Source organism: Lepisma saccharinum, chromosome 11, assembly GCF_977018435.1.
Source record: "Lepisma saccharinum chromosome 11, izLepSacc3.1, whole genome shotgun sequence".
NCBI classification, from domain to species: Eukaryota; Metazoa; Arthropoda; class Insecta; order Zygentoma; family Lepismatidae; genus Lepisma; species Lepisma saccharinum.
In genome coordinates, this window is record NC_139239.1 from 57,792,931 (window position 1) to 58,058,942 (window position 266,012).

Genomic DNA, 266,012 nt, shown 5'->3' on the forward strand with positions numbered 1-266,012 from the left:
ATTGTTTCCTCGCTACACACTATAGAGAATCTGCTTCATGATTTTCACATGTACAAAGGAGAAAAATGGGTACAATTGTGGGTTAGGAAAGGAAGATTGTTTTATGAAAGAAACAAGTATCAGAGTTTTAAAAAAATCTCAATACTGTCACTTACATGATAAATGTACTTAAGCACTAAACATGTTTCTTTCTTGTGTCCAGTTTGTTTTGCAAAAACTGATAAAAACATGCAAGGGACAGTTGCACTACTCCCCTCCTCTCCTTATATTACCTGTTGTTTTAAGTTCTTTTTAAAAACATTATCCTATTTTAAATCCTGTACGAAAAGGACCCTTGATAATTCTGGTCAAAATGTTGTGTGTTTAATTTTTTAATCATTAGTACATTATGATGATGCATGCTGAGTTTTAAGTCCACTTTATGTACTGCAAGATTATCGGAACTGAACCTACAGTTAAAAGTGGGATCCGATCCACTACGTGCCCCACCAGGCATAGAACATGGGATCCCTTAATTACAGGGTGGCGATGCTCATATAATTTGCATAAAGAATTTAGTTTATAAGGGGCAGGAAGAGATGGTCATTTATGGATACATAAGCAATGATATGTGGATACATTGCATTAATATCAACATTGTAAACGTAAACATTTCAATTTCATTTCAGGAAAGGCAAAGTCAACCAAAAGTCCGCATTGTAAAGTCTCCATGGGAAGCAGCTCTAGAGACCGGGTCTGTAGATACAGCTTTCCAAGAATTGATACAAAACACTCAAAAGCACTCGGACATTGTAGAGTCAGTGGTTCGAGCAGCCGAAGCACGAACTGCTTCACCACTGCCCTGGACAACACCACAGTACGGTGCAATTCCTCAATCTGAACCTCCAGTGCCAGCTCCAAAGCAGGAAGCGCCCGCGTTCAAACCACAGCCTTTGAGATTAAATCGTGAACGTGAAGACCTCCTTAAACCACGGCTCCCTCGTGCATGGGATCCACAGGCTGCAAGTAAGTCGGATCACCCTAAGGGTTGTAGAAAAAGTGTTGGCGAACCCTCTTTTTGCACATCATCCCAGTTCATTTTTACATCTAATACTTAATTAACATTACCCTCAGTCCTACGTGAAAACCTAGACTTTTTCACTTCCTCCTCTTCCCGTTTTTCTTTGCTTCACCATACTAGTTAAATTATTAGCAGATAAACATTGATCAAAATAACACAACAATTAACCTGAGACAAATTTGTAAACTAATGATGTTGGTACCATTACACAGAATATTGGAAAATTGTGATAACAGCTAAAATGAAAAATATACAGGATGTCATCTATCAACCACTTTATGAGCTGTAAAACGAAGATAGGAACGCGTCCAGTAGACCAAACATCTAGGGTAACATGGCCTACCAGCCAGAAAACCAGCAGTTAATCCAAGGGAAGGGGAAAGTGAACCAACGACATGAAAAATGATAGAAAAACAACGTATTCTAAAGTAAGTGGTAATATCGGATTTTGTCTCTCAGCCTACATGTCCATAATCATCAACAGCAAATTTTATTGGCTTACAGTTTACATCTGGCTGCTTATCCCCAACACCATGTCAAATATTTGCAAATCTTGTTGTAAAGTTGATACCTACAGGTGTATATATCTATTTGTACTGATTAATGCATTGTGCTATTGTGGTGCTAATAACGGAGGTATCTGAGGTTCACATTCTTACATTATGGCTAAAACATGTACAACCACGGTAACAACCTAAGGTCCGGGCATCGTAGGAACCAGTGTGCAATCACAGTGCGGAACAGTTATTTTGACAAAATCTGAGTTTTCCTACTGACTGCTTTGGGGAGGGGGATATTTAACGTTGTTGGTTCTTGCCTAAACACTAGGCCTAATTGGTTGTTTGACTATGAATTCCTTCATAGGAAAACGCAGCAAGAGAGGGTCACTGCCATAAAGGCAGTTCCTGTGCCGGCTATAAGGACGGCGGGATAATAATCATGAATAAGCAGTGAATATACTGCCCTATTCACAGTTGCAAACTGTTACATGTGTATCCGGTGCGTAGATAAACACAGTCAGCAGAGAGCTTGTTTTGATAGTACTATATTCCTTTATTTTCAACCATTTTTATTGCTTGCCACATAATGCCGTCTTTGGAATTTTGAGTTCTTTCATTTCTATTTTGTCAACTGTTCAGTGTATCACAGACAACCAGTATCAGAAGGAAGAAGTGGATACACGAAACTGTAGTTGCTAACTTGGCAAAGAGATTTGCAAATATTTGACATGTAAGCCGAGACAAAATTCGATTTTATCACTTCCTTTTGAATACGTTGTATTTTTATCATTTTTCGTATCGTTGCTTCACGTCCTGTTGGGTTACAGAATGTGTTTTCTCACTTTGTTTTATGGTACATAATATGGCTGATGTAGCTTATGTCATTTTTCACAGAATATGTGTGGCCTGGCAACCCTTGAACAGGAAATGACATCTCAATTGCAATCAAATGTGTTGGGTTGCCAGCATTCAGGCGGCAAAACAGGCTCTTTTGAACAACTGTAGCACCGAAATGATGCACCAACAAGAAAAATGTCACTGAGGAAAGTTGTTTGTTTTCGTGTACCCTACACGTTTCTGTGGTCAGTGGGTGCCATTAAGACACCCTGTATATCGTACCACACATTCATAATATCATTGATGGGTTTTAACATGGCAAAATTAATTTGCTTTTCCATTCTTGAATGGATCAAGCTCCAGCAGCACCACTAACTCTGTCGTCTGGTGCAAATAATGGTTTTAGGAAATGACCACAAAAAGAAGGGAGAATATGTAAACGAATTTCTCTAGTCATCATTAGCAACAATATTACCACTAATAATAGGGGACATTTATGTATCTTCTGCAAAAAGAGTTGTTACAAACTTTCCAAAATTTTTATTTCACAAAGATAACTATAGCAGCAGAACACCTATGCCTGTTGAAACGGAGAAGAAACTTCTCTGATGAAAAAACAATATCAGTTTTCTTCTGCTACTTTATGGATTTATTATTAGTGATGAAATCATAAATGGTTGCTATTTTCATGCATGATTCAGATAACTACCTTGCTATCTTACTTAAATCTTAATGTAGAATGCTATACCCCACCTTTATAAGTGTAAGGCTCTTACACTGATGTTAACTCACGTTTAGCCCTAAAATTTGATGTAATTAAAAATCTGTTTCTCTATGCATTCTGATAATTAAGGAAATAATACTTATATATATATATATATATATAGTGCTAAATATATAGGTTTGAGGAATAACTACAGTTGTTCCAGGCCATCTAAATTCTGCCTACTGTGTGTCCTTAAATGTCAAAAATTATTTCTTATCTCCAACTGTCCAAAAGTGAACTTTTATGATGTATAGGAAACAATTATCAAAAAATAGAATAGCTATTTATACACTTCATTATTCTCATGCATATTCATGTTTGAAAGGGGCTTCCTAGAATTGATTGTTGTTAATAATTAACTTCTTGGTAGTTCTGTCAAACATTCCTGCACTTGTTTGTCCAAAGATGCATTTAAATTAATTTAGCATGGTGATGGTTATGTGGTATTTTGTTTGAAACACAGCATGGAATATATTTTGTCATTTACACTTACTTGATTTACTTGAGCGCACTTACTGGATTACACAACAAAAAAGAATGAAAGAAAATGCCTAATAGATTAATAAAAAATGTTTCTAGGTTCTCTGTTTAATAAACTTTGCCACTACTAACAAACGATACAAAGGCTTAAAAATAGCCAGTAAATGGTGTCAGTATTGTTGCTCTCCTCCAATGCATGTGCGCTATTAGAATATGAAATAATAATTCTAGGCTACTTATTAAAAAACTACGAGAAAATTTCAATAATATACCTCGTTTTATTCTCTAATTTTTTCTTGATCCTTGTTCAGAATTTTCGTTGTTTGAGGCTAATCGAGATTGGACCTACTTTCTAAAGTGGGATCCAAACCATTATGTGCCTCCACGGGTATCAACCGGAGACCACTTAATTACAAGGTGATGATGTTACCACTACATCATCGGGAAGGTCCAATCCTTCTTCAGAGATGGAAGAAAAAAATTAGATGCGGAAAGATTTAAACATGGTTAAAATACGTAGAAATTTTCAGCGAAAAATGCAGGCTCGACCAGGACTCGAACCCGGGTCTCTGGCATACCATGCCACAGCTCTAACCACTGAGCGTGTGTGTGTGCCTAATCTTCAATGGTTAAAATAGTTTAAAGTCTGTTAAAAACTTGATGTTCTGATTATGTCTGAAGTGAATAACTGGTTCTTGCAGCTACCTCAGAATGATTGCTTTAGACATATGATCAGGACATAAAGTTTTTATTTTTTTAACCTCCTTTAAACTATTTTAACTATGTTGTATCCATTCTACCTCTTATTCCTTTCTTCTATCCCTGAAGAAGGATCAAGTTTGATCCGAAAATTCAGAGGGGAAAAAGGTACGTGTGATTTTAACATGTTGACAATACATGGTGTGGCATACTACCTTTTCTATGTTACATATTACAAATGTAATGTCCATACTATATCACAACATAATTATTTTTCTTACAATATACTTAATATACCTTAATATAAATTCTTGCTTGCCATTCTACTGTAGGTGCAACAGACAGGAGGACTGCATTTGCTCCTGCTCCAAGACCTCTCCCAGTTCTTGGAACTCAAGGTATAATGCAACTTTATATTTTAACTTTTCTGATCTGACTAGCACTTAAGCTTTGACTTTGAGGCAATGAAAAAAGTGCACATCAGTTATTCACAATTCTCCTCATGACCACTACAGGGTGGCTCAATAAGTCACTTAACACCCTCAGTACAAGGCCACTGCGGCATGGAATTTGAAATTGGCGATGACCAATCATTGCCTGGCCAAGGGAGAACCACATTGACGCCACCCACACGGTCGGCGGCCATCTTGATGTCCGCCATCTTGAATTCAACTTCAGAATTTTAAATGGGAAGGGGGTCGTGCGACATATCAAAATGGGCTAGAATTTCACGAGAAATACAATGGTGAAGGTTGTTTCGACGTATCTTTAACCAGTAAAAAGTTATGACTGAATTCTTGTACCAATTAGCTCCTTTTCGAGGTGTTAGAAAAATGCCTTAAAATTTGTTTAGCGCATCGGTAATGCATCGAGATCAAAGTGACGTCTAGGGAGAGACGTTCACATGCCATTCCACATTATTTTAATCGGCTACATCCATGAAGAGCTGCTCATTATGAATGGTTGTCGCGAACAATTTACAGTGTGGCGCTTCCATTGAATTAAAAGTCCTTCACAGTGACAAGGCTAATGTTTATGTTCAGAAGGAAGTTCATAAACAGAATATGTGACCCTTGTCATCTGATAACTAACTTTGGACAAAAACTGGTTCATAACGTTCCCATAAGTGTTCTGGTGTTCTTCCCTATTGAAAAAACTCTGTAAAAAGTACCTTCTTCCATAAACAAAGATGAAAAAACTGTTTATTTAACAAATCCAAGTAGCCCTAAGCATTTAAGGTTCCGTTGATGGAAAATTGACTAACCAATCGTGTTCCACACAGCACGTCACACCATTAACTTACCAACACTAACCATTCAGCTTTGATCTGTCAAAAATAGGTTATCACATAAAAAGCATCGAATATTCTGTTTATGAACTTCCTTATGAACATAAACATTAGCCTTGTCACTGTGAAGGACTTTTAATTCAATGGAAGCGTCACACTGTAAATTGTTCGCGACAACCATTCATAATGAGCAGCTCTTCATGGATGTATCCGATTAAAATAATGTGCAATGGCATGCGAACGTCTCTCCCTAGACGTCACTTTGATCTCGATGCATTACCGATGCGCTAAACAAATTTTAAGGCTTTTTTCTAACACCTCGAAAAGGAGCTAATTGGTACAAGAATTCAGTCATAACTTTTTACTGGTTAAAGATATGTCGAAAAAACCTTCACCATTGCATTTCTCGTGAAATTCTAGCCCATTTTGATATGTCGCACGACCCCCTTCCCATTTAAAATTCTGAAGTTGAATTCAAGATGGCGGACATCAAGATGGCCACCGACCGTGTGGGTGGCGTCAATGGGGTTCCCCCTTGGCCTGATAAAGATTGGTCATCACCATTTCCATGTTGCGCGCTGCAGTTGCCTTGTACCGGGGGTGTTAAGTGACTTATTGAGCCACCCTGTATATTGAAACCTTTCCGTTTGCTGATTATAAAGTAACAGCACAGGAATAATGAAAACACAACACTCCATAAATATGAATCATCTATTTGTGTATTTACTTCTTCTTACATGACCTATCTTGCTAATTCCAGTATGTTTCTGACACGTGTATGATTGAAAATTTTTCACATGCAACTATTCGTCTGTTTGTTAATTCATGCATGATTTTTAACAGTTTCCTCTATACTTTCATGCGACTTAGAAAAAAGCGGATAAAACAATAGTTTATTAAATCTGAAAAAATTAAAGGCTAGAGCAGTAAAACAAAATGAAATAATAAATGTGTTGTAACACTTTGGAAATAATGTAACTTTTTAGTAAAATAAAATTTAAAATAATTATAATATTTTGATTGTAAAATAGGATTTTTCTGTTGTGGTAATTAACTTCATTTCTAGGTTTGCAGCAATTGTTAATATGGGATATTTAATAACCTAAGCAAAGTCATTTGTCATATTATATTTAGCTTCATTATGAAATTAAGATAGTGCAAATAAGAAAGCAGTGTAAAAACTCTCTTAGTGCTAAGATATATTCTCAGAAATTTATTGCATGCCAATATATGTATACTATTGATGTGTATCTTAAGTAGAAATTGAAAATATAATTTACATTCTGCAATAACAAAAGTTCTCTTGCACAAGCTTAGATTTGACATATTCTTGCATACAATTTATATTTCCAGTAACAAGTTAACATAAGTTTCTGTATACTTGCTTAACAATACTTTGTTTCTGTTGGTTAGTGCTTTTTTTTCTCATCTTCTAATCTATTAACGTTCCACAGGAAAGGAGGTTAGCCTGCCACCTGCAGTGCCTGTTGCGATTAACACAGGTGCAACTCTCTGGGATTCTGCACAACCAGGTTCCTATCCCGTGTACATCCCTTCACCTTCCCCGCATCCCTTAACCCCGCTGCCAAAACAAGAAACATCACTGTCCAGCATTGCACAGGGAACATCACTCACTAGTGTCACACAAGAAACAATGCAAACTGGATCTCAATCACTTTACCAAGCTACATCTACTCAAGAAGCAATGGAAGTACAGCTCCAATCCACTACTCAAGCCACGTCACAAGAATCACAAGCAGTTTCTCAGTTTTCACAAGAATCGCAAGCAGTTTCTCAGTTTTCACAAGAAATCGCTGATATTATGCAATCGCAAGAAACTTCCAGGCAACAAGCACAAGAACATTTCACATCAACACTCACGACACAAATATCTGCACAACAGCAGTCGGAAAGCAGTATTCAGCAGCAGATAGCCATGCAAAATATGGAACAGCAACAGAGTGCATATTCTTTACTAACAACACAGCAAGATTACGCACAAAGTTCACAGATGACCCAAGCAACAATGTTTGAGGAGACACAAAGGGAACAATACTCACAAGAGCAGTATGAAAGTGGTGTCTCGTATGAAACTCGTCCAGTAAAATCGATAATTAAAAGTTTTGAGCAAAGCATTAAGCCACCAATGAAATATAGGTCAGTAAGGCCACCACAAGATCGTTCGAAATTTCCCACAGTACAGCCACCGAAGCAAGCCCCAAAATATTATGTTGCCAACACTTGTGTTGAAACCCGAGAATTCCAGTCCGAGGTAGAGCTTGTCCCTCAGTTCGATGCCATTTTCATGACAACACAAACTGATGAAATGTCTACTGCGCAAGTGAAAGTTCTCAATGAGCAGCGTACATTTTCTCAACAGCTTACAAATGTACAACAAACTGTAGAACAACAGCAAACCATACATCAACAGGAAAGTATACAGCAAGCCATAGAACAGCAGCAAGCTGTACAGCAACAGCAAACCATAGAACAGCAACAAGCTGTACAACAACAGCAAACCATAGAACAGCAGGAAACTGTACAGCAACAGCAAACTTTAGAACAAATCATACAACAGCAGCAAAGCATAGAACAAAGTGCACAGCCACAGGAAACTCTACAACAGAAACTTATCCAAGAGCTACGCACACGGCAGCTAGAGAAACAAATATCAGAGGAAAATGTAGTTCAACAGCAGTCATCACTGCAGCAACTGCAAAGTATCATTCAACAAGAACAAATCTCGCAACAATCTAGCTTACAGGAACAGAAAACTGAAGAATTCAGCCAACAATCTACACAATGGGAACAAAACATTAGCAGCGATCAATTCACTTCCTCAATGTCCCTCCTCATGACTTCAGACCAAGCAACAGTGGGATCACAACAGCAGCTTCTAACTAATTTAAAAGGCAAGACCTGTTGTTTTCTTGAGTGACATGCCATTTTTATAAGATTCATTTTTTCACAGCATGTAATTTTTTTGCGTGATTATTTTTCTACTTTCATTTCACTCATCTGGCATGCAGGATTCCTTTACCTTCTACTTAGTGCAACAACTAGCATCTTTTCTGGTGACATTCTTAATATATATATATTGGCAATTTAAAGAGAAGTATCATCACAAACTTCCTTATGGATTTTACTTATAAGCAAGCTTCACTAACAATATTTTGTAAAACTAACCACTCTGCTTTTTTACTCTGATAAGCTTACTTTTCATTTTTCTGAGCAAATTTTCTTCAAGATCGATTTTGCCACCCGTCTGGTGGCTTCTTCAGGCATGTGACGAAGTCACCAAACAGGTGGTGAAATTGATCGCAAAGAAAATTTGCACGTAAAAATGAAAAGTAAGCTTATCAGAGTAAATTACCTATCTCCGTGTAAAAGCCAAACAGATATCTTTAGATACAATGTATAACCACTCTGCTTTCTTGTGAAATGTTCATGTAATTTCAAGAATGGAATTAAACAGATAAATTTTTGTATTGAAACATCATCCTGCGACATTCTAGGAATTGTCTTGTAAGTATATTATGCTATATCTAATTTTAGAAAACTAAGTCCAACTGTAAACAATTTCCTACTTTATTTTAATTTTAAAAACTAGATAAAATCACATGTACCATGTTTTGTCAACTGAATTTTCAGACCAACCTTCTTTAGGGATGGTCTCTCCTCTTTCATCCCAAAACGAGGAAAATTCAGAGGACCAATAAGTTTTCAATATGTTGATGACATGAGGTGTGAAATATCAGCCTTTTTATTTTCATTTCCATGCAAATTTGAATTTGTTTTGTATTTCATCTCACCTGATAATATTTCCATAGTATACTAGAAAATTTGCTGATCCAACATTTCTATTAAAAGTCTGACTTATTTAGTTTTCTCATGAATAAAAAATAAAATTCATGCACAATGGTTTTCTTAAAAATATATTTCTAAGTTAAACTTTTTTTGCTAAGGCAAAACACATCAAAGCTATATCATTATATACATTTAATAAGAAGATGTATGTAATGATCTGGCTGTGAAATAAATGCTTTTTATAACATTGGTATATTTTATACATTGAAAGAGGAACATAAATTGAGAGTATTTGAAAATAATATCCTGAGGAAAATATTTGTACCTAAAAGGGATGAGGAGACAGGTGAGTGAAGAAGGTTACATAATTTAGAAGTACATAATTTGCATTCATGTCCAGATATTATTAGAATTACATTTTATTTGATGTTTCCAAAAATAATGCCGTTTATTTCTTTTGGCAGGAGTTACTGCCGCTATAGAATCACATACTAATAAAAGTTAACTTTTGTAAATAATTTGAAACATGTGTGATTGATGTAACTTAAGGGGAGTGCAGCATTGAATGGGTTTTCATCTTGACTGAAAACAAGTTTATGCTTTGCGCGCACCTGCTGACCAGTCACACATATTTGTTACTAGTAGGACTTCAAGTCAGCCCTTATCTAACCCCCTCCCACTAAGAGGGACGAACTTGTTTACTTTTTTCAAATGAAAATTGTTAAATCTTGGAAAGCTGGAGATAAGCTCTTCTTTCTACAAGTCTGATCTGAAGAATGTTATAAGGTGGAGGAACAATTTCAAGTGTCAAGGAATTCTAAAAACAAAATTATTGAAACAAAATCCTGTGTGTTCCTATGACCATAATCATTCGCCTGAATATGATGCTGTGAAGGTTTAAGAAATTCAAAATATTAACCCTCCCTTCATATGAAATGTCATTATATGCGAGAAAAAATATTGCGCTACGAAGTTCAATAGAATATACATATAACACCTGAAATAATGAGCTTCTAAGGCCATACTTCACAACACGTTGACTGCCATGAGACCCAAAAGTGGGTCTCAAGTATCGTCATTCATGAAGCCGTGAAACCCACTTGTGTGTCTCACCTCAGCAATTGCTTCAGGCCGCGATACCCCTATATGGGTTTCACTTGTCATTTGCTAACATGATCAAAGATATTGTTTTGGCTCCAGAATGTTACACTATACTCGTAGCCTGGCCCTAGATAGCAACAGGCGATTACAACAATGGCGTACAAATGGCCGTAACATTGTAGTAATAAACCTAGTGCTCTGTGATTATTTATGATGACATTATTTTGTTGATTTTCAATACAACAGGCCACATTAAAAAATGCATCCTTGTTTGACATTTGTTGTATTTCAGGCAAGAATTAAACAAAGAAGGAGAAAAATAAAGGAAGAAGAAGAAATTAAGACTATATTCAGTGTGATTGAACGTGTAGATTGCATTTCGTGCAATATTTTATGGAAGAAGCACTTCTGTTGTTATATGTTCTGTTGACGATGTATGACCAAGAAACAGAAAAAAAGCGTGCAACACTGGATGAGCTTGATAGTTCAAGTAATTGAAGTTCGTTATTTGAAGAAACGAAGTCATTTACAAAAAAAAGTGAGAGACAGAAATGGGTCTCATGGCCTTCTGATCAAAATTCTCTTCTCCAGGCCACGATACCCAAAACTGGGTCTCAAATTTAAATTGAATTTTCAACGGTTTTTTGGATTGTTTTGAAATTTCTTGTGCTTCACAGATCTAATTACACCAACTTGATCCATTTTCACATTTTTTTTTTACTTGGCCCCACGATGTCATTCAGACAATCTGGCCTTGGCAGTCAACGTTTAACATTAGTTCAAGAGGAACCCGAACATATGGCAATTAAAATATTCAATAACCTACCAAATGATATTAAAGCAGGAAATATGACAAGTTTCAAAAACAAATTAAAAAAAAAAACTATTAGTTAATAACAAATATTATAGAGTAAATTGTAAATTATATAAATTTTGTAACTATATTTTTTATCTGAACTGTACTGAAACCTCCAAATACCAATGTATATGGTTTATATGGAGTAATGCAATTCAAATTCAAACATCCTACAGAGTAAAGACTGTAGGCTTTATTGTGGAAGCTAATCAGGTGCATCCAGTAAGAAAATGAAGCAGTGGTAGCGATCATTCTGCACGCTGAGAGAGGACAACTGCCAAAGAAGAAAACTTGCCATTTTCACTTTGGCCATTTTTTCCGTTTGCCATTTTTACCGGACACCGTATGGATTGACCCCTACCTGGAAATTGAGCCCATGATCCACCCTACCAACTGGACCACTATGGCTCTGCAGTCATCTAGTTACATACATTAACCAACTATCCAGGTTCTTCATGGAACACAGAACAAATTGGATTGCTTATTGATATTGGTGATTGGTCTGATATCTGTACTTTATTTGTATTGACAAAAAAATTATATCAGACTATCCCTAGCTTCACATATAAGATTATCAGATATTAAAAACAGTTGTAATAATGTATTACATCCATAATTCAAGGATATTTAGACTGTTTAGACCATGTGAAAGTGTCAAATGATATTTTACAAACCTCACAAGATGCTTGGTCTCAGGAAAAGCATAACAAGATTGTTCAGTGTTTAAATCAGCAGTAGTGTATGCCGTTAAACCAACGTTTTTCACATATGTAGAAATTACAGGAAAATATTAAGTCGTCAGACTTCTGTTTTTGCCTTACTTGCATGCCTGCATTGGTGTTTTATTTCTATTATATCTAATTAAAATATACAATACATAAGAATTGTTGCGATAAACTTAGTCAAATTTTCAAAATACGCCACTGGTTTTAACACTATTAAGCCTTGCTTCCATGTTAATAAAACATTTAAATACTGACCAAGGCAGAATTTATAGTATAAAAAATATATACACTAAAAAGATAATGTTTCCACCCTCTAACAGGGTCTTCTTCAGACGAATATTCACAATAGATTCTATATTGTGGAAACGTTATCTTTTTAGTGTATATATTTTATATACTATAAATTCAGCCTTGGTCAGTATTTAAATGTTTTATTAACACTGGTTTTAATCTGAATTGATAACTTTCCCATACTAATATCCCTTTATCAGCATCAACTTACAGTCCTGGTTTACTGCCAATTGTGATGTTGTGTTCTCTGGTGTTATTAATTATCAAATGCAACTACGATATTATTGAATGAAATATAACTAGTTGTAAATAGTACAGTATTTCTGGTTGAGTTGCAATAATAGTTTCTGTTCAATAAACTTGCACTTTTCACAAGCAGTTGTTTATTGTGAACTTCTACCCAATCTTTTCTTTCCATTTCAGAATTTGCTGCACCAATCCAACAAGAAACAATTATGCCAGAAATTCCTTCTGTTATTCAATCGCAAAATCCCCCCAGGCAGCCATCTAAGATCAGCAGCATAACAAGTTTCAACAACTACAACACCGCTCCTCGAGGCTGGGGACAGGGCCTGGAATACTACCGACCAGTAACGTTTTCCAAAATTTGATAATTGGAAGATAAAACTTCAAGAACTGTAATTTCTTCCACTGTAAAATAGTTTGGGAGCTCGTGTAAACAAAAACTTGTGGACGCAATTTAAGAAATGACCTGTGGTTTTCGTGAGAACCAACAGCCCTTTAATGTGTGACGGAGTCTGCACAAAAGCACATTTACTATGAAAGTTTGTGTTGTGGTGTATATTTTTCAGACAATGTGATATCATTTGTTAATGTGTGATTGTGGCCATTCTTCCTCACTATGTGTATATAGTCACCTTTTCTTTTTTTTCTCATAAAAAAAATTCAAATGCTTTTCCTTCACATTAGTTTTGAATTCAAGCTCAATGTCGTTTCCATAGTTTTTCAAATTGAAACTTAATTTTGAAGTTTGTGTTACACAGAAGACTAATCAGAGTGTATAAGTTTGTTACATCAATGTTCTAAGGCACACTAATCTATTGTAACACTATTGCATATGAAGTGTTTCTTCTTGGTAGAGTACATTGAAATCACGAATACTTTAGTTGTGTAAAGTGTACAAATTGTCTTGCATAAGGCATCATTATGCAAGGAAACAAAAAAAAAACAAAGAGAAAATACCAATTAGTGAAAAATTTAAAAAAAAGGCACTAATTTTTTTAAAAAATTAACTTAACACATGCTGTGAAACATATATTAGTGAAAGAAGAACATGTTATAATGTTCTGTTAAATTTTAATGTTATATTTTTAACATACTTAGACAAATACCCTTTTTTCTATGTAGTACAAGGCAAGTTATCATTTAAGCTTACGACCCTAAAATATATAGCAAGTTGATTGACCAAAATAAAGTAGCATAGTGGCTTGGGTAATAAGATACTAGGTTGAAACTGTACAGCACTGGACTTTGTTATTATGAAACAAATTATAAAATTTGCAAGAGAAAATGCTGAAACCACACCTATTGAAATCATGTTATTCATTCCTCACATACTTGCATATATACCTGTTGGGTATTAGCACATAAGGAATCCAGACAAGTTGCATCTATGTTATCATGTTACATCAGACTGGATTATGATGACTGTGGGATTGTTTTTCTAACTTCATCAGATTCATTGTTGTACTCAGCCTGGTCACACATTGAAGTCTGTTGTAATAAAGTGTTAAAACAATATTTCTGTCTTGACTTTTCCTTGTTCCCAAACATATATCTATATATTACAAGCACAAGAAAATATATATTGCTAATGCCCCAATAATGTACTTGGTATGTGCTTATATGAAACTAACCAACTATCTAGAATTCTTAAAACTGAAGGTTCATGGCTGCTGCAACACAAGCCTTACATCTGTATCTATCCTGGGCAACATCAATCCAATCTTTTCCATCCTTACCAATTTCCTTTAGGTTTATCTCAACGTTATCCCTCCATCTTCGTCTTGGCCTTTCTACAGGTCTCTTACCATCAGCTTTCCCAACAAGAATCCTGTAAACTCTGCTTTCCTCTTCCATTCGTGCCACATGGCCTGCCCACCCAAGTTTTCTTGATTTAATTATTCTAATAATATCTGGACATGAATACAAATTATGCTGTTCTAAATGATGTAACCTTCTCCACTCACTTGTCTCATCATCCCTTTTAGGTTCAAATATTTTCATAAGAATTTTATTTTCAAATACTCTTAATTTGTGTTCCACTTTTAATGTAAGGGACCAAGTTTCACATCCATATAATAACACTAAGTTGCTGACCAAGGCAGTTTATTAAGATAAAAAACACTTAACAGGCAACGTTTCAACCCTGTATCAGGGTCTTCCTCAGACGAAGAACTAAACTAAAATGAAGAAATATACTACACACAGAAAGATTACATACACATAGCAGGGTCACTAGCCACACAACAACAAATCAAGTTGACAGTCCTTATCTGTGCTGAGGAAAGTGGGTATAAGAACTTACAGGAAGGGAGGATGCACTAAGTATAGCCAGCAAGAAGAAGGAAGAAAAGAGAGAAGAGGAAGAGGAAGGGGTCATCTACGAGGTGAAGTGCAGAGGATGTGAAAGTGTATATATAGGGGAAACGAAGAGACTTAAAGACAGGTTAAAGCAACACATGGATGATGTGAGATTGAAGAGACACAGGAATGCCATATTCAAACACACTAGAGAAACAGGACATGAAGTTGAATGGGATTCGGCTAGGCGAAAAGGAAAAGAGAAGAGAGAACTAGTGAGAAAATGGAAGGAGGCCAAAGAAATAGAAAAGAAAGGAGAAGACATCATGAATTGGAATGGAGGACTCAAGATAAACAAGGAATGGAAGAGTGTGTTAGAGAAAGTTGAAAGGATGAAGAAAAGGAATGAGGGAAAAAGAAGTATGAACAAGGAAGAAAGAAGAGAAAAGAAGAAGACCAGAGGAGGAGGTATTCATCCATAACCCAAAATGCAGGAGCGGTGGGTGAGTGGTAAGCAGGTGGTTCTAGACTCTTGCTAATCTTGACCTGTCAGTGTAGTAGACCCATTAGTCAACAACTGTCAGGAGGTGATATGTTTAATTCCTTTGGAGAAATCTTCTTAGATAAGGACTGTCAACTTGATTTGTTGTTGTGTGGCTAGTGACCCTGCTATGTGTATGTAATCTTTGTGTGTGTGTAGTATATTTCTTCATTTTAGTTTAGTTCTTCGTCTGAGGAAGACCCTGATACAGGGTTGAAACGTTACCTGTTAAGTGTTTTTTATCTTAATAAACTGCCTTGGTCAGCAACTTAGTGTTTTTAATATGGAAACAAGGCTTAATTATATTACAATCCATATAATACTACAGGCAAAATTACGGTTTTGTACATTTTAACTTTTAGTTTCTTAGATATTATATAATATAAAAGTTTATGAAGAGAAAAGTAACATGCATTTCATGAAATAAATCTGCTTTTTATATTCTCTTTAATATCATTTTCATTTGTTAGCATTACTCCTAAGTACTTGAATTTGGAAACTAATTCAAACAAATTGTTATCAGTAATTAAATTTTGATTATTACCTAACACTTGGTTTCGGCCTGTAAGCACATATTTAGTTTTTTCTTGTTAACTTCCAAACATCTCTCATTAACTGCTTTTAAAAATATTTTAGGAATTGTATTCTTAGCTGTATTAAATCATCCCCTAGTAAGTCTACATCATCTGCATATGCTAACAACTGATTCTGACTATTTAATTTTAGTTCTTCATTAGTTTTTTTTTCCTTATATTAAACATTCTTTTTTCTTTTAAAATGACTATGTAAGCTCTTTTTCAAGTAGCACTTGATTCTAAAAAGTTAATTCTTACAAGTATTGTATCCAGTTTTCTATGACAACATTGAGTCCCATGATTTACTCTCCAACTCCAATAACTCTTCCAATTTAAAAGCCGTTGTGGTCCAGTTGGTAGGGTGTCTGACTGCCACATAGAGACCTGGGTTCGACTCCCAGGGTGGGTGATTTCAGGTGGAATTTTTCCAAAAATGTTCATGTATAGAGGGGGCTCTGGGGTCACCCAGCCAGAGTATGCTGCTGCTCATATCGCCTCCAGAAATGGTCGAGATTGTGAATGTGTGAAGCCCTGCCAACAAATCCTCCTCAATTTGAAGAGAAAAATTACTAGTTACATTACACGCAATAACCCAGTACGTTTTACCTAGCATTTTATATTTTTTGCATGATTTATGTTGTGGTTAGGGAAAAGTATTTATTTTTCCTTGTTTTACTTCACTTGGGTTCCTGTGTAGCTAAGTGGTTAATACTCTTGCCTTTGGTGCAAGTGTTCCCGGGTTCAATTCCCAGTAGAAGGCCCCAAAATTCTGGTGTCGGCCCAGTGAGCTACTTGTGAAAAGAAAATGTAGCAGGAAGAAGTCAGAAATGCACTGACCACACATCATCCAATGAAAAAGCCACTCTGGAAGGCTCTGGGTCTTAAACGACTCTTGCACCATGGAGTTTAGTTTTTAGTTTATTTCACTTCTCCGTCTCTTTGGGCCAACCAATAATTAATATAAAAAAGTACTCACAAGTGGTTCTGTTTCCAATACACAACATTTTGGCCTAGTTTCTTGGATATTTTTGAGGCTTAACAACAAGTTTAAAGCATTAAAAAAAAAAAACAATAAAAAAACAGTATTTGTTAAAAGGTAAAAAGGTTACAAGAACAAAAGAGGACGGTGGAAGGCTGCCAGCCTGGAATGTCTGAAGAAGTCCCAGGAAATGGTGCCAAAACATCATTTATTGGAAACAAAAAAACCTGTACGTATTCTTTAAAATACGTACTTTCTCACTGTGAAGTTGGTTATGTGAACTTTCAAGGAAGTGTTTGGAGTACCCATGACAATAAAAATGAATACTCAGGAACATTCAGCACAAGTTTGGACTCAAAACACAGAACCTGAAGTGATGAGACGGTGGGTGCATGTTAGTATGCTTCAGTTAAATATAATAATAATATTAACAGGTGTTCTCAGGTTACCAGCCAGGTTGAATCGGTGTTAGCTTCCAACGTTTCAAGTGCATACATTGCTCTCATCTTCACGGAATGTAAAAATGGAGACCAGTGTAAGGTTATACAGGGTGGCTCAATAAGTCACTTAACACCCTCAGTACAAGGCCACTGCGGCATGGAATGTGAAAATGGCGATGACCAATCATTGCCTGGCTAAGGGGCAACCACATTGACGCCACCCACACGGTCGGCGGCCATCTTGATGTCCGCCATCTTGAATTCAACTTCAGAATTTTAAATGGGAAGGGGGTCGTGCGACATATCAAAATGGGCTAGAATTTCACGAGAAATGCAATGGTGAAGGTTTTTTCGACGTATCTTTAACCAGTAAAAAGTTATGACTGAATTCTTGTACCAATTAGCTCCTTTTCGAGGTGTTAGAAAAATGCCTTAAAATTTGTTTAGCGCATCGGTCATGCATCGAGATCAAAGTGATGTCTAGGGAGAGAAGTTCGCATGCCATTGCACACGATTTTAATCGGATACATCCATGACGAGCTGCGCATTATAAATGGTTGTCGCGAACAATTTACAGTGTGACGCTTCCATTGAATTAAAAGTCCTTCACAGTGACAAGGCTAATGTTTATGTTCAGAAGGAAGTTTATAAACAGAATATTCGATGCTTTTGATCTGATAACCCATTTTCGACAGATCAAAGCTGAATGGTTAGTGTTGGTTAGTTAATGGTGTGTCGTGCTCTGTGGAACACAATTAGTTAGTCAATTTTTCATCAACGGAACCTTAAATGCTTAGGGCTACTTGGATTTGTTAAATAAACAGTTTTTTTCATCCTTGCTTATGGAAGAAGGTACTTTTTACAGAGTTTTTTCAATAGGGAAGAACACCAGAACACTTATGGGAACGTTATGAACCAGTTTTTGTCCAAAGTTAGTTATCAGATGACAAGGGTCACATATTCTGTTTATGAACTTCCTTCTGAACATAAACATTAGCCTTGTCACTGTGAAGGACTTTTAATTCAATGGAAGCGTCACACTGTAAATGGTTCGCGACAACCATTTATAATGCGCAGCTCTTCATGGATGTATCCGATTAAAATCGTGTGCAATGGCATGCGAACTTCTCTCCCTAGACGTCACTTTGATCTCGATGCATTACCGATGCGCTAAACAAATTTTAAGGCATTTTTCTAACAGCTCGAAAAGGAGCAAATTGGTACAAGAATTCAGTCATAACTTTTTACTGGTTAAAGATACGTCAAAAAACCTTCACCATTGCATTTCTCGTGAAATTCTAGCCCATTTTGATATGTCGCACGACCCCCTTCCCATTTAAAATTCTGAAGTTGAATTCAAGATGGCGGACATCAAGATGGCCGCCGACCGTGTGGGTGGCATCAATGTGGTTCCCCCTTAGCCAGGCAATGATTGGTCATCGCCATTTTCACATTCCATGCCGCAGTGGCCTTGTACTGAGGGTGTTAAGTGACTTATTGAGCCACCCTGTATATGACTATGATGGAGCGGAGCTTGGATGCTGTCTTTCTATTGGCTTGCTCTGGATCCTGGTGTTCTCATTGGCTGGTGTCATATTTTAACGGAGGAGTGGGTTCCAAGCTTAACACAGCTGAAGTCATACGTCCCTGTTGAGATTGGCGCTTCCCGTGAAATGGGACCCTACACTGGTCTCCATTTTTACATTCCCTGAAGATGAGAACAATGTATGCACTCGAAATATTGGGATAAAGCCGATTTAACCTGGCTGGTAACCCGAGAACACCTGTTCGAATCAGGTTTCCAGGAAATCTACAATTCCTATAATAATAATAATGAAAAATAATCCTCCAACACAATACACTTGACATTATCTTATCCTGAATTCCTTCAGAATCAAGAATCAAAGAGTCAGCATAGTGGTTCAGAATCTGGAAAAGTAAATGGACCATAGTTGAATATTAATTACAACAACATAACAATTCAGTCAATTTTACTGCCATGAAGAATGACAAGATTTTCTCACAACACAAAGCATGAGAATTCTGAGCTTTCAAGAGCTAATGTTACTCTACATTCAGGGAACACTTCAATCCTTGAAGATGAGAATTATGTTGGCTCTCAGAAGATTATAAAATTTTCTAGAACTCATGAAGTCAATATCTCATTATCATTCTTAGCCACATAAGCTTTAAGACATATTCTTGTTATATTCGTTCCTATAGTTTATTTAAATGTAATACATAGTGATAATAATCAATATAATATTATTACTTGAACTGAAAGCAATGGTAAATACAATACAGTGTGCCATATGGAAAAGATTTTTCTGCTCTTTAAGATGCTGATGATGACACATTACAAATGTACGAATTCGTCTGTTAATTTCATGAAGAAATTAAGATTTTCCTCCATGCTTCTAATATACAAATGGTTTCATGGATTTGTAGTTGCTGGTGTTCACTTTAAAATCAATATTAAGATTTACAATGGATCGTACAGGATAAGTTTTATTCCATATGGACAAAACCATTGGATTAGAAGGTGGTTTCTGTGATGATTTCTTGATCAAATTAGTAAGGTTGGCGAAGTATCTTTCATTGGAATGCTCTGGATATTTATGAAAGCAGCCAGCTTTACAACCACCAAGCTGAAAGTGAAACATTTAAAAATTAATGCTGTAGCATACACTCAATTATACAGGTTGTTTCTGCACAACACCAGCAAATGTTCATAGGGTGTAGAGAATATCAGGGTAAACAACTTTCCTTTGTAACATCTTGCTCATGAAGTTCTTGTTTTGTAGCTATGAGCCCTTGATAAAAAAAGCATGTTCTATCCTGTATGAATACAGCAATAATTCATGGTTGCCACTGTAATTTACTTTTCTGTTGGAGAACATACTAAAAGTAATAATATCCTACAGCATCATGCCAGCAAAGTAAAATTGCTGAGTATAACCCTTCTTCACAAATCATGCACGTAGCATGTATCACCATCTATATATCACGTTGCATTCCCTATTTTCAGCTTTTGCATTTGCTAAGTTTCATGCATTTTGTGTAGAAGTATTCACACTCCATAGGCTGGTCACGGCTTATTTCGTCTGTCTGAAACACAGTGTACACAGAAAGTTGTATTTTTCAACAGAAATAATAAATAACATAACTCTGTGCTGCATGGCTGTACAGTTATGAGCTAAGGTTCTGTCCCAGGGCTGGTTCCTGACGACACAATTGAGGGCGTTAAAACCTGAGACACAATTGAGGGCATTAAAACCTTAGCCGTACCGGATTTCACCCTCTGTAGTCGAGGGTAGGACCCGTTGACCAACAGACGACGAGTCAGAGGTAGAGCAGTTATATTAAAGAAACACAAGTAAATGGCTAACTGACTGAGCTTTTATTGTGCTAATAGTAGTTGACTAAAGGGAGAAGTTAGGGGCAAAAGGAATAGCACCATAAAGGGGAAGGTACTTATTTCGATCCTGGATGCTGGAGTGGTCGGCTGGGTCCCGCTGGCTGGCCTTGGGCTCCATGGCTTCTGGGTGACCCTGTAGTCAATTTTCTGCATCTGGCACTGTCACGCCCTTGCGACACGATCTCGATCCTTGGCGTTCTAGTTGGCTTCTCCTGAGGCAGTTGTTAACCCCATTTATAGTGTTCTCGGGAGTTGGGAAATGCTTAGGATAGGTTTTCCGGGCATGGCCGGTAACAGTACACTTTTGGGATAAAAATGCAGTTTTTGAGGGTTAAAAAAAATAAATAATAAATAAATAAAGTGCGCCCCTGTGCTTAGCACCATGCCATGAAGGCATATAGGGGGTGATGTGATCAGCATCATGCCCCTGACTGCCTTTAACCCCCAGGTACCCATGTTATTCGATGCTGGGTGGGTGCCGGGACCGCTTCCGTTAGAAAAGTTCCCAGATTTGAACCGCTTTCGAGGGTTTATATTGGTGATCCTCAGTTAAGAGTGTAGCATGGCAACAGTGTTGCTTGGTTCCATTGTGCATTGAACATCTGCTTTAGTACACACCAAAACATACGTTAGTGAGACACTGTTACTCTTTATTGTGAGAGGGAAAATTCCATGATCAATCAGCGAAACACTAATTTTAAAAGCGATGAAGGGGAACTAGTAAATTATCAGAACGATTTGCATACTCAGAATATTACTAACTTATTCCAAAGGAATAAAACCGTCCATTGCCACATCACAGCTTCAACATTTGAAGTTTAAGCTTCAAATATTGGCTGATACATATAAGCCTATATACATACAACAATGGGTATAAGCGAGCACTGTGCAAGGGCCAAGAAGTGCACGAATTTCACTGTAGAAATGCCCATTGTAATGCCAATCAGGTATTTCCTTTCATTTTTTTTTTTTTTTTTTACTAGTCACCAGTGATTTGAACTAAGCATACTAGTGCTATGTTCTGAAGTCAACTACAATTCATACCAAAGAGAAGCCAATCTGTTCCATGATTTTCACAGCTACTGGCATGAGGAACCTTTGCGATTGGAAATACAGAAATATGTTTTTGGTGACAAAAAATAGAAATATGCATGAATCTCTTAATAGAAAATAAAATTCTTGAATTTTCTTGAAGGTGCAAAGGCATTAAACAAGTCAACAGAGCTCCACATTTGAAAGCAACAGGGAAAACATTATCTATTTTGAATGAAAGTTGTGATGGGAAAGAGGCATTGAATTTCTCTGTCTAAGTATTATGTGAAGTGGATATGTGGTTACTTAGCCCAACTGAGTCGTAGTTAGTATACAAGTAATTTGAAAAAGATTTTTAAAAAAATGCTAATTGTAACAGCAAAACAAGATTGTTGCGAATATTTTTGATGTTGTAGCTGACACCACCAAAACACACTAGTCAACCAAAACACACTAGTTAAGGTCATGCCACCTACCTACAGTGTTGCCAATAAGCAACAATTTCAACTTTCAATAATAAGTCTTAAAAAATCTCAAGAAAATAGCACTTAAAATACAGAACATTACGAGATAATTTTTAAATTGAAATATTACCTTGGTCATTCAGAAAAATAAATAAAACATGTTTCCATGAAATTCATAAGGAAAATTATTATTTTCTACTTCAAACTGTAAAAAATGATAGAAGCAGTGGCAGAAGAGGGTTGAAAAAAATAATGGAACATTCTTAAGGTTCATAGATGGCTACAGTAGATATTTTGCACACAAAATGTATACAGTAGAACCCCGATTTTACGTTTCCCGCAATATACATTCAATCTTGATGGTCCCAACACAGCAATTTGTCATAAAATTTTCCTCGATTTTACATCTTCCCACATTTTAAGTTTTTTCAGCTTGGTCCCCTGAAAAACTGAAAATCGATTGATTGATTTGGTGTTTTAAGTCCACTTTATGCACAGTAAGGTTAATCGGGACTGGACCTACAGTTTAAAGTGGGATCCAAACCACTCTGTGCCTCCCATGGAAAATCGAGGTTCCACTGTAAGCATTTTAATTAAGAAAGTAAAATGTTCAGAGAATTGCAAAAAATTTCCAGTTATGTAATGTAAAATATTGTAGCTGGCTAACTTGCACTCTATTTGATCACGTAAGAAATTTCAGGGAGAAAGTTTGTAATAAAACATTGAAATTAATTTTAAAAACACATACATCTTTTGCGTGACATGTCAGCTATATTTTATGTTTTATTTGAACAAATTTTGCTGCACATTGATCTTGCGCTCATCTGCGCGATGCCTGTCACTTGTGCCAGGCTTCATTTACTTACTGGGGGAACAAAATATTTCCCATAACTCCACAAAATACAGCGTGTCCGAGACGAAACACCCTAATTTGAAACACTTATACTGAACATAACAAACAACCAAGACCATTTTGTTAGGTGGTACATGGTAGCTTAGCTGTGGAAATTTTAAATAGGTAATGAATAGTAAGGATTCGTTTATTTTGTATCGTTCCAGGTGGTGAAAAGTGAAACATTTCTTGATATGTTAAACAATTTTGTGTTCCCTCAGATAACACATCAACACCAAAACCTGCTTTTCCAGCAGAATGGAGCACCTCCACACTGGTATTTGACAGTCTGGAACATATTGAATGAGGAGTTCCCACAAAGATGGATTGGGAGAGGTGGTTCAATTACCTGGCCACCCCGGTCACCTGACATTAGTCCCCTGGATTTCTTCCTGTGGGGGTATGTTATGGACAAGGTATACTCTATCAAAGTGACAACTGTGGAACAGCTTCGTGAGAGGATTAGGGCTGCTACTGAGACAGTTACGCCACAGATGCTACAGGCTACCTGGTGTGAAATCAAGTATCGATTAGACATCCTCCACACCACTCGTGGGGCACATGTAGAAATGGTGTGATTGCACAAACAAAACTTCACAACTCTGCGTATCCATTGTTGTATCAATCTTCTTTATGCATTGAATACATGTCGTATTACAGACAGTTCAAATTAGGGTGTTTCGTCTCGAACACCCTGTATTATATTTGTACCTCGTCCACAGTAAGAATCATTACTATTTCTCACTCTGTAACAGCGGCGGTGCCATGATTAATCATCTAGGGGTGCTGAGGAGATACTGAATGAAATTTAGAGGATACAATGTTGAAAATGAAGACAACATGAAACATACATCAAATACCAATCAACTTTTAGTAGGCTTCTATGAAAAATATGCCCATGAAGTGAAGGCTACTATAGTAACTGGCTTAATTTTTTGTATTTCTGTTACTTAGCATAGCTTTTCTGCCACTTTTGACCAATTGCAACAATGAGGATGAATGATGATTAGATGACATTGATGAAGGGACACTCAAACAGAACACAAGGCCAGGACTCTAACCACTGAACTTCAGTGGCAAGATCGAAAGTCGACCATCATCGGACTATGCCACTGAACCAGCACTTCATTTTTGCAAGTTTTTATCACAACCAAGAAGCACATGTTTTGAAATTATAACATACAAAGTTACAATCATAATGAACTAAGTGATGCTTTTAACAACAATGCTCAAAAAAGAAAAAAAATCTCGCACTAAAAGCTAGGTAATTATTGAAAGCGACAAACAGGCCAGCTGAATAAGCAAAAGAGGAAACAATTCTTAACAACAACAATGATGAAAAAGATACAGCAGCCACATATCTATGTACAGATCACCACTACTACATTAAAGTACATGTAGCTTTCTGGCTTCTTCGTTATGGGCAAGATTCTTGAAAAACTTGTAAACATTTGAAAACGTTAGTTTGCCTTCTAATGTCCATTCGGCAGGCATGTACGATACTTTTCTTCCACCGGCTAATATACCACAAGTAAGATGCTGCTCCTCAATATCACTAATAATAAATAGAAAACCAAATAACCCTTACACAAAACACTAGTGAAAACGAAATCAGCCATATAGTGCAAGGCGTGAAGTGTCGACTGAGCAGCTTTGAAAAAATGTGGCAAGCCTGGAGGGGCAGGGGTGTGGAGGAAGCAGGGGGAAACTCCAAAAGCACATAACCTTGACTGGACTATTTAGAACCGATAGTAATTATAGATATGGGATGGAATGCCCTTCTCTAATAATGTGCCACAACACCTTCACAGAATTGTGTGATGGGTGCAATTTTACATTGGCATAGGGGTGGAGAACATTTTAAATCCAGTTCTGTCATTGGATCTCATACGAAGTTGACAAAATTAAATGAAACAGAGCATTAACATCAAAATAAACTGTTAGGCAAAATTGCATGTTACTTTCATTCTGGGAAATAATTAGGTAAAAAATTCCTTATGTGTCGACAAATACCATTAAGAATTTGTTACCTTCTTTCCTGGAGAAGATGGAATAAATGGGCGGCTTAACTTCTTCTCATCTTTTTTAATCTTGTAGTATGTTGGACCAGGATTAGCTTGAAAATAAGGGTTCTTGTTAAAGTATGGCTCAGGGTGTATATTGTTATGAAATGGGCCATGGTGAATTTCTCTCTTGAACTTTTCATAAACCACTTTCCGAACTGTTAGGAAGTCTGTATAAGGATTGGTTCTGTATATTGAAAAAAAAGAAAAAATGATCATTCTTACATTAAGAAGGCTCTAAAGCATAATACTTGGACTGAGGTGATATTCAGTGGTATCACTAACAGAAAAGTATCGATCTGAATTGAATCACTGATATTTTTCAAGGCTACATTCATCCAAGAGGGTCTGCAAAATGCAGGCTGACATTTTTCTAGAGTGCAAATATTGTGGGAGATACGTAAAATGCACATTAAAAAAATTGCATCAATACTATGTGGTAAAAGTAGGTTTTACAATTATAAATATTTTACCAATCTGACATCCCATAACAAATACACTGGTATCAGTTTAATATGATATCAGCTCAGCCCAACAATATACTGTACCATATCTAACAATGGCATTTATCTAAACCTGTCAATTACTTTTAAAGTATGCAACAGTTAACTGCAGTGCTTTTTTTTCTAGCAGTATGCAATGCTATATAATACCAGCACCTTTTCCTCATAGTGACAAAAAAAAAACTATTAATTTTCGTGTTAACAAAAGGAATATATGGGCATCAACATCACTTGTATCACCATAGCCAACTGATTATGAAGAATGCTGGAACCTTTTTCCCAGAAAAAAAGTACCGGTTAACTGCATATATTTTCATGTTTGTATTTTTTATTTGTATTCCTCCAGTAACAGTAATAATGAGAAAATACAGCAACAAGCAATTGGAGTTTTACAGTTTTTAACTCTATCTGGTGAAAAACTGAGATTATACACTGCACGGGTAAAAACTATTTTATTGACTGTAGAATTAATTTACATTGCTAGCTGTAATTTTCAAACCAGAATAAACATGATCCCTAATTTAGGTATGTATGAATTCAAGAGGTAACATATATTACAAAAAAAATTACAAACTTTTTTCAATATTACAGGGACTGACTTAAACAAGGTGAAATGCACTAATGAAAGATTGTTTCAATACAATGCACAATTCTCACCACTATTTCTAATACAGTATTGCAAGCAACATATGATGAAGGCGAAGTTGTGTCTTGATCTGCATCGCTAGTAGTACTGAGTTTGTATAATTATAAAATTTATTATTTGTTATACGTACATCGGGTGAGACTGTAACTTCGTTAACAGTCTACTAATAGTCTAACAAGAAACAAAATAGACAAACTTCAGCACAGGCCTATGGGGTGATTTTGTTCTTTTATTACATTACTCTTGTTTGAAATTGGAAAACCTATAAAAGATCACAAGATCACCCATTCTCATTTAAAATTTCAAGCACATGAAAGTGGCAAGTTGCACCTGTCATGTCTGGTGTGCTTTCATGCAGTGATGCTGAAATTTTATGCATTTTGATTTAGATTCTGATATTAAATGCTTGTCTGTGTATTCACATAGGTCTAGTAGCACTAATTAAAAACAATATTTTTCCTTGTAGTGACCAAATGTTTTTAGTACTCAACGTTTCACATGTGTCTTTTTTAAGGGTTATACAGTGTCTAGCAACATATATCTACCACATTCAAAGGTTGGTATTCCCCAAGGACCTGCAGTAGGGAAGAAACCCAGCATGCTAGGTAAGAGCACAAGGGATGCCATTTCTGTAGCAATGGAGTGTTGGACCCCTGAACACCCTGCTTTTGTGGTAGAGGCATATTTTAAAAGTAATGTATGGTACATTATATGGTAGCTGAACAGCACACACTGACTACCTGCGATTTCTTTCTCTGATGGTACCTCAAGACACGAGTTTTTGAACAAGTGTTCCTCACTTAGAGACCCTCAAGAGAAGAATCAGGAAGTAAAGCAGAAAGACGTTATAAAGAAAAGTTCTTGCTTTAATGACATATTGTACGTTGTGAAAGTTTGAGTGGTGACACAAAGTACGTGTTGCTTAAACTAAATATTTCATGTGTCAGGACGAGATACCTCGCCTTAAGGGTCCCACATGCACAGCACTTTACATTCCACTTTAAACTGTAGATCCAATCCTGATTAGCCTATCTAAGCATGAAGTGAATCTAGAATAAGTTTCGATAACTTCTCAGTGGTAACCGAAAGAAAAATAAGCACAAACAGGAACGAGAAAGACCTCACCACACGGGACGAGAGATGAGGTTGTGACAATTCTCGACTCGTTGCATCGCGATATCGTTCCTACGTGAATTTAGATGTTTCATAGACATTAAAACAGGGATCAATTTGTGTTTTTATTAAATGGGAGAGGACTTATTTTTACCTATATATTAGGTGTACTTAGAATTGGGCATTAATTGCTTAAAATCTAATTTTGATATCGAATGTAACACAAACGCAATTTAAAGTTAAACTCTAAAGTCAAACTGTAAGAAAATTACATTAGTCAGATGAATGCATGAGATAAATGTGGCTCACTGCAGGTTCTATGGTTTACCAATTGGCTTGTCAAGGGAACCGTGATACTTAGACTTAGTCTAATTTCTTGCAAATTTTTCTGCATGAAAGCAATGCACTGAGGGTTAGAAAAGAAAAGTAGGTATACAACTTCTAAGTGATATCTCTAATCAGTTAAGGTCAGGTTTGTGGCATTGAACCTGCTTTCACATTCCACTGTAGATACTGGTAGATTTTGGTTTGGATTCACAAGATCTTTGAGTGAGATGGGATTGTTTGATTTGGTTTATTTTACTTCGCATCTGCTACTTTTGGCTAATCGCGAAGATGAGGAGGAATGATAATAAGATGAAGGGACACTCACAAATAACACCCATCCCATGCCGTGATTCGTACTGTGCTATGCTAGCCACTCTGCCAAGGAGGCCGGCAAGGTGAGCATAGGTATTGGATTTCCTTTGTAGATGCGAAAACCTTTAACTGTGACACGCACATGCTTTTGATTACAATAAAATTCACATTTTCACGTAAACGAGGAATTAGCATGTCACCCTAAAACACACGCATATATCTACATTTAATACCACTACATACAAAAAGAAACCTTGGCTGGCTCTTCATATTGTCCACCAAAGATTGAAAAGTTTAAAAACTTTCGAGCGTGTGGTTGTCTTTGCTTGCTCTGAGATCTGAAGGATTTCGGTTTTCTACATGAAATGAATGATACTGTAGTACTTTCAGTGCTTGAGAGCATCATTAGGTACAGCTAATTATATGACAAATAAATGCATTGTCAAATGCTTTACAAATATTACAAAGTTAGACCTCTTACGAGTTGACTGGGAACCATCTAAACTCATTTTTTTGTTTTATAATACAACATGCTCTAGATGCCTGAGAAAATACCGACTTCTAAAAAGCATGGGATGTGGTACACATCAGCCAAAAATTGTTTAAAGATATTTTTATATGTAGCTATGGGACTTAAAAATTACAATGAACTGAAGTGGAACTCTCTAAGTTTGAATTCATATTTTGGATGTGTGCGACTTACTCACTACCATATATAAGCATAAAATCAAAATTTCTTATTTACTTACGTACAGTGAGTATATACTTGTCAAAGACAACGTTTCAGTGGCAACTGCCCCCTTCTTCAGGTCAAAAAATCTGCTTTACGGAAATCCACAAAGCTTCGTCATTTAGAAAGGATATAGGTTTTTACGTGGACAGGTTGAATGATTCCCACATTTTAAAATCCCTTAAAACTCATATAAAAACTGTGGAAACCCGTGTTACTATCCGATCACAATTCACATGTTGACTGGAACTGGTATGTACTCAAATGCGCGAGGTCGAGAGTGAGTCAATTTTCCTCCTTCCCCTAACTTCCCCTACCATTACTTCATTCCAAAGGAGAAGTCGCATATGATGCTTGCCTCCCGCTCAATGTCTGGGTTAACCTTGAATCCGATTTCCTTATATTCACGCTTTTCCCAATTTTTCAACATTCCTAGCCATATTTCATCAATATTCCCATCTTCTCTAATCAGCTTGATCTCTCTATTTTTACATATAAATGAATGTATTGGAAGAGGAACATGAGATACTCGCACGAGAAGTTATACGTGAGGAAGACAAATTATTAAGTAGGAATGTTTATGAGGCCTCATTTATATGTAACACACCACTACCACCAAGAAACCTGCTGCCACCAACCCACCTGCATTCATAACCCAATATCATCCTCACCTCAACAAAATCAGGCACACACTACACTCTCTTCTCCCCATTCTCCACAGTGATCCTGAAACCAAAAACATATTTCCAGACAAGCCCAGAGTGGTTTTCAAACACCAACCCCCCCAACCCTCCAAAACAACACTCCTTCACCACACAACCAACACCCCCCCCCCCTGCCCACAAATGCAACCTGGTGACAAAACAGTATTTTTTCGTTCTACGCACCGCTCCTACATCGATGGGGACCTGGCAACTCTGCAGGGCCCCAACTTCCGGTTCAGTCTCACACCGATGATGCTACTAAGTTAGCGAAAATTTTGAATTTTTCCACTGTCCGGTGAGTGTTTCCTTTCTCCTTCTTTGATTTTTATTTAGCCGTTTTGGCCCTCCTTGCTTTTATCCATTTTTTCCCACTTTGGTATGAATCCTTTCGTGTATAACTCCCTTCAACTGAACCGCCTGCAATCTCTTATCGTTTCCTACACCAAAGCTACGTCCCATGCACACTTCCTGCACTCCTGTTTGATATTAGGCCTAACACCCAAAAGCCTCACACCCAAACTGCCGTTTTCCACCATGCCCCAAGCATAAAACCCACGATTTTCCCACTAGCGAGAAATTTCGCTATTGAACTGACCCACGCCATGTACCGATCCCAGGTAAATCGCGCCCGGCAACTGTCCATTTGTATTCAATCCCTTACCAAAATCCTGTTGCTGACCCCAGGTAACCACCATCACAAAATAGACTCCTTCTGGTACACTGCCCATTCCATCGCCAGTGACCTTAACACTAAACACCTCCAAAAACTCTCCAATCTCTGCCGTCAAGCTTTTCAGACTGGCTGCACTCTCCCCCTTCCATTTCTGCCCAATTTCAGTCCCAAAACAACATGCCCACTATTACCCGACCCCCCCCTTTTTACCATATCCCACCCCTCCCACACCACCACAGACCTCCCCTGAAAACCAAATCTGCACCTCCACACATTGCACCTTGGGAAACAACCAGTCCACAGACAAACCCACCCCCACCAGATCTACGACCACCAATGACCCTAACCCACTCCAGAACAACCAGACTGTACTCAATTTATCCAGCCATAAACTTAACACTGATGAAATAGCTGTTTTATCCAAAGGCCTTACCTTCTCCGCCACAACCAATTACGCCTGCTTTTTGACATACACACCTTTGCTCGCAACCTCCGATGGCAACATTTCTGGGCCAAAAATCCCTCACTCCAAACTACTACAAATGAAACCCACCCAAGCCTCCTTCAATGTAGCCCCCCTCCTCCCAAGACCCTCCCCACCAACCACCCCTTGGATAGGTACATTACTGCCATCACTTTCACCACCTCCGACAGCTTTCTTAATTGACCTCCAGAACCAACCTAACCTCAACCCCTCCCAACAGATAGCTCTCTGATCTCCGCAAGAACCATAACATCAAAATCCTCCAAGGGGTCCACCACGGTGGTCTTGAACTCTCAAGATTACCTGGTGAAAGCCACCCGCCAGCTGGCTGACCCCTCCACCTACAAACCCACCACAGTTGACCTATCGTCCGAACACCTCAAAAAAAATCCAGGACTTCATCCACACCCGAAAGCAAGCCTGACAGCTCCTACCACAGCCATGTTAATTCCTGAGAATCCCCGCACCCCCACCTTCTATCTATTGCCCAAAATCCACAAACCTGGCAACCCTGGTAGACCCATTGTGTCCAGCTACAACTCACCCACAGAAAGAATCTCAGCCTTTGTTGACTACCATCTCCAGCCTCTTGTGAAAGCTCTGCCCTCCTACCTCTGTGACACCAACCACTTCCTTCAGAAAATCAGCAGCCTTCCACCATTGCTCCCAAACACCATCCTTGCCACCATCGACGTCACTTCCCTCTACACCAACATACCCCATGCCCATGGCCTCCGCTCCATAGAATTCTACCTCAATAGCAGACCTAAACCTCACAACACCAGCACTAACTTCCTGACCCACTTAGCCCACCTTGTCCTCACATGTAACAATTTCACCTTCGAAAACCAACATTTCCTACAGATCCGAGGTACAGCCATGGGCACCAGAATGCCCCCATCCTATGCAAACCTCTTCATGGGCAAACTTGAGCAAGAGTTCTTGGATACCCAACCCCTTCTCTGGCTCCACTTCATCGACGACATCTTCATCGTCTGAACACATGGAGAACCTTCCTTATCAGCTTTCCTGGACCAACTTAATCACTTCCGTTCCATAAAATTCACCTGGACGCACTTCCCCAACCAGATCACATTTCTGGATGTGGACGTGCCCATCGAGGGAGGGCACCTGACTACCTCCATCCACATAAAACCCACCAACCACATGCAATACCTACACTTCTCCAGCTCCCACCCGATCCACACCAAAAAAGCAATTCCATTCTCTCTGGCCCTCAGGGGACAGCACCTGAACACTTCACCCACCTCCCGCCAGAATTATAACCTCCGCCTACACCAAGGCCTGGTCAACCGTGGATATCCCTCCGTCCTGGTCACGAAACAAATATTGCGAGCTGTCACACACACCACTATCACCAAGAAACCTGCTGCCACCAACCCACCTGCATTCATCACCCAATATCATCCTCACCAACCAAACCAAAAACATATTTCCTGCAAGCCCAGTGGTTTTCAACCCCCCCCCACCCCCCCAACCTCCAAAACATCCTGGTCCACAACACTCCTTCACCACAGAACCAACACCCCCTGCCCACAAATGCAACTGCCCTAGGTGCAAAACCTGCCCCATCCTCATTACCTCTCACACCCTCCAGGTGCACACGGCCCCTGGCAAATTTACCCTCCATCCCAAAGGGACCTGCCACGCCTCAAACCTGATCTACATCCTCACCTGCAACATCTGTGGTGATTTTTACCTGGGGGAAACATCAATGGCCCTCAACTTCTGCATCAATAACCACCGCTCCTCCACCCACAACCTGGATTTACTGTCGCCGTCCACACCAACCACCAGAACATCCGTTTCAACGACTGCTTCCAGGTAGCGGTCATCCATCTCCTACCCCAACCAGCCAACACTTCTGTTCGCAAAAGATGGGAGAGGGCCTATATATCGGCCATGAGTGCAACCACTCCACCTGGCCTGAACAAGGTCAACCAGTAATGCCCCCCCTCACCCTCCCAACCCAACCCATCCCACACACACACAGTTTTCGACGAGCCTGGTGACAAAACAGTGTTTTTTCGTTCTATGCATTGCTTCTTCTTCAATGGGCAACTCTGCAGGGCCCCAACTTCCGGTTCCGTCTCACACCGATGATGCTACTAAGTTAGCGAAAATTTTGAATTTTTCCACTGTCCGGTGAGTGTTTCCTTTCTCCTTCTTTGATTTAGCCCTTTTGGCCCTCCTTGCTCCTTGCTAGAATGAGAAAGGGTGCCAGAAGTGCAGATAAACAAAAATGGCATAGGAGACAGTAAACACTTACCACAATTGAAGAAATGTTCGATATTTCGAGGTCATGACCTCATTTTCACAGTAGGTAGAAAGTATGGAGTACAAAAGCATAGAGGCACAGAATACTCATGCCCTCGAAATATCAAACATTTCTTCAATTGTGGTAAGTGTTTAATTTTTGTACCCCCTCCCAATGAAAAACGTTCCTGCGCCACTGTCCAGGGCACCAAGCAACTACTCCATGGCACTCCCTGAAATTCTGTACTAATTTTCTTAATTGATATACATGCATACTTACTTGTATTCTGGATATTTTGCAAATGTAATATCAACATAACCAGGTCCTCCTTTCTTTCCAGGATTAGTGATAACATTTTTGGGTGCTTTTCCACCAGTAGGAGGTAATTTGTATCGCACAGGGTCCATTGCTAAACATCAATGGAAAATTTTATTGTATTACAGTACATAGTTACATTACAAGAAGTGTAAAACCATAAGTTCTTTAGTACAAGGTATCCAAAAAGTTACAAACGTTCAGTCAATTTTATTGGATTGTAAAAAATATATTGTTCTTTGTTACTTGAATAAATTTTGTGAATTGTAGGTATTGCTATGTGTTGCAGTTTTTTATATATAATATGATAAGCTCACCAGACAAACACCTTGGGTGTTGAAGGCAGTCGTAACAAGAGGTGCCATTTAAAATGGTGCTCTCTTGAAACGCAGTGTCAGAATAAGTATAGTTAAAAGCACTAGACAATGAATAATGTCTAATTACCATTGCATACTAATTTCACAAACATATTCAGTTTAGTAGCAATAGGGTAACACACACAACTGCATAAAAGAAAAATGTTTATAGTTTAACTAAATGCAAGGTTCATTGATTTAATTGAATTGCTTTATATTACTTCGCTCTTTGTGCCACTTTTGGCTAATTTACAAAGATGGGGATGAGTGATGACATGATGAAATTGATGAATGGACAGTCACAAACATCCATGCCCAGGCTGGGATTCGAACCTGGGACCCCTGGCTTCGTAGCATGATGTGCTAACCACTCCACCACGGGGGCCAGCTAAATGCAAGGTTCATACATTCTAGTTTCTAGCCACAAGTTAATCACAATATAGAAGATGCCATTCAAATATTGCAATTCAATAAGAATAAATTTCTCTCTGCGGGAGACAATGGCTTGTTCATCTTGCCTGTCAGAGCCCAAATGTTCCAACGTTATGCAGTTTCCTGCTGGCATTGTCAAGGACAAAATGGAGTTACAAACAGGTGTGAGCAGTAGTAGGAGGAAGTTCCACAGCTGATGTTTGGAAGATTCTCAGTGCTGCTAGATGTTTCTTTCGTTGCACATGTGGCATATGATAGATACGCAAGAATAAATTACGTTTCACACTAACTGTCATTTAAGTTATTACAAGTTTTAACTGCAGCCCTTCGTGGTGGAGTGGTTAGCACAGCACACTACAATGTCAAAGGTCTTAGGTTCAAATCCCAGGCAGGTAATGGGTGTTCTTTGTGAGGGTTCCTTCATCAATTTCATCATATCATTACTCATCCTGATCTTCGCGATTTGCCAAAAAGTAAGAGAAAAGCAGAGTAGAATAAACCAAATCAATCAATCAAAACAAGTTTTAACTATTCTGACGCCTTCCTTAATGTGTGTCTGTGCAGTATTACCTTTGCTACATCTAAGAAAGGAGCACTGTTCAGCGAGAAAGTATGTACTGCTTCAATGATGTATTTAGGAAAAACAATGTTTTTCATTGTTTTTAATTTATCTTAAAAGGTCTTGAACTCTGTCCAATATATTTGCCGCATTGAAATGTGGTGAGTCCCACAGTGTTTTATGCAGGGACATTTTCAGAAGACAATTATCACCAGAGATCACCCACCCTGAAAAAACAGAAGAAAAAAAACAAACAAACAGGTCTCATGAGTGGTAGTCAGATGCCATACTGATTGGACCATTGCTGCACATGTAGTGTAACAAACTCTTTGTTTCCTGTAAGATAAAATGCAAGTTCCAACATGAAATTCCAAGACAAGATTAGGTGTACTTAACTCCTGTATGAATTAGATAACTGAATCACTTGTATAAACTTTCGGACAAAATGCTTTAAGAAGGATACAACAATTTTTATTTTTGTTAATCACTACTAGCCATCATATCGCAGTGAATTTCAATAAATCACTCAAACGTTAAATGCTACTGAACTCACTCAAATTTTATACAAAACTCAAACATGTTAATGGAACCCTTACTTAGTAAAAACAGGTTAAAACAACAATGCACTACATTGTTAAATAATATGTTTTATAACTATACATGCTATTAAACAGCACTTTTGTATAATTACTAATAGACCCCACAAATATAATGCCACTTATAAAATATCTTACCTTGTATTTTGCCAGAAAATGTACCATAATAATCTCCTGGAGATGTGATTGGTTTCAAGCGAGTGGGTGGCATAAAAGTCTTATTTGATACATTTTTCTTCTTGGATTCCTTCCTGAAAAACAAGCATAGAAAAATTACATGCCAATTGATTCATTTACAATTGCTTTTCCTAATTACATGCATTTTGAACTTTCTGTATTTTAGTGCAAGCTTTCTATTTGATTAACTTAGCATTTATAGCTTAATTTCTGCAAGTTTACTTTAATATTTTGTAAATTCCATTAATCTACGTACTTTTATCTGCCTTTGAGCAGTACTGAAAAAAAAAATACTGAGAAAGAGATCAAAATTTCTATCCATTTATTGCCACAGTAATTATTCAGAAATCAATGTTAACTGTCATGGTAAAGTAAAATTAAATATACTGTTCTACAGTGTAATACTATTGCACTTACTCAAATTTTCTCCGAAATTTCAACATGTCAGTGGTACCCTCATTCTCAAAAATGCGTTTGAATGCGCTTTTATCTAAGTAGCAATCTTGTAAAGCTGTCTTAATTTTGGGAGTTTCTGTCAACATCTGCCTTCCTTTAAATGACGAGCGGATCCATTTTGCTACAAAGCAGAACTCATTTTAAAGCTGCTAGAACAATTTTTTGCATTTATGTAGATTGAACTAAAAACTTACATTGGTACACAACAAAACACAAATTAAAATATACTTTGCTGATATGTGCTGCTTCTCATAAAATTAAAAAAAAAAACTATTTTAACTAGCTGTGTGCTGTGATTTGTCTTTACAGATACACAGGTAAAAAAAAACACATTCCATTCAGCATATGGAATTAGAACAGTATGGGAAGGCAGCAGGAAGATAATAGCCAGAGGCTGGAAATGGTGAAGAGAGAATGAATCAGTTAAATTTTTTTGATGTGTCGGCACATATAGCCATTTTGCACCATTTAAAGTATGCGAGGTAAATTTTCTTATCTAAAACCTTACCTTAAAGTTAGAAAGAGGTGTAAATAGCACCTACAGAAAGGTTTAGAGTGCAAGGTTGTAAAGAAACCTGCAAAGGACATACACAACACATTAAAAAGGTAAGGAGAGACTAAAACTTTCTCACACACAATGACAGGCCCACTCTCCTCGAAAAGTTGATATCTGTCAAAGGAATTCATAACATAACAAATACAAAATTTCAGAGATTTTTCAAGAGTGAATTATGTAGTCTACACTCAACAGCACTTTCAATAATCTGGGCATTTTAAACTAAATATGCATTTTAAGTAAATAAGTAAATAAAAATGTTACTAAGGGTATAGATTATTTTTATAATGCTTTATTATTCTTATTATAAAATCTACAATACATAGTCAGAAAAATGACTATAGCATCTTAGATGTATTTTCATCGATACATATAACATATTCTTCTAATTTGTTAAAACATTAAAATAACACACAAACAGCATCGTGCTGTTTGTGTGTTATTTTAGTGTTTTAACAAATATGTTGCCGGCACGTGACGTAAGAAGTTTTCTACTGTCATATTCTTCTAACTTAAATCTGAAAACTCAACATATAACATATTCTTCTAACTTAAATCTGAAAACTCAATGTAAGTAAACACAAAACTTACATCTAGCCTACTGAAAAAATGTAGTTCTACTATTTCAAGCCTATTAACATTATCCAAGGTACTGGGGGTTAAGAAGCCAGCTGCTCAATGAGAATTTTGGTGCTAATATAAAACTATATTGAAGCATAGTCATCAGTTTTAAAAATATTTTTAAAATGTTTCACAATAAACTTACTGCTGCGCATCTAAAATGCAATTATACTTACAGGAGTTTGGTGATATATAAGGCCCTTGTAAGAAGCCTATCTCCTTGAATAGACCACATCGATCTAAATCTGGCTTCATATTCTTTGACATTTTGGAAGGTAGATGACTTCAAATGGACTCAAACTCCTACAGAAAAATATACTCTTTCATTGCACAGAAATATAGATTATTTCAAATTTTAGAAGAAAAAATTATTACTCAAATTTTAGAAAAATTCCATCACATACTAGCTACCTAATCAGTTTAACAATATCTCAAACTAAATATATATTTTCAGCTGTTATTTGTCATTTATCATGAACCTACAAAAAATTGTACATAAGTAATGCTATTGTGAAACTGAGTTCTGTTTATCTTGGTACTGTTTTTGTTTTGTTTTACTATTTTCTTTTCAGTTTAAAATGGCTTATGCTGTACTGGAAATTTCACTAAATAAATAAATAAATATATTTAATACTCATGGATAAAAGGAAAGAGGGTCAGAAGAGCTAAATGGGTAATTCCATTTCAAATCAACCAGTGCATAAACCTTTGATGTCATGGATTTGGCTAAATTTTGCTATACATGTTTATCATCATCTGAAATATGGAAAAATTTTTATTTTTTTATTTTTCATGTTGCCGGTTTTTGAGTTATTGAAATTTGAAAATTAACAAAATTGCCCAAAAACCACTCACCGCTGAAACATTAAATACAATTTGCAAGAGACCAGTTTCAACTACAGGGCTGGGCATGGTCTCATTTTAAAGCTTATGAAGAGGGTTTTCATTTTATATACACCATGCTTGTTTTTTTTTTTTTGGCGAAAACCAAATTTTGAAAGTGTTTAAAAAAAACCAAATTTTTAAAAATTTTACACATATGGGTACACATCTACTGAAGGTTCAGTCAAAATTTCGTGGTATCTCTTTGGTATCATATTTTACATACATAACCACATTATAAATACAGAAGCAATATTTTCATCACAATAGTCATGTTCAAATTAGAGCTCATTAAAAGCTGAAGAGAATGACATCAATTTGATCTATGTCAAATAGTTTTTGATCTACTTAATATTGGGTTTTCAAAATTTGTTGAATTAAGATCAAAGAGTTGCACAATAGCAGGAGCCATAACTGTATGTGCTTGTACCATTCATCAAAATGTTAAACTAATGAGAGATGGAGCTCACTTAAATAAAATAACTCTGCCAGGACATGAAAATCCATTAAAAACATACCAAGATTGTCTTTCAAAAATAATTTCAAAAATAATGTGTAGGGTACCACAGAAGTGTTTTCTAGATGAGTGTGATTCCTGTCCCAGCATAATTGATTTCAAAGAAGCCTTGCTAACAAGCCTTGAAGAAGAGATGATTGAAAATATAACCTACAAGCAATGGATATCAGTGGATCACTGTTCTTTTGAGACAATTACTAAATCCACAGAGGAATTTGTTCAAGATTTTTCAAATCAGTTGATCAACCTCAAGAGACACGATTTTATAGCCAAACAGCAATCAGTTTATTTTTCTGAAAGGAAAAAAAGTTCTCTAGTGCATGATAAAGCTGTGGTGACATGTGATTTTGCTGAGACTTACTCATATATTTTGCAGGATGAGGTACAAGGGTTCCACTGGAACAACTCAATGGCAACAGTTCATCCATTTGTAGTATATTTTAAGGTCAATGAAGATATTCTAAAACATAAGCATTATGTCTTCATTTCAAACTGCTTGATTCACAATACAGTTCTTGTCCACGTTTTCCAAAGCAAACTTTTAGATATCTTGACAACTGAAGAGGTTTTCACAGGCAATCAGCCAGGTGATTCCTGAGAAAACCTCTTCAATATTCGCCGCCAGGAAAGCTTCAAGAATTATTTCTTGAAAATTGATTGTCTGCCAAACTTACAGACAGTATATTACTTCTCTGGTGGTTCAGCAGTGCAATATAAGAACTGCAAAAACTTTGCAAATTTGTGCAACCATCATAGATATTGCGATGGCATTGCAGCTGAGTGGCATTTTTATGCAACAACACATGGTAAGGGAGTGTATGATGGTGTTGGAGGGACAGTAAAGATTGATTGATTTGCTGTTTTAAGTCCACTTTATGCACAGTATGGCTAATCGGGACTGGACCTACAGTTTAAAGTGGGATCCAAACCACTATATGGTACAGTAAAGGGGTTGGCAGCCAAATCTAGTCTCCAGAATCCTCTTTCAAAACCAAATCATGACACCACTCCAGCAATTTGAGTGGGGAAAGGAAAACATTCCATCAATAACTTTCTTTTATGTGACAAATGACGAATATTTGGAAAAAGAGAGACTTTTACAGACACGGATTGGTGAAGCTGTAACATTGCCTCAGAGGTTTCATGCATTCACACCAGTAAGCACAGAAAAGCAAGGAGACTAAAGTGTTTTCTGCATCTGAAGAAACTTTGGTACATTGTGTTAAGTTAATGCAGATGTTGAAAATGTACCCTTTGAACACATCACAGGTTTTGTAGCGTGTGCGTATGATGCCAATTGGTGGGTGGGATGTGTACTTTTGAAAGATGATGTAGAACATGAAGTGCAGGTGTCTTTCTTGCATCCTTGTAGTCCAACACAGTCATTTAGTTATCCAAGGTGACCAGATGTTCTTAAAATCCCAAGACATGCACTCCTTTGCAAAGTGGACCCTGTAACAGCCACCGGTAGAACATACCAGCTGAAGCAAGAGGAGATGACACAAGCATCATACATTTTATCAAAGAAAGACTTTCTGTATCACATAAGCAGTTTCTTGGTACAGTGGCGGCTGGCAGCTAGTATGATGGGCAGTGCCAACGTTCAAGGGGCCCACATATTTCGTTTCATTTTGCAATTTCTAGACGTGACTGCCAAATTTCAACTGCAGATTCATGATTAGGAGGCCAAAATTAGTGAGTATGCCGGATTTCAAACAAATTGGAGATACTTCCGGTATTGTAAATTCGCTCCCTACTAAGGTTCTGATTTACTTCTACATTAATTCTACGATACTTAGTCGCTTGTCAACGGAGAATACCTTGTTCATGTTTAGCGCGCATCAGCTCAACATGACTCCAGTTCTAGTCCTTAGCACAAGATGGAGTCACGTATCTCCAATTTACCGCTTCTTTTTAGGAGTCAGACATATTAATAAGAATACATTATTTCCTCTCGTAAATTTGATAAATTGGAGTTACGTCCCTCTGGTTCTCACACGATTGCAATATCGCATATGGAGATTGAGCTATAGGTTCGTGAAACTATTCTCCAGAATGACGAAAATACCACTTACGATTTCAATTTCTCTAACGTCTTCTCCAAAAATTCTTTGGAACAACAAAGCAAGCCTGGGCACAAAGCTGATTATAAATTAAGATATTATTTCTAAAAATATTGCGGGACAAGTTCGAATGACTTACCAATGGGCAAACAAATGACAGCAGCATTTCCATTTCCGGTATCTAAAAATCAGCTGATTCAGCGGTTGCCAACTTCGAAATTTCAATCTAGGTATGGTTCTTCCTGGACGAATGACAACAATAATTATAGAAAAGTACCCCAGAGAAAATATTCTAAACATTTTGAGTTTACATCTTTATGAAGCCATATAGTCAAATGCATAGATGATTTATTTCAAGATTTCAGGGAACGAGACAAGACAGCACATGGATTATTTTTCATTTGAAACTTGTTGATCATGCACGGAGTGTTTTTTACGCAATGTTCATGTTTTTTAAAATATATTTATCTCAACACATGCATGTTAAAAAATAATAGGTAGATCTATGAAGGTAGATAATGAAGCAACCGAATTAAATTGGTACAGATTTTTTTCAGCTCAAGTTAAAAATGCGTGCCTTGTGTACCGCGCGTGTGTACAATATTAGTTTTGTTGTTGGTAACACTGCATGTACATGATAATCATATATTTTTCCTTAGAGCGTTACCAAATTTGGTATAATTTAACAATACAGGGAATTTCTCCAATTTGTTTGAAATTTCGGATACTTACTAATTTGGGTCTCCTAATCACGAATCTGCACTTAAAATTTGGCGCTCACGTATAGAAATTCCTGAATTATGGCTAGCTCCACGGACCATTGCCGCTAGCCCCACGAACCATTGGCGCATGGTTAGGTTAGGCTAGGTTAGGTTAGGAAACATAGTTTAAAAAATTTAGGGTCGTAGTAATATCAGGAATATATATATTTCGTTCTTTAAGTATTCGAAACGGAAAATCTTGCGATAAATAATGAGCAATTGTGTATTGTCGGTTGCGATGACTGACTCTCTTATTTTGCAAGTTTGACACGTGAGCGCCAAATTTTAACTTCAGATTTGTGATTAGGAGCCCTAATTTAGTGAGTATGCCAAATTTCAAACAAAATGGAGAAATTCCCGGTATTGTAAAATCACTCCCAGTTTTGCATAAGAAATATGTGCAGTGTGTCATTAACAAATAACAATTTGAAAGATTCCTTTTTCTGAGCGAGGTCAAAGTACAGCATATACTAATGCATCTAAAAAGATAAGAATAATTGCTTGCCATCCGTAGTAGCAGATAGTCGTGTCTTTTATAAGCTTTATAAATTGAACGAATTATATTTCGGAGTTTTTGCAATGGTAAATATTGCCCTAATAAAAGCTAAACTTCAGGTGTTAAGATAGTATATTAATTTAAATTTGCAGTATGTGTGTGTCCAGGATTTTTAATGAGGTCTGTTTTTACGCCAAAAGCCTGCGTCGTCTTCCACATTATGTATGCTATTGTACGCTTATGTCTCATATATAGTACATATTAATAAATTAATGCTTTCGAGTAGATTTTTTTAATTTTAAAACTGCGTGGTTTGTGATACTGAACGCATTCCATGGATACAATAAATTTTGCAGCTCAAATTACTAAAAAAATAACCAAATTTACATGCAATGTCTAAAATGTATTTGTACACCAAGGTATCATACTTATTTCTCAAAGTCAAAAGCATATTTCATACTTTGAAGCAAATGCCAGTCACTTCCTGGGATTCATTTCAATAACGTAATGATGGTCGGTACCAGTTAGATATGCCGGAGACACATTTAACTCGTTTATTTTCATGTAAAAATCATTTCTACTTACCTCATATGCACAGCGGAACATTTTTCAAGTTGGGATCACTTTCTTTTCCATGAAAAAAGCGTCATTTTTAACATAATTATTTATTTGTCATTGCTAATTCGGCGGCCAAATCTTGACTCACGTTGTCTGTCGTCAGCTGATATGCAGTATCGTCAGCTGATGTGCAGTGTTTTCAAACCTATGAACCTATAAATGCCGCACAAGCTATTCACAAAACGTTTTGAATCGAAAATTTGATTCACGTAGTCAACCGCAATGGTGGCACGAGCTATCGTGCAACGGAGATGCATGAATGACGAAAAATACCTTACTTACAGGCCAAATAAGTTGCACGATTTGAAAAAAAAACAATTTCTCCGTCTTTATAAAGTCCACAAGAACTCAATTGCGTAAGTACTTTCTCGTCTTTTCTCCTGTAAATTTCAAGAAATGTGTTTCCGACTTATCTAATTGTTACCATGATGGTAAGTAGTTGTACTTCGCAGTTATTAATCTCTTGTTATTCCAGAACACAGGTCACGGCACAAGTTCCTTTTGTTTTATTGCGATTTCATCATGCTATGAATGCAATTTTTACATGGTTCGATTTCGATGTATGTCTGTTGACACATACTGCGGAGTTTTAGCGATTACTTAGGATTTTGTTAAATATATGCTTTCGTGATTAGGTTAGGCAGGTTAGGTTTGGTTCCCTTAGCATTAAGATAAAGTCCCTAAATGCATTATACTAAGGTTTCGATTTACTTCTACATTCATTCCCATGCTTCTAGGATATTTACTGTCGCTTGTCGACGGAGCATATCTTGTCCATGAGAAGTGCGTAAGGTAATTTTCAAGTTGTTTTTTCAACATAAATAACTCTTTTTCGAGTCCAAACAGTGCTCATTACTTTAAAGAAGGTTCAAATTTCGTGTGACAATGATTTCCAGGTAAAACTGTCAAAGTTTTTCTTGTATGTACGCATTGCTTGCATGATAGAATTATTTTCCTGTAGTTTACAAAAACGTCACAAAGAAAAAACTGTTTTCTTATGCTTGTAATAACCGTAAACTACAGGAAAATAAAACTGTCAAAGCCGGGAATCTGATGTAACTCGTTTATTCTGTAATTATTGACATTTGTACTTACTTATTCTGCATTGCGAAAGATTGTTTAACAACGGATTTCACTTTTTTTTTAATGAAATTAGTATCTATTGTCGACATATCGAGTAATTATTGTTTGTTCTTTTCCCGCTTCCTGAACATGCAAAGTGGTGGGCAAATCTTGACTAGCGTTGTGTTTCAAACGGCAAAGCAGTGTTTCAGCCTTCTTAACAGAAAAATTCCCACATAGCCCCGAAAACCATTCACACATAGCTCCAAAAACCATTCTGGATCGTATAACCATCCATGAATAGCCCCCAAAACCATTCACGCATAGCCCCAAAAACCATTCGGGATAGTATGACCATCCACGAATAGCCCCAAAAACCATTCTGGATTGTAGAACCATTCACGATAGCCCCACGCACCTTCACTATAAAGTTAGGTTAAGTTGCTTTAGGTTGGGAAATATAGTGAAAAGACTGTGTGTTACCGGGGATTATGTCATCAGATTCTCGCAACATCTGGTTCAAGTACATGGATGGAAATGTAAGCAACAGCTTTCGTGCATCAGACGGATATTATTATCGAAAAATACATGAATTAGGGGACAAATACATTGACAAATGCAAGAAAACACTTCTACGACCTTCTGAAATTACACAAACTCAATTCCGTAACTACTTTCTCCTTTAAATTTGAAGAAATCCGATTCCCGGCTTTGACAGTTTTACCGATTTCCATAATTCTACAATAATTAGTCTCTGTGCTAGGAGAAATCATAAAACAATCGGAACCATTACCCAAACAACATAACAACATGTCAAATTCCGTTCACATCCATTTCCCATTCTTCTGGCAAGTCATTACTTTCAAAACCAATACCTTTCTGTAGAAACACTACAAAAGTAATGCATAACACAAAATGCCACAGATTTAGTTCATACCACAGGGATATGGCAACGATAAACATGATGTCATAACTAGTACCATAAAAAAAACTCTCATTACTCCACTATAATACAGCTCCATGAGCTAAAAACAACAGAAATCGTTTGTATGGAAGAACATAGTCTTCATAAATGATGCAAAAATTATCACCTTCTCGCGGAGTTAAGGGTACCGATTAATGTAATGCATCACAAAGACAGAGGCTCTAGGTTTCAACTCTGGCCAATGAATAGATGAACCATCATGTTTTGTCCTGTTATTCATCCCCTATGGTTAACATACAAAGGTAAAAATACAATGCAAAATAAACAAAATAGAAATAGATAGGGCTGGCCTTGACTGCAAAATGGTTAGTGTGCTATCCTACGGAGCCAGAAGTTCATACCCTGATCACACATGGATGTATCATTGTGTTTGCCCCATCATCTATTTCATCATTGCATCATTTATACCCATTGTCACAGGCCCGACCCTGTGGCCGAGGGGTTAGCACATTGCGCTGCGATGCCAAGGGTCCCGGGTTCGAATCCCGGTCGGGCTTGGTTGTTTGTGAATGTCCATTCATCAATTTCATCACTCATCCCCATCTTCGCACATTAGCCAAGAGGCACAAAACGCGAAGTAAAATAAACTAAATCAAAATAAAAAAAAAATACCCATTGTCACAGTTAACCCAAGAGGTGGAAAGCTGACATAAAATAACCAAATAGAAATTTTATAAGCTAAGTGGGACTGGACCTACATATTAAAGAGGGGTCTGAAACATTGAAATATACCATTGCCAGGACTGAATTTCTTAGTAACTGTTAGTTAAAGATGAAAACTCAAGTGTCTCGTTTAGCTGGATTCTTTGTTAGTATTTGCAAGTGGTACAATTCCACCCAATATTGTGTATAATGTTTGTGGGTTCCAAGTAATGCAGTATTTCCATGTATGTGCAATAATTCTCTATGCAAATATACTGAACATTTGCATAGTTGTGAAAATGTATGCTTGTTTAATGTTTCATTACACAAGTAATTTATGATGAAGGAATGAATGGAATGGAACTGACATTTTTCCTCCTTTTTAAATATCTCTATTTGCCTCTTTCAGATGCTTTCTGTGCACTCCAGATCAAGTTTGAGACGTTTAGATTTGATAAAGATTTGCCTTAGAAAAGCTTCAATGGCATCAACAAGTGAGGATGTTATTTTAGAATCAATAAATGGCAAAGGAGTGATAACACTTAATAGGCCCAAGGCTTTGAATGCTCTTAATTTGGACATGATCAGAAAAATTTATCCAGTGTTGAAAGAATGGGAGAAAAAAATGAGCATGGTGATCATAAAAGGAGCAGGTGAGAAAGCATTTTGTGCTGGTGGAGATGTCAAAGCTGTAACCTTATCTGCCAAATCAGGAGGTCCCACACATAAAGACTTCTTCCGTGAGGAATATACTCTCAATCACTTAATAGGCACTTACCATATTCCGTATGTCGCACTTATTGATGGTATCACAATGGGAGGTGGTGTAGGTCTGTCTGTGCACGGGTATTACAGAATTGCTACAGAAAGAACAGTTTTTGCAATGCCTGAAACGGCAATTGGATTGTTTCCAGACGTTGGCGGGACTTATTTTTTGCCTCGATTAGGTGGAAACCTTGGACTGTTTCTTGCATTGACTGGTCATAGGCTTAAAGGATATGACGTTATGAAGGCTGGTGTTGCAACACATTTTTGTGATAGTTCAAGGTTGCTGGAACTGGAAAGGAAGTTGATTGATTTGAAGAATCCGGAGCAAGAAGTGGAAACTCTCTTGCAGACGTTTACCAAAGAATGCATCAAAGGGACAATGCAATTTAGTTTAAGCCCTTTTCTTCAGAAGATTGAAAAATGCTTTTTGGGTACCTCAGTGGAGGAAATCTTGGCTAATCTCGAAGCAGATAAGTCAAACTGGAGTGAAGGAATTCTGGCGACAACGAAGAAGATGTCTCCAACGTCCCTTAAAGTAACAATGAAGGCTCTTGAAGAAGGTGCCAAAAAAGAATTTCATGAATGCTTTACCATGGAATATAGGCTATCTCAAAGATTTTGTGAAAATCATGATTTTCCTGAAGGTAATTATTATTTAAATATATTTCTTCTTATGTGTCTTGTTGGGAAATTAATTAAATGTTATAATGTTAGCAATCTGGTGTACTTACATCTTGAAAAGGCAACTTTCCAGCACAAACTACAGCAATTTATTCAAGCCAAATGATTAAGCACGATTGCCATTGAGATTCTAAATGGACATGCGAATATTACAGTTTTAATTGTTTTAATATATAATATGCATGCCTTTAGGGATGTTTGTACAGTATGCCTACAGTGTTCTTTTGTTGTGTTGTTTACTTTTCCATATTTTAAGTGAATATTTTCTGTATATTAGGGTGGCCACTGGCCAGACATCCTGGTTTTCACTGGACAGTCCTTTTTTTAATTTTTTTATGGAAGGCCATGTCCTGCGGTCTGCGATGACACTCCAAAAAACCAAGTGTGTCCTTTTTTTCAACAGCGCACTGCAAAATGTCCTGCAAATTGTTTACCTCAATAAAGTCCCTTTCATAAATACTGAATAAACTTATGTAAATTGGTGGTGTGTATGTGTTTATACAAGAAACAGATATTGCATTTGATTTGTTCATACTACTATTAAATTAGCCTGATATAAACCAGCCTGAACGATTCGTACACGTGAATATAGCACCCGAAAGAGAATACAAAACACACCAGATGGTGATGACTAAAAGTATATGCAGTGGCACTTCGAGAATTTAAAATTGTTTGATGTATTGATGAGGTGATTACAGAGTAATATACTACAGGTGGGGCAAGAGACAAATATATCCTCAGTACTGATTAATAATATTTTAATATTATTTCACAGTGTGTATACAGAGGTTGTTCGCTTTATATCAGACCATTTTCGATTTGGTGCTGCCACCTGGCGTATCATGCTGGTGGGAGCAGTGTTGTGTCTGACCTTGTAGGTGCGTGAGTGTTGGTAGTGGATGTTATCAAATGGTGCTGAAAATCAACCGGTATTGGGAGGGTTACGTAATGGCCCTTTTCCATGGTAAGTTTTCATACGTACGCATTGTGAAACTGTCGGGAGAATGGGTTAACACTCAGGGTAACTACTGCGAAAGCTATTGTGGCCCGTTACACACAACAGGCTCTCCTTGCTAAACATTCACCCACAAAAACCACCAGGAGAAGGGCTGTAAGCAAAGTGTCACCCGTAGTGGGAAGGGGGATCCGTCGATTGGCGTGCCAAGAAAATCCCCCGACTCAACGTGATATGGCCCACACATTTCACCTCGCACTGTCAACTGTGAACAAAACAATTCGCAAGCACCTCAGGTTGAAGTGGGTGCCGAAGGCCAGTGTACACCCACCTTCTACCGCGTCACATTGCCGAACATAAGACGAACTGCAGGAAACTGTATGAAAAGTACCTGGTGGGTTCCAAATGGAAGAATGTTGTCACAATGGATGAATCATATGTCCATCTCACTGCTGGTGGTCACATTCGGGCAATCACATACTGTGACATTGATGGACGGCATTGTTCGTCAGTGCAGGGAAAGTTTCCCTCGTGGCTTTATGGTTGTGACGGTATTCGGATATGAGGGTAAGTTGATGATACGCAAGGTGGACAAAAACGTGAAGGTGAATGCCAGATACTTCCAAGACTCCATTCTGACACCTGTCTATCGGAGAGACATCCCACAATTGTATGGAATGGGCGCGAACCAGGTGATGATCCATATGGACAAGGCTTCGAGTCATACCGCCAGAACATCACTACGTTTTTATCAGGAAATGGCAGAGGAATTAGGAATTCATGTCATTCCGTTTGAAGACATTCCTGTGAAAAGCCCAGATGCCAGTCCAATGGATTTTTGCACATTTGGACTGTTGGAACGACGTCTTCAACATCGCCGCCCACGCACGCCAGGATGGTCTATGGAAAGCTTGCAGGGAGGAGTGGGACAGAATTCCCATGCCTGTCCTGCGCCAGAGATTGTTGCAATGGAAACTGCGATGCCGGGCTATAGTCCACAATGCTGGGGGTCCAATAGAACATGATCGGTGGTGGCGGTGCGGTATCTCCTAAGGTGAGTACCCGTCAAAAATGGTCGGATATAAAGGGAACAACCTTCTGTATTTTACAGGATCGGAAAGTTGTTTCAGCATGAATATTAAAAAATACATGTAAGCTAGGAGAAAAACACTTGTCTCACTAAAGAATGGGATACCGAATTTGGGCACAGAGATCTCTAGCTGCATGCACTACTTGCAAGTTATAGTTTGTAGGGTTTGAATTGCATGTTTTCAGTAATGAATAACATGTCTACAACCAAAAAATCTAAGGTCAAAATCACAATTTCATCCTCAAACAGAAATAATAATGAGTTTTGGGGTTGCATCAAATAAACATTAGTTTAATTATTTATAACAATAAATAATAACATCCAGTATACATCCAAAAATCCCCAAGGCATGGAAGAAGAGAGAGAGGAAGGCAGGGGGGGGAGTAAACTAGGAACAAGGAAGTGAGTTAAGATATGCAGGAAAAACAAGAAGAGTGAAAGATATAGAAAGGCTAATCTGTAAAATGAAAAAGTAAAGCAAAAAGAGGAAGGAAAAGAAGAAAATAAAAGAGAGAAACGGATAAAAGGAAAATATATCAGAGAAGAAAACAGATTAGAGAGAGCTGTGTACTATGTAAGTACACATGAAGATAGTACGACTTTCTTTCGTCCAAAAGGAGGGAACATGTGACCCTCCTAGACCCTACCTGCGTGCATCCATGATTGTCCTGTTTTTCGTTTCAGAAAATCTGGTCACCCTAGGTTATATGATATGTAAAGATACAAACCAGATAAGTAAAAAGTACTAGCAGATTCAGTGAAAGTTCAACTTGTAGCTCATGTTTATTTTTCCTGCATACTAGATTGTACAGTGATTCAGATTCCACTTTATAAACTGAGGGTCCAGTCCAGATTAGCCTATCTGAGCCTAAAGTGGGTTTAAAAACAGAAAATAAACAATAGATCTGTGTTGATCTTTGCACACATTATAAAGAACCTAAAATTATACACATGCACAGTTAAAATATACACTTGCTTTGAAAAGGGCCACGCAATATTTGAAATGTGGTAAAAATATAAAAAAATACAACTAACCATTTGATCATTTCAATTGTACATTCTAATATGTTATTTGTAGGGCCGCAGTATAAAACTTAATGTTACTGTTTATTCAATTGCGGTGTGATTTTTGGATGTTAGTGAAGTGGCAATAACATGCAAACATATGTGACATAACAGTGATGGTCCCAGTGGGGGATATTTCTCCGAATGTTTTTCTCCCTAACCTTACACCCCTATATGCCTTCATGGCATGGTGCATAGCACAGGGGAGCACTTTACCTTTACCTTTGCATTAGCTTTCAAAAGTAACTTTGGATACTGAGACTGATGGAAGTACAGCATAAAAAAAAAGGATGAGTCATGTTGTGCTCTGTGTTACTACATTCACTGCACCTGAATATCATCCCATGTTTTCCATGCAAGTGTAATGAGCACGTGCTTTATTTATTTATACATATATTTACAGAGGTGAGCAGCCTAAATCTGACTTGCTCTTAACAGTCATCTGAGCATGGTTTCCATTGTTGTTCAGGTTCAGCTGCATAAAAATTAGCATTAGTTCATCAAATTGCGCACCTCCAAAATCACCTATGGACAGTTTATACTTTTTGAAGGATGTGTGTCACAATTATAAAAAAATGAGAACTGTGAAATGAGAATTACTTTCTATTTTCCCTGTGTATTTTTTTTCTCCTCATGATGGTAGAAACACTTGACACTGGATAAAGATGAAGACAACAAGCCTTTTGACAGCGTTGCACATTTTGACAAAGCAGAGGAAGGGTAGCAATGCAAGAGGCTGATTGCATCATTCATTTTTTCGCCGCTTGTGTAGATTATAATTATCCATGCCTGTGTATATCAACATTGTAATAAGAAATTATGCAAGACATATGAGATTGCCTAATTTTTGCTGCACTTACATCACTTTTCTCCATCAGCTTTATGTCAAACTATCAGATGATAAGTTTCTTTTCCCATTTCCAGCATCAAAAAACCTCAATATTCTTCTTCATCACTAATTCAATTCAAATATTCCATATATTGAATCCCTATTGAAACATTTAGAAGACTGTATGTTGTATGTACAAGAACAAACCTAGAAACAATTGTGCAAGTTCACAGAAAAAGTTAAAAAGATTATTTTAAGTCCACTGGGCTATTTGTCAGTGGACCTATAGTTTAAAATAGGATCTGAGACCCCTAAACTAGTTTCTGACTAGTAATTGAACCTAGAATCCCTTTGTTTTCAAGATGATAAGATTTAATTACTATCAGCTATAAGTTTACAACACTTACACATGTTAAATTGACAACTAGGTAAGCATGTGGGTAAATTGGTCACATCTCTTATTTTTGTTATATAACTTACTTTTCTTCATAAGTTTTGTTCTTGAAATGTAATTTAAGCCTGAAATTGTATTATCTTGTCAATAGTCTTAAGTGACAGTTAAGGAGTTGACAAAGTTGTACTTACAAGTCTGGTTTTTTTATTTACTTTTATTTTGGATTACCACTTTAAGCAGTTTTCCCAGATCTATTACAAGTCTGTTAAGGTGCAACTGTAGTCACATGTTTCATGGCATCCAAGAATTGTTCAGTTCAAGGTAGTACCATTCTTGTAGTTCCTCATTGTTCATACAGATATCTTACTTATAATATTTTGCAAGGAAAACAGTTTTCACATGATGAGATTAGTTAATGGAAGACAGGTACAGATGTTTTTTTTCTCTTTCTTCTTGCTAGTGTTTTAGAATGAAAAATATCATAGGAGATATCATCATGGCTTTGCATTCTTGTAGTTGTAATAGAAGAACATCAGGTTCTGTAAAATTTTTATCAAATTAGATCTGGCTACACTGCATTTTGGACGTTGTGGATAGAATGCTGATAGGCCCTAGAGTTTTAATTTCTGTGGGGTTGGGTTTTTTAGGTATAGGTATCACTTCACATTTGTTCCACTCTTGAGGTAACCAACCTTTGGAAAGGGAAATATTAATAATGTGCGTAAGAGCTTCTAAGCAAAAGGGGATGCAATATTGCAGAACAGTTAGGTTTATGCCATCATAACCACACTTTTGATTTCATTTTGTATATTAATAACTTTAGGAATGGTTCTTTCCCTTTAATTACATATACAAATTTTGCATTTAAAAATAAAGGGTCAATTGGTTATAAAATGTGACTTGATCTCACTTACACAGTAGCAAGTGCTCCATTGGGCACATAGCAGCCACACCAGTTGGCTGTAATGATGGTTGCAAGAATAAATAATCCTACAAGTTGTGAAGTACAGTCTGACAGTAATGGTGGTGCAAGTTTTTAAGAAGGCCAAATATTCAGGAGGAGAGGAGTGCTAGCCTAGTAGATTGATGAATTTCTTGAGTGTAAGAAAATAGTCACTTCACAATTAGTGCTCTTGCCACAGAATTTTGAGAAATTTCACAGCTTGGTCCACATTACCAAAAGTGCTTGAAAAATAATGGTGACTATGTAGAAAAATGATATTTATATGTATGTGTAACCACTAATACATTTTTGTTGCCTTTTTTATTTTTTTTTATAACAAAGTAGCATTTACTTTAGGAATACACCTCGTATGTATATATATTAGGGATGGGACCGATTAATCAGTACTCTATCGGTATCGGCCGATACAGGCATATCGGTTTATTGCTAAAATTACCAATTATTTTACCGATCAGATATATTGATAAATATCTTATTTAGTGCAAAATTTTGCCACTTTGTTGTAATTTTTGTGGATAATCTTCATGCCCTACTTTCTAAAAAAAGTAAATGTCTAAATATGCAACTTCTCTTGCACTGCAGTCACCTCAAAACACACATTTATTAAGGAGATCAATGAACATCTCAAAACACACATTTATTAAGGAGATCAATGAACATTTCAGGTTCTTCAAGAACCATTTCTAATTTTATATTGGCCCATCCCTAATATATATGTACTATACAGTGAGAGTTTTGTTACTCATTCCCCCCCTTTTCTTCTAGGAGTGAGGGCTTTGCTGGTGGATAAAGACCAGAAGCCAATATGGAAACCAAGTACTTTAGAGGATGTAACTGCAGAAACTGTGTTATCATATTTTGAACCTTTACCAGAAAGTGAAGAACTAAAATTGTGAAACATGAAGGCAGTAGGTGCTTTTGTTATGTAAATATTCAAAGTATATTTTGTTAATATACATGGTGCATTTTTATATGAATATATTTTTGAAGTTTTATTTAGTAAATATTTGTTAGTCTCTCTCAGTTGGTGAATTTCCTTTATCCTATTCATGAAAAAATTGCTGCTGTTACGATATTATTGAAAAACACTCAAATTCTTACATCTTGCACCTTATGCTGAAAAACAGGCTTCCATCGAGTGCTGCTTGATTTGTACAATTACACACTTGGTGTACATATTAGAAAATGATAGTGGAACCTTGATTTTACACTTTTCCGGCGACTATTCTGAAAATACTCAAAATGCGGGAAAATATTAAATTCAGGAAAACTTTGTAAAATTTTGCTATGTTGGGACCATCAAGATTGAATGTATAATGCAGGAAAACGTAAAATCGGGGTTTCATTGCATAAATTATAGAAGCTTTAAGGTGTTCTAGTGAGTCAATAACAGGAGTCTTCTTATGGCCCTACATTTATGTTGCACACTTCCATAAAATATGTTTAACCTTTAGACCTCCGAGCAGGTTTTACGGAAGTAACCCCTGTTTCGCTTTTCCCTGCAAATTTTAAATTTGTACACTTTTTGGAGAAAAATCATAAGAACTCTGGCACTATGAAAGCAATCTACTTCGGATAACTTTTGTTTTGCAGCTAAAACATCAGGGCATGGTGGTCGTCAACAAAGTTCCCTTGTGTGGGGGGCCGGTGGAAATTTGTCAGCACAAGGATGTCACATTTGTTGCGCCAACATACAGCTGTCAAGTCTTCCTTCGTACGTACGTCCAGGTCGCCACGTTTTGTCTTGCTCGTACTTAAGTAAATGGGCATGGAACGTATATTCCTTTCCCGGATTCTCTGGAGTAAGAGAATGCGAACGCGTTCTGTGCGCATGTGGAAGGGTGTGCGCCTCGTCCAATGAATGCACGGAGGGGAGGGGCATCCACAGGAGGGGGCTCATTCGCGGTCCAGTAGTTCCCTAGTACACATGTCAGCTCGCAAGTCTAGGGGAACTCTGCATTCAGGAGAGTGCCTCATAGTGTTGAATGTGTTCAAGAACAACTTGTTTGAAAAGTTTAAAACACATGGCTTTGTTTTTTTTACAATTTTTAAAACAAAGTGTTTGAAACATGTTTTTCATACTTGTTTAAAACTCATTTTGATACACGATGTTTCATAGTTTGTGGTTATTTGCATGTTTTTTGAAAATGTATGTTTAAATTTGTTTTAATTTTTTTTCCGTTCTTCGTAGCATCAAAAGACAAATAAACGTGCAATATTATTTGTTATTTGTGTAAAACAATACACTGGCAATTGTTAAGAATAAAAGAAGAAATTGACAGTAGAAAGAGTTTTGCCCTTACACCGTGCAGCATTTCGTTGCTTTCTCCACCTAGTCTGACCCTGCCCACAAGCTTTCCCCTCTGCACGTCGCTACTCCAGAGAATCCGGAAAAGCAGTATAGATTCTTATTGACGGTTCCACAACATTGCAGTTGCTTTGTTGCGAGATCATCAAAAGGTTCGGGGTAGGAAAATTAATTGTCCATAAAAAGTTTATGACCAATTCCTTGAACTCTCCTACTTGGTTCCATGACCAGGGCATGGGTGGCTATCATAGAGTCTGTGTGACTCCTTTCCAAGATAAACCACAATGTCATAGGTATACCCCAAAGTGTCACACAGCAAGTACAGCTTGATGCCAAATTGCTTGTGCTGCTTTCGAATATACTATTTGAATAGTACTATACCTTTGAAAAGAACAAGAGCCTCATCAATGGCAAAGTGTTCAGTCGGCTGGTATAAGTCAAAGTACCTTTGTCTGAAATATTCCCAAAGTCTGTCTCAGTTTCCACAGTCGGTCGCTGTTGTCTGCCAGAGGAGAACAATTGTCTGCAAAGTGGCAGAAACTGCGGGATAGAATACTGCCGACCCAAGGAGTCCGAAGTAAAGCCACAGAGCAAAGAAAATGAATAGTTTGCCTAGGGTAATTGGGGGCTCTACCCTGGTCGGATGATTCTTGTCAACCAACTGCTGGTAGTATCTGTTGGATTATACCAGCAGAAGGTTGAAAAAAGCATCCATCCAGAATAGTCTGAAGGAATCGAACGGCGAAGTGTCTGGTGTCAGATCAGGCATCTTAGGTCCACGTCGGCAAGTGAAGGGGAAAGGAGTTGGACCAAGGAATCCCAAGAACATACCAAACAAACAAGGCACAAAGGTAGCACAAACACAGAGCGATTGTTGTTGCCACAAGACTCCGGCTGTATCTGTTCTGACCTTTCTGTGACGCATAAAGAGGAAAAGGTTGTGTGCGGACGTTGGAGGCGAACAGAATTGCAACGATGGACAAAGAATTCCCAGAAAATGTGTTTCCTTCCTGCAGTCAAGCGTCACATGCAGTTTGGCTTTGCTTGGTCTATACAGTGAATCCTCGATTTTACGTTTTTCAGGGGACCAAGCTGAAAAAAATTAAAATACGGGAAAATTTCTTAACATTTTACTAAGTTGGGACCATCAAAATTGGGGTTCCACTGTATATAGCCTTGGGTCAGGCTAAGGACTGCCACTCAGACTCATTATCGGCGTGAAAGAGACCACCCCGGAAGGCAATATCAAAAGATAGCTCACATTACCCAAGCCTGGGACGAGGAAAACAAGCTCATAAAATTCATTGTGTTTGTTTCCCAGCTGTCAAGTCAAGCCTCGGAAATGTGGCATGGATGTGTTGCAGAGAGGGGAGGGGGTCATCCATGTAACTTTTCCAAGCTTGCTCTAAACCTGTGAAAGTGTTTCCAACCAAACATAAAAGTATCAAGGTCCAAAAAGCACATTAATTTCGTAATCAGCAAAATGATACGAAAACGTATCAAAATCCAAGTTGGACCTTACTTTTGATGATACGATGATGGTAGAAATAATGTAGTAAAACCAACTTCTGTGTTGAGTTTGAAGATTTTTATTTTTATTTTGTAGACTGTCACCATCAGCTTGCTTTTTGCCCTAGAGTGCATATTGTAATGTAATGTGGAACACAATTAGATTTCTTATTTAGCAAATTGCAAACTAGTGCCAATACTGTGCATATAACTTAATAAGTTTAATTTTGGTTCTTCTTAGTTGAAGAGTGGAACTTCAATTTTACATTTTTTCACATTGTAAGTCTTTGTGACCTCAGTAAAATAATATATTATAAGTTTTTCTGTCACCAGATAAACGTAAAAATGGACCCTGTACAGATAAAATTGTATTTTCTGAATAAAATACATAATTATTCACCATATATTTAGAAAGTGCACATTGATTAATTTGTAACAGGTAACATTTTGCGAACTTTTGTTTGCATCATGTTAGTTTTAAAATAATCAATGTGCTGTTTATAGGGAATAATAATGTATTTTCAAACACAAGATGTAAGAGAGAAAGAATGAGCAGAACCTCAATTTTAAGTTTTCCGTGGGGCACCAGGAAATTCAATATATAAAATCAGGTAATGTAAAATTTAGATTCCACGCACACTTGTACGAAAATGTACCATACATCTACATGGAGTTAAAATTAGGAACAATACATTGAGAGAATTCCCTACAATGACTGGAAATGTAAGAACTCAGAACTAATGGTCATCTCTCTGCATGTTCAGAATCCTTAGAAATTATGGCTGTAGTCCTAGCACTTTTCATCCGATTCTCACATTTGAAAAACAAGTTTCTTCTTTTAAAAAAGCACATGCATACACACAGGTCTCTGATGAAAAAAAAAAATCAACTTTTAGGTTTAAATCGATAATTTTGAAATATTTATTTTTAAAAATTTTAGGAATAACACACTATAATATTAACATACATAATAACCATTTTATTAGCCCATTACAAAACAAAAACCTTAGCAAACATTTATCAATTTATATTTAATCAGAATTAAGAAACATGTAACGAAAAGATCTGTATAAGGCATTACTGTACACAACATTTTTTTTTCTCTCCAAATAGTACAAATCATTAAATTAGAAACTTCACTCATTCTATTCTTATATTAGTCAAAGTGTGCATGATTACATTCAGCTTAACTCAGTCACAATGCCATTCACTAGAAATAGTCCTAGTCTATATTTTTCAACAGACAAGTTGAATTCTTAATGCTATGAATGTTTAGCCTTGATATATTTTTTTCAGTAGTCACGAATGTAGAACTTACATGTTGGCTAAAGCTTCAGTAACTTAGGTTTCAAACTCAAAACCACACAGACAGAACACCAAGTTTTTTGTCTTTTTAAAATTGTTTTATTTGAAAGTATTCTCATTCACTAATTAGAACTCTCACACTATGTACGGTTGCATGTTGAAAACCCTTGACCAGAAATCAACAGTCCAAAGTGAAATGTATTTTTAACAGCCAAAAAAAAGTTGGGTTCACTTCTCGAAATTACTTTAAAATATAGCAGCTTTTGACACAGCAAACGTGATTCTTTATTATCCAGTTCATCTTTAGTTCTCTTAAACATCTGCAGTATTGCAACACTTCAGTCACATGATGCAAAGAAACAATCACCCTGTTTCTTTGCTTTGTTGAAGAAACCAGTCAGCAGCCAGTGCTCTGCATCCAGTAGTTCGTAACAAATTATGCAATGCCAACTGGATGGCTGCTGCATCAAAAGCTGGATTTCATGTTATGCCAATATTTGATCAATCGATGTATTGAGCTAGCCATCGAAAGCCTTCTCCATAACCTTGTCTCTTCAAAACAGAGCACATGAACAATTCGAGGGGGCGTCCTGGGAGCTCTGATCTTGGTACTTTACCCTGCAAGCAAGGAAAATTGGTTAGTTACACAATGCAAAAGTATCAGGTGTCTATAAAGGTTGTTTACAATTTCGCAATTTAAGAATATGACTAACTGACACAAGTACTATTGTTTATGCAATACGCCAACTCAAAGGTTGGTTGACTTTATTATTATTATACAGCCCACTTGGACATGCAATATTGTTGTACATACAGCACCGAATTGATACTCCTGCCCCTATTTGATAACTGATTGGCTGAGATGTAATTGACACCTTCTAGGTCCTGACATTACACACATGCACTTTTTATGTGATGGAATACCAAACTCCTGTGCATGACTAAAGAAAGTTTAGAAGCACTTTGAGGTTGGAGCCCTCCACTAGAAGTGGCCAACATTTCGAAGACCTCATATCTTTTTCTAGACCCTCAGGACATTACTTGTTCACACTGTAGCATTCTCACAAATGTATTCAAAATGTTAACTAAATGTCACTAGTTTGTTATAAAAGAAGGACAAATATAAGAGATGGAACCAAGTTAATACATGAATGACGAATAGGGTGACCACTTCTGTATGATCTCCTGTATTAGAGCTAACTTTTTGTATCTTCCTGGCTCCCATATTCACATTCTACTTCTCCCACATATTCCATTCACAATCTAGATCATGAAACTTAAATCCATTTTGCGAGTTTAGCGAACCATACAAAATTTCAAGTTGACTGCACGATCTTTGGCAGGCAGGTGGATGTAAAGTCATATCTTGCAATAGTCGATTTGATGCTTAGTTCTGCAGCAGCAGTGGACAAATTAATATGGTTTAGGACTAAGAAACATGCAAATTTGTAAATTTTAAATCTCTATTGTGATCTTATATAAAATTAATTGTGTTGTTTAATATTATCCATTCCATAAACCTTTGCTGGAGCGACACCGGACCACTAAAAATGCTCAGAATTTGTCACGACTAAATCTCTCATAAATTCAATGCTGAAAGTTGGAAATCTCCCTTAAATTCATGGCCAAACGTTGGTCACCCTAACGACAAACACAAGTAGATCCCTCCTGCATCACAACAGGTTTAGTGGAAGGAATGGTGCACTACTTTCCCAGCCTAACAACAGTTGTCCATCGGAACCTTTGTGGCATGGCTCCCAGACTTCAACTTCGCTGAATCTCTACCACCATTGTTCATTGTTCCTACTAAACTGCTCTGATCCACCATTGCTACAAGCATTTAATCCCCCAAAATCTTTCACCTACGTCAATAAGAATCATTAGTCTTAAAGAGGGCACCATTCTCAGAATCAGGTCAGTTGCTTACGTCTAAGTGTATCTATATTATGAATAAGGTGCACATTCAGCAAATTTTACTACCTGTGCATGATATAATTGAATGACCACAATAACCAACACCATTGTCATTGTTGGCAGTACGTGCTGGTCAACCATGAACAGCACTGGAATACGGTGGAATCACGATTTTACATTTTTCAGGGGACCAAGCAGAAAAAAAATAAAATGCAGGAAAATCTAAAATCGGGGAAAGTTTTGCAACATTTTGCTATGTTGGGACCATCAAGCTTTAATGTATAATGTGGGAAAATTTAAAATCCGGGAATGTAAAATCGAGGTTCCACTGTACTTATTTGATGCAGTATGTGTCACTAAATACCACATAATATACAACCTCTGACAATAAAGTTCGGTGAATGATCCTGAATATCGAAAGTAGACGAATTCTTAATGAAACCTACCTTACTGTCCTTCGAAGTAGTCCCCTCCCATGGCTATGCACCGTTGAGAACGGCTGTACATGTCCTGGAAACTTTTAGAAAAGTCTTCTTTCGGGATGGTATTCAAGACCCTCGTCACGTTCCGTTGGATGTCCGGAATATCCTCAAATCTCTGACCTTTCAAAGCGATTTTGAGACATGGGAAGAGAAAGAAATCTGGACGATTCAGATCCAAATTTCTTGCAATGCATTGCTACAGAGGATGAGAGCTGGTGTGTGAGGTACGACCCTGAAACAAAATGCCAAAGCATGGAATTGCGTTCTCCTGCATCACCCCGTCGGAAGAAGGCCAAGGCGGAAAAATTGTTGTTCCCTCCCGCAGGAATTCCTTGTGGATCATGCCATCACTGTCAAAGAAAGTGATAAGCATCGTCTTGATGCGTGATTTTTACGCCTTGACCTTCTTCCGACGGGGTGATGCAGAAGAATGCCATTCCATGCTTTGGCATTTCGTTTCAGGTTTTACGCCTTGACCTTCTTCCGACGGGGTGATGCAGGAGAACGCCATTCCATGCTTTGGCATTTCGTTTCAGGGTCGTACCTCACACACCAGCTCTCATCCTCTGTAGCAATGCATTGCAAGAAATTTGGATCTGAATCCTCGATTTCTTTCTCTTTCCACGCCTCAAAATCACTTTGAAAGGTCAGAGATTTGAGGATATTCCGGACATCCAACGGAATGTGACGAGGGTCTTGAATACCATCCCGAAAGAAGACTTTTCTAAAAGTTTCCAGGACATGTACAGCTGTTCTCAACGGTGCATAGCCATGGGAGGGGACTACTTCGAAGGACAGTAAGGTGGATTTCATTAAGAATTCGTCTACTTTCGATTTTCAGGATCATTCACCGAACTTTATTGTCAGAGGTTGTATTAAAAAAAAATGCATTATTAAACAGTCCAGCTGTAAAGAACTTTCATAGACACACTACCTGCATGAATAAACTTCATTTACTATTTGTCAGCAATAAGATGTTAACACAATTCCAAATGGACTGTAGACTTATTAACTCCCAGCTCTATAACGTCAATATTTCCATTTCAACTACCAGGCTTACAATGAAACAGCAATTTGAAATTCACTTTCAGAGTAATAAAATAACATTAAATAAACTGCATTAGCTTCAATAGTAAGTGCAGTTAATACTTAAAACTTGCCTGGAAAACAAAGTCGTCCAGGGAAATGTGTTTTGCTAAATAGGGAGAAAACTTTGTCTAACCCATTTCCTCATAATGGGAAGAAAATAAAATTAGGATATTGGCAGGGTGTAATGCATAGTTGCACACTGGTATTGCATCATCAAACTCCATGTTCCTTTTTTTGATTTGCCGGTAAGGAAGTAAGTGGCATTCTGACAAAAAAAAATAGAGAAACATCAAGGGCATTTTTCACGCTGGGGACATTTGGAAATGGCACAGTGAAACATTTATGTAAATGTAGACAAACATTAGATGGTGTTTCAGATTTAGACTGACCACTTCTTCAATATCACATAAATACCTCATTACTAACATTTTATGATTTTGTGCACAAACATTTTGTATACTATGCATCTTTCAAGAACACTACAAGAGCTCACGAGTTGATTGATTTATTTTGGGTCATTTTATGATTGATTCAGGTTATTTTACTTTGCTTTTCTGCCAATTTTGGCTCATTGCAAAGATGAAGATGATGTGATTGAATTGATGAAGTGACACTCACAAAGAACACCAGGCCTCCTGGTGCATCTTCACACTGTGCTAACCACTTCCCAACACAGGTTGGCTCATGAATCGAGAATATGCAGCTAAAATAACACTATAAACACGATTACTGTATTCCTCCTTACCTTCCCTGTTGTCTGTCCATACAGTGCAAAAACATTTCGAAGTTCATCCTCTGAAGCCGCACCTGGACGATCTATTTTGTTACCGAGAATTAAAACAGGGCAGTTACTCAGCTGCTCATCTGTTAGCAGAGAGTCCAATTCTGCTTTGCTTTCAACAAATCTTCCACGATCACATGCATCAATGAGAAATACAATTGCATCTACAGCTGGGAAGTAGTCTTTCCAAACTCGTCGGGCTGAAAGTGTAAATGTAGTTGACTATATTACATTATATTAGCACTAAAAATTATAACATTCAAAATGTTGTGTTATGTCACTTTCACAGATTACTGTCTCAGTAATATTTATTATAATACCAAAAGAAGTATAATATGTCATGGGTCCTGTACATTTATTAAAAACAACTTTATCATTATAAACACTAAGTTTAAAATCTATCCCCACTGGGTTACAGACTTTGATATACAAAATTTAATTTTTATAGGTACATAAGAACCTGGCATCAATATGCAACTAACTACCAGAGCCATGTAGAGAACTTTAAACACTGAAAATACCCTGAAGGGCATTGATGCATGTGTATTACACATTAACATACGAGGTGTGGCTGGAAAAAAAACCAGACTGTTGCTACAAAATCTTTTAGTGGTTATTTTGTACAATACGAACATTATCCCCTTCAATGTACTCCCCTGCACTATTGATACACCACTCCATATGAATCTTCCATTTCTGGAAGCAGTGCTGGAAATCATTTTCTGAAACCATGTTCATGACCTCAGTTGCTTTGGTTTTCACAGATTGTATGGTCATAAATCTGGTTTCTTTCAGTGCTGATTTGACCTTTGGGAATAAAAGAAGTCGCACGGGGTGATATCCGGCAAATAGGGTGGATATTCTAACACTGAGATCCCATGTTTGGCCAAAAAAACCTTGACTGACAATGCCGTGTGGACAGAAGCATTGCCCTGATGAAGAATCCATGACCTGCTTTTCCACAAATCAGGTCGTCATCATCTTACTCGCTCACGAAGGGTCGTCAGCACCGTAATTTAATAATGTTGGTTAGTTTGCAATAGCTCGAATACTCAAGGACGATCTTTTCGAATCAATTCACAGACATTTGCAATGTTTGATTCCATTTTTGACGTGCAAGGCCGTCCAGGATGCGAGTTGTCCGCGATCACTTCTCGTCCCTCTTTAAACCTTTGAAACCACTCGAACACTTGCACGCGTGATAATCACTCATCTCCGTATACTTCCTTCAACAAACCATAAGTTTCTGTGGTGGATTTTCAAAGTTTCATAAGAAACTTCAAATTGATATGCTGTTCCACTTTCACACAACATTTTTCCGACGGAGCAAAGATGTACTTCGTTCACAAGCTACAGCGGAACTGAGCACCACGCACCCAGGAAAATCACACATTCGATAGGCAGCATATCACGTTATACACTCATGCACCGCTTGACCTTGACACACTTGTCGACAGCAACATGAATCAGTTTTTTTTCTAGCCACACCTCGTACGTTGACAGTGCACATAATATATATATATACACACATCAATTGGGCACTGTTTTTATAGAAAGTACTATTATAAAGGGTTTTCCAATAACTGATATGATTTTGAAATGAACTGGCAACTATGCTTCAAATGTTATAACTGTCACTAGTTGTTATTTGTGTTTAGTACTGTGACAATTCATCATGGCTAAATACATGCTTCAAGAATGTTTGGTTATTATCCAAAATTTTATGGAAATAGACATTGTATTGAACTTGGAACGGATCATAATTTTGGGCAAAAAATTATCTTCTCAGATGACGCTCATTTTTAGTTAAGTGGATATTTAACAAAAAAAATTGTAATTTTTGGTGTGAAAACAATCCACAAGAGATTAACGAAAAGCCCTTGCATCTGCAAAAGGCCACTGTATGGTGTGGTTTTATGGCATGGTGGCATCATCGGACCATTTTATTTCCAAAACGAGGTAGGAGATGCAGTTACAGTGACTTGTGAGCGTTACCGATTGATGCTAACAGATTTTTTTGCCCAAATTTCGATGAAATTGATTTGGAAGACATGTGTTTCCAACAGGACGGTGCCACATGTCACACTGCTAATGCCACTATCGATGTATTGCAAGAAGAGTTTGGTGAAAGGATAATTTCAAGAAATGCAACTGTTACTTCCACACCCTGTGTGTCTTCATGAAATGGCGATTCTTTTCTTCTTTCCACACAAGCAGTCACAATTTATTAAGGTATCACTTATGGACCGTAGTGCGCGCGGAGCTGTCATTTTGTTTATTTGTGTGCCAGATGGATGGAATCATTTTTTTTATAGATACAAAGAATTTTATTTCCTAAACAGTATACAAGATATGGTTACATAGAACGATTATTATTTTTATTATTAGTCAAGCTACTTTCGGAGGTATGTGCTTATGCCCTGGTACCTGAAAATTAACCCAGGGCGTCAGTTCCGTGAATTTTTTACGGATTCCCCCGCTTTTATTTGATTCATCCTTGATTTCCATTTTTTTTTTAATTACAATAATTCACTGTGACATTGGCAAGAATGTCCCAGTGTGAAGAACCAAATTTGTTCAGTTTTCCTGAACAAAGTTGGTTTCACATCATTCTACAAGGTAAGAAGATTAAGATAAAGGTTAGAAATAGTAGGAAGTAAATAAGTGTTAGTGTTTAACATTAATATTATTTATGATCACAGATACGAAATTACATAAGTGTGTAATTGGGTGGGTAATGTTTTCTTAGGATAAGTTTTATTGTGTGTTGTGTGCATTAGTGTTGATGGATGAGATGAGGAATGGACATTAACACGATTCTATGAATGTTAAGCAGGGTCTATGTTCTAGTATGTTATGTTTGAGATAGTGAGAGTATTATTGGCTTTGAGATGTACGTATTAATAGTAGGAAGAGATATGAAAGAACGAGTGGTACCTGATGCAAGGAGACTTGCGGGAGACCAGCAAGAGTTGGTCGGACTGGGATGAACATCGGTACGACGGTTGGTACCCGGGACATCATCAGGAAGGGAAGAAGTAGGGAGGGATTTCCTGGGAAGTATCGGGTACATTAGTACGTTCGGTAGTGGAAATATAGAGAATTGTCAAGAATCAGTGAGAGAAGTTTGCAGTGTGTTTAGTAACGAGAATAAAGAAAGGGGTGTAAGATTACAATTAAAGAAAGAAACGAAAAAGAAGAATCTTGGTTAAATTCGGTTGGTTCCTAGGTCGAGTCCTTGCAGTGTTATCCTTTGCCTTTCTCCGGGGAGACGTAACCTTTTTTCGTTTTGGCGTATCACTGTCTTCTGTATTAGTGTCTCCTTCTTGATGTTCCTGTGGGAGGTTCTGCTTCATTATCCTCTTGGTGATCTTAGTCCTAAGGAGGGATGTCCTGTTGTTGAGTTTGTTGAAGGTGGATTCTCTAAAAAAAATAATTCAACTTGTATCGCCTTTTTATCCGATTTCCACAAGTGACCCCCGCATTTTAACAACAGATTCGTGATTAGAAGGCCAAATTTAGTTAGTATACCAAATATTAACGAAATTGAATACATTCGGTATATTCTGCATTCGCTCAGAAAGTGCTCCCCTGTGCTTTGCACCATGCCATGAAGGCGTATAGGGGGTGTGGGTTAGGGCCCCACACTTTCTTGATCTCGGTCGAGCTGGGGATGATGTGGTCAGCATCATGCCCCGGGCTGCCTTTACTCCCCAGACTTTCCTCCAGGTACCCACTTTATATGATGCTGGGTGGGTGCCAGAGCCGTTTGAACAGGTTGAAGACCACAATATACAATACACATTTTCTGGAGTGCTTTTAAAATCTTCTTAGTTCCAATTTTGATGTTTTAATGGATATTGCATGCATGTTTTGCCCTTTTTAGTGCATTTAACTTTTTCCCCTATGCATGGCACACCATATATAGTGTACAAGTATGAGTGAAGCTTCTGGTCCTAATAAAGTTGCAGTTTTCTCCCACAAAGAACTGCTTCAGAGTCAAATTTATTTATATTTTCTAGATACCCATATTGTATGTTCGTTCAGTACACAAAACAGAAACATGTTGAAGTCTTCCAGTCCAGTAGTGTTGCGAATGTATGTCCTGAGCATTTGGAGGCAAAAAAGGAGCACTCACAGCTTTCTGAACTTACAGAGACTCTTAAGAAAGTTTTGAACAATTCATACAAATTCAGAAAATTTTCAGTTAAATGATGTTACTCAACTACACACAAAAAAAAGCTTGCTTGATACACATCTCTCTTTAACTTAACATCTGAAAATTTGGGTGGGCAAGTGCCCGCCCCCTCAGTTATGCCTTTATTTGTGATTGCGCTTCCATTAATTTCATCTCATCACCTCTCATTCTCCCTCATCTTTGCTATTAGCCAAAAGTGGCAAAAAAGCAAAGTAAAATAAAGCAAATCAATCCACCTTCGAGAAGGCAATGATTACATAATAATGTGACATGTACACACAAAAATAGAATTTCGAGTTTCATAGCATTCAGAACTTAACTTTTGCATTGTTTGCAGACCTCAGAAGAGATGGTTTATTGCTTTCTTCACTTAAGTTTTATCTGTTATTGAATTTGCTTCTATGGCAACTCACTATATTAAGTATCATGTGAGTAGTTTGGTAGTTGTCAACATTAGCATTGTAATTTGAGATGGATGAGTTAGCAGCAGGCAATGTCCAACTTTTCTGCAAATTCTAAAGCTCCTGGTGGGGAATAATCTTTGTTTTAACACCTGAGTGTTGACATTACAGACACATTTTGCAAATCGCGCAGGTTTGATACCTGGTGGAGGCACATAGTGGTTCGAATTTCACTTTAAGCTGTAGGCCAAGTTCCGATTATAGACTTTCTGTGCATAAAGTGGACTTAAAACAACAAATCAAATAAACACATGTCTTGTAAATCATGAATCTTAAAGTAATTGATTTACAGTTTATCTAAATTGAATTTAGAACAGTTATAATATATTGCAATAATAGTGTGTTTATAATTAATAATAATAAAGTGATTATTCAGCTTTGTGATCATGTTTAACACTTATATGCAGATGACGGTACTGCTTTATGTGCGAACTACAAATCTGGTGTACTAACCATGGCAGGGGGTACTGTGTAGTAGTTGGTTAGAGCACTGGATCACAAGTCTATATAGGTTCGATTCCTACTACTAGCAAAAATAAATTTCTTCACCTGAAGACGAGAGAAGAGATGCTCTCTCTTCGCTGAGTCACTCATGCTTTGATGATGTTATCACTGGGTGAAGCAACATAGTTGCCAGTCAGCGATTTCATGTAAAGGTGATAATACTGAAGGAAAGCAAGCTGCAGTGTAGTCAAGAGGGATGTCACATGTCATTTCATCATCAACAAACCCCCGTGGCAGACCCAGAAGTTACAGTTGGGAGGGGCGAATTTCAATCAGGTACCTCACCAAGAATTCTAACATAGACTCGCACTGTTTCATATAAACAATATATAGTACTTTGGGCAGGAACCAAGCAGATTTCCATGTTCTCAAGATTAACTTATAAATTATTTTGTAAAATGAGAGATCCTGGCTGGAATAGATGGTTATTGAGTTTGAGTTTTTGTTTTGAGTCCAATTTATGTACCAACAATCTAATTGGGACTGGACTTGCAAGTTCAAGTAGAATCCGAACCAGTTTGGTTGAACCCAGAACTCCCTTCATTACATGGCAAATACATTACAATTACGTCATCTGGGAGGCGTCAAATAGATGGTTATTATTGTATGTTTTTTCGTAACACCTTCCATTGCAATGGTAAACTGAACAATCAGATATGAGGAGTAAAATGAATAAGCAAAGAAAACAAAAATCTTTTCTCCCAATGGATCTTGTGGCTGGATTTCCTTTTGAGGCATATTGCACAGTGGTTTGGGTCCAAATGTAAACTGTAAGTCCATTTCTGATTAGCCTACCACGAGCATAAAGTGGGCTTAAATCAAACTTTAAAACATATTCTCTATTCGGTTAAACTTTGTGTGATAAAAGAACATTTGAGTTCTCAAAAATATTAGGAATAATAATATATCAAAAAACCTGCCAGTTGGGAGGGGTGATCGCCCTCCCCATGGATCCACGCCTGACAAACCCATGGAAAAGTGGGAAAATATAGCACTGACAAGAAGATGGGCTACAAAAAAATTGAGTTTTTGTTGCTGAAACTCTCTTGTTGTGAGGAATAGCAAAGTGAAATTACATTTTCTCAGCTGGCATAAGAACTTGCACAGAAAATCAAATTGTGAACTACTAGGCAATAAGTGTAATAATTTAGAACTTTAGTGGATTGAAGTCTTAAGAAGTTTCATGTGTCAAAAAAGAAACATATACATTGTTAACTAATAATTAATGTTCAACAATACTGTGGGAACAATGTAACAAGAATGAATTACTTGCTATGATATAACAAACATTAGCAGTGCCGACAAGATGGAGAACCTAAATTGCTCGAAAAATATCTTGGGATACCTGAAAAATTATCAAGAACTTCAAGTGTTTTTCTTAGATCCACTTGTAGCCTTCCTTAAAGCAGTACAGGCCAAGTGCAGCAAGTATGATGACAATCAATTGATGTTAGCTGTGAAAGAAAACCTACTACGTTTATTGATCTTGGGAAAAATCAATGTTACAAATGGAAAATACATGCTGGCACGGAACAGTAAGAGGTAAGTCTTCCATCAACTTGCTAATATGTATGCATATCCTACAAATTTTGGTACTCTACAGATTATAGATTATTTTACAGTTCTACTGAACTTAGATATTAACTCTACAGGATAGCCCTCAATGTTCATGTTATCAATTTCAGATGATTTGTAATCTAATTGATTCTTAAACTAATTCCTAATATCTGTAACGTCAGTTGTTTTAAGTCCATTTTATGCACAGATAGCCATGTGAGAGCTGGACTTGCAGCTTAAATTTAGATCAGGATCACTGAAAATTCACAGGAAATAGAACCTGGGACCTACTAAAAGTAGTAACTAGCATGGGAAATTATTATTGTTATTACAAATTCTATGCTAAGAAATTGCATGTTAGGGACCATTTGGTTATTTTTTTAACATCACACATTCTGCCTTTAAGATACCAATGGCAAGGCCACCGAAAGGAGAAAATATTATGAAGGAATAAATAGAATAAGTACCATTCTTGTACTCAATTAGAAATGGAGCAAAATTTTGGAAAACTGAAGTCCAGATTTTGAACCAGAGCATGCTGAATTATTCTAATCAGTGGGGCAGGCTTCATGTAATTTTTTGCAGGGCAAAATTTACAAACTACATATTTAAATTTGAAGAAAACAGGACAGGAAATATCACTACTTCATTCACTGTAGTGCCTCTTTCCGATTTCATGCTTTCTTCAATATTAATTCTATTTACCTTTTCAAAATTGGGATGCTTCTCCCCAACATATGAAAGTAAGTGCTGCAATAAAATTTGCTTTATATGTACATTCTCTGAAAGAATATCAACTTTGTTTGCTCATTTCTTGAAATGAAGTTGTCTGCTGCCTTAGTAATCTGTTCTACTTAGACTGATATAAATCTACGAATGTAAACCAATTGAGAGTAGCTGATAAACAAACATATGTCTTAAAGAATGAATGGATACCAAGTTATTGATATCACCTGAAAATCAATCTGCATTTATTGAGGTATTTTAAGTGTCAGAAAGAGTATTGATATCTCCCCCCCCCCTTAAATGTGTGCTTACACTCTTAATCACTTAGTAAACTGCCATGCGACATTATATTTAGAACATTTGCAAGCATAGTCACTTCTTGGAAGAGTAATCTTCATCTCTATGTGGCATACTATTAGCAATATTTTATTTTTGTAAAGTATTAATGATTTTCCCAGGTTTCCACAAGGAAGAAGAAATAACCCCGCAGCTCCAAGATTCCAGGTTCCTTCATCAGCTATTGAGGAGCATGTCAACGTCCATAATTTACAACACCAGACATTCAGCCCCCCTCAACAATGTGGCAGGTTAACTTCTGCTGAACCAAGCCCTGCAGCTCCTCATGATGTACTATTTTACCACGAGGGCCAATTACCCAACAGTTCTGCATCAGACATACTTCTTCAGAGAAGCAAGAACCTCTCTGCTTCCCAACCTAGAGAAGTTTTGAATGTAAGTCCAGAACAAGTGGCCACCAGTGCTAAGAATTTGTCCCCATTCAAACAGCTACGTCTCGTTCCCAAAGAGGGCATGACTGAAATTCCTCCAGCATGCATGGAACTCTTGAATTGTGGGAATGTGCCTGAACATGCTCACGAAGTAAAAGATGAACACCATGATGAAACCAAGACAGCAAATCAGACTGCAAAAGCTTTGGAACCTGTTGAAGGAAATGCACACGGAGCCTTTTTGCTACAGCATCGAGTGAAACAATGCCGCAACAAAGTGGGAAATCTTTACAAAATAGGAGAAAAGGACTTAATGGCAAATGCTAAAGACATGCCTTGGTTCTTTGTGCCAGAGCTCGAAGGGATCCTGTCTTTGGAGGGAAACACAAAACAGGATTTCTCAAGACGTAATGCCATCTGCATTTCAAGAGAGGAAGCTTTGGAAAACTTTCAAAAGATTGTCACGGCAGAGACTGCACATGAAACATTCAACCATCCACAATCAAGAGACTCATCACCCAACAAACGAATGAAGTACGAGGAGACTGGCAAGATTAAAGCTCATGTTCATCCAGAGTTTGCAAGAAAAAAAATAATGAACAAATATGTCATTTTACAACAAAACCATTTGAAGAAGCAAGCTGATGAAGCAGGGAAACAACTTGCAACAATCAGACCAGTGAAAGTCAACAATGAAGATAACTCTGCCATATGCTCTATTTCAGAGTACAAATTGAAGAATCATCCTGGAGAATGCCTTGAGAATCAGCACAAGTATGGTGAAGTATCGGACTCGAAGAAAGAAACTACATACAAAATGCACATTCCTTTTCAAAATGGCCAGCTTCAGGAGCAACATAAGATTGATCCACCAGATTTCCAGGTGTGTTTATCCTCAACAGATGAGTGTGGCTTCCAATTTCCACCTTCAAATAACAACCTCAACATCATAACTAAAGCTCGTCACGATGATTACCTCAAAGGACTACAAATGCAGAGAGATCGCTCACCTGTACAGAAGTCACAGATTGATGCTATGCCAGAAACATTTTATCCCTATCCAACAGAATTTCAACATCACCAGATGGATTTGATGCCGCCCTGTTCATTCTCACACCTTTGCGGTTCTTCGTAGTTAACAGTTTTGACCACAAGCACAGACACTAACTGTGCAACTAAGTAACAGAAGTTTCATTTCTAAATCCATATACTAATGCAATGCATTTATGGTTTCAAATTTGATGAAAACTAAAATTTCAGCAATAAGAACGATTTTTATTGAAGAAATAATTCATATACTGTATCAACATTATTGTATCTATTAATAACGATGTAAAATTCTTCATGTTACCCATCTCTGTAATAAATTTTCAAACTACAATCACAGAAGAAAATTCAAAAGCAAAATGAGTTCATGTTTTATTGCAATCTACTTCAAACCAATGTAAAAGCATTAATATTGTCGCGAAAATTAATTTTAACCAACCTGAACCATTCTTATATATGTAAAACTTTTGACATTTTTCTCAAAACTGTGAAACACCAAAAATATTAGTTTGTTGAAGAAAGATTACATTCCGGAGGTAGGGGTTGAATGGGGAGGTGAGTGATGCCGGATTTGAAGAGGGAATGTTCCTCTTTCGACACCAGGTTTGTTAAGTCGTTTAGTGACGTAAAGTGCTCGGGATTTCTTATTAACTGGTACGTGTTGAAGTTTGGTAGCTTTTGTCTTAAATCTTCGATTTGTTTGTTTGATGTCTGGCAAAAGAAGGCTTTATGTTCCGGTGTGTCCATCTCGGTTTTACATTTCAAGCATTTATCAGTCTGTCTGAGGTTGTGCTTATTTAGGTGTTGACCGTAGGGACCGTGTCCCGTTAGGAAATGTATGAGACCTCTCGTGGGATGGAAATGGTCCATCGAAAGTCGTTCTTTTATGTTTGGAAGGAAGCTGTGAAGTCTCCTTCCTTGCGTAGCTTGTGTCCATTCCTGTTGCCAGATGCTAAACAAGTGGTTGTAAATTTCTGGTACCGTGGCAGGGCGTATTCCAATTAGTTTATAGATTTCATCCTCTTGTCCATTTCTAAAGTAATACTTTGATGCTCTAGTTTTAATAACGATTTCAATAGGCTGTAGGCCCGCAATCATGAGAAGAGCCAGGGTTGAGGTTGTTCTGAATGCACCCATTAGGCGAAGTATCACTTTGCGTTGTGAAGATCTCAATCTGTTTTTAATGTACTGTTTACTGGTTTCCATGGCCCACAGGGGCGAGCCATAGGAAATAATAGAATTATATATGGTAATGAGATATGTTTTTATGTGTGATAGTGGAAGGTTGTAGTTTGCTGAACTCAATGTGGCTAGACTGTTTATAGTTGTTTCGGCCTGGGTTGTTGCCAGGGCTATGTGTCTGTTAAAAAACATCTTCTCTTGAAGAGTAATGCCAAGGTATTTAGCTTCTCTTACTCTTTTTAAATTTCTTTCTCTGAGTTTGATTTGAGGGTTTCTTTGTAACTTCCCCTTAAGGATAATATAATGAGTCTTTTCCGAAGCTATTTTGAGTTTAGCATGATCACACCAATTGGATAGCATATTGATTGCAGTGGATGCTTTATACGAATAGCAATACGAAACCGAGCTACTAAATTATAAGACACAACAATGGAATATCTTCATCGAAAAACGTCTGGAATTAAATAAATGGGGCACCCCGTATAAAATCGCTACCGGCAAAATAAAAAAACCGCAAACCATTTCCACCTTAATTAATGACGAGAACAACACGAATATGACAAAGGACTTGGAAGAAACCATCAACTTCTTAATGAAGAATCTCATACCAGACGACAAACCTGAAAACGACAGCGAGGAAAATAAGGATACAAGAAAAATCTATCACCAGCCATATCCACAATCACCAATATTACCTTTCACTACCCAGGAAGTAGAAAACGAAATAAGCAGCATGAAAATGAAGAAGTCCCCGGGACCAGACGGAATTCCTGTGGAAATAATACAAGAAATCACCCCAGTACTTACGCCTTACATTACTCAACTATTTAATGAGTGCCTTGTTCAGAATATATTCCCAGAAACCTGGAAGGAAGCAAACTTAATAATCATCAAGAAACATCCAAATAAAGATGAAACCAGGGTCAATTCATACAGACCAATATGCCTTCTCAACGTTTTGGGAAAACTCTTCGAGAAACTTATCCTAAAAAGACTCAAAGAATTTCGCCTGCTCAAACCCATATCAGGGATACAATTTGGGTTCACGAAAGGTAAATGCACTGACTATGCATTACGCCTGCTATCGTCTACAACACAAAACACTCCAAACAAGTACATGGTTGGAATCATGGTGGACATCGCCGGGGCATTTGACAACTTGTGGTGGCCCAGCCTTTTTCAAACACTTAAAAATATGAACTGCCCAGGTACACTCTTCCTACTTCTGAAAAGTTATTTCTCTAACAGAAAAATTAGCATCAAATATCCGGATCTACAAATGAGTAAGATCACGTCAAAAGGTTGTCCTCAGGGTTCCATTCTGGGACCCGAGCTTTGGAATACTAACTTGGAGCCTGCGCTTATGAAACTACAAGACCATCCAGACATAGACCAGATCATAGCTTATGCGGATGACATTATCATGCTCACTTCCGGTAACTCAAGAAGGGATGGAATCATTCTTAATTTTGACACCAGAGGTCAGTAGAATCGGTTACGCTATGACGTAACAAGGAAACCTTGGTGCGAACTTGCAGCCCTTCAGGCTGCGCATTTTGGATTCTGACCCAGGAAGAGAAAGTAGTTTTTCCTCTAAACAGACACCTTAGGAAGGTGTCCGAGAAACCACGACATGGGAGGAGAAGGATAAGTACTTTAAGTTTCGAATTGGCACTCACACACAAAATTATATTTTGTTCTTCTTTCTCGTCCATTAAACTACGTGGAGAATTGACTTGACTGTAAAGGAATAGATTTAGTTCATCATTATTAATTATTTAGTTCAATTAATAACCATCCAACTGGCACAAGTGATACGACACGAAACTGTTTATTTCAGCGAGTTCAACATCGAAACACCTTTCTTTATGTACACTACTGGTGCTTGCACATTATGTGAATATGAATAAACTCGCATATTTTGGAAAAGGTGTTGTATCTGTACTTTCTATTAGCATAGCTGCCCCATAGCAAATAAGTAGACCTATAAGGCGGAAATTTCCACTGCGCGCTTTCTAAAGATTTGTATGGATTAACCTTTAGTCCCCCGCCGTTGCATATGTGCAACAAAAAAAGTATGTCCCTTGCAGCCGTGGTTGCATATATGCAACAAACAGCTTTAGATACAATTATAGAGGGTTTCCCACACTTATATTTGTATATTGAGGTTTAAACACTGGCAGTTCGGTCGAGAACAGGTTCTGCAATCGTGTTTACGAAAATTCCAAATCCCCCCCCCCCTCCTTTCTCGGAATATGTCACGTGTTTGGGCTTTGGGCTCATGTGTTCGCTGGTCAGTTGACAGACACAATAAATGCTTGGTATTTACGATGCTGTTTTCCTCCAAGCTTTCAACGCTGTGATTTAGTACTGATAAGGCCCACATTCTTCTTTGTGTTTAGACCTGGTGATCCAGCTGAAGTAGTGGCAAGGGGGGGGGGGGCAAGGAGAGAGGGGATATGATGAGGTTTGGCAGTGTCAGCTTTCTGTCGCCTCTATGTTAGTAATGCAATGAAGCTTGACGATAGCCAGAGGTGCCAGAAGCGTGAGTCTATCCACAAGTAGAGACAAAACAAACGATTGCAAAGGCTTCCTTCCCTCCTCTGTTAGGAAAAACAGTTCGTATCATATAACAGCTCATCGATTTCCCTAACACACAATCGTTTCCTTCCGGACATATTTCCACAAAGAGCCGAGTCAACAGGGAAGAAATAGATTGACAGTAGCTACACAAGATGCAAGTGCGAACGAAAAAAAAGCAAAAGTTCGTGTTTTCTCCCCAAAGTAGCTGGAGAAGAGGGAGCAAACTCCACATTTTCATGCTTTTTTCATTGAAATTCGGGGGATGCAGCCCCCGACCGTACCCCCCCCCCCCCCCGGTGGTTGGGGCATCCAAATTTTACATGGTCGCATGCACTGATGTTCTAGCTGCAAAACAAAAGTTATCCGAAGTAGATTGGTCCCATAGTGTCCGAGTTATAATTTTATGAATAATATGCAAAGTCGCTGTTTTGAGGAAAAAAACAGAGTTTTACGTTTTGCCTTATTATTCAAATTGTATTGCACCCACGAACATAAATCAAGTTTTATTCTGTTGCGGTAGGTCCATTCTTTAAAAAAAATCAAAAGTTCCGGTTTTCTTCCCAAACTAGCTGGAGAAGAGGGGGCAAACTCCACATTTTCATGCTTTTTTCATTGAAATTCGGGGGATGCAGCCCGTAACCCCCCGCGGTTGGGGCATCCAAATTTTACTTGGTTGCATGCACTGATGTTCTAGCTGGAAAACAAAAGTTATCCGAAGTAGATTGGTCCCATAGTGCCAGAGTTATTACGATTTTTCTCCATTATGTATACGAATTCAAATTTCGCGCTCAAAGCCTCGGCGACACTGAGCTTACTTTCGTCAGACCGCGCGGCGTACTAAGGGTTAAACAACACGTTTAACGTGCATACACTGCATTAATCAATTGCTTTTCCATTCCTCGTGACTGGAAGTAGAAAATGAGAACATTTTTGTATGCCCAGTTCTATGAGGAGGATGAAGGGGGGAGGGGGGGGTCAATGTTGTTCTTATGCATGACAAAAATGAATCTACAGTGGATTTGATGAAGAGCCAGAAGGGTGGATAAACAAAAATATGTGAGGTAGGATACAGTAAACACTTACCACAAATATGAAATTATTATGACATTTCACTGTCTTCTACTGTGAACATGTGGCAAGACTGCGAAATATCGTGATAATTTCATATTTGTGGAGTTTACTGTCTCCTACCTCACATATTTTTGTATATATATTATATATAATTTATTCATATATATTATTTATAATTTATTCAAGTCCTATGGTATAAAATTGGTAAATTTTATGATGTAAGTGAAAAATTGTCTTGAATGTTGTTGCTTGCCGTCATTTTCCGGCGTCGGTCATGGTTTGGTATGATATTTGTGTGACGGGAAAAATGCCCTTGAAGTTCTTGAAAAGTTTGTGATTTAGATTTATCTATCTATAGAGCAGTTTTATGCTTTTCAAATATTTTTAAAAAGTACGGTCACAAGATTAACAGTCGATATGGCAATTTACAAGTGTCAAATAATGTATATGAGTATTCAAAAGATTTATAATGAAGATATTACCATCAGGATGAAAGTTTTGTTGTAAGAAAAAATAATGTGTTACTAACCTTGGTGATGGCCACCCAAGTCAAATGTTGTAAATCTCATGTTTCCTATTGATAATTCTTCTGATGCTGTAAGAACACAAAAGAATAACATCAATATTATACACTCCCCAAAACAAACATGTACATGAGAAACACATATTGTCCTTGGATTTTAAACAAACTTGTACAAAAATGTAATACGTGAAGAGAATGACAAAGTTCCACTTGAACTAAATGAACACTTCCAAAGGATTCTTACTTTTCAAATAAACACATTAGGTATTATGTTTGGTGTTTTTTTTTACATAGTAACAACTTTTGGAGTTTTCATATTAATTTACCACTAATGTTTCATGTGCAAGATGCACACATACACACACATTCATGCTAAGTGCACTTGCATGCAGAATTTCTTAAGCAAAAACTACAAAATTTAGAAGAAGGTAAGTCTTCTCAATAGTGTGCATTGTTTGATGTACTTACACTTTTTTGCCAAACCATGTACTGGGATGGAAACCAGTTAAAAGGTGAGGATTACTGTTACCAAAAAAACATGACCAAATGCAAATTACTGGACAATTTATTTACAGCCTATTGATAAATTAGTATTTTAAAACTGAAAGTAGGGTTCCGAATGTTTAAAGTTTTTTTTTTCCAAAGTTTTATAGGAGAAAGACGAAGTATTGCAGAATTATAGAAATGATTGTTACAGTAAATTTGAACCTTGGTAAAAGTAATGGACCAAATCAGTGGTGACGTCACAGCAGATCACGATTTGATTCCAAACAAAATTGATACGTGGTTTCTCCTATTGAATTTTTCACTGATAGGGGTAGCTTTAAGTATTGTCACAGCAGTTATGAAACAAAATTGTGATGTGTATCCTACACTAATATGATCAATTACCACTGTTTGGAGTACTGAAAAGTGCAAGATATCAACGAAAAAACATGTAAAAAACACCTTATGCAAACATCTGAGCTACCCATCAAAAAGGCATTTTCTGCTCATAGAAGGTTTTTCAGAATGGTGGAAAGATTGGGAAAGTAAATTTGAAGCTTTCTGAAAGTAATTAACAATACATTCCACAGACATGAGGCTCAAAGGAGCATTGTGCTCGAGACCAGCACCAACATGACGAGTTGATATAAGCATTTAGGGAAATTATTGCAATACTAAGAGGACTAAACCTGGTCCCATCTCATAGCCAGACTTCACACATTTTTAAACAAAACAAATATTTTTATGAAGATTAAATTAGATTTTCATTAATGTACTAAAAGATTTAACGTAAAAACATGCCAAATTAAAAATAATCATTATGAGAAGAAAATATAATTGCTGTAAGATAAAACTTGTCTATTTTACTTTGTATTTTGTGAAATAAGAAGCTTTTAATGAACTCTTTCTCAATAGTCTTCTGCACTGCACCTATGTGCATTTTCTCATTCTCTTTCTCCACTCTTCTAGAATGAGCTGTGCTATGTTAACTCCCACAATGTTTACATATCACCAAACGCAAGCTGCAGTTGAGGCTGAAAGCTCATGACAAATTTTAGTGCCTTTATTACATTGCTTTTGTGCATTGTGTTTGAAGAAAATAATGTTAATTTGCTCAGTTTGTCGTCTTTTTATTTTCTTCACAATGAGACATCAAAGTAGTAGCTATATTGGTACATCTGCTAATCTTTTAAAATGTAAGTTTGTTAATGTACTTTTCAAAATCGTCATGATAGGTGCTTTAGTCTCCTTCCATGGCTAGTGTGTGTCAATGTACAATTAAGCCAGTTGTTCCATCATCCATTTCCTGAGGTCACCATTTATCCTCATCAACCTCACGATTAACCAAAAGGCAGAAAAGTGACCAGATTAGAAACAAAGATTGGTGATTTCTTTGTAGTGTTTCTTTTTTTACAATAATAAAAAATAGATCAAGTAAGATTATTTCTGTACCCTTTATATATATATTTGAAACCACACCAGGAAGAATACTGGCCAATTAATTATGTATCAAGTATTCATTCATCGACAGTCACAATTAATGCAGAGATGAGGCATTATGACTAAAAATACAACAATGTAAATGGCTTTTCTCATGCTCGAAGGAAACGTCATGCATTTCAAGAGTGTGGCTCCTTAAATTTATCATCTTAGTGGTTCAATCTAGATTGATAGCTCCTTACTAGAGCCACATATTTATGGCCAATAAAACATGAAGATTTCGGTGCAAAAACTGGGTACATTTCAGCATCAAAAGCAGAAGAATAAAATGGGATATCTGTGTTAAAATGGTGAGTAAAACACAAAATTTGATTTAAAAGCTAAACTGATTACACAAAAGAAACATTTCCCTTCTAATAGAATATTATGTAGTTATCAGAGCAATACGTTTTCCCCTGTGCAAAGAGTCCAATTTTGCTTCTCAAGTATTTACAGCAGAATTAACCCATCACAATACAATTTTTAATTTAAAATTTTGACCTAGCAATACAATTATTTTTCACTTTATTTTGCCTTTTGCACATACACATGCTATCATGGAAACTGTGAGAAAATGTTACATGTCCACATGTAGGGCAAACCAGCATTTGCTACATTTAAAGCAGGATTCTCCTCGGTATCCTCTATTGTAGCAGACCTTACACTATAACAGGTTGAGCCAAAACTTCGTGAATCTCATTCTCTTGGTTGTTGGATCCAGAATGTGATCAATGACGCAATTAGGTTTCAGCTTCATCTTTTGGTTGTTGTTTATTTCCATACAATCTGGTCTTTCATGGATGGTTGACAAGACGTGAACAGGTTTCTTGTCAATCCATTTCACAGCAAAAATATTATTTGCTGATGCAAATGTCAATTCCGTTCTTCAATGTGGTATCGTTGAATAACTGTGGCATGTTTTTACTTGTTGGTCTAACAGTTCCAACAGCATGGGTGTTCATCTCCAACAAATCTCTGAATAAATTGGGAGAGCTGTACCAATTATCCATGTACAGGGTGGGAAATAACCTTTTGCTAGGGGTCCACAGTAAAAAGTAACAACAATTAAGAAATTATGGTAATACCAAATGTTTACTACGACAAATGTGGTTACAAAAACAAAATTAAAAGTTAGTATGTCCTCTGTTTGCATCTCTCACAGCACGAAGACGATCAGGGTAGGAGCTCAGAAGATTCGCAAAAATTCCGTATTCCATTCCTTGTCACGGAGGACTTGTTCCAGATGGAGTGTTGCCCGGGAATAGCGGTCTGGTCTACGTTCCACTATCATCAAGGACTCAACTGCGTCCTTCAGAATAGCCCCAAAGTGCTCCGCTGCATTCAGGTCCGGTGATGCACCCGGCCATTCAGAACTGCTGAACAAGTTCATGCCACTTCGCCGAAGAAGGTCTTGGGTAGCATTTGCCTTGAAGCAAGGTGCTTTGTCGTGAACTAACTTTTAATTCTGTTTTTGTAACCACAATTGTCGTAGTAAACATTTGGTATTACCATAATTTCTTAATTGTTGGTACTTTTTCCAGCAGACCCCTAGCAAAAGGTTATTTCCCACCCTGTATATAGTTCTCCATTCGTCAAGCAATTTTTCACATTTCCAGAACAACATGCTGGAGTTTTGGTAGTATCTTGAACATATTTTCCCTCCTTGCCTGTGTAAACTTTTAACTTGTAACAATAGGCATTGTCAAATGAACATACTTTGTATATTTTAACTCAAAATCGTGCCCTCTTATGAAGGGTTATACTGCACATAGGAAAGCCTTTATCTAAACTTCATTAGACTTTCATGTATACAGACATTTTTGCCTGGAACATATACTCTTTGAAATCGATCAAGCAACAGAGTGAAAACTGGTCTAACTTTTTGAAGTTTGTCTTGTTGGGTATCTGGGGAATCAGTAGCAAAATGAAGATATCGTGAGATAGATTTGAACCTCCTGAAAGTCATTGTCTCCCCCCAAAAATGGTATTTCTATTATTTTCTTCTTCAACCAATTATCCTGCATGATGGGTTTCCTTGTTTGAGACATGAGGATACAGAAAGCGAAGTGGGCTCTCATTTCAACTACAGTTACAGGAAACCAATGTTCTTCATCGTATGTATTTATCCTGGCTGGATCTGCTTCAATTTCCGAAATTAGTTTGGCTGCATATAAGTTAGTTCTAAGTAAGTAAGTTTGAGTTGCTGTGAACTGTTCCAACACTTGAACCTCTGTAGGATTTTGCCCAAAGATTGGCGAACTGTAGATTCTATTTCACCGCTAACATTGCAAGCACCAATACGGCAGCTATTACTCACATTATCCCAGTTCCAGTCATTTATATTTCTAGCTACAATAGGCCTACCTGTTGCTACAGCATTTGGTTGTGATGCTTCGTTGCCTTCACTTTGTACCTCTTCTTCACTACTAACACCACTGGTAGTTTCAGTCTGCCATTCTGAATATTCATCAGATACACTAAAGTCGCTTTCTTCCAAGAAATTGCAATTTTTTTGAGTTGCGACTTCATAAGGATCAGCCATTTTGCTTCACTCTCTGACAACTAATGTATACCTTCTGCACGATGCCATCTATTGACAAAGTGTTTGAACTATTACGAGCACAGCCGATAATGCAGTTTATGACTACAACGTGTATTACAAATCACGTCCACGATGACGGGTGCACCCGTCATTGTATCTTAATGCATGTTAACACAATGACGGGTATGGGTTAATAACTTTTCCATGGACTGCATAAATCACAGGATAAAACAGACTTCAGAAAGTGTCATGTCGGTAAATAAACTAAATTTCATGTTTAAGAGTTTATTTTGCAGTTTTTCTCATAAATTTGGGACAAAACATGGTAGGGGAATGCACCTCACACCTTTCAAAACCATCAAAAATTATTATTTTGATATTAAACATTTAGTGTTTTCGTCAAAAATGAAATATGCATGCCTCTAATAATTACAGCACTTGGTTCATATTGGCACTCCCACACGGACCATGTGAGAATAAGTGATGACTAAGCCAACTACAATATAAATCTTGAAACTCACATATGTCAAGAATGAAATATTGTACAAATACATGCACAACAGGAAATGCAGAACACAACATCTTTCTTATGTTCTTAAGCTGTTTGTAAGCAATCAAATAAATCACGAACAAGTCGTTGAATTGAATGCTTAAAATCGACAATTCAAAGTCATTGAACAGGAAATCTTGAATGGTCTGAAATTGCACATATACACAATCAAAGAAACATTGAACAGGTTCACATTTTACCAAAACGAGGCACTGTTTACAGCATGAAAAGAAATAAATAGACCAGCGATTAGCCGTAACAAAGATGATAATTTTATTTCCAAAGGAAGAAGTAGGGCATATTAGAAACTCAAAAGAAGTGTGATGTTGATGTATTTTCTTGGTATTAATACTATAAATGAAATCAGACACCAGAAAAACAATCTGAACACAACAAAATAATTTTATAAAAATCTCATTTCACAGATATACAGATAGTTGATTTTCATTATGTTTATCATACAGACAAGTTATAAGTTTTTCTAAAGTTCAATTTAAGATCAACACAAAATATGGACTGGTTAAGCAGTGACGTCACTAGCAGCTGATATCACAGATGTATGTTTCCAAACAAGACTTTCAACCTGCTTGCTCCTATCGTTTTGCATTGAAAATGTATCAGAAAGGGGTAACTTTCATTACAGTGACAGCAGTTAGGTGAAGTTAAGTGTAATACACACGTTTCTTTCTGATAATTGATTCGATTTCAATATCATGTGCTCTGATTGGTTAACATTCTTGGATGGTGTTATTTAGAACCGTTCCTAATTAGAAATTATTTGACCTAACCTTGGATCCAAAGAGAAATATGACATCTCCAATGTCATTTCCTTTTAAGCATTCAATTCACCGACTTGTTCATGATTCATTTGTTTGTGTACAAGGAGAACACAAAGAGTAGTTAAAAACAAATTCTTACTTGGATGCAAAGTTGGTACATGCTGAGCTAAGCGATCATCTTTAAGCATGTGGAGGAGAGTGGTTTTACCAGCATTGTCCAACCCTAGGAAAAGAAGTTTTCCAGATTTTTTCCATAATCCTGCAGAAAATAGATCAAAAAAAATCATGCAACATGTTAATACATGCCCAATTACTTCACAAACACACACACACACACTATTAAAATAAAATTATATGCAAGGGAAGATAGAAAACATGATTCTATTATCCATTTAACAGGATGAAATCACAATTGCATCTTGTCTTCTTATTATAATATCATAATTTAACAACACATAAACCCTACAGTTAATCTTGGCAAAGGCATACAAATGGAATCCTGTGGCCTTCTTTGAAGCTCCTAACACAAATAGTTTGAGCCACAGAGTAGCAAAGTTTTATTAACTCTAACCTTATATTCTTGTAAGTGTTTCACTGTAATGGACACCCCACCATTATTGTTTATCTTAATTAATGCTAATCACTCACAACATTTGTATTTTATGCATTAAAATCTGTTTATGTCGCCATAAATTATAAAGAAAACATCTACACTACCCTCTCAAGGAAAGCAATTTTTTTTCCACTTGATTCAGAAAATGTTTGTTAAGTCAATTGTACACTCCTGATTTCATAAAGTCGTACATTTTATAAGGTTGGACAGTTGAAGTATGTGCCACTTTATCTGAACATGAGTGTACAATAGCCTGTTTTAGTATGAATGTTAGAATTAGTTGTTTAATATTTCTCTCCTCCACTGCTAATTAGTTCACCAAATCAATTTATGTAAAAATTACTACTTTGAAGAAATAAATGCCATCACAATGCTCAAAATTAACAATCATTTGTTCACAACATACAACTACCAACATTCTGTTCCAACAAACACTCGAAACTGATATATGTAAGAAAAACCTTCTTCTTCACTTACAACTGTATGGCATTGGTGAAATGCTTTGTTCTTCCAGTAGTTGAAGTATTAGTGTGGCTTTTCCAGACTTTTCCTGACCAAGAAATGCCAAATGATACCTTTGCTTTCCTAAACCTTTCAGAGACAAAAATTCGATGTTTATATGCACAATATGGTAGTTTGTAATAACTTACATTAATTAACAATTGTTGCATACCCATATAAATACAAAACTAATGACTACTTCATAATAAAAAGACTTGAAAGCAAGTAATGCAGTAAAATAGTGTCACTAACGTGTGATAATAATCATGTAATACTTGAAAAGGATTGGTGTTTTTGGTGATAAACAGCTTGGTAGATGTGATTTTATTTATCATTCCCAAAAACCATGTAATATTTTGTCAGATATAAATCCACAGACAAAATTCATTTCTGTTACAGCTAAATATGCCATTTGTGCAATACATATTAAAAAAATCAATTGTGTCAAACAAACTCAGTCTAAGATAGTCACATGGAGATTACTTGAAAGCACGTCCACCTGTAGTGAATTATATTTCTTTTCGATGCTTTACTTTTGTTTTCTAATTTAACAATTACTCAAATTGCAATCTTCAGGAAGTTCAGATAATGGCATGTTGGATTATCACCGGAATTATCAATAATTTTGCCAACCCAGTACCTATAATAACTGTTCCAATTGAATAAAAAACTCACGATTGTACGTAATAATTATAAAAACAGATATACCACTTTCATCATTGAATATACTGTAAGTAAATGTTATATTAGAACATCCCCTCCAATATTATGGTTAAACTTACCCAAATATCCTAAGACACCTGTGAACCAGTCCCACAGAAACATTTTCTGCAATACAAGACAATGCATTAATACATATGAAACAAAGAATACACTGATGTAATATGGTTTCTATTTTCATTAAATCCCTTTATTTATATAACACTTGTTTCTTCTAGTGTGCTCACATTGCTATATATACACACCACAAATACTTATGAGCTAATTAAATTTTCGGAAATATAATGTAGCTACTAATATTTCTGTATGATTATCATATTACATTGCAGTTATAGGCAGAATAATCATGGAAAGTAGCGTAATATGAAAAAAATAAGGGGAAAATACGCCACTCTTGTACAGGGCGATTCTTTATGTAGTTTACAACTTCAATAAATTATAATTATTTATTGGCGCCCACCCAGCGTCGAATAACCTGGGGGGTAAAGGTGGTCAGGGGTGTGATGCTGATCACATCACCCCCACTCACCACCGGATCAAGAAAGTGTGGGGCGTTACCCCCACACCCCCTATATGCCTTCATGGTGTTGTGCTAAGCACAGGGGAACACTTTACTTTTTTTAATTTTTTTATTGGAACCACATACAGACTTGGTTTATATGTCATTATGCAGCAAAACACTTCAAGTTTTGACTCACGTAGTGTGTAGTTGCGGAGTTGATCACATGCGGCGCCACCGGTCTATCGTTGAAAATGGCAACTTTCACTGGTGCGGAAAGAGCTAAGTGTGTGTTCTGGTTCGAAGAAACCAAGTCAGGAACGAGTGTACAGGGAAAGTTTCGCACAGAATACGGCAAGGACCTGCCCAGCAGACCAACGTGTACAAATGGCACCAGGCATTTATCGAAACAGGATGTTCTGTGCGACGCACAAAGGCTCCAGGGTCGTGGTGGACCAATTGCCTGGTCGCCACGGTCTCCAGATTACACTCCACTCGACTTTTTTTTTGGTGGGGGTTTGTGAAAGATAGGGTGTACACCCCTCCCCTACCTCATAATCTTCATGAACTTCAAGATCACATCACAACAGCCATCGCTAATGTTACCCCTGAAATGCTGGTTAATGTTTGGCAGGAAATTGACTTTCGTTGGGATGTGTCTAGGATGACCAACGGTGCACACATTGAACCATAACAGATTTCTAATAAAAAACTTGAAATGTTTTGCTGCATAATGACATATAAACCAAGTCTGTATGTAGTTCCAATAAATAATTATAAATTATTGAAGTTGTAAACTACATAAAGAATCACCCGTACTTCTGAAATAATTCAATGGTTAAATTGCTTGTGAAAATTCACTCATTAAAGAGTGCTCAGATTGGAGAGACATGGCCACACACTATTATAACTTGTACAAGTTTCTAAAACAACTTTCACTAAATAAATAATTTCTTCCATTTTGTTAAAAATCAGTGAAAATTTTGAGGATTCCTGAGGATGAATTTTACTTTCAGCAGATGGAATCTCTCATCCGTTAATACAGACTTCATTGAAATTCTATGCGTATCTTAAGAAATGAGAAAATTTATATAACAAGATGCCTGTAATCAAATTGAATGCATGACATTATATAACTACTTATCATTTAAATATGTTGTAGCATGTATAATTCAAATTGACGTGGTGCAGCATAGGTGCTGTCAACATTCACTTCCCGTCCATAAATAAACGATTTACTCAGATTGCTAGTATATTAAATACATTTGGGTAAAAAAATTATAACACTGTCACCAGTAGCAGTCAACTAACAAGGAACACAACTTGCTAGTAATCGCGCTTACGCAAAGTAAGCAATATGACTCAGCTACTTCGTATTTTCACGTATTCACAAGAGGAACTTAGAAGGTCGGATTCAATTTATTCATTGCATATCATCATTTCGTTGTAATGTGATTTATGTAAATATTATTTTTAATCTATAGAGAGCGGAAACTTGGCACAAGCTTTAGCACAGAATAATTACAAGGGAACCATATAAATACATATGAAGACAAACACCATGCTGTACCTAATACAGGGGTAAAAGTCTGTATTAATTATAACTATAGAGTGATGTAATGTATCTCACTGGACTTACCCCTACGTGACGCTTAAATATACCCCGCTACTAACCTTTTGTCTAAAATATTGTTGACTATAGAACAACTGGTTTACAGATTAATAATCTTCCTATCGAGTACAAGCTCGTCAGCTTCTAACAGTTGGCAAGCAATGACGTCATATATCCGGGTGGATGAAAAGTGAAGGACGAAATGCGTTTGTTCAATCTTTGTAACAAGTAATAACTGTATCCAATCCGATTCAACTTTAGTGTTCATTGATTTGAGTTGAGCTCGCAAATCATGAAACCATATTACAAAGTTAGAAGTCATATATGCAAGTCATACCATGGTCATATTCGTGGAAAAGAAGCAGGTCGAATTTCCTGTGTTATAGATAGTATTCTGTATTGCAAATATCTCTAACGTCTTGCTAGAGATTCCCTACTCTTGGACCACAGAAAAGGTCTGTGGTTGGATGGACTGGATATGCCGTCCCAAAAATAGTTTCTCGATTGTTCCACATAAATCATCTATATTTATAGATTCTGATATGGAGCATATAGCTAAATATATATATATATATATATATATATATATATATATAGACCGTGTTAGAAATGTAAACATAAAGATTGGTGAGGTCTTACCCGGTCCCCCCGGAACTTCCGGTTTAGGCCAGTCCCCGTTGTTGCCAGTGCAGATTCACCGGCATACGAAGTAAGAAATGAGCGCTTGTTTTAATCAGTTGTGCGACGATAGTCAAGAAAGGTATTTGTTACAGTTCTACTATGAAGAAGTGGACGTCTAGAATCCGTCTGATGATCAACTGCAGAGCCGTAGCTAGGAGCAGGGTTTCAGAGCGGAGTTGTATAGCACACTACGTGCATACAAGTATCTCATGTACACGCACGACGAACGTTTAGGTATTCAATTAATTTGTAAATGGAAAAGTGAGGGAAAGATAATTCTATAATACTAGTGATATTAATATATTATAAAGTATGCTTAAGTGAATCTTTGCCAACAAATCTGCAGAAGTAATGAGACATAACAAATGCTATTAAATATATGTGCTTTCAACGTCGCCTTTCCGCCTGAGGGATTTAGGGGAAAACTTATGATATGGCATGCCACTTTCACTTGCACGAATGAATGAATGAATTAATTAAAATTTCTGGGTGCGTCGGCACGTACGGCCATTTCGCACCCTTCTATGTATACGGGGAAATGTCTCCTTATCTAAAATTCTGACTTAAAATTTAAAAAAGGGGTGTAGATTGCCCCTTAAGAAAAACTAAAAGTGCAAGGTTGTAAAGAGACCTGCACGAGACAAACACGACACATTAAAAAGTCAGAAGAAACAAACTAAAAAAACCTCCTTACAGACGGTGGAAGAGTCCAGCTCTTCGCAAAAAACTAAAAACATTTGTTAAAATACTGCTGTCATCACCCAAGAGGGATGACAAACAGCCAGAAAGCTTAAAAGTCTGCCGGAGGTAAGCATCACTTGCACGAATTTACTTCAAGCAACAAGGGAGTTTTCAGACTGAAGCGACAAACGATATCGGGATTTCGCCCAGAAGCATTCGGTCTAAAGCAAACCATTTACCAGTCACGCTGGCGCAAATAACAGACCTTGGCAACACAATGCACCGTAATGATAAAACGGCCCAGTCCGAGCGAAATGAAAGCGACAAGCGACACATGCAATTTGTCGTGTCGCTTTATTTCGGAAGGTGTTGTTTATTTTTGAATGTTGGTTTCCAAGAGACACGTATCGATACAGTCTGAAAGCTTCCTTTCGAACCAATTCGCCACGAGGAAATACACGTGTCGCTCAGATTTCCAATGGCGTGTATTGTGCCGCCTGAGACTTGATTTCCCATGAGCGGTAAATGCTTATTTATAGACTAAATGGGCCTGTGTCGCTTGTCACTACGGTATGAACCACTGCTGTCGCGTGTCGCTTCGGTGTGAAACCTCACTAAGATGTATGCTTTACACCACAACACAATACGCAGATAAACGATCAACATGCTTGTAACAAAGTGCAAGTCGTAAAAATCCTTTCCGGGTACCAATCCTTTCTGGTTCTGCTTCTATCAACAGGTTTCGTCTCTCTGCGTCCTTCGGAAACCTACGAAGTGATTCTTGACTCAATAAATTTGTTCCCGATCGAGCTGTGCAACCATATGCTACACAGCTGACACCCTATTACCTTGTAAAAAAATCACCACTTTGCCCTTTCGTATTAACATCCATAGCATCCTAAGCGTAACCGGATGTTCGAGGGGGACCAGACGAGTGCGCATGCTCCGCAGTAGCTCCGCCTTTAACACCGTCTATATATTTCTAAACATTATTGAAATTAGCGTACCTTTTAAATCCTTATCTCTGCACTTTGTAATTTGTATCAACGTAATTTGGCCGCGGTGGCTCAGTCGGTAACGCGTCTGACTACCATCATAAGACCATGCTCAAGGTCCCGGGTTCGATCGCCGTCCGGTTCAAATCCGGGAACTTTTCTAACGATGGAAGCGGCCCCGGCGCCCACCCAGCGTCGAATAACATGGGTACCTGGGGGGGGATAAAGGCGGTCAGGGGCGTGATGCTGATCACATCCTCTCACTCACGACCGGATCAAGAAAGTGTGGGGCGTTACCCCCACATCCCCTATACGCCTTTATGGCGTGGTGCTATGCACAGGGGAGCACTTTACCTTTTTTTTTAACTTTATCAACGTACTCTTCTGCAGATTAACCCCCGCTAGAATTAGGCTTAACTACTGGCGGCGATCATTATAACGTGAAAGTAATCTGTCTTTGCCACTCTTGGCCCTTTTCCCCGTAGTTTTGGAACCCAGCCAACAGGTTTAATAGAAAATTTAATGATTGACAAACACAAACTCGCCCTATTCATTGTGGAGCAAGTGGATATCCAAAGAGAAATTCAGTTGTTAACAAGTTATGAGATGTGCGAAAGATCTTGCAACACTGTCAAAGTGGAAAACAAGATGACTTTATTCGATATATTGAAGGGTGGGATAAAACACTAAAGTGGGCGTATATTGTGAGGCGAAGAATGGGGTTATTTATTTTATATTGTGTTGTTTAAATTCTCAAGAAACATATTTTGTCCAATGCAAGTGGTAAGTACCTCAGTTGCACTTAATCGCGTTATTAAGTTTCTGGGACTCCTACATAATCAATACCTGGAAAGAAAACAGGTGAAAGTTCTATTTGATAGAATCGTTCGCTTTTGGATTGATGTTTTGATAGGAATCTTGTAAAGCGTAGTCAATATTTTTTTATGTCCGTATTTTAGAAGTGGCTGCTAACAAATAATGTTATTTATTGATTCATATAATGAAATAGGCCAGTAGGCTGGGCTAGATGTATTAATTTAGTTTCTATTCTTGTATTATGTTGATATCAATAAATGTGCAATAAAAAGTTCATAATTAACGTAAATGTCAACGAATTAGTTCCGTGCCCAGATTGGGGACGTGTCATAGCTATTAATTAACGAATACTTGAGATAATTGAATTGAGCACGTAGTTTTGATGTCAATTTTCAGCAATTTACAGATTCCTTTTTTTTCTCGTTTATTTCTATATTTATTTTGTTATCTCCCTGCTGCATGATTAAAGGTCATACTGCATACAACATGCCTTGGGTTAAATAAAAGAAACACAATTTTGGAATGAGAATGCAAATGTTCTGTGCTCAATTTTAGAATTTTGAAAGGAGCACCATATAAAGTTTGAAACAAAATAAACTATGTTTTCTTAATGTAACGTAACCCTACCATAAGAACAATAGCTCCACGGAAGATGTCATTTACCCAACATGAAGAAATCAACAGGCAAGACAAGGTATAGTTCTGTTAGCTGAAACATTAATAATGCGGTACTATTATCGTATGGGTGAAACACCTACAAATCATATATTTCGGACTTCTTTACATTGCTAACGTGTTGCGGAACATTTCTTAAGGCGAAATAATGCATTTCTAACTAAGATAATGTTTATTTTCTCTATTTACGAGTACTTACTGTTACTTGTTGTTTCGAATCTGTAACACATTAAGGCCGTGATAGCATACTGGTTTAGGGGGCGTTCTGAGAGTGTTTTGTCGATTTATGCAGTGGTGCAACCTCGTTCACCGGAAAATATCTACTTTCGTGCCCCTATTTGAAATTATGCTAATACGTCGCATTTACGTGTAGAACTTGTAAAATAACCTTGCGATTTACCACGTTCATTGTCCATACACAGCAATTCGGAACCATCTTTCTTTCGCAATTCGTTAATGCTCTTCCTTTACGCACAACACTCTTGCAACCTTGAATATTGACGTCAGACGAGGAATGCCTACGTGGTTAGGTTAGGCCTGTTAGGTTAGGTTCCATTAGCATAAATACAAAGAAAAAATAATATTTTCGCTAAGAGACGCGTTACCTTTGTATTGCCTAACATGAAAAAGGTCTCTCCTGTGACGTCAGAACACAATGTTGCTAGAGTGTTGTGCGATAAGTGACACCCGTTCGGGTCGGAACCATCTTTCTTTCGAAATTTGTTAATGCTCTTCCTTTACGCACAACCATCTTGCAACCTTGAATATTGACGTCAGACGAGGAATGCCTACGTGGTTAGGTTAGGCCTGTTGGATTAGGTTCCATTAGCATAGATACAAAGAAAAATTATTATTTTCGCTAAGAGACGCGTTAGCTTGTATTGCCTAACATGAAAAAGGTCTCTCCTGTGACGTCAGAACACAATGTTGCTACAGTGTTGTGCGATAAGTGACAACCATTCGGGTCGGAACCATCTTTCTTTCGTAATTCGTTAATTCTCTTCCTTTACGCACAACAATCTTGCAACCTTGAATATTGACGTCAGACGAGGAATGCCTACGTGGTTAGGTTAGGCCTGTTAGGTTAGGTTCCATTAGCATAAATACAAAGAAAAATTGTAAAAACAGCTCTCTCCTGTGACGTCCGAACACAATGTTGCTACAATGTTGTGCGATAAGTGACACCCATTCGGGGAAAAATAGCTTGTTCCGAACTCGACAGGTGGTTCTAGTGAAAACACGGCGAGGCTGAAACACTGGCTACGGGGTTGCATCGTCTTAACACACGGAACATTGCACTCTCATGCAAAAAGCAAATGGAGGGAGCAGAAACAGCGTGTCGGACAGAGATTTTCGCAGAAAACAAAACGCATTCACATTAAAATGGATCAAATCTACATTCAGGAACTTCCAAAACGCTCAAGAAAATGATTTCCGTAAGTACTTTCTCCTGTAAATTTGAAGGAATCCGTTTTACCCATACGATAATGTTACCAATAATGCTAATGGAACCTAACCTCGTAGGCATTCCTTGTCTGTCAGCAAGATTGTTGTGCGTAAAGGGAGACCATTAAGGAATTGCAAAAGAAAGATGGTTCCGAATTGCTGTGTATGGACAATCACCGTGGTAAATCGCAAGGTTATTTTACAAGTTCTACACGTAAACGTACAAACAATTTTAACAACTGAAATTGTAGAGTGGTCCGGTATTGTAAACTCATGCCCAGAATATTTACACCTGTCAAATTTCAGAGAGAAACCAAAAATACCCTCAAAATGTCAATATTGTTTGGGTGCACCTGTCCCTCTGTACCCCCTAGATAAAGTGAAATATTTGGCATTGTATATGAAGATTTTGTTTTTTATGAACTTTTTCAGTTGATTTTATCTTGCGGAAATGTGTTATTGTGAAGTAAAGTGCATCTGTTACCTTAGCGTGTTAGTTTACCGTGAAGAACAACAACCTGAAGGCTTCACACAAGTGAATGTAGCACCCAAAACGACATTCCTTCCACAACAGCAACTATAAGTTTACATACTTATGTTAAGATTGCTAGGTTTGGTACCAATAGTTATTATTGACGTGTGCTTTCTCTATTTGCGTGTGCATACAAAGGGTTTTAATAATAAAAAGCGGCAAAAGCACTCCAAAATGGCAGGTGGCTCATACGTTGTGATTGAATATCTCTGTTATTTGTGTTTTCTGCGCACTGGAACTAGTTTTGTATTACGTAAAACATCAAAATCTGTCGATTAATATGAATGTCAATGTAATTCTCGAAGGGGTACGGTGGGTAAACAGCCCCATTGTTTGTATGCGAGTATTAAATAATAGTACAGATGAAATTGTTCCATATTATTTGAAACTTCAAATTTGAAAAACAGCATGAAATCTCTAGTCTTCTTAATTGTAAGCTAGATGTTGTATATTGCAATATGAGATGAATGCAAGATTGAAGTTGCCTTAAAATGTAGATGTTTTCATTAGAAGTAGAACAGAATGTGAAAGACATCCATAACATGATACACATAGTGAAAGTGTGGAATGTTGAAGTAAGATAATATCAAGTCCAAATTTCCAATGTAAAACATGTTTACACATAGAGGGGCAAATTGTTTTTGATTTTGTTTTTAAAATAATTTTGGAATGTAGAATCCTAAAATTTTCACATAAATAAATTATTTTGTTTCTAAGATATTCCTTAGCTCCAGTTCAGGGACATTCCACAAAGTGCTCTTAATTACAACAAATAACAAAATGAATTAATCTGAAAGTTATCAGTGTTTTTTATTACGTGAAAATTTAAATGTGTGTGAATGCATATAATTTGCACATTTCGCCAACAAAAATTAGCATCTGCAGCCTATATGTTTCACATACAAATAAAGTCAAATTTTGCTACATTTTTAAAGTGTCTCACATGTAACACATTTCCGTTGATACTTTTCATGCATTCAGGCAGCCTATGTTATAACGACGCCTGGAATGCTGATGACCGTTGTTCCAGAATGAAAATCCACACTGTTTCTTCGGATCAAAGTATCAGCAGTAGTGGTGATTTTTCTCACTATAGTACTAGCCAGTAGTCGAGGTCAGGAAAAAGATTAACACTAGTAAAAAAATCTAAGCATGAACTGAAACATAAACCATCATTAAGTGAAGTAAAACAGAACTACAAAGACATGGATAAAGATTTAGAACAATTATATTCATTGTAATCAAAATAAACAAAAGCACACGAAGTTACTCTTTGTTAACATGAACAAGTACTCTGATACATGACACTCAGGGATCCTTACAAAATAAATACGTCTTGGGCTCGACTTTACCTTCTTCATTACAGAATAGGTAACAAGTTTGAATAATCACGGTTTAAAACAAAGAACGATGAATTATAACGTGACTTACACAAGAAATTAACAATTCCTCATTTTTATAAATTTACATAATTATTTGAAATTCAGAGATTGTTACTTCTGAGAACCAATCATAAACTGTGTAGCTAGGATTTATCCCATTGCACGGCATATTCTTGTTAATATAAAATTCCTAATGCGACAGAGATTTAGATTCAGCTTCTTTGACATCAGCAGCTCGAAGGAACTAGACGAGGACAAGATTTTTACCATAGAAGTGCCCAATGGGGCTCAATGATGCTCAGTACTTATGGTCGTAGCCACTCTCCTGGACAGGTCAGCAGGTCTACACCATACATACCAAAGAGAGAACTTCAGTTATGTGGAGAATGTTCCATCACGGTAGCATTCACCACTTGGAGTTTGTTTGGAACTTCCTTTCTCAGGACACAGAAGGGAACGTAAATCGCTGTGCGAATGCGATTCAGTCACGGACGAAACAGCCACATACTTCGACCGCCATCGTGCAATATGACTCGAAACTTGTCACTTTTTTTGCACACCATAGACTCGCGAATCACAAGAAAATATTCTTCCTCCACGCTGCAATTAACTTTACAACACGCACTGTTCACTTCCTATGCGAACTCCTGCTCGCACGCAAATTCCTTTTTCCCAGCAAAAAAACTTTCGCGTGTTGTGCTGACTGTACTTCCCGTAGCGAACTCACTTATTTTCCTTTCTTTATCACAGCAAAAGAAAGAAAAAAGCCACACACTATAACACAGTATTTTTTACCAAACACTACAATAGAGGTTTGCCTTCAGATTTCACTACCAAGACTTGCTGCTTCTAAGAATAGAAAAGCAAAACTCTCTTTTAGCATAAGCCGCCAATTGTTAACAATGCAGTTGTTTATTCATAAACATTCAGGAATGTGTGCGATTGTTGGTTTCTTACCAGCAAAAACGACACTGTAAGATTAAACAAGGCTCTTGTTAAAACGAAACAACTTGCCCACAAATTTTGTTAAGGATGTGTCATAAATCAAAATTAATGCAAGTAATCGAATGCATAATTATAAAAGTATAAAGCAGACCTCTTTGTATTATGAACATATCACAGTTTATTACATACTGTGATAATGTCTTTCATTTGTTAGCAGACACCATAAAGTACTTCATAATGGTATGAAAGCAGTTCATTATGAATATTTTAATTCAATCTCATGTGTAGAACCTTACATTTTGTATGTGAAATGTCACACCCATAATGCTGGAATACCCCTTTATTGCCACTTTCAAATCCTGCCTGTGTGTACAGAGTCACATAAGTATTTAGTAAATGATATGTAGCAAGGCACAAACCTGATATCCGGATGTGTGTTTTGCTTAACTTTCACAACTTTTAACGTGTATCTTGATATTAAAACATAACTTAATTGTCCACTTCCTTATTTGTTATACATGATTTTACCATCTTTCTTTACAACAATAAATTCATATTCTATTAGTATGTAATAATATGCTTGTATTATTTTTAGACACATCTGCAACATTTTTATATTCTTTCATCATCAAATTTTTGTAGTGTTTTAATATATTTGAAAGTATTATATAATTATCTATCCAAACATAGTTATGTGACTTTGTTGGTTTAATGTAAACTTTAACTTGGCAGCCTAACTAATCTGGAAGAAGTTGCATAGTTATTGCTGAAAATGTGTATAGTTCAAATTTTTATTTGTTTCAGGTTTACTGTCAGCCATGAATATAATGAGAAAGTTTCGTGTTGGAGGCACTGGTCCTCCAACACAAGAAGACACACAGAATAATTCTCAACATACAGCTCTAGGCCTCATGCATTTAAAGAAGCTCTTCTCCGAGTACACCCATCCTCCTCATCCTTTGAGTGAAAGGGAGCGGGATGATAAGCTGTACAACATGCTTCCTTTGTTTTGTAAGGTATGTACATCAAAGTGAATAAAATAGCTTGACCTTCATGGCCTGTGTTGTAAGAAGGCATAGTGAGGGAAAAACAGCCCAGACATGATTTCCTTGAGTCGCGAGAGTTTTAATGTTTAACCTATTTTTAATAATTTACCAAATGTAATGTTATTTCGGAAGAACCCAGGTGGGTTTGAAATTTTGGGTAACTTTTTAAGATATGTATGTAGGCATTAGTCTTTTGCTGTACTTACCAAAATGCAGCTATTACATTAACCCCTCAGTGTGTGTGTGGGGGGAGGGGGATATTCACATACCTAACCATGAACATTTCCTTGCTGTTTTAACTACGTGGTCATCAATGTAAACAAATTATCTTAGCATCTCGATTTATCGATCAATTTTTACTGTAAGTAAATAAGAAAAGATTCTAACATTAAAAATAAAGCAAAATTTATTACTAAACGTGTATACATTTCAATTTAGAGAATTGTTTATGTGTGGTAATATTTCAATTGGGTGTCCACACACAATCTGATTTTACATTTGGGTCACCAGTACACAGATTCCTTCCATTTTTATAAAACACTGCACACTACTTTTGGGGTTGGACTTTCTTTCCCATAGGCTGTATTCACTCTACAAAATGTATTCTGGTAGAATGGACAACAGTTTGTTCAATTGCATCATCACAGTCTAGTTTATGGTGGAATACAACATACTGTTCACTTCAACCGCATACCAGTACTTGCTGTATAGATCGCTTTTCGCATGCCATGGAGTTCAACTAATGTCTCTTACTAACTGCCTGATCTGATAGCTCATACTTTGGGTGTTATTACTTATTCCCAGCAGTGTTGTCACTTTTAAGTATACAATCCACATATGATGTAATTCTTTGAATCCTTTAATGTAGAACTCTGGCAAATTGATGTGTAAATTTGCATTGGAATATTTACGTAATAATATTAATCAATATTCCTAACCACTTATAATTGTTTCAGTTTTCAAGGATCACTATCAATGAGTTCTGAGAAGAGTATTGCTATCAGTTTAAAGTTGTATTGCCTCAACCCTTTTAATTACCATAATTGAAATTCCACTTAATATGGAATTTTTTTCATATTTATAAACACTAGTTTGGTACAAAAGATGTTCAAATATAAACAAGAAGTACTTATTATATTTTAAACTGAATTTAAAAGTAAGTTTCACCTTTTGACATCCTTTCTTAGCAGTTGAGGCTATCAACTAATAATTTGCTTCATTTGAAATCAACTAGAATTTTTAAAGTAGTTGTAGTTATGCTTAGAAGATTAAAATAGATTTCCTTAGAAACGGCTACCTATTGAAATATTTTTTTCTATAATTGAGGTGATGCCGTTGCATCACTATCACCAATATAACAGTATCAAATAAAAAAACCTGCCAGTTAATATTGGGGTATTTGGGTATCCTGCAAGCATGAAAAATTTATTTGTAATCAAGGTGTCTCACATTTGTATCCTGGTGACGGCACATTGTATCATGGTTCTGATCCTACTTCAAAAGTATGGATCCAGTCCTGATTAGCCTATCTGCACATAAAGTGTACTTAAAATATATATATATTTTTTGTTGCAAGTTTGCAAATAACAGAATTTTGATTATTCAGCATGACAAATTTGTGACAGAAGAGGATTGTGTAATCAAAATCCTGATTATCTCAAAGTGAATTCATGCATATATTGTGAAAGTGTCGTATTGCATTTAATTTTTCTGAATAGAAACTTATGTTTTTGCAAGTATCTCGCAAAAACGTAAGTTTTTAATACATTTTTATTTTCTGAATAATGTTCACGTACTTGTACCTACTTATTGTATGATTGTTATGCACAGACTGTTTCTGTTGTTAGAAATAGACCACTATGAAACTTTTGTTATTCATAGTGATATTTTAGCAATCCATTATAATATTGCAGATATTCCATGAACTTGAATGGCTTATTCACCTCTTTAATTAAAACGGATGACTGCAACAGAGAAAGAAACTGCATGCATACTGTGGAACCTCGATTTTTCAGGGGACCAAGCTTAAAACACTGGAAAATGTATAGTTGAGGAAAATTTTATAACATTGTACTATGTTGGAACCATCAAGATTGAGTGTATAATGTGAGAAAATGTAAAATCAGGGTTTCACTGTGTTAAGACATGTATTTTAAAGAGCATTGCATATCCATTGTACCTTTACATGTATAAAGAAAATAACAGGGATGAGGCTGGTTATTGGTAGTGGTTACTGGTACTTATAGGTAGAAGCATATGTAGGTAAACACGTATTTGAAATCTTTTATTATAAAGTAGCCATTATTTTTGTATTTAAGTAGAACAAAATTGATGGTTCAGTAATCTTCTTAATTAATGTATGTATCGAAATGACTTCATTGGTGTTTTGTCTATGAAGAACAACTGCATATTTAGTAATTTACTTTACTAAACCAGGATAAATGAATTATATGGTTACATTCATAACAAAATGGCAGATCAGGGTCAATCCATATGAAATCATACCAGCTGGTTGCTTGACCATTTTTAAAAAAGTTTATTTTTTGAGTGGTGTGAGCCTCATATATTGACAGTTCAGAACCACTCTTATTTTATTTTTACTATCACCGATTTGAAGATGGCGGGCATTTTTTTATCATGGCACGCGTCATTTTCTCCATTCGTAAGCATCAGCGGCAACTTTTTTTTCTCAGCTCTGGTAAGTCCTATGACAATGAGACAAAATCTGTGATGTTAAGCACATTATAGGCTACAATTATATTTCTGTGTAATTTTCTAAATATTATTCCTTCATAATAAATTTTAAGGTTAAAATTCTGTATTTTAATCACTCAAAATGACATTTTCGGACATTTTTTTGAGGGGGAAGGCAGTTTACTTGACACTTGAATTTTTTTGTGCAAGTACCTATGTACCAATAGAGTACGTCAAAATTATTTGAAGCTTCAGACTTTAATATTTGTTTTTCTACAGGGTCATAAACATGTACTTTTTGTTAAAAAATTCCAAGTTCAGGGTTAAATATCTCTGGTGGGCAGTTGTTTAAAAATCTGAAATTTGTACACAATACAGTACTTCATGATAAGTAACTTCAGTAAAAATTTTGAGTTTGAGATTTAATTGGTTTAGGAGATACAAAACTCGTGAAAAATTCAACATTTTGCATTAAATATGGCATGCCTAATTTCATTTCTTATTAACATTTTGTGTTGAAATTCTGCAAACTGTAATTTGGAATGTCAATGAACAACATTACAATCCTGAAATGGATCTACAATAAAGTATATATGCGAGGGCATGCTGAAAACTAACGCTTCCTATGTTTTTATTTTCTTTGTTACCTTGTAAACGCATTTTGGATTTTGAGCAACCATTCATTGCACTTATAAGACTTTCCAGTTTCTCCATTGCAGGTTTCAAACTTCTATCGCCAGGGGGTGCTGAACTATTGCGAGGAAAATGGCAGCATGTAACCATGCAATGTTGGTGAAGCGCCTGAAGTAGCGTGCAGTGATCGAGTTTCTAAACACAGAAAATGTGCTACAAATTGACATTCATCTGAGACTGAGGGAATATTATGTGGATGAATGTGTTAGACATCAGTACTGCGCGATCTTGAGTTTATCATGCTCTTAAAGAAAACCTCAGCTGAACACGAATCCGATGACCTCCATCAGTTCTAGTTCCTGGCCTTTCACTCCATTCTCTCACATAGCTGAGATTTTTTCAGCTGAGGTTTTCTTTAATGGAGTGAAAGGCCAGGAAACCTGTTTTTGAAACCTGCAATGGAGAAGCTGGAAAGTCTTATAAGTGCAATGTATGGTTGCTCAAAATCCAAAATGCGTTTACAAGGTAACAAAGAAAATAAAAACATAGGAGCGTTCCTTTTCAGCACGCCCTCGTATATATACTTTATTGTAGATCCATTTCAGGATTGTAATGTTGTTCATTGACATTCCAAATTACAGTTTGCAGAATTTCAACACAAAATGTTAATAAGAAATGAAATTAGGCATGCCATATTTAATGCAAAATGTTGAATTTTTCACGAGTTTTGTATCTCCTAAACCAATTAAATCTCAAACTCAAAATTTTTACTGAAGTTACTTATCATGAAGTACTGTATTGTGTACAAATTTCAGATTTTTAAACAACTGCCCACCAGAGATATTTAACCCTGAACCTGGAATTTTTTAACAAAAAGTACATGTTTATGACCCTGTAGAAAAACAAATATTAAAGTCTCAAGCTTCAAATAATTTTGACGTACTCTATTGGTACACAGGTACTTGCACAAAAAAATTCAAGTGTCAAGTAAACTGCCTTCCCCCTCAAAAAAATGTCCGAAAATGTCATTTTGAGTGATTAAAATACAGAATTTTAACCTTAAAATTTATTATGAAGGAATAATATTTAGAAAATTACACAGAAATATAATTGTAGCCTATAATGTGCTTAACATCACAGATTTTGTCTCATTGTCATAGGACTTACCAGAGCTGAGAAAAAAAAGTTGCCGCTGATGCTTACGAATGGAGAAAATGACGCGCGCCATGATAAAAAAATGCCCGCCATCTTCAAATCGGTGATAGTAAAAATAAAATAAGAGTGGTTCTGAACTGTCAATATATGAGGCTCACACCACTCAAAAAATAAACTTTTTTAAAAATGGTCAAGCAACCAGCTGGTATGATTTCATATGGATTGACCCATCAGTTATTTATATGAATATAAACTGTATTTCATTTGCCCTAGTTTGCCTGGTACATGAAAGCAAATATTACTGATATGCCAATATGCATATGTTGTATGGATGTAGATGGTGAAATTTTTCAAACTTTAAAATTATTTCAGGTGTTTGGAAACAGTCCCTCTTCTGACATGATTGAGAAGTTTAGAGATGTCTTGGCATTTTGCCAGCAAGTGTCAAGGCTAATGGTATCTGAAATACGGAAGCGTGCATCAAACCAATCTACAGAGGCTGCGAGCTGTGCCATTGTCAAATTTCTTGAGATTGAGAATTCTGAAGAATCTAGCAATGGGTGGATGCTTCTTTCAACACTTAATTTATTGGCTGCTGGAGATTCATCTTTGGTTCAGGTTTGTTTGTGCCTTTTTTTTTCATTTAAGCCATATTCTCTTTAATAAGTCACAATGAATATAACCCTAGATTTATGAGCCTGTAGTCAAAGTTGCAAACAAGGAATTTAAAGGACGGGAAGTTAAAACATTAAGGGAAGGGATGTGGTGCAATTTTTATTGTTTTTTATACATGTTTTAACTTTATCATTCTGATGAAGACTTTCATGTTAACATTTTTTACAATGCAGCTACAGTTTTATTAATTGTTACAAATGCAAAAACGTGGACAATTGCTAAGTAGCCATTTGCAAATGAAAACCTAGTTACTATATGAAAACTGTAATTTAATGTGTATCTGATTGTTATTTCCTGCATATCATTTATAGTTTTGGGGACATTATCATTTAATGTGATACCCAAATTGTTTTAAAGGGTTCATATTACAACAGTAATCATCTTATGAACAGTAAACCAAAGATCATATCAGGTACTCCGTATGGTATTATTTTTCATTTTTATGCCATACACAATTTTACACCTCTTTGTTTTGTTCAAACTCACCCTGAATTTCTTTTTGTCATTTTTAAATGATATTTTCTTTATTCGTGATGGATACGATAAATGTGGTTTTACTATTGTATACGAGAAATTTCATCTTTCTGCCAATTTGATCAACTATCAAATTAGCAATGTATAAACATGAAATTTCTCGTATGCAATGTTTTCTTTGTTTTTCTTGTGTCATGCTTACAAGAACTGTTCTTACAACTGTGTAGTATTGGTCCTGAAAATATCATTTACTGATTAATAATTATTAGGGATTAACCCAAACCACTTTGAAGCAATACCAATGTCGATATTCTTACTAATTCCAACCAATACTCATGAAGTAAAGTGTTCCCATGTGCTTTGCACCACACCATGAAGGGGTATAGGGGGTGTGGAGTTAGGGCCCCACACTTTCTTGATCTTGGCTAAAGGTGGGGGTGATGTGATCAGCATCATTTACCCGCTAGTTTCCTCCAGGTACCCATTTTATATGATGCTGGTTGGGTGTCGGAGCAAGTGGAATAAATCGCAGTTCTTCACCACCTGGGAATCAAACCAGTATCTCGCGCATGGTAGTCAGACCAATACTGATACCAATACTTGAAAATTCTAACAGTTCAAAGTTGTTTAGAATATTTAATAATTAATATATAAGCATTGGAATGTGTACATACAAATTTGTTATTTACCATGAGATTATCATTTAATCACCTAGTTCATTTATCTCCACAATGTTGCAAAAATAATGAGAATTGCACATTTTGCATAATCTCAGGAGAAAGTGGCAGATGGCATTTTTTGCATACTCTGTGAACACCCAGACTCCAGAAAAGAATCAGCCAGCATCAGTGATTAAATTCCACCCAATGCTTTCCAATACTGATAACACATATTGGTTGGAGTTTGTTTGTAAGTCCACTTTTTGCACAGAAAAGCTGATCTGGACCTGCAGTTTAAAGTTGGATCCAAACCACTGTGTACCTCCATCAGGTACCGAACCTGGAAGCCAAGATACGTTGGTGTCGGCTCATCCCTAATAAGTATGTTTATTGCTCCACAGGTAATTGTAACCTGCGAAGTTGTTTGAAGTAACTTCTTACTTTTTTGTGTCATGACACGTCATGTGAACTAATAAATACTACATGCAGACATAATTAAATTTTTCCTTATTTTTTACAGGTCATGACATCAGTATCGGTCCCCTCTACTCTTGTAAAGTGCCTCTATTTGTTTTTTGACCTGTCAGAAATTGAGAATGCAGATACTCCAGAAACAGGTAGTGAATTTACTCCTAGGGAGAGGCGAATTCTGCTGCAGAAGATATTTGTACAGGTATTCATTGTCCTATTAGTTGTAGTGATGTAAATGCAGTATTTTTGTATTTTCAACAGAGTTGGATCATATTTTGTCATTAAATATAAACTAAATAAAAATTTACTTCTTGGCTTCATGCAAGACATTTGCCTCCCGTTTGTGCTTCTCATCGAGTATTTTCTCCTTGTCTGGATACTGTATCACCTATGACCCCATAGTAAAACTTATTTGTTTGTGTTTTGATGTCACTTGTTTGAGATTTACTTAAGTAATAACATGGAAGGTCCAATAACACTGTAGATTTAAGTTATCAATTAAATTTTTGAAGTGGAAGTTTAAATAGAGGGTGTTATGAATGAGACTGACACATTTTGAAGTAAGTCTGTAAATAAAGTAGAAGGAAATACACATCAGCTGAAGTATGCCACTTGAAGACAGACTTACCCAATTTTATTGAAAAAGAACTCGTACACTTCAGCTGTATGTAAAAATGATATTTTTACAAAATGATCATACAAAACACTGAATGAGTTCATATTCTTTCTTTCTGCTTCAGGCTCAGTAAAAATTTAGAAGTATGTGTTGCTATGCCTTGTTTATTTGACCATGTATATATCTTATTTGTTTGGTATTTTACCATTAATATGTTTTATTTGTATTGTCATAATATTGTTGTTTGTGTCAATGTTAAATTTATAATTTTTGGCTGTATGTTGATTACACACATTAACGGAAACAAAGTAATTTCCAGTAGTATGAGAAAAACTAGAACTGTCTAATCCTTTGCTGAATCCGTTGCCAGGACAACAGTGCCTGAAAAGACTGAATGTAAGTTGAGTTGCATGAAACGATGCAAAATCTGTGAAAGACACTGTTTTAAAAGGAAAGAAGAAGCTTATTGTAGTGTGATTGTGTTAGTGAATACAGTGGTATTATATTGCAGTGAATGTTTCAAGTAATATGATTTTATTAAATGTACAATGGCAATAAACTGGTTATTTTTCCTAACTGCACATCCTGAGAATGCTCAGTGTAGCAATAACACAAAGTAGAGACCCTTAACTGCTGCACATGGAGATTGGGCAACTACTGTGACATAGTAATCCAGTGACCCAATAAACGTCACAGTATTCCCCTTGAAAATGTTAAAATGTTTTGATTCAAAAGATTCTCATACTCAAATATGTTCATGTAAATTTTTCATAATGTGATATATTCTGTGAAGCAATTTTTTTTTACGTTTAGATTGTCCTGTGGCCTAGAAGAGGAGAGAAATAAAACTTCTTATTTCCAGTTTAGTTTGTTTGAATAATGGCTTAAAAGTTAACATGCAGTATCAGGTTTGAATTATGGCTTCTTAAAATTTAACAGGTTATGGGCCCAGCCCAGGTGTTCATGAACTGTGCTGCAATGTACTTTGGAGTTGCTTCATCACAGTGAAAAATTTTATCGTAAATTTTTTGTGATGTACTCATGACTGATCACATGATATGATAATGTATGTAGTGCTTGTGAAGCTTTGAATCGAACTTTGTGCAATGTAATTTTTTTTGTACGAAAATTACGGTGTCAAGAAAATTGAAACAAATTCGATACTACAATGACGACTCCAATCGTGATTAATAGTGGACAGCCAAACATTGAAAAACTGGAAGGTGTTAAGAATTACGCCACGTGGAAGTTCGTAATGAAATTAACTCTGATCGATAGTGGTTTATGGGACTGTATCGAAGCTGCTACTCCAGTGGATCCAGTTCGAGACCAGAAAGCGTATGCCAAGATTTGTTTGTGCGTGCATTCTTCTTGCTACCCACATGTTAGAAATGCTGAAAGTGCAAAGGCAGCATGGAAAAATTTGAAGGCAGCTTACGAAAATCAAGGTATAAGTAGGCGCTTAGCAATTAAAAGAAGACTGACCAGAGTGCGTTATGAAGATTTTCCTTCAATGGACTTGTACCTTGGTGAAATCATATCATTACAACAAGAGTTGGCAGACGTGGGTTGCAGTGTCGATGATGAAGAAATCGCCGAAATTATGTTGATTGGATTGCCTGAAGAGTTTAATCCTTTGGTAATGGGTATTGAAGGAACACAGACGAAACTTACCAGCGAGTTTGTGAAGTCACGGCTCATGCAGGGTGATTTTCGACGAAGTGAAAATGTTTCCAAGGATTCTGCATATTTAGCTTCAGATAAGAAGAAGGGTCCATTTGTACCTATTTGCCATCATTGCAAGAAGGAAGGCCACATAAAGCCTAGATGTCCTCAACTACAGAAATCTAAGAAGCGGATGAAGAAACCTACAGTTACGAAGCAAGGACCAAGTTCTTCGCAACACAATAATTCGTTTTTGTTGACTACCCACAGTGCTTATGCCTGTAAAATATTTAATGATGATGACTGGTTACTAGATTCAGGGTGTACTTCACACATGAGTAAACGTAAAGATTGGTTTGATAATTATTCAAATTCTAAATCATCTGAAATTACCATTGCAAATAATCAAAAGGTGATCAGTAATGGAATTGGTGATGTGAAAGTAAAACTCAAAAATAATGTGCAGAAGTTAATATCTGAAGTGATGTATGTTCCAGATTTTACTGCTAATTTGTTGTCTGTTAACAAAGTTACTGAAAAAGGTTATGTTATGCTTTTCGATGACAAACGGTGTAGTGGTTACAATGTATCTGATATTGAGATTCAGGCTACTCCAAAATTTACAGCAACAAAGGTAGGTGGCATTTATAAGTTAGACCAGGCTGAAAATTTGTCCATGATGAATTTAAACAATACTACTGTAAATTCTCTTGAAAATTGTGAAGAGACAGTAGCTATGTTGTCAGTTAATGCTTCACAAGATGTATGGCATAAACGTTTAGGTCACTTGAATCTAAAAGGAATGATATCTTTGAGAGATAATTTAGCTGATGGAGTATGTTTTCATGATGACACCCCAAAACAATGTATCCCTTGCATTGAGGGGAAGCAGAAAACTGCATTCTTTCCCAAGGGAGTGGCAAAAAGAGCTAAAGAAAAACTAGAGTTAATACATTCTGATGTTTGTGGACCTATGTCCGAATCAAGTTGGGGTGGTGCATGATATTTTGTTACTTTTACTGATGATTATACTCGCAAGAGTTTTGTATATTTTCTTAAATTTAAGCATGAAGTATTTGAAAAATTTGTAGAGTTCAAAGCTTTTGTAGAAAATCAGTGTAATTTAAAAATTAAGAAACTTAGATCAGATAATGGTACAGAATACTGTAACAAGAAATTTTCTGCATTTCTCAGTGAACATGGTATAATCCATGAGACAAGTGTTCCACATACTCCACAACAAAATGGAGTTGCCGAGAGACTAAACAGAACAGTTGTAGAAAAGGCTAGAACCATGCTTCATGATGCTAATCTCAGTAAGAGATATTGGGCTGAAGCAATTTCAACAGGTGTATACCTGAAGAATGTTTGTCCTACAGTTGCAATTAAAGATGCTACTCCAGAGGAAATGTGGACAGGACATAAAGTTAATCTAAGTCATCTTCGTGTATTTGGTTGTACAGCATATGTTTTGACACCAGACTATAAACGAAAAAAGATGGATAGTAAGTCGAAGCCATACATTATGGTAGGTTACTGTGAGTTTACAAAAGGTTATAGATTAGCTGATACTTCTAATTCTGGTAAGGTTATTAAAGCAAGAAGTGTTATATTCCTGGAAAATGTTGCAGGGTCATGTGTCGATAAGACAGATGTCAACACTGACATGTCTTCTGATGTAATTTTACCTCTGACTGTACAGATACCATTTAGTAGATCACAAGTTAAAAACAATGACAGTCAAAATATTGTAGGTGCTAGACAGAAATCTGAAGAAAAGTCAAGTGACACTTGTGTTGATAGTAATGTCGGCGAATTATCAGAAGTAACAAATTCAGAAACTGCTGAATGTTCTAATGTAGGTAGTGATTTTTCTCAAAATGTAGAACAAGAAAATAGCAGACCTGTTAGAAATAAGCAATTACCAATTTGGATGGGTGATTATGATTTATCCGACACATCCTTTATGAGTTTTGAGGAACCTGTAAGTTTTGAAGATGCCACAACATGCAAAGAAAATTCCAAATGGAAGAGAGCGATGGATGATGAATATAAATCACTTTTGAAGAATGAAGTTTGGGAATTAGTAGATCGTCCAAAAGACCAGAGTGTAGTTAAATGTAAATGGGTATATAAAGTAAAACAAGATGTAAATGGGGATGTAGATAGATACAAAGCTAGATTAGTAGCACGGGGCTTTACGCAACGATATGGTATCGATTATGAAGAGACGTTTGCACCTGTTGTAAGACACTCTACTCTCAGACTTTTGTTTGCTATTGGTGTGGAATACAATATGGACATAGATCATATTGATATAAGTACTGCATTCCTGAATGGTGATTTAAATGAGACAATTTATATGGAACAACAACAAGGTTATCAGGTTGATAATAAAGTGTGTCTACTCAAAAAGAGTTTGTATGGTCTAAAACAAGCAAGTAGAGCTTGGAATCAGAAAATACATGATGTATTAATCAAAATGAAATATGATCAATCAAAATGTGAACCTTGTGTTTATACAAAATGTATAAAGGGTAAAAAGATGATTGTAGCATTGTATGTTGTTGATATTTTTGTATTTAGTGAAGATGCATGTGAAAAACAAATGTTGATCCATGTACTGAAAGAACATTTTGATGTTAAACTATTGGGACCAGTAAGACATTGTCTAGGAATGGAGGTTGACAGGAATAAGAAATTGAATACTCTAACTTTATCTCAAAAGCAGTATACTAAACAGTTACTTACACGTTTTGGTATGAATAATTGCAAAACTTTTTCAACTCCCATGGAGCTAAATGTAAAATTAGAAAAAGCTGAGAAATGTGAAACCAAATTTCCCTATCGGCAATTGGAAGGTAGTCTCATGTATCTAGCAGTTTGTACGCGACCAGATATTGCTTTTGCTTGTAGTAAACTCAGTCAATTCAATAATTGTTATGATGTAAGGCATTGGGTTGCAGCAAAAAGAGTCTTAAGATATTTGGCAGGTACACTAGATTATAAACTTAAATTTCAAAAAGGTGGAAATGAAGTAAAAGTGTACACAGATGCTGACTGGGCTAATGATTTGGTAGATCGTAAGTCATACAGTGGTTTAGTTGTAAAATTTGGAGGCTCAATTGTAAATTGGGAATCAAGGAAGCAACGAACAGTTGCATACTCAAGTACCGAGGCAGAGTATTATAGTTTGGGTGATGCTGCCAAAGAGGCACAATTCATGAAAAATTTGTTATCAGAGATAATTGATATTAAGGTGACAATTACAATTTTTAATGATAATTTAAGTGCTCATAAAATTGTTGAAAATTCTCAGCACCATAGGCGTACAAAGCACATTGATGTACGACATCATTATATTAGGGATGCTGTTCAACAAGGAGATTTTCATTTGGTTTATCAACCAACAAATGATATGATAGTAGCAGATTTGTTAACAAAACCTGTATCTAAAATTGTGCATGACAATTATATATCACAGTTAGGTATAAAATAATTATGGTCACATGTATGTAAAGTATACATATTTGAGTAAGGGGAAGTGTTAAAATGTTTTGATTCAAAAGATTCTCATACTCAAATATGTTCATGTAAATTTTTCATAATGTGATATATTCTGTGAAGCAATTTTTTTTTACGTTTAGATTGTCCTGTGGCCTAGAAGAGGAGAGAAATAAAACTTCTTATTTCCAGTTTAGTTCGTTTGAATAATGGCTTAAAAGTTAACATGCAGTATCAGGTCTGAATTATGGCTTCTTAAAATTTAACAGAAAATGAGTCCTGGTAATATCCAATGATATTTGTAACATACAAATTAAATTTTTACCTATTTTTTCCTTAATCATGTTATTAGAGTTGGTTGAATTTAAGCCTCGGTCAAAGATCAGCTTTACAATTAGTATTTGCAATTATATCAGAATTAGTCAGTTTCCCATTCTGTTACATCACTATGTGAAAGTATACAGTTATTCAGTGATGTGATTACTATTTTGAAGTTGTTGAAATTTAGTTGATCAGTAGGAATTTTTGATTCACTTTGTGTTAGACAAGTATCCACGAAGAATATTGAAGAATAAATAATGGTGGATATGTGTGTTTTTCTTTTATGTAAAGTGTACAATTCCATTTTCATATTAAATTAAATGAATTTATATTTAAAGGCAGTCTTAAGTTAGGATTTTAATTTTGTCTTTAGGTACTTGTGAGATTGTGCAGTCATGTAGCACCAGCAGAAGAATTGGCACGCAAAGATGACCTGACACTTCTATTTTCTGCTATAACAAGCTGGTGCCCAGCACATAATGTTCTCTGGAGAAAAAGTGCTGCCGAAGTTCTTATGACGTTATCAAGGCATGGCCTCAGTCAGCCAGTTGTCAGTTACATCCATAGTAAGTATAATGCGACAAGGTTAAAATAGCAGGTCAGAATGTAGAATACACTAGAAATCCACATCCATGGTACAGTGGTCAATCTGATGCCAGAGGCGTGGACAATTTCATTGTGTTTACCTCATTAATAATGAGTCATTATCCATCTCCTCTACTTACCATTCATCCTCACCGTGCTTTTCAGAATTCACCAGCATGTATCAGACTGGTGAACCAAAAGTGGCATCAATTTCTGTGAAATCCAGAAAGCTTCATACTGAAAGAAAATGCTACTTTCCTTATAAAGACTAAATTTGGAAATTGCACACATATTTGTGTTTATTAGGAAAATGTCACTGATAGTGACTAAATCAAGGAAGATATTTCATGAATATTATATATTTTCACTTAACGACATCTCACTTTATATGTGCACTACAAATTTAAAACTACTTGCACTACTTTTCAAAATCATGAAATATGAACATTAAAATGTATTTCACATTTCATGTTCCTGTGATAAACTAAATTTGGCATGCCTCTAGTAATTTAGTAATTCAGGTATCCTACAGGGTGCACAAAAATGACACTCTGGCCTAAAAATTTTGAGGACCAAGATTTGCCAAGTGACGTTTTTGGGTAACATGTGATCAATGCTTCAGATCCCATCCCTACACCATAATTCCTACTATTTCTTCCATCCTCGACAATGATTGGTCAACATCAAAATTTTGGGTCAACTGTTGGAAATGGACTGCGAGACTGCTTGCACCAAAGTCCAAATATTCTGAGATTTGTAAAAAATATTAATTCAGTGCTAATATTGCATGGCAAAAGTAGATTTCATGATTAAAATGTCAAATATTTTAATATTCTGATTCTATGATATGTGAACCGTACATATTTTTAAGCAAACTGTGGTAGATTGATATGTTATAGTTTCAGTGGATTATTTATATTCTACAATTACTTCATACCCACATATCTACTTTATTTCGTATGAACATTTCTATCAGGTCAAGCCATCGAAGCAGTTTTTCCTCCAAAATTTTCAGTCCGTAATTTATAATGTAGGAAATTTTCATATGTGGAAATTTAATAATATTTGCATAATTTTGTCAGTTATGTAGGATTACTTTACTAGATTACTTTATTTTCTATATGTGTGTGATGAGTGATTTATTTTTTTCTGTTCCTCAGGTAAAGGGTGCGTTGCACTATGTATAGAGAACATGCAGAGGGGGCAGGAACTGTCACCTTTGGAAATAGTAGAAATGTTTGTAGCAGTATTCTGCTTCCTTAAGGATTCAAGTGAAGTTTCACAGATGTTGCTGGATGATTTCCGGACATGCCAGGGATACCTGTTCCTCTCAGAATTTCTTTTGCGGTAAGTACACTGGAAATAAACAATTTCCTATTTGAAAAGAAGAGTGTAGTTCACATCCAATATTGCGTAACCAAGGTTGAAAAACTTCAGAAGTGTTAATAATTGTTAATTTTTCTTCTAATGTCGCTGGTAAGGAGAAAGAAATAGTTTTCTCATTAGCTCCTGTCCCCTTTTACCATCAAGAAAAGGGTTTCAGTAAAAGTCGATAGTGATTGAGCCAAATTGCCAATTCCTCTTGTGCAATTTTATGAAGGAGGGAGAAGGAAGGCAAACAAAGGCACGTTAAGTCCAATTTTGTATTCAAAGTCTAGGGTCCAGAAAGTAGGATTTATTGACTATCAGTTTGACAACTGTCCACTTGTTCTCTGTAAGTAGAAGGTGCAACTGCTTCTACTTGTAGGCGAATTAAAAAAAAATTCTTGATTTCCTCTGTGTAGTCAGTGGCCGCGGTGGCTCAGTCGGTAACGCGTCTGACTACCATGCTCAAGGTCCCGGGTTCGATCCCCGGCCGGTTCAAATCCGGGAACTTTTCTAACGGTGAAAGCGGCCCCGGCGCCCACCCAGCGTCGGATAACATGGGTACCTAGGGGAAACCCTGGGGGGTAAAGGCGGTCAGGGGCGTAATGCTGATCACATCACCCCCGCTCACGACCGGATCAAGAAAGTGTGGGGCGTTACCCCCACACCCCCTATACGCCTTCATGGCGTGGTGCTATGCACAGGGGAACACTTTACCTTTACTCTGTGTAGTCAAGAAATAATGCAACTTGTATCTCTTTTCCATACATATGATTCATACATTTCCATACACACATATTGCTTTGAACCCTGACATCCCCAGTTTGCCTGTTTAGGGCCCTGAAGGTGTTCAAATTTTAAAATAACAATATTTTTTTTATCTTTTTCTTTTAGTTGATAAATGACAACTTGTCCATTGATAATGCAAATGTTCTATCTCCAAATTGTAAACAAATGGAGATATTTTGGCTGAAGTCTATTTAGGATGTAATTGTTTCATCTCTGCAATTGTTTGATGCCTACATACAACTAATATTGATATTAAAAAGGTTTTCTCGGGCAATCAGCCAGGTGATTTCCGGAAAGGCTTTTCAATATTCGCCACCAGGAAAGCTTCAAGAATTATTTAATATTGATATATTGAATGCCTTTTTGGTCCATGCGCAGAATTTGGAAACAGCCACGAGATTGCAAACTCCAACAGCCAATGAAACCTTACGACAATTTCCTGAAACAAGTACAAGCGCCATCCGAGTATGAGATAAACCACTTGCATTCTAACCTCAGTCACTTGTGGGATATGCTTAACAATTTGTTAGTGGTCTTCGGTTCTTACTTTTGTGGTTAACAAACAAGAATTTTGAATAATAGTGGATTCAAAGTAGTTGATTGATTTCCCAAAATATGAATTATTTATTTTACTTTCCTACCAAATGACAAATTTATAATGAAATTGTTTCATCTCCATCTCGTTTCCAGAATGCAGTGTTAAATCTGGTAGATAGAACACTGGCACTGTGAAATCATAATCATAACTGGTGTTGAGTGCATTTGTTCTATCTGAAATTTCAATAATGAATTACAACATAAATACCTAAACAAACAAAACTTATTTTTAGAGAGGCTTCAATATATCAGCCTTACAATGATACAAACTTTCAGCATAATCATGACAAAGGTCCAACAAATATATCATGTAAAGCTTTAAAGGGCTCTCCTGAAAAAAGGAAAAATTGGACGTAGAACATTTACATTCTCAGTGGACGAAGCGTGTGTGTTTTCAACCATACCTTTGTAATTAACTCTGATACACTTACTATTCATTTTTCCGTGAAAGGTTTTTTTCAGCGATCGATTTCGCCACTCGTCTGGTGACTTTCGCGGAAAAATGAATAGTAAGTGTATCAGAGTTAATTACCTATCTCCGCCAAACTGATATCTTTAGATGCAATGTGGCATACCTTTGTAGCCTAGACTGTACTAAACAAAACAAGTTAACTCTAGCGTTTGTAGTTACCAAAAATGTTTACTTTGAACTTCCTGTTGAAACACCCTAGGCATTTAGGCCTTATTGAGTAAATGGACCTCGGGGGTTTTAAGGGTCACTGCATAGTTGCAGCTGAACCCTTGTAAATCCACATTGATCAAGTAAATGAGCACATTGAAAACTTAAGTGCCGATTGTCCTGTGAGCTGATGTGAGCAAGTTGACAGAACTGCTGTATTTTAAGTGCTCACATAGGTAATCCCTTAGGCTTCCAATACCTGATTTATTTACAAAGATCCCAGCAGGCAATTGCTGGAGTGGTACTTTTAACAAAGGTTACAAATACAGTTTAACCTCGATTTTACATTGTCATGGAACGAAGGTGAAAAAACTTAACTACGTGGGGAAAATATAAAATCACTTTTCTTCACATTATTTATCATCTTGGTAGCAGTTAATGACACAGGTCAATTATAGAATAATAATGATAATAATTGCCAGCCTCCGTGGCAGAGTAGTTAACTCAGCACGTTATGACACCAGGTTCCTGGGTTCATATCCTGGCCTGGGCATGAGTGGTGTTCTCATCTTTGTAATTAGCCAAAAGCAGCAGAAATGTGAGGTAAAATATACAAAATCAATCAATCAATTAATATAATGATAGTTAAATTAACCAATCAAAGTTCTCAAACAGATGTGTTTGTAGATTGGTTTTAATACACATTCTACTTTTTGAAATCAGTGGTATGTTATGATGACCAATTTCAATTTCTTTGTCACAGCTTAGAGCAAGACACCTCCGCAGAAGCCCAGGAAGCAATAAGGAACCTAGTGCTAATAGTTGCATCTTTGACGATGTGTGGATATATAGAACTCAAGCCCAGTCAAGCAAGCACAGGCTCCCTCTTCCAGATGACTGCATTTCTACTGCCACAACCTTCAGGGAGAGGTATGTGTTTTTCTTGCACGTAAGAGGTAAACCTTAACTTCGAAGTTTTGCTTTGTTACAATTATTCGGTAATTTTACATACAGTAATTATTCATATGTTTTACTCGCTCTTGAATATCATCAATAATTTATCTGTCCAGTATTGCTATTGTTTTTGTATTATTTTTAAAAAGTAATTTTTAAGTTATCTAAAAAGTATAAATTATCCAAGCTTGCCATGCATTTGGTTGACATAACATTGTATTCATAGAAGTAGGAAATGGTATTACAAATTTATTTATATATTTTCCTTTATTATGTTTTTACATTCATACTACGGAAATGAGAGACGCGGTAATAGATAATTAAGGTACTCACGTTTTCTGCGAAGCTGTTTTACATTATTTTCTGTTAATTTTGGTAACCACTGCCACCATCCTCGTTGGAATTCGTTGTGTTGTTATTGGGCGAACGAATTCCAATGAGGATGGTGGCAGTGGCTACCAAAATTAATAGAAACTAATGTAAAACAGCTTCGCGGAAAACATGAGTACCTTAATTATGTCTTTACATTTTCAGTAATTTTACATTGATACAATATAAGCTTAACATGTGCTTGTAACTCCCCACAGTTACATTAGGTGATTTGTAACTAATTTTATGTAAATATGTTGGAGTTTTGACATGTCTCCAATCCAGGCGCGGCTCGTGCATTATTTACCCGGGGGTTCACTGAAGTCATGTGGCATATATTCAGTTTCCGCAAAATAAACTTCCTTCGCCTAACAAAAGGATGGGGGGCGGGCTTAAAAGATTTGTCCAGAATTTTTTTTATATGGGAGTATAAGGTTTTGTATTAGGGGTGTGAGAATAAATTTAGGGCTGAAACTACAATAAATTGTGCCTTTATGAAAAAAGTTGAGTTTTGTTGAAATGGACGTCCTCAAGTAGGGGCAAGTAATATATTTTTTCCTCAGGAGGAGCAAAAAACACTCCTTCAGTCTGAAGTTACTGCAACGCTTTTATAATAATTACCAAAAATTACTATGACTGAAATTAAATTATATGCGTGTAATATATAATTTTTGGTTTACATTATACAATGAAAATTAAATGTTTGATTTCCCTATTAATATGGCGGGTGCAGAGAATGATAGAAGGACGTAAGGCACTAAAATGAATTAGAGTAATAGTTAAGATGAATTATCATCAAAGTATACCGTATTGGACTGTGTTTTAAGTATGTGTAATATTGGACTGTGCTTAAGTAAGTGTAGTGTTATGTATTTGCTTGTACGTGTGTAAGGGCAAAGATATGTATGTGTGTGTGTGAGTGTGTGTGTCCGTATCTATAGGTTAGATTACCTTTCTTATATGTAATTTCTCTTTGTATTTTTTATTTCTCTGTAATTTTTTATATATTTTTTTTCTTCCTTTTTTTTTTTCAAAATTTTAATTATTTCATATTCAATTTTTTTGTAAACATGGTCAAGTGGAAGAAAAGGCTCCACAGCCTTAACTTCGCCATGTAAAAGAAGACGAAATAAATAAATAAAATTTCCATGGGGGGGCTGCCCTCTTTTCCCCTTCCGGACGTCCATGCCGACTAATCAGAACTGGTCCTACATTTATTAAAGGGAAATGGCAACTAATGGCATGTGCATACTAGAAATCGAACCTGAGACCCTTTCATTGATACAAGATAGCTTTGTTCAAATTTGGGGCTGGTCGACCAGCACACGCTTTTTTTCAGTGGACAAGGAAGTTCGTTTACGTTAATTACGTGCATTTCTATCGGTCATTTCTTACCTGCGCAGACAGCAACGCCTACACTGCATCATGTGACATAACCTAGGTAAAGTCCATCCCTCGCTTCACTCGCAGCATCACTTAATACTTTCCAACAAGTATCCAAGCACTTCAAAAACTAACAAATTTGAGACGATTGACACCGAGCGACAGCGAGTCACGTCTTTGCGCCATTCTTTCTCTTCGCGAACCCGAAGTGTTTCCACCTTTAAGGAAAAACCTCTGAATGCATGCACGAGCTATTTTGGTAATGTATCTCCTTTATTTTAATTCATCGCATCTAATTCCAGCTTTTATTTGTTTCCACTCATCCATCTCTGCCACAATTTTGCATTTATTCCAAGAAGTTCAGTACAAAAATGATACAAAGAGAATATTGAATATGTAATGTGTGCGCTTCAAACTTGAACCGCACACAGCAACACTGGAAGGGAGGAAGCAGCGAGATCGGAGCCTTGTCCCGCGCCTTCTGCGAGAGAACGAACTGCGCATGACCGTTGGGTTGAACATAGGTTCTGCAAATCTCATCTTCCATGTATTTTGTCTTATACCCTCCTCGAGCTTCTGCTCCCGCACGAAGCTTTCACAATGGTAAGAGCTGTCCTGTGGGGGTTCAACTGAGGGTCTGTATCAGGGCGGCCGAATCGCGGTTTCTTCTTCTCAGCAAAAGAGTTCACCGTATTACGGGCACAAATACATGACTTATTGTGTAGAATTTTTAGCGAAATAATGTGAAAATGTAAAGACATTGTTTATTGTTCATTCTCGAGGTGATTATCGTATATTACTGGGGGTTCACTGATCCTGTGCGCTATAGGGCCAACCGCGCCTGCTCCAATCTCAGTGTTAATACATACTGGCACTTTTCTTGGTTAATTTTACTTTAAAAAAATCAAGCACTTGGTAATACAATGGAACCTCGATTTTATGTTTTTCAGGCCACAAAGCCGAAATAACTTAAAATGTGCAAAATTGTAAAATCAGGGTACATTTTATAACATTTTGCTATGTTGCGAACATCAAGATTGAATGTATAATGCGGGAAAATGAAGAAATCTGGAAATGTAAAAATCAGATTCCACTGTGTGCCATAATAAATTGCTTATAGTTATGGTTCCCTAACATTTATATTTTAAATATAAAGAAATTAGTACTCACTTTATCCCTGAAACTGTTTTTTCTTCTTTGGTCTATTAATTTGAGTGGCCACTGCCACCACCCTCATTGGAACTTGCTGTGCTGTTGCTTGGCGTGCGTGTGTGACACGGGCGCAGACGTACAGTTAACAACAGCGCACCTAGCGGCGGCTGGAGAACTACAAACAAAAGACTCATGCCAAGCAACAGTACAGCGAGTTCCAACAAGGATGGTGGCAGTGGTCACTGAAATGAATAGAACAAAGAAGAAAAATCAGTTTCGCGCATAAAGTGAGTACTAGTTTCTCCATATTTATATACTACCGCGTCTCTCTTTTCCCAATTATGAATTTATATTTTCCTTGTTTTTTTGACAATGGCATAGAAACCTTAAATGTAAAATAACAAATGCTTTTTCTCTTAAAGGTGCAAGTGTAAGAAACATACAAGCATTCCAAGTATTACAATCAGTTTTCTTAAAATCCAGCTCTGCTAGTCTCTGCACTGTGATTCTAGATGCAATATCTAGTGTTTATCATTCAGATAATGCAAACTACTTCATCTTGGAAGGACAACATACATTGTCACAGTTTGCTGAAAAAATTCATTTAAAGCCTCCAGAAATCCAGGTAAGGGCTATGTCTGATATTGTGCATTTTAAAGTGATTTTTTTTCTACTTAGGATGTAGGTGTCATATGCTAATTGGGAATCAGTTTTTGAGTTTATAATTCAGAAATTTGAATTGTAAGTTTGAGCTTACAAAAACTTTTAACTTTCTTTTACTTGTGATGCTGCTTACTGATATTAATGTAAATAAAATATTTTAGCACTTTTTGAAGTAATCAGTGATATTTAGCATGCATGTCCATTCCAGTACAGCAATGCCAGCAGTGTTGGTCCACAGCTTTACAGTTGAAAATACTTTTTCTTTTATTTTGAATTTTTCTATAATTATTTTGTACCATCTAAAAAAATGAACTTGTAGTCTTCCCAGTTTATTCATTTTTGAGATGGAAACCTTTAGTGCCATCTTGTGGTTATTTGACAAAACGTCTGTGTATTTTGCCCAACACCCAGACTCGGGGGAAGCAGGAAGAAATGTATAGAGGACTAGGTGACTAAACCAACCAATAACTGGCTAGCTTCTGTGCATGATGCCTTTACTTTTACCCCAGTCGGTGTCAGGGGCTGAAATGTCTCCTGCTGTGTCTACCATAGTGCTGCAAACTGTACAGTTAAATATCTATGTACAGGGATTTTTTGTGCCACATTATGCTATTTCCAGTGTTGAGGCAGATCAGTGAAGCATTTTTTAAAATTATAATTAAAAGCCTTTGAGCACAGTAGACACACAAAAGTATAATTTTTATGTGTGAGGGTGATCGATTGAAAAGGAATTTTTACAAACATTGAAAGCAAAGGACACTTTTATCAAGAAATAATTAATAAATTTGCAAAGGCAGAGAAAGATTACCTTTCACCTTCAAATAGACAATAATTAAATGAAAGATCGTTTTGAAGGAAGAAAGACGTTAAGGATTTTTTGCATGTTTTAATTTTTCTGGGGCTGCTATGGTCATGTTAAAAATTGTGTTTTTCTCGCAAGAAACATTGTGGCTGTATTGTGCTGTTTTTATTGTTGTAGGAGAAGTTTTTCCAACTTCTGGAATTCATCGTGTTCCAGCTCAGTTTTGTTCCATGCAAGGAATTGATATCATTGTCTATTTTGTTGAAAGGGCAGAGCTCTGTTAGCTGCAGCATCATTTGCATGCAAACATTATTAAATATTCTCAGGTAAGCACATATCTAATAGAGAATTATATGTACGAATTGTAATGGTATATATTTTAATTTTAAATTACTTGATTTATAATTTTCAAACCTGTGGTTTCCAGTAATGGGCCTGCATTGCTTTATCAAAATATTTTTTCCTGTCAATTTTATGTACCTGGCAAAGTGCCATGTGACCTGCAGAAACCAGATAACATGGACCCTGATTTTATGTTCCTGAATTTTACATTTACTAAACTGATACCACTTTATACTGATACCCATACCAGTGCCAATACTCTGATTGATTTAACAATTTAAAGTTTTGTTCAGAATATTTATAAATATTTTAGATAAGTATTCCATTGTACACTTATAAAGGGTGTCTGAAATATATGGGACATTTTGAAATGGGAAATAATAGAAGAAGATGGACTTCAAAGCAAGTTTTTCATTCACAAGATGGCCTTCATGTTTTGAAGATGACTTCAGGAAGATGGCTACCATTTGGCCAAACAATTATCTTAATGCTGCAATTGATTGATTGTGGATGTCAGACAAGGCCCATTTTCATCTCAATGACTTCGTTAATAAGCAAAATTTCCGATATTGGGCCCTTTGAAACCCACGTATACTGAATGAAGTGCTGTTACACAGCAACAAAGTGACTGTATGGAGTGCAGTGTCATCGTCTGGCATCATGGGCCCTTATTTTTTTTAAGGTCATTATTCTTATAACATGCTGTGCACCTCTCCACTGCTCCATGATAACTGAATGGCATGGCACCTACTTCATGTTTTGTACGTCACGTGGCACCACATTCCTCACAGTGTTGCCAAGTTACGATTTCAAAAATCCCATATTTTTGAGACCCCCCTTTATAACACACTTTACAAAGGTTTTATTTGGATACTCTTCCAACAATTATATAGAGATAATCAGAATATTAATATAACTATCATTTAATTATAAAATTTAATTTTAGTACACAATTTTTGTGCTTTATTAAATAAAACCAAATTTTGCAAGAATTCACAATATAATTAGACTTGGCAAAAATGTTGCATGGTATTTTTGCGGACTCTGTAAGGTACTGTTTGACCAGCGATCCGAGAGCTCTCGAGTTTTCTGCGCATGCCCGAAGTAGAAGAGTCCAGTCATAAATTGGGGGAGTTTGCGGAACCGCTTCTCTGAAACGCGAGCAGCGCGAGTGTCACGTGGGGAAAGAGAGCAATGTTGCCAACCGGAGAATATTGACACAAGATATTGGAAGTGCTCTGGCCGTGGAGAGGCGTCTTTGCAAAAGCTGAAGTCTTGAACGTAACGCCAGTTCGGCATCTTTGACCCAACCCCAGAGGAAGCCGACTGGACCCGTATCGGGTTTCGAGCCACCACTATGGGCGTCCGGAAAGGGGGGGGGGCAAGGGGGGGGGGTAATGCCTCACGGCGCATAATTGTTTTGTGTGCGGGGGGAGAAATGGGTTTCATACCGAATTCAAATTTATTGTACAAAGCCAATACAACAAGTGGGGATTATCATGGTCAGATGAACTCTACGATCTTCGAAAAGTGGGCAAAGGAAAAACTAATTCCAAACCTTCCCCGTAATGCTGTTGTTGTTATAGACAATGCTCCTTACCACTCTATCGTAGTGAACAAGGTTCCAACAGCTTCCAATACTAAACAAGCAATTTTAGATTGGCTCGTTGCAAATAAGATCGTGCATTGTCCCCAAATGCGCAAAGTTGAGCTATTAGATCTGGTGAGAAGAAACGCGCCTGCAAGGAAAATATTCAAATTCGACACGATACTCCAAGAACATGGTTACGTTGCTTTAAGGTTACCTCCTTATCATTGCGATATTAATGCAATTGAATATGTGTGGGCAGATGTGAAAAGATTTATTCGCGATCGCAACGTAACTGGTGACACAAATATGTCAAATCTGTTAATATACTCTGAACAGGCGATTAACAGTGTCACAGTCGAAAAGTGGAAGAAACAATGCTCTCATGTGTCTTCATTGGAAAATATCTATTGGGACAGAGACGGAATAATCGAAGAAGTCTGCGAGCCTCTGGTGGTCAATTTAAATGACAGTGATGAGTCAGCTTCCGATTCGGATGACTTGGACGATTGAACTACTTTCACAAAAGGTATGCTATTTCACATTTTTTCACATAATTTTCTGCACAACGTCATTCAAATGTTTCTGTTTTTCTGTATGCTTATGTGTTGCACATCATCTTTACGAACATTTCACTTGCGTCATGTTTATTTTGTTGAAATTACATTTTCTTTTTGTTTTATTTTTTGCCAAAATCTTGGAGAGGGCGCCTCCACCGACCACCATTCTAACGATGCCCCTATAAGTGAAACTGCAATTCTTTACCCTACTATCCTTCTATTTAAATTGTAAGAAGGACAAACGGCATGGTTGTGCATGTCCCTTGGTTTTCGTTACTTATGTTCTGGTGGATAAGCATCCTCGCAGATTGGTAACACTGTTCAACGTGCAACCGCGAGCGGCGTTCTCCAGCCTGCCTTCCTATCGCCAACTTCCCCTTTTTCTTGGCACTTTGCCAACTGGAGCTCTCGAATCGCTGGTCAAACAGTACCAATGCCAGAAAGTGTTAGTGGCTGTCAGTGAATAAATACTTTCTTATACTGGGCCAATATTGACACATCAGAATCCCTATCTGCTCAAATCTAACTATGACTTTGTATGTTTGTTTAGGTAATGTGAATTGTGTTAATGAAAATTAAAATTATACTTCTTTCACAGACACAACACCATTTTTAAAGATGTTTATCGTGAAGTTGGTATCCTTGAAGTTTTTGTTACATGTTTACACCGATATGCTGCCTTGTTGAAGGAAAAACAGCAAGCACAAGAAGAAGGAAAAGGTATGGAAAATTGCAGTGTTGCAAAATGTGAAAAAATAAAGAACATTTAAAACACAGCACTAAAATGGTTCAAAATCCTATAAGAAATATAGAATCCACAGGGCAGGAGGAGGTTACATTTAAACAAGTTATTTTTGCATATATGCTTCATACTAAGAATGCGAACTTCCTTTTAATATATTTATATATTTTTAACATTAGAAAACTTTTTACGCCACGTACTTTTTCAAGTTCTAGTGCTGTATAATTGTAAGTTTGAAGGAAAAAGAAATACACCAAGTAGCTGACATCGAGTATAGGGATGTATTTGCTTTTCAGTTACTTAAGCTTTCTCACTTCTGAAAAATTTGCTTTCTTTCAATCTATGTTTTTTTGTATTCAAATAAATGTTTTGGTAAACCTGATTCATGAATATAAACTAGATTATGAAGGAAACAAACAAAAATCAGGTTTATCAAAACATTTATTTGAATTTGGACAAGATTTGGACTTTAAACATGCTGAAAGAGTTAAAAACAGGGAAGCAGTTGTCCTTCATGTTGTTTACTCTTTATGTCTGACTGGCAACTGTCCAGCCTCCTAATTAAGCCACATGCTGTGGTGAAAGCTACAGGAAAACAGAGATACCGGGATACGTGCCAAAAGTGACTGTTACTTGTGTTAACATATTGGCATGTGGTGTGAGTTTTGCTCGCTCACAAGAAAAGGAACCCAAGCATTTTCCTGCAATTCCAGTTTCTATGCAATGTGTTGAATAGACTATATCAAAATCTACATAACACAAAATGTATAGCTCCTATGGAGAATAAGCATAGATAGGAACAATGGGTCTCGCAATATGGACTTTATGTACATAGTGACAAGAAAGGAATCTGCCTACATATGGATAAGGCAATCAGCTAAATGTTTTAGACAGACATACAAATTGCTCCAGATTATGTATTCATCAACCAAGTACTCTTCAGGAGATTTTGTTCTCTCATCTTTTGGTGTTGATGGAGCAAATGAAGAACCACTGCTTTCTTGAATATCAACTAATTATGGGCTTGGTTCTGGAAGTGACTCTTTCCCTACCGGTAACACTAGATCATTGCTGAAATCAATATCAATTTCCTCAACATCAGTTCCTTTTTTATCTATTCTAAGCATCTTCAACAACCTCCTCTTTAAGTAGTTCCTTTTTAATTTGTTTGAAAACTGCAAATTGTTGACTTTTGCTTTGGAATACCTGCTAAACCTGCTAAAATCTTAATGACCAAAGCTTGTTTCATTGTGTACAATGCACACAACAGCTTTCACTTGTGTCTAATATACATCCAACCACTTGGGTACGCAGGATTTTTTTTTCAGGAGATGCTGGAATTGTACGGTGCAGGTACTTTTTTTGGGGGGGGGCGGGTGGAGTGGGCTTGCATACACAATATGATATTTCATATTTTTCAAATTTTCCTCTCTCAAAATGGCTACGGGTTTATTTCAAGGAGGCTTTGCATTTGCCACTCTCATTTTTCCCCAAGTTCTTCACCACTATTATTTGAAAATGTTGATTTTCTCAAAATTTCAGAGGAGGCTGTAGCCCCTAGAACCCCTCCCCCCTCTGCATACGCCAGTGCATCCAACAGAGACAGTTCTGTCTCTCATCTTCTCTTTCTCTGATATCCATGCTCTCCTTCTTCTACCTATGGTCCGTAACATGTGAAATTGAGCCACTCATCTTTTCTTATGTTCTACAACACAAATAAACTGAACTGGCCTTGTTCAAATACAGCGACAACCAAATTGGCCCTTCCTTTTGAGAACATAGATTTTGTATTATAGGAGTAAAATAAAATACTCAATTTACATACAAGTTTAAGGATAATAAAATATTACGCTTTTGTTATTATTATTGTACATTTCTCTATTTTTTGTATTTCAGAATACTCAATTTCAGAAGCAAATGAAAAATTGGGAAACCTGGTAATGGATGCACTGACATTGCTGTTGAGTGGAAATTCAAGTAATGCTAGTGTTTTTAGAGAAAGCGGAGGTGCACGTTGTGCACACAATTTGGTGCCGTATTCAGAATGTAGAGCGCAGGCATTAGGTAAGTCAACTAGTTGTGAATCATGTATACTTCCTGCAGTTGTGATTGAGCAGGTGAAAAATTTTGACCGCTTGGGTTAAGGTACTGGTATGAAGTGCTATTATATCAGGTTAAACCATCTTCAAGTTTCAATTTTTCATTTCCTTTTTAACCGGAAAACGTTAGTACCTTAATTATCTATTACCGCATCTCTCATTCCCCATAGTATGAATTATTCTTTTAAGTTAACGAAAGATGTTGTGATATTAGTCACTGTCATGTTCATTTTAGGTGATATCAAAATGAAAGGAAATTTATTTCCTACTGCAATGTTCCTGCTGTCCTGGAATTCCTGGAAAAATCAGGGAAATCAATTTAGGAGCAAAAATATCATGGAAAAGTCTGGGAACTTTGTAAGAAATATTGAGAAACCTGGAAAAGTCTGGGAAATTGAATGTTTTTTTTATGCTGAAACTGAAAACACGTTTCATTTTTTCCTCTCAACTGATTAATTTATTTATAAGATGGTGGGGGGAGTGTGATATTTCATAAAAATATGTTCTTTCATTATTTTTGTCTATTTTACACTACTTGTCTTGCTTTCACCTTTATATTTCTTCAAGTATATTTGGAGAACAGCATGTAAAAGCTACTTTGTTTTCTTTCTGGAAAAAAAAATGTGAATGTTGTGAAATGCAAAAGTAAAAATGTTGTTCATGTTTTTTATAATAGTCCCAATTTTTTATTACTTATAAGGTGACTAATGTGGTGACAGGGATAATTTCTAAGAACCTGTGTACATTATACATGAAACAAATTTAATTTGATGTTGCAGGAATAGTTCGTGAATTGGTACTTAGTACAGGAGGCGATGATGACATGGGGACATTGTTGGGAATGATGCACACGGCCCCTGCATCTGCTCTGGAGTTGAAAACTGACATTCTGAAGGTAGGAAATTTTATTTAATTGTCTTGAGATTTTATAACAGTAAAAATATATTCAAATATAAATAATTATGAAACTTTTAAAAATAAATATATGTTGTCCCAAATTATGGCACATATCCTTGTTTGTAGATTCATGTTCTTACATCAGATGGTACTGAATGTTTTACACTTATTTTACAATGTAGAAATGCTGAACACTTGCCATTGAATGACTACAGTGGAACCCCGATTTTACTTTCCCTAGTTTTACATTTTTCTGCATTATACATTCAATATTCGTGGTCCCAATACAGCAAAATGCTATAATATTTTCCCTGATTTTGCATTTTCCCCCATTTTAAGTTTTTTGAGCTTGGTCCCCTGAAAAGTGTAAAATCGAGGTTTCACTGTATCATCACCCCTTCCTTTTACCCATGAACGGTTCATAGTAGAAGTGAAATATTTTGATGGATTTGTTCTCAAGTACAATATTTTTTTTCTTTCCAGTCTCTGCTGATTTGCTTACGTGAAAGTCACAGGACAAGAACGGTGTTCCGAAAAGTTGGTGGGTTTGTTTATGTCATGAGTGTTCTTGTTTCCATGGAAGCCTGTTTATCCGAAAACCCTTCACCTCCGTGGGACTCCATATCCAACAAGGACGTTCTGAATCTCCTTCATATGGTGTTCAACACAGTTACGGTTGCGATGAGGTTTGAACCAGCAAATGCCAAATTTTTCCATCATGAGGTAATTTTCTACAAAAATACATTGTACATTGCATGAGCTTTTACCTAGACTGTATTTTGTATAATTTTGTATTTAATAAATGTACATGCAGAATATTAGTATTGGAAATGATGTGATACAGGGTGTTTGAATAAAATGGATGCTTTAAAATGCTACAAGAGAGAGAAATCTGTTTTAATAAGACAAATATAATTGCAATTTTACTGCATTACCATTTGTGTAACAACCATAGTCACAATCGCATTTTCAATATTATATCAAGCAGGTTGACAAACACTTTGATGATGTTCACACTGAAACAGCTTAAGAAGAAGATCAAGCATGACACGTTCAACATCTCAATAGAAATGTTACCAATTTCCACATGGATGTTCTTGAGCTGCTCAATAGTCTGTGGCTAACTTGTGAACACCTTGCTTTTGAGATTCCCACAACAGGAAGGAAACAGAAATAACGAAATCAATTGACTTAAAAGCAACCTAATGGTTGTTACTTTTATAAAATGCTGTAATAGTAACCACATCTAACAGTATATTCCATCATTCCAAGTTTGAAAAATGGCATAGTTTTGGTTAGACATTTGACAGTCATTATGTATTGCCAACTATATTGACAGCAAGCAAAGGTGTCTATTTTATTTAAACACCTTGCATACAACTAATACTTCTACCTTGGAAAAGAAAATTGTGTATTCAGAATTTACTTTACTAAACCTGGTGCATGTACTTGTAGAAGTATCAGACTGGTAAATTTATCAACAATACACTAATATGCCTACTTTGGCTGGTACCATTAGAGTGCTGAATAATCTATTTGTAATTAGTAGAGGCACATATTTTTGGTAAATAAAAGAGCTACAATTCGGTACAAAAACAGAGTCAATTTCGGGTTCAAAAGCGGTAAATAAAATAAAATTTCGCTGTTATAGTGGTGAAAAAGCAGTATATAAAATGACATTTTGGTTTTTAAAAATATGAATATAATCCAAAATTTGATTTAAAAACTGCACTTACTACACAAAATAAACATATCCCTTATAATATCACATTTATGTCGACGAGAATATTAAGTTTATTCCTGTATAAATGTGTATAGGGGTGTAAGGCATACCTTCCACTTAGGTGCCCAAAAGTCAACCTCACTTCCACATAGTGCACCCTGGGCTAAAGACTAACGCGACTCTGGCGACTGGCACTATGGCCAGTATAATTTTGTGTGTGTTGTCCTGTTTTTTGTTTCTGTGTGTGCTGAGTGCCCGTTTACAGCCTCAGCTTCTAACAGAAGTCTGAAGATTTTAAGATTTTTAGTTATGCAACGATAGAGTTGTTATCTGTAATGGTAAGGGGCTGGCCCCCGTATAATGTGACAGGAGCAAAATAGCCTAAGTGCTGACGCTCCCAAAATTTTAAATTCAAATTCAAATTCAAAATAAATGTGTATATTTTTGCTTCTCAAATATTTACAGCAGAATTAACTAATTTTCCGTGAATTGCATAACTCACAGGATAATTCTGACTTCAGAAAGTGTCGCGTCTGTAAATAAACTCTAAATTTCATGTTTGAGTCTATTTCGCATTTTTCAGCTCATTTCGCATTATTTCGTGACAAATGCACATTAAAAACATGAAAAATTAACATCGATGGAAGCGGCCCAGGTGCCCACCCAGCGTCGATTAACATGGGTAACTGGGGGAAACCCTGGGGGGTAAAGGCGGTCAGGGGCATGATGTTAATCACATCACCCCCACTCACGACCGGATCAAGAAAGTGTAGGGCGTTACCCCCACACCCCCTATATGCCTTCATGGCATGGTGCTATGCACAGGGGAGCACTTTACCTTTTTTATGTGTTATTTCACATTTCGTGTTTTCGTCAAAAACGAAATATGCATGCCTCTAGTAATTATTATTAACTTTTGTAAGGTTTAAGTTTCATTCTTTCATATATGATTTAAATTCAACACTGTTTATCTTGTATTTGGAAATTTTTAGTCAAGCTATGAAGTAAATGGTTATATTTATGTATTTACTGATGATGGAACATTAATTTGTTGCCTTCTGATATTGGCCAATATAGGCATATCATTGTAAAATTATTTATAATTTACAGATGTAGTATTTCTGACTCCATTCCTGTATTGCTTACTCACATTGCTCTGTTTTTTCAGTATATTAATTATTCATACTATGCAAAACATATCAAATTCCACAATCATAATATCGAAAAAGTACATGTCAAATTCAAAGCACACACTCCATCATGCACTACAACCATGAACTCAACGTAGATAGTGGTCATGCACACCATGCTTGGCTTCCCTTACTGCAGCAATTATCACCGGTAAACAGCAGACGACACATACACAGACAGTCAGGTGACAACACCACACCTAGTGGCGATTTAGGAAGAAACAGCAGAAACGTGCCAAGCAACGACACAGCAAATTGCAATGAGTATGGTGGCAGTGGCTACCAAAATTAATAGAAAATTACTTAAAACAGCTTCGTGGAAAACGTGAGTACCTGTATTATATTAATTATGTTGTGCAATTTCTTGCAGATCTGTTTCACAAGTTTATGCGACACGATAAGGCTCCTGGGGTGTTTCAGTAATCAGCAGCAAATAGAAGAACTAGATGATATTCGTGTTGCAAAAGAAGAAAATACATTTCATAATCTCTTCACAGGCAATGTGTTGGAACCAAAGTAAGTACCGTTAAATATTTCTTGTGCATAATGCCACTGTTTGTTTTTATCTTTCACAGTTTCTTTCCTTTTTTTTCTTTTGCGTCTTTATCAGAGTTAAGTACTTGCTGATTAATTCATGTATTAAATAAATAATGCAAAATAAGTAATGAATGAAATATTGATTAATTTGTGATTATGTACGATGATATTTTAACCTTAAAAGAATAACTGAGTATGTACTGTTATTTCAGCATTCCAGATCACATACCACTTGCATTGTCGTATGCATGTATAGTCTTGAGGCTCCTCTACGATGTTGCATTAGATGCCTATGACAAACCAAACATGGCATCTATTGTATCTCTGAAATCTCCTTCTCACAGAAGACATCAACTCGAGGTAGGTACAGAATGGCTGTTTTCTCCTGATGGTTCCATTATATATTTCATCACTCATTCTCATCATCACAATTATCTTAGAGAGGTAGCAAAATAACCAAAATGGAAAACAGTTTAATTGGGAAAATAATGGATCTGAGTTCATTTTACAAAGTTGTCAGACAACGATTTGAACATTCGAAATGTTTTTTTTTTTATATTACCAGTTTTTTAGTATTGTGCATTTCAAAATAAATAAATGCTCTTTCGAGTATAGAGATTGGAGTGTTTCAATAAAATTTCCATGTTTTCAAACCCATTTATGAAAAGGGCCTCCTTGATAGCATAGTGGTAATGTCATTCCCTTGTAATGAAGGAGTCCCAGGTTTGATACCTGGTAGACACGGTTTCAGATCTCTCCACATTCTATCTGTGCATAAAGTGGACTTAAAACTCAAACTCAATCCATTTGTGAACAACTGCAGTAACATTCGTGTGTGTCTCCAGATGACAGTCAACATTTCCTATTGCAAGTATGACAGATATTGGGTAACTTCATAATTCGGAAATTACAATAGACAGATTTGAAAGGCATGAAAGTGGGTTGAGACAAAATATGTAAAATTCACCAGATACATATGTGCTAAATTTGAATTTGAGGTCATAGGCTGAATAATTTAGTGACTGACAAGAATTTCCTTATTTGAATATTTTATTTTATTGGGTAAATTTAGTGTTCAACATAAAAATAATCCCTTTCGAGGTTAGTTGTCCTCCTCGGTAATCAGCAAATCAGCGCTTTCCGCGTTACTGGGTACGACACATGGGAGCCTTCTGAAAATACAAATTTGAAATTGTTGTAATTTTAATGTTGAAGAAGTGTTCTTGGATGCTCTCATGACGTGATTGCGTGCAGGCAATCCTCACCTCTTACGTACCGTCGCACAAGAAAAAATTCCATTTTGTTAAAAGTGCTTTGTAGTAGAAATTCTTCTGATTTCACCAACTACAACACATTTCCTAATGATGCGAAAGAGAAGGTGGTGAAATGTTGTAGTATTATTTTCCTGTAGTTTACGGTTATTACAAGCATAAGAAAACAGTTTTTTCTTTGTGACGTTTCACAAATAGACTGCTTTTTTCACAGTTAAGTTGCTATATTACAACAATGTAACATTGACAACATCCATTATATAACAGATTCTTTTTGTTTAAAAATTACTAACCATTGTTATAACTGTATCTTTAGTCAAAATGAAAATAAATGTCTGATGAAAGGAGCGTGTGTTCTCCTGAAACGTCACAAAGAAAAAACTGTTTTCTTATGCTTGTAATAACCGTAAACTACAGGAAAATAATTCTATCATGCAAGCAATGCGTACATACAAGAAAAAAAAAAGAAATGTTGTAGACATTGCTTACTGATTTTTCTAGAACATTATGCAAGTCTGTAGAAGACAGTGACTTTCTCAGCACATGAATAGTCCTGCCAGCCCCTGTTGCATTGTGCTTAGCACATCGTGCTACGATGCCAGGGGTCCTGGGTTCGAATCCCGGTCTGGGCATGGATGCTTGCGAGTGTCCATTCATCACATAATCACTCATCCCCATCTTCACAAATTAGCTAAAAGTGGCACAAATAGAGAAGTAAAATAAAGCAAATCAATCAATCAAAAACATGAAGAGCCCTGTACTGATGTATCCAGACCAGACGTAGCTGCATAATAGCAAGTCTCTGTGGGTGATGGAAGTAGGGAAACCCTTCAGTACGAAAGAGTGGTCCAGATATATAGAATGAGAACCCATGGACCATTAGGGAGCCAAATATCTGGGAGCTAAATACTGGGAAAGGAACGTCCGATTATTAAAGGTCTTAAAGGCCTACCACTGAAATAGTGTGCTGTAGTTTAACCACCCACACACCCAGAATTAAATTATTAAAGAAACTAATGAATTTTTAAATCACTTCATATGTTTATCGAGTGTTTTTATATATTCCAGAATCAGAAATCATCGTTGGATTCTCCAAGTGGGAAACGGGCTGTAATAACTTCACTGAATCTCACACCACCTGCACCAGATCCTATAGTTGTCCATCCTGGTGTAGTTGTTTCAATCTTACATCTGATACCTTCCATACACCATTCAAAGGGAACACAGGTACTAACTGGATATCCAATAATAGCATTTTTTTCATATTGTGTACATAATGTTTTGTCTGTTAACATAGCTGTAAATTTATAGTTTTGGCTAAGAATTGTTTTGAAATAATGTAATATTAATGTATTTATTAGGGATGGGACAGATTAATCAGTACTCTTATAGTATCGGCCGATATAGGCATATCTGTTTAGCGGTAAAATTACCAATAATTTTACCAATCTGATATATGTATAAATATCTTTTAATTTAGTGCAATATTCTGCCATTTTGTTATAATTTTTATGGATATAAACATAATCTCCATACCCTACCTTTCTTAAAAGTAAATCTTTAAATTTGCAGTCATGTGCTAACACAAATTTATTAATGAGGTGAATGAACCATGTAGATTCTTCACTACCATTTACAATTTTATATCGGATCAATGAAATATCGGTTATTGGTATCGGTAAATTTTATATCAGTACTTTATCGGTATCGGCCAATTCCTAGTATTTATGCATGTATAAGGTGCACCTTTTCCCAAAATTTAAGACCAAAATAAACTACTGTGTGTGTGTGTGTGTGTGTGTGCGTGTGCGTGTGTGTGTGTTATACATGGAATAATTCCGACAGCCACACAAAACAAGTGAAATGGCTGTTTCTCATAATTTTTCATCTTCTGGCAGAATATTTTTGTTGCACGATCTTTTTAAATAACTTTGAATTTGATTTTTTGTCCACCCAGAACAATGTCTTACATCAGTGATAATTTGAACTGATGCCCTCTTATATGCATATCAAATTTCTGATTAGCTCGCCCCAATTTGCTAATTATTGCTCCCCCAACCCATTGTTGAATTATCTCTCCCATTGTTGAATTATCTCTCCCATTGTTGAATTATCTCTCATGTGCTTATGAAAGCGATAGAGTGTATTTTTTTTCCTTTAAGCTGGCTCTAACGTTGCAAGTGTATGCAGCAGAGGTTCTCAAATCACTGGTGCGATCAGAAAGAAATCAACAAGTAATGTGTGAAGCTGGCTTACCAGGAGAATTATTATCATGTGGACACCTTGCATTGGAGGAGGAGACACATCCTCTTCACCCTCCATTACAATACATGCTGGAGAGGTTATCAGCTCAAACGCTTGAACCACGAGATCTCAGGTAATTGCAAGGCTATTTATTTTGTAATCCACATTCATTGGTAAAAGAAGCATTGCATTGTGATTTTTAACTCTTTCGCTGCGCTCGTTGCATTTATGCACAGCACGCCAGTTACTCAACTGTTGAATCAGAAGGTGAATTAAGTTGTGACGATAATAGCGACAGTTTTTATGAGACTTCAAGTGGTGACAGTGATTGTGCAGTGTCTGAAGAAGAATTTGTACCGCCGTCCATAACATCATGGAGCAGAGTTCAAAGCAGATTGATCTAGGTGCGGGAAGTTCGACACAGGCAAGTGCTAAGTTACTTGGTGACAGTACAGTATTTAGCACACCATTTTCTTGTTTTATCAAATATTTCCCCCGCTCAGTATTTGAACACACAGCAGAACAAACTGAAGTTTCCACCACCCAGTATCTTGATACTACTTACGAATTTCCACGCCGCTCCACCACTGTGTCATCCTGTGTTTTGAGAAATACCATACAATCAGGGACTACAGAATGGTTTGTCAGTGCAAGGAATGACTTTTGTAATTTCTCTATAACATATTTTGCAATGTAATTTTTTAAAATTATTCTTTCTAAATTTTTTTTTTCAAAATTTCAAAATTTTTCAAAATATCATACCACCAGGGACTACAGAATGGTTTTCCAGTGCAAGGAATGAATTTTGTAAGTTCTCTCTCATATATAACGCAATGTAATTGTGAAAATTATTTGTTTATAAAAAAAATATTTTTTCAAATTTAATTACGCAGCCAAGGGATATTGTGTGCCAGAGAATTCCGCAGCGAAAGAGTTAATACCATTATCAGTAATAACTAACACACTCATAAAATGGATATGAATGTTTCTTGTTTTATTTATACAATTATTTTTTTAACTATCAGCACTATTCTGTGTATTATTACCATATTGCAGCTTGTTCATACCTAAGTGAAGATTGATTTAAGACTGTAGCAGAAAGTAATATTAACTCATGTGATATTTAAATTACTGATAAGGTTTGTCTGTAAAAGAAGTAATATTTTTCCACACCTTAGAACAAAAACATTGAAAATTTTTCAAGTTAATATTGAAATTGTATTGCTAATATGAATAATAATGTAAAAAAAGTATATCCTGCATGAAGAGTATCTTGTACTACACACACAATAATAGTTGGGAAATTCATACAGTATGACCACTCAGCATAGAATTGGGCTAATTTCAGATCTACTTGTTGTACATGACATATTTGGGTATGATTGCTCCTTATGGGTGTATTAGATACATTGGTCACTTCCCTACATAAGGATAATTTACTGTTTCTAATTGCATGCATATGTCATGTAGGGCAAATGGTGAGATGTCGGTCAATCTGAAAGAAGTCTTTAATGTAAAAATAGTGACAAAAGACAAAGATTGTAGGATGAATATACAGTACATATATATGTAATAAATTAATTTTTATGGCTAAGTTATTAATTTTGGTTTCATTGTCCGAGTTACATAATATTAAACATTAATTTTGTCACATGTAGCTGATAATATTTTAATCAACCTGTTTTCATGTAAATTCTTGCAGGGAATTTCTAAGGCTAGGTGATCCACTTTCCTCCATCTCAATTGATCACCTGGAAACAGTGTACGCATCACGTCCACCTCACAGAAAGCCAGGAGGTCCAGTCCCACTTACTCGCGTGAAGACCATAGTCTCCATGACAACCCCTCGTGATTTCCGCTTGCATGGAACAGCCATTCTGCCCCCGTTTGTGGAATTCGACATGGCCGCAGAAGGATTTGGATGCCTTTATCTTCCAAGCATTGCACCACAAAGCATTTCTGGTCCCAGCGTGGTTGGTGTTGGCAACCTGAACAGTGGAGACACAAATGTTGTTGGAGGGATAGGCTCAGGTATTCATACTTGCACACTTGATTTGTTTGTTTGCAAAAGATGCAATTTAACAGGTGTTATTCAAAGTTGTATTGTCTATGGTTTTCTTCTGAGTTAAAGGAATTTTTTTTTCACTTTAAAAAGTTCAATAAATTATTGACCTTTGCAAAACATGATTAAGTTCATATAACAGAAAAATATGTGTAGGTTTGGCCGCAATACTACTCTATGTAATATCGATATTTGATAAAATCTTGTCAATTTTTTCAAAACTCTCCTCTTTTTTAAATTTAGGAGACCGTATCTTCCCACCCCAGGCAGGACTGAGTTACTCCACATGGATATGTGTCGACAAATACTCAGATCCCCGTACAGACCCACACTGTGTTCGCTTGCTGACTTTAATGAGGAATCTCCATGGAAGAGAGGATCATCTCGTGTGTCTCGCAGTTGTGTTATCTGCCCGTGATAAAGCAGTTATCATAACCACACAAGAAACCATCATGCCACAAAGTAAGTGAAGAAGAAGATTGCTGCACATATTCTATATATGCGTGAATGTGCATTTGTAAGGTAAAGAATATGAGGTGAAGATTATGATGAAAATGTTTATTTTCAAATATGTGTTTTGACTTACTGCATGCACATGTGAATGAATAATAGTTATTTTATTTGCATCCATCTTATTGAAGGCATAATGAAAGAAATTGCTGAAGGTCATATGTATAATGCATAATTAAAAAATCCAAGCAAGAACATGAAGAAACTTAATGAAGACCGTTTCTTTGTATGATCAGATATGTTTTTAAGAGATGTAAAGAGTTGAGATTACACCACACCATACCTAACAAAATAAATAAAAATAACAAATTGTGTTTGTAGATGTTGCAGAGTGGGAGCCAGAGGTTTCAGGAGATTCTGGAGCTCGTGTTTGGTGCCCTGATCTTCTTCAGGAGGGCCAGTGGCACCATTTGGTTCTGGTTCTCAATAGAGCTGTTCTGAAGAACTCTTCATTTTCTCTCTACGTTGATGGGCAGCATGTACATACTCAAAAGGTAATTTTTTTTTCTTATAAGAAAACAAATTAAATTTTGAATCATTGTGTGTTAGAGAGTAATGAGAGAGAAACAGAAGTTTATTATAGTGGGTGTATGTGTCAATTCTAACTATGGCACGTGTCAATTAAATAGACTGTCATTATCACTTATGTGTATGCCCCTGTCCTGGACATAAACATTCCTTCAATTTCATCTAATCATCATTCGTCTTCATAATTGCAATTAGCAGAAAGGTACATTCATATTTCATTTTTGATCGCAACACAAAATGTAAGAATACACATTGTCATGTTGATTTTAAGTAGTCTCAAAGATGTGAAGTGCATTTTCCTACCAAATATTATTACAGAATAATGGGAAATTTCATACAATATTCACTTGAGTCTGTATTATCCTGTATTATCTTCAACCAACTTCTAGGTATTCTGTGCAAAAATGTTTTATAGTATTTCTTTTTTAAATTTATTTTGAACATTGTTGAATAAACTTTATTCTCTTGAGTAGGACTTGCAAGTAAATACTTAAAACTTGGCTACTAGCATATTAAAACACCATGGTATAGTCTGAAAATTTATCTTTAAATTTCCTGCAAAAGCTTCAAAAGTCAACAAATTTGCTTTGTCAAAATGAGTGGTAATCCTGAAATTACACATGGGTAGAGGCATGCAAATTTCGTTCTTGACGAAAACATGAAATATGAAATAACATGCTGTAATGTTCATTTTTCATGTTTCTGAAAGGTGTGAGGCACATTTTTCTACCCTGTTTTGTCACGAAATAATGCGAAATGAACTGCAAAATGCGAAATGTACTCTTAAACACGAAATTTACCGTTTATATACTGATGCGACACTTTCTGAAGTCTGAAGTATCCTGTGAGTTATGCAATTCACGGAAAATTGATTAATTCTGCTGTAAATACTTGAGAAGAAAAAATGGACCCCTTTACACAAGAATAAACTTAATACTCTGGTAACTACATAAATGTGCTATTAGAAGGGGTAAGTTTATTTTGTGTAATAAGTGCACTTTTTAAATCAAATTTTGGATTATATTCACAATTTTAAAACCAAAATGTCATTTTATATGGCACTTTTGATGTGATTATTCACCGCTATAACACCGAAATTTTATTTTATTTACTGCTTTTGAACCCGAAATAGACTGTTTTTGTACCGAAATTTTGCTTTGTTTTATTTACCAAAAATATGTGCCTCTACACATGGGTTAAACTGGGCCAAGTCCCAATTAACCGTCTGAGCATTTCATGGACTTAAACATAACTTTACTTTGCCAATAACATTGTTCATTTCTTGTCTGCTTCTTTTCATACAGTGTGCTTCTTTTTGGGTTTAAGGGGTGACCCTTTCTCAAGACACCCAAATGTCAACCTACCTCGCTTCCATGTAGTACACCCTGAACTGCATTTTGCAGACTATCGAGGCTCTGGCGTATAATCCTCTGTGAGGCTCGAATTTTGTGCTGTCCTTGTCTGTGATTGATCTTTCATGCATTTCATCTTATCACCATTCATTGTCATCTTCACAACCAGCCAAAAGTGTCAGAAAAGTGAAGTAAAATAAACTAAATCAGTCATTCATTATTTTTAATTATTTATTTATTTATTTTGCAGCTCCATTACATCTCCCAAAATCCAGGAGGAGGTGCTGCAAACTTGACAGTTGCTTCCTCGGTCTATGGTTACATTGGAACACCTCCAGCATGGCGAAGGTACTCCAAGCTGTCGTGGAAGCAAGGCACTTGCCACTTGGTGGAAGAGGTGCTGAGCCCTCAGATAGTTGGAACTCTCTATCATTTAGGTCCTCACTATATGGGAAGCTTGCAAGCTCCAGAAATGAATGGTAAGTGTGGCAGAAATCCATTGAAAATGTTTCCAAATTCTAAACTTCTTTTTGCGAATTGTCCTTGTAGCAACCAGTGGTGCATTCTGAAAATTTGACCTGGTTTACAGCAACAATTCTTATTTATTGTACATATGTATTATATATTAATTAGATATAATATAAATAAAGCACCAATGCAGGCATGCACAGGGTGACTACTCACCGGAAATTCCTTGAATTCTGGGAATTATGCATGAATTATTGGCTCCGGGAATTATGCGTGAATTATTGGCTCCGGGAATTCTGCGTGATTTTTCCCCCGTAGACATGAAAAATTGCAACTTTTGTTAATTCAAATCCTATATGAATATATATATAATTATAAATGCCCAGAAGCCAGGTTAGTTTTTATCTTTATCGAGGAAGAAAAAGAAATCTGCGTAGAAAATAAAACCAAATTCTCTCAATCCGTTTACTTTATTAGTGTTCTTTGCAGAACAATCAGATGAAAGATTATTGCAAGATAAGATAACTTGAAGGTGATTACTTAAATTTGAGTTCGATATCCTTATTCAATTAACATTTTTTTATAGATTAGTATATCCCATAACATTTATGACTTGTGTTTGAAGATGTATTTCGAGTATGAATATGTGAAATGGCACATGTAAACTGCACCTTAAATATTTTAAATATATATACCATTTAATTTAATTAGATTTTTGGATACATTTAAATCACACAGATCCTTTATATTGTTAATATATTTGTGTGTGTGTTTGAGGGGGGGAAGGGTTAATATGTAAGGTTGAAATAATTAAAACATCTGCTTTTATCCTTGATTTTTTGGAAAATTCACCTTGAAAACTGGGAATTATACTTGAATTTTATCATGGTCCTATAGTGGCCACCCTGCAATCAAGTAAAACAAAATGAGAAGTCAGACAACTTCAAATTTTCCTGCAATTCTGCAATTTTTATATATATATATCAAAGAAGTTGGTTTTCCAGCAGTAAACCAGATAACATGGGAGAATATGCCACTGGTAGCCACAGTCATCTTACAAACAATATTAATAAGAAATGTTTCTTAGTGACTAAACTTCTTTAATTGCTCAAAAATTCATGTACTCCACGTCTTTTTTAAAAGCTAAGAATATAATGAAATCTAATTCAGTTACGAAAAATATTTGACAACGATGTTATAACAAAAGTACAAGACAGCATATGTTTAAGTGGCCAATAAATAAATAATCTTTAAAAATTGGTTGTATTGTATTCATAGTTTGAGATAGATGTAGTAAGTCAAAACATTATGCAATGAAAGAAGTTTACCTGTAATAGAAACAGTTTGTATTTGGGGATGGACTAATTTGAAATTTTGGCCAATCATGATAAAGTACCAATATTCTACTGATCTGTTGCAAAATTACAAATGTTCCTTGAAGAATGTGATTAATTCATTAATTTTCTTAATTAATATTAGGGATGGACCAATATGAAATTTTGGCCGATACCGATACAGTACCGATATAAAATTTACTGATACCGATAACTGATATTCTACCGATCCAATATAAAATTAGAAATGGTCCTTGAAGACCCTGAAATTTTCATTGATCTCCGTAACAAATGTGTGTTTCCAACTGATTGCAATGCAAAAGAAGTTGAATATTTAGACATTTACTTTTTCAGAAAGTAGGGCATGGAGATTATCCATAAAAAAATTACAACAAAATGGCAGAATTTTGCACTAAATTATAGATATTTATCGATATATCAGATCGGTAATTTTACCGATAAACCGATACACCGATATGCCTATATCGGCCGATACTGATAGAGTACCGATTAATCAGTCCCATCCCTAATTTATATACAAGCAGAGTAAAAAAATGACCATAATATTTTTTATGGGCAGAATATATACAATGGGATTGAAAACACTTTATCACTTTTCAACGTAGTCTCCACTCCACCATGTTCATTGCAGGTTTGACAAATATTGTGAGATGGCAAACATTATTAACTTAAACATTCTTTAGTTTTATTTCAATTGACATAGCTTTCAGTGTACTTATTACTTATATTTTCAAATTTCAGGCATTGACTCCTTGACTCCTTTGGTGGCTGAGGATAAGGTTATATTTGGGTTGAATGCCAAAGCTGTTTCTCAACTAACTTTGGCAAAAATTAGAAAAGTCTACAGCAGAGCAGATAATAAGTCTATAGCAAAGCAGGTATGTGTATAATTTTTGTCATACGCGTATTAATAAGAATAGTGTCTTTCAATAATAATTATAATAATAATATAAAACAACAATGTAGACTTACCTCATCCTTTTTGTTTTTTGATCAATAGCTTTTTTTAAAAAAAGTTTAATTTTGTAATGGCAAAAATCATGTTAAAATTACTTGATGATGAAAGTGACCGGATCGTACTGACCTCTGTTCTTCTGTTGAAGTCAAGCTATGAAGAAATGTTAAAACTTAACATTTATGGTAAAACAGTATGGATTAGCAAGAGTCTGTAGTTGATGTTGGAATTCCATCCTGTAATGAAACATTCAAATGCTGACCAAGGCAAAATATTGTAGAAAAAATTATACACTAAAACATAACGTTTCCATCCTGTAACAGGGTCTTTTTCAGGCAAAGATTCACAATAATTTGATCTAAAGATCCAACCATCATCTTATATATACAGGTACATTTGCAGTCCATACACTAAACAACATAAAGGTGCCAGTCCTTATCTCAGACATTTCCTGTCAGGAATTCCTGAGTGTGGAGTCTCCTCACAGGTAATAGATGCACTACCTGACAGATGATTGACAGGTACCTGGTAATTGTCTGTGCCTTATCAATTCCTCCACATCTGGGTCTGTGCAGGTTCCTTATCTCCTGGACTTCTCTCCTCTTTTCTTCCTTCATTATTCTTCCTTCTTCTTTCCTCCTTCCTTTCTCTCATCGTTTCCACTCTAACACTCCTTTCCATTCTGTGTTTATCTTCAGTCCCCCATTCCAGTTCATACTGTCTTCTTCTTTTTTTCTATGTCGTGTCCCATTTTGTTTGTGTGCTTGAATATAGCATTTTTTTTCTCTCTAGTCTTACATCATCCTTGTTGTTTCAACCTGTCTCTTAGTCTCTTTTTATGTTTCCCCTATGTACACACTATAACATTCCTTGCACTGAACTTCATATATAATCCCTTCCCTTCTTCCTTCTTCTTGTTCGCTATCCTTAAAATGCTGCGGCCTCCCTTTCTGTATGTCCTTATGCCCACTTTTCTCAGTTCTTTGCTTATCCTCTCTGTGGCTTTCACCATACTCCTTATGCCAAACCACCTCTCTTTTTCTTTTTCTTTCCCCTCCTGTTTCTTTATCTTCCTTCCTCTTCTTTCTTCTGTTTACATCAAGTCTGTCTTTCTTTTCGTACCCATTCTTTTCTAACTGCTCCCATAGGCTCTCTATTTAGAGAATTCTATATAGAATGGGAGAAAGCTAGGAGGAAAGGGAGGGAGAAGAGAGGATTAGTGAGGAAGTGGAAAGAGGCAAAGGAAATAGAGAAAAAAGGAGAGGACAGTATGAACTGGAATGGGGGACTGAAGATAAACAAGGATGGAATGGAGTGTTAGAGAGAGTGGAAAGAATGAGAGAAAGGAGGGAGGAAAGAAGAAGGAAAAATAACGAAGGAAAAAAAGAGGAGAGAAGAAGTCCAGGAGATACGGAACCTGTACAGGCCCAGGTGTGGAGGAATTGATAAGGCACAGACAATTACCAAGTCCCTGTCAATCACCTGTCAGGTAGAGACTCCACACTCAGGAATTCCTGACAGGAAATGTCTGAGATAAGGATTGGCACCTTTATGTTGTTTTGTGTATGGACTGCAAATGTATATATAAGATAATGGTTGGATCTTGAGATCCAATGATTGTTATTTTTGTCTGAAGAAGACCCTGTTACAGGGTGGAAACATTACGTTTTAGTGTATAATTTTGTCTACAATATTTTGCCTTGGTCAGCATTTGAATATTTTATTAACGTGGAAACAAGGCTTAACAGTGTTTCCATCCTGTAATGTACACCTCCTGATTAAGAACAAATACTTATTTGAAAATTCAATCCAAATTTCTAATATTTCCCCTAGTTCTTTTCAAGCAATCACAAAACTAGTTGAATACTAGAATGTAAATTATTATGCTCTTTCTTCTTAGGATCCTTTTTTGTTTTACAATAGTCACACTGCATAATTAGGGATTTTGGTCATGTTATGTAACGGTCTTAAAATAGCTGATGAAAGTACAGAAAAATATGTATTGTTTGTCATTTCTAAAGTGTGTTTGCAATGCATTCACATCAAACAAAGTTATAGTTTCATTTTTGTAATTCACTTTAACATATTTACCATGCTAATAATCTTATTTTCATTGTTGCATCTATTGTTTTTTTGGAATCATTAATCAGGAGCAAACTTCTAAGTTATGACATGCAAACTACATAAAATTATAAATTTGAGTTTCATTTGCGTAAAATAATATAGTGATTTGTTTTCAGTTGGGAATGTCTTCTCATGAAAATGCAACCCCTATACGTATTCTACACAACTCAGCAGGCCATCTCAGTGGCCCAGCTCGTTCCTTGGGTGGTGTTGTCGTTGGTTACTTGGGAGTTCGAGTTTTTGCTCCCAGACCTGTTGCAAAGACAATAGAAAATGTTGGAGGGTGCTCAGTTTTGTTAGGTAGGTGTATATTTGAAGTGATATCATTTTAACTATGATTTTTCTCCTTTCTATTGATTGTTGCACCACAGGTTATTATTAATGATTAAAATGGAGATTGCGTACAATTCACAAAGCTTATTACCTAAGCTTGGACTCATGTTAACTTATGACTTTCTTTCTTTATTTTGTTATGCATATTTAAAGAACAATATTCTGAGTCACATAGAAATTTATAGTGTTCCTATTACTGGGTACATATTATTCATTGCTAAAAGGTGTCCAATACCGGTCAGATACCTGAGACAATGAAGGTGAGCCTTCAAACTTTATAGGTATCAAGTAGATGAAAAAAGTAACACTGACATTGGAAACTTTCATGTAATATTTAACCTTTTGTGCAACATTATGAATATTTTGAGTGTTTTACTATACTTGATTATAATGCACTTTTTTTTAACTATGATGGGCCGATATGAAATTTTGGTTGATACCAATAAACTACCGACATAAAATTTACTGATACCGATCCGATTCCAAATGGTCCTTCAAGAACCTGAATCACTGACCGCCTTCAAAAATGTGTGTTTCAGGGTAACTGCAGTGCAAGAAAAGTTGCATGTTTTTAGACATGCGTATTGAGACATTTACTTTTTAAATAGTAGAGCTTGGAGATTATCCATAAAAGTTATAACTAAATGGCAGAATTTTGCACGAAATTATATAATAGTTATAGATATATCGGATCGGTAAAATAATCGGTAATTTTACTGATAAACCAATACACTCATATGCCTATATCAGCCGATACCAAGAGTATTGATTAATCTGTCCCATCCCTATGTTAAACGGTCCATTTTCTCTAATATCTTCTGATTGGTTCCATGGGTATGGAACTCTTTTTGAACAAAATTATGTAGAATACCAAGATTGAGTGTTTGTGTGTATATATTGCAACCTGTATTTTCTATGTTTAGGGTTGATAGCGATGGCCCAGGATGTAGAGAGTTTATATGCAGCTGTGAAGGCTTTGGTGTGTGTTGTTCGCAGCAACAGGGCTGCTCAGCAAGAAATGGACCGTCGACGTGGTTATCAGACACTTGCCATGCTGCTTCATAAAAAGAGGTCACTTCTGAACAGTCACATTCTGCATTTAGCCTTCAGTTTAGTTGGAACTGTAGACAGCGGCCGTGAAAGTTCTTCTATTCCAAATACTACAGCTTTCCATGACTTACTCTGTGATTTGGAGGTACGTGAAGGATATTTTTATATTATTTGTTTTTAGATGTATTTTGTCTCATTTAGAGATATCTATGGTGATTACATATATAAAATACTTTACACTTAGGTGTATTTTCTCTGACATAATGAATAGTAATGATAGGTTTAAAATGCACCACATTGAAACTAATCTGTCTGTTTTGCTCAAATTCAAATACAGGTCAGAAATCCAATGTGCAGCTGTTGTATAAATTTCAACTCAACATCTCTGCCATCTTGAAACTCATTGACCATTTTCACTCAAATCCAATACCAGACTAGTGATGAGAAAACTTTCTAGTGATGCAAATATTTACCTCTTTTTTTTCTTCTAGGTTTGGCATGAAGCACCAGGAGACCTTCAACGTTCTCTCTTTGAACATCTGTATGAACTAATAGCAGAGTCTAGTGAACAAAGGAACAACCTACGCATTGTGAGAGACTTGCAGCTCGTTCAGCACCTTCTGCATATTCTGTCTGATGTAACCCACCCATCTACACGACAGGTGCTACTCTCTTTGCTTGGTGCATTGTTGAGTGGACAACCACGACCAGCTGATCTGTTGGGGTGAGTTTTGTGTCCCAGTAATCTACATTATTGTCAATCATCTAGTCTATAAGTAAGTGTCTTTTTAATCACTTAAATTGGAATTTAATTTTTTAAATTTCTTTCTTTGGATCAATATACAGGGTGGCCCAGAAGTACTGCACCATAGGCTCGATTACAATATTTGTTCAATGTGTTGGCCACCATTGTCAAAACACAACTGTAGGTGGTCACCCATCATTTGCAGGATGTGGGTCACCAAGGCCGGTGAAATAGCACAGCACTCTGGAGCAATTTGCTCCCACAGATGCTGTTTTGTCCCTAATTTTCACACTGTACACCTTTGCTTTTGGGTAGCCTCACACCAAAATCCATTGGATACAAATCTGGGGATTGGGGAGCCCATTCCACGGATCCCTTATGGAAGTTCTCATTTAGCCACTGACATTTTATATTTATCGCCTCACACCTATGGTGTGGGTCTTTTGGCCACCCTGTACTCTTGAACATGATACAGCCATCGAAGGTTTCAGGTTTCCAGTCGTGGCCTGGTATGGGTGTTCTTTTGTGAGTGTCATTTCATCTGTTCATTTCATATTATCCCTCGTCGCCACCATGATTCACCAAAAGTAGCAGAAAAGCATTGCAAAAACAAGAAGAATTGGCCTTAGGATGTTTCATGGTAACATGTACATCTTTTTTCCACATACAATTAACTCTGCTTCTCATAACCATATGGATTCAGATAATTGGTTCATTATGTCTAAAGTTAACTAAAACTGAAATGCCTTGCTTAACCTGAATTAAGATTAGTAGTGACAGGGGGAATGAAAGTCCAAATGCAGAAGTAGATTATTGAAACAAAATACCAAATACAGTACAGTATCAAATATAAAATCACATTTTAGTACCTAGAAATGTCTTATTTTCCTGTAGTTTACGGTTATTACAAGCATAAGAAAATGATAATAATAATAACCGTAAACTACAGGAAAATAATTCTATAATGCAAGCAATGCGTACATACAAGAAAAACTAGAAATGTCTTGTTGCTTAAGGCATACCATTTTAATGCACTTTTTTATATTTCCTCTAGAGTCTGTGTTTTTTCTGCACTTGATTCAACATTGTCCACATGCTCTGAAAAACTGAGAGCAGTCCTTAAAATGCCACTTTTAAAAAAAGAAGGAACGACAACTTTATGTTTCAGCATCTTCACATTTCAAAACTTTTGACTTGACTGAAGAACACAGCAAAGACTGTCCCTCACCGTAGAGTCGTTAGAATAAGTAAAGGGCAAAGTATAGAATAGATAATGTTCAGTTACGGTTACGTGCTAGTGAATTAAGTGGTACAGTCATGGACACTTCTAGCTTGTAACAATTCCATTGAAAGTTAATGGAATTATTACAACCTAGAAGTGTACGTGACTACATGAGATGAAGATAATTTTCAACTATGTGGTATATTGTTTAATTGTTTCCTTCCAATTCTTACACTTACTTTTTGTCACCTTCTTCGCTGTGCAGTGCACCACACAATGAAGGAACATAGGTGGTGTGAAGGTAAACCAAGGTGAAAAAATTAAAACTCAGAAAATTTTTTATATAATTTTGATATGCTGGGAGCATGAATATTGAATGTGTACTGCGGAAAAATGTAAAATCCAGGAATGGAAAAGTGGGGTTTATTGTATGCAACATGATTTTTTTCTTAATTTTGCTTTTGCACATGTCTAAATTTTAACAAATAAATTTTTATTTATTTTTTTGTAATATGTTGCAAATCCAAGTGTAGTTCATAATAAATATAACTTTATTTAGAATACAAAAAGTACCTATTACAAATGCACACATTTGCTGCAATCATTAATTGTTATCCTCTTATTGATTTCTTTGTCAGATTTGGTCAGTTTGTGGCAGCAACTTTGCCTATATTTTCTGTTAATGAAAAACAACTAGTTCTTCAAGAATTGCATGCAGAACAAGACAGAAATGATGGAGGCGATGGTGAAAAGGAAAGGGATACAGGCGACCATGTCAGCAGTATATTGTTGAGAAATAGATGCCTTCAGCTCCTTCATTCTCTTCTGTTTTTTGGTAAAAACAGCGTAAATGTTGGGTAAGTTCATTATTCACAGCTTTAAATATTATTATTTTGCACAGTTTTTAATGATGATGTACCGGGTGACTTGTGGGAAACGGACGTTTATCAATAAAGAGTACGCAGTTGCTGTGCAAGAGAAAATAAGTTTATTGGTACGAAACGTAAGGGCAACAGTTACCATTTGAGTTGACATAGTCAGGTATGAAAAATGACATCACGCAGGTCGCTGCCATCCTCTTCAATGCAGAGCTCCATTCTCCGCCAGAAGTCTGCCATGACATGGGCCAACAGCTTGTGGTCAATCAAATGCACCTCGTGTGTAATGGCAGCTTGCAACTTCCGTAATTTACAGGGTTTCTGACATAAAACATGTTCTTTCAAGTACCCCATAGGAAAATTCACAGGCGGACAGGTCCGGCCACCTGGGGGCCATGGCACGTCACCGAAGCGTGAAATGAGGCATCCAGGGAACAGGTCGAAGAAAAGTATTCAGCATGTGCACATAACCTTCGAATTTCACTGTCACTGTGACGTCGTCCTCCTATAATAATAATAATAATAATAATAGTAATAATAAAAGAGAGAGAGAGAGGCCCGATGACACCAAACCGTCACACGCTGCAAGTGGAGAGGTTTTTCATGGTTGTTGTGAGGATTTTGTGGGGCCCAGTATCGAAAGTTCTGTTTCTTGGTGGACCCATTAAAGTGAAAACTAGCTTCATCCATCATTATCACTGCTGCATTTGGGTCCTCTTCAAACACCACTTGCATAACCACAGCGAAGTCTTCACGTTGTAGGTAGTCCATCACATTGAGCTGTTGTGCCACCTGCAGTTTGTAGGGGTGGAATTTCAAATCCAACCGTAAGATTTTGCGCACAAATTCACGACAGCTGTAACTCGCGTGCATGTTGATGTGTGGATCGACTCGGGCTCCTGTTGATTGCTACCGTCACTCTGGTGATGTATGTGTGATTGAAAAACACAATTTGTGCAATGTTTGTACTTGAACAAAGCAGAATTTATTAAAAGGTTGCCCGAAAAACTAACAGTTTTGCTAATTTTTACTAGATTTCACTGTGATACATTTTTTACAGCAGTCATGTTGTGTTAAATAATTACCTTACACACTGCACCTATAGTACACACCATTGGCCAGCATTTACCCCCTATAGCTCATCTCTGTACTGTACAGAACAGATTGAAAACTACTTACCCGAAGGGTGGTAATTGGACACAGTTTTATTATTTTTTTCTACTCCTGAAAGGAATTAGTAAATTTCAACAATGGTACCCGACAGATATATCAAATAGTCATTACCAAAAAAGTACTGGCTAGAAAAGTACATAAATGTGGGAGCTATAGTAAAAGTTTGATTTTTACCCTGGGTCGCCCTATATGGCATGGTTTTGTAAGGTAAATGTCTAAATAGGTAAGTTAATGAAGCAAAACTCACTGCACTTATCTGGTTACTAAGATAATTAAGGAAGTTAATGATCCTTTGATGCTCTTCAGGGAACATTTGTAATGGATTAGTGGTATCAATATTGGTAAAAATTTCATATTGGTACAACCTAATAAATATTAACATACAGTGCTCAAAGTTGTGTAGATTTTGTAGATTTAGTTAGAAAATTGATGACTTGCCTAGGCTTAAATGTGGCAGTATAATTGAAATGAAGAAACACTCAATGATAATAAAATTATTATACTGTACAAATAGTGTATTGGTGGCATCACTAATTTCCTATTCATGCTGATTATTTTCCTGTCCTCTCTCTTTAATCCATCATAGGTTTTGCGATGAAATTGCAAGAGTTCTGGGATTTGATTGGGTGTTGCTGTTTCTGCAAGGACATCTTCATCCTTCCACTGTTGTTTGGGGACTGCGGATACTTGTTGTTCTTTGCTCTTCTTCTCTACTGCAGAAGTTCAGGGAAGGGACAGCAAATGGAGGCTGGCTTCGAGAAACTGAGCTTGTCCTGCAAAATAAAATTGGGATTGTGTTAGGTCAGTGAAAAAAATGCACATTCCCTGTTTTGTTTTGTTTTTCCTAGGCCTGAGCTGATATTAATATCAGTATATATCAGTATCAGTACTAGTAAATGAACATTGCAACAATTTAAATTTGTTTGAAATATGTATGAATTTCATTAGAACCATATCATATTGCCAAGTGGTCAGCATAACATGCTACAAAGCCAGAGGTCCCATGATTGAATCCTGGTTAAGAATGAATGTAATCATTGTATTTTCCCCATCATCTAATTCAATTCATTGGTTCATTAATTCTGTCACAATTAACGCAAGATGTAGAAAAACAATGTAAAATAACATAACTGAAATAACATGTCAATAACCAGAATTTTAGTTGGAAATATCTCATGTGCTGGTTTAATACTCTTCATGATATGTAGACTCCATCACAGTGTCGCTTGTCATGTTGCGGAGTCTGCAAGATACCTGATATCCATAAAAGAATCTATTCGTATCAATAAATTTAAAACAATATCTGATACTGATAGAACTGATATCATCTCAGTGCTGTGATTATTACACAACCCATGTTCATTATACAGCATTCATTTGTGTGTGGCAAATGAAACAGAACTAATAATGCAGGAATGTTAAATCCAACCATCTAAATGCTGTAAACAATTTTTTTTTAATTTGCTATTTAGTGAATACTTTTAAAATATTGAAACATTTTTTCCTGTTCAAATTATGTCTGAAGCACCATTCTTAACGTTGATTTTCTTGTCTACAGAAAACTCTGGTTTACATTTTTTAAAAATAGAGAATGCCAATTATTCAAGTATAAATTATTCAAATATACACAAAACTGTTCCACATTGAGTATCACATCATCTTCATTTTTCCCATTTACCAGGTGTGCCGGTTAATAATTCTTAATTGATCCAAAAGAAAACAAGTGTATCTAGGGAGAAAGGTATCAAATGCTTTATTCAATGGTATGCACCATTGCTAGCTATACATTGTGCCCATCTTTCCATCAAATTGTGGATGCCCTTCCAGAAAAATCGTTCACATTTTGAGGTGATTCAGTCAGCAAGCCATTGTACAACATCTTCGTAATTGTTGAAGTGTTGCTGGGAAAGGGAGTGAGACATCGATGAAAACAAGTGGTAGTCCAAAGGGGCTAAGTCTGGTGAGTATGGTGGGTGGGGCAAGAATTCCCAGCCAAGTGCAGAAATTAGTTGTTGACGGTAGCGAACGGCATTCACTGTTTCACCTGGTTTCAGAAGCTCGTGGTACACCACACCCTTCTGATCCCACCAAATGCACAGCATTGTCTTCCTTCCGAAGCTATTCGGTTTTGCTGTCGATGTTGAAGGTTGTCCTGGGTCAACCCATGCCTTTTTGCATTTTGGGTTCTCTAAGTAGATCCATTTTTCGTCCCCAGTCACTATCCGATGCAAGAAAGACTTTCTTTCATGCCGAGAAAGCAACACTTCACACACTGTTTTTTGCTTTTCCATTTGTCTGTCGTTCAGATGATGTGGGACCCATTTTCCTGCCTTCTGGATCTTTCCCATGGCATGAAGACGATCAGATATGGTTTGGCGACCAACATTTAACTTCTCTGCCAGTTGTTGTTGCATTTGTGTATTGTCTTCGTCCAACAGTGCTTGCAATTTGGCATCTTGAATTTTTTCGGCTGACCCAGGTGATCTTTGTCTTTCAAGTCGAAATCACCACTTTTGAATCGTCGAAACCAACACACACACTTGTCTTGCTTTAGGACATTGTCACCGTACATTTCCACAAGGATACGATGGCTTTCACTCGCGTTTTTCTTTTGATTGAGCAAGAGAAACAGGACGTGCCGCACATGCTCCTTATTTGGTTTGAAGGTCAACATGTTTCCCACACAAACCCAATATCACGATCACTCGCACTCGGTTGCACATTTTGACAGGTACTGTCCTGGCAACACACTGACATAAGAGTTGAGACTGTGCACCAACCCTTGCTTCCAGCGACGAAACGAAGAATTATTAATCGGCACACCTGGTATATTACTGACATTAAAGCCTTTAACAAAATAAATACCTTCTATTTGCATTTTCATGTCTACATAAGTAATCTGCAAATAATTATGGAATGTATTAAATTCTTTTCTCTGTGCAATTTTCGTCATCCACAGGGGTGCATATAGTAATCTGTTTTTTTTTTTTTGCAGGATATCAGATTGGCACTGGGAACCCCAAACAACTCACCCGTGAAGTGAAGACAGAAGCTTTTAACGTACCTGGGTTTCAGCGTCTAAATTGGCTGCTGCCCCAACACATTGATGTACCTGAGGTTTATTTTCTCCTGATGGCCCTCATGATGGGCCAACCTGTTAAGCTTCTTCCAGCTGATTCCAAGGTAGGTCTTGTCACATAAAAAGTTGAATTCTTTTCTCCATAACTTTTTTTTTCAGTTTAAAATAATAACATAATAAGGAAGTGCATATTACTCACTATCAAATATAAAAATATAAATACGTTAGATAGTATCAAAAATTCAAAACTTACGTGAGTGAGTATAAATTTATCCAAACGATGTTTCTAAACGTATGTCTAGATATTAATGTAGACCTGAAGAAGGAGGAAGTATTGACCTCAGAAACATAGTTTGGCTAAATTTATACTCACTCACGTAAGTTTTGAATTTTTGATACTATCTAACGTATTTATATTTTTATTAGGGATGGACCGATATGAAATTTCGGTCGATACTGATAAAATACCGATATTAAATTTACCAATACCGATAACCGATATTCTACTGATCCGATATAAAATTAGAAGTGGTCCTTGAAGAACCTGAAAGGTTCATTGACCTCCTTAATAAATTGTTTCAATGTGATTGCAGTGCAAGAGAAGTTGCATATTTAGACATTTACTTTTTTAGAAATTCGAGCATGGAGATTATCCATAAAAATTACAACCAAATGGCAGAATTTTGCACTAATTTATCAGATATTTATTGATATATCGGATCGGTAAAATAATCTGTAATTTTACCGATACATTGATATGCCTATATTGGCCGATACCGATAGTGTACCAATTAATCAGTCCCATCCCTAATTTTTGTAGTTTAAAATAATGTTTCAATGCATCTGGCACTTCATGGGAAAGTTTCCTCCATGACAGAGCACATTGGGCCATTGACGTATGATCTCACTACTTAATGTACAGGATTGAGTCCTGCTCTGGGCATGAGTTTCTTTGTGAGTGTCTCTTCTTTAATCTTTATCCTAATGATTAGCCACAAGTGGTAGAAAAGCAAGAGGAAAACCACATAAAAATACTTCGCGCTGGAGTTTCTACACTAGTATTCTGTGTTTGCATTTGAATGCTTTCTATCTACCACATGGATTGATGATGTAGCTATTTCTTCTGGCCTAGTGGACAGTCTTGAGTCACATCAAGGCTATTCTGAATTATATTTTTATAGTGTGGGAATGTCACTCAAAATTGTCCAGTTTCAATTTGTTTCTACTGGAAACATAGTGTACCTTGAGTAGAAATGTGAATCAATAATTTATATTAATTGGGAAAAAAATTAGTACACTTTGGCATGTATTGCTGTTCGAACATTTAAAAAAACATGGAAAAGTTTTAGAAAACACTTTTTTTGCTGGAAATTTCAGGTTAATATATTTTGCAGAATTTTTTAAAAAAATAAAGAATTCATAGTTTCTCAAAAAATGGTCCTTTGTAGTATGTAAATTCAAAAAACTAGGATACCAAGCCTTTGCTAGAATCAATAGACTACTTAGGAGTAGTTGGCAATGCAACTTTTTGTTATTGCATAATCCATGTTAAGTACTTTTTTTTAATAAACTATGGGACAATTTTAAACTTCACTTATCACAATTGTAGGTACATAATAGTGCTATATTTTAAAATTTTTACATTCGCTTCATGTCAATATGGACTTAGTAAATTACCCTTTTTCTTATTCTGATTGCACCTGTATTGAGATGATATGTCAGCATTGTAGCTCCTCTGAACATTGAGTCATCCCATCAAAATGAAGCAAATCTCAACTCTCTACGATGAATAATTATCATTCTATGAATTTTTATAAACATTTCTGTTCATTTGAAAACCATGTGCTTTAACTGATCAAAAATAAAACCTGCTTTTGGAAAACTTCCAATATTTATAGTGTTGAAACTCTAGTATGTCATACTTTCATATATATAACAGTTGGGCTGAAAAGTTCGTAGGCTAACATAGTAAAAAATATTTTTTTGACAAAATTCGATTTTATTATTCAATATAGTTGCCTTCGAGGGCGATACAACGATTATAGCGGTCATACAATTTTTCGATGCCATTTTTATAGTACGATTTCTCTTTAGCCTCAAAATAGGCCTCAGTTTCGGCGATTACCTCTTCATCAGTGCTAAATTTCTTTCCAGCGAGCATTCTTTTAAGGTCTGCAAACAGGAAAAAGTCACTGGGGGCCAGATCTGGAGAATATGGTGGATGGGGAAGCAATTCGTAGTCTAATTCATATAATTTTGCCATCGTTTTCATTGATTTGTGACACGGTGCATTGTCTTGATGAAACAGCACTTTTTTCTTCTTCAAATGGGGCCGTTTTTTCGTAATTTCATCCTTTAAACGCTCCAACAACGCTATGTAAAAATCGCTGTTGATGGTCTGGCCCTTTTTTTAGGTAATCGATGAATATAATACCATGCGCATCCCAGAATACTGATGCCATAACCTTGCCAGCCGACTGTTGCGTCTTTCCACGCTTTGGATTCGGTTCATCACATGCAGTCCACTCGGCTGACTGTCGATTGGACTCTGGAGTGTAGTTATGGAGCCATGTTTCATCCATTGTAATATATCGACGGAAAAATTCGTGTTTATTACGGTTGAATATCGCTAAACATTGCTCCGAATCATCAAAACGTTGTTGCTTTTGATCGATTGTGAGCACGCGTGGCACCCATTTTGCACACAGCTTTCGCATGTTCAAATATTCATGCACAATATGTCCAACACGTTCCTTTGATATTTTTAAAGTCTCAGCTATCTCGATCAACTTCACTGTACGATCATTTAAAATTATTTTGTGGACTTTTTTGATGTTTTCGTCGGTAACAGCCTCTTTGGGGCATCCACTGCGTGCATCGTCTTCGATGCTCATTTCGCCTCGTTTAAATTTAGCAAACCACTTCTCAACGGTTGATTTTCCTGGTGCAGAGTCCGAATAATGTTTATCAAGCCAAGCCTTGGCTTCAACAGTATTTTTTTCGCCAAAAAGCAATGCTTTATTAACATACGAAATTATTTTTTATCCATTTTTTCACAATAACAAAAGCTGCTTCACTCACAATGCTATATCTCACGAACTAATTATCCGGCAGCTGTGAAATTTATACACGTATCTTTTGAAGGTTAGTACTAAGTAAAAATCACATGGATTTAATTCTAGTAACGCCATCTATGAGTCTGCCTACGAACTTTTCAGCCCACCCGATATATATATATATATATAAAGTTTTGGTTTTCAAGAAATTAAATGTTAAATGCTGCCATGTGGTGCTGGAACAGATGTAATCCCAGCTATCCTCAACTCAAGGTGTCTTGTTTCCCAAGAAGTAATAAATTAAAATAGACAGTTTTTTTTTTTTTGCAATGCCCTGCATTTATTTCATGGCTGTAATTTGATTTCAAGTGACATATAAGTTTTGAAATTAATATATTGCAAGTGCACTTTATATATTTCAGTTGGATTTGGATACTGTGTGGAACTTCATGTTTGGTGTTCCTGCTAGTCAGTCTGTAACCCATGTTGCAGGGAAGGTAACTCTATGCCCTGAGGCAATCATTGTACTCCTTGGAATGGTACGGACAATGCTCAATCAGGAAGGAAAGAGGTTAGTTTCTGTTTAGATATTAGGAGGCTTTTTTTTTTTTGCCTTTGCTTTACTTTGATATGCTTTATGTTAGGTATAAGTTTTAATTATGTTAGTTAATTCATTCATACTATGGTAATGAGAGATGCGGTAATAGATAATTAAGGTACTGACGTTTTCCACGAAGCTGTTTTACATTATTTTCTATTAATTTTGGTAGACACTGCCACCATCCTCGTTGGAATTTGTTGTGTTGTTGCTTGGCACGTTTCTGTTGCTTTTTCCTAAATCGCTGCTAGGTGTGCTGCTGTCGCCTGTATGTCTGCGTATATGTCATCTGCTGTTCACTGGTGTTATATATAGCTGAAATCCAAGTCAGATAACCTGCACCATGAACACAACCCGCTCCCACCATCGCAACCAGATCCCAGCAGCAAAACCAAGTGGTTTGCCTTTCCCTACCATCCTACCACATCCAACCGCCTTACCAAAGCCCTCCGCCACTACAACATCCAAATAGCACACAAACCAACCTCCAAAATAGCTGAACAACTAAACAAACATAAACGGTACTTCCTCTCCCCATCAACAATCCAGGTGTCTATGATGCTGAATGCGAGTGCAAGGCTCATTACATCGGCAGATCCATCAAGCCCATCAGTGAGAGAATTCAGCAGCACCTATCAAATGCAAAAACTTCCCAACCCACCACCGGACTTGCCAAGCATATCAAATTCCACAACCATAAAATTGAGAAAGTACATGTCAAATACAAAGCACACACTCTGATAGACACAAAAATCAATGAAACACATGCCATCATGCACTACAACCATGAACTGAACATAGATAGTGGTCAGGCACACCACGCCTGGCTTCCATTACTGCAGCAATTAACACCGGTGAACAGCAGACGACATATACGCAGACATACAGGCGAAGGCAGCAGAACTAGCAGCGATTTGGGAAAAAAACATCAGAAATGCACCAAGCAACAACACAAGGAATTCCAACGATTATGGTGGCAGTGGCTACCGAAATTAATGGAAAATAATGTAAAACAGCTTCGGGGAAAACGTGAGTACCTTAATTAAGTTAGTTTCAATTAAACTCTGCCGAACTAAGTTATTTTCCTGTAGTTTACGGTTATTACAAGCATACAAGAATGAACTAAGTTGTATGCACCTAGCTGCGTGTAGCAAAACAACACATACCTGAAGTCTGAAATAGCAAGTTTGCAAGTGGATGGTGGCAGTGGTCACTGAAATTATTAGCAATTCGATAAAACATATTTTAAGATAAGTAATTACTTGATTCCAATATATTTGTTTGTTAACCTGTTTTGCATTCCCTGTAACATGAACCTTGAGTTAATATTTTACTTGCAAGTAGTGATTTGTCTGTGGTAGCAGGTGTAGCCTACTGTTCACATCTATTTTGTGTTTTCAGCCCAGACAGCTTACCAGAGTGGCTGAGAGATTACCCTGTCACAATTATTCAGTTCCTGTTTTTCCTGTACCATAATGTGGCTGACTTCATGCCTGTGTTCATGAGTGGGGAGGTGCTGAGTGCACTGGCAGGCACTCTCTTCCCACGTCAAGCTTCTAGTGAGGGCAACAGCGAGGCTTCCACTCCAAGTGATGAAGTGAAAGTAAGTGTATCTACAATAATAACCTTTATTTTCATTAATAAATTGAAAGTGGAAGATTTATTTCCTTCTTTCGTACTGACCACCACGTTTTCTTGTGTTACAACACAAACATCATTGCAGACTGTTGAGGCTCTTGCAACTACTACTACAGTGAAAATGCCCTCTAATGTTTTCTGATTTGTTACCTCTTTCCTTCAGACCTGAGTGAATATCATTTCTGATACTTTTCCAATTCTCATTGGTACCAATAACGATTCTTGCAACAGTTTAGAGTTGTTCGAAATATTGATTAATATTAATACATAAGTACAGTGGAACTTCGATTTTACGTTCCCAGATTTTACATTTTCCCACATTATACATTCAATCTTGGTGGTCCCAACATAGCAAAATGTTATAAAATTTTCTTCGATTTTACATTTTCCCGCATTTTAAGTTTTATCAGCTTAGTTTAGTCCCCTGAAAAATGTAAAAACGAGGTTCCACTGTATTCCACTGCAATTATATGCAACACTTATCAGACTTTTGCTTTAACGAGTTAAAAAAATTACATCAGAATATTAAAATAGTTGTCATATAATCTGTAAATATCTCTCCATTTTTTCACATAACACTGGTGCAAATTTTGGAAAATTTCTATGACTCCACAAAAATGTTGCATTGCACCTTGCAGAGCCTGTAAAATACGCAGATTTCGTAAAACTATTTACTGATATAGAATAACTTGCAGCCAACATTTTTTGCATCAGTTTGACCCATCTTCCCTTTTTCTTATTACATGTACAGAGAGTCTCTTTACAGCCTGAGCTCTTTTTCCTCATAGCTCAGTCTTGTTATAGATATTAATGAGGTAGCTTGTCCCATTAATTTGTGATTTTAAATTTTCAAACATACGTCATCCTTCTTATGATTGGGATTCTTTTTCTCATCTAGTGTGTTGTACAATGTATTGAAATTACCTTTTATGAAACTCAGTATAGTGCATTCATGTGCGTTATATACCATATTCAGTCTCTTTAGAAAAGAAAACAATTTCAAGAGAATGAGTGATTTGATTTTTTTTAAAAATCTTATTAATATGAGAATGTTTATCCCTTTTTTGTAGTCATACCCTGGAACTGACAATGTTGTGCTTATTTGCTCACCTTCCAAGGATGCAGGATTGTCGAACCATCCTGCCAAGAAGTTTATTATGGATTTTGTGAGGGTGATTGTAGTGGACTCCTTATCTTTACCTGTTTCTGGGAAAGGACCGCCTGTCATTGATCTTGTCTTGGAGGTATGAATTTATGGAATATTAAATTTACACATATTGTAGGTTATTTGAAATAAATGTCCAATTCATTGATTAATTTATTCTTGGTATCATCTGGTATTGTTCCAATTTGATCGGAAATTGAATGAAGGTCATTTTTACACCTTCTGAACTGATTGATGGAAAGCAACAAATCAGCAATTGGGTCAATTATGTTTGGCTGTCATCATTTACTTTCATGTGCCATTGTGCCAAACGCTACTCAAAACACCAAAAAAATGAGTCAGACACACTGCATGTTGCCAAACCTACTGTAAGTGTATAGTTTCCATCCTCATGTGATTGTGGATGCGAGAGTTTCTAAAGATCTCTGATTAGATTCACATGAGGGGGAGGGGGGAGATAAGTCAAAGAACCTTGACTAATTGTTCTTTCATTTAATGTACAAATACAGCAGCCAGCAACACTTGGCAATGTTGTCTCAAAATTGCCATCCACTTCAGCATGCAGAGAGATTTAGTTCCCAAGATCAGATGCCAATAGATTCAGTATTTACACAGTAGTATAGTCAGATGCTTTAGTATTTATGTAGTCATCTGGTTAAATCATAATGCAGCTTTGTGCAAGGGTGCTGCTCAACATTCCATGATGCCAGGTTTCCTAGGTTTTAATTCTGGATTAGTCATTGTGTGTGTGTGTGTGTGTGTGTGTCATTATCATTGTCATACTTTAGCTAGAGAGGTAGAAAAGTGACAAAAGTAATTGAAAGAGTTGAGTTATAATTTGTGCCAACATATTTATGATAAATATGTATATCTTCCTGGAATGGAAATGATCCTTGATTGTATTCTCTTGCATAGAAATAACTTATCCACAAGATTTTCATGTTTACAGAAAATATAGTGACCTAAAGGGTGAGAAAATGTTGTTAACTTCAATTGTTTGTCCTAATTTACAGGCTTCACCAGAAAACTCAAGTGGAAGTCAACAGAGTCGTTTCCAAACTGAAGTTCTAGGCACTTTGATGGAGCATCTCCTTGCTGCTGATGTCCTGATAGGAGAGCAGGCTGCTCTACCTGTTGTTCCAGGAGGAAGTCCTCAGTACATTGCTCCTAATGTGTTTTACCTAGCAGGACGACTTGTGGATAAGTTGTGGCAAGGTACGTACATAGTACAATTACATTTTAAGAGCTCTGTTTGTGTTTTGTGTGTACCTGAACCATACTTTTCTCCATCATTTTATATTCCTAGGTTTTACATTTTTTTGAATTTTGTGTGGGAAATCAACTTGTAAAAGTCCTTCAGTCCTCTGATAAGTGCCACTCACTATAATTGCAATATTAAAATGTGAAAAACATTTTCCAGTAAAACCTCAATGTTATGTTTTTAGGGGACCAAGCTGATGAATCTTAAAATGCAAGAAAATGTAAAATCGAGGATAATTCGATAACATTTTGCTGTGTTCAGATAATCAAGATTGAATGTACATTGTGGGAAAATGCACAATCTGGGAACATAAATCAAGGTTCCACTGCATTCGCCTATTGAATTTTGCTGCGTTACTGCCACCATTTACAGAAAGACTGTTTGTTTTTCTGCAAAAATCATGTCAGTAAGTCACCAAGATTTTTTTAACAAGTTACGTATCATTATAAATATACATAAGCAAATTACTAACGTTTCCACAAGACTTACTTGTAATGATTCTATTAATTTCAGTGGTCCCAGCCACCATCTACATGGGAACTTGTTGCTTCATTGCTTGGTGGGCTTCCAGTTATGTCGTTTTCCCCTATTCCCCAAACATGAAATACATATGTGGCATTATTGTAAATTTTTGTTAGATGAAAGAACAAAACTTCACTAATTACATAAATGAAACAAGAATATTTAGTGGGAATCTCTGCTAGTTTGACAGATAATGTTGCTTAAGCACAAGAAAGCTTAAGTGGCAATGAATTTAGAAATCGTTATTTTGCATGGATACCAATAGTTGTTTTTTTTTTTCTTTTTAAAAAGCAACCTCTTGTGACAGTTTTCATATTTCTTTTTCTTCAATCAACTATCTTGGAGGTAACATACTGGAAAGGCTTGATGCCATGTATAATGAAGTATTTAATAGTACGAAAGAATTATTATTTCAAATGTATGACCTCATGTCGAGCCGTGGTAGCTCAGTCATTTGGGCATCTGACTACCATGTGAGAGGGGAGCACTTTACACACTTTTTTACATGACCTCATTTCAGGGTTTGCATATAGTAAATGTCATCTTTGATCTTTGACAGGAACATTTACAAAAGACCCGCATGAAGTGTTTGACTTTGTCATAAAGTTAATCTCCCAGGCAAAAAGGCGACCAGCATCCATAACATCACTTTCTTTGGAAGGGATATATCATTGCCTGAATAGGACAATTTTATTCCTTTTGTCAAGAGCAACTGAATCCATAGCTGACCAGATGTCTGTATTGGAAGCTTTGCACAAACTAACCACTCATCGGTATGTAAAGTTGTTTCATATGAGTAGACAGTTGAATTGCATATCTTTTATTAGTGATCAGTGTTTGTTTTTAAGATTTTGTGTGTGTGATCTAAGCAAGATAAAAAGTCAATCGCAAAGATATATGTGTGTATGGTTCACCACAACTCTTATGTTTTTGTTTTTTTTGTTTAATATGGAACGATGGAGTCCAGTGGACTAATTGTGTTCATTTCTGTATGCCAGAAGTAAAAAAAAAGTTTTGGTGGTTTAAGTAAAGTATGGTAGTACATTATATTATGAACATATTGGGTACATTTATGAATGTTTAATATAGTTTTGTTCTGAATGAAAATTGATTCAGTTTGATTACAACATATGATGTATAATGCATCTGCAGCATCCATAATGTGCTTACTTTAAAAACATACTTTATATTTGTAAAATACTGCATAATTGAATGCAGAAACCTTCAGGAAGGGAAAGTAATGTGTTTGCAATATTATAGGGATGGGATCGATTAATCGGTACTCTATCGGTATCGGCTGATATAGGCATATCGGTTTATCGGTAAAATTACCGATTATTTTATTGATCCGATATATTGATAAATATCTTATAATTTAGTGCAAAATTCTGCCATTTTGTTGTAATTTTTACGTATAATTTCCATGCTCTTCTTTCTAAAAAGTAATTGTTTAAATATTTAGCTTCTCTTGCACTGCAGTCACTTCAAAACACACATTTATTAAGGATATCAATGAACATTTCAGGTTATTCAATGACCATTTCTAATTTTATATCGGATCGGTAGAATATCGGTTATCAGTATCAGCAAATTTTATATCGGTACTTTATCGGTATCGGCCAAAATTTCATATCGGCCCATCCCTACAATATTATAATTTGTTCTTGCAAACTTTGCATGTGTAGTTTTTTTAGTGACTTTTTTTTTTTATCTATGTAGTACAATGAAAATGTTTCTTTTTCTATAGGAGCCTGGTATTTGGAGCTGGAAATCATGAACTTGATTTTGTTGGTTGCTTGACGTACTGCTTACTTCAACTTACAGCAGACATGAAGATAACGTGAGTACATTAATAGATGTCTGAATCATAAGCAAACTGTAAATTTAAAGTGCCTTTCAAGAATTTCAGTGGAAGTGGATCAAAATGCAGTTCGATATAGTTTGCAGAAAAAATTGTTTGAGGTTAGAGGGAAGAAGAAAAGAGAATAGAAAAATAATGTAATTCATATTTTATCTACTATTTGGACCAGAAATATCCCAAAAATATGCATTACTTCACACAATGCAATGCAAATGAGCTGCTGTAGCTCAGTCATTAGGGCATCTTGACTACCATGTGAGAGGCCTGGGTTTGATCCCCAGCGGGGAAGAACTGGGATGTTTCCCACCCATTAAGCGGCTCTGGTGCCCACCCAGCGTTGTATAAAGTGGATACCTGGAGGAAACTGTGGGGTAAAGGCAGCCTGGGGTGTGGTGCTGATCACATAATCCCCTGCTTTGACCGTGATCAAGAAAGTGTGGTGCCCTAACTGCACACCCCCTATACGCCTTCATGGCATGGTGCAAAGCACAGGGGAGCACTTTACTTCACACAATGCAACATACCTGATTATCCTCAGTAGGCTGTGCATTGTAAAAACGTCCAAGCCATTCAACAACAACATATGGACAGTATTTGCACACTTTTTTTATATTATTTCTATCTTCCTATTAGTATTCATTTGGTGGAACGTGAGGATATTGTGGGTTTTCACATAGGATGAGTCAAATTCTTTTGTATAGGATGAGTCAAATTGTTTTGTATCTGGAAGTTAGTTTTTATTATTCCTTTCAGAATAAATTTAACAGTTGATAATGCAGATTTTGTTCTTTGGTATTATGTCATTATAATGAAATTATTTCTTCAGGATGGACAGCAACATAAAAACAACGTGGCATGTAAATCCTCATGTTGAAGATAGTGACGAGAAGTTAACAACTCATCAGGGTCAAAATTTAATGGCAGTTGCAGCACGCCGAGTGTGGGAGGAATTATATGTTTGCAAGAAACCAGCAATAGAGGAAGTAAGTACTCATGTGAAACATGGGAGAGAAATATTTGCTTTGTTATATAATTGTATTGTATAATATCTAAGAAACTAAAAGTTAAAATATACAAAACAGTAATTTTGCCTGTAGTATTATGTGAATGTGAAACTTGGTCCCTTACATTAAAAGAGAAACATAAATTAAGAGTATTTGAAAATGAAATCCTTAGAAAAATATTTGGACCTAAAAGGGATGAGATGACAGGTTAGTGAAGGTTACTTAATTTGGAACTGCATAATATGTATTCATGTCCAGATATTATTAGAATAATTAAATCAAGAAGAGCCAAGTGGCACGAAAGGGGGAGGATAGAAGAGTACAGAATTCTTCTTTGGGAAACCTGATGGTAAGATACCTGTAGGAAGGTCAAGGTGAAGATGGAGGGATAACGTTGAGATAAACCTAAAGGAAATCGGTAAGGATGGGAAAGATTGGATTGATCTTGCCCAGGATAGGGACAGATGGAAGGCTTGTGTTGCCTAGAGAGTTAGTTAAGATGAAAGCACTCAAAATTTCATGCTGCATTCTATTCAGGAACCTATTAGATCCGAAGGTTCCTTTCCTTCATTGCCTGTACGCAGATGACATTCTTTGAAATTAATAGGAGTCAGAATAGAAAGAGAGATAAAAAATTGCTTTCACATTGGTATAAAAACCTACCTTGTTTACTGTGTCGCTTTTTGAACAACATAACATGCTCAAATGATTAATAGTGAATTAAGACAGCCCAGTTTAAAATTTATGAGGTTTATGAAGGGATAGAAAGGATTGAAATAATACATTTCATCAGGTAAATAACAGTGTTATACCACTCACATTGTAAATGTGCATGAGTTAATATTACTTTACGGCCCTATGATGAGTAACGAAAATATCATTTTTTTCCCCCACATTTAGGTTTTCAAGATAACTTTGAACTCTGCTAACAACAAAGCTCCAGATTTGAACATAATAAGGGAACAAGTCTATGAGGCAGCAAATCGTCTTTGGCTGAATTATGTTGATATGGAGAAGAAAGCAGCATATCGTGTTCCATGGGAATTTCACAACCAAATTCAGTCGGTTAGTGTATTTGCCTGGTTTACAATTATGATAAACACTTCGTGCCTGCTCCATGGACAGAAAGAGGGTATTATGCAGTATTTGTAATTTGGATCACATATGTAAATGAATGTCCAATTTCACTATCTAAACTTCTGATCTCAGATGTATTTAAAAATGAGACAATTCACAACACAGACCTTTTTTTTATTTTCCAAATTTTTAGACCGACCTCAATCCTTCTTCAGGTACAGAACCAAGGTCAGTCCGAAAATTTGGAAGATCAAACAAAGTACATGATTTGATTTTATCTTGTTTTTAATAAGTTATGACACGTCATGAAATATTATCCTTTTTATTTGAACTTATTGTAACCTTAAATGTATGAACTTTACAAGGCTCTGTATAATCCTTTTTAAAAGAAAAATATAAATTTGTTACTATCCTGGGAATTGTGTAATGAATAAGATTAGCAGCATTGCATTTAAATGTTAACATGAAATGTATTTTTCAGAAAATACAAAAGGTCACTGGAGGTTTGACAAGACTTGCTAGCAGGACAAAGGTGAAGAAGGAGGATACTGTGAGAATTCGTTATTCAAATATTCCAATGCCTGAAATCCAGTCTTGGACAATGAGTCATGTGGGAGTGGTAAAAGATTTGGTTGATTTCCAGCTTAAGCATTATCAACAGGTAAGATGTCTAAATGGGCAAAGAGAAACATATTATAGAAGTACAGTCAACTCTCGATTCAACGACCTTTCACAGTTCCCGGGAAAAGGGTCGTTATTTCGAAGGGGTCGTTATTGGAATTTGCCCCAATTTTCTGCTTAAACGGAGCTCAAACGGACACAAAGATGCATAGGAGATGGTAACACCATTTATCCTGGTAGTTATAAAACCTGTTATGCACAGGATGCGTGTTGTGAGAAGGAAAATAGAACATGAAAACGTTTTCACAAAAAATAATGTTACTTTCTTTCAATTGTGCACAGTCGTTGCTTTTCCAGGAAATTCTTACAATTATAGTTCATGAGAAAGCCGTTTGCACCGAGACCTATGGAAAGGAAAACAATCTCTCGCTTATTGCAAGCGAAACTCGAAGAATCTTGACACCAGTTACACTGGCGCCAGCAAAAGTCGGGAGATAATCGGACAGAATGAATGTTGGATTTTATACGTGTCTAGTGGAGCATTGTCTGTTACAAGATTAACTGGTAAGATTAGATCTCTCGGGAGAAACAACACAACCTTTCTAGGCACCAGACAAAAAAAAAAGGCGGGGCTGTAATTTTCGTTCTGGTTCGGCTGTGTAAAATACATCGCAAAAAAAAAAAACACGTTTTCTTTGCTTCAACCAACTCCATTCACCCTCCCCCCTTCCCCATTCAAGGGAGCAGTCCAAACTCCTTCTTTGACTTGCATTGTAATCCAGTGTGAAAAAGGAAACGCGCAACTTGCGATTTGTCTTCACCCAATGCGTATTCTAGGACACGTCATTAAACAGCGTCCCAGTCGAAAGTCATTTAGGTTTGGAATTGAATTTCGCTTTAAACTGTATATTTAGTCCCGATTAGCCCATCAGCATAAAATGAACTGAAAACAAGCTTTATGAAACTGCGCACTTTTACATGTCAAAATGGTAGATCGTTATTTACTCTCACGTTAATCGATGATTTAATGTTGGATTTAGGAGTATTCCCGATGTCAAACACCCACTCCTCCAAAAGTTTTCCCCTTGAGAATAATGTCTTTCTAATCGATCTCAGCGACCATTCCTACATTGAGCACTTTTTTTTCTTCACATGAATGGTTCTGAAGAAAAGCGGATGTGAATTAAATTTACAGTTTTGCTTATCAGAAGGCGCAGAACATGAAGTTGTTTTAACTCTTGTTTTCCTTTCTGGAGATCGAATTTCGTTATCGTCAAATGAAAACAGCTTTGCGAGATTCAAAACAATAACATTTTTCTTGGCGCTGGATGAGTCATTGCTGTTATCGGCAAGCAAGAGCTTTGCGGATGCTAGACAAAACACTGGCGCCAGCTGCATCGTAAAAACAAGGAGACCTGCTGGAAGTTCGAGCAACAGGTGGCAGAAGAGAAAAGTCGCAGCATTTTAAAGATAACGCAACTGTCGAAGACTGAACTTTTAACAGTAGTGTAAAGAAGAAAGAAATGTCCCTTGCTTTACGTTTTACCATGCAACAGACAATAATACGGGTAATATTTCCTATGCAGACAACAGCATAAAAAAAGACCTGAATTCTGCAATTATCAACATTGCCGTGCACACCAGTGGCGGAGAATAAGCTGGGAAAAGGGGGGAGGTACCGTGCACACCAGTGGTGGAGAATAAGCTGGGGAAAGGGGGGAGGGTTAATTTTTTTATTCTGTTTTTGTTCGTTTTCAAGAATATATCCAGAACTGGTTGCCCCATTTTAGACGTTAAAGGAAGAGGGGTGGGTCCACTTCCACCCTCGCCTGTAATCAGCCCGTGTGCGCACACGAGCAAGAAAATCGCCCCTCCCCCCCCTTTGCTGACAGGAAAAAGGGGAGAAGTCAGTCAGCCAACGGAACACTTTTTTGGCAGATAGCAGATATTACGACACAATTAGGAAAACGTATGAAGTGGGGAAACGGGAGTTATGATGCACGTAAGATCGAAGTAAACTTTTGTGGAAACCTGGATGACAACGCATTAAGCGGGTTGACGATCTTTAGTTTGCCTATGTGGCTTTGATTATCTCTAACAGTTTCGCTTTTTTATGAAGTGTTGCAGGGAACAAAGAACACGTTTTGAATGAAAGCGGTTACCGGAAGTTGTCGGCTACAAGACCGAAAGTTGCTCACTCACGGGAACCTGCTGAACTCTAGGTCAGAGCTGGACAGATGGGCCAGACTTCCAGGCGCCACGCATCTGTATTTTCGAACATTCCTGCGATCTTATCTCTCAAGGTGGTGTATTTATCGATGAAAGAGCTTGACCTGCCATACACATTGGCAAAGACTGCAAGTCTAGCAGTCATTTCGGGCTGCTCCCCCCCTCCTCACCTGCGAGTTTTCAGCAGATCTTATGACAAGGAAACAAGTCAAGGTCGATTTAAAATAACATCCAAGCACATTCGATCTTCTCTTCTCGCGTATCCAAGAGAAAGCATGGCAAAACAAGCCTGGCACGTTGGGTAGCGGCCGTCGGGTGCGGGGTAACATTGGTGCGCTTGAGGGAGGGGGGGCAGAGGTCAAGTGCTATTGGATATCACTCAAGCATGCTGTGGTGGTGTCTATTTTTAGTTCAGACCCAATTGTGAGCGGTAGAGCGCTCGTGAAGGGAATGATTGGGGGGAAAAAAACGCATTTTTCGGCCGATTTCCTTCAATTTTTCAACTTTTTTTTCCAAAATTTTCAACTTTTTTCTAAATTTTTCACGGTTCCCGGGAAAAGGGTCGTTACTTCGAGGGGGTCGTTATACCCGGGGTCGTAGAATCGAGAGTTGACTGTAAATAGATAGATAGACTGGTTATAACCAATTGTATATTAATGATGAAAAATTAGCAACCAAGATAGAAGAAGCAGGCAATATTTTTGAACTAGAATATGGCCAATAAACCAGCTCCAGCCTTACCTTTGCCAATGACGTTTGGACTGGTTTGGTTTGTTATAAAGCAACATCAAGGATTAACAAGAATCCATGTTTAAGCTGTGATTAGCTTTAATTTTACACATTCACACTTCATTGATTTTTTCTAATTGTGCAGATTAATCACAAGAACTTTTTATTCCAGACGTAGGGACAAAGATGTAGCGTAAATATAAATTAATAAAAGTATTAAAAAAATAAAAGATAAAACTACATCTGTGACACATGCAGAGGTCAAAAAAAAAAAAATGTTTGAATTTACTTGTGCCAAAAAAATCTATTTTGTGGTGCTTATTCATGAACAGCTCTCTAAAAGGTAATGTAATTGACAACTTCAATAGAAAGGAAGGAGAGGGTGTGTGGTTGACATCATGTCTTCCATCACAAATATGTAACACAAACATGCAACCGTGATTGCCATGTTTTTGATGTAATTCAGCAATATTTCACAAAAAAATATGTTCACTTTGCAGAAAAACGGGCATTTCTCATTACTTTCTGAATAAAATCTATGCATATTTCATCACTGCAGATGCTGTTAGTTGTAGGTCTTAAAAATTACAGATCTGTTTTTTACATTGTGAAAAGTCATTTTAATGATGCTGATTATATGTTTTCAACATCAGAAAGCATTGAATGTTACATCTGATACAGTGAGTAGAATTATAAATATCCACATGATTCCAGTCATATTCATTCATGAGATCTAACACATCCTGTAGAAAATTTCCAAAGAGTTTTGTGTAGATTGCTTTTGGCTTAGTGCATTGTCAACTTCAAAGAAGTGGTTAATCACTTTGTTTTTTCATTCCCCAGAGCCAACAGCACATGCAAAAGTATGTATTTGAGGAGTGGTTGCAAACCGAATCGGAACTCACAAGGGAACGGGGTCTCTGGGGACCAATGTCAGGAACTAGGTAAGTTCGTTATTTTAAATATGGTTATTGAGCTACCTTTTTTTGCAAATGCATTTCATATATTTTTATTATTTTGAAAGCAGAAAAGCTTCATTTTTTTACTCTCTTTAAATATATGTATATATATATGTGTGTGTGTGTGGGGGGGGTAATTTTAAAAGAGTGCCACTATCATGTCTTTGACTTCATAAATTTCCATTTTCAGACTAGACAAGTGGATGCTTGATATGACAGAGGGACCTTGTAGAATGAGGAAGAAAATGATGAAAAATGACATGTTTTATCTACATTATCCTTACCGCCCAGAACTAGACTTAGGAGACAATGTAAGTAAAATAATATTGTAAAGTTCATGTTACATATTGTTGTTCATTTCTATATTTGATATCAGTACACCCAATAAAATATTAGTTGGATTTATATTCAACATATATAGTTGCACGAAAGAATTGGTTTATCGTTGGTGCTTATAATACCATTATGAGGAAGGCTAATTGTTCATTACATTCTGTTGCAAAAATTTAAAAATTAAATGGACATTAAAAAAAATTGCAAAAATGTGTAAAGGATAGTTTTAGTGTAAAACGTTTCATATATGTTTTTTCTTATATGTCATATATGTCATTGCTTGCATGATAGAATTATTTTCCTGTAGTTTACGGTTATTACAAGCATAAGAAAACAGTTTTTTCTTTGTGACGTTTCAGGAGAACACACGCTCCTTTCATCAGACATTTATTTTCATTTTGACTATTGAGATGAAGGTTAACCCAGTAGAATCATGGGAAATGGTTCGATGGTTTACTGTATGTGCAAATTACAATTACTTTATATTTGATGGCAAAATCTATCAGCAAAATAATGGTCTATCAATGGGAAACCCAGTATCCGGAATCATCTCCAGCATTTTCCTTCATTACATAGAATCTCCAATTGTTAATGCGATAGGTGCGGATATCAAACTCTACATCAGATATGTAGATGATGTGCTAATTATTGCTAAAAATGAGAGCACCATCATGGACGTATTTAAATCGTTAAATGAATCACATCGTCGCATAAAATTCACTTGCGAACCCATGAATAACAATGTAATTTCTTTCCTTGATCTGCAAATTAAGACAACTGACTCAATAATTCAAACATCAGTCCATAGAAAAAAATTAGCGGGGGAAAAATACATCCATGCCAAATCAGAACATTCGCGTATAACAATGGATAACATATTTTTAAATTTTTTCCTGAGAGCACAAAGACTATGTTCTAATAATGAGGATATCAAAAATGAAGAAGAAAGGCTCTTTAATATAGCAAAAGAAAATGGCTTTCACACTAACAGAATAAACCAAATCAAAAAACAAGTTGCAAGAAAACTAAAGGAAAAGAGAAATACAGACAAAGATGAAAAATCTGTTGAAAAGAAATTTGTGTGCATTCCATTCCACAAGGGATTCTCACATAAAATTGCAAAAATTTTTAGAAGTTTTAATTTCAAAATTGTTTTTAAATCACCAAGAAGTTTGGAATGTACATTTAATGAATTCAAAATGAGAAACTCGCTACCAGATGTGGAAACCACAGGAATATATAATATAAGTTGTTCATGTTCAAAAGATTATGTGGGACAAAGAGCAAGGAAAATGGCAATAAGATGGCACGAACATGATTTGGACATTATAAATCTAAACCCAAGAACAGGTTTGTCAACTCATATCATCGAAGAGAAGCATTTGATTAAAAAGAGAAGGGTTTTAAAAAGATTAACGGGAAACACAGAGTTGAATGTCTGGGAAGCCTCGTTCATTGCAGAAGAACACTGGAATAAATTAAATAATGAAAATGGTAACATAGATCCAGTGTGGAGTTTTCTTTTTCACAAATGGAGTAAGCCACCATCTTTAAAATTTAATGTAACAGAAAACATCAAGAGACTTTGTGAAAACAATGATGAATTTGAATTACCTGATGATATTTGGGATTCATAATTTAAAAAAAATAGACTGCTTTTTTCACAGTTAAGTTGCTATATTACAACAATGTAACATTGACAACATCCATTATATAACAGATTCTTTTTGTTTAAAAATTACTAACCATTGTTATAACTGTATCTTTAGTCAAAATGAAAATAAATGTCTGATGAAAGGAGCGTGTGTTCTCCTGAAACGTCACAAAGAAAAAACTGTTTTCTTATGCTTGTAATAACCGTAAACTACAGGAAAATAGTTTCATATATGGACCAGGTAAGGCAGAAATGGAATTTATTTGTCACTTGTGATGTAAATAATTGTGTGTTACTTGTGAAAAAATATATTTTTTATTTTCTTATCTATTTCGGTGACTAGCTGCCACACAGAATTATTATTTGTATCAGCAGTGAATTTGATCAGTGTTCACATCATAAATATAATTTACAATTGTTGAATGATTTGTAACTACACAGACTAATGGTAATGTATCATTTATATTATTGGATGTGGATTATATAGCCTAAGATGATTTTGATTCCTCTTACATTTTTAATTTCACTTTATTACATTTATTTTTGTGTAAAATTAAGTTTAAACTTCTTGTGTTGAAACCCTATAGACAAGGATGATGTCTTTATAAATACTTCTGTCATGAATAAAGTTATTTGCACAGTTCAGGGTTATTGTAATATTGGTGTGTGGCAGCATCATATGAACATGATGTGAAAAGCAGAAAATTTTCTAATTCCAAAATTCTGGCTGATAATTTTTTGAACTGATGCTGATTTTGCTATTCCAGTTTCTACCAATAGTCATACACTGAAAATTAGTTTTATCACATGATGTTTATTCATACTTTTAGTACCATTCCACATTCAATAACAATTATCATGTTTTGATTATAGAAATCTTTGAAGTATAAAGTAGCTTCTAGCCATGACAGTAAGGAGTACTACCAAAAGTACAGGCCACAGACAATGTTCGAAAGGGAAAGAGACATGATAATGGAAGCACTTCCAGCCGAAGAAATCACAACAGAGATTCAGATACCAGAAAATGGAGAGGAAATGAGAGAAATTGGTAAGCCTTTTATTTTTTATTAGTTTCTTACATTGGTTTTATGTGGACATCCATAAGATTTTCAACTTTTAGTGGACAGGAGCCTCTCATATCTGTTAGCCTCTGGGGATGACAGATTTTCCAGAATGCACTTTTCAAATATGCTGCCCAGCACAAAAAGAAAAAAATAAAGAAATAAAAAATTTCAAAATTTTTAATAAATATGGAAGGAAAACTATTTACCATAGACGGTGTTACTAGCCTGACCCCCCACACTTTACCTCCGCACTCGAGGTTCGGTGCACTTTGTACTCGGCTCAGATTTGTCTAGGGGTATCTTTCTTTGTACGACAATGCACGTGGGTTGCTACAAGTCAACATAATTATATAATTAACTACAAGAGACAACGGATAACCTTTGCGAAACCTTATTGATCAGGGGATAAATTACCTTGTCCAGCATCTATGAAATTAAAAACGGAAATTTTGGATATTTTCTATAGTTTAATTAACGTAAAATTTGAAATATATACAAGTCGTATCCGAACGTTCATTTCTCTAATTATTTATCGGGCCAAAACTCTAATTTTGATGTTGGAATCTCTATTGTTTGTACCTGGATGCTTTACATTTCATTAATTGAATTACATCTGAAGTACGCTTGTCACAAGGTAGGCTCGCGTTACTCCAAGAAACGTCTTAACAGGCGCGAGGTCGCCCGAGGTGTACATTTCTCAACCTCCACGGTGACAAGGCACTAGGCTGCCCGGCGCACCGTAATTACTTCAAAATAACATCCAGTACAAACTACCTTTTTACCTGTAAACTGGACACCAAGGCACTAGCTTGCCCGGCAATCCAATCTCTTACAGCATCTGTTTCGGGAGACCTGTCCTCCGGTCCTAGCTGACCGAAGCAAAAACAGCCTCTCCCTTCCAAGTCTCAGTTCCAACAGCCGACCTCCCCCACTCTCATGTGGGAGTTTATATACGTTTTGTTGGCGTCTGTTGCCAACGGCCCTTCTTTCAAAATTTTTTAAGCCCGCCTTTCTTTTGAACGTTCGAAACACAAAGCAAGAACAGAGAGCTACATGGTATTTATACATGGAATAATATGAACCTAAAAATTCATAATAAATTGATTTACACTAATCACACATATATATGTTTATACACTTGATTACCCAATTAATTAACATATTAATAAATATTACAATAAGAAAAAAAAACACTGTTGCCCTGACACAGGGGCAGGGTAACAGATTCCCCCTCCCCAGCGTTACAATTCAATCTGAAATGTAAATTTCAGTCTGTGTGAATTGTCTTAAAGTCACTGAGAAAAGTTAAGCACTGTATCTGGAAAAAAGATAGAGTTCACTGATAACGTTATTTTCACTACACATCACAACCGTCTCTCTGAAAACAAGAGTCTCGATTTCACTGCACTAAATATCCTATTTCCACACGGTTTCTTCCTCCGGGAATCCTGGAACCTCCTGGACATCTTGGTCATCTGGTCATCTGGACTGCTCCCAGGTGCAGACGGATTCAACTCCTCCACCTTCCAACGAACATGTCCAGCTCCCGCTCTAGGGTCGACTCAGCCTCTCCTCGGTCCATCCGAAGAACTCCCGGCTCCTTAGTCCCCTAGTCCTTGTGTCTGGGACTTCTGCAGTACTCGGTTCGACTCCTGCCGAATTCAGCTTCAAATGATTTCAAGGTTCTATCGTTCGATCACACGACCTGACTTTAAATTGGCTTTCCCATTTTTCGTCTTTAAGGAATTCCTTTCCTTCTTCGGGCATCGAACTGCCATCCTTCAGCATTCTCTTAGCGATGAAAATCTCATGTCCTCGAGTGCAGAATATTAATTTACTTTTATCGGTAAAATGTTTACATAACATAAAATCCAACAGTCCGTAATTTAATCTTACATTCACATGAAATAAATATATCAGAACTCAAATGTGTAGCGACAATAAATCAGGAACTTAATTACTACTGTACAAACTAGAAGTCGGTCACTCGGCTTCCTTTCCATCATTTTTCACAGCCCTTCTACCCCCTCCCCCCCTTGAGATGCATTTTCAGGGTAGAATTTAGGGACGAGTGCTTTCCTTCACACTTCTCAAATTTCTTCTCGGAATGACCTTCAGCTGGTCAACGTTAGCCAGAACTCTCTTCCCCTCACCTTCCTTTTCCAAAACAACATTATTTGGAGTAGTGAAATTCAGAATTCTGTAGATCCCTTTGAATTTCGGGAAAAAGCACGCAGTTTGCTTATTAAAAGCAGACGAAATTCTATGCTCTTGAAGCAGTACTCGATCTCCGACATGAAAATTAACCCTTCTTCTGCCCTTATTGTAGCCCCTTGACGCCTTTTGCCTCGTCTTTTCCTCTTTTTCTCTTGCAAATTCAAAAGCCGCGCCCATTCTTTCCTTTAACTGTATGACGTAATCCATCTGTCTCTCCGCCGTGACATCCTCCCCGGTTCCATCTTCCCTCTGAAGCTCCATTTTCCGAGTGTCATGCGGTGTGTACAAATCACGTCCAAAGAACAAGAATGACGGCTTCAATCCAGTCATCGAATTCGTTGCATTATTAATGGCAAAACTTATTGCGTCCAAGTTTTCAGCCCACGACGAGTGTTCTCTGCAGAACTTCCCAAGTGCTTGCTTGATTATCTTAATAGCTGCTTCTGATTTATTTCCCTTCGGTCTATATGGTGTAATATAGACAGGCTTGCAATTCACAGAGCGCAACGTTTGTGAATACAGTTTGCTTCGAAATACACTCTGGTTGTCACTGACAACGTATTTTGGGAATCCTGACTGAAAACAGTACTTCAAAAATGCTTGCGAGGTCGTCCTCGCCGTTGTAGTTCTAAATGGTGTCAAGCTAATGTGCCTTGAGAAATCATCTTGAATGACTAAACAGTACTTGTATCTCCCTTTCGTACTTGTAGGCAGTGGTCCAAAAATGTCCAGAAACACTTTGTATCCAGGCGCAGTAGATTTTCTCGAGTTCATAAACCCCATCTTTCTGCTGTTGTCAGGATTATACTGAAGACAAGTGATACAACTTTTGCAATAGTTACTGACATCTTTGACTACTCCATCCCAAGTATAATTCTCTAGGACCTTAAACAATGTCTTTTCATGTCCTAAGTGCGCAGATAATAAATCATCATGCGAAGATTTAAGTACTTCACTCTTCAACTTCTCTGGTACCCACAGCTTCAATCTGGAGCTAAACGGTGGATAAAGTCCAGCGTTTTCGTCAACGAAACGGTAAAGCAGTCCATCATCGTCGAGACAGGAATGTTGCAGATAAAAGTCAAATTTTCTCTTCTCTCGAGAATCCTTTATTTTAACTTCTTCTCCATTTAAACATCCAATTAATTTCGACAAGTAAGGATATCACTGTTGTCCTCTTTTCCACATATCTTTATCGTTAAGATGTACGGCGGAGAAGTTTCTGTCTGTCCGTCCGTCCGTCTGTCTTCCATTTACAGTGTTGCCAGCTGCATCTCTAAACATCGCTTCCGTTTTCCCTTTCTGCTTCCGGTCGAATTTCTGACACACTTTGCCTTCGACTTTAGGAATATCATGATGTTCCATTATCGTCCCATCAGGCATCTCTAATCTGAAATATCCTTCAGGCTTGATGTCCTCTATCGGGTAATTTTCTTCTGCATCCGAAGATCCAATGTAATTCTCCCTCTCAGAGAATCCCGCTTCGATCCTCGACAAGTAGTCAACCGCTGTGTTATTCCTACCGGCAATGTATTTTACTGTAACTGGAAACCTGGTCACCCTGTTTATCATTCTGTTTATGTGGCTCGGAATCTGAGAAGATTTCAAGATATCCACGAGCGCAGAATGGTCAGTGTAAGCTATCACTTCCGGTGCTTGCAGAAAGTAATATTCAAATTTCTCCAGACCCATGGTCAACGCAAATAACTCTTTCGCTGTAACAGAATAAGAACGCTGAGTTTCAGACAGCTTCTTACTCCCAAAAGCAACAGTCTGCAATTTTCTGGTTTTATCGTCCTCCTGAGCGACGATATAGCCAAGCGCTATGTCAGAGCAGTCTACAAACAAGTGAAACGGTTTCGAAATGTGAGGAATCTTGAGATCAGGACTATTTACAATTGCATTCTTCATTTTCTGCAAACTCTCTTCTTGTTCTTTTCCCCAAGAAAATTTCCTATTTCCTTGTAACAAGTCTGTGATCGGTTTGGATATCTTTGCCTGGTCCTTTATGAAATCTGACAGAAAATTTAAGAAGCCTACTAGTCTCCTAACTTGCTTGATATTTCTGGGACGTTGCAATTTCTCTGCTTGTTTCCTCTTACTTTCCGCACAAGATATGGTATTTTCTGTAATTGTAAACCCAAGAAAATCAATTTTCTTTCTGAAGAGACGTGACTTTCGATAAATAATCGTCAGTCCTTTGTCTTTCATCTTTCCCAGGACAGAATCCAACACTCTCAGTTGTTCTTCCTCGGTAGCGTTTGCAATCACTACGTCATCATAATAACATATTGCATCAGTTTGATAATGCTCTCCTAGTGTCATCTGCATCAGTTCTGCAAGGTGAAAAGGTCCACTACGACAGCCATAAAATAACCTTTTGCATCTAAACGTTCCCATTTCTGTCAAGAAACCTGCATATTTTCTTGTATCTTCAGAAATCTGCATATTTGCAAATGCAAATGGAATATCCAGAACTGTAAATATAGTTCCCCCAGAAAGCTTACATATTGTCGACCTAATATCAGGTATTTCTCTACGTCTAGCCTCCAATCTCTTATTCAAGCCTTTGCTGTCGATGATCACTTTACATGTGTTATCTCTCTTCACATGAAGGATAGGCGGTGAAAGGTAATCTGTATCACCCCTTTCAATGATTTCGTCTTCAAGCATCTGCTCAATCGCCTGATTCATTAATTTTCTCTTTTGCTCAGAAAGTGGCCTAGGTTTCGCTCGGAACGGCTTCTCGTTATTCACATCCAAATGAACCTCGTAATCCTTTGCTAATCCCGGTTTATCTTGAAAAACATCAATATGCCTTCTCAGTATGGCAATCAATTTCGGCTTGTTTTCCTCTGAGATATCGGTACCCTCCATCAGCATGGCAATCCGTCTCTCTTCGTCAACCCCCTCCCCTTTGATGTCGCTGCTACGTGTCTCCGCTCCGGAAGCAGAAACGTTCTCTCGGACTCCTTCGACTCCATCCGTGGTCGAACCCAGTCCCCTAGAACCAACAGCATCAACGCTGTCACGTGTCGACGGCGAATCAAAAGGCACGATTTTCGAAAGATCAGGCTCAATTGCCCACCCGTTACGATGAATCATGGGTATAAGTCCCAGCTTAGCCATTAATGTCCTTCCCATTAACATTTCATGATTAGCATTTGATAACACAAATATCTGATCCCGAGCCTTGTGTCCGTGAAACTTAATATTCACGTAAGCGCTCCCCAAAGATTCCACATTTCCTTCCGCAAGTATTACTTTAGTTTTTACAACCCTTCAATTTCACTCCATTAGTCTTCATCTTCTCGAAGACCTCCAAAGACACAAAGTTATTGGACGACGCCGTATCAATACATGCGTGTACTTCCACGTTAGCTACGTTGCATAAAACGATAGGTTCCCTTACGTCTTTTACATTTACATTGTGAGGTGAAAAATTTTCCTTCTGTGTAAAATTTGCTGTTTCCACGCCACGAACTTGACAAATTCGTGGCGACTCTACGCATTTTTTGTTACTTCCTTCCCACGTTCATTTATCTTGTTTTGATTTGATTTGTGATTTGAAGCTCTGCAACCTTTTTGTCCACAAGTGTAGCATAATTTATTTCTCTGGCAATCTTCCTTCGAAAAGCGGTTCTGTTTGTTTTCATCCCTCACCGCAAGCCGCGAGGGTGGAGGGCGTGAAACCACATGTTCAGCCCTCAGGCTCTCGACTTTCGGGCAGTCAAAACCAATGCTCACAGGGTCCAAGAAAATATCAGATTTCTTTCTTCCCCCCTCCTCTTCGCATTCCTGATTAACTGACTTTCTTAGCGACCAGTTACGAATTTCGTCTTCAGAAACGAAAGACTTGAATCTCTGCCTTTCCAAAAACTTCGCTTGCAATTCCAGGGCGTATTCGCTCATTTCTCTCATAGAAGTGAATGTCTTGTTGTACAAATAATCCTAAATACCGGATTGCAGTGCGATTTCACAAAGTCAATTCTCTCCTGCGCAGAAGCCGAATTCCTAATCCTACTAAAATGCCTGTCAACTTTGCGAACGTATTCCGCCAATCCCTCGTTAGCAAGTTGAAACCTTTGCGACAAAAATAACTCTGCTTCTCTCTGATAATCCAATCCATGAAAAGCCTGCAAGAATTTATGCCTGAATTGTGAAAAATCACCGAACGGTTCCGTGAACAAAAACCACTCCCTCGCTTCATTTCACAACGAAAGAGAAATAAACTGCTTCAGAAGATCATCTTCAGCAATTTTCAGCATTCTCGCGTAATCTTGAATCCTATGCAGATACGAAAAAGCATCTTCCTTCCCTACATTTCCCTCAAATGTCGGAAGCGGCAAACGAATTTCCTCCATTGTCACTCTTGGAACGCACCTCTGTTCCTCAACAACAGAAAGTTATGACGGGGTCGGGCTGGACCTACTCGAGTTACTAAGTGACATTCTTGTAACTTCCCCTTTTCTGTTTCGCAAGATCATCGGTTCGATCCTCGTCCGTTTCTCTCCTTAACTTTCAAAGCAAAAAATCTCTAGTTCAATATCCCGCGACAGGCCCCCATTAAATTATGTTACTAGCCTGACCCCCCCCCCCCACACTTTACCTCCGCATTCGAGGTTTGGTGCACTTCGTACTCGGCTCAGATTTGTCTAGGGGTATCTTTCTTTGTACGACAATGCACGTGGGTTGCTACAACATAATTATATAATTAACTACAAGAGACAACGGATAACCTTTGCGAAACCTTATTGATCAGTGGATAAATTACCTTGTCCAGCATCTATGAAATTAAAAACGGAAATTTTGGATATTTTCTATAGTTTAATTAACGTAAAATTTGAAGTATATACAAGTCGTATCCGAACGTTCATTTCTCTAATTATTTATCGGGCCAAAACTCTAATTTTGATGTTGGAATCTCTATTGTTTGTACCTGGATGCTTTACATTTCATTAATTGAATTACATCTGAAGTACGCTTGTCACAAGGTAGGCTCGCGTTACTCCAAGAAACGTCTTAACAGGCGCGAGGTCGCCCGAGGTGTACATTTCTCAACCTCCACGGTGACAAGGCACTAGGCTGCCCGGCGCACCGTAATTACTTCAAAATAACATCCAGTACAAACTACCTTTTTACCTGTAAACTGGACACCAAGGCACTAGCTTGCCCGGCAATTCAATCTCTTACAGCATCCGTTTCGGGAGACCTGTCCTCCGGTCCTAGCTGACCGAAGCAAAAACAGCCTCTCCCTTCCAAGTCTCAGTTCCAACAGCCGACCTCCCCCACTCTCATGTGGGAGTTTATATACGTTTTGTTGGCGTCTGTTGCCAACGGCCCTTCTTTCAAAATTTTTTAAGCCTGCCTTTCTTTTGAACGTTCGAAACACAAAGCAAGAACAGAGAGCTACATGGTATTTATACATGGAATAATATGAACCTAAAAATTCATAATAAATTGATTTACACTAATCACACATATATATGTTTATACACTTGATTACCCAATTAATTAACATATTAATAAATATTACAATAAGAAAAAAAACACTTGCCCTGACACGGGGGCAGGGTAACAACGGTTGTGTTTTGTTTTTTCTCAAAGTATCACACTCTTGAAAGTAGGGATATTCTTGTATTTCATTCCCAAAAAACAGAATTAGAAAAAGAAAAGAATTTCAATTTAAAAAAATAAAAAGCTATTAATAGAGCCCTGTGGTCCTCACAATAACCTGATGTGAATAAAAAAATTCTACTATGTACTCATTCTGATGTCGATACTCTCTATCGATTCCCAGCAATACCAATACAGGTACAGGAAAACCTTGTTAATACAAAGTTCAAGGGACCAAAAAATGTCAACTTTGTATTAAACGACTTTGAGTTATCCAAACTTTTCAAGATGGCACCTGTTTTTCAGGTGTAAATAAAGTAGAGTATAAATTACCCCCACAAAGGATGTTTTATACTTGGTGGTAGCTCAGAAAATAAGCTTTATGTGTACTATATAATAATAATGTACGTTTTAAAGAAAGTGTAAAAAATGTTACACAAAATGAGAACATGGAGCTTAACGCGGACACAAAGATTCCAAGGAGACGGTTAACACCATTTATCCTGCCTAGTTATACAACTGGTTATGCACGGGATGCATGTTGTGGCAAAAAGTCTTTTAAAAAATAGTATTTTCTTTTAATTGTGCAAAATCGTTGCTCTTCCACGAAATTCTTACAATTTTAGTTTATAAGAATCCCATTTGCACGGAGACCTATGGAGAGGAAAACAATCTCGTTTATTGCAAGAAGTGAAACTCGGAAGAATCTTGACAGTAGTCACATTGGCGCGAGCAAGAGACCAAGAGACGGGAGATAATCGGACAGAATGAATATTGGATTTTATGTGAGTTCACTAGAACATTGTCCGTTACAGGATTAACTGGTAAGAGAAGATTCTCTTGGGAGAGAACACAACCCTTCCCTGGCACAAAACAAAACAAAAAAATCGAGGCTGTAAATTTCGTTGTGGTTCGGCTGTCTAAAACATATCATAAAAAAAGTCACATATTCTTTGCTTCAGTTAACTTCATATTTGCCCCCCCCCCCCTTACCCTTTGCAGGGATCAGTTCAAACTCTTCCTCAACTTGCATTCTAATCCACTCTGAAAAAGTAAACACACAACTTGCGATCTGTTTGCACCGAATGTGTATCCTAGGACACATTAAACAGTGCCGCACTCGATAATCACTCTGGTTTGGATCCCACTTTAAACTGTATATTTAGTCCCGCTTAGCTCATCAGCATAAAATGAACTAAAAACAAGCTTTACGAAACTTACGTATTTTCAGATTAATCTACAATTTATTGTAGGTTTCAGGAGTATTCTGGAGGTCAAACACTCACTCCTCCAAAAATTTTCCTCTCGTAATCGTACATTGAGCATTGCGGTTTTTTTTTTTTGTTGTTCTCTTTTAACAGCAGCATGCTAATGGTTCTGAAGAAAAGCGGGGATTATATGGCTTTGTGAGATTCAAAACAATGATCATCTGCATTTTAAAGATAATGCAATTGTCGAAGACCAACTTTTATCAGCAGTGGGAAAAAAAAATGATCCTTGCATTACCTTTTACCATGCAACAGACAATAATACGGGCAATATATCCAGACAGCTGCATTCAAACAAGAAAGAGGGACCTGAATTCTGCAATGATCACATTACCATGCACACCAGTGGCTGATAATGAGCTGTTGTAGGAGAAGGAAGGGGGTCACTTTTCTTTTACTTATCGTGCGGTTTTTGTTCGTTTTGAAGAAGGTATTCAGAACTGTTTGCTTTTTAACTTTTTTAGATGCCAAAGGAAAAGAGCCCATTTGCGCACACGAGCAAGAAAATCGTGGCTGATACAATTAGCAACGGACCCCCCACCCCCAACCCGTTTGCTGATAGATAAAGGGGAGAAGTCACTCAGACAACAAAACACTGTTTTGGCAAATTTTTTGACCAGCACAGTTGGGAAACGCATGAAGCGGGAAACTGGAGTTGCAACATACATAAGATCGACGTCAACTTTTGGGGGAAACCTAGATGACAACGCATTAAGCGGATTGACGATCTTTAGTTGGACTATGTGGCTTTGATTATCTGTAACAGTTTCCCTTTTTTTTATGAAGTTCTACAGGGCACAAAGAACACACTTTTAATGAAAGTGGTTACCGGAAGTTGTCGGCTACCAGGCCAAAAGTTGCTCACTCACGGGAAATTGCTGTATCTCGAGCTCAGAGCTAGACAGATGGGTGAGTCTTCCAGGTGCCATGCATCTTGTATTTTGGAACATTCCTGCGATCATATCTTGCATTTCTCGTCTAGCACTGGTGAATATTTCCAAGGTGGCGCATTCAGCGGGGAAAGAGCTTGACCTCCCATGCACATTGACAAAGAATGTCTATGTCCAGCAGGCATTTCGGGCTGCTTCTCTCGAGTTGTCAGCAGCTCTTAGGACAAGGAAACATGGTAAGGTCCAGTTAAAATAACGTCCATGCTCTCTCCACATTTGATCTTCTCTTGTGGACTTACCCAGGTGTCTACTTCGAATTAAGCGAAACCAGTTTTGCGGAAGGGTCTTGTAAACAACTTCGTATTAAAAATTATCCGTATTTCGATTTATCCGTACTGAAATACATTATAAATCCTATCTTATCGGCTGGGGAATGGGAAGAACTTCGGATTAAAGGGTACTTCGTATTAACTAATATCGTATTAACGAGGTTTTCCTGTACTTGGAAATTATAATAAATCAAAGTAGTTCAGAATATATATAAAGTTTAATAAATATGGAGAAACTAGTACTCACCCGCAAAAAAAAAAATTCTCATTTATTTTTTTCTAGTTTCTCCATATTTATATACTACCGCATCTCTCTTTTCCCAATTATAAATATAAAGTTTAAGATGTAAGGATTCCATTGAAATTATACATGGTGCTTTAAAATACTCATATTTTCAAAATAATCCAATCATTTAAGCACAAAATCCATTTCGCCCCACAATCCTGTTGCTAAAATAATGAAAATTATGCATTTTGCATAATTTCGAGAATGTATAGACTCCCTGAAAGTGTTGCGTGGCATGTTTGCAGGCTTCACTTCTGCATGTGAGGAAAAAAATAGTTTGTCTCTAGAAACACATTTCTACATTTTATTTTTTCTTATTCTGGTAGATCCTTGGGTATGGTAGAACAGAACCTTGGCTATGTGCTCTTAGGGGCTTGAGAATTAAAACTTAAAATGCATGAACATGTGAACTGGAGAAATTTTATAACCTGTGTTTTATTGTGGGCCATGGAGCTTGAATGTAAATCTCGATTCCACCATATATTTACAAATAAATATTAATGTTCTGATTTGTTACACTTCTTGTCACAAAGGATTCCAAGGGCTGCATAATGCACTGAGCAGACCAGGCGTAAATAGGTCAATATCTGAACCTGATGATGATGGAGGGGATGGAGAGATGGATCCATACAATGAACATGGCCCAGAGGAAGACTCTCCAGACAATCAAACGTTGCTTCGATTGTTGGAAGAGAAAGAGAAGGTAAGTCATGGATAATGTACATATTTGTGATAAACAAAACATCCATAAATGTGATATAACAATGTCATTTCAGTGTGATGATGGATAATAATCTAATTTGATTTGGAAACTTTACATTTATTACATAAAATAAAAATTTCGATCCAATTTAATACATTTAATGTATGTTGTTCAGTCATGGACACTTCTGATAGGAGCGTTTAGTCAAAATCTCAGACTTCTTTTATATGATGGGAGGTTAGGTACAATTCATGGTAAAAGAAAAAAGAAGATATCAGTTCGGTGGTTATGCGGAGATAGGTAATTAACTCTGATACACTTACTATTCATTTTTCTGCGTAAGTTTTTTTCCAGCGATTGATTTAGCCACTCGTCTGGTGGCTTCGTCAGGCGTGGACTGTCTTGTTGCGGCTGGCGTGGTTCCTTCTTCTTCCGCTTGCACTTGTGGCGGTGCTAGTTGATGCAGTCCTTTCACTTTTTGTCGTTCTCGTGCGGATGTAGAGTTTCCTTCTGTTGCCGTGCCTCAGGATTTTGGCGCTGCACAAGGTGGTTCCAGACCTTGTCGTCTGCTTTCGCGGAGCAGTGTTTGTTTGCATGCATAAGCGGGCTTTTTTGCGAACGTTTGGAGTCTTTGTTTGGTTTTTTGTTGCAGAGGGGGGAGCAGGTTCGGTGCGTGCTTGTTGCAGGGGAGGAGCAGGTTGGGTGGGAGAGCATATTCCTGATGGCGGGAATCCAGGTTTTATTGAGGGTCCCGGTATTAGTGTTGAGGTCGGTGGGCACAATCACTATTGCGTAGGTTTCGCCAATGCAAGAAGTGGCGTCTACATGGTTACCTGCGCTTGTGGAGGCAAGTATGTAGGGATGACTAAGCGCCGGCTTGATGAAAGGCTCAAGGAGCATGATGCTGACCACAGACTTGGAAGGAGAAGAACATGCCTTTCTTGCCACCTCATAGATGAAAACCATAGCATAGGCTCTTCAGAAATAATCATGCAAGCAAACACTAGAAAGGTTTTCAAAAGAAACCTACGCAATAGTGACCGTGCCTGCCGACCTCAACACTAATACCGGGACCCTCAATAAAACCTGGATTCCCGCCATCAGGAATATGCACTCCCACCCAACCTGCTCCTCCCCTCCAACAAGCACCCACCCAACCTACTCCCTCCTCTGTGACAAGAAACCAAACAAAGACTCCAAACGTTCGCAAAAAAGTCTGCCAATGCACGCAAACAAACACCGCTCCGCGAAAGCAGACAACAAGATCTGGAACCACCTTGTGCAGCGCCAAAACCCCGTGGTGCGGCAACAGAAGGAAACTCTACACCCGCACGAGAACGACAAAAAGTGAAAGGACTGCATCAACTAGCGCCGCCACAAGCGCAAGGGGTAGAAGATGAAACCACGCCAGCCAAAGCAAGACAGTCCATGCCTGACGAAGCCACCAGACAAGTGGTGAAATCGATCGCTTTAAAAGAAAACTTATGCGGAAAAATGAAAAGTAAGTGTATCAGAGAAAAGAAGGTTAAAACGGCTAAAAATATGTTAAAAAATGTAAATCTTGATTTCATGATGAAGCTGTTTCCTACAGCTATGGGAAATAATCTTAGATTTGTTTCAGTTGCATGTAATGTTGAAGATTTAAATAAGTTTTATTCATTAGTGTGTTTCCGCATTATGGAGTGGTCTGGGTATTGATTTTAAAATATCTGGAATAGCAAGGGATAATATTTTGGTGACATAAATGAGAAACCTAATTTAACATGTATATTTAAAAAAAACTGGAACGTTGCTTATATTAATGTTGTTATTTATGCAAGATGGATAAGTGTATATTTTAATTGAGGGACTTTTATTAAGTACTTTTTTAATTAAAAATGGAAATATTGATAAGAAAATAAAAAATGATGCTCTTTTTTTATAAACATTCAAGAATTTTGCAATAACAGACATGCCAAGTGCAACGTTGTCAGTAATTAACACATATTTTTAAATGCAGTTGAAGTGAACTAAGTGCTGCATGTTATTAATAAAAAAAAGTATAATTTCATCATTGAAAGTAGTTGTTATTGCAATGTGCACAACACTCTCCGCATGATAATCATCCTCTGAACTACTCTTACAGATTAGTCACATGTTCCGATGTGCACGGATACAAGGGTTGGATACAACTGAAGGATTATTACTTTTTGGAAAGGAACATTTCTATGTGATAGATGGCTTTACGTTGCTCAAATCTCGAGAGATTCGAGATATTGAAAACCTGCCTTCTAACCTACATGATCCCATTCTACCTAGTCCTGGCAGTCCTCGTCGGTCTCGAGGAATGCGACAGTGCTCAAAGTTTTCTTATGAGGATATCAGGTATGTAAAACCTGCCAGTAGACCGTAGTATAGATAATAATTACACCTTTTGTTTCCACATTTGTGTGTAGACTCAAACTGAAACTACCTCTTACAACATTAAATCTTAACATGGGCTTACATGGATAGTAAATACATAGCTGTTTTCTATGTACTATGCTTATTACATGTACAAACATATATAAAATTACAAGTATGAGTTTCATATCCCCCCCAAAAAAATTGAAATTTAAGTGTTAGGCTAAGCTTCAAAGTAAAACTCAAACACTCAATGGAATAGCCTGCAGTATAGTGTCCTATCTTTCAAGAAGCCGTACATATGTAAACACTAGGTATGTGCCGATATGAAATTTTGGCCGATACTGATAAAGTACCGATATAAAATTTATCGATACCTATAACCTATTTTCTACCGATCCGGTATAAAATTAGAAATGGTCCTTGAAGAACCTGAAAGGTTCATTGACCTCCTTAATAAATGTGTATGTGAATGTATGTGTATGTGAAAGAGAAGTTGAATATTTAGATATTTACTTTTTTAGAAAGTAGGTCAGGGAGATTATCCATAAAAATTATAACAAAATGGCAAAATTTGCACTAAATTATCAGATATTTATCGATATATCGGATCGGTAAAATAATCGGTAATTTTACTGATACACCGATATGCGTATATCGGCCGATACCGATAGAGTACCGATTAATTGGTCCCATCCCTAGTAAACACTATTAGCTGAAAGATCTGTACTGTACCTTATTGAACCTCTGTTTTGTCAGTATGGACATTTGTTTTGTATTTTAAAAAATAAATAAGAAACACTATTTCTTGCAAGTCAACTAAGTGTTGTTTATGCGTAACCTGTGTTTCTGTTCCTTCAAAACAACTTGTTAACTAGCACTTATTACAGTGGAACCCCGATTTGAGGTTTTTCAGGGACCTGTGAATAAAAAACATAAAATGCGGGAAACGTAAAAAGTGGGAAAGCATAGGGGAGGGGTGACTCTCAAGTGTCAGTAAGAAACAACTTCACAATCGACTTTTAGGGTTAGGGGGTATATTGTGTCAAAAATAATTCAACAACGGTAAGGAAGTATGATTATGAATTTGTAAGGGAAGAAAGCAAGACCTGCTGTGAAAATCAGTGACGGATTAACGTGACCCACTTTTGAGGGTAGGGACAGTGGATGACTTCTTCTATCTGCCACCTATTAGATTCTATTTATGCTTTTGTTGTGTGGGATCTTCATTTACTCTGTAAACTGGTAATTAGTTGCTAGTTTTATAAGTATCAGGTAATTGGAGAGGGTGATCATTTATAGTTGAAAGTCAGGCATCTTTATGTATGATAATCAAAGTGTCCTGAATTCAGTTCACAGTGGAGACATGTAGAATGATTCAGATCCCACTTTAGCTGCATGCGTGTCCAGTTCCGATCAGCTGAACTGCATAAACAACTGAAAACAAGCTGGTAACATATGGTAACGCCACCGTTATGAACAAAAATTGAGCAAGTGATGCAAATTCTTGAACAGAAAACTTCTTAGTTTTTAATTACATATGTTTACTAAATGCTGAAAACATTCAGAACTACATAATGAAAGACAATCAGATAATAACACTATATTTACTTTCCAGTGTATGACATATTGAATAAAAAAATCTAAGGTCAAAACAAATACATCTTCTCGCAACAATGCCATTACCTGGATCGAAACAAATTGTCTCAAATTCAAGCTTTATGCTTCCTAGAGCGACTTCTGGCACTAGGTTTGCCTGAACACTCAATATAGAGAAGCCTCTAGCACGAAAGTGTTCGAATGTTGAGCGTTAACATGTGGTAACACTGTGCGTTTAAGGGTTAACACTGCAGACAAGAAGAAAGAAAAAAAAATCACAAACAAACCCCCTCCCCGCTTTTCTTTTTCATTCCTGTCAACTACGAAGGATTCCGTAAACCTCTGTGAGCAAAGAAGCGAATGGTGATCAAATCCTGTTGTCAATTTTTCACTCGGAGGGTTGAGGGCGAACATCTGTTTTGTCCAAATTCTAAGGAAGGTACCATCCCAGATGGCACATAAGCTTATGGCAAGTTTGCTATAGCTTCCTTTTAGCTTGTGAAAGGAAGCTTGTCATGGCAAGCTCGACGTAAGCCTGATGCATGTGATAACTAGTGTGATAGGATGCATTTTTAAAAAATAAAACAATAGACACACCCATTTAATATAACAATAAAGATACTTATTAAACATAAACAATAGTGACAAAATGAAATAAAACCGAAATACAGTGGAATAAATTCCAGTGCGAATAAAGCATCAAAGCTTTTATTCCATGCAGCATACACTAGATGGCAGTGCGACTCAAATGTTAAACAAACATAAGTTTTAGTAACATCAGTAAGGATAACTTTGATTGTAATTAGTGAAAAAATGTGTTTTATTATCCTTTGAAAAGTGTGTGAATATTGAAGTTTCAACGAAGATCAGAAAATAAAATGTGGTGAATAAAAGTGAAACTCCCATGATAAATACTTTTATCCCAGACTATATAATCAGGAGCTAAGTACTGCAAAGAAAAATTGAATATCAGTGTATAGTTAGAGATTGTTTGATTATTGATTAGTTCATTGAACTCTTCATCCTAACTATTGCCTATTTTGGGGAGGACGAAAAGTTTCTATAAATTGCAAAGAGAAACTTTGACGTTACAAACATGGGTGTTTGTTCTTAATTAGCTCCAATTGTTTCTAGTTTTGCTATTATGAATGTAAGTGTATACAATGTACATTACAGCCATGTTTATACAGATATATATAAATTTAGCGTAAAGATACATGTTATCGCTTACTTCGAGCATTGCATTCTGTAAGCTTACAGCTAGTTATGAAAAGCTTGATGCAAGCATGCCTTGGCAAGCTTGCTGCAACTTCCAATTGTAGTAACTAGATTGCTTAATGCAAGCTTGCATTCAGCTAATAGCTTGACATGGCGAGCTTGCTGCTAGCTACTTAGCTTGCCATGGTAAGCTTGCTTCATGCTTGCAGCAAGCTGTCTGTGCTATCTGGGATTTAGCGAGAATCGGTTTGGCAACAGTGTGCTTCTTGTCTGATCCTGAGGCAGAAGAATCGGCCCATTCTATCTACCAAGAATGCAAAAAGTGCTGTTTTCCCTTCCTGTCCGTCAAGGAAGGTGCGACAAATGCAAGTTGTACCCTGCTTCCCCCCCCCCCCCAGCTTCCAGTGACCATGCCTCTTCGCTCCCTCCTCTCGCACGAAAGCCTAACATCTGGAAGTTCAAGGTCGAGTGTTGAATGAACCGGCTGCAAAAGCAAGAAAAAGTTGCGTAGTCAACAGAACAGGTTTCTGCCAAATTTTAAGACATCGTCATGGCTTGAAAAACGTATAAAGCGGGAAACGGAAGTTAGAGCGAACGTAAGATCGAGATGTACATCCTATTATTTAACACTGCCTTTTGCCGGGGCCTGACTGGATGAACGTATTAAGCGGGAAAACTTATAATACGGAAAATTGGGGTTCCACTGTATATGCCATTTGATTATTCTAGTTATCACAAATCTTATATACATACAAGGAAGCAGGAAGTGTGATTTTTCATATTTTGATTAATTTTCCTGACTTTTGTTAAGTTTAAGTATGCCAAAGTTTGTAAATATGGTAGAAGTTAATTTAATTATTAAGTTATGTGATAAATGTGACTTAACCAAAGATAGAACCTGGATGCTAGAGCATTCTGAGATACCAAGTCAATATCTGTCCTTAACACATTGTGTTTATGAGTTGGTAGTTGATTAGAGATATGTGCTTTTACTAACACACTTCTGTACGAGATATTCAAAATATTACTTGCGAAACTGTCTTTATAAAAATAGTTCAGATCTCTCTACATTCAGAATAACTTGTTACTTTTCTATTGCAGGGAAGTACACAAACGGAGGTACTTGCTACAGCCTATTGCATTAGAGGTATTCTCTGCTGATGGAAGAAATTACTTGTTGGCTTTCCCCCGGAAAGTACGTAACAAGATATATCAAAGGTGAGTAGTGTGTTTGAATTAACTGGTAATCATAGACTACTGCATTCTTTTCTTTTATATGTAGCTTTAGTTACTGTTACTGCCCAGTTTTATTCACACTTTGACAGACAATGTGAGGTGAATATGAAATACTAATAGAAGTGTTTATAATAATCTGCTACAATTTGTTTTTCAAGTGGAACTATTTTTATTCAGAGACTTGAAACATAAGATTGATGTAAATTAACAAGAAAATAACACTGAACATAATGCTTTCTTGATGGATTTAAATTAAATTGAATGCATTTTGTCTAGTTTTGAGCTGATCGTGTATTTTTTTTTATTGTCAGTACTCGTATGTGGTTCAATGTACTAGTTTCTTCTTTTAAATCCATTAGATTTGAAGATTACAAACACAAAGTTTGTGAAACCATCACCGGTAATAGAAAGAAATATACTGTTTGATTTTAAATACCGGTATATTTTCCAGCACAATGCATAAACCAGCATGTTCGGTACAAACCTTCCAATAAGAAAGGCTCATAAGTCCGCAGGTAATGTACTGACAAAAAATTTGTCCATGTCAAGGGAAAGAGAACTTCTCGAGTTTCTATGGTGACAAATGGCACTGCTGTTGTCCTGCTCACCTGATAATGAAAAGTGCACAGATCGATTGATTTAATGGTGATTTATTGATATCTACAAAAACTTAGTCCCCTCAGTATTATATCACAAACAGTATGTTAGTAAATGTTCTATGGAATGACTTGTTAACCATTCTTATTTGTAGTCTTGGTGCTGGGCCCCCTGCATTTTTGGGACATGCGGAATTTTATTATTCTATTACTTCAGTAGTTACACATTTTTTGTGTTGTAAATAACTTTTAACCTGAACTTTTCGCTTCCTAGGTTTATGACTGTTGCTACAGCTATTGCAGATAGCGCTCAACAGTCTGTTGCTGGCCAGAAAAGAACAGCAAATGTAGAACAGGGTGCAGGCATCCTTTCCAGTCTCATTGGAGAAACATCTGTCACTCAGCGATGGGTGGTAAGTTCACTTTCTTATTTTATATAAATTACTAAATGTGACACTTTACATGGCAGGTATATGCTGGATGGGTTCTCACTCACATGGAAATCTTAGAATACAGTGGAACCACAATTTTATGTACTTCCGCTATACCTGGAAAAGTCAGGGAAATCAAGTATTTTTCAATATTTGTAAATGGAAAGAAAATCCACCTTTTTTCTAGAACCAGTTTCTTCATTGGAGAAATTCTACATGAAAATGTTTTCACACTTTATTTTTGTTCATTTACTTTTAACAATGTTGGCTAAATCAATATAGTGGAAATTCAATTTTACTTTTTTCAGGGCACCAAGCTAAAAAAAAACTTGAAATCGAGGAAAATTTTATAACATTTTGCTATGTTGGGACCATTATCAGGGTTGCTATGCATCTGGAAAACTTGGAAAACAGGGAAATGTCAGGGAAATTGGCTTGTCATGGAATTTTGCAGATCATCTGGAATTTACGTGCATCTTGGAGTATACAAGAGAGAAAAGTTACAAAATGAACAAGCAGTTCACTTCCACTTCCAAATTCAGTTCTTGTGATTCCACTCCCAAAAAAGATTCAGTTTAGAAACTTGTTTCTTTCGTTCTTATGATTCTCTGCCTTGTGCAAAATTATGGTTCCTTTGAATTTCTGTAATAAATTTTCACTTTTATAATACAAGGAATTAGAAAGAATATCAAAGTAAAAACTCACAATCCAGATATCTGATTGATAACTAAAGTACATTGACAATATAATCATAATTATGAGAAAGGTTGGTGAAGATGAGGTTATCGTCTATTATTTTATAGATCTTAGTGTTGTTGGCATTTCCCATAGAATTGCTATATGCAACAAAATTTCTCCAGGTGGCTGTGTACTTATAAATGTAAGCAAAAAAGCGGCATTTTCTACGACACTATAAATCCACCAGAAAATGAAAAATTGTGTATGGTTTATGAACTTTTTCTGTTGTTTTTCTATTGTAGAGATCTGTTGTGGTGAAATAATGTACCTCTGTTACCTTAGCCAGAAGGTTAGATGCACGTGATTGTAGCACCCAATACATTTGATGCCGATCGTAATTTTACATTTTACTCTTCGAATTTTCACATGTTCTTGTGTGTGTGTAGAATGAAATTTGCTAAAAAGAGTTGTGAAAGTGAATATTCATAATTATTAGGGGCATGCATATTTCGTTTTTGACGAAAAAACGAAATTTGAAAAAACACATTGTAGTGTTAATTGTTCATGTTTTTGAAAGGTGTGAGGCACATTTTTCTACCCTGTTTTGTCACGAAATAATGTGAAATGAAGTGCAAAAAGCGAAATTAACTCTTAAACTCGAAATTCAGGGTTTATTCACCGACGCTACACCTTCCGAGGTTTGATTTATCCTGAGAGTTATGCAATTCCCGGAAAATTGATTAATTCTGCTGTTAATATTGGAGAAGGAAAAATGGACTCCTTTACACAAAAATAAACTTAATACTCTGATAACTACATAAATGTGCTATTAGAAGGGGTAAGTTTATTTTGTGTAATAAGTGCACTTTTTAAATCAAATTTTGGATTATATTCACAATTTTAAAACCAAAATGTCATTTTATATGGCACTTTTGATGTGATTATTCACCGCTATAACACCAATATTTTATTTTATTTACTGCTTTTGAATCTGAAATTGACTCCATTTTTGTACCGAAAATTTTATTTTTTATTTACCAAAAATATGTGCCTCTAATAATTATCAATGGATTATATATTTAATCAGGGTGGTGACAAATCTGGAAAACCTGGAAAAGTCAGGGAATTTTGTCTTTATTGCCTTTATTAATGGAATGAATGTGCCAGTCGTTTTCTTTGAAAGATGTTATGTAGTTTTGCATGGAAACAGAAAATCTTGGGCCCCTTTTATGCACAACACAACCACAGTGCCAGAACAGAAACCAGTGATGGGAGAGGGGAGGGAGAAAGAAATTTCCGGAGGGGCAGGAAAATTTTTATAAACCTCTAAATATCATGTGGAAAATGCATTGAATTATCATTTTTCTTGTCTGTATGGAAGTACTAAGGGGACAGAACAGTCAACAGATGGAGGGAAGGGGAGGAGGGGCATTACTACTGTGGCACTGTCGGATAGTTGTTGAACGTCGTGGCATTGCATTTTGTCGGACATTCTGAAGGAACATGGAAACAAAAAGGCCGCTATGCAACTCTGTAATTTTTTGAATGTTGTGGTACATCATTTGTCGGATGAGCATTTAGGCCATTGATGCATACGATTTTTGTCGGATATCACCATCTGACTGATGTTGAACTTCGACAAAATGTTCACTACAACGTGCGACAAAAATTGCATGCATGGCGTTCTTATGGAATTGATTTTTGTTGGATGTCTTCGGACTGCAACATCTGACAAAAATTCCATGCTTAAACAGAGCCTTGTACATCTGAGTTTGTCTAGTGTGGTCAACATTTCATTGTACAAACGTTTTGGTTCCTTATATGGATGCGATTTTTGTCGAACGTAGCAGTTCGATACTTGTCATTCTGCGAAATCCAACAAAATCACATGCATTGCGCTCTCATGAATCTGATGTTGCTTGGATGTTCCAGTGTGATACTTTTTTTGTCGTTTACGACATTTCTCGGATGCAACATCCAACAAAAGTGGAGCCTTAGTCTGCTGCACCACTGGAAATATGCTGCTGGAATTTTATTACTCTTCTGGTATTGTTGTAGGACTTATGCTTGGGAATGAATGAGGATGAAAAAGCTAACACTGCCCTCTTAAATAATAGACTGAGTCCCTAAGACAATGGACAATGTGCGCTCTTGAATCTCAGCACAGGGTAGTTGCAACAGTCAGCAGATGAGAGTTATGGCATCTCATCTTTGCGTTTGATGTCCGTGTGTTGCTGGAAAAATGCGAAAAGTTTTCAGTCGTTTGATCTGTTGAAATTTTTTAGATTTCGTCACCATGAAACACAAAAGGGCATGGATAGTTCAAGCCCAAAAGAGAACATGAATTGTGAACTCGTAGTTTCAAAGATGAAAAGACTTGTAGTGTGATGGATCAGCGAGAGGTGGCTTCAACAGCAAGTTTTTAAGGATACAGACAGGAGGAATGAAGAGGAAGTGCTAACCATAATTTGAATAATATAAGTGCTCAGTGATTTTGATAGTGAGTCTTGTTTAAGTGTTGAGAGCTGTCAAATGTATGGCCTTATTAGCATCAATCATTACAAATTTAAAAGTACAGCGCTGAACTATACAACCGTGAGTAATATTTCTCAATGTGTTATATTAGCTTGTATCTTGTGTTGTGTTAGTTTTTAAGTATTGTTACATTTTTGAATCTTCACCGAGACAATCAGGTCATTCTCTGTGAATCCCTGTATCTGGACCTTTCCACGTAAATCAGGTGAAGGAGACTTACCAAGGGCTTCCTCATAATTGTTTGTTAATTAGAAATTCAGAAATGAAAGTTTGTAAAAGGTTATTTTCATCTTTGCTTTGCACAGTAAATTAGGTTTTGTGAAAAGCTGAAAATCCTGTTCGTAGCTTGAACGAAAGCAGTAAGCTCTTTCTTAAGCTAAATACAACTTTTAATGTTATACTGGCTCACTTAATCTTATTCAATGTAGAAAAGCGTACAAAGCTTTTCTTTCATCAACCAGGCCTAATACTGGTTTTGCACAGGTTAACATTCATTTCCAAAAAGATGCCTCCCTGATGGCGCAGTGGAGGCACATAGTGGTTCAGATCCCACTTTAAACTGTAGGTCCAGTCCCGATTAGCCTTACTGTGCATAAAGTGGACTTAAAACCAGGGACCTGTAACGTAACCCAACTTGTAACGCTGTCAAGTTACGAACAGAACTATCGATATGCGTTACAATGGCATTGGCGTTCCACACAGTACCGGACAGATTGGACCTACCTACAACCTGGGTAAATTAGGCATACCGTTACTCAACGACCCATTCGCTTCAGGTACTGAGTGGAACGGGTACGATCGTACCCGTACATACTGTACCTGAACGGTAGCTACCGGGTACGAAATGGAACCACAAGTTGGTAACCGGTACTGAAGCACTATGACCAGCGCTTGTTATTAAAATACCGGTACGTGGATAGAAATGGATGAACCGGGTAACATTTGTAACAGGAACTTACAGTACGTATCATAACATACTGAGGGTATCCGAATTAAGTTTACTGTCAATCAAAATTCCACAGCAGCAAATGGAATACTGATAAATATACACTTCGTTGTTTAAAAAAATATTATAATAACTTTAGAAAAAACTAATGCGTGATCTTTCTGGATAATTATTTATCCGAAAAATATGTATAAATACTATCTAGTTTATCTTTCATTAATTTGTTAATAATGGTATCAGCTATGCAAAAATTTCGAAGACGTCACTCTGGCAAACTATTAACAATAGATACAATTAGTTTAACAAGCTCATGTAGAATATACTAATTACAACGACCTGCCCAGAAGGTCGATATTCGTCCTTCAGGCAACCTGTTCCTAGGAGGCATGCGCAGTAGGCACCATTACGTTTAGAACAAGAAGTGAAGTGAAATTGAGTTTGATGGTAGATTATGCTAATTAGAGCACGGCAAATCAACATGATTGTGGAAAACCGGAAGTTGATGGATGCCATATTGAAAAATATTACTTCTTAAGATAGAGACGTGAAATTCGGTTTGACGGTAGCTTATGCTAATTAGAGCATAAATCAACTTGATTGTGGAAAATCGGAAGTTGATGGACGCCATATTGAAAAGTGTCACTTTTTAAGATGGAGAAGTGAAACTCGGTTCAACGGTAGCTTATGCTAATTAAAGCATGGCAAATCAACATGATTGTGGAAAAACGGAAGTTGATGGATGCCATATTGAAAAATGTTACTTCTTAAGATAGAGACGTGAAATTCGGTTTGACGGTAGCTTATGCTAGAGCACGATAAATCAACATGATTGTGGAAAACCGGAAGTTGATGGACGCCATATTGAAAAGTGTTACTTTTTAAGATAGAGAAGTGAAACTCGGTTCAACGGTAGCTTATGCTAATTAAAGCACGGCAAATCAACATGATTGTGAAAAACCAGAAGTTGATGGACGCCATATTGAAAAGTGTTACTTTTTAAGATAGAGAAGTGAAACTCGGCTTGGTGGTAGCTTATGGTAATTAGAACATGGCAAATCAACGTGATTGTGGAATACCGGAAGTTGGTGGACGCCATATTGAAAAACTTTAATTCTTAAGATAGAGAATTGAAACTCTGTTTGATGGTAGTTTAGGGGAATTAGAGCATGGCAAATAATAAGATTCTTAAAAACCGGAGGTTGCTGGTCGCGATATTGAAAAACCTTAATTCGTAAGATAGAGAATTGAAACTCGGTGTGACGGTAGCTTATGCTATGTGGAAAACCGGAAGTTGATGGATTCCATATTGAAAAATGTTACTTCTTACGATAGAGAAATGAAATTCGGTTCAACGGTAGCTTATGCTAATTAAAGCATGGCAAATCAACATGATTGTGGAAAACCGGAATTTGATGGACGCCATATTGAAAAATGTTACTTTTTAAGATAGAGAAGTGAAACTTGGCTTGGTGGTAGCTTATTCTAATTAGAACATGCCAAATCAACATGATTGTGGAAAACCGGAAGTTGATGGACGCCATATTGAAAAATGTTACTTCTTAAGATAGAGAAGTGAAACTCTGTTTGATGGTAGTTTAGGGGAATTAGAGCATGGCAAATAATAAGATTCTTAAAAACCGGAGGTTGCTGGTCACCATTATAAAAAACCTTAATTCGTAAGATAGAACATTGAAACTCTGTTTGATGGTAGTTTAGGGGAATTAGAGCATGGCAAATAATAAGATTCTTAAAAACCAGAGGTTGCTGGTTGCCATATTGAAAAACCTTAATTCGTAAGATAGAGAATTGAAACTCGGTGTGACGGTAGCTTATGCTAATTAAAGCATGGCAAATCAACATGATTGTGGAAAACTGGAAGTTGATGGACACCATATTGAAAAATGCTACTTCTTAAGATAGAGAAGTGAAATTCCATTTGGTGGTAGATCTTGGTAATTAGTGTATGTTAAATCAACATGATTGTGGAAAACCGAAATTTAATGGATGCCATATTTAAAAATGTTATTTCTTCATTGAGGAGTGAAATTCGGTTTGGTGATATTATGGACATTACTGCATTGGAATTCAACATGATTATGGAAAATCGGACGTTATCGGAAAATTTTACTTTAATATTCCTCTTTTCCTTTGGTCATTGCTTATAGTAATTAGAACATGGTAAAATTTATATGATATTATAAAACCGGAAATCGATGGACGGCATAATGGAAAATGCATTTTATTAAGATGAAGAAGTGAAATTTGGTTAGATTATTGAGCTTGGTAATTCGAACATGGACAATGCATATGCTGTTGTAAAACTGGAAGTTGATGGACGCCATCTTGAAAAAGAAATACTTTTGAGTGTCGATTTAGTCTTTATTTATTAAAAATAAATATGAATGAAATTAATTATAAATTACTGCAACTTTTACCAATCACGTCGACGATGGTGAGTGATGATTAGATGAAATTCATGAATGTGAATTGACACTCACATAGAACACCTATGTCAAACCTGGGACTCTAACCCGGCACTTCGTCAACTATAGCACTTTTACATTGATTGATAATAGTAGCCCTACAGGTACAAATTGACATTTATATTTTACATCTAATCTCTCACTTTTACTCGTTCCAATCGAGAAGTACAAGTTACAATTCAATGCTTTGTGACGTGTTAAAAATTTGGTGCTTACTTGTGTGTCACAAAGTGGGCATTATCGTAAGTCAATTATTGGAGTTACAACAAAAAATAAATAATTATCTATACTACTGATGATATTTGTTCCAATGAATTAATGACATGAGTTTTGACTATTTGAAGTGCGAATATGTAAATCACTTGCAAGAACACGTGACTGATTATTTTATGTAATTAGGAAGGCTGGTGATTACATGAAATTGAAGAATGGATATGTCAAGTTTGGACTTGAATCAAAAAGTTAGGTGGCGAGTCTTTAATAAATAAAGACTAAATCGACACTCAAAAGTATTTCTTTTTCAAGATGGCGTCCATCAACTTCCAGTTTTACAACAGCATATGCATTGTCCATGTTCGAATTACCAAGCTCAATAATCTAAATGAATTTCACTTCTTCATCTTAATAAAATGCATTTTCCATTATGCTGTCCATCGATTTCCGGTTTTATAATATCATATAAATTTTACCATGTTCTAATTACTATAAGCAATGACCAAAGGAAAAGAGGAATATTAAAGTAAAATTTTCCGATAACGTCCGATTTTCCATAATCATGTTGAATTCCAATGCAGTAATGTCCATAATATCACCAAAACGAATTTCACTCCTCTATCTGAAGAAATAACATTTTTAAATATGGCATCCATCAACCTCAGGTTTTCCAGAATCATGTTGATTTGTAATGCTCTAATTAGCATAAGCTACCGTTGAACCGAGTTTCACTTCTCTATCTTAAGAAGTAACATTTTTCAATTTGGCGTCCATCCACTTCCGGTTTTCCACAATCATGTTGATTTAACATACACTAATTAGCAAGATCTACCACCAAATCGAATTTCACTTCCCTATCTCAAGAAGTAACGTTTTTCAATATGGCATCCATCAACTTCCGGTTTTCCACAATCATGTTGATTTAACATACACTAATTACCAAGATCTACCACCAAATCGAATTTCACTTCTCTATCTTAAGAACTAACGTTTTTCAATATGGCGTCCATCAACTTCCGGTTTTCCACAATCATGTTGATTTAACATACACTAATTAGCAAGATCTACCACCAAATCGAATTTCACTTCCCTATCTCAAGAAGTAACGTTTTTCAATATGGCGTCCATCAACTTCCGGTTTTCCACAATCATGTTGATTTAACATACACTAATTACCAAGATCTACCACCAAATGGAATTTCACTTCTCTATCTTAAGAGGTAACACTTTTCAATATGGCGTCTAATTTCCAGTTTTACCAAAATCATATTGATTGGCAATGCCAGGTCAACCCGAATTTAAGATCTGTAACTTAGATGGCAACATTTCTCAATATGGCGTACATTAACTTTCCATTATTTCCACATGTATCAGTTGGTAATATTCTAATTACATATACTATCATCATGTCGAACTCTCAATATCTTGCTTGAAAAGATTTTTTTTTAATATGTTGGCATCACCTTGCACCCTAATATTACGTGTATTGGTTATATAAAAGTAACATTATTAATAACAAATCTCACGATTCCATATTTATTTTTATATATATATATTGCCTACAACCTCCATTAATATTAGTTATTATCGATTTTTCGGGAAAGATATTTAGAGAAAGGAAAGGAGGTGTTTGTAGTATTTGTAGACCTGGAGAAAGCCTTTGATAGAGTGAATTGGGTTAAACTTTTAGAAATTCTGAAGAAAATTGGTGTAGATTGGAAAGAGAGAAGACTTCTAAGCAACTTATACATGAATCAACGAGTTAAAGTGAGAACAGGAGACGAAATGACAGAAGGCTGTGAAATTGGAAGAGGAGTACGACAAGGATGCTGCCTATCGCCTACTTTGTGTAATATCTATTTAGAAGATATAGTGAAAAATTGTTTCCAGGGAACAGGAGGTGTCAAATTGGGAGGAAGAAGAATAAACTGCATAAGATTTGCTGATGACATGGCATTATTCGCTGAGGATGAAATAACCATAAATAGTATGTTAGAAGAGTTAAACAGCAGCTGTGAGCAGTATGGGATGAAGATTAATGTAAAGAAGACAAAGGCAATGGTTATAGGACGGAAACCAAGGAATATTAATGTGAGAGCAAACAGTGAAAGAATCCAGCAAGTGGATAGCTTCATGTACCTCGGATGCACTATAAGCAGTGACATGAGCTGCAACCAAGAAGTGAAAATGAGAATCGCAATAGCAAAAGAAGCTTTCAATAGAAGAAAAAATGTTTTTTGTGGACCCATGGACATAGGTCTAAGGAAGAGATTAGTGAAATGTTTCGTGTGGAGTGTAGCATTATATGGTGCAGAAACCTGGACGTTGAGAAGAAATAAAGAGAAACGACTCGAAGCTTTTGAAATGTGGACATGGCGAAAAATGGAGCGTGTAAAATGGACGGACAAGGTAAGAAACGAAGCCGTACTGAAAAGAGTTGGTGAAAAAAGATCTATACTGGAGACCATCAAGAAGAGGAAAAGAAACTGGTTAGGACACTGTCTAAGAAGAAACTGCCTGCTAAGAGATGCCTTGGAGGGAATGGTTGAAGGAAGAAAAGTCAGTGGAAGAAAGAGATACCAGCTTATGGATGATATTAAATTAACTGGGTCGTATGCTATTACGAAGCGTAAGGCAGAGAACAGGGAAAGCTGGAGATTGCAGTGAAAAACCTGCCAATTAGGCAGAAAACAATGAATGAATGAATGAATGAATCGATTTTTCAAGAATTCAGCAATGAAAGTTTTAAAATGAAGAGTTACGTGACATATATTTTCTGATCCATTCAATACCCATTTGATTTGTTGAAAATAGGTTTTGTTACAATTGTACCCGATCCCAAAGTTTCAGGTTTACCCATCATGAATTTGTACCGGTATGATTGTAAGGAGAGGTACGTACCGTAACGGAACCGGCATTCACAGAAGGAGCAAGTTCCATGCTTTCTGGTACGGGTATTTTAACGTTCCACTCTGTGTACCCAAAGCTGTCATCCCCGAAGCACTCTCGGGTACGAACGGAACGGTATAGCAGAAGCATTTCTGTTCGCCTTACCAAGAGGTTCTGGTATTTTCCTTGGAATGGTCCACGGCACTTGGGCCGGTACGCGGTACCCGGTATGGAAATAACGCGGAACGGTGACAAATACCAATGAATTGTGTTACGTTACAGGTCCCTGCTTAAAACAGCAAATCAATCAACCAATCATTTACAATGACATGGAACTGTAATTCCATGTCAAGAAGAATCCAAGAAATCGGGATATACAAGTATATGGAATAATGTCACGAAAAAGTTAGAGAAATCTGCATTGGTAAGCATCATATAAATTTGACAAGTGCATGATGCTCCCAACCTAAAGTTTTCTGCAACACTCATATGGCAATTCAACCCCCCCCCCCCTCTTTCGGTCCTGTCTGTTTAAACTCTTGGAATGTCCAATGTTAAGAAATAAAATTATAATAAATACATAAATATTTTAATATCATAATTACTCGAATCATTCAATCCTAAAAGCATATCACTTTCTTCTGTAATTGAAGTTTCTCTGCCAGACCTGCTAAATTTTCACTTTTCATCTACTGATTTATACGAGGGCATCCATAAAGTAAGTTCCAATTAGTAGGGACCTTGATTTTTCGCAAACGCGATAACAGTGAAAAATGTCAATTGCTGCGAAGTAGTGTTTATGAATGTGCAGTGATGTGTGAACACATTTTTCACTCGTTCGAAATAGCGAAATAACAAGAATTTGGCATTAAATGTGAATTGTGTGCTTTTTCACTAATTTTAAAAATTGCTTAAACAACGAAAAATACCTCGAAATCCAACATGCATGTCTTTTTTAGGCTGAAAGGAACAAAATGTGCCATATTTGTGTATCTAGAACACACAAGTTTTCCAACATTTTATCCAAATGAAAAATATAGGTTAGTGTGGGATACGAAAAGTTGGGACCGGGATCTGGAAAAATATTTCCCATCCCGATTCAGACTTCAGGAAATTACTTCCCGACTTTTCAAAATCCTGAGCAGTTGGGAAATACTGAATGATCATTTTAAAAAGTTGTTAATTCTCGACGTTTTCTGCATTGTAAGTGTCTGAAACTTATCAGAAATTGTTAGGTTTTTTTTTTTCCAGAAATGCAAAAACAATCACTTTAGGTTAAAATGACATGTAGAATTCGAGATTTCCAGAGCTTCGGGAAATTTTGAACATTTCCCATCCTGAAAATTTCCAGATTTTGTCAGGAAATTGCGATTTTTTCTCGTCCCGACCAAAAAGATTCTGTTCCGCACACCCCTAGAAAACTATAATGCATATTGTACGTGGAATAATTCCGACAGCCACATTCAATCAAATGTTTTCCAGGATTTTCTCAACTTCTATCAGAACAATTTGTACCACAGAGCAAAGTAGCAGGGTTCACACAGAAGCCGCATCATCAGTATTGTCACACGAGAAGTGTTTTGAATCACCAAGCTAAGTGGTGCGATTTTGGTGGAGATTAAGTCTCACCTACCACCACAGGGGATTCGTAACATCGGCATTTGTCGAGTGAGAATAATGAAAAATAACTTCCTCAAAAATCCGATCCAACATATCAAACTGTTACGAAAACACATACACCACGTGACCTATAATTTAAAACAGTAGTTTAAAAACACCATGAAGGTATAATTTTAAGTATATTTGCCACAAAATGAGCTGAAATGAAAGTGTGAATTTTGGGAGATATAACACTGAATTGTGAAAATAAATAAATAAGAAGAGAATAACACCAATTTGGAAGAAAAATAACAAATGATCAAGGCATGAATAAAACAAGAATATCAGTAATAATTACAAGCATTAGTTACATTTACTCCTAATCTAATTTTCAGCATAATCACTATTGTTCTGGCATTGGTCGTAGCATGACACTAAATTTTGTGTGCCCATGGCATATATGTCTGACAGCAAAGACTGGAACTACCTGTATTGCAGTGTAGCTGTCAAAACTTGTCTTGCCAGAAATCTCTTCAGCTGAACAAAGAGATGAAAGTGGGTACATGCAAGTCCAGGACTGTACAGGTAGTGGTCCAAGATCTCTCACTTGAAATGATGTAAAAGAGCCTGCCTGTACTCAGCTGTATGGGGTCGTGCACATTGGATTGGTCTTCATCGTCTGATCATACTATCGCTCATGATGTCTGGGCTGTACACCTTAGACGATTGCTGGTGGCTCTATAGCAGATTCTGAGCATACAAAAATCTGATTACCACATGTACTTCGCAGTTGGTGGGAAACTGTATGAGAGCTGCCATCTTTAACCTAGAACTGTCCTAAAACGGCTGCGTTTTACAGCACCAGATTACAGCTGCATGACACTTCTTTCTGCCTGCATATGCATGTTGCTCTCCGACCACTAGCGCTGCGTACAGGTTTCATTGAAACTTTTTTCTGTATGCCCCTCGTACATAAACTTTCGGAAGCTGTTATCAACAGCGTGTTCCTCTTTTAATATTTGATTAGCTAAATTAGGCACCTTTACAATGCAGTAGATTTCCCTTCCATAAATTGCTTTCATTTAATTTTTTATACATATATACCCTTTTCACCAGTAATAATGGTATAACTGCATGTTGGCAGTTTCACAGTACTTCACTTGGTTATACTGTGAATGTTTGTACTGAAGGAGAAATCCCATTGATAATGTAAGGAAATATGACACTTTGTTTTGTATGATTCAATTGTTTCACTTGTGTTCAAGGGTTAAGTTGTTTGCTCTACATAGAAAAGAGAAGTAGGTTTGTGCATTGAAAAATGAGTCTGCACTCAAGGTTCTTGAAACAGAGGGTTCCAAACCTCAGTGGAAATATCAACATATAATAGCGAGAAAGGCTAAAGAGATTGAAAAATTACAAAATTCCTTTTTGCATCGATCACTTCACTCTATTCTCATTTAGTCATAAAAAAATATTGTATTGAAGAACTGGCTGCATATGAAAAATTCCGTAATTCCTCCCTAGCTTGTGAATAGTAATAATTTCCCAAATTCACTATTTTGCAGTTTGAATGCAAATCCTGGAGAAATGAAGTCAATTTTGTGGAAGCTAATATATTTACTTAATATACCTGGATCTGTATAACATTCTTATTTCCATTTGCGAAAACATTAATTGTCAGGGAAAAATCTATATTTTTATCCTGGAAAACCTGGAAAAGTCTGGGAATTTCATTTCTGCTTGTCTGTAGCCACCCTGTTAATTGAAAAAACACGAGGTTCAAAAGCAAAAATCATGATGATAAACATGTCTGGAAAAATCTAATTTTTGGACTGGAAAACCTGGAAATGTCAGGGAATTTCATAATGAGAAAATTGTAGCAAACCTGATTATGCTTGAATGCATATTGCGGGAAAATGTAAAATCGGGGTGCCACTGTATCTGCAATCATTTCTTGTTAGTCCATGTTTAGTGAATATGCAGATGCATACAGTGGAATCCCAATTTTATGTTACCAGATTTTATATTTTCCAACATTATTTTTCAATCTTCATGTAAAATAATTTTCCTCAATTTTACATTTTCCTTCATTCATTCCCCCATCTCAGACCTGTGAAAAGCAGCATCAGGGTTCTTTGTTTATCAATGTTTTGTCCGTTTTCACGTTTTTTTTTTTTTTTTTGCTTGCTTTAAGAAATATGTACCTTAGATATAATCTTGATGTATGTATTAGTCTGTATCCATCTCAGTGTTGTGACTGTTCAGTTTAAACATTGCATTTGTTTTTCTGTATCGAGTTTTTCATTGTTATTAAAAGGAAAAATGCATTATCTATTTACTGAAGGGAAAAAAAACAAAGAGAGAACTTACTATTGATCTGACTACCCTGCAGAGTTACTGACTGAAGATATGTACAGTGTTTGATTTTGTGTACATTTTAGCGTGGAGAGATTTCAAACTTCCAGTACCTGATGCACCTGAACACTCTTGCTGGTCGTTCCTACAACGACTTGATGCAATATCCAGTGTTCCCATGGATTCTGGCAGACTATGAAAGTGAGGAGTTGGATCTGACTGATTCAGCAACATTCAGGGACTTCTCTAGACCAATGGGTGCTCAGAGCCCAGATCGTCTGGAGCAGTTCAAGAAAAGGTAAGTCAAAATTCATTAATTCTGTGTTTCAAATCATTCCAGTTGTAATGGTTATTGACGCATTGTTTATGGGTTCATCACATTTTGTAGAAAGAAAGAAAAAGAAAGCATTATCTGGGAATGAAACCCAGGAGCTCTCATACCATAAGGCTGCATAGGGACTTGCTTCAATAATATGATGTAAAATCCTTTGGGACTTCAGTATAATTATATTTCACAATGCTTAAAGAATATTAACACAAGAACAGATAGTACATTTATTATAATCAATGATAAAAGGCAAAATTTCGGTACAAAAACAGCCAATTATGGGTTGAAAAGCATTATATAAAATGACATTTTGGTTTGAAAATTGTGACTATAATTTCCCAATCTCCCTCTTCTTCTCTTTTTCTCTCGTGAGAGAGAAGAAGGGAAAGAAACTTGGGACGAGCAGAGAGGCTGGAATTCATTCTCTCTCTCTCTCTCTCTCTCTCTCTTTCTCTCTCTCTCTCTCCCCCCCCCCCCGGAGAGGAAGAGAATTTTGTCCTTGCCCCTCCCTCCTCTTGGAGGCAAAAGTGGCAACTCCCTCCTCTGTCTATCTTTCTCCTCCGATGGCGCAATTCTAAATTTCATTTAAAAACTGGACTTGTTACACAAAATAACCATATCCCTTCTAGTAGCACATTTATGTAGTTACCAGAATATTAAGTTTATTCCTGTATAAAGGAGTCCATTTTTTCTTAAATATTTAGTCAAATTAATCAATTTTCCATGAATTGCATAACTCGCAGGATAATTCGAACTTCAGAAGGTCTGTAAATAAACTCTATAATTTGCATTTTGCAGTTTATTTCGCATCATTTCGTTACAAAACAGTGTTGGAAAATGCACCTCACATTTCAGAAACATGAAAAATTATGTGTAAATAGAATCTACAATGAAAAATTATCATTACAATTTTGTGCTTTTGTCAAAAGCTAAATATGCATGGCTCTACCAATGACATAATTCAACATTCTACAGAATAATTAATACGACTATCTGCTGGCTAATTGCAGTTGAAGAATGTTTATCAGTACTGTTTAAAATTGAACTTGGCATCCTGTAAATATAACATTCAATTTCCGAAATGCCTAATGGAAACATTATGTCATGCTGAAACTGCAAAATAAAAGAAATAGCCAGTCAGTGCTATAGAGGAGCCCAAGTTAAGAGTTCAGTATTGGCTGTTATGGGCTTTTACTTTTGAGATCCCCACCCCCAAACAAGTGTGTTTCTGTCAGAAACAAAAGTCGTTAACATTCGAGGAAAAAATAATAAATATGCAAAAAGCAGAGGAAATGTAAGGATTTGATGGTCTATACCTTCTTTTACAATTCAGACCATTCAAAAAATGAGCTTTCCTTTCTTGTGTTAACCGTGATTTGGGGAGTTAAAAATGACAGCCTTCCGCCTGTTGCCACTCGCTGCAAACACATATCGGGAAGAGGGAAGGGGGTGGGGAATGGCCAGGCAAAAGTTCGTGAATAGGCTTCCGTCTTAGGGTCAGGCCAAGAAATTTATAATTTGTGTGCGCTTTCTCGTTTTGGCGAATTCTTCTCTGAAGTCTGAAAGCAGGCATATGGTTGCATTGGTGGATCTAGCAGGAAGACCCCCAGTTCACTTGGTCTTCCCAAAGGATGACTAACTATTATAAAAAGTCGAGCAGTTCTTTTCCAGATAGTGAAGTTTGACGCAAATGCATAAATAGGGACTTGTTGCTTGCAAGGCAATAACGTTAACTGATGGACACAAAGGGAGAGCATTTTAGATTGAATATTTCCAATATCTGTCTCTTTCTTTCTGTAATCATTGTTCACACAAATACAACAGATCTTCATCTATTTCACACCTCTAGTAATTGATTAATTGAGTTTTAAATCCACTTTTCTGCACAGATATGTTAATTGGGGCTGGACCTACGTTTTATGTGAGATACGAACCACTATGTGCCTCCACCGGGTATGGAACCATAATCCCTTGATTAAAATGCGACGATGGGGGGGGGGGGGTTGCTTTGGTGTATGCCGGTATAATGAACACTGTTCCATTTCAAATGAGATAGTGCACTGAAAAATGTGAAAAAGGCCTTCCCGATGGTACAGTGGTAACGTCGTCGCCTTCTAATCAAGGGGTCCCGGGTTTGATACCTGTTGGAGACACATAGTGGTTCGGATCCCACCGTAAACTGTAGGTCCAGTCCCGATTTGCCTGTCTGTGCATAAAAGAAAGAAAAACACTGCTGACGCATGTGATAAAATGGAGAGCAAGACGTATGAAAAGTATATTCGGAAACAGTTATTTTCAAATCTTCCTCCACGGGCCGTCATTATTCTGGACCAAGAGCTGCAAGAATGAACAGTTAGTTAGTTTCTCAGATTCCTACTCTCGCCGTTTAATTGCACATACTCGCAAGTTGCAACAAGAGGAAACATAAAAGCGTAGAGTAAAAATCTATTTTTTTAAATTATAGACCCATGGCAGCTATGGATGACCAAAATTACGCCAAGTTTAGCACTCTTTGTGCATAAACATAGCTACTATATTTAGCCCGTCTGAGCTACCCTGCCATTGCACTTTAATATATTAATTCTTAGGTTCAGGAGAATGTAATTTTCGGAAACTTATGACTTGCTACATAATCCTAAAGGTTGGCTAAAAACATTTTTGTTATCGATTTACAAGAGAAATTCTTACCTTCGTTGAAAATAACATTTGAATAGCCATCCTATCGCGCTCCAATGTAAAGCTTAGGGCAACCAGATGATGAACGAAATTATTTAGGGACACAACAGGGGTGGCGCCTCTAGCGGAAAAGTTTGGCTGTGAACAGCCCCATTGAACAGTGCCCGTTGACCATTAACTTTTGATGCGGCGTGTACTACAGCAGACGCTCGATGCACGCTGGAGCTTTCTTCTACTGTGCACCATGCGGCAACACTGTCGCCATAAGCCCCATACTGAACTCTTTAAGTTGGGCTCACCAATAGTGTATTTTATTTACATCATATTTCTGCCATTTTTGTCTAATTGTGAGGATGAGAATCAATGATGGTTTGATTAAATTGATGAAGAAACACTCACAGAGAAACACTCGACTAGGAGTCAACAGTGAAGATAGAAAATCGACCAATATGTTCTCCCACTGAATTGACACACAGTTGCAAATAATTCTGTTTTGCATCATCAGGATAAGAAAAGTTGAAAACTCATACATAAAGTTTAATTAGGAATAAAACTACTGAGAAATGTTACCCAGAGTAGCCTGGGTTACATTAGTTATTCCTATACTGAACGCAACTCCAACTGGTGACTGACCTTGACGGGTATTTCTGGCCCTTTTTCTCCCCCAATCAACTTCGGGGGTGTGTGGCTTGATGGGCATCAACAAACTCCGTTGCAAACATGTGGTGGACCCAACGCTCATTTGTTTGGTCCCGTGAACAACGTTCGGTACCTTGTGACTCGAAAATGCCCGATTTCAGTCGAAGAAAATTCAACTGATCGGTGATTCGCTGTTTCCCAGCTGCCAGTTGGAGTTGCATACAGTATAGAGGCATTGGAGTTGCATTCAGTATAGAGGCATGCATATTTCGTTTTTGACGAAAACACAAAATGTAAAATAACACAATCTAATGTTAATTTTTCATGTTTCTGATAGGTGCGAGGTGCATTTTCCTAGCCTGTTTTGTCATAAAATAATGCGAAATGAACTGCAAAATGCAAAACATGAAATTTAGAGTTTATTCACTTTCGGATGTCAGAATTATCCTGTGATTTATGCAATTCACGGAAAATTGATTAATTCTGCTGTAAATATTTGAGAAGCAAAAATGGATGTCTTTATGCAGGAATAAACCTACTACTCTGATAACTACATAAATGAGCTATTAGAATGGATATGTTTATTTTGTGTAATAAGTGCAGTTTTTAAATCAAATTTAGGATTATAATAACATTTTTAAAACCAAAATGTCATTTTATATACCACTTTTTCACTGCTATAACAGCAAAATTTTATTTTATTTACCGCTTTTGAACCTGAAATTGGCTCTGCTTTTGTACCGAAATTTTGCTTTTTTATTTACCAAAAATATGTGCCTCTAGTTATTCCTCTATAGGTTTTTGATTTGTGACTGTGTATGTCTTTCACACTAAATCATTGTGCTAGCTTTTAGATTGTGAATAATGCTATTAAAATGCAATTTTGTGAATAATGCTATTAAAATGCAATTTATTTTTCAGGTACAAGGAGTGGGATGATCCTCATGGTGAAACGCCACCTTATCACTATGGCACCCATTACTCCTCAGCCATGATTGTGTGCTCGTACTTGGTGAGGATGGAACCATTTACTCAGCACTTTCTGCGACTTCAGGTAAGGTAATAGCACAAGGAACCACATTCATACCTATTGATCTTACGTTTCTTTTTCAAATCGTTGGATTAATTTTTTTCTGGATTTTTGTCTTCCAGGGTGGACATTTTGATTTGGCTGATCGTATGTTTCATAGCATCAGAGAAGGATGGCGTTCTGCATCAAAACACAACATGGCGGATGTCAAGGAACTTATTCCTGAATTCTTTTATTTGCCAGAATTCTTATGCAATTCAAATAATTTTGATTTAGGTAAGTGTTATTTCCCTCATCTTTAACAGGGTGTCTACCAGTCAAGAATGTCAAGAAAATCAAGAAATATACAGGTAGGTCAAGAAAAGGTCAAGAAATTATGCTTGTGGTCAAGAATTGTTGCTATTTTTTAGTATAGTGAATTTACACTGTACTTGGATTTGATAAAATTGAATGTTTGGAAATCTAAAATTGTATTGATTTGTGGTTAAGATTTGTTCACTTTGTTTCTTAAGATTTTTACATTCTTGTATGCGTGAAGTTTTGTAAAAATATTAAATAAAGTAATGTGGCCATTCCCCATCCAGGATGAAGTCTGAAGCATTAATTTTTTCATGTGCATTAATAATAAAAGCAAGTCTTGTCAAAGTACAGCTTCAGTTTTCATCTTAACCAGCCTTGTGGTAGGGCTTTTTCATTGAATAAAAAAATATATTTTATTAATTTGAATTATACCTAAGTAGGGGACGATTAACCCTAGAAAGCTAGGGCTTCCTCAAATTGATGTTGTGTAAATACAAAAAGGTATCCCCACCCTTTCTTGACAAATTATTGGATATTATTTTGTCTGCATTGTCCTTCTGACGAAGCCTTAGCTTTAACGTAACCACATTTATTTTTTGTTCAACAAGGAAAAAAATCAATTTTGTTTTGCAAAACAAAACTAAAAAAATGTGGTTTTGTTGCTTTAGACAACTTATGACACAGCATGGATCTATCAAACTTCCGAATAACCTGTGATAATCATGAAAAGAAAGAGAGGATGACAAAAATGTATTGCAGCCTTTGTTTTAAAGCAATATGTAGAGAACACCAAACATTTTGCTGTTTCAAATGTAACTATGAATGTTAAATCTTGCCAAAACCTTTTTGTTTGTTACAGAAACAAAATATGTTGTTAGCCAATTTTAATTGCCAATAAAACTCTTTCTATTAAGCAAAAGAGTAATGTCTTCAAAATGAGTACGCCTTAGCTTTAGCATTACTGATTTTCCACCTTAGCTCTCGTGTGTTAAATAAGAGTTAAGGTAGACACCCTGTTTAATCTCGTTTGATGAGATGCTAATAGACAAATTCTATATGCATGTTGCCATCCATTTGGAATTTTGTGCCAAGAACTGATTAATATTTTGTGAGGGATATGTCATGAAAGTATGCTGTGTTTTTGGATTGAAGACTTATTGTTCATTGCAGGTAGCAAGCAAAATGGAGTTCATTTGGGTGATGTGGTGCTGCCACCATGGGCAAAAGATGATCCGCGTGAGTTCATACGGGTGCACCGTTTAGCTCTAGAATGTGATTTTGTCTCTCAACATCTACATGAGTGGATTGATCTTATTTTTGGGTATAAGCAACAGGGTCCAGCAGCGGTAGAGGCTGTCAATGTCTTCCATCATCTTTTTTATGAAGGGAATGTGGATATATACAAGTAAGTCTTTTTCTTTATTGTCTCCTTTGTCTGTAACATTTTTGCATGTTTCTGTGTTCATGCTATCTTGTATAGTCTCAAGCAAAAGTGTATTGTAACTTGTTTTTAATGCAGTTGTTTATTATAATATCTAACCATGCAGGAAAAATGTGTGATGATAATGATAGTATAATTAACTGTTACATACTGGTGACATGAATATGCATCAAAATTATACCCACATGCTAGTTTGAGGTTTTGATTAGGCTGAGCTGGCACCATTTTAAACTGATACACATATCAATACTGTTACTTATGTTCTTACCGGTTATCACCAATACCAATGCTTGAAAATTGTAATATTAAAAGTTGTTCAAAATAATGATTAATAATAATCTGTAAATATTCCACTCCGATTATATGCATCCATTTACCAAGAGTTGGTGAAGAATAAATGGAAACTGAATTTTACATAATTTCCAGGATAATTAGACTGTGAAATTGTCATGTGACATTTCTACAGACCTCAGCAGCATCATTAAATATATTCCAACCTATACTTTCCAATACCACTCATATCGCCTCAGCCCTATTATTTTATTTTTTTTCTGTTTGAATTACCCTACCCTGTGTTCAAATTACGTTAAGATGAAAGTAAATTGGTAAAAATATTCTCCAAGCTTGTGACAATGAACACAAAAGTTATTTTTAAAAGACTTGTGATAATATAGTGATAACAACAATTAACGTTAATAGCAGTGATTGTCCTAAATTTACATAAGGAAAATTATTTCCTAAAAGATGATATTATAGACCTGTATTCTTTGAGTCTGTGAAAAGAAAGAATGGAGCTTCCTTTTTTAAAAATCTAAGCAGTTATTTTAACTTTGTTTTGCAAGTCCAATTGATTTTGTGATGTAAAATGAGATGATGATACACCAGAGCATCAGCAGTTAGTAATGAAAATCGGAGAAGTTGATTGTAGTAAACTAAGGGTTAAGTAAATTCAAGCATTTTAGGGCTAATTCCTGTTTAATGCCATTCCAGCCACTGCAAACAATTGTCTTGTGAATTGGTTGCTAACCACTGTTTCCATTTACAGCATAGATGATCCACTCAAGAAGAATGCTACAATAGGGTTTATTAACAACTTCGGACAAATTCCGAAGCAGCTGTTCAAGAAGCCTCATCCAGGCAAGAAAATCAGCAACAGAACATCTGTTATCGACCCTGGTCCTATTACTCCAGGCCTTAGTTTTGGTAGTGGGGACAAACTGTTCTTTCACAATTTGGACAATTTGAGACCTTCTCTCCAACCAATAAAAGGTAATGAGAATTTTATGTTGCCATGCGTGCCAATGTTTGTTGGGTAGAATGCTCTTCCCACAAGGTAGTTTGACATTTGAATTTTTATTAAAGCAGAGCTTACCATTTCAAACAGTCTTCATTAAATGAGTTAGTAAGGATGCTAAGTTTGATATCGGGTTTGAGAGTTGTTTTTCCCCCTTCATTTGATTTTTTGTCTGTTTTATATTTTCTTCTAATTTTCCTCTTCTGTTGATATTGTTATTTGTATGTAATATCTTGAGTGAGAGAATATTATCCTGTGCTTTTTTTTAATAATAATTGCCATAAGAGGTGCAATGGTACTGTGTGTTTGTTTAAATTATCTTTTGTTTGTAAGATATTGAATTATTCTTTAATGTTCAGTTCTATATTTTTCTTTTTGCATTATTTTTTACACTCAAGTGGTGAAGACTGCTTGAACCAGATTTAATGTTAAAACAGAATATATGCTGGAATAGACAATACAATTAGTGTAAAAATCCTTCTTGTATTTTTATGTTTAAAAATGATGTGTCCATGACTGTGCAAAGTAAAATACTTAGAAATTGTTTTTTCTTACAACTACAGCTGGTGATTTCTTACATATTTTAACAAAAGTTGACATATTCTGGGTGCAAAATAATATAATTCAGTTATTTTTATTTTTTCTGCGACGTTTCGTTCTGGTTTCCCAGAACTTTTTCAAGCTTACACCATTTATTCCTTAGAAGTGTAGAGTGACTATCCATGTGAGGTTGTGTGTCGTGTGTGTATTTATCTTGGTATAAGCTTGAAACCATAACGAAATGTCGCAGAAAAATTAAAAACCACTAGAAATAACTGAATTATATTATTTTGCATCTACAAAAAGTGGTTATGCAAACCTTTAAGAAGAACATTGACATATTCTGATTTGTGGTCATGTAATTTCTTGATAATCATAATGTTTCTTACCCAAATTTCTAATTTTCAGAATTGAAAGCTCCTGTTGGTCAGATTCTGCACTGCGACAAAACAGTTCTTGCTGTAGAGCAGAACAAAGTCCTCGTGCCTCCTTCATATACAAAGTATGTGGCATGGGGTTTTGCAGATCACAGTTTAAGGGTTGGAAATTACGAGAGTGAAAAAGCCACATTTGTGTCTGAGGCAATGCAGAACGGGGAGATAGTAGCATGTGTGTGCCCCAGTGCTAAAATGATAGTAACTGCTGGGACAAGCTCTGTAAGTATGAAGACGTAATTTATTACTGTGAATATTTTATGTTGTACACAGTGGCATGGTTCTAGAAATTTCATAAATGAGGGAGAGGGCTATGACCTTTTTTTTTAGGCAATGGTGGTACATTTTCATGTGTCAGATATTCTTCTTTTTCTTTTCTTCTTGTTGAGTTTCTTTTTAAACACTGTGCTAGAGAACTGATACCAAAATTGATGCCTGTACTCGTACAGATTCCTATCAATACTGATACAGATGCTTGAAAATCGTAACACGTAAAAGTTATATAAGATATTCGTTAATATGAGTATGTAAGTATTCTACTGCAATTATATACATCAATTTGGCAGAGTTTTGCTTCAGAATATTCAAGAATTTCATTAGAATATTAAAATAGCTATAATTTATTAATTACAATTTTTTTTCACAACACTTGTGCATAATAAATTAAAACTTTCAATTATGAATATTTAGACTCTGTAAAATTGTTGCATGGCATTTTTATGTACCCCATGAAATAGTCAATCTCTGGAAAAAACGTACTGGTTAATATTGGTGAATAAATTCCAATGGTACTTTCTGATATTGATACATTTACAGTGGTGTCACCTCAGCTAAGGTTAAAAGATGTCCCGATTTGATAGGACAGTGCCTTTTTTGTAACTATCTCTCTCTCTCTCTCTCTCTCTCTCTCTGTTGCAAAATAATTTAGGGGTGTGTTAGAAGGGTGTTAAATCACTGCCTTAATGCCTCGCAGTCAACTTTCAATTCTTCCTTTCAGCCTCTAATCTTCATTATCCTCAAAATTTCACCATCTGTCCATCCTAGTCTTGGCTTTCCTTTCTTCATGTTAGAAGCAAAGGGTCCTGGGTTCGAATCCTATGGACGTTCTTTCTAAGTCTCCATTCGTCAATTTAATTTAATTACCACCCATCCTCATCGTCGCGATTAGCAATAATTGACAGAAAGGCGACGATATATAATATAAATACAATATTGCTTTACGCATAGTGTCCATTAAGTGAAAAACAACAGCAATAGAAAATTCTTCGTTTAATCAAGCTTCTCTCTCCTTGAGAGGGCAGTCAGCATACGCGATACAAAGTCAGAAGTTCTAGGTTTGAATCCAGGTTCAAACATGGATGTACCATTGGATTTATCCCATCATCCATTTCATAAGTTCATGATTCATTCTCATCGTCACGATTAACTCAAGAGATAGAAAAGAGAGGCAAATAATGGAAAAATATAGGAACTTATACGAAAACTTAATAAAAATTATAAAATGAAGTTTTAATCGTCCATACCATCACCTTAACGTAATGAATATGCTACACAAAATAACCGAAAGAATGAACCTCCATCGTAAACAAATGGACTTACACACAAACTTCTTTCCCTGAGAAAAAAAAAGTGATAAAATGCACGATCCATTGAATCCATTATCTATTCCCACATAACTGCATTTAACTGCCAACTAGAAAAGTGGGAAAGCATTCAACCAGAAGATCATTGTAGCAAGTTCCAGGCGATTTCCTACCGGCTGTTTTTTACAGCACGCTTACTTAATTTGACGTCACACTCAACGCTTCATGACGTAACGAGCTTGTGCAATATTGCGCTCCCGGGTTGTGTCAGTCTCATGGGGGAAAAAAATTGTTTTTTTTAGTTGCACCTTGAAAGAAGGGGGGAGGTACTCTTAAAAATATCCGTAAATGTGTTACTCCTCGCCCCTGAAAGTTCCCTCACTTATTTTTGCTCATACTTCTCGGGACATTGTATTGTTGCGTTTTTTTACATACGGGTACACAAACACCCATCCCAGTGGGGCCAGGGAAATATAATCATGCCGAGAAGTGGTTTTCTTAACATGAGTTTCTTATGCTGATGTCAGATTTTATCGATCTTTTACACAGTAGCTACACTTAATTTCTTTGTAAGCCAAGCACAGATTAACTTTGATCTTGTAAATCTTCATGTGCAGTGTTTATTCATTAGGTGCAGGAGAATTGTGTAAATTTTATATTACAATATCATATGTATCTTGACACCATTGATTTGCCCATTGCAGGTGGTTACAGTATGGGAGTTCAACAGGAAGCAGTTGAGCATAAAACAGTCACTTTACGGACACAAAGATGCAGTCACCTGCCTTGCAGCAAGTCCTGCGTACAATGTGATAGTTTCTGGATCAAGAGATGCCACTGCCATCATATGGGACCTCTCACGGCTAGTGTTTGTGAGGCAATTGAGAGGTCACACTGCTCCTATTGCTGCAATAGCAATAAATGAGCTTACGGTGAGTTCATCAGAAGTGCAAGTATATGATGTAGCATAGTGTGTTGATACTATCAGTCGTATGTTTGAATCATTCAATACAATTTTCATCAATACTGTTTGTGCCATAGTTTTGTAAAGTAAATATCTTAAATTTGCCGTTTCTTTTTCAAAGCAAAACCCATTACAGTCTCCTGTTACATATATTAATTAAGGAGAATAAATTGTTCATTTTCTTCAAGGAACACTTGAATTATTAGTTAATAACCATTGATGCAACAGCACGTGAGGACCAGGGGCTACCTACCAGCCTCACTCCCACCTGCTGAGGTGGAAGATCATTCAACCAGTTACAGGATAACATGTGGTCAGCGCAACAAACCCTCAGTTGTTGTTGTAGGTTACCATGACCGGGTTACGCTACTCATTCATAGCTCCCCAATTTCCTCACGATGGTGGGTGGCCACCAGTCCCATACACAGGCCGAAATCTCAGGAGAAACGTTGTTACGCTTTTCCCGAAGAGACTCGATCCTTCGTAGTCTGAGTCCAAAGCATGATGCCTTACACAGCACAGGCTCGGTCCGAGACAACATTTTATGTTAGTCCATTGACAAAAATTTCATATCAATCCATCCCAAGCAAGGATTTTGGCACAAAATGTTATTCCCTGACTTCAAATTTACATTGAGTTATAAGTCTAGCTCCATGGCACAGGATGTCCTATGTTCGAATCCTGGCCTGGCATGGCTGTTCTTTGTAAGTGTCCCTTCATGAATTTCATTGTCCCATCACTCATCCTCATCTTTGCGATTAGCCAGAGGTGGCGGAAAAGTGAAGTAAAATAAACCAAATCAATCCACATGAACTCATAATTTTCTCTGCTTTGTAACAGTCATTCAATCCTGCTGCCTGTCAGTAGTTATTGTCAAAATTTACATTTGTGTTGTCCTGGGTGCTTTGTTAATTAAATATGCATTTTCTTGCAGGGAGATATAGCAACTTGTGCAGCCACGTGGCTGCATTTGTGGAGCATCAATGGAGATGAGCTGGCTAATGTTAACACCTGTGTTGGCAGAGCTGATCGCATGCAACAAATTCTTTGTGTAGCCTTCTCACAGACTCATGAGTGGGATTCACAAAATGTTGTGATGACTGGTTCTACAGATGGAGTGGCAAGGGTAAGGATTTTATGTCATATTGTTGTTTATTTTGCAAAGGGAAACATTTTGAAAATTCAGGGATATTGAGCACAAACTTTTAACGCAGCTAGATTCTGTGCAGTACTGTCAGTGAGTTTCAATGTGGCAGACTTTAAACTAAATTTAGCACAGATTAATCTGTACTCTTATTTGTATTGGCAAATACAGGTGTATAACTTTATTGGTAAAATTATGCCATTTTCATGCTGTTATGCAGAATGTGCCATTAATTGCATGTACAGTGGGGTGCACAAATATTGCTCAGAAAATCGTTCATTTCTACTTTCAATAATTTTTCTCATCTTCCTACATGTTTTTAAGGATTGTATTTTTACTATGCTGGTGAAGAACTTGTCAGCAGCTTGTTTTGCATTTTGTTTCTTAATTTCTGAAGATCTCATTGTGTAAACCAAAAAGAATAAACATGGTGATGAGCAATTTGCTTGCTAATACTTATACATCCCACAGTACCTGTTACAATGAATTCAACAGGAGAGAAGAAACATGTTGATGAAATTATAAGTTGGTAGAGAAAACAAATATGTCTCATTACATTGGTGCCCACAAAAAATATTTCTTTCCTGAAAGTATGTAAAATATATTTTTGTAATACAGCATTTAATTGAAAAGCAGGTAAAATAATGGATAGAAACAGATTTCTGTATAAACATCAACATCGTTACTAATAAAACGAAAGATGCTGCAACAAAAAGTGACACATGAACGAAAATTTATGCTAGATGCATGTGATACTTGTCTGTCGGTGTAAAATTTTAATTAAAATTATAGTTTAGCAATATATTTTACATACAACAATGTATTTCATCAGTTGTGTTTTATTTTTAGTTAACAGCAAATATGGTAAGATTCAATGTGAACATTTATAACTATTTAGTTGCGAGCAAATTCATTTATGCATTTCATAAGGAAAACAGTTTTAACTGAACTTCATAGCTGAGAGTACGTAATTGCACCACAATGAACATTCTTTACTTCTCTTCCAGATGTGGTCTGTTGATTATGTTCAAGTGCCAAAAGAGGAGAAGCTGCTCAATGCAAAAGTCGATGCTGTGAACAGTGAGAATGGAGGGGAGAGTGAAGCTGCTCCAGGCCCTGAAGAAAAGGAACCAACAGAAGAAGATAATCCTGCGAAGAGGGTGAAAGATCTTGTGAAGCAAATGAGCTTGTCTGGAGACTATTCTGGAGAGACCGGAGGTAATGATTTGATTATGTATATTTTTCCTGTACAAATTTAGAATTTTGCAAAGAGTGATTAGATGATTGAATCTAATGGTGCATTTGATAATGAAAACTTAACATGACTTTTAGCCAAGGGGAATTTCCCTGTATCCTGAAATGGGTGTAAGTAGCCTGGTGCTGACATGCCTATTTTGATTTTAGGAAACAAACAAGCAAATATGTTTCTTACAGAAATGTAACAGTAATGATGATTTTTCTTGATTGTAACAGCAATATTTCCAGTTTTAAGAGGGAGGTGGAGTTTGGCGAAGGTCGCCGTGGAAAGCGCTTAAATTTAACATGGGCTTTTTTGCATTTTGTTGAATATAACGTTTTAGGACAAAAAATTGCCGGAAAACACGCAGTGGATGTGAACTTAGTTTATGAAACTTTGAGTACATGACACATTTATGCAATTTCAGTTCGTTAAATGTGCACAAATTCCATTATTGTTTTTCAATTTCCCATAAGGAAATACGTAAATAAGCACAGAATGGTTATAGGATTTGTGGGCATCACCATCGAAAATGGCCATTATGATGCATACTAACGTAATGCTCAATCCTTTTATGACTAAGCTAGAGAGGGCTTTTCTTTCAAAAGTCACTTGCACAGCCCAAAATAATTGCTTAAAAATGTCATGTATTATCGACGGCGAAAGATACGTCCGCTTCAGCCGAATTTCATTCATCATAGTTCGCCACTTGTCCACTAGATGTCTCTGTTCCAAAATTGCCCCAGGGAGACGGGGAGGGTTAGTTCGCGCGGGTGTTTGAATCCTCTGCACAGCTGGGTTCCGTCCCCTCGTCAGAAGGTCCTGTAGCTGTCACAGCTTGATTTATTGCCTCTTTCCCAGGCAAGAAACCAAGAAAGCAGGAAGGCCATGAGTTTGTGTATGTTTGAGTGTAGAGAAGCAGAGCATATTTACCGTGAATTGGAACCAGTAACACAGTAACTTTATCTCGATCCCTACTGCGAAGGACGTATTCAGGGGGGTCCAGGAGTCCCAACCTCCCCCCGAAAGACTTACCAAGTACAAAAATTAAATAATGAGATCATAAAATAACTTCAATTAAGTAATGAAAATAAGGTTGTTGTCTAATCGCAATTTGTTTATTTCCGCAAAAATATTGGAAAGCAATACGACTTTGAATGACAGTACCAAAGAAGATTTATGCAAGAATTATTACTACTTATAATAACATGCAAAATATTACCAGGAATTTTACTTTTGTCAACTGGATCTAACATCATTTTTTCATACTCAATAAATATTATATTCTTTATCCATTTGGCATTAATTTCCTTGCCAGGGCAGTTTCTATTTATTTACAAATTTTGCCGACCTTAACTACATGTAAGCTAGATAATGAATATGTGATGTTATACTGTATCACTGTTGTTATACGCCTTCTTATCTACACTGCTCAAAATAATTAGGGGATCAGGCAAAAATAAGTAGGGGATCAGATCAGATATGTTGTCAGCGCTTGTATGAGCTACAATCAGCTGCTAAAGCCCCGTAAATGAAAGTTCCAGTGCCTTAAACATGATGTAACCTTTGCACTGGTGATATCAAAGGGTAGAGGGGAGGAGTGTGTGCGTGCTGGAGTTGTATGCTAGTCGTCTCTGGTTAGCGATACAATTCAGTTGGGGAAGGCAAAGGTTCAGGTGAGAAAGTCAATGCTGCACCAACGTGATTGACCGGAAGCTACGGCTTGGAGAGCCATAGGAAGGATTGAAGCTGGGCAGCCACAACGTCAGGTAGCACACGCTAATGGAGTGTCGCAAAGTGTGATTTCCAGACTATGGAATCGTTTTGAAACAACAGGAAGTGTTCGCAGAAGACAAGGCCAAGGTCGTCCACGAGCAACAACATCGAGGGAGGACCGTTATCTCTTAATCACAGCCCGTAGGAACAGGGGGCAGAATGCAATGCTACTGCAACGTGCCTGGCAAACAGCAACGGGACGCAGAGTGTCATCAAAAACTGTCCGTAATCGTCTTCATGAAGGTGGCCTCTATGCACGTAGGCCCATGGTGTGTGTTCCATTAACGTTACAACACCGTATAGCATGTAGAAACTGGGCGGAGGAACATAGTGGTTGGGGACATGCCGAATGGAGGTCCGTTCTGTTCTCTGACGAGTCGCGATTCAGTGTGGAACCTGACAGTTGACGTGTTCTCATCTGGAGGGAATGCGGAACACGAAACAACCCAGCTTTTGTGCACGAACGCTCCCGATATGGTGGAGGTGGACTGATGGTGTGGGCAGGAATCAGTATTGGTGGACATTCGGATCTGCACATCATCCGCGATGGCACCTTAACAGCTCGAAGGTATAGAGACGAGATCCTCCGACCTTATGTCATGCCTTATGCTGGTGCCATTGGTGATTCTTTCCGTTTCATGGATGATAATGCTCATCCACATCGAGCTGGGTTGGTGGACGACATGCTGGACCAGGAGAGTATCGAGCGTCTGCCCTGGCCAGCTTGCTCTCCAGACTTAAATCCAATCGAGCACATCTGGGATGCACTAGGCCGACAAGTTGCAGCTCGATCAGCACCTCCCACAACTCGAGCAGAGCTGGAAATTGCCCTTCTGGCAGAGTGGTGACGTATCCCCCAACAGCTCATTGATCAGCTCATTGATTCCATGCCACGCAGGTGTGCAACAGTATTGGCCGTTAGGGGAGACCATACACCGTACTAGAGGAGAGTTGCTGTAGTGTTTGTGTCTGTTTTTGTGCTTTTTTTGTGCTGTCCTACTGATGCTCTAATTGTCATATCGCGTCACATGTCATTAATGTCATTAACATCAGGTATCATGACAGCATATCTTGCTGTAACTAATCTCAGAATGTAATAAAAGATCTGGTATTAGTATGCCTACATGAATTTTGATATCTGGTCTGATCTCCTACTTATTTTTGCCTGATCCCCTAATTATTTTGAGCAGTGTATTAATGTAATAAAAATATATTAATTAATTTAATATAATTATACTTATTTTAATTAAACATTATTAATATTATTATTTTGAGACATTACGTTAGGATGCCCCTCCAAAATATATATCTCGATACGTGCCTGGTGTTCGATTTGAATAAAATGTAGAAAAGGCGGGGAGGGTGGTAGCGCTTCCTCTTTTTACATTTCGATAGTTTTACCTCACATGTAGTACTTTGTGAGTCAACGGTGCAGATAGGAAATACGTGTACACACACACACACACACACACACACATAATTGATGATTCGCAAAGGAACTTCGTTAAATTCCCATGCTTGTTCCGCTCACAAATCATATCCTCTCCAAATTACAATAGCCTACTATCGTTGTTGCTTACATATATGTGTGTGTGTGTGTGGTTCCTAGAACTTCACTATTTCCAAACATAAACTTGATGTGACTCTTACAAAACATTTGTTTTTGGAGTGGAAGGATCATGAAAAGGTCTAGTGTTTCTTTGCAAATCTTCAATTAATCTAAAATTTAGTATAAAAACATAATTTTGGCTGACTTGCTAACTTGAGATTTAAAGACAAATTATTAATTTGAATTCTCCATAACAATAACAAAAGTGACATAAAATGTAGAAGGACAAGACTAGTGTTGCCCACGGGACGAGACGGGACAGGCTTTTAAAAATTCGAGACGAGACGAGATTGATCATGTGTCCCGAGACAAACGAATATTTTTGAGACGAGACAGCATTTCACAGCATTTCCACGAGACAAGACAGGCCAAAGTCTCGTCTCGTGGGCAACACTAGACAAGACTCTTGACTTGGTTGAGAATTACATTAGAGATGTACAGGTTAGGAAAGGGGAGGGAGAATTCAGTCGTCTTCCTCTTCAGCGCGAACCCTGCCTCCTACATTCTACATATCCATTCAAAATGTCTTCTTAGTTTCAGATATTTTTGCCTCCCCTATAGCGAAATGGTAAAGATGACCCTCGTAATGTCAAAAGGTCCCGAGTTTGGTACCTGGTGGACACCCAATAGTTCAATCCCATTATAAATGTAGGTCCAGTCCCGATTAGCCTATCTATACATAAAGAAGACTTACAGAAACTCAAACTCAAGATACTCAAATCACCGGCATAGGGTTGACGGCGCTTGGTGCAGTGAGAGAGCTCCCCTTTGCCAAATCAAAATTAGGAAACAAAAACTCATCTTCAGGGGTTCCCTCACTTTTTTGCCCTTAGATGGCAGCTGCTGATAAGGGATGAGCATCCCCCCCCAAAAAAAATTCTGCCTACGGGCCTGCTGTCCTGCATCGTGACCGTCCGGTCTAAGGCGTTATGCTTTGGGCTCTCCAGCTACGGGACGCGCGCAGGTTCGAGTCTCCTGGAAGATGCGTAACAACTTTTCTCCTGATATTTCGGCCAGTCAAACTCGCGGCCCGCGGGCCACATGTAGGCCCCAGCATCTGTTAATGCGGCCCGCCTTGGCCCCACTTAACACTTCATGCTTGAAATTATCTATACATTTGTAGTTATCCCGTTTTCTCTTTTTTCGTGATACAAGACCAGACTCATCCAAACTTCAACACATTGACCAATTTTCCCTACACAGGTATACATTCCATTATAGACTAGGTGTTGCATCAACTAAGCAAGCTGATGGACATGTTACTTCTGAAGTACGAAAATATCTTGCCAGCTGGGGGAGGGCAGCGTGCATACTTTCTGTCGCCTATGAGTTTGTTTCTTGATTTTCAAGGATTTACCTGGAAGAAAAGTCAGTTTCTGTAAAAGTTTCAGAGAACCATATGGCTGCCCAAACTTCGTGGGAGTAAGAAAAGGACTATAGAAGAGGAATGTAGATTTTTCAAGTGAAATGCTTACTTCTGTTGTGAAGTGAATAGTGAAAAGCGTAGAAAATTTGTACCCTGATAAAGTTTATTCATTCAGAAGTATTTCTATATCACGAAATAAATTTGCCAACCTCTGTGGCAGAGTGGTTAGCACAGCCAGTTGCGACACCAGAGGTTGCGGGTTCGAATCCTGGCCTGAGCATGGGTGTTCTTTGTATGTGTCTCTTCATCAATTTTATCATACCATTACTCATCCTCATCGTCGCCATTAGCCAAACGTGGCAGAAAAGCAACACTAATAAAAAAATCAAAAAAAATCAGAAATACAGTTGAGGAGAGGATTGATGACTTAGTCAACGAACAATTGAAAGCAAAAATTGTTCGTGTTGTTGCCTTTTCGCTCACAATATGTGAAATTACGAACGTCTGCGAGCTAGCTCGGTTAGCTCCCTTCATTCGTGGATGCGATTCTCATCTCGATATGACAGTAAAACTACTTGAATGATACCTCCCCGTGACACAAGGGCTGATATTTTGAAGGAAGTGGAGGCCATTTTGCAAAGTTACAGTCTTCCGTTATATTAAAACTTTTTTAATAAAGTTATAATTTGTCCTTCTCAACTTCTCAGGAATACCATGAATGGCAGGAATATTTGTCCACAGTAAAAATACTACGTGATGAATTTGGAAACAGGTTTCAAGACTTCAGAGGGTGCGAAGGGCAATATTCTTGTTCTGCTCTGCTCCCTTTTCTTTTGATGATGCGTGTGCAAGTCCTGCCTTCGAATGGAACTTATTGAATTGCAGTGCAACTCGTATTGAAAAATAAATGTCGCGAGGTGGGTTATCCTTGATTTTTCTCATATCTCCCATAGCACTATCCTCGAATAAGCTATTTTGCTGTAGAAATTTTATTAATTTTGGTTGCACTTGCCTTGGTGAAAAGTTGTTTTCCATAATGAAGGTTAATGAAACAGCCGAGCCGAATGATCAAGAATTAATGACAAAATATTTGTTGTCTGCATTAAGAGTTTCATGCTCATAAAAAAACTTACTCCAGACTTTTGAGAGGCTTGTTAAAAAAAATTGTCAAATCTGTGCGAAACGAAACTATAATTGCACACAGTTTCTTGCAAAAAGTTTTGCACAATTGTAACCAATTTATACTCGACATAACATGTAAAATACTATAACCATGAAAAAATATTGGGGGAGGTCTATATATAATTTACATATCGATGCTGCAATAATAATCACTGGAATCCCGGCACCGTTGGGTCAAACCACTTAGTTCTGGACTTCAAGGTGTTGAGGTTCTAGATGTGTGACCCGGATAGTTTTGACATTATCGTTATGCGGCCCTACTCACGAATTGAGTTTGACATGGCTGGTCTTTAGGACCTGTTGAGGAGATTGGGGAAACCTTCAACAACGACTGGGGGGTTCGTCGTGCTGACCACACGTCACCCTGTAACTGATTGGTGTGTGAGTGAGGCCGGCCCTTGTGAGTGAGTAGGCCCTTGCCTTCTCGGGCTGTTGCGCCACGGGTTTACTTACGTATATTGGCGTAAGGTGTGGTCTTACAGCGGCTCGACCTCTCCTCGAAATTCTGTCAATTTATTTTGACCAATTCACTGGGGATTTTTTAAGAGTACTTTGTAACACGTACAGTGCTCATCTCGAAGATCATACTATCGTTAGTTGGACTGAAATTTCAGTTTGAAACCAATCAATCGAACCCAGGCCTGGGCATGGGGGGGGGGGGGTTATTTCATCAATTTCATATCATCACTCATTCCCTCCCATCTTCGCGAATAGTAAGAAGTGGCAGAAAGGCGAAGTAAAATAGACCAAACAGATCAACCTTGGCCCATTATATCTGCTGTGAACTGAACGATGAGAACTGCACAAAGGGACTTGAAGATTATAAGAAAGGAAACTGTGGCCGAGTGCGCTCAGCAGTTGCCCGATGGTCTCACCATGGAAGGTTCCACGTTCCAGCTGTGGCATCAGCCTGGACATAGAGTGTTAGAGTGTAAAAAAAGAGAGAGAGAGAGAGAGAGAGAGTGAGTGTGTGTGTGAGAGTGAGTGTGTGTGTCTGTCTGTCTGTCTGTCTGTCTTCATTCATCCTCCTCGTCGCTAATTGTCAAATGTGGCAGAAGCAGAAAATAAAATACAAATACAGACGTGTCAAACGTGTAATTTTGAACTACGAAAATGTATAATTAGAAACATATGCAGAGGATAAACACTGTATGAAATTCACAATATATTATTCACGCAAGATGGTATATTTCCTCTGCTTTACATACATATAAAATTTAATACACTAAAGCATGCAAGAAATATCCATTTCTCATTGAAGGAGAGGAACTTAGTGCTAGCTGTCAATGACAGAGCTATTGCTTGTTATTTATTCAGTTTATTTGCTCTTTAGGAAAAAAGTTCCTGTACCTTCATAAGCATGGGAGTCCGGAAGGGAGGGCAAGAGGGGCCATGTCCCCCCTACGGGAGAATGAATGTCGACATAATAATTATATATATATCTTTCACAGATAATTTAATTTCCATCACAGTAATTTATGTTACTCATTATAATTGTGTTTAAGGAGCGTGATAATTTCAGACTGAAATAATGTTTTTTGAGCGGGCATCACTATCATGGGGAAAATCTGCCTTCTTTGCCCCCTTCCCCCTGGAAAAGATCCTGCGGACGTCCATGTTCATAAGATAGTTTACTGTGGTGTAAAAAGGATTTTAAACTCGTCGCGATTAGCCAAATGTGACGGGAAAGCAACGCTAAATAACAAAAATCAACTCAAATCAGTAAAGAAGATTTATTTTAACAGCTATTGAAAAATACTGTAAAATATATTCACTCATGATAGTAATGGAGAGGTGCGTATTATCAATTGAAAGAAATGGGGAGGTGGGGATTATAAGTTGCCAGGGCACGGATGTTCTTTGCGAGTATCCCTTCATCAATTCCATGTAATCACCATTTTATGTCGTGATTAGCCAAAAGTGACAGAAAGCGACGAAAAATAATCAACCAATCAATCAACGTATCTACACTCTCGGTGGTGTTACATTTCAATTGTTCGGATTCCAGTAAACATTCCATCTTGACGTCATCCATAAGACTGCCATTGTGACCGTAATACTTGTAGTTATTTCGGAGCAAGATGACCAGATATGATACGTGACTTATCCTGAGGGGTGCGAAAGCCAAAGCTAAAAACTAAACAGTCCATAATTACCATAGCATCAGGTCTTACAAGATATATACATACAGGTGAGTCACTATTCTGTGACATCATCAGTAATAGGTCTTAATATTAAATAACACAAAAATCACGCAGCAAATTAAAGGTATTACGAATAACATTAAAAATATTTCTAGAATTGGAAAGAGCAATAAACATTTGTGCAACGAGAAAGGAAATTAACAACTATAAATATTAGTTCGAGGGGAAGCACGTGTCATAATGATACAAAATGATAACATGTAGAAAGTTTCAAATACGTTTGAGCTGTTTTTAAGATGGGTAATACATAAAGTGTAAGTTCAATGTTTACCTATTCGTTATCTTACATCATTGCTACTACTGTACTTGTACATTTTGTTCCATTGGTTTGTCTTTCGCCTCTTCTGATTATCCCTAGGTCATTCCACATATCCGAGACTTTTTCCTTTAAATTCGAAATAGTCTCGCTCCCGTCCATCTCGAATTATTATCAGCACTGTTCGTAGTAGTTAAAATAATAACTGTTACTATTTTTTGTGCTAATACTATTTTTTGTGCTTATTACTATTAGATACAAATTTTGTATCAACACGAAACCCCCTACAAAAAAAAAGAAAATGGCGACTAGTATGCCTCTGCCTTGTTATCACTGCCACTGGTATGCTATACATTTACACAGCGTACTTAATTGATTCGTCGTTACTTTCAACTGATAATCTCTACCTCCTTCTTTAATCTCAATTTATAATCTCAACCACACAAAGAGAAATTCTACATAATTATAGCAGCCACTGTAATCAACAAAATTTATTCAATCCAAATCTCATTTGTGAAGGTTTTGACTGCCATGGTCACTTCCCATGCAGTGAATATTTTGCCAGTGGAGAAATTTTGAAAGAAGCCGGAACCAGAATGAAATGAAACAGGTGGTGCCCTTTCGCAGCAGTCACGAAGGAGAGGGGTTGGTGAAGGCAGGGGGGAGACATGGTGGCAAGTCTTTCCACCATTGGGGGAGAGGTCCTCTGCCCCCCGGCCTGTGCCCTTCCTCTAGTTTAGGACACAAGCGAGAAGAATTGCTAGTTCCCTGATATGTCGCTAGGTGTCTGTATCGCGCCGGGGCAGGAAAACTCTTTTCATGCCAACCTCCAGGCCACTCTTAAGAAACATATTTGCTATGAATTATTTTTTACCAAACTATTTATCATCCTGATAAATTAAGGAGACAAAATTTGCACTTTAAACTTTGATCTATTGTAGAGATGGGCAGATCAACTAGTTCTGTATTGGTGTTGGAAAAGGTAGGCATATCAATATAACAATTGATTAGTAAAATTCAGTAATTTTACTGATCTGATATTAGTATTAATAGTCTCTAATTGAATGCTCGGTTCTGCTATTTTGTTATTGCTTTTATGAATAATATAGGTGTAATTTGCATAACATGAATTTGTAAATAGACAAAATCCATTACAGTCACCTGGGTACATTAATTCAAGAGGTTCATTCAAGGCCGTGATGGAATGTTTTCAATTTAATACATCAGATTTGTAAAATATCAGTTATTATAATCAGTAGATTTTATATTGATACAGCTTGAAATTTTATATTCGTCCATGTGATTTAAATATACAGGCTCTTTTTCTGGGACTAAAGCAATAAGGATAATTTGGTCAGATATATATATATGTAAGATGATCTGAATAATAAATCAGATTTTGAATGGAAAGTTAGTTGGTAATCTATTGTTATATGAGCTGCGGTGGTCTAATTGGTAGAGCATCTGACTGCCACATAGGAGACCTGAGTTTGAGTCCCAGGGTGGGTGATGTAAGGTCGGAATTTTTTTCGACCTGGGGACAACCCTGGTGGTAAAGGCAGCTGGAGTGTGGTGCTGATCACATCACATCCAAAGTGGCCCTATCCCCATATCCCCTAAATGTGGCACAATGCTACATGCATAGGAAACTTTACCTAGTCTATCATTATCGGTAAGGGTATCATGTCGGTTATTAACTAATACTCAAATGTTTTTACAATATGCATGTTAAAACATTAGGGTGTAGAAAAGTATTTATTATTTGTTTCATTTGTTCATTCAGATCTTGCCAAAAGTGGTTCAGAAAGCAGTATGTCTGAAGGGGAAGACGAGGAAGAAGATGATGATGATGACAATGCAGAGTCGAAATCCGTAGGCCAGAATGAAGAAGAGAAAACAGAAGAAGGTGAAACTGATGGTGCTAGTGCAATAGATTCTGAAGCAAAAGAAACGGAAAGCAAACCTCCACATGATAAACCTGCTCTGTTACAGCATATGAAGGGTATCCAGAGACAAGAAGCAATCTATGCATCCATGAGCCAAAGCACGGGCAGTGCAGGGAGCTTGGAAGGGGAATCGCAAAGTGCAACTCCTCCTCCTCTGGTCGTGGAGCCTCCGCCGGCTGATGAAAATGGCATGACAAACTCTGTAGTTATTCGTCGGAGGCCGAGCGGCAATCATAATCCAGCTTTTCGCAAGAGTGAAGGAAGCAGGCTTGCCGGACAGATGCAGCGTAGTCGTGCAGATAGTGAAGGGCGTGACGGTGACAGTGCTGCTGGTGATGGGGGAAGTGTTGGGGGTGGAAACAGTGACTCTCTGGAGGAGGGAAGGACCGGAATCAGGGCGAGTAAGAGTGATACAAGCTTGACTGACTCGTTTGTTCTTGTGAATGAAAGTGATATATCGGAAACAAGAAGGGAAAGAGACAATATTCCGAGGAGGAAGAAAAATCCACAGAATGTACTCAGGGAAGGTAAGTACACATGAGTCTCCATGCATACATTATTTTCTATGTAATAAACTTTTTTCCCCTTTCAACTAAAGTACAGGTAGTTTGAACTGAACTTGGGAAAAAAATAGGGCAATTTAATAGAACTGCACTGATCATAAATTCTGTGCATAGAGATTTTTGGACTGACTACCTCTTATATATTCAGTTGGCAATAATTTTGAAATTTTTTAGTTTTTGAAGCACAGCCATAATGAAATATGCAATATAAATGGATATAACAAAACAGATTTGCAATGTATGAATATCGACTCAAAATAGCGTATTGGAACCAATATTAAAATCTGTAAAATTCTTAGAAATCGATTCTGATACAGTTTCCTACTATAAAAATTTGATCATAGATGATATATTGATATTGTTTTTTAAATATATTAAGAGGTACTTTTCACCTTGACACATCATTACATGTAAACCATTTGTATATGCAGTGTCCCAATGTGTGTGTGCTGATTGTATATTTCTTTTAGGTTTTAAGTGGCAGCGTCAATTAGTATTCCGTAGCAAATTAACAATGCACACAGCTTATGACAGAAAGGACAATACAGAACCTGCATCCATTACTGCTCTTTCAGTGTCAAAGTAAGTTGTGTTTGTTTATCGTTAGAAGTTAATTGTTTGCCATCTGTGTGAATTATCTTTAGTAAAGTTTCCCATACTGTTAACCAAAATTAGGCTGCTTATTCTTGAATTTTTTTATTAGAAAAATCATACGCTTCATGTTATCATCTTTTGAATATTTCCAAATTTTCAAACCCACCTAGGAGGGTAAAAGATTAAATGCACCTAGGTTAGAACAAGGTAAAAGTACTTTTATCTTTAACTTTTACCTTGTTTTAATTCTCCCCTCACTTTCCTTGATGAAGAACTCAGATAAGTTTGGAAATTTGGAAATATTTAAGAAATACGTGTCTAGACAATATTGCTCTAGTATCAAAGTACACTTAGCATCAGTACTATGGTTATATATAAATCGTATCCAGTATGACGGTAATTATGCTTTTGAATAAAATAAATCATGTTAAAATTGAAATTGAAAAATTGATAAATCAGAGTACATAAATATTAAGAGGCTGTGTACCCAAGGGCCTTTTTTATTGACATGGGAATATTATTCTGATGTAAGCAGAATTTATCTTCAGCTAAACTCCATTGTGTTATTATTTTCCTGTAGTTTACGGTTATTACAAGCATAAGAAGACAGTTTTTCTTTGTGACGTTTCAGGAGAACACACGCTCCTTTCATCAGACATTTATTTTCATCTTGACTAAAGATACAGTTATAACAATGGTTAGTAATTTTTTAAACAAAAAGAATCCGTTATATAATGGATGTTGTCAATGTTACATTGTTGTAATATAGCAACTTAACTGTGAAAAGAAACAGTCTGTTTTTTATTTTTATTTCAGATTTTTTTAAAATTATGAATCCCAAATATCATCAGGTAATTCAAATTCATCATTGTTTTCACAAAGTCTGTTGATGTTTTCTGTTACATTAAATTTTAAAGATGGTGGCTTACTCCATTTGTGAAAAAGAAAACTCCATACTGGATCTATGTTACCGTATTCTTTATTTAATTTATTCCAGTGTTGTTCTGCAGTGAACGAAGCTTCCCAGACATTCAACTCTGTGTTTCCCGTTAATCTTTTTAAAACCCTTCTCTTTTTAATCAAATGCTTCTCTTCGATGATATGAGTTGACAAACCTGTTCTTGGGTTTAGATTTATAATGTCCAAATTGTGTTCGTGCCATCTTATTGCCATTTTCCGTGCTGTTTGTCCCACGTAATCCTTTGAACATGAACAACTTACATTATATATTCCTGTGGTTTCCACATCTGGTAGAGAGTTTCTCATTTTGAATTCATTAAATGTACATTCCAAACTTCTTGGTGATTTAAAAACAATTTTGAAATTAAAACTTCTAAAAATTTTTGCAATTTTATGTGAGAATCCCTTGTGGAATGGAATGCACACAAATGTCTTTTCAACAGATGAAAGGAGCGTGTGTTCTCCTGAAACGTCACAAAGAAAAACTGTTTTCTTATGCTTGTAATAACCGTAAACTACAGGAAAATAATTCTACAATACAAGCAATGCGTACATACAAGAAAAACTATTATCCATTGTGTTAGTATATCTCACTGTGATAGCCAGAGTCCTTAAATTTGAAGTCTGGAATATGGCACTGCATGCATTCTCAAATAACAATTTCTTATTCATCTTCATGGTTCATGTAATAGTTTATTTTAAGTCCAATCCGTGCACACATAGGCTAATTGTGACTGGAACTACAGTGTAAGTGGGATCCGAAGTGCTATGTGCCACCACAAAGAATCCAACCCAGGGCCCCTTGATGAGAAGGAAACAGTTGAGTTTGGGAAAGCTCCTGGTTTATATTTACCCATAGAGAAAACAAAAATTACAGAATACAAATTCAGTGATAACTCCATTATATGCTTTTCAGGGACTTCTGGCTGATGTGGTAAAGTAAAGTCTGGGAAAATGTAGAATGTATTAATTTAAAACCAGAGTTTCACTGTATACAGTAAGTTTGTTTTAATGCATGATTTCATAACGAACATTTTTTTTTTTCATTTTAGAGATCACCGAACTGTTTATGTTGGTGACGCACGTGGTCGTGTGTTTTCATGGTGTGTGTCCGATCAGCCAGGTCGTGCAGTGGCTGATCATTGGCTGAAGGATGAAGGTGCTGAAAGTTGTGTTGGTTGCGGAGTACGCTTCACTCTCTATGAAAGGAGGCATCATTGTCGAAACTGTGGACAGGTCTTCTGTTCAAAGTAGGTAGATGAAAATAAATGCATGCAGGGTTATTACTAGTACCAAATGAAATTGTATAATTACTAGTATATTTTTCATATAAAAAGTTGCAAAAGTATATATTTTCTGTTTGAAGGGGAACATTGGTACCAATGCTTTCTCAATGGTAATTATTAACTTATGTTAACAATACATGAATGTCTGATTTGACATGTTCTTTATTTTTCCTGCAATGTCATAGGAAGAAAAAACCTCAGTATGGAAAGAAGATATACATTTAGTTTTAATGTTTTGATTGTACAATTGCACAACTCAAGAACTGTTTGCTCTGCTTCAGAAGTTCATAAAAATAACCAATATGTATAACTTTGATTTCTCCAAAATCCACAGTGTAGTAAATTTGATAAGTTGAAAAACCCATTTTCGATTGAGAACAACATTTAATCCAGCAGATTCAAGAAATATGTACTTTCGGCAATTTTCAGCTTGGTGAACAAGCACTGATTTGTTTGTTTGGAATAGTTATGTGTCTAGCTCAATGGTAAACACAGTGCTAAAGCTATCTAGAAATTCCTCCATCAGAGTTAAAAGGAATTCTCCTGATTAAAAATTTCACTTCACAGTAATCAGGAAGTATTTGATCTTATATTGGGAGAAGGTCTTGTCAGCATGCCCAGAAATATCACAATAATTTAGTTTTTTTTTGTAATCACCATGTAACAGGTACATCTGTATGGACATTTGATAAAAATGAGAAATTTGTTCTTTTTTATGTTCTTTCTGAAGCCTGTGTGCATATTATGATCTCCAGAGAGGTGGGATTCCTTATGCATGACAGAAACATTGAATATGTGCATGTTTTGAATTTATTTTCAAATTTCTCATAACCCACATGATGTATATGTATACCCTATTTTGTACACAAAGCTACAATGCATTATTTTGTATGTTGGTTTCAAGGACTTTTTTATTAGTTTTATTATTACATTAATCTTTACAGGTAATTGGCTAGGTTTTTTACTTTGTATGTGATAATCGAATTCTTCATCCTGAACTTTTCCTTCTAAGTTATACCATGTATACATATTTTGGCAAGCATGTTGAATGCTAACAAAATGTTCTTGAAGCCCAATTTAGTGCATTATGGAACTTAGAAGGCATATAATGTAAAGAGATGACTATTTTTTTAAAATTGGCAGCAAGGGGAGAACTTTGTAAATATGCTTGTGCATGTATATGTGTACAATACCTACTAACTTTCTTGGTACAACTGTGATAGAGAGTGCAAGGTTGTTTTCAAAATAGGGTGTAAGTTGTTGGAACTTCTATGTGTTTTTCCTTCTGCCCCTGATAATGACAATTTAATCCTGACTGCACCATGTACATTACTACTGTAGAAGGATAAACCAATAATGGTTCATGTTGTCCATTCTGAACAAGGAATTGTTAGTTATTCTTCATGTGTTGTATGTGCGTAGGATGCTCCTTTCCACTACCATAGGGAAACTTCAGTCAATTTTCCCCTTCCAAAATACTGCAAATCATGACCTCATAAGCATGACATCTCCATTCATTCTCTTCTGTAAAACTTTATTCGGGATATCTTTAACCTGTGAAGGTAGTCATTGCATTCCTCAATCTTGCTAACATTTTCTGGGACCCCTCCTTAATTATTAAGCTTTGGTTTCATTCTACACATGATATCTCTCTCAAGATAAAGAATTCAACCTGACACAATATGTCTTCTGAAATGGAGAGAACTGTTCACTCATGATTAAACACTGATAGTAGAAAGTAGAGATGGAACATTAATTGGTAATTTATTGGTATTGGCTGATATAGGCATATTGGTATCAGTAAAATTACTGATAATTGTACTGTACAATATATCTGCAAATATGTTATAATTAAGTTCGATATTCTACCATTTTCTTTTAATTTTTATTATATAAACCAGGGCTGAACCCATACCATTTTGAACCCATACCTTTACTAATATCGATACTCTTACCAAATTCTATTGATACTGATACTTGAAAATTGTAACAGTTAAGTTGTTCAAAATATTCCACTCCAAGCATAAGCATCAATTTAACAGTTTTAGTTCAAAACATTCAAGAATTACATCGTAATATCACAAAATACAGTTTTTCAATAAGTGTTGCTGAGAAACTAATGGTAACCTCAAATTTTGCATTATTTCCAAGATAATTAGGCTCCATGAAAGTGTCGTGTGACATTTGTGCAGACCCCGCAAAGAAAATATGGGCTAGTATCAGAAAATAAAATCGAACTGATGCCACTACCGATAATCTGGTATCGGTATCGACTCAGCCCTAATTCAAAAATATAATTCATATATTAATGAACCATTCAAAGAACATTCGCAATTTTACATCCGATCAGTAGAAAATCGGTCATTGATATCAGTAAATTTTATATTTCTACTTTATTGCTAATTGCAAAAGTACCATCCCTGCCAGAAAGTATCGATATTATTCAGACTAAGATCTTATTGTACAGAAAGTTGTGGTTCGACCGAGATTGAACCCAGAACCTTAGGATTCTGTAGAAGTCTCTCCTTAGTAGCTCTTATTTTTCAATAACTTCCAATAAAATATTTTGAATACCATTAAAATTAGATGTAACAGTCAAATCAGAATTTTCGAGAGCATGCCCAGTACTGTTAAATAGGTCCTGTTTTTTTAAAAAATAAAAGTAGTAATAAATAACAATACAGTAGCTTAGTCACATAATTAGTATTGTTAATTAAAATCAACAGTTTTTTTTTGTGAATGGTGCCAGTGAGCCATCAAAATCAATAGGAGATTAATTTTTTCCACAATTTGTGCAGAATTTTTCTAAGGAGTAAATTGTAACCATTTTGTGCTATAAATTTAAAGAAAAGTTTTATATTTTCAAAGCTATGAGATTCCTTTTTAGGAACAGTAAGTTTGGAAGGAAATAGAACCATTTGTTTTAGAAAAGAAAAGTACATTGAGAGAAATAATATCTACAGTTAATGAACCATTCTTGTTTTTCTTAGATGCAAGAACAGATTACATCTCCTAGTGGAATACTGGAAGTAGACTACGAAGGAATAAGTTCAGAAGGTAGTAATTTGGTTACGGAACGAAATACTTCATTTTCCTTTCATCTTCATAGGAAAATGTATTTCTCACTGCATTTGCTTCTTGCTTCCATCATATCTAAATTCTCTTGCGTTCCTCGCTAAATTTCTTTCTGTTCTTGTGTGATCTGTAATGTCATCTAATATTTCGCTATTCGGATAACCTTCATGTGCTTCTCATGCATATACTACTATTAGATCAACTCTGCATCATTCACTATAATGACTAGTTACTTTAGAACTAACTCAAACAAGGTATTCTACACAGAGTATTGGCTAAATGCAGGCAGAACAGATTGTGAACATATTGCAATGACAACATATAATTTAGAATACAGGTGCAAGACAGTTCATTTTTCTTTCCAGAAAATGCCCAGAACCTTTGTCTACAGTTCATTAATTCACCTTTCTATTTAATTTGTTTCTTGCAATGTTCCATAGGTAGGAAACTAATAACAAAAACATTTATTATTGTTTTAAACCCCTCATATTCCTTATCTGAAGTCTGAAATGTACGTGTGTATTTGTATACATATTTTGTTTCCAGATCAGTTTCATATGATTGGAGGGTTCTCCTCTTGAATATGCATCAGATGAACATTAGCACATTCTTGTTATTATGTAACAACAACAACAAACACATCTACACTTCATCTGTACAAACAGCAGTGTGTTGAGTCAATTAAAACATGAACATATTCTGTTTTCAAATAGCTTCCTGTCTGTCTTTTGAGTTAACGTGCAAAAATTGTTTTGTATAAAGCTTGGAAATCATGATTGATCTTTACTGTAATTTCCAGGTGTGGTTTATAAAAAAAACATTTATTTATAACTAATAGGGAAAGTATGCTGTAACTCGGCTTTGAAGGTGATTCTCAGTTATTATAATCAAGGTAATAAATGCTTATTTAATGAGTCTAGCTGACAATATAGACTTTATCCATTTATTAAGTGAGAACCAGCTTGATAACATAAAACTAACCCACAGTATCTGGGTTGCAGCATTCTAGAACTTTTTAAGAATCACAGTATTATATAATTTTGATTTTTATTGCTCTCAAACCTAAACATATCAGTATTAATTCAGTTATAAGTTTGGCATATGCCACGATAATATGAAAATATGTGTATAACAAAAATAACACAACTTTCCAGTTTCAACTTTAAACATACCAATGAATATAGTTCATGAATAGCATATTTTACTAGTCTTGAAGGAACCAGTTAGCATTTCATTTAAGCAACATATACCTTTTTATCACATTTCTGCTTCATTAATCATATTCATTATCACATTTTGTTGCATTGAAGACTTGTTCATAACATTGTTACAGTGTAATTTTCATGCTAACTTTCATGTCCAGTGTGGGATTGCAGGTTTTCCTAATCTAAAATTAAACCACTTTCAAGAGAAATAAAGATACCTCAGGGAAAAGCAATTTTGTAAATCTGTAGGCCAACATTGTATGTCTTGCATTTGTTTTGTTTGCTTCTGTCTTGCTCTAGTTTTTTTTATTTCTTTTCATTTTTTCTTTTTCATGTCCTGTCATGTATAATAGTAGATCTTCTATTTTTCTATTTTCATTAGAACTTTTATTTAATGCATTTTGTGATTGTGTTTTTTCCAAGGCATACTTATTGTTTGTAATTTTTCTTTATCATTCTGTTTCTTTATTTTTTATTAATTACATATCATTTCCCCTCATATTATTCTAGTGCAGACTATATATAACTAATTGAATTTTTTCCTGCGTAGGTAATCATATAGTGTGTAGCAGTAATAAGTAGAATGATTTTTTTTTTCACACCCCTTCAGCTTTCTCGATGGTGCAGTAGTAGCATCGTTGCCTTGTAATAAAGGGGTCCATCCTGGCCTCAATACCTGGTGGAGGCACATAATGTTTCGATTCCCACTTTAAATTGTAGGTCCAGTCCTGATTTGCCTTTCTGTGCATAAAGTGGACTTAAAACACCAAATCAATCGATCTATCAAACCCATTGCACCTTCAAATTTTCTGCAACACTCCTAAACTTCATCATACAAGTCTAATTTATAGCCATTTTAGCCTTAAATTCACCTTTACTCTCTCCAAAAAAAAATATTCTGGATAATCCCATGGTAACTACCTTCTTGAGTTTCAGTCATGGGTCCCTTACCCTTGTCTTTCTCAAGACACCCAAATGTCTCTTCCACGAAGACACCCTGGACTGCATTATGTAAACTAATGAGGCTAGGATCTGGACCCACAGCCAGTATAATCTTCTGTGGATCTCATGTTGTGTAATCCCTATATGTTTGTCTCTTCGTCAATCTCATCTTTTAACCATTCATCCTCATCTTTGCAATTAGCCAAAAGTATCAGAAAAGCAAAGTAAAATAAAACAAACCAATCAATCAGTTGTGGACAGCTAATACCTGTGTTCTAAAAAGTTCTCATAAAGTTATAAACACTGTTTTATGTTACAAAATAGTACAGTAAATGTTACTATTAAAGTGATTTTTTAGTCCTGGAGCAACATTGGTGTAGTGTGACTAACCATGTAAGGTGTGTGTGCGTCTTGGTAGAAAACTAGGGCCAAACATCACCACAAAAATGTCACTTTAATAGTATTGTAATACAAACCCCAAAGCAGAAGATCAGCTATTTTTAGTATGGTCAATTTGAAGTCACAGAATACCACATGAGAGTTGATTTTGTCTGGAACACAACATTCTGCAAAGTTTCCTTGAGTAAACAGTGCTTTCCTTCAATGCCTTTTATTAAGAGGGTGTACAAATTACTTTTTTTTTTACCAGTACTGATGAAGCACCAATATGAGTTGCTGATAAATAGCATAGCCAGTTAAAATGATAGATACTTCACAAGGAACGTGAATTCACCTCAATGAAGATATAAAACCATGATCCCAAGGAAAAGCAACTGCATGTATTTTTTAAGATGAAAAATATCTTAGTTATGTACTATAAGCCTTCAGTTCGTTTGATGTTAATTCACTGTTCTGGGTATTACAATCTGTCCTACATTGCATGCTGGTTTTGCACTTTACCAAAGTTTATGTTTAGGTTAAATAAATATTTAAACTCTCGAGATAATTATACTGTTACTTCATGTTTGATGGATGTTAGGTTAGGCAGCAAGAAGTGATCTTCCTTAAAAAAGATTTACATGTGAAATGGGCAAATGTGAGAGAAAAGGTGTTTGCAGTTTAGCTTTATCCAATATATTGTACCCTATTGTGCATTCAAATTCTCTTGCTGTGAAATATAAACATTTCTACAGTAAAAATTTCTTAACGTGTCTTAGAAGAACTGATTCTTCCTGAAGAAAATAACAATTTTCAAAAATTTTGGATGAACAGATACGAAGGTGTTTTGAAAAGATTCCTGCTTCGGATAGAAAATATGCATTCAATGTAGTTCCCTTTCAGGTTGACACACTCGGCACAACATTCCTGCAGTAAGTCTATGCCTGGTAATAGCAGTTTTTGTCTTGGCCTGCAAAAAACACCTCTACTGATGATATATCACTAAAATTAGTACCTTTAAGGTGCATTTTCAATTTGAGGAAAATATTATAGCCCAAGGGTGCAAGATCTGGTGAATAAGGGACATATTCAAGGTCTCCCTAGCATTCCCTCTTCTGTGCTTGTTCTCCCCCTTCCAGAAATTCACCACCCACTATTTAACTGTGCTGTTTGAAGGGCAGTACTAAAACATTGTGTCAATTTGTCACAAGTTTCCTTGGGTCCCATGTTCTTAGAGAAGCTTGAGAGATTTCTTCTCAAATTCGGAAAAACTTACATGGTTTTTATCATCAGGATCACTTCAAATGCGTAAATTAAAAGAAATACTAGCAGTAAATGAATGAAATTTCGCACAATATGTTATAAAACATTGAGTAACCTCGGGGCTGAACCTCGCCTGCTAAATAAAGGTATTATTATTATTATACTAAGAGGATATTCGTATATTCAAGCCAAATACCGTATTTACTCATGTATAATGTGCACTTTTTTCCAAAATTTTTGCTCCCAAAAACTGTGGTGCGTATTATGCACGGAATCCTTTAGACACAACATTAAACTGTACAGAGTCATTCCATGATTTTGTGACACTTTCATTGATTTTTCATGTTTCCGGAACCTTATCATGTTATATATCGTTGTAAAGCTTAAATCCTGCTGTTTCTGAATATGGCAACAGTATTACATTCAAGACAGTGACACTAATGTGAAATGCAGTTGAAATAACTTCACCACAAAATGAAGGAACATTCTGATTTTTATGGTACTTTGGATGAAAGAAAAGATAAGGAAAAAGAAAATAATAATTAATATGTATTACTGGCCAAATAATATTATACGAGGGTCACTATTTATATTTTGAGCCTAACAATGAAAAAACAGGAATTTGGCATTGAAAACTGCTTTATTGTTTTTCAAAGTATTCTCCTTTATGGTCAATACACTTTTGCATTCGTTCGAACCATTTGTCAAAGCAGTTTTTCCAATCTTCTTGAGACACCTCCATAATATGGTTTTTGAACGCATCAACGACATCTTCCACCGACGAAAATGGTTGTCCACGCAATTTATTCTTGACATTCGGGAAGAAGAAGAAGTCATTGGGTGCCAAATCAGGACTGTACGGCGGATGACCCATCAATTCGATTTTTTGACATGGTGGCCGCGGTGGCTCAGTCGGTAACGCGTCTGACTACCATGCTAAAGGTCCTGGGTTCGATCCCCGGCCGGTTCAAATCTGGGAACTTTTCTAACGGTGGAAGCGGCCCCGGCGCCCACCCAGCGTCGAATAACATGGGTACCTGGGGGAAACCCTGGGGGGTAAAGGCGGTCAGGGGCATGATGCTGATCACATCACCCCCACTCACGACCGGATCAAGAAAGTGTGGGGCTTTACTCCCACACCCACTATACGCCTTCATGGCGTGGTGCTATGCACAGGGGAACACTTTACCTTTTTTTTTTTGACTGTTCATAAAGTCGGTTGTTAGACGAGATGTGTGACAGCTGGCATTGTCTTGATGAAGAATGATCCGACGGCGTTTGTTTGTTTTCCGTATTTGACCGAAGACCTCTGGCAAACAAATTGTTGTGTACCATTCAGAGTTGACCATTCTACGTTCCTCTAAAGGCACAGTTGCCACATGACCAGTTTTCCCGAAAAAACAGGCGACCATTTGTTTCGATGTGCTTCGAGCGCGAACAACTTTTGTTGGATTGGGTTCATCTTGAAACACCCATACAGTCGACTGCTGTTTACGTTCCGGCTCATATGCATATATCAATGATTCGTCAAATGTTACAATCTTATATACGTCTTTTGAAGCACCACGATTGTATTTATTGAGCATTTGTTTGCACCAATTGACATGAGCATCTTTTTGAGTTTTTGTCAAATTGTGTGGGATCCAACGAGAATATACCTTTCTCACAGCTAAATGATCATGTAATATTTTATATATGCTGGTGGAACTAATGCCTATGGTTGCCTCAATCTCACAGTATGTCACATGACGATCTTGCAGTATTAGGTTTTGCACAGCATCAATGTTTTCTTGAACAACAACTGATTTTGGACGACCTTCGCGAATCTCGTCGGTGAGCGAATGGCGGCCACGATTAAATTCGTTATACCAGTGTTTCACAGTGGCAAAGGATGGGGCTTCATCGCCAAATGTGGAAGTAAGTTGATCGATGCACTCTTGTCTTGATAATCCACGTCGAAAATCGTAAAAAATCATCGCACGAAAATGTTCACGAGTTAATTCCATTTTATTGTTGTTGCGCAATCTCCAAGGCAACATAAACAACACAAATGAAGCTATTGACAAAACATTTGAAGTACGTTATGGTCAATAATGCCAGATGATTCCGTGCAAACGTCAAATCGCGCCTAACTTCAATCAGTGTTGCCAAGGCTCAAAATATAAATAGTGGCCCTCATATATATGGAGTGTGTAAATGCCTTAATGGAAGAAATCTTGTGTTGCTAACTGTTAGTTTGAGGGTCCTGAATGTGCCTTATATAAATGTTATGTTAGTCACGGAGAAAGTATATATTTTGAAGTTTTCTCAGAATTTGAGAATGCACCTCCTGTCACATGCAGTGGCGGATTACCAAATAGGCCCACTAGGCACGTGCCTAGGGGCGGCAAATCTTTTTTTTTTTTCCAGAATATCAAGAATAATAAGTGTCTTACGTACACAGTCACAATTTAGACCTATGAAACGAATGTTTCAAATCAACAGTTTGCAACACTTTCGCTTCATGCGAAAGAAACCTTGATGTATCGGATTTGTGTTATCAAGAAATGTTTCGTCTGCTCTGCCTCCTTCAGGCGCCAATCAATTTGTTTTTAATTTAAACCTTGCTGTCGCTTTTGTCGCTTACAATGACAATGCAAGCCGCCCCCAGCCTTTATTGGTTTGTTCTTGTAAATACATATCCCTCAATCTTCCACTAAGCTTTTGTTAATGGCCAGGCAGGAAAGAAGACTGATTGTTTGAAACTCGCATCTGTAACAATGCCAGTCTTAAAAAAAATAAACACATAAACACTGCTGATAAGTGAGTGAGTGAGTGAGTGCAGCTTCGTGTGGACGCAACTAGTTTTTGTGTTACTGTATTCTCTGGCTGGTGCATTCAGTTTGTTGCTAGTGCGTTTGCGATTTGTTTTTTTTTTTTATGCAGCAGTCAGCATGTGAAGCGAACGAAGTTAAATGGGGCGGCTTATCGTAAACTTGCAAACGAAAATAGTGAAAGAGAAGCAACCTTACAGAAAAAGCTCGGTACAGTGGACACGTTTTTTAGGCGAAAGGAACAAGTGATTTCCGAAAGCAGTTCAAAAATTGAAGTGGAAGCGGCTACATCGAGTGAACTCTGTGAAACGCAAAATGTCGAAAATATTGTGGGTTTAGTGGAGGAAGAAAGTGCACCTGAGGTAGTGTCCACTCACAAGGAGTTCTTGATTGTGACAGTGACAGTGCAAATTTCGTTAGTGACGATCCTGCCGAGTGGTGTCTGAATGAGTCTACAATTGACATTCTTCTAAGACGTGGAATTAATCAGAATGCTGAAAACGATTTTTCTAAATCGCAAAGACTCATAGCAGGTAAGACAAGATTATTAAATAATAGTGTTTCTTGTGTACTGCTGTAACAAACTGTTCAGCTGAACGTTCGTTTTCGGCCCTAAAAAGACTGAAGACTTATCTCCGTTCAACCATGTGTAATGAAAGACTGAACGAGTTATCTATTCTCCACATTGAAGCAGACATCTTGACTGATGGAAACATCAACTTTGAAGAACTTATACACGAGTTTGCAGCAACCAAAGTGAGGCGGAAGCGGCTTCATTTATGACTGTCGAATGGTGAATTTAATTTCTCAATACATTACATAATTTTAGGTATAGCACATACAGAAAATGAATTGTTTGTTATTGATTTTTATCATTTGTTTTTTATTTCAGTATGCTCACTAATTTTTATATTAGCCTGTAAAAAATACTGCAAATAAGTTACTACTTTTCTTTTGAGAAGGGTGCGCATTAAGTTTGTGCCTAGGGGCGGCGAGGAAGCTTAATCCGCCACTGGTCACATGGGATGCGTATCAGCGGTATTTTTGGGCAAGAAATAATAGAAAATAACTTCCGGAGCACTGCAAATCTATAGCATAATTTTGATCTCGCTGTCTATTACAGAATAAATAAGGTGATTAAAGCTTTGGGATGCTAAGCACAGTGGAGGGAGAGGGGGTAGGTGGTGTGTGTTGGTGACTCATGGCTTACACAAGTTATATTCTTATCCTCTTGGTCCACATAGCAACAAGTGATTCATGGAATAGGTATGATGTCATTCACTCTTGATCAGCATAACAATAGCTTTACGACCTACAACTAAGAAAGCAATTTCTTGAAACTGGATTATACTGTGCATTATATACGAGATATAATTGTTTGTCACTTTTCCACATAAAAAACCAGGGTCGCATTATACACACGTAAATACAGTATTCTGTTCCTGAACATCCATCCTCCTATCTACGTGTAAGCGAGATTTGCAGATTCAGCTATGATACTAAATATCTGTGGGTTCAGCTGCCAAATGCTGAAGATACAGTTTACAACTTGCCAAGATTCCCTCCTGATAGATGCTTACATTTAAAAGGTTAATAAATAGGTACAAAAAAGATTAAAAAGAATTGGCAGTTTCCCATAAATCTTTTTGTCTCTAGCACTTTTTGAGATATTTCAGACAGGATTAGATAATGCACTTATTTTAGTGCAGTTCTTTTACTTAAGTGTACCACATGGTAGTCAACATCTTGTTCTGAAGTTAATAAATTAAAAAAATAGTTTATTAAATATGATGCTCTGGTGGAGGAATATTTGTTTGGGAATATTAGAATAGTCTGTGCAACACATAATGGTCTATTATGTAAGCACAATATGTTGTCTCCATGTAATGTTTGTCTTCTCTTTTGTGTAATAGTATTGATTACATATTTTAGGTATGTTATATTTTTGTGCATCTTTTTCTGAATCAACTAATAACATGTCTCCAGTTCTTTAGTGTCAGAATTTTTTTTTCTTGTCCTAACATTAAAGGTTTCAGAGTTTCCTGTTTTTTAAATGTTCAGTAATACAGTATAAAGTGTTTCAAACTTATGGCTCATTGACAAAATTTAACCAGCAGAGTCTGTGGATAGATGAAGTAGGAGGCTTAGATTCACTGAGTGGGGAATTGATTGTGTAGAATGCAGAACTAGAACCCAACAGTAAATTTGATTGGCAGCAAGAAAATCGACTGAATAGTTGCTCAGTGCTCAACATTTCCAAATGCTATTTTAGACATCTCAAATGAAATGTAAATCAAAGTTTTGCAAAGCTTCCTTTCTTTATTGAAGAAAGGTGTTAGAAAACATTTTCACTTGTGTTTATTTGCTGAATGGTTGGGGTGGGTTGGATGGAAACCGTATTTGCTGGCGTATAAGATGCAACCCCGTTTTTTTTACAAATTGTGAGGAAGAAAAAGCTTTGTCACTGAATATTATAATTAATTTACAGTATTTCAAATATAAAGTAATATGTATGTCTACTTTCAACAAATATTTTACCTAATCTAACTAGGAAATAATATATTTTAATCATCTTCATTAAAACCCAGATGTTCATCTCCAGAGTCACTTGAAACTTCTTCTAAATCAGAATCTGAGCCCTCTATGCCATCCAGTGCATTACTAATGCCACACTTCTTAAATGATTTAACCACTCTCTTAGTTTTCACAGCATCTCATGAAGCTTGGACCCATTCACAAATGTGCGAAATACTAGACCTCTTCCTTCTTCCTGATGGTGTGACCTGAGTATTGACATGTAAGACACACCCTGTTTTTCAGGCCTATTTTTAAAGGAAAAAAGTGCATCTTGTATGCTGGCAAATATGGTGCAACCTCGATTTTGTGTTTTTTTCAGGGGACCAAGGTGAAAAAAAATATATATATAAATGCAGGAAAATGTAAAATCTGGAGAGATTTTATAATGTTGCCTGAATGTATAATAAAATCAGAGTTCCGCTGTATATGGTTATGATTGCAAGGGGGAGAGGGGGCTGTGATGGTTACTGAGTGACTAAGTTGAGTCTGGAGGCCACACTAGCATGTGCAACTGATAAGTATAACTCATACCAGTGTTTGCGAGAGGTGTGTGTGTGTGGGTATTTGGTGACTGAAACAATCTTTGAAAGTTGTGTTGTGGCTTTGGTGTAGGTGGCAGCAGTGAGTCTTCAGTTCTGTGTGGAGGATTGGGGTGATTGCTGATTCTGAGGTTCAGTTCAGGGGGATTGAGGTTTTGCTCAGGTAAAAGCCAACACAGATCTAGCAGATGAGAATGTATCATGCACATGAACCTATTCTTGCACTGCCACTGTGTTTGTGCCACATAGCTGTTTTTATGAGTAGAGAGGTATGAAAGTGTGTGAAGAAAAGTACAAATACCATTTTGGGGTTGTACATTTCATAAAGTTCAAGGTTTGCAAAGTTAAAATAGATATTAGAATGCAGATATTAGTAGTTTTAGCTTTATGACTTCTGTAATGAATGATCCTTGGTTTGGAATTGAGTATTGCAAAGCTACACGTGTGTGCCCATAAAAATTGCTATTTTCTAGCATATATATTCACATTTTCAATCTCTTTCTATGCCAAAGTTCAATGTGGCTTCTTCAGGTTTGAATAAAGAACATTAACCTTTAGCCGCCAGACATCTCGAGCGCCTGTATTCTTGTTCACGCCGGTGCATTTTCAAGCATGCGCTTTCCAAACTTGCCACGAAGTACAAAAAAAAATTGTAACTCAAGAACTAATTGCCTTAGACAGATAAAATTTGTTTGTTTTCTTTCTTAAAGACAGGGCTTTTATGCTTCCCAATAATTAGTGTTAAACGAAGAAAAAAAAGTTGAATTAGAAAAATAACAATAATAAAATAAACATTATATACTATACAACATTATGTTGTGTAAAACCACTGCTGCGTCCTGTACTTAATAAATATTATGTCCTTGCTGTTTATATGTTAAATGAATGGCTTGTCTTTCAGATGTAGTCGATTTGAGTCAGAGATATCTCGATTGCGTATCCTGAAACCGGTTCGAGTGTGCCAGGGCTGCTATTCTGCTCTCAAAGATCAGCATTCGGATGGAGCCACGTAGTAATGGCCTGCACTCGTAATGGGCTTTAGAAAGACAACTGGCATATAGGGAAGAAACATTTTTCCAAAGGCAAAGGTGAAGGACCAAGACAATAGGAGAAGACATTCCAGTCATGTATAGGCACTGTATTTTTGAAAACTGAAATATTGTGACTTTTGCCAAATATTTGTGTAGATTTCAAACTATTTTAGCTTTGCTAAGGGAGAATTTTAAATAGGTTTTTGGTCCCCATGTCACAGGGATCTTGTTGAAACCTTTGTTTACAGTTGACGTTTTTTAACTCTGTGATGATGACACCACAAGCAAAGAGATTAAGTATTAGTAGAACTTGTACTGTTCAAGTAGAAGTACCATAGTAAGGCAGCAACTTCTCTGCCATTATGTGATTACTTCAGAAAAAAAAAATAACTAATTTATTTATATGTGTAAATGTACTCAGTGTGGTGATCAAAGAATGTATGTATTGTATATATGTATTGTTAATATGATTTATTAGTTAGGTGACTGAAATTGTTACCTTTGAGATGAAATTGTTACCTTTGAGATTATTTTGTGTGAATGGATTCGCCAAAGTGATGATGTATGGTGCTTTATGAGAGAGGCCCATTTTGGCATATGCCACTTGAAGAGGATGTGGAGTGTTTTTGAAGATTTTCCCACAGAAATAGCTTGCTTCAAAGCATAATCCAAATAATTTTGTATCATATTCTGGTAGAGCTAATGAGTGCCTCATCGTGACATCTCATAACAAACATTCTTTTAATTTTTTATTGTATTATTTGTACGGTATTACTAATTTTGATTCCATCTGTAAGCTATAGCATGCATAGTTTTGTGTATTATATTGTGCAGGTATAATCATTGTTTGTGCAGTGGTATGCCTTTTTTATGTCAAAATATTAGCAAACAGTTGGTTTGTAAAATAAAACTGCTTATTTATATGTATATTACATTGTATAAAACAGACTTGGCATCTATTTCAATACATTGATGAAGTTAAACCTTGTAAATAGGAATTGGGTATGCGGAAGATTAAACAAGATAAGTTATTTTATGTATAATGTATTATACTTTGTGAAATAAAAGAAAACATTCTGTAAATTGTTCATATATAAGTAGGAGGATATCTTGGTGTGTAAAGTCGGAAGTTGTAGTATTACAACGCTGTGCATAGTTTAAAAAAAGTACTCTGTTGTGTACATAAGTCTGATTGATGTGTGTGCACTGCTTTCTAGTCACAGTGCAATTAATTGCTGATGCTCCATTCAGCCTTGTTTCAAGTTTTATGTTATATTGAATGTGGTTTTAGCACAAAAAATTAGTAAACACCCTAAAAGAATGCCAAAGACATAAGGACTCACTTTTAGTGAATTATGTAAAAATATTTGTTCACTAAGATTCTGAGAACCGAAATAAAGCTTTAGAGAAAATACTTTGTTTTGTAATTTTTTACAAATAAACTTAAATACCTCCCAAGAATGTAGCAAGTTAAGTAGGTTGTCGGTCCAGGAACTCAAGTGTGGCACAGAATCAGTGTGTGTAAATGGATTCACAGGCACTAAGAACTGATTTCTCTTGAAAATATAGCAGTGCGGTCCCTGAACCATAATGTCGCACACCACTTTAAAAGGTTGAACGGAAGATGGTTCTAACTTCATTCTATATGGAGACTGGTACCATAATACTGGAAACAGATTTTGTTCTGGTCCATGATGATTCCCGGATCAGTTTTTAAAAGTCCAATTTTGATACTGAAAAGAAACTGTACTAAACTTTGACTGTACTCAAATTGTGTGAGGAAAAAGGTTCTGGTCCTTGTTACCAATCCTATTATAATTAGTGGGTTACTAGACCTTTAACAACCCTGATTAAACCTCATGCTAGTAGCGAGATTTTAATGGGCAGCTGTAAATAACTGAAATTCAGAGGTAACATTGTTGGAATACTGGATAGAATACAAATTGTCGCACAGTAAGTGCAATGATTTGGTGACTGCCACTTTTGTATTTATCACACTTGAAGAGCACCTAACTGTTACAATTCATAGTTTTGAAAGTGCATGCATAGCATTTTTTATCTTTCGAAGTGTGAGTGGCACAGATATGCAAGTAATTAACTTTATTTTAAATCCATAAAATAAAAGAGCTTAGCCATTTCATGCACACACACATAGATGTCGCTAAAAAAACATTTAATAGAGCATTTTATAGCACAACTAGAGTTTTATACCTTCCTAAGTTTTTTTTCTGGATAGCATTTATTTATTTGTGTGTTCCCAATCAATGTCCATTACAGAGAAGTTGAAGTTCCGCTGTATTTGCCTGAGGAAACTATTTTTATAGTAGTACTTTCATAACAGGAAACCTTTTTCACATGCTACTCCGATTGATTTTTGGCAATTTCCTTTAACCACTTGCCTGACACATTATTTTCCCAAAAATAGCCCCTATTTTACACTTTTTTTATTGTGTGTTTGTAATGTCCCGATATCGTCAATTAAGAAACAGTAATGAAATTTCATTTTTGGGGTCAAATAAGGTCACAAAACTTTTCAAAAAACCTCCATAATTATTAACCCGAGTTAACTCGTACATACATGGAAAGTACTACAAATGTTTGAAAATAGGATATAAACTGTCGAAAATAAAATCACCTCACATTTTAATGCTGTCCCAATTTACAGACTATCACATATACTGTCTCCCTTCAAATGCTACCCACAGTGTGATAAACCCGAAAGCATGGGCTAACACAGAGTGCAACATTGCAATCTGGGCAATAGTATCTTGACTCACGACGAATCTTCTTTCCTCTCGCATCCCGAACTCTGCAACACACGGCGCACTGTTTCGTTGGGTTTTGCTTCTTATCCGTGGAGGGAAGGTATTCAGGGAAGTGTCGTCCAGACAGGCGGTGGGGTGTTGGGATGGTGCTAGGTCTACCACTTGATGGAAGCATACCATCTGAATGGTACTGCTTGATAATGTCACTCACAATTTCCATTCGGAACTGGAGGTGCGATTTTGTTCCACCTGTCTTGGTGTAAACCACGTATGAATTCCAAAGAGACAGATCCAACAGATGAAAGAAAAATCTTCTTATAATACTTCTTGCCACGCTTCCTTGGTGTGGCGTATGAAGCAAGATGCTGATCAATACGATCAACACCACCCATTTTGTCATTGTAATCGACAACCAGTCATGGTTTCATTTTTTCTTCGTGACGTTGTGTTACATTTACCATTTGAACAGAATGGATGGTTGACAACAATGTCACATCCTTCTTATCTTTCCATTTCATGACCTGTCACTTTGCCGCGTTGCAACCCTACTACTTCACCTTTCTTCAATTTGGCTGTTCTGAGAGCCTGTGGTAGATCTTTCCTACTGCATTTCAGTGTTCCAAATACATCAGTCTTTTTAGAAATCAACAGATCTGCAAGTTGTGGTGAGTTATAATAATTGTCCATTGTCAAACAATACCCCTTTCCCAACAAATCATGTACCAAAGCCATCACGACTTGCGAAGATTTTGGAAGGCGATTGTACTCACCGCCTACTGTTGTACCCTTACCAGTGTACGTTATAAAGTTCCACACGTATCCACTTTTGGATTCACAGAGCATATAGAATTTGACTCCAAATCTTGCTCTTTTCAAAGGAATATACTGCACCCAACCCAATCTACCCTTGTACATTAGCAGACTTTCATCAATGGTAATCGATTTTTCCGGTGTGACCATTGCTTGAAACTTCTGTCATGTGTCCCACCACGGGCCATTTTTTATTTAATTTTGGATGGGGATGAACAGCAGCGTCATATATATCATTATCGTAAAAATGCAAATACTTTTTTATTTCCAAAAAACGACGATAACGCATTGTTTTCAGAAAGAATGGGGTTATCAACAGGGGATTTTTGGACCAGTAGTGCTGTAAATCTGGCTTCTTACAGATGCTTTGCATTATAACTAGTGCTAGAAAAACTCGTATTTCATTAGACGTCACAAGAAATGGTTTTTGACCAGCAGGACGTTGTTGTGAGGCATACTTATTTGTCTCAGTTGTAATTAGATCTATCAGATTCTCATCAAAAAACTGCTCCCATATCTGTAACTCACTTGTATCTGCACTAACGTTGCAGTGTACAGCTGCCTGACCAGTAAACTGAAATGGAGGAGGGGCAAGGGGTGGGTTGTGAGGGTCAACTTTACACCACACTCGTGTGTCACTTACACTACCGCAACTATCTGTATCTGTATCAGTCTCGTCAGTACACACACTGTCCACAGTTGTATCACTTCCACTCATGTCCATTTCCTCCACCCCCTCTATACTGTTGTCTGTTACCTCGTCGTCACTCATCTTGTCGTTCTTCGCACGATGCAAACACTAAAACATGAACGGAATGTATTCACAACACAAAGACGCCCAGTACGTTTTGGCGCGAGACTCGCAAAACGACCACAATTACCACTGGAAAGGCGACAAGTATGTAGTGTCACAGGAATCCAATAGATGGCAGCAGTACCTCGACAAGCTATCTACACCTTCCAACTAGTGGCCAAAATGGGAATTAACACTTATTTAAGCTCAAACGAGATTGTTCGGGTAGGCAGAAAAGTGCACTGCAGTTGTACGATTTTAACGAGATAACTCGGGTAAATAATATGTAAAGCAAAAACAAATTCCGAGTTAACTCGGGTTAATCAGGCAAGTGGTTAATATCTGGTTCTTGCAGAAACCTTCATCTTACTTATCTTGTCACTGTCACATTCAAATTGTAAGCAGCAGAGTTTGGGTATTTTCCACCTCCACCCTTCCTAATCCTTTAATTTTCTCCATTTAACCCCTTCATCTCAGGATCTTTTCATATTTCCTCATCTCATCCAAGATATACCCTTTCTATTGGTCTCTCCTCTTCTACGACTTTGTTCATCTGTTTGACTGTTCTGGTCACTTTCATCTCTATACTGTCCACACCATCTTTTTCTTATTTCTCTCTTGGGCCTTTCCGATGGTGGAGTGGTAGCGTCGCCGCCTTGTAATCAAGGGGTCCTAGATTCGATTCCCAGTGGAGGCACATAGTGGTTCGGATCCCACTTTAAACTGTAGGTCCAGTCCCGATTAGCCTTACTGTGCATAAAGTGGACTTTTTGAGGAAAAAATCTTTATCACTGAATTTGTAATTAATTTACAGTATTTCAAATACTATAAAGTAATAAGTAGGTCAATCAACAAATAACACCTAATCTAACTAGGAAAGAATATATTTTAATCTTCTTCGTCACACATCGCAAGGAAATCATCTAACTCGGAACAGAGAAAATTTCCAGAAATGAAGGATCAGAGTAAAGGAAAAAAGTGTCTTATATGCCAGCAAATATGGTACTATTCTTAATTTAACGTTAAAGCTCAATAATGAAAATTGTACTTGATACTAGTATGAAATACTTGTATGCATATAAATTACGGAGTGATACTTCTGACACATTTATTCTTCTCAATTTCAGTATGAACAAAGATGGATAATCAAAGACACTGTATGGAACAAATGGTTTGTTTTTACTTAAAATTCGTACAAAAATAGTCAATGCATATATTTACAATTAGTCATTTAATTTTCTTCACAGGTAGTAAGTGTCCAGCCTGAGCTTTCCTTCATTTTCAGTTAGATACAAGAGATCAGCCATTGTTTGTTCTATAATGGCTTCTTCTGCTTTCTCATTTATCTGCAATGAAAAATGTTACAATCATCATAACACACTTCTTACATGTTTAGTATTATAATGTGAATACTGCAATGTATAAAGGTTCATTGTAAGTTCATTACTGTCATGAGATGCAAGTTTAAAACATTAAAGCTAAAATGGTAAGGGAAAAGTTAAAAACTAAAGTCCTAGACTACTGTCAGTTATTCATTTTGCTCTCAACATTTTTAACTTTGACATCTTCAAAGTTCCTCAAGAAGATCTGATGTCCGAAACTTGGAAAAAAAGTAAAAAAAATAAAAAAAAATATAATAATCTTGTCCTCTGCTATTCTCATTATAACGGACATACAATGATGGACCCAATATTACACTTTTCCAAATTATGCATTCAATCTTCCTAGTCCCAATGTAACAAAATGTTAGAATTATTTCCTGTATTTGACATTTTCTCATCAACATTCTTTAACACTTTTATCTGCGAAGCTCTTTTTTCTTTTTCGATTAATTTCAGTGGCCACTGTCACCACAGCAAGTTCCAATGAGGATGGTGGCAGTGGCCACTGAAATTAATCGAAAAAGGAAAAACAGCTTTGCGGATAAAAGTGAGTACTAGTTTCTCCGTATTTATATACTACCGCGTCTCTCTTTTCCCAATTATGAAAAGTTCTTTAGTACAATCAGGGTTGTACAGCATAAGAATTACGAGTACAAATTATTGTCATTACAGTCCATGAATAATTGAAATTTACATTGCGTCGTTTCATTTAAATAACAACAATAATATTGGCAGTTTTTCCAATGTTTGTTGTAATTCTATGATCTATTAATTGATTAAATAGGAAATGTACCTTTCCTGCTGATGTGATTCAAACAAGTGTTTCAAATTGTTCACACAAATTGACCAAAATTTGTACATTGCACATACTAAAAACAGTTATTAAGCTAAACAAAATTGCCACTTTGAAACCAAGTACTGACTGTTAGCCTTATGAATAAGAAATTACTATGGGTGCATCAATAATGAGACTATTTGCACCCTTCTAATATAGGAAACATAAGCCCCTTAGAAAACAAATAAAAACTGCAAATTAAGATAAATATGTTGACTCAAATTTTATGGAAATGAACTCTGTCACGAAGAGTGTAAATAAAATACATCTAAAATTACCATGGCTTTGATTAAAAAAATGAGGCTGTATGGGGTCCAGAAACATCTAATTTTATTGCTACAGGGTTTCCTCTCATTTGACAAACAAATTCCCAACTTTCCCAAGCATTTTCAAAATAAATTTACAGACTATTCAGTGTGCTTACAGGTGACACAAAGTTTATTCAAAATTGTTTAAAACAAATGAACAAAAATATACTAGTGCTGAGCTAACACCACTTTGAATCGATACCCATACCAAAGCTGATATGGTTACCGATTGTTGAAAATTATAACTAAAAATTATTCAAATTAATATTGGTGTGTAAATATTCCACTCCAATTATATGCATTAATGTATCAACAGTTTGGGTTTAAAATATTCAAGAATTACACCAGAATATGAAAATGTAATTTCTAGAGATGGGACAAATTAATCGGTAGAAAACCCAGTATTTCACACAAAACTGGTGCAAAATAAAAATAACTTCAAATTTTGCTTAATTTCCAGGATAATTAAACTCGGCAAAAATGTCGCATGGCATTTTGGTCGAAATACTATTAAAAAAAATATTAGCTGGTAATGGTAAATAAATTGAATAAATTGCAACCAATGCTTTCCTGTAATGATTCCACTGGCATCAGAATCGGCTCAGTCCTAATAAAAACATTCTTTTATAAAAAATATTAACTAAAAAAAAAAACTTGATTTTTTTCCTTTACTTCTTCACAGTTTTGAATGTACTTTCAAAGGTCAGTGGGAATCCTGTGCCACCTGTAGGACTAGTTTTAAGAATTTGAACTTGCAAAGTAAAAGGAAACAATTCACTGGTAATTAAACCTACCCCTCTGCAGCTGTATTCTAGCGGAGGAGGATACTTGAAGTTGGGACCAAAATTCACAGAAACAGTGACACTTTTATGAAGAGACAAGGTAGGATAGTAGGCTCCTCCATAGATATTGTGAAATGCCACACCCTGGCATTCTCCATTCTTGAAATTGATAATTTTGCTCCCAGCAAGCAGCTTCAGACTCTTCAGAGATTCTTGCACTCGGTCCTTCTCTTCATAATACAGATGACTCTTGAACTTTACCAAAGGCTTTAAACAGAAAGAGACAGAAACTTCACGTTACTTCACAATGGCATTTTCAGATAAAAATCTTCAAAAATATAATTAGGTATAGAGCCACATCATTAGGATGTCTGACTACCATGCGAGAGACTGGTTCGATCCCTGTTGGGGGAGAACCGGGACTTTTTCCACTCAACGTCAAACAAAATGGGTACCTGGAGAAAACTCGCGGGGGGGGGGGGGGGGGTAAAGACAGCTAGGAGAATGGTGCTGATCACATCACCCCCACCTTCGACCGTGATCAAGAAAGTGTGGAACGCCTTCATGGCATGGTGTAAAGCACAGGGGACCACTTTACTTTTTTTTAGTCACATATTTATGGTGAATAAAATATTACGTTTCAGTACAAAAATGACATATTTTGGGATCAAAATATATTACATAATGTAAAGGAGTAAATACCTAAATAGTATAAAAAATTCGCAACTTACGTGAGTGAGTATAAATTTATCCAAACTACGTTTCAGAGGTCAATATTTCCTCCTTCTTCAAGTCCACATGAATATCTAGAGACCAGCCTAGGGTAAAAAACACTTATAAAAGTTCCTCTGTTCCTAAAAAGCCCATATTAAAATACTAAAAGGTTAAAAGCAGCAGCCCAGGAATCCAATCCAGCTGTGAGGCAAAGTGCATGGGAAACAGTCTCCGTACACAGATTTGAAGGTTACCTTCCCTCCATGGGACTGATTCCCCTCAACTCTCATTTCACCAATCCAATGAAAATTCACGTTCTTCCCCCGCAGCTCTCGAAACTTCAGCGGTGACATGAAAACCTAACTCAGCGTAATCATTACTGGCTTTAAACCTAACTCAGCATAATCATTACCAGCTTTATCCCACTTTTTAAGAAAATGGACCCACCCCTCCTCTAAATTGCTGTCATTTCTATTAAGTTTATTATCATTTCTGGTGCATATATGTGCAGCCTCATATACATTCCAGTCTAATTTACTACTACTTTTTTTAATAACTTCCGTTTTTACGATTCTATGTTTACTTTTAATTATATTATGTGTTCAGAGTGGCCGGTTTTAGGAATCCCTTCCCTAATATCTTTATCATGCTCCCCCCATCGAATTCGCATGCTCCTTCCAGTTTGTCCAACATATTCCCTCCCGCATTCGCACACAATTCTGTAAACACCTTTCAGCCGTTCAAGGTCCCCTCCCCCCCTTTTTTTATTATCTTCAGTAAAATGCTTCTCAATATTACGTGGGGCTTTCGCTCCACATTTAACACCGTACCCTTTCATGGCTTTTTCTATTTTTTCCGAAATTCCTTTACGATAGCAAACTCCATTGTTCCGTCCCTCCTCTTTTTCAATTTCCCTATCAGCAATATTGGACATTTCATTCCTTACAACTCTCCCAGCTTTCCTAGCGATTCTAATCATCTCGAAGATTGAATATCCGTTATTCAAGCCCACTCCCCTTATCCAAGCTATTTCTTTCTCTTTCTCAATTTTGTTGTTACACAATCTTTCGGCTCTAGTAAAGAAATTGAGATAAACATTATATTTGACCCTACATGAATGTTCAGATCTCCTGTTTATGTATAAATCACCTGCAAGGGGCTTATGAAATATACCCACCCGTCATTATTCCGCAATCAGTTTTTGTTATACTTACGTCAAGAAAATTAATCTTCTTGTTGACTAGGTCTTTCCTAGTAAATTTTATTCTTTCCTAATGTTTTCCCATTTCAGTGAAAACAAGGTCTAGGTCATTTTCCTTCCCAATAATGAGGATGTCATCGACATACCTACCATAGAATTTTAAACTTCCCCTACTTGGTCTAAGGCAGCTTTTTTGATGTAATGCATGAAGACATTAGCCACGAGGCCGGATATCGGGTTGCCCATCCCTATTGTAAAGGAATTTTGGAAAAAATAGAAAAAGCTATGAAAGAGTACGGTGTTAAATGCGGAGCGAAAGCCCCAAGTAATATTGAGAAGCATTTTACTGAATATAAGAAAATGGGGGGAAGGGGACCTTGAAGGGCAGAAAGGTGTTTACAGAATTGTGTGCGAATGCGGGAGGGAATATGTTGGATAAACCGGAAGGAGCATGCAAATCCGATGGGGGGAGCATGATAAAGATATTAGGGAAAGGATTCCTAAAACCGGCCTCTCGGAACACATAATTGAAAGTGAACATAGAATCGTAAAAAGGGAAGTTATTAAAAAAAAGTAGTAGTAAATAGACCGGAATGTATATGAGGCTGCACATATATGCACCAGAAATGATAATAAACTTAAGAGAGAGATGGCGGCAATTTAGAGGAGGGATGGGTCCATTTTGTTAAAAAGTGGGATAAAGCCGGTAATGATTACGCTGAGTTAGGTTTTCATGTCACCGCCGAAGTTTCAAGAGCTGCGAGGGAAGAACGTGAATTTTCATTGGATTGGTGAAATGAGAGTTGAGGGTAATCAGTCCCATGGAGGGGAGGTAACCTTCAAATCTGTGTACGGAGACTGTTTCCCACGCACTTTGCGTCACAGCTGGATTGGATTCCTGGGCTGCTGCAGTGGACCTCCTTTTAACCTTTTAGTATTTTAATATGGACTTTTTAGGAACACAGGAACTTTTACTTTGTCAGTCAAGAATTTTTATAAGTGTTTTTTACTCTAGCCTTCAATCTATATCCCTATATGACACTTTTACGTGACACCATGGCCGGTGTCTTGATATTCATGTGGACCTGAAGAAGGAGGAAGTATTGACCTCCGAAACGTAGTTTGGATAAATTTATACTCACTCACGTAAGTTGTGAATTTTTGATACTATTTAGGTATTTACTCCTTTATATTTGATATTGAGTAATACACACTTCATCATTATGTTATATTACATAATGGCATTTCGGTGTTAAAATGGTCAATGAAATCCTAAATTTGATGTAAAAACTATACTTATTACACAATATTTAACTTCTAATAGAATAGTACATTTATATAGTTATCAGAGTACTGTATTAAGTTTATTTCTGTGTAAAGGAGTCAATTTTTGCTTCTCAAATATTTACAGCAGAATTAACAAATTCAGAGCGCAGAAGGTGTCACATCAGTAAATAAACCCTAAATTTCATGCTTAAGACTTTATTTTGCATTTTGTAGTTCATTTCATGACAAAGCTTTGTAACAAAATGCACCTCATTCCTTTGAAAAGCATGAAAAATTAACATTACAGTGTGTTATTCAAATTTTGTGTTTTCGACAAAAACTAAATATGCATGCCTCTATATATAGGCATTAATATTATATTTATATATTATATGTATTAAAAAATCAGGGATGAGATGATTTAATCAATAGATACCAGAGCGAAACCCTGATTTTACATGTTTCAGGGTTCCACTGTGAATATCTGCTTGCAATGGCTAATATAAAAACCTCAGTAAAACTGCTGGTAATTTCAATATTAATAGTCTGTAATATTTTTTCACAGTTGGGTTGAGTTGCTCTTGCCCTTACTGGCAGTGTACAGACCTTTTTTTTTACAAGTACTGATAGAGTAGATATATAAATTTAAATGATGCTGATGATAACCAACAGTTGCACCTCATTTTATAAATAACTTACTCTATCCTTGTAAGTAAGCGGTATGTAGTTAATATCTGAACTCTCTGGCAACATGATGAGAAATCCTACAGTATCCCCTTCACCATATCCTGGACTATAATGTTTGCCACGGCACTCGTGAAATCTTGTACCTTTCCTGCAAAAGAACAAATAATATGTTTTTATCCATTATCCATAAAACAATCCATCAGCCACACCTATTGATATTTCCCTCAATACTGTATATCATCATTGAATTCTTTTCTACTAAATTCTCATGAGCTACAAATTAACATTATGAAAAAGTGTGTGTGGTGCAGAAATAAAAACTGAAGAGAGAATAGAAGGCTAGTTCCTTGTATACCACCAAATGCCTCACATCCTCATTTTTATTTTACCTTGATAATGATCCTCATTTGCAGGATTGAAACATCGGATTTATCTGCTTGTTATTTCCATAGGAATGTTTTATTTCTATCAACATTATGTTTTTAAATGCATGCTCTATATCACTATGATTGCACTGTTTTGTTTGCGAACCTACAGTTTTAATATAATCTTTCAAAATTCAATATGCTGACCAAGGCAGTAATTTAATTTTATTATAAAACATCAACTAAACGTAACATTTCAACCTTATAGCAAGGTCTTCTTCAGACTCTGCACCAAGTACAAATGTAACAAGATACAAAAAAAAGGATGATTTATATACACAAACATTCAACCCTCCAGACTATCAGAAAGTTGGCTTTCCCTTGTCAACTGTACTTTCACCTAAAATGCTAAATATATTAACTTCCATATAGAATGTGGTTGGACTCTTTATATCTCGCGCTCTTTTTCCTTCATTCTTCTTCCTTCTCCTCTCCTCTTTCTCTCTTGTCCTTTCCACTCTAACACCTTCTTCCATTCTTTGTTTAACTTCAGTCCCCCATTCCAGTTCATTGTGTCTTCTTCACCTTTCTTCTCTATTTCCTTGAACTCCTTCCATTTTCTTACTAGTATTCTCTTCTCCCTTCCTATCTGCTTAGACTCATCCCACTCTATGTCATGTCCTGTTTCTCTCGTGTGTTTATCGCATTTCTCTCTCTCTTAAGTCGTACATCATCCCTATGTTGTTTCAACCTGTCTTTCAGCCTCTTTTTTCGTTTCTCCTATGTACACACTCTGACATTCTTTACATTTCACTTCGTAGATAATCCCTTCCTCTTCCTCTTCTCTGTTTTCCTTTCTCTTGTTTGCATTCTTCGCTATTCTTAAGATGCTTCTCCCTCCCTTCCTGTAAATTTTAATTCCCGCTTTCCTAAGCACTTTGCATATCTTTTCTGTGGTCTTCCCCATACTCCTTATTCCAAACCTCCTCTCTTTTTCTTTCTCTTCCAATTCTCCCCTGCCACTTTTCTTCCGTCTTCTGTTTATGTCCAGTCTATCCTCCTTCTCATAGCCATTCTTTTCAAGCTGTTTCCATAGGCTATTTATTTTGCCTTCTTTTTCATATTCTTTCCTGCATATTTTCTTGATTCTGTTCTCCATATTCCTTATAAAATTTATTTTTGTCACCTCACTTACATCACTTCTTTTGTGGCAGAATACCCCTGTTGCACACTTCTTCTGATGCCAAGCGGTTTCAATTTCTTGTCCTTTCTTCCTTTTCATCAATATATCTAGGTAGCTTAACTTGTCTTATTCTTCTATTTCGAGTTCCAATAATATCCCTCTTTCATTATCTTGTATTTCTTTGGCAAAAATGTCGAGCTGCCTCTTCGTTCTCTTCCATATGCCAAAACAATTGTCCACATATCTGCAAAACAGAATTATTTTGTCGCCTCATTTTTCTATCACTTTCTTTTCCCATTCATTCATAACCAATTCAGCCAATGCTGGGCTTTGGGCTAGAACCTATATTCAGTCCTTCACTCATTAAAATTATTTTATCCTCCATTATACTGTAACCGTTACTCCAAATGGTTTCCAGCACATTCACTACCCTTTCACTATTCCATTCTCCTATAATTTCTTGTCCCATTCTCTTTTTCTTTTTAACAATCTCCAAAATGTCCTCTTGATGCTCGGGAACATACTTTTCACGTCTAAGCTAACACTCTCGTCTTCATCTCATTTAACTTAAGTCCTTTTATGAGGTCCACTACTTGTTCACTGTTCTTAACTGCTCTGCTTTCTTGCTGTGTCACTAACACTTCAATAACTTTCTTTAATTTTTTTCCCAATGGTTCCAAAATATTGTTTCTGCAGTCCATTACTGGTCTCAACTTTATCTCCTCTTTGTGTATCTTTGGAAAGCCTTTCAAACTTGGTAGTCTTCCTGTCTCCTTTATGCACTTCTTGAATCCTCTCCTCCTACAGTCTTGTATGACCCTTTCTCTTATAGTTTGTTCTTCTTCTGTTCCACAAATCTCCTCATATCCGTTCTCTTTTAGGTCTTCATACTTCCTCTCATACCATTCTCTTTCCATCGCCACAATTGCTCCTCCTTTATCTGCCTGCTCTAACACCACATCATTTCTTGTCTTGATTTTCTTCATCTTCTCCCTTTCTTTTTGACTCAAATTATCTACTTTTCCTTGCTTTTTATATCATGGAAACAAGGCTTAATGGTGTTATAATCTTTCAAAACAAAATTGATACTAACACTCTAATGTGTCCCGATCTGAAACAAATCCAAGGCTCCCTGGAACGCAAACTGAAACAGCTGCTATAAATATAATATGGAACACAGAGGAATTGAAATAACTACCAGAAAAGTTGTGTAAATTGATATCCAACAGAGAGAAAAAGACGGTACCTGGAACTTCCAACATGATAGCTTATACTTAGAGACATACATATTTCGTTTTTGACGAAAACATAAAATGTGAAATAACACATTGTAATGTTAATTTTTCATGTTTCTGAAAGGTGTGAGGTGCATTTTTGTGCCCTGTTTTGTCACGAAATAATGTGAAATGAACTGCAAAATGCAAAATACAGTCTTAAACATGAAATTTAGAGTTTATTTAGTGCCACGACACTGTCTGAAGTCAGAATTATCCTGAGAGTTATGCATTTCATGGAAAAATTGATTAATTCTGCTGTAAATATTTGAGAAGCAAAAATGGACCCCTTCATGCAGGAATAAACTTAATATTCTGGTAATGATATAAATGTGTTATTAGAAGGAATTTGTTTATTTTGTGTAGTAAGAGTAATTTTTAAATCAAATGTGGGGTTATATTCACAATTTTAAAACCAAAATGTCATTTTATATACTGCTTCTTCACTGCTATAACAGTGAAATTTTATTTTATTTACCACTTTTGAACCCAAAATTGACTCTGTTTTTGTGCCGAAATTTTGCTTTTCTATTTACCAAAAATATGTGCGTCTACTTATACTCCACGACAAGTCAAGTTTGCAGCAGGTTCTATGTACTGTATTAATCATGTGAGAATGAGCCTCGGCATCTACCGTGCCAGTCTTGCCTCAAAGGTCGAGATGTTCATATCACAGACAGTGAGAAAATCGGCAGTATTGCATTCTGCATGCATGCTTGGGGTCTATTATGTGGGAAAAGTTAATGTGTATTGCAAATTATACTTCTTATCAAATATCGGAGTAATACATAAGATAAAATTAGTCTACTAAAAATAACATTATTTTACAATTTCAGCTGAAAATTTCTGGTCAGATTACTTTCATTCATGTCTTACCTGGATCTCCACGAATAACCAAACTTATCGTAACCCAAAGGAGCCTGCAAATTAGCATACTCTTGTGACCAACCAAGCCTAGCTGCTGAGCCTTCAGGCATTTCTTCTATGGTAGCCTCCCAATACCATATACCTCTGCTTACAGCTGGAAGTAGATAAGAAAAACAAAAATAAAGAAAAGTTTATTGCATAATACATATTCCATGCTGTGTGTCACCAACACGATAAAAATCTTATCTAGAAAATGTTAGAAATATGAACAAACACAGCAGGCAACACACAAAGCTTAATGAGAAATATGAAGATTTTTCATACTAATACACTCCCCACTTTATTTCTTAGTCTTCTTAACATACATAAGTTTCTATTGCTTTTTGTCTCTTTCTGAAGAACACAGTGGGAGTTATTGAAAATCTGAGATTGCAATACTCAGGAATGCATGTTTTCTTCAAGGTTTTCAAAAGTTTATGTTAATAGAGTACAACCTTGATTATATGTTTTTAGAAGACTCTCTCTAAAGAACTTACAATGTGAGAAAACGTATAATCCAGGAAAGTTTTAAAACATTTTTACTTCACTGAGATATAACATTAAAAAATGTAAAATCAGAGAACATAAAGTCAGGGTTACACTGTAAAACCATGTAGAGTTGAACCTTGAGCTTTTCAGAGAATTTAGACTTAAGCCTCGGCTGGATGTTTCTCTCAACAGCTGAAAACTGCTTCTCCTTCTATTGACAAAATCTCCTAACATATGCTTCCAATTTCGATGATACTCTGCAAGGCTTTTCTAGAAGGATACACGGAGTGATGTAATGATAAAAAAATCAATTTGGGATTCTAGTTTGGCGTACAAAAAATTGGAAATTCAGCATTAATTGGATCTGAAAGCAGCTTTAAATGGGGCGTTTGAAGAGTTTTAAACCATTTTAGCATTTAAGTTCAATATTGTGCATCTTAGTGTCGTGAATTTATATAGATAATTCCAAGCGTTTGCACAATATCTTCAACAGAAATTACATAATTTTATTAAAAAAAAGACAAGTATTTAGTTCCCACGCCTTCTGCAAGTTCGAGGATTTTCCGCTTATGGCGCTGCTGTCGCTTCTGGGCAAGCAACCCTCTGAATGTGTATTCTCCCATCTGCGGCACCGGTCATGTGCCGCTCGGAGCGGAGGAGGGGGAGGGGGATGGTTTCACACCGCAATTTGTAAACTTATCTTGCTTTGACATCTGGTTTATGTTTTGTCCGCGCAAAGACCTTGGAAACTCAGGGAAGTGCATTCATTCCTTCAGTGGGTGGCTACTTTCAAAATACAAGACAGACAGTCTTGGAAGTCGAGGAAGTGAATCGCCTTCACTTAGTTTACACAAATTACGTCGGTTCGTACAAGTCTGATCCGAAACAAGAAAGCTAGTTACTTCGTTGACTTACTCTGTGATGTTCTCCGATTTTTTTACATATCTAGGTTATATGCATCATTATGGGAATTGAAGAAAATGTAGGATGGAAGAGGGTGGTTCAGAGATTCCCATTTTCGCATTTGGACTTTTCTTTTTACCTAATACAATAATTATACTTATACTAAATCATTTGCGCCGCGCTGAGACCCAAGAACTGACTTATTTTAATTTATTGAGGCTCGAAGTAAATAATAAAATAAACATTTAAATTAACGTTCATCATCATATTATTATTATTATAAAACGTAAAGCGCAAAATTTAATAGGACGACAATGCTCTGTGTGAGTTTGGTGTGGAGTAACAAAATTTTAATAAATTTATTTCCAAACCATGAATTTCATCTGAAATTAATGATCTCCCTGATCGCATAGTGGCAACGTTATCACCTTGTAATCAAGGGTTCCCGGGTTAGGGTCCCACTTTAAACTGTAGGTCCAATCCCAATTAACCTATCTGTGCATAACATAGGACTTAATACAAAAATTAATGTAAGATTATGTAAAAATTGACAATTTTGACTGACGTGTCGGCGTTAAATGAACCTAAAAATTAAAAGACAAATTACACAAAAATAACAGAAAATTTACGAAGGGGAAAATTTATGTTACTGGTTGGAAGATGTAGAGGCTGGGGAAAATGAGACAGGAGACACTTACCTGGAATCCCCTTTAATTTGAACAGTGACTTGACATTGGTAACATTAACTAAGGAAGCATTCATTCATTAACTGAGATTCGAGCCTATAGGACTTATGACCTTGCGGTGCATCACAGTCAGAAATCTGGTGAAATCTTAATTTTAGTTACAAGTGGGATCCAAACTACTCCTTCGGAAGAGACGTGTCTTCACCGGCTATTGAACCCGGGGCCCTCTGATTACAAGGTGTTACTTTTAAGCTACCTGGGAAGCCCTCCTTAGTAATGCATAATATTTGAATACAATTGAATTGTGTTCCTTTTCCAGCAGTTTAGCGAGTAAAATTTCAAAATTTCTCTTACACTCGAAACTAGAGCGACATTTTTTCCCCCTCATTTGAGCTGGAATGATACTTGGGAGAGTCTAGAACTTGTAATACAGAAAACTAACTTTTATTTATAACTCTTTTATCTCTGTGTGTGTAAAAACCATAGTATCTTTTTCACGATTAGGTATCTTCAGATATAGAGCTTCCTTCATTTCTTGCCCTTCTCCTTCTCTCTCTCCCTTAACTTGCTCGTTCTCTATTTCGCTTTCTACCTTCTGCTTCTGTTTCTCATTCTCTCTTTCTATAGTTTTTTCTGTATGCCTATCTTTTTGTTTCTCTTCCTTCCTTTATCTCTTTATCGTTCTGTACTGTTTCTTTTCTTTGTTCCTTTTCTCACTCCACCGTGAGAAATGTTTATCTTCATTTCTCTCAATCGACCCCTTCCTCTGTTATTATATTGCTTGTCCAGCGAAAAGAATAGACTGTTGGGTATATGAGAACAGCGTTGCCGCTTGCCGCAGGGGCGAGTAACGGACCTGCTGGCAGTGCAAGTACAAGACCAAACAAACGTGCGTGGCGCTTGAATCGCGGGTACGTACAAATTGAAGAAATAAGTTCATGGTGAGCTATTATTAAAAACAAGAAACAAATTCACAAAATTACATAAACTGAAAGAATAATTCTTAAGGAACTTACTTTTCTCTCACATGTCACTCCAGGGGGTTAATTCCTTCCATTGCAGAATCATGACCAGAATCATTTTCTTCTGACAGATCATCACTCTCGCTGGAATCTTCGCCCAAGTGGATTATTATCTGATCAACGTCATCCTGCAATTCATCTGCATTCCACATTTCCTTCTCTATGTCCATGACATGTTATACGTAATTTTGCCACTTTTCAACTGTTACTGTCTTAAATTATTCAGTGATTAAATTTTTAATGTCTTTAGTTTTGAATGTAGTGTTGTTACACTGCACATAATGTGACCACACAAGTTCAATCGGGTTCAGTTCGCAATGATATGGGGGCAAACGAAGCACCGTATGCCCCATCTGTTTTGCCATCTCATCGATCTTATACTTATCGTACTTAATTTTATGAATATTTGTAAGTTCCAGAAGATCTCTCCGTAACATGTCGTCATCATAACGAATGCCATGAGATTTCAACCATTCTCTTAAATAATTCTTCTTCCACGAGGTTGTCGGCATTGGCTCTTGCTTGCGGCTATGATAAGAGGCATTGTTGACAACAATAACAGATCCCGGAGGGAGATTGGCGAGCAACTGTTCCCGAAAATACATCTCGTACGTTTCTCCATCCATTTCATCATGGGCATTTGCTGTATTCTTTTTGCACTGAAACACAAGTTGGGCATTTTGCAGAAAACCACGTTCGTTACCCGCATGCACTAAAGCGTATCGCGCTCCGCGAGATGTTGGATTTTTTAAACCAGTGGAAAGACCTGCCAGAAACGCTTGTTTTGCAGTTGTAATTGTCTTGCCTTTCCATTCATAATTGACTGAGATTCCGGTGTTCACCCAGGATTCATCAGTGTAAACAATATTTCTATTTTCACGCCTAAACGTCCTAATCTCTCTTAAATATTTATGGCGAAGAGAAATTAAATCTTCTCTTTCCATGAACATGGATTTGTTGCCCCTTTTCTCATATGAAAGCCAAGTTCTTTGAGAAAGACATGAAACGTTGATCTTTTAAAATTCGGTAATGTCGAGTCAGAATTAACAGCAACAAGAACAGAATTAAGTGTTGGGGGTTTGTTTTTAAAAAAAAAATTCGTGAACTTTACGTCGCACAACACTTCTGACAAAATCATTATATTTTACATTTCTACTTGTAATTGGCGATCTTTTCCTGGGTCGTTTCTTACCTGGTGTTTCAAGAGGACCTTGAGAAACCTCGCCCCGAATTTTATACACAGTAGCCCGAGAAACTCCAGTTGCTTTCGCCGTCTCGCTGGCTAACCAACTTACACTGCGATCCGGATTTTTCTGTTTTAAATAAACAAAAATATTCATTACTATTTGCCTCTCTTTACTTTTGACAACCTCACCATGCCGTCTCTTCTTTACACTACTTTCGCTCATATTTCAGTATTAAAACCAACGGTTTTTTACAGCGCAACACAACACAACCCAACGCACAGATCCGCCACAGTCATTCCTCGTCGAAACCAACGGTCAGTCACCCTCTCCTTCCGTGAAATTTTGTCTACCGCAGTACTGGCTGAGGGGGTGGGGTGGAAAGCAGTCGACAACGCTGGGCTCGCCGTTCCCCTCCGTTCACGTGCCCCTGCACAAACAAAATTAAAAATATGCGCTGCTGGAAGGAACTTTTGCTGGTCTAAAAGCTTAAGCAGTTCCAGAACAGCGTTTTGCATTCGAAACAAAAGCAAGTGTGTTCACAGGGTGGCTACAAACAAGCAGAAATGAAATTCCCTGACTTTTTCAGGTTTTCCAGGACAAAATTTACAAAATTTCCCTGACAATTACAAACAAAACTAAATCGATGTTTTTACAAATGGAAATAATAAACGCATACAGATCCACGTATGGTTTTGTTAAGTACCAATATTATCTTCTATGGAATTGACTTAATTTCTCTATTCTCTATGATTTGAATTCAAACTGCAAAATAGTGAATTTGGAAAATTATTACAATTCACAAGCTACGGAAGGATTACGGAATTTTGTCATACGCAGTAAATTAAACTTAAAGTTAAATAAAATACTTGATTATTTTTAAAGTTACGACTAAATGAGATAAGAGTGAAGAGTGATTGATTAAGAAATACAATTTGTAATTTATCAGTCTCCTTATACATTCTCGGTATTATATGTTGATATTTCCACTGAGATTTGCAACCCTCTGCTTGCAAGAACCTAAGTGCGGACTCATTTTTCAATGCATAAAGCTACTTCTCTCTTTTCTGTAAAGCAATCAACTTAACTCATGCATATATGTGAAACAATTGAATCTAACAAAATAAAGTTTCATATTTCCTTACATGATCAATGGGATTTCTGCTTCAGTACAGTATATCCAAGTGAAGTACTGTGAAAGTGACAACATGCAGTTATACCATTAATGCTGACGAAAAGGGTATGTAGGTATTAGAAACTTAATGCAAGGAATTTATAGAATTGCATTGTATAGGTACCTGATTTAGCTAACCACACATTAAAACAGGAATACTCTAATAATAAAAGCTTCTGAAAGTTCATATACGAGGGGCATCCTGAAAAAAGCTCCAATGGTGCCTATACGCATCACTAGTGGTCAGAGATAGACACACACACACATGCAGGCAGGAAGAAGTGGCATGTAGCTGTAATCTGGTAAAGTTGCAATGCAGCCGTTTTAGGACAGTTCTAGGTTAAAGATTGCAGCTCTCATACAGTCTCCCACCGACTGCGATGTAGCCTACATTGCACGCTCAGAATTTGGCCCAGAACCACCAGCAATCGTGTGAGGTGTGCAGACTGGACGTCGTGAGTGATAGTATGGTCAGACGATGGTGCAGACAATTCACGGAAGGCCAATAGAATGTGCACAACCCCATACAGCTGAGTACACACGGGCCCTTTGCATCACTTCAGGTGAGAGATCACTCCCTGTACAGCCCTGGCCTTGAATGTACCGACTTTCATCTCTTTGTTTAACTGAAGAGGTTTCTGGCAGGGCAAGGATTTGACAGCTACACTGCGGTAGAGATAGTTCCAGTCTTTGCTGTCAGACACATATACCATGGGCATACAAAATTTAGTACCATGCTACGACAAATGCCAGAACAACGGTGGTGATCATGCCGAAAATAAGGTTAGGACTCACTGTTACTAATGCAATAAATTACAACTGATATTCATGCTTTATTTATGCCTAATCGGTAGGGGCCTTCATATTTTTTTTTTTCAAATTGGTGTATTTTCTTATTTTTTATTTTTTACTATACGGTGTTATTATTCCCAAAATTCACATTTTCATTTTAGCGCATTTTCTGGCAAATATCTGGTGTTTTATACCTTCATGGTGTTCTTAACTAATGTTTCAAATTGTAAGTAACATGGCTTACGCCTCTTCGTGAGAGTTCGATATTTTGAAAGTTATTTTGGGAAAGTTATTTTCCATACCCCTTTTCTAATTTTAAGGTAAGGATTTTAGATAATGGAACTTTCCCCGTATGTACTGAAGGGTGCATAATGACCATAAGTGGCGACGTACCCAAAGAATTAAAATCAATCAATCTCACGTGACAGATACCGATATATTATGGCACCAAAAATTGGCATTATCTTTTTTTGACTTGTTAGTGTTGCATTTCCCAAAATTCGCGTTTTTGCTTTAGAACATTTATCTGCCATATATACTGAAACTTAATATTCCATTGTGGTTTTAAACTATTATTTTAAATTGTAGGTCACATGGTCTATGTATTTTCGTGACAGTTTGATATGTTGGAACAGATTTTTGAGGAAGTAAAAGTAAAGTGCTCCCCTGCACTTTTCCATGAAGGTGTACAGGGGTGTGGAGTTAGGGCCCCACACTTTCTTCATTACGGCTGAAGGTGGGGGTGATGTGATCAGCACCACGCTCCTGGCTACCTTTATCCTTCAAAGTTTCCTCAAGGTACCAGCTTCATATGATGCTGGGTGGGTGCCGGAGCAGTTTGATTAGGTGGAAAACATTCCGGTTCTCCCCCGTAGGGGACCAACCCGGGGTCTCTCGCATAGTAGTTAGACGCCCTAACGACTGGGCTCCATTATTACTCGCTCGACAAATGCCGATGGTGCAAACTTAGCTTGGTTATTCAAAACATATCTCGTGCGACAAATACGAAGATGTGGCTCCCGTGTGATGGTAGATACGCACTCGATCTCCTGTTAGAACCCTGCCACTTTGATCTGTGATGCAAATGGTTTTGATAGAAGTTGAAAAATCGTGGGAAATACATGATTTAATGTGGCTGTCGGAATTATTCCACGTACGTATAACTCTATAGTTTACTCTTGAGTAAAATGTTGGAAAACTTACATGTTATATGTACACAAACATGGCCTAGAAAAGACAAGAATGTTGGATTTCATGGAATTTTTCGTTGTTTTAGAACATTTCTTTAAAAAAACGCTAAAAATGCCAAAAATTCGCATTTTATGCCAAATTCGCATTATTTCGATATTTCGAACGGGCGAAAAATGTGTCCAGACGTCACTGCATATTCCTAAACATAATTTCGCAGCAATTACCATTTTCCACGGTTAGTGTCCCTACTAATCGGAAATTACTTTCTGGCCACCCCTCGTATAAATCAGTAGATGGAAAGTGAAAATTTTAGCACAGCTGGCAGAGAAAAGTCAATTCTTGAAGAAAGTGATTTGCTTTTATGATTGAATGATTCGAGTGAATATGATATTAAAATATTTACGTATTTATTATTAGTATTTTATTTCATAATATTGGACATTAACCTTACTCAGTGAGATATTAATGACCATCTCTCACGAGTTTAAACAGACAGGACAGAGAGCGTTAATTTCATCGAAATACTAGTGTAATACTTCAGGATGATGAAAGAAAACCTTCGTAAGCACTGCTACATTAAATAAGTTGAAGTGAGCCACAAGAGTAATAAAATTCCAGCAGCACATTTGCAGTCTAAAGCTCTTCTTGTTTATGCATGTGATTTTTTTTTGGATGTTGCAGTCTATGCAATTTCTGTCGCATGTTGTAGTGAGATACTTTGTCGGATGGCGATATTCGACAAAAATCGTATGTATCAATGGAACCTATTTGTTTCCATGTTCCTTCAGTTTCTCCAACAAAATGCCTTACTACGACGTCCGACAACTATTGGACGGCGCCACCCGCTCCCATCCCCTCCATCTGTTGACAGTTCTGTACCCTTACAACTCCCATACGGATAAGAAAAAATGATAATTCAATGCATTTGCCACATAATATTTAGAGGCTTAACCTTTACTCCCCGATGATACCATATGGTATCATGGTGCTGCTTACGAAATTAATGGGCTTTTTGGACATTCATACTCTTATATTTGGGTGCAAACTCTTACACAGGTCTGGAGCAAGCCTGGGAAATTCATATTGATGACCAACCTACCCTCTACCCCCCCCCCCCCATCTGCAACATATCCATGCCACATTTCCGAACAGATTTTCACGTTTTGGCTCATTATTCAACTTGTATGGCACCCAGGAATATGAAAATATTTCAATCTCTTTGGAAACGTCCATTCTTTGAAAAGAATATTAAGGTTTGCACCTTATCCCCAAAATAGCGGGAGAAGAGGGGCAAACTCCAGATTTTTATGTTTTTTCATTGAAATTCGGTGGTCGCGCCCCTAAACCCCCCTTCCTCTGTTCGGCGTTCTGAATTGTACACGGTTGCATGTTATGATGTTTTAGCTGCAAAACAAAACTTATCCGAAGTAGATTCCTCCCATAGTGGCTGAGTTATAACAATTTTCCTCTAAAAATGCAAATTACCTATTTTTCGTAAAAAGAATCACATTTTGGCTTATTATTCAACTTGTATGGCACCCAAGAACATGAAACATGTTTCATTCTCTTGAGCAATGTCCATTCTTTAAAAGCAATACTAAAGTTCGCGCCTTCTTCCCAAATAGCGGGAGAAGAGGGGGCAAACTCCAGATTTTTATGTTGTTTTTTTTCATTGAAATTCGGGGGTCGCGCCCCCCAAATCCCCTTCCTCGGTTCGGCGTTCTGAATTGTACACGGTTGCATGTTATGATGTTTTAACTGCAAAACAAAACTTATCCGAAGTAGATTGCTTCCATA

At 36.7% G+C, this 266,012-nt stretch overlaps 7 protein-coding genes across 16 annotated transcripts in view; 4 read left to right on the forward strand and 3 right to left on the reverse strand.

Moving 5' to 3' along the window:
• Positions 1-14,171, forward strand: part of LOC145994824 (uncharacterized) — a 175,088-nt gene extending 160,917 nt beyond the window's left edge. Inside the window, exons 16-19 of the mRNA XM_083131145.1 lie at positions 669-1,005; positions 4,675-4,740; positions 7,085-8,542; positions 12,834-14,171. Coding sequence (XP_082987271.1) covers positions 669-1,005; positions 4,675-4,740; positions 7,085-8,542; positions 12,834-13,021 — 2,049 coding nt within the window. The 3' untranslated portion in view covers positions 13,022-14,171. The remainder of the gene's footprint in view (positions 1-668; positions 1,006-4,674; positions 4,741-7,084; positions 8,543-12,833) is intronic.
• Positions 14,172-19,672: 5,501 nt separating this feature from the next.
• On the reverse strand, positions 19,673-40,877 carry LOC145994826 (cilia-and flagella-associated protein 96-like). 4 transcript variants are annotated; one of them, XM_083131153.1, is made up of 7 exons: positions 40,798-40,877; positions 37,373-37,499; positions 35,981-36,140; positions 35,525-35,637; positions 33,408-33,537; positions 25,326-25,545; positions 19,673-20,137 (listed from the first exon to the last, which is right to left on the reverse strand). In XM_083131153.1, exons 2-7 carry the CDS (start codon positions 37,461-37,463, stop codon positions 19,907-19,909), a joined length of 945 nt encoding a protein of 314 aa, XP_082987279.1. In that variant the 5' UTR covers positions 37,464-37,499; positions 40,798-40,877; the 3' UTR covers positions 19,673-19,906. The 4 variants fall into 4 exon arrangements, with proteins under 4 accessions (XP_082987279.1, XP_082987278.1, XP_082987280.1 ...); XM_083131152.1 differs by lacking the exon at positions 40,798-40,877 and adding an exon at positions 40,671-40,794; XM_083131154.1 differs by lacking the exon at positions 40,798-40,877 and adding an exon at positions 40,416-40,514.
• Hibch (3-hydroxyisobutyryl-CoA hydrolase) lies at positions 40,844-52,949 on the forward strand. Of its 6 annotated transcripts, none has more exons than XM_083131151.1 (3): positions 40,844-40,888; positions 45,632-46,634; positions 52,734-52,949. In XM_083131151.1, the coding sequence occupies exons 2-3, from the start codon at positions 45,632-45,634 to the stop codon at positions 52,862-52,864; spliced, it is 1,134 nt and encodes a 377-aa protein (XP_082987277.1). In that variant the 5' UTR covers positions 40,844-40,888; the 3' UTR covers positions 52,865-52,949. The 6 variants fall into 6 exon arrangements, with proteins under 6 accessions (XP_082987277.1, XP_082987276.1, XP_082987273.1 ...); XM_083131150.1 differs by lacking the exon at positions 40,844-40,888 and adding an exon at positions 41,696-41,739; XM_083131147.1 differs by lacking the exon at positions 40,844-40,888 and adding an exon at positions 41,781-42,001.
• Positions 52,950-56,743: 3,794 nt separating this feature from the next.
• Sar1 (Secretion-associated Ras-related 1) lies at positions 56,744-85,912 on the reverse strand. The gene is made up of 6 exons (XM_083131157.1): positions 85,780-85,912; positions 83,669-83,714; positions 81,912-82,031; positions 75,943-76,008; positions 61,321-61,556; positions 56,744-57,708 (listed from the first exon to the last, which is right to left on the reverse strand). The coding sequence occupies exons 2-6, from the start codon at positions 83,709-83,711 to the stop codon at positions 57,592-57,594; spliced, it is 582 nt and encodes a 193-aa protein (XP_082987283.1). The 5' UTR covers positions 83,712-83,714; positions 85,780-85,912; the 3' UTR covers positions 56,744-57,591.
• Positions 67,783-71,031, forward strand: LOC145994829 (uncharacterized). Its single transcript, XM_083131156.1, has 2 exons — positions 67,783-68,061; positions 69,261-71,031. The coding sequence occupies exons 1-2, from the start codon at positions 67,826-67,828 to the stop codon at positions 70,663-70,665; spliced, it is 1,641 nt and encodes a 546-aa protein (XP_082987282.1). The 5' UTR covers positions 67,783-67,825; the 3' UTR covers positions 70,666-71,031.
• Positions 85,913-88,717: 2,805 nt separating the features above from the next.
• Positions 88,718-242,917, forward strand: bchs (WD repeat and FYVE domain containing 3 bchs). Of its 2 annotated transcripts, XM_083131160.1 has the most exons (58): positions 88,718-88,857; positions 94,675-94,886; positions 99,771-100,016; positions 101,727-101,879; positions 108,157-108,349; positions 109,529-109,715; positions 112,502-112,668; positions 116,019-116,221; positions 117,239-117,387; positions 120,150-120,271; positions 122,190-122,357; positions 123,172-123,287; positions 123,773-124,012; positions 126,573-126,718; positions 126,952-127,099; positions 129,079-129,237; positions 130,173-130,387; positions 131,957-132,285; positions 132,560-132,778; positions 133,148-133,320; positions 134,957-135,185; positions 137,271-137,407; positions 139,725-139,908; positions 140,865-141,136; positions 141,483-141,715; positions 143,597-143,815; positions 145,596-145,810; positions 148,005-148,192; positions 151,567-151,715; positions 153,144-153,345; positions 154,451-154,624; positions 155,559-155,760; positions 156,888-157,101; positions 158,076-158,168; positions 159,016-159,172; positions 160,094-160,258; positions 160,752-160,931; positions 164,693-164,793; positions 164,999-165,119; positions 167,669-167,843; positions 178,999-179,168; positions 181,294-181,532; positions 185,469-185,585; positions 186,474-186,612; positions 200,415-200,626; positions 204,893-205,025; positions 205,124-205,277; positions 206,472-206,706; positions 207,788-208,011; positions 208,985-209,232; positions 211,298-211,525; positions 212,492-212,683; positions 213,709-213,919; positions 224,115-224,804; positions 225,311-225,422; positions 227,447-227,644; positions 230,671-230,737; positions 241,374-241,501. In XM_083131160.1, exons 2-57 carry the CDS (start codon positions 94,689-94,691, stop codon positions 230,711-230,713), a joined length of 10,686 nt encoding a protein of 3,561 aa, XP_082987286.1. In that variant the 5' UTR covers positions 88,718-88,857; positions 94,675-94,688; the 3' UTR covers positions 230,714-230,737; positions 241,374-241,501. The 2 variants fall into 2 exon arrangements, with proteins under 2 accessions (XP_082987286.1, XP_082987285.1); XM_083131159.1 differs by lacking the exon at positions 230,671-230,737 and having other exon boundaries at positions 241,374-242,917.
• A 4,112-nt stretch (positions 242,918-247,029) lies between these two features.
• The window catches only part of ash2 (Set1/Ash2 histone methyltransferase complex subunit ash2), a 36,341-nt gene continuing 17,358 nt past the window's right edge, over positions 247,030-266,012 (reverse strand). The window contains exons 8-11 of the mRNA XM_083131202.1: positions 256,745-256,889; positions 253,059-253,194; positions 249,191-249,445; positions 247,030-247,217 (exon numbers count right to left, since the gene is read on the reverse strand). Coding sequence (XP_082987328.1) covers positions 247,113-247,217; positions 249,191-249,445; positions 253,059-253,194; positions 256,745-256,889 — 641 coding nt within the window. The 3' untranslated portion in view covers positions 247,030-247,112. The remainder of the gene's footprint in view (positions 247,218-249,190; positions 249,446-253,058; positions 253,195-256,744; positions 256,890-266,012) is intronic.

Bases quoted from the DNA above. Each gene is read 5' to 3' on its own strand.
- Hibch (XM_083131146.1), top strand. From the start codon at position 42,091: ATGAGGTCTGTTTTTACGCCAAAAGCCTGCGTCGTCTTCCACATTATG. The intron at 42,148-45,631 runs GTACGCTTATGT...TGCCTCTTTCAG, and splicing joins TCCACATTATGTATGCTATT to ATGCTTTCTGTGCACTCCAG. The intron at 46,635-52,733 runs GTAATTATTATT...CTTTTCTTCTAG, and splicing joins AAATCATGATTTTCCTGAAG to GAGTGAGGGCTTTGCTGGTG.
- LOC145994826 (XM_083131153.1), bottom strand. From the start codon at position 37,463: ATGTCAAAGAATATGAAGCCAGATTTAGATCGATGTGGTCTATTCAAG. The intron at 36,141-37,372 runs GTAAGTATAATT...TCTGCTTTGTAG, and splicing joins TTATATATCACCAAACTCCT to CAAAATGGATCCGCTCGTCA. The intron at 33,538-35,524 runs GTAAGATATTTT...ATTGATGTTTAG, and splicing joins ATTTTCTGGCAAAATACAAG to CAATGGACCCTGTGCGATAC.
- bchs (XM_083131159.1), top strand. From the start codon at position 94,689: ATGAATATAATGAGAAAGTTTCGTGTTGGAGGCACTGGTCCTCCAACA. The intron at 145,811-148,004 runs GTCAGTGAAAAA...TTTTTTTTGCAG, and splicing joins TAAAATTGGGATTGTGTTAG to GATATCAGATTGGCACTGGG. The intron at 185,586-186,473 runs GTGAGTAGTGTG...TTCGCTTCCTAG, and splicing joins CGTAACAAGATATATCAAAG to GTTTATGACTGTTGCTACAG.
- LOC145994829 (XM_083131156.1), top strand. From the start codon at position 67,826: ATGGAGAACCTAAATTGCTCGAAAAATATCTTGGGATACCTGAAAAAT. The intron at 68,062-69,260 runs GTAAGTCTTCCA...TGATTTTCCCAG, and splicing joins CTGGCACGGAACAGTAAGAG to GTTTCCACAAGGAAGAAGAA.
- Sar1 (XM_083131157.1), bottom strand. From the start codon at position 83,711: ATGTTTCTGTGGGACTGGTTCACAGGTGTCTTAGGATATTTGG. The intron at 61,557-75,942 runs GTTAGTAACACA...TTACACTTTCAG, and splicing joins CTTGGGTGGCCATCACCAAG to CCCGACGAGTTTGGAAAGAC. The intron at 57,709-61,320 runs GTAAGGAGGAAT...CCTTGCTTGCAG, and splicing joins ATGGACAGACAACAGGGAAG to GGTAAAGTACCAAGATCAGA.